Source organism: Xiphophorus hellerii, chromosome 6, assembly GCF_003331165.1.
Source record: "Xiphophorus hellerii strain 12219 chromosome 6, Xiphophorus_hellerii-4.1, whole genome shotgun sequence".
In the NCBI taxonomy this organism is placed as follows: Eukaryota; Metazoa; Chordata; class Actinopteri; order Cyprinodontiformes; family Poeciliidae; genus Xiphophorus; species Xiphophorus hellerii.
In genome coordinates, this window is record NC_045677.1 from 490454 (window position 1) to 747354 (window position 256901).

The window sequence follows — 256901 nt, forward strand, 5'->3', positions numbered from 1 at the left end:
AGCTCTATCACATAAAAAATCCCATAACCAATTAAACATATTACCTCCTATACCTATCTGATGTAATTTAATCATTAACCCTTCTCTTCATAGCATATCATATGCTTTTTCCACATCAAAAAACACAGCAACAACAGTTTCCTTATTAATCTGAGCTTTTCTAATATCATCTTCTAAACATATAGCAGAATCTATTTCTCGTCTTCCTCTACAAAAGCCACTCTGATAAGGAGCAATTATAATTTTTGACTCCAAATATTGTATTAATCTCTCATTCACCATCCTTTCCATCAATTTACACATATTAGAAGTTAAAGCTATTGGTCTGTAGTTTCCAGGATTACTAGGATCTTTCCCAGGCTTCTTTATCGGAATAACAATGGCTTCTTTCCATTTACAATGCAGTCTCCCCTCTTTCCAAATCTTATTATACAAAATTAATCATTTATTTAATAGGTCATCACTCACATGTCTTAACATAATATAACACACTTCATCTTTACCTGGAGCACTATTCCTAGTTCTATCCAAAGCTCTTTTCAGTTCTCCAATAGAGAAGGGATAATTCATCAGATCATCAGTATTACTCTCCTTCCTTCTTAAAATTTCATAATTTTTCCTTTTAGTTTTCTCTCTTCCCTGTATTTCATTAACTGATCAATTTTTCCCACTATGTATCTCCACAAATGTGCTTACTAAAATATCAGCCTTTTCTCTGTCAGTTACTGCTACTATATTGTTTTTATTAAGTATTGGACAACTCCATCCTCTTCTATCCCCCCCAACCCTGAGATGATCACAGAGCAGGTGCATTTATACAGGACTTTATTACACACAGGTGGATTCTATTTATCATCATCAGTCATTTAGAACAACATTGGATCATTCAGAGATCCTCACTGAACTTCTGGAGTGAGTTTGCTGACAGGAAAGGGGCCCAATGATATTGCAAGCCCCACTTTGCAGTTTTTCATTTGTTAAAGATTAAAATAGCCAATAAATTTCGTTCCACCTCAAGATTGCGTCCCACTTGATGTTGATTCGTCACAAAATAATAAAAATTTTAGATCTTTATGTTTGAAGCCTGAAAAGCACGAAAGGTAAAAATGTTCAAGGGGGCCGAATACTTTCACAAGGCACCGTATATATACACTGCTCAAAAAAATAAAGGAAAGACTCAAATAACACATCGTAGATCTGAATGAATGAATTATTCTCATTGAATACTTTGTTCTGTACAAAGTTGAATGTGCTGACAACAAAATCACTCAAAAATCATCAATGGAGATCTAATTTATTAACCAATGGAGGCCTGAATTTGGAGTTATACACAAAATTAAAGTGGAAAAACACACTACAAGCTGATCCAACGCTGATGTAATGTCCTTAAAACAAGTCAAAATGAGGCTCAGTATTGTGTGTGTGTGGCCTCCACGTGCCTGTTTGACCTCCCTCCAACACCTGGGCATGCTCCTGATGAGGTGGCAGATGGTCTCTTGAGGGCTCTTCTCAATCGGATTCAGGTCTGGTGAATGAGCGGGCCAGTCCATAGCTTCAATGCCTTCATCTTGCAGGAACTGCTGACACACTCCAGCCACATGAGGTCTAGCTAGTGATGGTGAGATGAAGCCTCATGAGGCATTGAACCACTTGAGCCAACTGGTTCAGAAAGGGTTCATTTCTTGAAGCTTCATGTGCACACGAAACCACCTACTGGCCAGGTGTATAAGCACAGCCAGCTGTATCTTAACACGTGTGATGCATTGAATTTTTGTCTATTATGGCTCTTGGGAATGACTTCACAAAAGGTGTAGGACGAAATCATTTGTCTACATAAATTATGTATACACATATGTGTATAATAAAATATTGTTTGAATGTATTCTCTGTGTGTAATTATTCCCAAAATAGTAGTGTCATGTGATATGGCATGTTGTGTAATAATGTTTTTCTGTGACTCTAGAAAAATGGCATGGGCTTAATCAGGCAGAGGACAGTGAAAGTGCTTGTGGAACTAGGGAGGGGGTAGTGAATAGGCTAATGCTTGTGTAACTTGGATGATTTCATGCATTTTTATTAAGAAACAACAATTTCTCCACAGTTTTTGGTTTCAAACGATTTCTCTTTTTTGACATTACATGGATGAGGTGTTATTATTGTACCCCAACTCCTTGGAGCACAATAAACACCTCACCTTTACAGAAAATAAGAAACAGTGAAAAATACAGTTCCTCATAAGCACACCTAATGCATCTGCAAATGTTCAGTTCACCTTACCTTGTTAGGGCTTATCAAATCAAAATGTTCCCACATAGGGGAAATCCTCCTCTTTCTCGCTGGCTCCATCCTACTCCTATCCTGTCCTCGCGCTCCTAAATCTCCTATCTATCCATCTATCTATCTATCTATCTATCTATCTATCTATCTATCTATCTATCTATCTATCTATCTATCTATCTATCTATCTATCTATCTATCTATCTATCTATCTATCTATCTATCTATCTTTCTCCTAAACTCTCCAAACACCAAACTAACTGTCTCAAACTAAATAACCACTATCCAAACTCTACTATCCAAACTATCAAAACTCTATCCACTCTCTCAACTGACCGCAACTCGCTACAACAACCCACATTTTGAATGGAGCCTGTGGGGTTTCTAAAGCTGTCAAACCCCGCGCCAAAATCTGAGCCACTTCCCGAAGCAGTCACGTGGTACAGCCAGGCAGCGAGGCTTTGGACGTCATCGTTTTCGGCTCCTCCCCTAAATGAAGCAAGCTTCGATACGCGCTTTACGGAAACGCCCCCTCCATTACTTGACACACGCCTCGAAGCCTCGGCACATCACGTAACATCACTAGGTCTAGCATTGTTCTGCATTAGGAGGAACCCAGGGCCAACCGCACCAGCATATGGTCTTACAAGCGGTCTGAGGATCTCATCTCGGTACCTAATGGCAGACATGCAACCTCTGGCGAGCACATGGAGGGCTGTGCGGCCCGCAAAAGAAATGCCACCACACACCATTACTGACCCACTGCCAAACCGGTCATCCTGAAAGATGTTGCAGGCAGCAGATTGCTCTCCACGGCGTCTCCAGACTCTGTCACGTCTGTCACATGCTCAGTGTGAACCTGCTTTCATCTGTGAGGAGTACAGGGCGCCAGTGGCGAATTTGCCAATCCTGGTGTTCTCTGGCAATTGCCAAGTGTCCTGCAACGTGTTGGGCTGTGAGAACAACCTCCCCATCTGTGGACGTCAGGCCCTCATGCCATCCTCATGGAGTCGGTTTCTAATCGTTTGTGCAGACACATGCACATTTGTGGCCTGATGGAGTTAATTTTGCAGGGCTCTGGCAGTGCTCCTCCTGTTCCCCCTTGCACAAAGGCGGAGGTAGTGGTCCTGCTGCTGGGTTGTTGCCCTGCTACGGCCTCATCCACATCTCCTGGTGTACTGGTGTGTCTCCCGGTAGCTACTCCAGCCTCTGGATACTACATTGACAGACACACAATCCTTCTTGCCACAGCTGGCATTGATGTGCCATCCTGGATGAGCTGCACTATCTAAGCCACTTGCATGGGTTGTAGAGTCAGTCTCATGTTACTATGAGTATGAAAGCACCAGCAACATTCAAAAGTGACCAAAACATCAGCCAGAAAGCATGGATGCTGAGAAGTGGTCTGTGGTCTCCACCTGCAGAACCACTTCTTTATTGAGTGTGTCTTGCTAATTGCCAATAATTTCCCCATGTTGTTTATCCCATTTGCACAACAGCATGTGAAATTGATTGCCAATCAGTGTTGCTTCCTAAGTGGACAGTTTGATTTCACAGAAATTTGATTTAATTGGAGTTATATTGTGTTGTTTACAAGTTCCCTTTATTTTTTGAGCAGTATATATATATATATATATATATATATATATATATATATATATATATATAATCAGAGTATCGGAAAGGGGCTTCCATAGTTTAAACAATTACTGAGCGTGGTTGTTTCGTTTCTAGGTTTTATTTGGTTATTTTGGCCGCAGAGAGGCGCAGGCACATACAATATGCAGTGGAAAGTTTCCACATGCATTTCCCACCTCACAAGAGAAACGATCTACATCTACGTCATTTTTTTTTCCAAAAGTCTCTGGGCGACGTCACTTTCATTGTGTTCGCGTAACCTCGGAATACTCAAATGAAATCTCACGATATTTTAAAAACACGTTTAGGACTAGCAGAACAACTCTACATTCAGGAGAGATAATCCGTAAACGTTGCCAGAATTTTAACTGATTAAATACGTAGAGCAAACAATAGGCTACTTCCAAAGACTATGTGTTTCTAACATAGGAACAAAAAAAAAAAGAACAACTATGCAAAGTTAAATTTACCTGAGCAAATTCAATTAAACCTGTCCAAGCATTTCTTCTGCCATACATTGAATTTGGCACCGAAAAGGAGATATCCACCGACAGGTTGTTGTTAGCTAATTTCCCCACTGCACCTGAAGGCAACAGGGCAGAGGAGGTGGAGAGAGGCAGAGGATGGACGAGCGTCAGAGAGAAAGAGAAGGTAGAGAAGGGGGGTAGCAGGACTTAGCTAACACTAACACTGTCAGCTTGTTTATCAGAGCCACAGTGCTGTGTTAACGACATTGATGCTGCACTTCCAGCAAAATTAACGGAGTGTTCACCTTAAAGTGTGACTCAACAGACACATCGTTTAGAGGTAAAAAAAAAAAAAAAAGACAAAAATGTGTTGTGAGCGGGGATAGAGAGAAGACAAAAAGGGCATCTCTGACCGCAGCAGCAGCCACCGCCACCGCTCGTGCTGTAGCCTGTGTGTGGGACGCCGTCAGTTCAGTAGCACAGAGCGAGCTCTGCTGTCGAGCACAACCAGCTGATTTCTGTCAGTAAAAGCAGCAGAGGGGGAGAAACAGCAGGCTGTCAAAATGAAATTCACAGAGCATCTCTCAGCTCACATCACGCCGGAGTGGAGGAAACAGTACATCCAGTATGAGGTGAGTGAGCTTAAAGGTTAGCCTAGTTAGATCAGTGGAGATCTGGATGCCTGTTTAGCTTTATGCCATTTATTGAATTTTAGAACGGGTAGTGGAACATGGCTACCATTAGGGCTGCTCCCCTACAATGAAACAACAGGAAGAGAGGAAGTGCTTGAGTAGATAATGAGACAACAGCTCGGTGTTAGCTAGCAAACTAGTCAGATGGGTTTGTTTTGTTGCTCCGCAGGTTCCTCCGTGCCTCCATAGAACCGGCTGAGGGTTGTTTGCGTTTGTGTGCCGTATCTGGCCGACTGGAATGCGTTTATGGGACAACAAGATGTCCGGCTGACTCGGCGTGTATTAGTTGAGTTAATCTTTGCGCCCGTTGACCCCGGCTCGGTACTGAAACAGCTGAGGCAGCTGTCGATCATGCTGCTGCTGTTTAAACATCAGGACACAGAGGTGCTGATAACTCCATCTGCAACCTTTGACCCATTAGTGCCATTTGGACGACAGCGAACCTCCTGCCTTTACTTTGCCCCAACTTGTCCACAAGCCTCACATGGCTCAGTGTGTAAATAAAATGAAAGATTTCTAGAAAGTATGTTCTTACAGTAAACCGAAACCCAGCCACGATACTGTACCTTAATCATTTGAACTGGTTTTTAACTAGGTAACTAGTCTTTACTAAACAGATCTGTTGCTTGTATCTAGTTTGCAGCTAAATAAATAAAGTTAATGTCAAAATTTCAGTGGTAAAAAACGTCATTGAATTGGAGCTGAAACGATTAATGTGATGAATCTTGAACTAATTGAGTAATCGATAGTTAACTGGAGTACAGACTCAAAAAAGGAAAAAAGCCAAATTAGTCACCAGATCAGCCCTATACTTTATAACTTTATAACTTTCTTGATGTTCAGTCCAGCAGAAAGGCCTGAGCTTTTGATGTTGGAATGATTTTTCAGCTCCAGATGCATCTTTTGCTACAAATGACCAAGCATTCAGTAAATGAATGCTGTTGTTGCATTTTATACAAGGAAATGTTCATATAAAAAAGGCTTAAGTGGTTAAATGAAAAATGACTATATGACATTTGACTTTATTAACACAAATCACATAAACATCTACAGCCAGACGGTTCTGTTTCCTTGTCATTCAAGAAACTTTTAAAACAATGAAATTAAACAATCTCCTCAATCTTTAGATCCTTCTTTAAATGTTTCCAGTAATGAGAGTAATGATAATTTAGCTTTGGTGATGATTTCCAAGCATTTGACAATGGAGACCTACTTGCCGTCACCCTAATCTTTTCCTCCTGCTCTACACCCTCTATCAGACTCCAGCTGGGATTCTGTCCGATCCGTCCCAAAATATCAGGGAGATGACAAATGTTGGCAAATTTCAAATACTGTATTACCATATTTTCCGGACTACCCATTATTCCGAGCCCCCATGAGGTTTTGTGTGATTTATGGGCGCGACTTCTGCTGCTAACCGGAACCGCCATTTGTTTACATATTAGCAACTCGCTAACCGGCTTTCCACAGAGGTTTTAGGCTATAAAATATGTAGGTTTACAGTTTACATGTGGCAATATTGTTTTACCGCTACCTACAGCTAATGCGGGGAGGGATGGCGACTTGAAGAAATGGCCGCAAATAACCCGCATTAGCATAGTTAGCTACTTTATTGACTCAGTTGCTTCGGATCCAGATGCGGGTTTTCTTCCCTTGGCTTTTTACCCACACAATGAAATGAGCACATAAAGCATTTTGGGTTCTATGTTCAGGTTTAGAATTTTTAGCCAAATTCTTTTTGTTTCCTTATCTGTCGGTAGGCGATGAAAACCACCGCTTTTGTTTTGGGAGCCGTTCAAGACACACCTGTTTCTGCCACTAATTAAACTTGGTCTGATTATTAAAGTGCAACCATGAACAGCACAACAGTTACCGAGCTCCGAAAGGACAGACACTTTCCAGTGGCAAGTTGCTCTCTATAACAGGTTAATGTGTGATTCGGTCCGGTTCTGGTCCAGTGGGGAGATTCTCCATATTACGGTCTGGAGCGCAGCAGCTGCGGTCATTTCTCCGCTGATTTGCAGCGACACTCAGCACCGGAGAACCTCGAGGTTCTGGTTGTGATGGATTAAATAAACCCAGGTATTTTATTTTGTCTTATAAAAATGTTCCTGGCATAATGATAAAGACTCAGATCATGAACTTTATTAAAATTGCACTTTGAAAGTTATTTACCAAATTAATGATCAGTGGAATGCTTGAATATGTTGTTATCCTTGCTGACCAACTCTTAGCGCGTCTCCATTGGTATTTTGATCAATCATCTTTTGCAATGAGCTCCAAGTGTTTGAGGTTATGAGGCCTCAGAACCATAACCACAGTCTGGAGCTGTCTCCACACATTCTGTTATTGATTCTAGTGGAGACTCTGGCTGGGCCACTTCAGACTTCATTTAACTTTCAGTCAGAAAAGCCAGATGGGTCCAGTTAAAAGGTTACTCTGACTCTACAGCTGCCAGGTGTTTACATCAGTTTCAGATAACTGTATGTTAAAATGCAGCAGTTAAGGCTGCATGTTTTTAGCTGTGGGACATTCCAAAGCTTTAGCTTTTCACTGAGAGGCTGCTGGGAAATATAGATGGTGCTGTTAGCTCCCTGTCCTGTGGCCTGTAGCTGCTGAGAATCATGGATTGCTGCTGGGTTTGACCAGGGTTGTGAGAGCTCAACTGGGATTTCCAAACCAAGGGTTATGAAGCACAGTTTATTTTCTTCACTTTAATTTCTCTCCTTATTGAATGAGTTCATAAGATGCCCTGAAGCAATAGCACACTGTGCTGCTAGATATGCTGCCCCCTATCATGCCTCTATCAGCACATCACATGCTCATTTAACTTATCAAATTTCAGTCCTTATATTGATATTATCATATTTTCCGCACTATAAGGCGCACCACATTATAAGGCGCACCTTCAATGAATGGCCTATTTTAAAACTTTTTTCATATATAAGGCGCACCGCATTATAAGGCGCATAGAATAGATGCTACAGTAGAGGCTGGGGTTACGTTATGTATCCATTAGATGGAACTGCGCTACAGGGAATGTCAACAAAATAGTCAGATAGGTCAGTCAAACTTTATTAATAGATGACAAACCAGCATTCTGAAAACTCCGTTCATTCCCAAAATGAATAAACAGCTGTTTTATTATTTTCCCCGAGGTAAAGTCAGTGACGTGGTATTTTCGTGACACAGTTTATCTTTTAGCAACAGCAAGGTGTAACATATAGTGGAGGGGAACTTTTCCTCGATTCAATAAACATATAAAAAACAGTCTGATACTGTTACGGTAAATCAAACGTTAGTGCAATCACAATATATATCCACTTCCACACCATTGATTCGTTCATGTTAAATTCTCTCGCTGCTGCTCTATTCCCGTGTTCTACTGCGTGACTGATCGCCTTGAGTTTAAACTCTGCGTCGTAAGCGTGTCTCTTAATAGGAGCCATTTTGGGGTCTTTACACAAAACCCAGCGTGCACCGCGCGCTTCTTCTTCTACGGGGGAAAATGAAGTCGGCGGCTTCTTACCGTAGTTGCGAGACCTGTTGTGGCTCAATATTGGTCCATATATAAGGCGCACCAGATTATAAGGCACACTGTCGGCTTTTGAGAAAATTGAAGGTTTTTAGGTGCGCCTTATAGTGCGGAAAATACGGTACAATCACACCAATATATCGGCCAGCCAATATATTGGTGCCGATTTCCCTAATTTTAGGAAATCTGTAATCGGCCGATTTTTATACGTGGAGCCGATCTTAACCACCAATTTTATCTACGTCGGCAAAGGTATTTAAATCAACTGTTATTTTCTTCTGCTCTGCTGTGAGAGAGGTTTGACTAGCAGACCAGCCCCTGATCAGGTCCAGGTAACAATAGTCATCTCACTTTTGCTTTTGGCAACTCATCAACTTTCTTGTTACATTTAGCAACATTTTAGACAAAAACAATTGGTATCAGCCAAAATTGGAATCGGCAGGTCAGGATTTGTAACAGATCAGTAATCAGTGATTGGCCAGAAAACTGCAATCGGTGCACGCCTACAAAGGACTGTTTGGTGAAACATTTGGTGGCCTGTTGTATATCAAGCGACTTACATTAAATTTCCAATAGCATTTTTTCATTTTTCTCTGCCTTTGATGAGCACACCTGATGTGGACTTTAATAGCTAAGATCCTACAGTTCATGGATAGTTGTGGGGATATTCTTTTATATATAATATAAAGTAATATTTCAATTAAAGATTTTCCCATATCTTTTCTTCTTTTGAGACAACATAGTAATTCACAGTTCAGTAGTTAATTGTGTAAATTATTATGTTCCTTTTAGATTAAAAATGTTTTTATTTATCATTATTATTCTCCTTTTTTGGAAGAAGCTTGTAATGGTTTCTGTATTGAACTGTAATATATTGTTTTATATTGATTGTACCTTGAAGAACTACAGATTTTTCCCACATTGTTCCATGTCATTTTCTAAATTGTCTGTGTACAAGCAAAATTTGGCAGGTGTGTTAGCAGAAAACGATGGTTTAGATTTTTTTTTTATGACTGCTCTTTGAGGTTACTATCAGTAGTACTTCTCTTACCTGTAGTCAATCTCTCCATTATTTCACACTTTTTTTTGTCTTTTTTTCTATCAAAGTCACTGATTTTGAAGTAACGCTTCAGAAATATTTGCAAGGAATTTTGCAATATTTGCTCTTACGATTGAGGGTAAATATGGCTGATCTGGAGGCTTGTTTTGGTTGAAAACATATCAGTCCCTCCATGATGTTGCAGTTACAACTATCAATGCAAATTCCCTCATTATACGCAGCTCTTGCTTGGACTTGCAATAACATTCTATTCTATTCTATCAGTCATCTCAGCCTTTCCTCAAATTTGACCAATCACCATAGCGTTTCTTATGCTTCCTTCTTTTCTGACCAATCATTGCAACTCATCTAAATTTTGACCAGTCCCCTTAGCCTTCGTCTAATTTAACTTTCTGCTTCAAAACGTCTCTTGAAAGCTGAACCACTACATTGCAACATCCTGAAAGGACTGACCTGTCAATCAGTTTTGTTCATTCTTTCCTTACCAAAACAGGACTCGTGTCTTTCTGAGTGTTATACAATATTAAGGCCGATCATTTTAAGAATCATAGTTCAATATGTATGTGTATAAACACCCTATTGAATTACATTAAGCAGCATTGCAGTGCAGGTGTCCACCTCAGGGTGGTCTGCCTGAACGCTGCAGTGATTGCAGTGTTCTGCAAAGTAGAAACAGTTTTTTTCTCAGTGCGACTGCAGCACATTCTTTCGGTGAGCCAATCCATTTCTAACAGTCTCACATCATTAGAGATATTTAGCAATGAGTCACTTCAAACACCACATTCTCCCTCTATGTAGTTTATTTCTTACATGGTTTATTCATGTTAGTATAATTCCTGTCTATTTCCACTCTTGACATGTTATTTGCTTCTGTGCTTTTTGCAGCACAGTCACATTAGGCATGCAGCCAAAGGTCTTTTTCCATAGTTATTATGAGGAACTTCAGCAGCCTAGCACATTTTTAGAATACATTTCATCTTAGCTTGGCTCTGGAGAGTCAAAAAGGCATAAACAGTTGTGTCTTCTAGTGGAAAGGTCCTCTGGGAGAAATAAAAAAGTCTACTGCCTTTGTCTTAAGTCCATGTTAGATCAGAATGTCTTAGATCTCTTAATATAAGTGATATTTTATATGTTTTTAGAACATCAAGAAACAGAAAACTATTGACTCAGACTAACTAAGTACAAATGCAGTAACACAATTTTTCAAATAAAAAAAAAGAAACTTGTATCAATTTCCTCTATCTTAGCTATGCACCCACTTTCTGTTACACTATGACATAAACTCCTAACAAGAAGCTTGTGGTGGTAACATGATGAAAATCTGAAGAGGTTATTCATATGAATACATGTTATTAATAGGCCTGTCGCGATAAACAATAACTCAATTAATTGCATGATAAATGGAAATTATCGACCTCATTTTAATTGATCGACTTTATCGTTTCTTCCTGCCTTTTTCTCTTTCTATTGATGACACTGGATGAAAAAAGGCTCAGCTCTAGTGCTCTCCACTGACCCCTCCATTCCTCATTTTCCTTAGCGTGAACTATTGCATCAGGTAGTTGGATATGGCCATCTTCTCTATCTAAATCTAATAATTATTGAAAGGAAATATAGTATACAGACTTCATAAACTCTACTCTTTTGGTTGAATGTAGTTTTTATTTGCACTTTGGTTTCATGTTGTGTTTATTTTTTATTGAAGTGCATTTTTTGTTAACAGAGACTGAGAGTCTATTTTATTTTTGGTTGTTTTGTATATTTAGTTTTCCAGTTCCAGTGTTAAGTGTTCTTTTGAAAATAAAGTGTGTTTATTTTGGCAGGATGTGCTTGCATTATTATGTCATTACCATCACATCAGTTTAAAATGGTCATCAGACAATATTATTGTTTATTGCAATAATGTTTGAAACAATTAATCGCTTTATTATCGTGAAGATGCAGGCGTCCTGCTGTGGGCCAGGCGCTGTGCAACGTTGAGGTCAACACCCGGGGGTAGGCCTGTTTGTAGCTGTGGAAATCAGAAGCATTCCCATCATTCGCTCCTCTCCTCTGAGGTTTCACCCAGTCTGTTTGTCCATTCCCTGCTGTGTTTGGAGACAAACCAGATGTAGGATGTTGTTGCACTCAGCTGTAATTCTAGCCTTCTGTGTGTTCACTCTGAGTCTCTTGAAGCTGTGGAGAACTGGGCCTGTGAGCTTTTCAAAGCTGTGCTCCTTGGGGCCGTTACATGTCTCCTGTGTGTTCTTGTTGCAGCTATGCTTGGTTAGACATACTGCAGGACTGTTTGATTCACAAGGTGAAGCCAGGGCTGTCATAAAGGAATGCATGCAGAAACATTGTTTCTTTGTCTCTATTTTTCCTGGGATGTTAACTGTTCATTGAATTCATTGTAACTGTGCTGAAATCTAACTATGGGTGTTCTACCCTTTGTTTTTCTGTGTTTGAACTACAGAAATCTACTCTGGTTTAGTCCAGAACATGGCACCATTGGAGAGTGTGCTTATAAAAATGTGATGTAAACAGTTTTATTAAAGCAGACGTGTATCTCACATGACTCTCAGACATTAACTTTAAAAATAGGTATGCTTGATGGTCATCTGAACTGACTCACCAGACTGACTGTCTGCTGAGACAGCTTTCCTTATTAGATGTTAGTGTTAGATTCCTTAATATTTTGTTGAAAATTTTACCAGGGCTGTAATAAAACAGTCTCTCTTGTTTTCTGTTCACCATTCTGAAGCATGTGAAAGGAAATGAAAAGCAGTATTGACAATGCAGAGTTTTAGTTTGATAAAAATCATATTTTTTTGCTGATATTTAGTGGTAGCTTTTCTGTAACTATGCCCATGCATAGTTCATCCAAACAGAGCCATTTTTATTAAAGTATCAGAAAATAAAATCCTATAGAAATTGCATCAATTCAGTTAGTGAGTAGTCAACTGATTTTTAGCTTGACCATCCCTAAATGGTGAAGGACTGTCAGAAACTCTAAAAACCCCATCTGTTTTAAATCCATGAATACACCATGCCGGCATCCTAAATACAACAATCTTCATCTTGGAAGCTGCTACAGGAAGAGGAAGGCTTGTATGTAGTATCACAGCCGCAAAGGACAGCTTGGGTACAAACAATATTTGACTCTGTATTATTGTCAGAAGTATTTGGTCTCCCATCCAGATCATTAAATTTAGTTGTTCCTGTCACTTTGATGGGCACAGATTTAGAAAATCCAGCACATAGGCATGCAGACAGCTTTTACAAACATTACAGCATTGGAATTGGGAGTTGCCAGGACAACCACACTGGCCTGACTATATCATGTCAAGTATAAAGTTCAGTGGAGAAAGGACTAAGATGTGGGGTGGATTTATATCCTCTTCACTCTACTAAATAGAACTCCTAAAGCAGCAGTATGTAACTTTTATATATATAAAAAAGTTTTTTATAAAAAACTATATTTTTGGTGGTGGTGATGGTAGACGTTTGCCCTGCAATCTGTGTGTTGCTGGTTGGTTTCCCGCTCCTCCTGCTTCTGTTGTTGTGTCCTTGGGCAAGACACTTCCGCTGCCAGTGGTGATGGTCAGACGGTCTGGTAGCTCTGCAGCATGTCAACCTGCCCCAGGGCAGTCGTGGCTATTATCCGGAAGCTCACCACCATCAGCATGTGGATGTATTTATGAATGGAAATGACTGTTTTCATGTCAAGCATCTTTGAGTGCCCAAATAAGGCGATATATAAGTTTGATGTCATTTCATTGCATTTTACATATTTCATGAAACTGTCAATATGTTATGACAGTATGAGACATAATTAGTATAAAAATTGAGCTCCTTTGCCTTCTCCCTTATGGACCTGCTGTTATCTGAACAAGTACACTGAAGTGCCGGAAACAACCAATCAACCCTGGAGGAGGGTCTTAGCGCTGTCAATTATGCTCACGTAAATGCTGCTCAGACCCTCACCCTTTCTCTCTGCTATGCTGCAACTGCTCACAGAATGCACACAGTATTGGGGAGTTTTAGGTTTGGAGTAGAAAAACTTTGACAGGAATAAAGATGGCAGTCTCATAGCAGTTCAGGAAAGAGAAACGGTCAAACATAGTCGGGTGTGGGATGCAAAATGGACTTTATGCGGTTCTGTTTTGAAATATAAAGACTCGACAAGCTCCTTAAGTTATCCTCTTAATACTCATTCACCTGAGCTGTTGCACAGTGGAGCAGCATCAGCTTCTCATCCAAAAATGACTGATGTCCTATGAAGGCTAGGATGTGATGACAGAAAAGCAGAGCGCATAACGCATTACATAAAGTACAACATGGAAAAAACATAATGTCAATAGGCAGGGTTAATTCTGAGGGCTGTCGTGAGTTAATGCTCTTCTTGGAGCAACCACAGAAAGTATTTCTCTATGAACACCTCTCTGTTCATGGGCAATCAATTCTTTCAGATATTTTGTTTTTTTCATCTTTTATTTTTCTATTCAGCAGCCTAAAAGGTTCTGGAAAAATGATGGTTCTTCAGTAGCAGATATTATCTACAAATAAAAAAAAAAGGAGGAAAAAACAAAAGGTTTAAACATTTAAGTTTACAAAGCTAAGTAGTCTTCTGGCTATTAGTACTTAATACTAAAAGAACAAAACTCTGACAAAACTAAAATAGCACTCAGTTCAGCCTAGGATGCAACACTATCATCATAACCTTGAATTTGCAGAAATTCGTTGGAATATAATGCATGTTTTTTGCTATTGATAAGATCTTCAAAGTTGTATGTATGTGTGTATGTATGCATGCATCATGCATGCATTAAAATAATTCCCTTCTTACCCTCCGCGGGTGGTCTCTCATCCTCTGAGCTTGGGTCCAGAGCCCTGGGAACTTGAGGGTCTGTGCAGTATCTTGGCTGTGCCTAGAACTGCACATTTCTGGACTGAGATGTCTGATGTTGCTCCTGGGATCTGTTTTAGCCATATACAGTATATATACAGTATACAGTATATATATATACGTGTATGTGTGTGTGTATATACTGTATATACAGTACAGACCAAAAGTTTGGACACACCTTTCTAATTCAATGGGTTTTCTTTATTTTCATGACTATTTATAAGGCAAGAAATCCCACTTATTAACCTGACAGGGCACAGCTATGAAGTGAAAACCATTTCAGGTGACTACCTCTTGAAGCTCATCAAGAAAATGCAGAGTGTGTGCAAAGCAGTAATCACAGCAAAAGGTTGCTACTTTGAAGAAACTAGAATATAAGGGGTATTTTCAGTTGTTTTACACTTTTTTGTTTAGTGCATATTTCCACATGTGTTATTCATAGTTTTGATGCCTTCAGTGTGAATCCACAATGTCAATAGTCATGAAAATAAAGGAAACTCATTGAATTAAAAGGTGTGTCCAAACTTTTGGTCTGTACTGTATATATATATATATATGCTTGTGTGTATACTGTATATGTGTGTGGCATAGCTCTTTTATTCACCAAATGATATTCAACATGTTTTTTGCTTAGTCAGTAAAGTTTTGCCGTTGAGGTCATTGGATTTTCAGTAATGCTAGAGCACAGCAGCCACATGTCATGGGAAGCTGGTTGCTGATGGAAGCTGGTTTCAGGTATAGTGAGGAAAAGAGAAGAAGACGGCAAAATAAGGGTGAACCAACAATACTGTTTTGACTTGCAGGCACAGTCCTTGTCAGCAAAACTCAAGGAGTCGGTTCTCCAAAAAGGGAACAAAGGGTAAAAACACAGGCCTTTAAAATGTTGACATCCCATTGGCTTAAGGTGGCTGAACTTGTGGCAGCATGAGCTTAGTAGCTTGATGTTTTAGCACAGATGATTAAAGGATGGAACCATACATTGAGACTTGAACTTTATTTCTCAGCAGCGAATTGCTAGGCACCATAGAAAGGGATAAAGTAATGGAGTAACCTTGAGAGGGCAAATTAGAGGTCATTAAAAGGGCTTTGTCCTGAAAACATTGACAAGTCACAAAAAAGGAAGGCTATTTCAGGGTTTCCCCCAGTATATTATAAACGTGGTGACCCGCCAGGCTAAGCATGGCTTGTTTTTAGAAAAATAATGATTATTCAAAAAATTAAGCAGCCCACTTTTTTTTTTTTTAATAAGCCAGACTGCCAGCGTCTGTGTTGCGCTGAGCGTTTCACCAGGTGAGTAGAATTATTCCTAAAAGATGGGTTTATAATAGGGATGCTCTGATCAGGTTTTTTGCTGCCGAATCCGATACCAATCATCTGTGAAGCCGATCTCTGCTGATAACCGATCACTGCCCATTGCCTGGAATGGCTGTTAATTTTTCGCTTTAGACAAATGATACTATGTTATGCCAACTTATCTGGCAAAATGAAAAAATTATCTGGCAATAAATTCACCTAAGTTAGACATATTTTAATACATATCTAAAATCTTTTTTTTTTAAGTTACATGATGCAGCTTTAAGCAGATGTTTGCTGTGAGAGCTCACTGGAGCTCTCACAGCAAACATTGGAGGTTGAGCGGCTCCATGCCTGTGAAATATTACTACCAGTAGCGCGTAGCGGCGGTCCGACAGCCAGAGCAGAACTAGCTCGCCAGCTCGAAGGCTTGAATTATGTTTTGGGTTATTTGTTTAGTTTTGTAACCATGATGCTAATCCGGGTTAGGGTTAGCCTGTTCCTGTTCTACCCTGTTCTCCCAAAATTCAGAAAATCTGCATCGATAAATTGGTGCACCCCTAATTCCTGTTGCTGAATTCCTTAATTCTTTTTTCAAGCTAGGTTCATAAATTAAGTTCTTGGGGTATAGATACTGTTTTGACTGTTTTTCTGGACATCCCTCCCTTCCCTCCAGAAAACAAGAAAAAATGCCAATTATCTACCTGTGAGGTTGTTTGAAAACATGCTAAAAGTGTAGATTAATATGTGGAATCCAACATGTGAAGATCTAAAGTAAGGGTCACTAAAAGCACAAAGCCAAAAAATAGATAATTTAAGGCATCTTGGTAATTATTAAAATTGGTAATTGGTAAAATGTATATAGACAATTTAAGGCATTTAATATCTTGGTGTTAAATGTCAAGATATTGTTTGTATTTTCCACATACATAAAAAACAGTGAACTAGATGTTACCACAAGATAAGGATTCTGGTTTACCTTTTAGTTTGTCATTTCAACATTGCAAAGTATGAAATTACCATCCTGCAGTCAAAATATATCCAAAACTATATATATTTTAGAATTTCTGGAGCCATATTTCTCTCTTACTGCATCCTCATAGCAGATATTTAAAATCTGAACCTTACTTCACGTTGCCTTTTTTGCTGCATTAGCTTTGTGCATTACATAGAATTGGGAGAACCACCAGCAGCAGAAATGGGAACAGCATAAAGATCTAAGGCTTCTGGAAGACACAAATCCAAATATAATCCAGTTATGACTCACATAATCCTTTTGACAGTTTCGTGTCGAGATGTGTGTTTGTTTGCCTGGATTTGAAGGGAGAGGGGGAAAAAGAGGAAAAGTGTGTTATAAAGGTTAGAGGTAAGAAAGCACGCAGAAAAGAGCGGGTAAGGTGCATAGATATCAGTAATTTTACAAATATGCTCTTAATAAGGAATCAAGAATACCAGAAAGATAAAATAAGTTGGGAAAAGTATTGTAGAGCTGTGGGTTTGTGTCTGGACAAAGGTGTAACAGGAGTGTTCAGGGAAGCCTGTAGAAACAGAGTGTGCACTGGAGAGGAAACAAGGAAAGAATGGAGGGGGAAAGGTAAGAAGTAGGGTAATCTGTGGGGATAACGAGCGCTGCCCTTCTTCCTGCTTAGCTATGTGTGCTTTGTTTTGGAAACTTGCATATTAGCATGTGCTGAGCCAGCCCAATGAAACACACAGGCATTCTGTGGGCATAATAAAAACTGTGGGAAAGCCTATGCCTCTATGGTTTGCTGCAAAGGTTGTGGTTTTAGTGTTTATGTCAGCACAATGCAAGACTGGTGGATGAAGGACTGTGCCACCACAGGTTACTGTCGAATGAAATGAAAGCATGTACTGTCCGGTGTGCTGCTTACTAAAACCAGCGATCAGGCCCGAAACCTGGGAGTAGTGATGGACTCTGACCTGAACCTTCAGAGCCACATAAAGACAGTTACAAAGTCGACCTTCTATCACCTGAAGAACATTTCCAGGATTAGAGGACTTATGTCTCAGCAAGATCTAGAGAAACACATCTATGTGTTTATCTTTAGTCACATTGATTACCTCAGCAGCATCTTCACAGGTCTGTCAATCAATCCTCCAGCTGCAGCTGATCCAGAATGCTGCTGCTGACGTTCTCACTAAAACCAGGAAGATGGAGCACATCACCCAGTTCTCCAGTCCCTCCACTGGCTCCCTGTAACTCAAAGAATAGACTTTAAAATCCTGTTAGTTTATAAATCACTGAACGGCTCAGTACCACAATACATTAAAGATCTGCTGCTGTTGTATCAACCTTCCAGACCTCTCAGGTTCTGGTTCTGGTTCTGCTTCTGCTCTGCATCCCCAGAACCAGAACCAAACATTGAGAAGCAGCATTCAGTTTCTATGCACCACAAATCTGGAACAAACTTCCAGAAAACTGTAAAACAGCTGAAACACTGACTTCCTTTAAATCTAGACTAAAAACCCACCTGTTTAGAGTTGGATTAGAAACATAATCAATTATGAATTTAATGATGGCTCTTGACTTAATGTAATGTTTTTATTTGTTGATTCTATGTTGCATGATTTTGTGTTTCTGTGTTTGTAATGATGTAAAGCACTTTGAAATGCCTTGTTGCTGAAATGTGCTATACAAATAAAATTTGATTGATTGATTAGACATCAGGCCCAATACAAAACACACCAACACACAGCCAGTTAGTGCTTGCAGGGAGAGAGTCACTCTGGGTGCAAATCTAACTACTGATCACTCGAGATAATCTAGAACTTAAACTGCATTCTGTTTTGTTGGAGTACTGTTAATACTTTATTTAAATTTCAGAATATTACTGCCTGCCTGAAAAGGAAAATTGTTTTGTTTTACTGCTACATACACTTTTATCAGTTTTTAAGAAGTTTAATATGGCCGAAATGGGTTTTCTTTGTAGGGTGTCTGGGCTTTCCCTTAGAGATAGGGTGAGAAGCTCGGTCCTCCAGGAAGGACTCAGAGTAGAGCCGCTGCTCCTTCACATAGAGAGAAGCCAGTTGAGGTGGCTCGGGCATCTTAGGGTTAGGATGCCTCCTGGACACCTCCCTTGTGAGGCGTTCCAGGCACGTCCCACTGGGTGGAGGCCCGGGGAAGACACAGGACACACTGGAGGGACGATGTTTCTCGGCTGGCCTGGGAACGCCTTGGGATTCCCCTGGAGAAGCTGGAACAAGTGGCTGGGGAGAGGGAAGTCTGGGCCTCCCTTCTTAGGCTGCTGACCCTGTGATCCGATCCTGGATAAGTGGAAGAAAATGGATGGATGGAAGAAGTTTAGGACATTTTAAATAATATAATGAGCAGACTTTTAGTTTATTGATTTCTTTTATAGGATTCACCTACTGATTCAGATCTTCTACAAGCCTTTTCACCTAGACTTAGTTTGTATGTGATCAATGTGGAACGAGCATTTGGCTGCACTGAAGGTAGTAGTCCAACATAAAATTAAACAATTACTGGATTATTTTCAGTTTTGTATAAAATCACGACAATCTTACAAAGTCCTGCAGTGTATTGGGTGTTATGTAGAACGTCGGACCGCTCCGATCTAAAATCGGGAATATTCCACATGTTGGATTGTCTTGGCCCGACTGTGGACCTTACCACAGGGGCCGCTTTTCATTGGCTGATGCCCATTCTACGTGGTCACGCACGCGTGGCCGTCTCACAAACACAAGCTTCCCGTTTTAGCTAAGTACAGCATAATGGCAGTACTGATACAACTTCTGCACCTTGAAGCCTGTCTGCTACACAGTCTTACATTAACTAAACAGATCAATATGCAATGTGTACTGTAACTGACGTGCACTAAAGATTTTATTTTAGCAGAAAAGGCTTTGGACTAAACTGTTACTCGTGTTAGCCACTCTAGCACCAAGTACAGCTAGTCAATCAACCATCGCTGTGTTCAGGGAAGCGCTGATTAATAATCGAGAAATAAATATCAAGCCTGGAAACTTGATATCGTAATGGACTGAATGTTATGTTTTAACATAATCTTTGCTCGTCTTGCGGGGGGGGGGGGGGGGGGGGGCAGGCGGTTGCCATGGTAACAGGTGTGCTTAAACTACAAAGAGAGAGAGAGTAAACAGGTACGAGTGGTTTTGAGTTGATCACCTGTTCGGGTTATTTTACCTTTGTTTCCCTTTGCTGTGGCGCATTACAGCCACTGTAGTTTCTAAACGTTGGACTAATGTATACGTCATTCACAACAAACATCAAATAGAACAAATATATTTCATAAAATTTTAACAAACAAATGGCTTCTACCGTGGTAATTATGTGAAATTAAATTAATTATATCCCAACTTCAGAAGATTTGCCTTTACCTTTACAGAGCTCTTTGGTTCCTCCTATCAGTCTGTAGCTTCTCATATTGAGGTCATCAAACCAAATTTCAGATCTACCATAACTGACTGACACCTGCTGGCCTCAGGTTTGCAACCAGCTTGTGACTGAGAAACCAGTAACCTGCTCCCAGATGATGACATGAACTTGTTAGTTCCTCTGTCCATTGTAGTAGCTGATATATTGTGAAAATCCAGTAGAAATGATGCACTAATCGAGTCATGTTTACATAGAAACAACGCGCCACGTGGCTTTGTTTGTGAGACTTGCGATCATGTGGGTCGGTTGTGGGCGGAGCTTGGTAAGGTCCATCGCAGCCTGTGGGGTTTTCCCTGACTGGGAGCGAGAACGCAGCCTGTAGAATGTGACAGGTAGCCAGTCAGAAAGCGCCATGACGTAAGAACGGAGGGGAATCCGTAACAGTTGACATGGCACAACTGAGAGTCCGGTGGACATCGGAGATGATATGTGGAAACATGTCATGTGCTGAATAAACATGTGAACATCTGAATGTTTATTCAATTAAAAATGTTAACTACGCAAAAAATAACTCACCTCCATATCACAGTACAGCAAATAGGGCGGTTGCTCTCTCCGTTTTTTATCAAATGCCTTTTCTTCTTGTTTCGTCTTTTATCGCTTAGAATGAGTCCACAAACTATCACTACTGCTTCTACATCGTCATCCGTGTTTGATTATTCTAAACTCATGTGTGGTATGTCTGGGTTTTCTGGGAGTTTCTTCTGGAATCGGGATGTTCGTGAGTGGAATCGGTTGGTGTGTGGTGTGTTGCTCCTGCCGTGTGGCTGGACACACGAACCGATCAAACCTGTTGGACTTTTATCGGCTCCTGTGTGGTAATAGAGGTCTGGAAAATTGGCCGATAATTCTAAAATCGTGCTTTGTGAACCAGACCTAAGACTCACAAGCTCTACTCCTCCATGCTCTCTGACTCTGGTCGCTATGGTAATGTTTACATATCCCTTCAAAACACAGATACGCAACAAAAACGAACATTTTACGTTCGTGAAAATTTTAACTCACTATAACGACTAATGGGAGCCCTGAGCTTGTTTCTCTGCAACGAGACGGTCCCATCTGGGAGTGATGAGAGACGACACTCGATGTGTTGCTTATGCACAGGATGCTTGGTCTTTAATTGGCAAAGCAGTTTGAAGGCTTCATTCCCTCAAATTTATTTTCAAATTTTATTTGTGTAGCACATTTCAGCAGCAAGGCATTTCAAAGTGCTTTACATCATATCAAACACAGAAACACAATGCAACATAGAATCAACAATCAAAACACAACATTTTGATTGTTGTGTTTTGGCTTGGAATGTGGGAATCACCTGCCGGGATAAATCCATCCTCCTGTCTCTTCTCTGGGCCTTTTCCCCTTCGCAAAGAAACGTTACAAAGACATCTGATCTGTTTCTTACTCATTTTGTGAGAAGGACCTCGCTGCAGCAAACAGAAAGGGGCCGGGACGGACCTCTGTCAGTCTCATACCTTATTTGGTAATGGGACCATTGCACTCCGGAAGTGTAGGGGGCGCCATTTCCTATATAGGTCCTTTAAACGTGGCCTCCTGTTTTTATTTTCTTTTGAAGTCTCTGATATATCTTCACCTTTAGGAAGGATTTTCACTCTCAGCATGTATTTGAACTTCTCTCTTTTATTTACTTCAGCGCAGCTCACAGTTTTTAACAAATTCTGTAGCTTTCGGTGTACTTCTAAATCTGTTCCTTAGTCGCATCTTTTCGGGCTTGATACTGCCTCTAGTGGTGTGGGGGTGGTAGCACAACTAATCTAATTATATTACTAAATCAGAATACCACAAAGTTTTTATTATTTACTATTAATTTTGGCATTTCTGGCACCGTAAAAGCTAAATTATCTTATAAAACACCATATTTTTTACATTTCCTTAAGAATGTAGAGCTAATTAAATGACATTTAATTAGGTAAATGTTATAATTTAGTTTGGTTAAGAATAATTATTGTGAATAAATGATTTCTAATAAATGTTCTTAATTGCCAGAGGAACACAGTAACGCCTTCATGAGCTCAGAGGTTCAAACTGACAAAAAACAAGGATGTTTCTTGCCGTCTTTCATGTTCTTTCAGCCAACAGTTGAGACAGAGTTGTTTTTGGTTTTACCACTATTTACCTGCTGTTTTACCTGCCATTGAAAGTTTTCTTAAAAGATTGTCAGTTGGTCTGCAGCTCATGTGAAAAAAACAACTGAGGAAATAAAAAGTTAAAACTTGACTTAAGATGTTGTTTTAACTTGAGTTGAGTTAAAACTCTAGTTAGAATGTTAGGTTTTAACATTTTAACTCAACAACCTCTACCTAACTAGAGGTTGTTAAGTAGAGGGTTACAAGATCACTAGAGCTTCTTAAAAGATAGAGTTTAAGGAATGACACAATAAATTTAAAATTTGCCACAGTTTCAACAGGTTGGCCCTGAAGTGAAACTGGAATCACTTTCAGGTTTTGTTTATCTCATTTAATTAGCTCTACTTCCTTAAGGAAATGAAAAGGTATGTTTTTTTGTGAGGGAATTTATCTTTTACGGGTCCAGTAATGCCAGAATTAATAACAAATAATAAAGACTTTGTGGTATTCTGATTTAGTAATGTAATTAAATTAATTGTGTTACCACCCCCACACCACTAGAGGCAGTAGCAGGGCCGAAAAGATGCGACTAAGAAGCAGATATAGAAGTACACAGAAAGCTACAGAATTTGTTAAAAACTGTGAGCTGTTCTGAAGTAAATAAAAGAGAGAAGTTCAAATACATGCTGAGAGTGAAACTCCTTCCTAAAGGTGAAGATATCAGAGATTTCAAAAGAAAATAAAAACAGGAGGCCGTGGATAATATAGGAAATGGCGCCCCCTTCACTTCCGGAGTGCAATGATCCCATTTCCAAATAGAGTATGAGACTGACAGTAGTCTGTCCCGCCCCTTTCTGTTTGCTGCAGCGAGGTGTACTTGCATTTTGCTGCTTGTGGGCTCAATGTTGGTGTGCAAGATGTAACTGAGAGAATCCGTTTCAAGGATTGTCAAAATAAAAGATCCCCCAGACTCAAAAAATACATAAAACGGAAATATTTAATTATTTTTTGTGCGACCCGGTACCAATTTGTACGTGGCCCGGGGTTTGGGGACGACTGATTTAAGGTGTCTTTCTGTGGGCTCAGGCTATTGTCAAGGGTCAATGATTTTTTCCTGTTGCCCAACCTTACTTTCCAGTCAATAAACAGAGGTAAAAAAAAAAAAAAAAGTCAGCTGTCCCAGCCAGTCAACCTCCTGAGAAATTGCCGTCTGTTGTTTCTACAATATTTATATATTTATATATAACCTGTACATAGCAAATCTTACATACTGTTCAGCTCTTATCTAGTCCATTTCAGCCTGCCTGTTTTTAAATTCCAAAATAATTCCTGACATCTGTCTTCAACTTTGCTAGTGGTGACTGACAAGATCAAATTAATGAATTGATTTTTTTTTGTTAATTTTCTTTTAAAATCCACCCCTAGAACAGACAAATATTTAGTTTTAGGAACTCAGATGTTGGATCTTATTTTTCAGACATTAAATTTGTCATAAGGAACTAAGTAGTTTGCAATGGCAACAACACTCTTCAGAGTAGAAGTTGTTACTATGGAAAAACAGCTCATGCCTTTTTAAGTTTCAGTTAAATGTTTGAACTTAAAATCATAGAAACCACGGAAGGCGTAAGACTTTGGCTAGCAAAGATGTACGAGTTTATCCTTTTGAGATTTGAATCTCATTTATAGAAGGTGCTAGATTTGAAAATGTTCTTTAATCATATCACCTGTTCCCCACACACATATTGTTATTTATCAAACAACCCCGTAGAATGTGCTCAACGGCCAGCAATCCACTTTGACTTTGTTCCAAATGTCGATGATAATTCTACATCTGTCCAGGGTTTGACTCTAGTGCACGCTCCTGTCTCAGCACACTTCAGCACCACACATCTTATGTTAATACGACGGTTTACTCATGTTAATTGATGCGATGCACCGCTACTCTCCTGATGTGTGATACAGGAGCCTGGAGTGTGAATGATTTAAGAGTTTAACACTTCGAATAGTACATCAGAACACCACCCTCAAATATTAAGTTAGATTTGTGATACTTATTATTAATGCATACTAATGTTTTCTGACATTTGTATTGATGTTTGCAAAAATAAATCAGACCATGGAGCTACAGAATACCTTGTCTTATAGTGGAGATATCAGTTATGCAGACATCTGCTCTATAATCTTGGGAGTTTCAAATAATTTTTGCATTTAAAGAATGGCAAAATCAATATATCACAGGGAGTTTTTCTAAAAATATGCTTATCAGGATATTGACCTAATCAGGTCTAGGCAGTGTGCAGGCTTGCAGGGCGCACATACACATTACACTCTCCTTCAGATTGCTTTATTCTGTTCTTATTGTTGGTGCTGCATGACACTAGAAAGTCTTATGGTGACGATATTAAATATTTTGATGATCATATCATTTGCCATATATTCCAGTCGTTTTGGGTTCATCTGCTGCCGTAAGACTCTTTATGGATGGCTGAATATTACATTAGTTTGAAAAATTTGGTTTCAAACTAGAGTTAACTGAGTCCCCCTTAGAGATCGGGACTCCAAGCAGTCCTTTATGATGTGAAAATTGAACACACTGGCTTTGCGATTGTGGTACATTGTGCAGCCCTGGTTTGAAATGTCCTCTTTGTCTGCCCCACCTCCATCTTTTCCTTCAGGAATACACCAGGAACAGCTTTATGTTGATCCTGATCCTTAGTGGGTAGAAATGAACCCTAAACTTACCACTTCCATCTGGAAGTGACTTTTGCAGCCCCATGTACCCATGTCCGCATTAATGAAGAAAAGTACTTCCTCCTCCCTCGATGTATTCCCCTGAAGCCTTCTGCTGTTTCCCTCTACTAAGAAAGAGAGTGAGCTTGACTTGAGACCTGCTATGTGGGCTATATGATGGCCTTCCTTGCTTTACTGCTGGGGACAGAGGCATGTTTGTCCTGCTTGGCTACTTATCTGGCTGACCTAGTGGTGAACAGTGACTTTGTTGTAGTCTTCAGCCTGTCTGACTTTTTGAAACACTGACTGACCACTCTACTATCTGCCCATCAACCAAGAGAGGACAAAAGACAGTGGCTGTCCTGTTGTTCTCTCCATGCTTACTGCGACTCAGTGACTGCTCTCTTCACACCCTATTCACAACAAATTACACATTGACTAACTATCAGTATCAACTGTGGCTCCATCTACTGTATGTGGAATCAGTGAAAGCAAGAATGACATAATCAGAAAAACTGAAATGCATGAGTAGGATTCTGACACACTGATTAAAAAAAAATGTTGCAATTTTTACATTTTTAAAAATATATATTATTACTATTCACAAGAAAATACAGAAATGTAGAAGGTAATTTCATCTACCATTCCATTGTCTGGGGTGTGTCGATCCACACTTACTACCAACTCGACACCTTTTCAATTGCATTTGAACACTAATGGTAACCCCAACCCTAACTACATGCTTACTAAATGCATAGTTGTATTGAAGACAGGTTGCTCAAGCTAAAAAGAGAACTTCAGAATTAGATAAAGGGGATGCATCCACAGACACACACACGCACGCGCACAAAAACAAACAGAGGTGTTTAAATTCAAGTCTTTTTAGATGCTCTCTGTTGGGCTGCAGTTGCCGCTAAATACATCTTGTAATAACTAGCACTGTTCTTTTCATAGAGATGTTGTGGTTATTATTACACGTTGTTTGTCCCTATGGTTTCTCGGTTCTCTGATTTTTTTGTTTTCTTTCTTTTCTTTCATTGCTCTGTAGAAACAGACTCCTGGAGCGTTGTCTTTAGGGCTGTTCTAAACGAATATTTTAGTAATCGAGTAATCTATCGATTATTCTTACGATTGATCGAGTAATCGGATTTAAAAAAACATCAGTAAATCTAACATAACAGCAGTATTACTATTGCATATCAATATCAGTCCAATTTTTCACATTTTAGTTTTCCTAACAATAACTTTTCTTTAGTTTAGAAAATTAACCTGTAACAATAATGGCTCACTTTCTACGTTAACCTGAAGAAAAAAAATACAAAAATCTGAAATTATATTCAATTTAATAATAAAAAGGCAGGCTCACAAATAGGCTTACAAAAAATGTCTATACTCCAGCTTTTGGTTTATGTATTCATCTCCAGTCAATATAATAGATGAACTCTCATCTTGCCCAGACATTTATAGCTTTTGTGTTCATGTTAGCGACGGGGATTTGACTCCTGCATTCGTCACACACAGAAACTCATCTACCAGCTATGTGCCATCACGATGATTTCCGCCACCCATTTGTTGAGACCGGGATGATATAAAATTACTTTTCCAGTTCGTCCGTAAAGCTACACTTACGTTAATCATCTAAGCACAGCCGCCCGCAGTGCTCATATCCGCTTACCTGTATAAATACACTTTCAGCGCTCTTCCCCGCTGTTCTCTCTGAACCGCCACCAGGCAGCAGCTCCAGGAGGAGAAAAGCTCCAGGCATCGTGCCAGTCATTTTAAGGATGCTTATTGGTCCCCCGAAAAACGACAAAAACCTGGACATTATCATGGATCAATAAAATCCTCCCAGGCTGAACTTGAAAATTGGACGTTATGCTGCTAACACTTAGCTTTTGTCAACAACTTAGGCGGAAGTGAGAGCGCTGGGCAACGCAAATAATAACCCGGCCAGAACACGGTGCGCTAAATAATAAAATATAACTTAACGAAGCTTCGAGGCAGATAAATTTTCCTCGAGGAATTTTAATAATTGAGGTACTCGAATCACTCGAGAAATCGTTTCAGCCCTAATTGTCTTAGGACACACATCCGTTCACGCACCCCCCCCCACCACCACACACACACACACACACACACACACACACACACACACACACGCACGCCCACCCCCGCCCACACACACACACATACACATACACATATACAGTATATACAAAAGAAAGACATTCCTATCTACAGCAAGACAATTTTATTAAGAATAACTTTATCATATAAAATACTTTTTGAATAAGTTAAAATGCCTTTTCATAGTCTAAAACTTAAGGAAGAGAATCATTTATGGTGCATTATTGGTTTCTTTTTTTCTTGTTTTGTCTGCAGGCGTTTAAGGAGATGTTGTATGCTGCACAGGACCAAGCTCCATCCGTTGAAGGTATTCCAGACACACACAGTCCAACTAATCATATCCCTTACCTAATATATAGTTATTGTATGAATAATTATAACCTCAAACGCCTTCATTCACATCTTAGTCTCCAACCTGCAGATGTGATTTTGGGTCTAATTAGAACCAGTTTCTAGCCCATACGGCTCTTATAGAAGTACTTAAACATTTGTGCAAAACATTAAACGTCTCATTTGGCACATTAATGGTATTGTTTCATTAAATATAATACAGGACACTGTTAAATACAAATATTTCCATTAACAATCACTGCTGTATTCTCCTCGGCTGTGCTTCACAATTAAGCCGCAGCATCACCGTTGGTCATTATGGAAACACAGCACTGCATTCTGTTGTGTCCTTTAATCGACTGCAGTAAGGCTGGCATAGAAAATACAGCCCTGTGCCTGGTATTATAATGTGTCATTCTCTCTCACTTGTTTTTTTAATTATTTTTTTTACATGTACTACCTCAACTTGTGTTATTCCGTAATGATGCATTTCTTGTAAAGTTACACCACCAGGAGCCATAGAATCATCTAAATGAAGCATTTCATGGACTAACCAGTTAGTGGGACTCTTTTTTTTTGGGATAATTACAGGCCTGTTTGTACTAAATAATACTTCTCATTATGGCATGTCTATGTCACCTTTAACTGGTATCTTCATTTGACAAAGCAGGCTTTTTGTTGTTAAATGAGCTCACCTTTGTTAGACATGACCACACACCATGAGTGTGTGTCTGAAACGATTACTTCCTTCTTATTTTCAGGCTTCCTATATATTACTTTCATTCAGATATCATGTTTAAGCTTTAATTTAGATTGTATATCTATGCTGTGCCCAAATACAAAGAGAAAAGAGAGTATAGCAGTGGTGTGAGGCTTAAATGTAAGAACAGAAGAAATCAGTGGATTCAGATTCCAGTGAAGGCAGTTTCTATATTTAACTAAATATATAAGTTGAAGGAAGCACCATGAAACTTTCATAGTGTTATAATCTAGCTGAAGTTTATCTAAAAACATGTTAAAAGACATCTTCAGTTTAACTTGGTTAGAACTCATTTAAAAGGAACCTGTGAAATGTCTGATGCTGTCCGTTTTTTTCAGCTTTTCACAAACTGGGGAATGCTTGTAGATATTTTGTTTCTGAGGAATGTCTTCTGGATTAAGGGAAATTAAAAGTTTGACATTTAAGACAAAAATGTCATTTTCTTGATTATGAGTCATTACATTATTAATTTAGGTTGTGACTATATATTTTAGAACTGAGTGATATACAATTATTAATGTAAGATGTGCATAGTTTTTTTTATTTCACATTTTCTGCATTAGCAACCATGATTTTGTTTTCAGCATGTCCACATCTTTCCCCATGCAAGCAGAGAATCATCTATAGAAGGCTGGGGCTGCACCCTGTGCCTGCAGACCCAGAAGTGGCTGTTTGGACCTTCCACAATGGTTCTTAGTAGGGGTGCACTGATTTATTGGCCAGCTGATTTATCGGTGCCAATTTCCTTAATTTTGGGACATCAGTGATCGACCGATCTTATCCACTGATGTTATCAACATCGGCAAAGGTCTAAGAATCACACACGGTGCTTTTTTTTTTCTCCCGTGAGAGAGGTTTGACTGACAAACCGGCCGACCAGCTTATGTCTGCACATTTGTCATCCCATTGTTGCCAATTCAGCAACCTTCTTTTCAGACAAAAAATGGCATCGGCCAAAATCAGAATTGGTAAGTTAGGCTTTTTAAAAGATTGGTAATCAGCGATCGGCCAGAAAACTGCAATCGGTGCAGCCCTAGTTTTTAGTCACTTTGGCTAAAAATGATAAAAAACCAAGTCACATTTTTAAATATAGATAGAATATTGAATGCAGCTTTTAGCAAATATCTACATCATATACATAGGCAGACAAACTTTGTTGTCATTAAACTGTACATTTAAAATTTACATATTAAATGAAATTTTGTTGCAATGCTCCAATCATAATAAAATAAATGAGTAATAATAAAAAGTGTCAATATTTTAGTAACTAAAACTAAGCTCTATTTTAATAAAAGATTAGTGAGAGTTTAGTAGTCATATGCAAGAAAATGTATCCATCATCCGTTTGCAAAAGTTGTATGCTTGTCTTTTTCTTGAACCCAAAAATAGAAATAATACTGTTGTTTCAAAATTACAACACATTTCATATTATGGATATTTATCAAAAATAAAAAAATCAAAGGTCATGGAACATTTAAAACTCTAGAGCTTCACATTTAGCTTGACCGAAGGCGAAGATGGTTTTTGGGTTGCAGAATATAATGAATGTAATGAGGTATGAACATCAAAGGTAGTGAGAGTGCCTCTACTGGCTAAATATGTTATTGCACTTCAGAGACTGAATTGATGGTAATGGACTTATAATGGCCCACTAAATTTTTGATACAAACATTTATTTGACATTTTCAAAATGTGCACTATGTAGTGCTGGTGTAGTGACCAGGTCACAGAGTTGTATGCTACTGTCTGTACTAGACTGTAGGTTGTACTAACAGTCCATTCAACCTTTTTGTAAAATACTTGTTCTAATGTGTCTGCACACATCTCAAACTAACTGCTCGTCAGTCTAATTAGTGACTTTCAGGTTTTTTTTCAGTTTTAAAGAAAGAAACTGAAAAAACAATGAATTCAGTAATGTGTCGAAGTTGAATTACTGCCACTGAGTACTTTACTTAGTGATATCTGTTCTATTTCTTATCCAACATGTAGTAATGGCAAGATGAGGTGGTCATTGTGCTTCCGTACCCTGGCAAGCTGTCAGAGACAGACTGTAATCACTACACCACACAGTGGAGCTGCAGCAGTAGCTTACCCTGCCTCGCTCAGTGCAGCCAGGCTTGGTTAAAGTGGCAGATAAGATTTGAGGGAGGACTCAGCTTCCGACTTGTGGACTTTAACAGGCAGGTGCTGAAGAAGCCAAGCCAGCCTCTCTTTAGAACACTGTGAGAAGGAGCGTGACATACACTGATGTGGGAGCTGTAGCGCCAGTGTATGAGAGGTGTGTGTGGATAGAAACGTACCAAAATAATGTGACTGTTCTGCATCAGATGAAGTATGTCGGCGTCTTAACTTTGCCAACAATATTCACTAAGTTCAAGTTTGAAATAATTCTTAAGAAAAATGTGAACATAGTAAAATGTTCAGTTTGAGATGTTCATGAGATGTTCAGCTCTTAAGATATTTGCACCTATGATTTAAATCATTTTTATATCATCATTTCAACTTTTTTATTTTATTTTAGGAGGTTTTTAATTTGAACTTTCAGCTCATTGATGCAAAGTAAAATGTTACTTTTATAAAATATATGTTTTTTACATATTTGTTCAAACTGTTACCATTTTGTTACTAGGGCTGTTGAAAACGATTATTTTAGTAATCGAGTTTTCTATCGGTTATTCTGACAATTTATTGAGTAATCAAATAAAACATTTGATGAAATAAAATATTGGTAAATACTGCCATAATATCAGTGTTAACATCCGCTGTCAACATTGGCCCAGATTTTCATGTCTGTGCGTACCTAACAAGTACTTTTCTGAAGAGAATGAACCTGTAACAGTAATAGCTCAATTTTTAAGGTGACCTGGACAAAAATGATAAAAAAGTGATATTCAGTTTAATAATAAAGCAACAGGCTCACAAAGATGCTTCTAAAAATGTCTATACACCAGTTTTTAGTTAATGTATTCATCCTCAGTCAATTTAATAGATAAACTCTCACTTTGTCCAGACATGTATAGCTTCTTTAGTTAGTCTAGATTTCTGCTTTGTCATCCTGAGATAAGACCTGGGGGGTTTTGTCCTACAATCCAAGTTATGTGGTGATTTCCAGATGCCATTCTGGAGCCATTTTGCTCACCTGTGCTCTGACATGTCCTGAATCATGTCAGAGCCGTTAGCGAATACTAGTTCCATGAATCTGTGTGTATGGTTGACAACAGAGTTCACCTAGAACAACATCCATCCACATTAAGGAAATCAGTTCTCAGGTGTAGGACAACTGTTTTTTTTTTCATTTTTATAAAACTAGTCCTTATCTGTGGACCAGCTGCAGCCTTGTGTTGTTGCTGCTGCTTATTGCAGAAAGCTGAGTAAGAGTGAAAAGGGGTGTTGCTAAATAATAAACCTAAAACCCCTCAATTTTAAAATGGAAAGTATAGGCTGTTACTGAGACAGATGTGTCATAATGATGATAATGATGATAATGATGATGACATGTGCTGAGACAGAGAGTGAAAACAGCAGAATAAGGCCAAAAAGGGATAAGAAGATTACTGTCTTCTGACTGTGCCAGCTGTTTGTGTGATGCAGGGAAGTTTTACAGGGAGTGGTCGGCGCACTCCAACTGACTTAATTTGGTGTTTTGTCTAAAAGAGTCCAAGTTAGAACACGGTGATTCACTTAGTCTGCACGGTGTGACTCAAAACCACCTGCTCACACGATGTTTGGATGCTGTTGATAAGTCACAGTTCCAAAAGATCCTCAGAAAACATTGTTACTGGTCATTTTTAATAGTTTAGGTATGTATATAAAAAAGAAAGAAACAAGAATTGATTTAATTGAAATTTTATGTGAAAGACAAACATAATGTGGTATACAATTGTGAAGTAGAAAAGAAATTATACATTTTTAACATTTTTTACAAATAAAAACTGAAAAGTGTGGTGTGCAAAAGTATTTACCCCCCTTTTCTCTGAATGCAACCAGTTTCCTTCAGAAGTTTCCTAATGTCTGCTAATGACTGAACAGAGTCCACCTGTGTGTAATCTAATCTCAGTAGAAATCCAGCTGCTCTGTGACGCCTCAGAGGTTCAGAGAATATTGGGGAGCAAACAGGATCACAAAGTCCAAGGAACACAGCAGACAGGTCAGGGAGAAAGCTGTGGAGAAGTTTAAAGCAGACTTAGGCTGTAAAAAGATTTCCTAGGTTGAACAGAGGAGAGCTCTGATCAGAGATGCAGCCAAGAGGCCCATGGTGACTCTGGACCAAAGGCAGAGATCCACAGCTCAGAGGAGGAATCTGTCCACAGGACAACTATTAGTCATCACTGCACAAATGTGATCTTTCTGGAAGAGCGGCAAGAAGAAAACCATAAGAAGTCCAGTTATCCATCTAATCTGACTGAACTTGAGCTGTTTTGCAAAGAAGAATTGGCAAAAATTTCTGTCACAGATGAGCAAAGCTGGTAGAGACAAACCCTGAAGACTAGCAGCTGGAATTGCAGCAAAAGGTGGTTCCATAAAGTATTGACTCAGGGGGCTGAATATTTTTACACACCACATTTTGTAAAGAAATGTTTTGAATCATATATAATTTTCTTTCTACTTCACAATTGTATACCACTTTGTGTTGGTCTTTCACATTAAGTTCTAAAGACATATTTATGTTTGTGGCTGTAATATGACAAATTATGGAAAAGTTCAAGGAGTATGTCCAATACTTTTGCAAGCCACTGTACATTTATAGAAATAGAAATATAGACCAAGACTGAACTTCCTGCAGCAACTCCAAAAGTCCAACAAAGGAGCTGCTCATCGTCTTCATGGCTGTTTTTCAGAACAGGACGGGTCCAAACTGCAACAAATGTTCAGGTCTGCAGTGAACATCATCACGGCTGATCTTCCATCCAGGACTGCTGTAGGTTTAGGGTCAGGAAAATTGAAGTCAGCATCTCTGCAGACACACATCCTGGACACAAACTGTTTAGACTTTTACCTTATGCTTATTTACAAAGACAACACAGTATCAGCTCTGTCTGCTAGTTGATCATTTAATCAGCATATGGGTCGATCCCTGTGCAGATGGTCAGATGCTCCTACTTAACATTGTGTGAATCACAGGTTGTTCATTTTTATCTTCTGACTAACCTGGTAATCCACCCTGGAATTGTATCACTCTAACATTTATATCATCGCCATCTCTATTTATTCCTAATTTTAACATGTCTTTCAGCTGTCTCCACCTCAGAAGTACCAACGATCAGTCGTGTCTGGAAAAATAATTCCTGTATAGTCCTTCTCATCACAAGAGATAAATTTATTAAAGTGTCTGGTTTCCTTATCGGCTTGATCAAAATGAAGCCAGCACAGCAAAACTGCCACAGTCATCCAATTTCCTAAACTACAGTTTCTCTGAATTACCAAAATTAAAAAAAAAAGTGAAATCCAACTGTCAGTGTTTAATACATGTTTGGATGTTTTAGTGCTGACAATAAAGACATTGTTGAGTCAGAAGTCTTGTTTACTGTCCACTAAGGTCTTTCCTCTGATTGACTCTGATTCTAAACTTTTTGCCAAATGACTTGTTAATGAAGCCCCAAACAGATCTTCCACCAGACAGGATGATGCTGTGTTCCTACAGATGTACAGGAAAAAGCAGTGATAGTTAAGATACATGGACCAACTAGACGGTGCTCATTTAATAAAAGATTTTTATTGATAATGCTAGACACACCGAGCAGAGATTTGTGACTATTTAAGAGATTGCTTAAAACATTAAATAAAAGAAAACAAACATTAACACCAAACTGCACCCAGTTATCTTGGGATAACTGTACAGGTACAGTTTTCTTGTACCTTGTTAATCTTATCCTATTAATAAAGAAATTCAATAATTAAGAAGATCAGTTATTTCCAAAAAGTAATCTAGCCTTGTTGGTGATATATCCATTAATATTATGTTATTTTCAGTTGGACCAAAACGCTTCTTGTTTTTTCCCCACAAGTAAATAAAGATTTTGGCTCATTTTCTTATGTTAGCTTATGTTGATATTTATGTCAAAACATGCAAACTTAGAATGTTTTCAAAGACCCAGAGTTCCTGCATGACTAATCCTACATAAGCACATTTCAGTTAGAAAGTACTTCCTGATTTTTCTATTTGCAGAAACCATTTTGTCTTTGTCCCTTTGTCCTTCTCCTGCTATACTGCATTCATACACTACGTTCCTCCTATGCTATGAAGGTTCTATATTAAAGGGTTTCCTGGCTTTCATAAACACATATTATTTCAAAAAAACTATATATATATATATATATATATATATATATATATAAAAATTGATGGGAAGATCAATAGAGCCGTATACAGAACTATTCTGGAAGAAAACCTGTTGCAGTCTGCAAAAGACCTGAGACTGGGATGGAGATTTATCTTCCAACAAGACAATGATCCCAAACATAAAGCAAAATCTACAATGGAATGGTTCACAAACAAACATATCCAGGTGTTAGAATGGCCAAGTCAAAGTCCAGATCTGAATCCATTGGAGAATCTGTGGAAAAAGCTGAAAACTGCTGTTCACGTGCGTTCTCCATCCAACCTCACTGAGCTCCAGCTGGTTTGCAAGGAAGAATGGGCAAGAATTTCAGTCTCTCCAGGTGCAAAACTGATAAGCGACTTGCAGCTGTATTCGCAGCAAAAGGTGGCGCTACAAAGTATTAACACAACTGGGCCAATAATATTGCACGCTTTACTTTGCAGTTTTGTATTTGTTAAAAAAGTTTAAAATATCCAATAAATTTCATTCCACCTCATGATTGTTGTTGATTCTTCACAAATTAATAATAATAAAATAACAATTTTAGATCTTTATGTTTGAAGCCTGAAAAGCGGCAAAAGGTTGAAAAGTTCAAGGGGGACGAATATTTTCGCAAGGCACTGTATATGTGTGTGTATATATACAGTATATAATGCCTGGATGAACCTCTAAATCATGTCTTGTAATAAAAGGTTATGTATGTTATTATTTTTCTTATTTTTATATGTATAAACTGGCCAGATTTGTATCAATTAGACTGTGCAGTTTCTCACCGGCATCAATTGTTGCAGGCTATAAAATCTACATCTTCACTAACATAACCAACATAAAATGTAATAATTCATAAATAGTATGTGTTGGGGACATCCAAGGATTGAAAGGCATGCATATATTGTGCACAAAATAAATTTGGATAAAACAGGTTAAACATACCCCGGAGTTCTACTGTTTTTGTTTGATTTGATTTCACCAATTGCTTAAGTGGTCATCAATCATGATTATTCAGGATTTTCTTCTGGCCACATTTCTTCCTCAAAGACGATGGATCCCCACTATCCCAACGGTTTTTAATAACATGTTGGACAGTTCTTAACCCAGTTTTAGTAGTTTCTGCAGTCTCCTCTGCTTGATGCATGCCACTGATTTGACCCCTCTCAAACAGACTGACATCTTTTCTACAACCACAAGATGTGTCTTTCAACATGGTTATTTAAGAAATGAGAAGCAACTCACTGCAGCAGTTGGGGTTAAATAATTTGTTGCCAGTTGAAACATAATTGCCCATGCAGTAATCATCCAATAGGAGGCTCATACCTATTTGCTTAGTTCATTTTTATTTTGGCCAGTCAGCATATAAATTGTTTTTGTGTGTGTGTGTGTTTTCCTTGCTGTACATATTGCGGTTATTGTTTCTGTTGACCTTACCACAGAACTACACTCTGTTAGCAGCATTAAGGGATGAAATACAACTGTGATAACTGTCCTAAAATAGTGGATGTTCTGTCAGTATGTCTTTGTCATATTGAACAGACCCGTAGAAAAAGCAGAAGCACAGAAGAAGAACGTTCCGTGCCTGTTATTGTGGTAGATCTGTCTGCTGTCTCACCACTCCCCCTGGTGGTTGAAAAACAAAATGAAGGGTTTTTGCATTGAGTAGTTTTTCCAAGTCCCAGAGAGACTTAGTACATTAGTTCAACCTTCTGTGTCCCTTTGACTGCTATAACTTAGTATCTACATGGAATGGATGAAGGCAAGTTTTCCTTATTGGTGTAACAAATTGCTTTATTTTGTTTTTTACAGTCACAGACGATGATACAGTCAAGAGGTATTATGCCAAGTTTGAGGAGAAGTTTTTCCAGACTTGTGAGAAAGAGCTGGCCAAAATCAATACCTTCTATTCTGGTAATTCCAGCAGTACAGTACTATGAGGCACAACTTCCTTCTACATCTTTAGGTCACTTTTGTTTCCTCCCCAACAGAAAAGCTGGCCGAGGCTCAGCGACGCTTCGCCACGCTGCAGAATGAGCTGCAGTCATCGCTGGATGCCCAGAGGGAGAGCTCTGCCACCGGGCTGGGCCTCAGAAGAAGGAAAACCGTGTTTGCCCTTTCACAGAAGGAGAGATGCAAACATAGAAACATTAAGGATCTGCAGCTGGCCTTCTCCGAGTTCTACCTCAGCCTTATACTGCTGCAGAATTATCAGGTAGATGATAAGACAGTTTATCTACTGACAAGTTCAAATATCAGCACATTACAATGGCTCTTTTCAGGTTTTATTAGAGAATTTTAATCTATAATAAAATGGATGTAGCACAGTGCCTAAGGATTGTTCACTCTCAGCATATCCCACTGACGGCCTTTCTGTGAGCAGTTTCCATGTTCTTCCTGTGCAGGCAGGGATAGTCATCTCTCTACCACAACGTTTACTTAGCCACTCTGAGGTTTCTCTTCCTGTAGGTATTTGAGCACACATGGTTCTCTTGCTGCATTCCAGTTATCTGGGAAGTGTGAACTCAGTGCTGGGTTTGACGTCAGACCCGAGGTAACAGAATCCTAGTTAAGAAGTCGGAACTTCATCATGGCGACAACAACTATAGACATTGTTCACTGAGGGTAGATGGAGTTGCTTCCAGGCTCTCAGTGGGAAATCTGACTTCAGAGAATGTTACAGATGATTTTTCAGATTGGGAAGTCAGAATTTCCCAGTTCCAACCACAACTGGAATGCAGCATCTGTCCTGGTTATGTCTACCCTGTTGACAGATGGAGGCCCTGGAGCTACCCTGTGGGTCATAGATCTGATGTGTTAAATTGCAGTCACAATTTAGACAGCTGTGCTAACATTATGTGTCACCTGTGTCTACAGACCTGTGGTTGGTGGGCTTCACTGACTCACTGTTCCTCTTTTCACTTCCTGTCAGAACTTGAACTTCACAGGATTCAGGAAGATTCTCAAGAAGCATGATAAGATTTTGGAAACTTCCAAGGGGGCAGATTGGAGGGTGGCCCACGTTGAAGTGGCTCCATTTTATACATGCAAGAAGATCACCCAGCTCATCTCTGAGACTGAGGTGAAAGTCACACACACCTCAGAGTTAACTAGATATTTAAATAGTCATGTGTAAAAGAAGTTTTAATAGAACAACGGTTTCCTATGTTTTGGTCTGTGCTCACTAGGCTCTGGTCACAACAGAGCTGGAAGGCGGCGACCGGCAGAAGGCCATGAAGAGGCTGAGAGTTCCTCCACTGGGAGCTGCACAAGTCAGTCACACAGCTTAAACGTCCTGTTTAGAAGAACATTGTTCTGTTGCTCCAAATTAATAAGAAAACAAAATGGTTTCATTGATATTGTTTGAGATTCTTTTTATATTATCATATAATGCAGTGATGCTCTGTAGCACAAACTAACACCATAGAGTTATCTTTTGTCTTACAATAAGGAAGAATTAAAAACCACAAGTATAAGAAACACTTCTTTTCATAGATATAGACAAAAGATGGTTCAATTTGTCACTCTCATTATACTCAGAGGTCAGAATTTTCAAGTTCTGAAGTCTAAAACTCACAGTGATGCTAGCTGCGGTGTGATGCACCAAGCCTAACATGCTGGCAGAGATCATACTGTTGGCTCTGTCTAGGCCCCAGCCAATAAGACTCTGCCTCTGTCTTCGATTTCACTGCTTCAAGTGGAATAGCTGTAGTTGATGATGAATTTTACAATAAGGCCAATCAAATAATCAAATCAGGTTCTGCCAGTCTGTTCAGTCTGACCAAATAAACCATCTAATGTTCAATCATACATATAATATTAGTTTGGATTTATATGCGTATAGACTTTTCCAAGCTCGTCTGCTCTATACTGAATGTAATTCTTTGAGCCAGTGGTTCCAGTTCCAGAAGTTGTAGTTGTTTGTGATGGTGTGGATTTAAGAAATGTGTGTGTGTGTGTGCGTGGGTGTGTGTGTGTGTTCACAGCCTGCTCCAGCTTGGACCACCTTCAGAGTGGGACTTTACTGTGGAGTATTCCTCGTCTTGATTGTCACTGTAGTCATTACAGGTATTACACGCGCACGCAGCCACACACACACACCCCCACACACCCCCTCACACACACACCCCCCCACACACCCCCTCACACACACACCCCCACTCACGCCAACACACACTCCCACACACACACACCCCTGCATACCCCTTCAAACAAACTTGTTTACAATGAAAAGTTGACTCAGTTTTTACTTCATGGAATTTGATATTGTCCACAAGTTATTTTTATTATAGGTCACATTGTTGCTTGAGAGAACATATGACTCTGACTCAGTGTAGACTTACACATTAGCTATCTTGAGTTGGGAGAAAATTGCTACAAATCCCTCTACAGCTGTCTGTGCACAGGTGGTGATCTTATACAAAGACCTAAATGTTCAAATCATTTATTACTCCACTGTAATCAATTATTGTGATCAGGTTCTTGTGTCCTATCTGCAGCTAAATATGTATTAAGCAGATCAAATGACAAATTGTTAAGGAAATAAATAAGTCTTACCTTAGGTGAAACGCTGAGTCAATCAAGAATGAACCAATATGCATTTTGATTATTATTTTATTAAGAAATTAAGCAAAGAATATAGCAATGACTCCTCTGGCTAGTCCAGGGAAGTGAAGAAAAGATGAAGGTACATCGCTTTTAATATCCACCAGCCCTCTTACAGAGATTGGAGCAAAAGGCATTATCCCACCAGTTTCAGTTTACTTCACAGCTCTGGTATTTGCACCTGCAGACTGTGACCCTGTATGGTTCAAACCCAGTTCAGAAATACCATTTATTATTTGTTTCCAGCGATCTGCTTCCAACATGAAGGGTGCTTTATAGCTAAAATTGATTGCTTGATGGATTGATTGAAATAAAACAAAGTTTGACATAACAATATGCAAAGGTTAGTGGTGCTTCTGCTTGGTTCTCCTTTGGGATGTTGTGTGTCATGCAGAAGTTCAACTTCCTGTCAGTCAGATCATTTATCTCACTTCAGAAAGTATTCGGGTAGCTTTCTGGGTTTGTTGCATATAAAATTCTGTAGTCTGTAGTATGGAGAATATTATTTATGACTGCTTTGATGCTTTTAAAACTACATGGATGATTTTGATATTTGTCAGCCATGCTGCCAGCTTGCCAGGTCCATCTTGAAAAGGAGATTTTGAATCTCAACAAAGATTTTTATCTGGTTAAATAAAGCTATTACTAATATATGTTCTAAGGATATCTGTAAAGCCACAACTTAAAGATACTAAAAAAATAGGAATTTTCTGATCATGTGTTATTTTTCTTAATATGATCCAATTCATTTAAGAATAGTTTAAATCCCAGATTTTAACTATAAAAATCAGATTTTCTGAATTTCATCCCTATTAATTTACACCAGATGAGGTGGACAGTATGATACCTGTCCTACTGATGAAATAAAATCACAGATGTGATGATAATTTAGTGCCCATTTATATCTATAATCTAACATAAGAATGATGAATGTCAGTCATCATTCTTCTATTATCTTGGTGAAAGCTTTACCAATTGCACAGCTTGTATTGTGCAATTAAGGAAATTCAGTTCAGTTTTTTTTATATAGCACCAATTCACAACAGATGTTATCTCCATGCACTTTACCAAAAAAAGTCATTTCAATTCAGTCACCCATCCGTCCATCATCCAACACGCGTATCACCCCTGAGGGGTCAGGAGAGGTGCTGGTACCCCTCTCTAGTGGTCATCGGGCGAGAGGCGGGGTCACCCTGAACAGATCACCAGATCATCGCAGGGCAACACAGAGACACACAGAATTTAAAGAGACCAGTTAACCTGACAGTCATGTTTTTGAACTGAGGAAGGATTGACAAACATTAAAGTGTCACTGACACAATAAAACCACTTACATTTAAAAAGATGAACTCTTGTGCTTTTATTCTGTGTTCACAAAAGCTTTTAATAAAAAAGATTTCTCACAGAATACTATAAATGAATAACTATTATGTTCATAGATGTGTTTATTATCATTCAGTGATTTGGAGGCGACAGACATCCAGCTCCAACCCTTCACTGTTGGATCCTTCCTTCCCAGAAATGTTGGAGTCATCGTTGCTTCCTGATCAATATGGCTCAGAAAAATAGCGTTGCAGTCCTTCAGTAGAAGCAGCTCCTTCTTATTCATCACTCCATCTGGCTTCCTCCTTCAAAACTGTAGATAAATTGCTCAAATCTTTGCTGAAATCCTCACAAGTTCCTCCACTTTTGTGTTTACGGTTTGATTTACCCTGATTACATCACAAGACGACTTTGGCGTTTAACCCAGTTACTACAGACGGAAACGGTGACACTCTGTATTCCAGTATTCTGTGGGAAATATTTAAAAGCTTTTGTGTACACAAAGTGAAAGCGCAGTAGTTCATCTTTTTAAATCATCTCAGTGGTTTTATAGTGTCAATGACACTATAAGCTCAGTTTATCATTTCAATTTAAAACAGCAGAATCACCTTAATGTATTTATACTATGGACACAGGTTCTCTCCATTAATACTTTTACACCACAACATATTCAGTAATGTGACCTCTTCTTTCTTCTTCTGCTGTTGCATCACATTTCTTCCAACAGGAGCCGTGAAGATTGGTGGTTCTAAAGTCTGGCCTGTGGTCAGGATCTACAGAGGAGGCTTCCTGTTAATAGAGTTTCTCTTCCTTTTAGGTGAGTGCACACTAACACACATGGAATTTTTAATCACTTTTTAGAATCATTTCTTTACAAATGGTTGTGCACTGAAGCCTTCCACCCCCACTCATACTGCTTTGATATGCTTTTATTGAAGTAGCTTTTATAATTGAATTTTTTGTGCTCTTTGGTTTTCTTTAATAAGACATAGAGATGCACAAATCAGAATTTATTGACCAATTTCAAACAGACAAATTCATGTCAGAGACTTCTCTTTCAGGAAAGCACTACAAAGCTTTAGTAATAGAAAAAGTGAAAAAGTGATTTTCAGAAAACACTGATGTCATGTATGAGCCCTAAATTATGAATTAAAGGATATGATTCCATTCTTTTCTCATCTTTTAGGGATCAACACCTATGGCTGGAGGCAGGCAGGAGTTAATCATGTCCTCATATTTGAACTTAATCCCAGAAACAACCTCTCCCACCAACATCTGTTTGAGGTGAGAACTCTTTCTCTGTCTCTGACACGTTCAGCCACACACACACACACACACACACACACCCACCCACCCACACCCACACACACACACACATCTCAGTCAGTGCCTGTATTAATGCGTTAGAAGGGCTGAGTCTGTCTGTATGGATTGTTCACTGACTGAACCAGTCTTTATGTTTGGCTGCAGATTGCAGGCCTGTTGGGGGTGCTGTGGTGCGTCAGCTTGCTGTCAAGTCTTTTCTGTGATGACATCAGGATTCCGATGCAGGCCAACCCTCTGGCTCTTTATGGGGTCTTCCTCCTGTTTCTCATCAACCCGTCAAAGACCTGTTACTACAAGTCCCGCTTCTGGCTGCTCAAGCTGCTGGTAGGGCCTCTCAATCATAATACGTCTTCTTATTTAACATTTTATTCAGCAACACTGCTATGCAGTTTTTATGATGCGTTACCATGACAACAAGGTTTTATTTTTCACCTTTGGGAGGCACATGTATAACCAATTAATCAATCAAGTTTATTTGTACTGCACATTTCAGCATCAAGGCACTTCAAAGTGCTTTACATCATAAAAACACAAAAATCAACAACTGAAACATTATGTTTTGTCAAGTGACATCATTACACATGTTGGTAAGTGTTTCATTCATTATTGCTCAAAAGCAACTCTAAACAGGTGGGTTTTTAGTCTCGATTTAAAGGAACTCAGTATTACGGCTGTCTTGCAATTTTCTTGAAGTTTGTTCTAGATTTGTGGTGTATAAAAACTCAATGCTGCTTCTACATGTTTGGTTGTGGGGATGCAGAGCAGAACCAGAACCAAAGACCTGAGAGGTCTGGAACAACAGCCGATATTTAATGTATTGTGGTGCTAAGCTGTTCAGTGATTTATAAACTACCAACAGTATTTTAAAATCTATTCTGTGAGTGGGCTTTAGAACTTAATGATGTCCTCTATCCTCCTGGTTTTAGTCAGAACGTCAGCAGCAGCGTTCTGAATCAGCTGCAGCTGGAAGATTTACTGTATTTGTTAGGCAGACCTGTGAAGACACTGCTACAGTAATCAATACAACTAAAAATAAATGGATGCATTTCTCTATTTTTTGCTGAGACATTAGTCCTTTAATTCTGGAGATGTTTTTCAGGTGGGAAAAGGTCGACTTTGTAACTGTTTAGTATCTCAAAAGCACAAATGATACCTGAAGTATTTTTGCAGCTAAACTGTCTAAATTGGGTTCTTTCTTTATTTTTGTGTACAAATTCTGACATTTTCATGTTTAATTCTACACTATTTTCCAAAAATATAGCAAGTAAGAGTTAGTTGTTCTTACTTGAGTATACTTTTGGCTATTCTTCCCACCTCTGCCGATGTTCCATCCCTCGCTGGTTATTTAGTGCCAGAAATAATCCCGCTCCTCTTTCAGCAGAAGTTAGGCTCACTATGGCCTTTTCACATATTTAAAAGAAGTTTTTATTTTCACAATAGAAAGAGAAAAGAGTCAGGCAGGAGACATTAGACCAGAGGCAGCAGCAGGGCGATGATGCAGGGTCTGCTCAGGTAAGGAGCCATTTTAACCAGGCAGCAATCTGTACCGGGTTTTTACAGATATTTCAGAATCACATTCCAAAATATCTTTTGTCTGAATAGCTAGCATAAACAGCATACTATTCCACTTTCAATCAGTTCGTCTCTCACACATTGTTGTCTAATTTTGCATTTACAGAAACATACTTCAAAGATGGGACACATGAATTTCTGAGATGTTTGAGCTAAGGTTTATGCTGAGCATGATTACTCATCATTTTCTGGTGACTCACCTAAACCTTTTGTCATTTTTGTTTATTTTGTATTAATAAACAACTTGGTTATTTCATTTTACATAAAGATTTATTTATATTAAATAAAACTCCTCTGAAGCCGGGTCTGATGGTGGCTACTGTAGCTGTTGGTTACAGCGGTACAGCTTGGTTAGTTAGCTTCAGTTGCTCCCAAGAAATCAGTGAAAAACAGTAGAAGACAAAAAAAACCTGGCAACAGTTTTTTCCCTTGTACTAAGTTAATATATACGTAAGTTCTACAAATATACAAAAAAATATTTAATTTTCAACGTTCCAGTGGCCCAACAGCAGGTAGTGTTCTCTACATCTTTGCTGTATGCACAAATGCATTTCTTATGTATGAAGTTATTTATTAGATGCATCAGTCTTGGAATTAATAAGTTTTGATTTTGAAAACGTATGTCATTTTTTATTTATACATTGCCTTTCAGAGGATCTCAACTGATTGTTTTTTCCACATTTCATCATGTTACAAAGCAGATGGATATTTTTTAAGAGACAGTGAACTGGACCTGTAGCAGTGACTGTGTCCTGTCTGCCTTCCTCCATAGTTCAGAGTGGTGACCGCTCCATTTCATCATGTTGGATTTGCAGACTTCTGGCTGGCTGACCAGTTAAACTCTCTGGTGGTGGTTCTGATGGATCTGGAGTACATGATCTGTTTCTACAGCTTAGAGCTGGAGTGGACAAAAGAGGATGGGCTTTATAGTAACACAGGTGAGATGAACAGAAAGGTCTCTTGATAGAGAAATATCTGGCTGATGCTGATAGATGTGTTGTGTTCAGAAAGCGTGTGTAACACCTACTCCTATGGTGTTCGGGCGGTCATCAAGTGTCTTCCTGCATGGTTCCGATTCGCCCAGTGTCTGCGGCGCTATCGGGACACCAAGCGGGCCTTTCCTCATCTGGTTAATGCTGGGAAGTACTCCACTTCCTTCTTTGTCGTCACTTTCTCCGCCCTGTACAACACACACAAAAGTAAGGTGTTTACTTTTACACACCTGGTTTTCGTAATGAAATAAAATCTTCCTACAGTCTGGAGAAACTAGAATGTCCTCTAGATCTGAAAAACTGGAAATTGTTTCTGGAAAAACAAAATAGTTTTTATTCCCTGTCCAACATCTAAATATTCATCTGTCTTCTGTGAGCACAATCATCCAACCATCACATTGTACATCCATCCATCCATCCATCCCCCCATCCATCCCTCCCTCACTAGTACAGTCCAGAGGTCACTAGTTCCGTTTTTGTTTTTCTCCTTAATGTCTGTGGGTGTTTGAGTCTTCACCTCCTAACTAACTGCCAACTCCTTCCTCCACAGACTCCGAACCCGAACACAAAATCTACCTGTACTTGTACATTGCCTGTTTAATTGTAAGCTCTTGTTATACACTGATCTGGGATCTGAAGATGGACTGGGGCCTGTTTGACCGAAATGCAGGAGAGAACACTTTCCTACGGGAGGAGATAGTCTACCCACAGAAGGTGAGCTTGAGCAGAGCGCTCTGGGATCTGTGCTCACTCATGTAACTATTTACTGAGGTCTGTTTCATGTCCTCTGTCTCTACAGGCCTATTACTACTGTGCTATAGTGGAGGATGTGCTCCTGCGTTTCGCCTGGGTTTTAACAATCACTCTCACCTTGCTCACCAACTTTGCAGACATAGCTGACATTCTAGCTACCCTGCTGGCTCCGCTGGAGGTCTTCAGGTGCTAAAAGGATTTGTCTTCCTAAATCATCTCTTCATTGTCTATTTTTTGTTTCTCTCTCATGCAAAACATGTTATTGATTTTTCAGAAAAAGATGCAGCCATTTTTAAAAAATCCTTTATTCAACATTACTAGCATCAATTATCGGGGACACTGAGCAACATTAATGCATCATTATGTATCGTTTTTTAAAATTTCCAGACGCTTCGTGTGGAATTTCTTCCGACTTGAGAACGAGCATCTGAATAACTGTGGTGAGTTCAGGGCGGTCCGAGACATCAGTGTGGCCCCTCTCAACGCCGATGACCAGACGCTGCTGGAGCAGATGATGGACCAGGAGGATGGAGTCAGGAATCGGCAGGGCAAGAAAAGCTGGAAAAGAAGCTACAGCATGAGTCTGCGCCGGCCACGGCTGGCCTCACAGTGAGCATTTGTCCCAGATAGGCATTCATCATATTCTGCTATATCATAACTATAGTCTGTGTTAGTCGTGTATTCCACCCAATACATGCATTGCTTATAGTCTTTCTCAGAATGTACCAATCAAAATTAGCCCGTTTAATCCCTAATTTTTTCTTGCAAAGTAAGTACATGCATTTCAATCCTTAGACCTCCTTAACACATGATATTTATGAATTATTACATTTTATGTTGGTTATGTCAGTGAAAATATATACTTGGCAACAATTGTTGCCGGTGGGAAACTGCATAGTCTAAATCAGTGGTCCCCAACCTTTTTAGTCGCGTGGACCGGTCAGCCCTTCGCAATTTTGCTGTGGGGGGGAGGGGGTGGGGGGGAGTGCGCGAAATCCGCGAAGTAGTAACCTTTATTTTTTTACAATTATTATACAATGAAATATTCCATAATACATTGAAACCAAAGAACAAAACCTCTTTACAGGCCCAAACATTTGTTTAACAAATAAAAAGTACTGTATAAAGTTTTTTTTTTTTTTTTTTACAAATAACTACTGTACTGTAAAATAATAATTTTAATATGAACTGAAAGCGGATTCCCGTGCCCGAATTGCGGAGATCAGCGCCGCCCCACCGCAACCTGAGTCATTGGATTAGAACGGGAGAAAATTAAAAAACAAAAACAAAGTACAGTAGGACAAATAGTGACTCACGTGTATTTCACTGCTCTTCTGACTGAGCCGCTACAGCCTCACTCCGCTCTGTAGCGTTTTTTTTTTTTTTTCTTCTAAAGCCCGCGGTGCAGGTGTGTTTTTTCGAGAGAAGAACATAGTTATCGGTAGCTGCTGTCGCTCTTTTTTCTTCTGGGAAAAAGATTCTTATAAACCGACATGCCACCATCGATTATGTTAAATTTGGCAAGCTGTTTTACGTATGTGTACATATTAAACCGCAACGTTGTTGACACACAAGTAGAGAAGAAGCGGAGAGACTGTTTAGCCAATCAGAATGCAGAACACAATGCACGATGCAAATCCGCGAAGAAGCGAGACCGCGAAATAGCGAGGGTTCACTGTAGTCCGATGTTGTTTTGTTACTCATTCTGCTGCAAGTTGGCTCAATTTTGACGCGCAAGACGTAACCGGTAAAATCCGGTTTAGGATTTTCAAAATAAAAGATCCGGAAGTAGTTCATTATTTCTTGCGCGGCCCGGTACCGGTGGTTGGGGACCACTGGTCTAAATGACACAAATTTGGCCTATTTACACATAAAAGAAATAAGAAAAATCATTACATGCATAACTTATTATAACAAAGAATGGTTACAAGAGTGCTCAGAAATATTTTAGAAACATTAAAATTCAATGCCACATCCTGCAGATGTCATTGTCTCAATGTGCCAAGTGACCTTTGACCTCATTTGATTATTTTATCAATTAAGCAAAATCAGGTGAAAATGTTAGTATGAACAAATCTGCATCTGAGAGGACACTCTCCCTGCTCCACCAGACCAAGACAAGACCTTCGCCTTGTCCTGAACTAGTTTCAGGCCTGGCGTCATCTTGTGGTCATTCAGTGGACAGGCCACACTGTGTGGAAAGAATCGGCTTTCAGGGGATGGGCAGTGGGGAGGGGTTCAGCTGTGGGAATGACAGTGATGTTGTAGAAGACATCATTTTGAGGTTCCTTCAGATCTAGAAGATGTAAAACATCTTATAGTTTAAAGCTGTGTGGGAACAGCAGGGCATATAGAATAAACAGGAAAGCTATGAACACATAGCACAGTGCTGCTGTCTATGTGTTATTCTAGTGGCAACAATTGTTGCCATGCTCACATTCACTCTTCTTATGATTAAAAGATGAATGAATGGATACAATTTTCTTCATATATCAGTAGAAGACACTTGAAAGAACATATGTACAAAATATTTTATTTATATTTTTTCATTAAAGTATTTTACTGACTTTGTCTTGTACACGTTTGTGACACACATTTACCTCCAGCGTTACAGGCAGGAAGTAAAGAGGTCTGGTCATGTGACCTTTCACACTAGATACATGAAATTGATATTGCTTAGAGTAGACACTTTATTATTTGATTTAAAAACTTCAATTAGCTGCTAAAAGTCGAAACAATTATTTTACAGCTTCCAGAAGTTAGAAAAAATGTCTGGCAACAAGTGTTACCGGTGGGATTAAACGGGTTAAGTGGCCAATCTTCAGTTTTTGTGAAATTTTGGTTTTCTGCTATCATTTCATAAATGACCTTGTTGGCAGCAGTGGGTACTAACCAAAAGGTTAGCTCTGCTAAAACTGAAGCACTAATCATAAACATTGGTTCAACTAAAGTCCTATAGACTTTGGAACTGACGTCACTGCGTGTGACGTTTACGTCTCGCACAGTCGCTCAGCACCATCTTTAAAGGCCACAGACCAAAACAAACTTTATTCCGGCGTTTTCATTGTGTTACCGACGGTAGTGAAGTTTTCAAGTTGGATATTGGATATCCGCGCTCCGCGGAGTAAGGGGCGTTTAGCTCAAGATTGATCCGATTTATGAACGCTGATTCCGGCCAGCTGTTCTCTACCGCTCCCTCCTCAAGCACTCGGAGGTTCACATAGGGACAGTCAATTTCCAACCAAACACTCCTGTAAATAAATGCCTTGTGACCAACTAATACAAAAAAGTGATAACTCATGCTATTACACGAGGCACACTATCCTCTATTAAAATTTTAAGTCATATTCAATATTTTAAATAATTTTAATATTAAATGTTTTCTTCAATAGCTTCCAAATCGTGTGCCTCATTAACTCAAAATCAGTGTGAAATTGTTCTTTTAGGCTGTATAGATGAAGCACACTTATCTTTATTACATTTTGACCCATTTTTAATTTTTTAACTAATTTTATATTTAAAATATATTTTTTTAAATGTTCATAAATGTATTACTTCAGAAGATCATCACATTTGTTACCTGTAATGTTCAATTACATAAAATTCTATGACAGGATCAATTTCATTACATGTTCACTTCTTACCTGAAATATCTTAAATACAACAAATATTTCCTTAAAGTGTCACCTTTAATGTTTACTCTGAAATGTTTAATTACACATTAAATGTTTAAAGATGGGCTCTTTCATCTGGTTTGCTTGTTTACATTAAATGTTTACTGCAAAATGTCTGATTATATAATTGTTTACTTTAATCACATAAAATGTTTATTTAAAAATATAATCTTTCATTACATATGTTTATTACCTGAAATCTTTTAAATATCAAATTTTTACTTAAAATGTGATTCATTTCATCACCTGTTTACATGCAACTTGAAGAGCTTGAATCAAACGTTTCATGAATGTTTACCACATTAAATTATGAAATGAGAGGAAACAGCCACTTCCAACTGAACACATATTTCAACCCAAATGGTTCATGTTGCTCTTCAGAGTTTGCAGCCTTGCTGAGCTTCTCTCCTGGGGTTTCCTCCTCAGCCTCTCCAACTTGCTCCTCTTCTACAGCCTCCGCTGCTGTGTTTTCATGATTTACCTCTTCTAGGGTAAATCATGAAAACAGTCTCTGTAACTTGTTGATCCATCATGGTTTTGCTGTATCGCCTCTTTAATTGTCGCGCATGTCGGTCCGATGTCGTGGCGTTTACCTCGCAGTGACCCAGATTCAGTCTGGATTTATCTAATCCATTTCATACTTGGTTTGCCTTTAAGAGGACATATCAGAACACACATCAGTATTAATACTGTAAATTTGATAACACTAGTAAAATAGTTTACTACACAATAATGGAATAACCTCGATGTCCACTGACAAAACTCGGACTATGCTACATAAAAAATAGAAGCCCGACCTAAACAAGGTGGACCCACTTAAATGAACTCAATGAAACTGAACCTGAGTCATCAGGACAAAATCATAGCAAAACATTATGACACAACACCAACAAAGCGACTTTAGACACTCACCAGAATGGACATGTCTGGAGCAAACTGGTAGATAACTTGGAATGTAGGAGGATGCAATATCAGGACGTCTCACCGCTGATAGCCAGGTCTATGGCAAGGTTTTAACATAAATTCGGTTTTGCCACCCTTACATTCCAGATATCTCAAATTGTTTTAGGACTAGACGTTTTAACGATTTAAGATATCTCTAATTACATTCTGACTAGTCGAAATGACGTCAGATTTACCATTGAGTTGTATGGAGACTTCAATTCAAGATATCAACAATGAATTACTGATTATCTGAAATACACATTTCAGATATCTACAATTAAATTATGACTAGTCATAAAGTAAATGCAAGATATCTCGAGTTTTGTTTTGACTAGTCATAATTCTAACTAAAGATATCTCAATAACACAATAATTCAAGATATGTTAAATTTATTTTTGGATAGGAGATATGTAGTTTTGACTAGTGAAAACTAAATTATAGATATCTTTAAAGCAAATAAAGACTAGACAAAACTAAATTAAAGATATCTTGAATTGTAATTTTGACTGATCAAAATTTCTTTTAAGAAATCTCTAAATGAATTAGAGATATATTTAAGCTTTTCTATTTAAGATATCTTAAATTAACATTCTGACTAGTCAGAATGACATTACTGATATCTTGAATATGTATTCTGTATAGTTAAAACGCCACTGACTTACGTGACAATTTGAATGTTTAATCAAACAATGAAAAATAGAAAAAACGAAAAAAGATGTTTGAAAATGCACAACTTTGATGTTGAAAATTCTTTGACAAAAGCAATTTTAGCTTTTCAAAGCTGTTTTTCAAAGTGCATCCGGTTTGTTGGAAATGAATAAACAGGAAGTTCTTTGCAGATTTGAGAAGCAGTCTTACAGTTGATGAGGTTTTGCGTGCTCCGCATTTCCAACATTGCCGAGCTCAATTTTGTGCAGGAAACATCCAATTCTGCAGGCAACTGTTGGGACAACACAAAGGGCATTCCACGCAATTCTTAATTCAGATAGCTAAAATTGTAATTTTGACTAGTCATAATTAAGTTCAAGATATCTTAAATTGTAATTACGGATGTGTCCCGTCAAATGACGGATCCAGGGTCGTAATTTGAGATATCTTGAAAGGAATTTTGACTCGTCAAAATGTAATTGAAGATATCTCAAATTATTATTCTTACTAGTCAGAATGTAAATGCAGATATCTTAAATTACCATTCCGGATAGTTAAAATGTGGTTTTGTCTAGTCAAAATGCATTTTTAGATATCTAGAATGTAATTACGGATAGTCGGACGGAACCGAATTTATGTTAAAACGGCTTGCCATACAGGATATTCGTCTCCTTTTCGTTAGCTTCGACAGCTTAGCCTCCTCGTGTTGTTTCCAGGCGTGAAACGAAAGAACGTTTTCCATCTTTTTACCATTTCGGTCATGTGATCGGACATTACATCCAATAACGCAGCAAGTTCGTACCATTGCTAAATTATTTTAAGTAACTTGGATTCAAAATATCTGTGAGTCATTATTCTCGGTTATGTTTATGGCCTCACAAGATGGCGCTCATATCCCTACGTCTAGAGCAGTGACGTCACGTTCCAACTCTATACCAACTTGATATCTAGCAGAAGCCAATGCCAGCACTAATTTGCGGAAACTAATGCTAAAGCATTAACTTCAACTACGTCGGTATGTTTCAATGACAAAATGTGTAATATCTCCCTACACTGGACCAAACTGTCAGAGTGGTTGAACTGAGGAATCAGGATTAGCTGAACTTGTTGGTCTAAATAAATGTCATTTTCCTGTTATCGCCTTCTTGAGCTCAGAGGTTCATACTGATGAAGAAAAGGATGGATTCTAAAATCTGATCAAATATTCCTTGCTGTCTTCCATGTTCTTTCAGCAAACAGATGAGACAGAGCTTTTTGTCATTATTTAACCATTAATTACCTGCCATTGAAACAATTCTTAAAAGTTTGTCTTTTATTCTGCAGCTCCTGTGACCAAACCAGCTGAGGAGATGAAAAGTTAAAACATTCTCAACAATTGTCTTGTACACAACCTCTGGTTTTCTAACCCCAAGACAAATAAGTCTTCCTAAAAGATTGAGTCTCTGTGAGCATTTCTTAAAAATCCAGTCAGTGCTTTTAGCAAAGTTGAGCTGAATGTCCAGGAATGACCCAAGGTGACTTCAAAATAAGAAAATGAACATAAACGTCTAACTACTTGAAAAATAACTAAACTAAAAAGCACAAAGTGAAGGTTTACTACACAATGGGCAGGTAAATTTGCAATTTAGAATTTATCTGGGAAAATTAATTTAGAGAAAGCTCAGTGTGCTAAATGTTTTCAAAGTTATCTCCGCTTTAGCAAATTAGCGGAAGTGTTCAAACCACTGATTATTGGAATTTATCTATTTTTCTCCGAGATAAAGATTCACATCCAACAGTCAGTCACCTTGTTAGTAAAAAAAACGATTTAGAGAGACAATATTACTGTTAATTAAGCTAAGTTCAGTCACAAATGGCCATATTAATTAACCATTATTATTCTAATTATTAGTGGTGGTATTTGTATTACTATTATTATGGTACCGTTGACAGTATTGGCATCAAATGTATTAATATTATTGTATAATTGTGTGTTTTCTATGTCTCCTTTCCACCAACAGATCAAAGACTCGTGACACCAAAGTTCTGATCGATGACACCGATGATGACTCCTGACATCAGGCCACGCCCCTCGCCTGGGTCCAGAATTTATTCAAAGGAGGAAACTCCGCCTCCTAAGCTAGAGATTACCCAGCGAGCGGGCGTTGAGCTCAAGAACAGGACGAGGTTTGACCTCTGAATCATTTTCCTATCCACAAGCCTCTGCTGGGGTTCACAGTTATTTCAAGGGAAGAATTGTCAGCGTTTTAAAGCAGCTCTTCGGCTCCTCCACCTTCAATAAAAACTCTTCCCGACCCAGTGGGGGCATGATCCTTCCTGATGATTACCCAGCAGTGGACTCCTCAATTATCACTCTGAGTGTCCTCAGAGCCTCAGCAAGAACAATGCAGCTACTGAAAAAGCAAGCGTTGAGAGGGGCCCTCAGTAGCACAGGGGGTTCCTCTGTTCATTTGGACCAAACAGTGAGAGAGAATCTCTTCTTCCTCAACAAGAAAACTGAAACGGTCTCTTCCTCTTCCCCTCCATCATGATGCAGTTCTGATCAACGTATTGCAAGCCAACCACTCCCCCCGACCCCACCTCGTCTCTAGCTCCTCCCACCTCGTCATCACAGAGCTGCCTTCTTGCACCTTACATGCTTTGGAAACACCAACATGCACTTTGTAGAAAAGGTCATCCACTAGAGCAGTGATTTATTTCAATGTATCTGCATGTATGAGGAACCCAGGGTGACGATCAACACACTGACTATCATCAAACATGGTTGTAATCATGAGACAAACTCATTTGGTCAAGTTTGTGAAAATGTTCAGAAACAATCAAGCAGAAAATTAAGTGAAGGTCTGACTGTTTGGAACAGCAGCTGGAATGAAGTTCCTTATGAAACAATGAAGATCCCACAGCTAACTTCCACTGGAATGTGTGAAGAAATACTTTCTGTTAGAAGACAGTTCTCCTGAATGTGTGTGGGGGTGTGTGTGCCTGTTTGTGTGTGGGCGTGTGTGTGGGTGTGTGACTGAGAGAAATGCCCAAACACCGCCTGCTAACTCAGTGTCTGTCCTCAGAAATCCAAACTGAAAATCTAAGGGCCCAGAACAGGAAGGCTAATTGTTCTACTGCTAGCACTTGTTTAGCTGAAGTGCATGAATGATGATGAAGAGGAGAGGTCACCTGTCTGTCCCACACTCATTTACACTGCCAACATGAACATCATAAGAGTGAAAAGATATGTTTGCTGAAGGATCATGTGGCAAATGAAATCATCCAGTTTGAAATCTACCTTAGAACTGGTTCTAGTGGTGAGCTGGTGCTGTTCCAACATCAGCTCATTGGGCCCAAATAAAGTATTCAAACCCATTTTACTGTTGATTCATACCAAAGTTTTACTTCGCTTACATTTAGGTACCAATAAAATTAGCAAAACGGATCTCCCTTTATTTCTAAAGTGAATTTAAAAGCATTCTATTTGAAACAAAATGCTGTCTATTAGGCGTGGAGTTAATACTATAGTTCTATCTGTTTTTAAAAGATTTAAAGCAGTAATGTGAAGTTTTAAGTCTGTTAAGTTGAGCAGTAAAGCAGTTCTGTTCCAGTCGTTGTATGCGTGTCTTTCAGGGGTTAATCTGACTTCTTTTTGTTCACCTTTTAGTGACTGTAGATGTGAGTGTAAGCAGCACTGTGATTAATCACAGGTTATGCCTGAGGAACACAGGTTGTTGTCTCTGTTAACAAATGTTCTCCACCTGAACATTTCTGCTTCAAAAGCAAGAAATCTGTGTCAGAATTCTGATGACTCGTCCACAGGTTCTGCCTCCACTCTTCACAGGTTTTAAGATGTAATCACTGACTGATCTGTTGGTGTTTTATTACTGAAAATCCTGGCTTTCTGTGAACAAGTGACCAGTCAACAGTTCTGTAGTAGAAGGAGTTAGCAGACACATCTTCCATGAACCAGGGTGTGCTGGACCACACTGGGAACGCCCAGAATAAGATGGAAGGTTCTTGGAAGCTAATCTATGTTAAATGTTAACTGATCTGCCTCCAATGTGCTGCTGGGAATCTATATATCTGGTATACATTTGGGCTAACATGCACACTTCCATCATAGTTTTCATTTGAAGCTAGTATGTTGTCCTAATGTCACCTGCCAGGCTGTGCAATTTGAGATATTCTTTTTCTTTAAGGCGTCCTGTAAGGATGAATGTTTTCTGTTTGTCAGTGAGCAGCAGTGGAAGCTGGTGCAGTGCATGTTTTTCATGTGTTTGTAGCTCATATCTGTGCAGCCGTGTCGTCATCACCAAGCCTTTGTTTGGACACAATAGAGCAGAACCTTTAGATTCTGGTAGTACAAATAGGTTGATGATGCTTTGTGTCTAATGTTGTGGTTTCTACCTGGTTGAACATTAGAGAGCCACTTGGACTGTTGTCACACTTAGGTTCTTTGCTGGTTGGTTTAACCAAGAGTGCAGAAAGGAAGATCCATCCCATCTTGATCAGAAGGAAGCTGACATGTGAGTCGGCTCCTCCTCCTTCTGTTGGCTGGCTGGCTCTGCTGTAGAGAGAGGATGAGGAGCTCACCTTCATATTTTCAGTAGGTACATTTAGAAAATCATCATGAAAAATCTCTCTTGAGGGGTTTTGGCTGTTAATGTCAGAATTTTGGACCATATAAGTGCTGTTTAGTTTTGTGTGTGGACATTTCCTTGTGTTTTGATGAGGGAGCAGCTGTAGAGCCATAAGGTGGAGCCTCAGTGTTTCCCATCAGGGCCTGAGATGAGTGGGAAGCGATTTGAACTCAGGATATTTTCAGCATGTTTGCACCTTCACCTGCTGATTGTAAAGCATCGCAGCAGCTTCTGGACTGCCCGTCAGACATTCCTGCCCCGTCTTGTCAATTGCACATTAACTTAAAATCTTCATTATTTTACAATGAGAAAATGGACCAATAAGTTGACTGACCTAAATTTATTTATTCTCACTTTCACTTAATTGTTTCAGCCTCATTTAGGCCATGTTAAAGCTTTTTAACATTCCATAGAAAGATGCAGTCTGTCAAACACAGCAGCCCATCATGAGTAAAGATGCATAACCCTGGCTCAGACAGATGACTCATCCTCCCCTTTTCATCCTTCCGCTAAATATTTCCCAAAGTAAAGCGTCGCCCATGTCATCAAAATCTTTGAAAATGCTTGTTGTGATTTTTATTTCTTTTGTTAGTCTTCAGATACAGAGTTCACTTAGATCTTACCATTTGGTAAAAGCAATGTTTTCTTAAGTCATGGGCCATAACATATATTTTTTAAATATTTTTAATTTAGAAAAGGTGTTAAAGAACCTTGATTTAAATAGTGGAATTTGCAGCACCAAACCCAGGTTCTTTCAGAATGTCTTAGGAATGTCAAAGTTGAAGATCTAAATCAGGAATAGCTCACTTTGTACCAACAGATCCCAACCAACTCCTGACAACGCTCCAGAGGTGACTGGACCAATCAGAAAGCCGTGCTTTGCTTCTGCTTTCAGGGAACTCTGTGGAGTTTTCTCTGGCCTGTTCTGATAAAGAGGTCACTGTGTCAATTACATGAGTCATAAACTGCAGAAAGCTGAAGAATTCAAGTTGCATGTCTGCAAAATCCTAAACTGACTTTGGACTGAGCAATAAGTCAACAGTGTTACAGTGTCATTTGTTGAGAAACAGTGCTCTGATTAATTCAATGTTCTCTGTATGCATCACTCGGCAATCAGGGTTGCTTCTGAGGTCTATGCGACTGAACCGACTGCTTCAGGCCAACACCTTCCTCTCTGCTCCATCTGTCCCTCTTGAAGGTTGTTTCCGCCTAAAGGGGTCGTGATTTTCCAAAGTGTGACTTTTCCTTGGTTGATGAACAGACAGTGGCCACATCAACTAACTGGTGTCTGCTTCCAGGAAAAGTTATGATGCTCTTCGTCAGTGGATGATGTTACAAACTGAATGAAAGTTACTGACAGTTTATATGTGACACTTATGACTTTCAAAGAACAGATGATTAAAAAAAGTTCAACTTTCGCATCGATCAACACTCTGTGACATTATCGTGTTTGTTTGTCTCTGCTAACCAGTTTTTGAAAAGAACACAGATGACTTTATCCACACCCTGATCCTGCTGCGCCACACTCTGGAACTCCTGATTACATCTTATGTATGTATATATATATAATTATGAAATGATTGAGAAGCGTATAATCAATGACTGTGCTATTGTTGTTGTCTGTATGTTAGCAGTGTGATGATACAGAGGTGCCTGGTTCACCAAACTGTTCCAATTTTGTAGTAAAAATGGCTAAAGCTGTAAATAGTGGCTCTGTGTTCTTTCATATGCAGGTGCTGGTCATAAAATTAGAATATCATGAAAAAGTTGAAATGTCAGCAATTCCAGTCAGAGTGAAACTTGTATTTTATATTAATTTGTTACGCACACACTGATATATCTCAAATGTTTATTTCTTTTAATCTTGATGATTAAAACGGACAACTAATGAAAACCACAAATTCTTCATCCATCCATTTTCTAACCCCCTTGTCCCTAGTGGGGTCAGGAGGTGCTGGTGCCTATGTCCAGCTAACGTTCAGGGCGAGAGGCGGGGTCACCCTGGACAGGTCACCAGTCTGTCACAGACAAATTCTTTATCTCATAAAATTAGAATATTACTTAAGACCAATACAAAAAAAGGATTTTTAGAAATCCACCTGTTGGCCACCTGAAAACTAAAATTAAAAGTATGAGCATGTGCAGCACTCAGTATTTAGTTGGGGCTCCTAGATTCAAGGTCGTAGGAACGTGGGGGGGGGGGGGGGGGGGGGGGGAGACGCACATCGGAAACCTGACAGATCAGTAAATAGCTTGAGCAGAAATATCATAAACAATTGTGCCATCAACACGTCAGTAAAGCGTTACTCTAACCTGGCCCCTTGTTTCTGTAACAAGTATTCTAACACGTTACTATTTACAATCCAATAATCAGATTAAAGTTATGCATCCATGTAGCATAATGACTGTCATTCCAGGACTGAACACTAAACTTTATCATTTGCCTCACAACTAGCAAGCTAAATACTCTGGTAGCACACAGGCTACCAGATTCTGATATATTTTATTGGTGAAGAGACATTTGATTATTGGTCAAAATGCATTGATGTAAGTTGACTGGTAATTGAACAGGTTCTGCCTCTTTCTAAAACAGCTCATAAAATAGGACTCAGCAGTTTTAAACTCAATCCAGCAGTTTGACCAACAAAAATAAAATCTAAAATCAAGTTTTGTTCTTCTTGAACAACTCTCTACATCAGTGCAACAGTTTGATCTACAAAATAAATAAAAATGATACTTTTCACATCTAACTGACACCTTAGCTCCTAACTGATAACTCAGTCTCACTTTCCAGCCCTGCATTCAATAATTTACCAAACATGAGCCATAAAAACACTGAGGTAAACAGACTAAATGGTTTTTTTCTCCTGTCATTTTCAGCCACAAACATTTAACTAAAATATCTACTGATTGTGTTTCTGTCTCTGCCTCCCTCTGACTGTCTGCAGCCTGATGTTCCTGCATGGATTCATGTATTTACAGACACTACAGTGATGTACAGTATCAGAATGTGAATTAACTAAAGATAAAAAAGTATGTTTTATCATACAGAATGAGAATTTAAACAACTTAACAATTTTCAGATGCATACATTATTATACATCTCAACTCTATTTACTGTGTAAACCGTTTCCTACAGCAAATGTTTTTATTAGAATTATAATATAATTAATATAATATAATACACATGTTAAGTGGTCAGTATGATCAGGTGTTGTATAGCCATTGCTCACTTTAAATAATAAAAAGGTTAATTTTTCAGTCTCATTCTGATAAAATAAAACATTGTGGTTAGAGTAGCTAACGTTTGGACAAAATTAGCAGTAAAATTTTGGACATGTGACAATTCCAGAATTAAAACGGCTTAACCAAAAATATTTTTGTGATATATGTGAAAGTAAACTGACAGGAAGATTTTATAAACAAGCGATATTCATGGCAACATTCCTGACAGACTGTTGACCTCATTCATACGGAGTTTCTGGCTCCCGCTGCTTCCTAAACACTCTGAGCCGTTCAGAGGGGGGAGGACGCACTGTGCTGTAGACGATGCGGTGCGCCTTCAAAATAAAAGCACGCAAGTGGAAGATTTCAAAATTCGTCGCAACTGCGGTGAAACTATTGGGTGGGATGAATGTGACTGTCTCCAATATTGGGGGGGACACGTCCCCCCCATCCTCCCCGGTTCCTACGCCTATGCCCAGATTACTGCAGCAATGCGGCGTGACGTGGAGTCCATCAGTCTGTGGCTCTGCTCAGGTGCTATGAGAGGCCAGGTTGCTCTGATTAGTGACCTTCTGCTCTTCTGAATTGTTGGGTCTGATGTATCACATCATCTTCCTCTTCACAATACGCCAGAGATTTTCTATATGGCGTTAAGGTCAGATGAGTTTGCTGGCCAGTTAAGAACAGGGATGCCACGGTCCTTAAACCAGGTCCTGGTAGCTTTGGCTCTGTGTGCTGGAGCTAACTCCTGTTGGAAAATGAAATCTGTATCTCAATAAGGTTGGTCAGCAGCAGGAAGCCTGAAGTGCTCTAAAACGTCCTGGTAGGCGGCTACGTTGACCTTTAACCTCAGAAAACACAGTGGACGGACACCGGCAGATGACATGGCAACCCAAACAGTCGCTGACTGCGGAAACTTTGACTGGACCTCAAGCAACGTGGATTCTGTGCCTCTCCTCTCTTCCTCCAGACTCTGGCGCCTTGATTTCCAAAGGAAATGAAGAATTCACTTTCATCAGAGAGCATAACTTTGGATCACTCAGCAGCAGTCCAGTCCTTTTTGTCTTTAGCCCAGCTGAGACGCTTCTGATGCTGTTTCTTGTTCAACAGTGGCTTGACAAAGGGAATGTGACAGCTGAACCCCAGGTCCTGGTATGTCTGTGTGTGGTGGTTCTTGAAGCTCTGACTCCAGCTGCAGTCCACTCTCTGTGAATCTTCCCCACATTTTTCAAGTTTTTGTTTTGTTTCACAGCTTCTAACAAATCAACTTTAATCTTCATTTGCTGCCTATATATCCACGTTTTACAACTTGCTTAGTTTACAAACTAAGTTATTGAGTAGGCATGTGGCACCAGAAAGGGGCGGCAATGATGCAAAGCTATGAAACCTGAAGTCTGCAGTCCTTTTGTTGTTCCTGTTCATTTATCATGCTGAATATTTGTGCTGCTGCAGCAACAATGTCTTCAGCTGAGCATCTGAGAGAGTTTGTCAGTGAGAGATGATTCCTGTAAGAAGAGCTGAGCCGTCAGCGCGGACCACTGGACACCACCAGGCAACCTGCTGCTTGCATCCAGAACTTTATTAGATTTTATTTTACAGACCAACATAGAGTAGAGCATGATTGTGAAATCTGACATTTATATTCAAATTTTCCTTTATATTCATCCTCTTGACCCAATACTTGGAGAACCACTTTTGGATGCAGTTGACTTTTTTTCTTTCTTTTACCAAATATCTAAGCAGCTGTGGCTCAGACAGATTGATGGAGAACATCTACAAACTTCAGTTTGAAAGTTTTTCCACAAACTCTCAGCTGGTCTTATGTTTGAACTTTGACTAGACCACCCACCGCAGAAGCTTTGTCTCTTTGAGATGTTATTGAGGGGGTGGTTACAGTTACCTGCTGTGTGCATGGTGGTGCCACCAGGTGATTTCCAGTAATCTGTCAGCAGATGGACAGGTCTCAGTCCTCTAAATGAAAAGTAGTCAGTTGAGGTGGTTCAGACACATGATCAGCTTCTCCACTGGATCTCAGTCCCAAGCTTATGGGTGTTTAAACCAGGGTTTTATACAAACTGTGTTTCACACTGACTTTAAGAAAGAGAGAGAGAGAGAGGAAAAGAGAGAGAATTATCCCTTGATGGACTGACATTGTTCTCTGGCCCAGAATCTATAAGTGACAACGAAGAGAGATTAGCACAATGAAGAGATCGGCCAAAGAAGATCACAGATCACTGACACCATCTGGATCATGAAGACATGATGAGGATCAGATCCCAGGTCAGTTACTATGGAGATAAAACTGTCTCATAATTCACAAATGCAGACCAAGATTCACAATTGCACAGGACGAGATCCACACTTGTATTTTTGATCCAAATAGCACAGCTTACTCACTTAGATCACTAGGTTGTGATGATAGTTGCACAATTAAATTGATTAACATTAATAATGATAACGTGGGGATAAACAGCTCAATACATTAGATAGATATTTCACTTACCGCTCCTCTGTCAGAAGCCAGGCTGAGGTCAAACTGTCGTGCGTCGTCATAGCTACAGCGCTGCGGGAATGGGTTAATGTGATTGGCTGAAACATAGGTTACCCCAACGTTCATATGATTGGGTGAAACAAGGAAGCTATCTGATTGGTTGCTGATCATCCAATCAGATAGACCATTTATTAAAAAAAGACATTTGTGGATTGAAACGTGAGGAGATTCTCAAAATTCACACACAAACTCACAGGCCAGTAACAGCTTGTAAAACAATATATATTTGTGTTTGCATCAAAATCTCGTCCTGTGCATTTGTGAATTATGAGACAGTTTTAGCTTCATAGTTATCAGTACTTGCCTCATTCACTGCACATTTTGTTTTCGTTTTACATTTTGGTACAAGCATTAGTTTATAAATTATGTACAGCATCAGCCAACAGGACAATCGAAGAGTGTTGGTCATAGCATAGCGTTTCTCAACGGGGGCGTTCAGAGGATCGCAGGGCGGGGAGGGGGGGTCCAAGGTAAGCTTTACACTTTAAATGTCAGGCTCAGGCACTGATGAACACAGGGACTGAACAGAAAATTACAAACCAGGTATTTATTGGGAGGTCGACAAACTCTTAGTCAGACAGGCCTGGGTCAGAACCAGGGAATCAAATCAGGATCAGGCGGCCCCTGATCTTCGGGCCGGGAAAACAGGGGATCCGAGCCCGCGGGTCCAGAGTCCAGGTCGAAACGGGTATCCGGTCAGACAAGCCGGGGGGTCGAAGCCAGGAAGTCCTTATCCAACAGAGAGGGTCAGGGATCATGGACAGGAGAGGGATCTAGGCAGAGACAGACAGGTTAGATTCTGGGCAGTCAGCTCAAGTCTCAGTAGCAGGTCTGAAGGTGTTACCGCTGAGGGTTTCACAACAATCTGACGCCATGCAGGGAGAGTTCCGTCCTTATGTGGCAGCAGCTGGAGATCAGGAGGATGATGATCAGGTGCGAGTGGTCACTGCACAACAGCAGCTGTGACATTAAATGCACAACAATACCAACTTAGACTTTAAGCAACTTGATAAAACTGTATTGTGTAACATTAAAACATGTCTGGCTGCAACTGTATCGATGGCAGCTTCTTCTCTTCAGTGTCTGATAGCTTCTCCTGCTACTAGTGGCTTCAACTCATCAGTTCAGCGTTAGACTGATGGCCTTGCTATGATTCACTTGTCTGGTGTCTGATTTTCAAATATTGTATGTTTTATTGAGGATTTCTGTACATATGTTTTGACAGTACTGTGATCATGTCAAAGCAGCAACTTATATTAAAAAGTGTTTTATTGTCCGTTTGGATGCTGCCCGCTTCCATGGAAGGACAACAGAATATCACTCTTATAAACATATGATGACTAAAATCACGTTACCCTCACTGTGTGTCCCTCTGAAAAATGAACCCATTTAAATAATAATAATAATAATAATAATAATAATAATAATAATAATAATAATAATAATAATAAATCCTCCATGGGTGATACCACGATAGGCAGCGTTCATTTTATACAGTTAACATCGGTGTTGTAAGTGATCCGGTATGAAACGGCATTACGACAGCAGTTTTGAATTTTAATCACCAGAATACCTGAGCTAAAAGGTTTACTACAGTCTGCTGTTCTCCGTCGATACGCGTTTCCCGACGGCTCCGCACCGCAGGGGGTAAAGAAAAAAGAAGAAGACGCGCACGTTGCACAAAACTCTGAAACATTAGAACCAGGATGTAGAGTGGAGCAACGAACTAGATGTGAATCAGGATCAGAGAATCCAGTGAAAATAGGAGTCAAATTAGGTGAAACATATGATGAGTGAAGATTACTGGTGGAGAGCGTCAATACAAACAATAAAATAAAACTAACAAGAAAAAAAACTAAAGAAGACATAATAATAAACCAAGAGAGGATAATACTAATCAAAGAAAACTAAATGGAAATGAATGAAGAACAAAATGCAAGAATAAAGTAAGAAACTAAATTAAATACAGAGGAATAAACTGGTATGGCAAGACCTTTTGAGCAATAATTAATACTGTATGGCAAGAACAAACAGTCATTGTTTTCAGTTAGAAGGTAAAATAATATTGTTGAAGTGCCATGGGTTTGTTGGGACCACATCTAATACTAAGAAGAAATATAATAACAGTAAGGAACTTATCACTTATTTATGTTTTTAATTAGATTTATTTCTTCAGTATTATTTTTCATGTCAGTGTTAATGTCATGATGCTGTTCAGTGACTCCATGACACTTTCAGTTTGACTCATTAGGATTTGACTAAGAACCAGCTTTGTTCTTTGTCATTTCTGTCCAGCAAAACTATTAATCTATAAATCAATAGACAGGTCTGTATAAAGATATAATCCATGTTCCTGTCTCATATTTGTGTGGCATTAAAAGGATCTGGAACTTTTGTTTTTCCACTGAAAGCTCTGGTTAACGCAGTAAATGCCATGTGGCTGAAATTTTATGAATAATACTCTGATGTCCCATTCTCCTGAAGGCAGCACAGAGCTGCAGCACCTGAACCAGAAACGCTGAAGAGAAGAAGAGTTATGATTGATATGGTTGGAGTTCTATCCATGTTTTAATGTTTCAGAGCACAGTCTTTTTGCAAATGGTTCAAAATTTAAACTGGCATTGTTGTACATCTTTTATCTGGTCATTTTGTTCAACATTTAACAACTAAAATGGCTCAGAACAAGAATATTTTTCTACTCTGAAGTGCTAGTAATTAATAATAAAATAATATTCAGTGAAAAGTAGCCTACAAATTCTTTGATGGGGACCTGGCCCAAAAAAGGTTGAGAAATACTGTCATAGCAGAATCACATGAGGCTCGATGTTGAAAAGAAGAAAATAATCTGAAAACCACAGGAAGAAGCTGATCTCATACATCTCAAGTTATTATTGTATTTCTGTAAATAGTGCAGCTGCAAACATATCTGCTAAAACAAAACAGCTGCAGCTCTATGTTAGCTTCCTCGGTTTGGTGCAGGTATTTATCAGGATTCTGTGATTGGGCCTTCAGATTCTGTGTAAACTTTAAACTAAATTGCCAATAAGAAATCTGATTCATGATGGACAATTAAAACCAGAAGTTTACATATACACCACATGAAAAGACATACAGATTTTTTTTCACTGTCTAAAGTTAAATCAGACCAAAATTCTCCTGTTTTGGGTCAGTTAAAATGTTCAAACTAACTTATATTTGCTAAATGCTAGAAAACATATCGAGAATATTTTTTAAAGATGTGTTTTGTAACTTCCTTTGAATTCAGAACTTGCATACTATATGTTTACTGTCTCTGTAAACAATGAGGAAATGCCCAGATGATGATGTCATGGCTTTGGAAACCTCTGATTGGCTCACTGACATATTTGAGTAAACTGAAGTTACACCTCAGGATGTATTTCAAGGCTGTGGAACACACCGCTTTCTGCTTTGACACAATGGGAAGGTCAGCAGAAATGAGCCAAGATATCAGGAAGAGAACCATGGAGCTGCTCCAGTCTGGTGAAACACGTCCTGTACCTACGTGGGCTGAAAGGACACTCAGCAAGGAGGAAGCCATTACTCCAAAAGAAGCATCAAAACACAGATTGCAGTTTGCAAATGTCCACAGGTACAAAGACCTTTATTAATGGAGACATGTCCTGTGGTCTGAGGAAACTAAAGCAGAACCTTCTGGGCATAATGACCATTGTTACATTTGGAGGAAAAACGGCAACGCTTGTGCCATCCTAACTGTGCAGAATGGAAGTGGCAGCATCATGCTGTGGGGTTGTTTTGCTGGAGGGAGGAACTGGTGCGATTCATAAAATAAATGGGATCATAAGGAAAGAACATTATATGGAAATATTGAAGCAACATCGAAAAACATCAACCAGGAAGTAACAGTTTGGGACCGACTGGCGAAGTCAGTGGTGATCCCAAAGCCCTGATCTGAAACAAACCTGCCTCAGTTCTGCAGGACGAATGGACCAGAACTCCAGCAAGCTGCTGGGAGAAGCTTTTGAAAGGAAGGTTTGACCTCAGTTGTACAGTTTAAAAGACAATTACTCCTGGCACTGACTCAAAAAATGTTTTACGGCATTTAGCAAACAGAAATGTTGTTGGTAATTCTGAACCAAAACAGGAGAAATTTGATCTGATTTAAATTCAGAGTAAGAGAAAATATGTATGTAAATATCTGGTTTCCTATGTATATGTTATTATCATTAGATAATGCTCAAGCCTTCAGGTTTGAATACATAAATGTGTTTTTTCTTTGTTAAATTCATTAATATATTGTGCTGAACCATTATAATGCAAAGCACAAATTAAATCATTTTATTGTAATAATAAATCATTTACAAGTGCAACAGCGTGTCTCAGCATGGATTTCTGACATGTCTGACATGTCACAGGTAAGTTAAAATTACAAAAAGTAAAAACTATTTTATCAGTATTAATAAGAAGGAGAGCTTGGCTGAGCACTAAATTATTGCTGATTTTCCAGGATTTTCCATTCTGACATGTTAGGCAAACAAACTGTGTGGCTCATGTCTTCCATCTGGACACTCTGTATCCAGAAGGGATCCACGCATGTTTACCACCTCTCCAAATGTATTCACTTTTTCAAACATTAGTTTTTTATGCACATGTTAGAAGTAAAGCAAGTAGTTTATTGTCACTACTTGATGGAATGAAATGAGTCTTTGTTTATCCTGAGAGGGCTGACATTTTGGACCCTGTTTTCTGCTGTAGAAGTTCAATGTATTGAAAACAGCACTCAGAGTAAAGACAATACTCTGAGTATTTTTTCTAGTGACCTTGCTGTCAGAGTGACATGGTTTATTAAGACATGATTTATACCAACATTAATGACTTTACTAAACAGAAACATTTTCTCATTCATGCCCTGCTGCTGACGCCAGATGGCAGCCTTGAGTCTGATTCTGAGCAGAAGCTTTCATTTCTCCTCTGAGCTTTCAGAAGCAGGATTTGATAAGATGAGTTTATATGGAAATAAGACATTTCTTCAGGTTCAAATTTCTTTAGCAGGTAATTTATTGAATTCTTGTAACTGAAGGCTGCATTGATTACTGGTTGAAAACGAATATCTTTGACATCAATGGGTTGTATTCATTGTTGCTTCTGCTTTGCAGTCCATTAGGTTTGTTCAATAAGAGCTATCACTGTTTGGAGCAAAAACATTTGATATGAAAAATGTTCACTGTTGTATTTATGTGACACACAGAGTTATATATTTCAAGCAATTAGTTTTGTTCTTTTATGTTTTACAGCTTAAGAAAACCCAATTTTCAGTTACTCAAAAACAAAATATTACATAAGTCCAATTTTTAAAAGGGCTTTTAAATGGAAATGTTCTGTTTAGACCCTGCTTTTAGCTCAACCAGCACAGTCCCTGACACCGCTAGCCAGGCTAGCCAAAACAAGTCATTGCTAAAGAAAGTCCATAACTAAAGAGTTGTTGGAAGAGTCAGAAATATGGTGATGAACTGGAGCTATGTTCAGAGTTTTGACAACTCTTTATAGATGCAGTATATAAAAAACTTTTTATTTTTTTTTACATATTTGTTGAAACTGTTAGTGTCATAAATGACAGATAATCTGTGAAAAGATCGAACTCCTCCACCTTCTCCTTGTGTTGCTATTGCTGTCTGCAGAAATGTTCTTCTGGTCAAAAACAACCAATCAGAGCCAAGAGGAGGATCTTAGCACTGACAATCATCTTTGTATACACGCTGCTAAATGTGCTAATGGCAGAGAAACATGCAAACTAGAAAATTTCGGAAGAAATTTAGCCGGGGCCTGCCGAGGCGCGCCCGTGGGGTTTGGGCACGGCGTCGTCGCTACAAATCGGCATCGACGCTAAAGAACGCCGCGACGTAATCAGTGGCACGCGGAGAACCGCAAGAACGTTAAGCGAGGTGGACGTGCACCATTCGGTACGATTTAAAATGTTGTCAAGGCTTTTATTTTGGAAGTTTTGTTAAACTTCATTTCAAAGGGACAAACTAATCCCATGCGTAATAGTCCTTGGGTTAAAATAGTTATATAATGCTCAAAACACAAGTAGCTGATGTAAAAATATTCAAGGCTTTTATTTTGAAATTTTCAGTATGCTTCATTTTAAAGTTCCGAACTAATACCACGTGTAAGAGTGCTTTGGATGAAAAAGTCATATACGGCCAAAAAGAGCAATTACGTCATGTAAAATATTCAAGGCTTTTATTTTGAAATTTTCAGCATGCTTAATTTTAAAGTTCCAAACTAATCCCATGTGTAACAGTGCTTTGGATGGAAAAGTAAAATAAAGCCAAAAAGAGCAATTACGTCATGTAAAAATATTCAGGGCTTTTATTTTGAAATTTTCAATATGCTTAATTTTAAAGTTCCAAACTAATCCCATGTGTAACAGTTACTGAGTTAAATCAGTTATATACAGCCCATAGCAGCAAGTAGTTCTAAAGGCCAGTTCTCAGTCCTGATCTGTTTCAACTGAGGATAGATAGAACTACAGCGATGCGTATTTGTAGTCCTGACCACCAGCCAATAGCCTCTTGAGTTCCGTTGCCATGGTAAATAATGGTCTCAGCAGGTGTGAGCTGTGAGTCATACATGCTCACACGTTTTACTGAAAAAAAGCATTGGAAACAAATCCTTCGTGTTCGGGAACCGTAATACATATTCGAAAAGCGTTTCGAGCGTATAAGAGGGCAATGTGTCTTCTGCTATAGTCCCGAGATTCATATCTGTACCTCAGTCAGAGCATTTACAGTGATGAGAGAAAGAAATGTTGTGCCCAGATCTGAAATTCTATTCAAATACATGGGAGAGAGCCTCAGACAGCCTCAGAAAATCCTGTCGCATGACTTTGCTCTGAAGCACCGTGACAGAAAACCGTACGGTCTAGATAAATTTCGAAAACATTTTACCGGAGCAGACAGGCGTATCAATGTCAGGACCGATTTTGATACTAATCGTGCGATATTTGTGGGCGTGATGGCGATTTCAAAAATGATTTGGGCTGAAAAAGTTGTCTTCATCTCTCACTCTAAGCAGCCAGAGACGCACTCTAACTTTAGGAAAAATGAGAAACTTTGGGTCGCTTAGAGGCAAATTGTGGACAAACCGTAACTGGTATCGACGAGCCGTCTTCACTTTCGAAGAGATCACAGACGTATCTACAAAATGAAATTTGAATGGCATTTCTAGGTGAAATTGTGACGACACAGAAAATCCTCAAAAATAGGGTATTTCTAGGATTTTTCCCATTGACTTATAATGTGGTTTTTTTCGTAGTTTTTTGCGAATTATGTCGCCACGTTAAGCCCAAATCCCACCAAAAGTAATAGCTGGAATGGCGTGAATTTTCTGCGCGTTTTGATACCTCATTTGTAGGTTTGCACCCAGCGGTACGAGCCGCATTAACGGTTACGGAAGAAAAATAAAGAAGAAGAAAGAAACACTTTCTCCGACAATAGTAATAGGTTCCTGCCATTGCTTTGCATGGCAGGCCCCAATAAATTGTGTTATAGTAAAACTGATTATCCGCCGTTATCAGTGGCTATGCTAAATAGCTTTGGCACTGATTTAGCAGGAAGAAGTTGCAGAATAGCAGAAAGCAAGGGGGAAGGGATGGGGATGAGACTGTCATTGACTCCTGGCTCTGATTGATTGTTCCTAGTTAGCACTGGGAGAACTGGGAGGAAGCAGAAGAACCAGACTATCTGTCTCAGACCATTCTTTAACAGGCTGTTAAAGCATGTCTGCATGCCAAGGTGTTGGATCTTATACACCTGTGGACATGGAAGGGATTGAAATTCTGATATGCTGATGAAAAGCAGCTCTTATTCTACAGCTTTGTGATTTGCAGAAACAGCAATCTTGACATTAATTTTTAAAGTAGCTGTCTGGATATAATGGATTTTATGCACTTAAAATGCATGTTTATTATTAACTTGGCCTCTGAATTTTCTTCACATTAGAAGATCACATTAGCTTTTTCATGTGCTGCTCTGCCTTTCCTGCAGTTGTCTTTCTTCCCAACGCTGTGTGGAATAGAGTGGTAGTGGTCTGTCTCAGCATAGATGGCATATTGCAGGCTCTTTCCTGAGGGCGGACATGGTCCATCCTCCCCTCAGAGGGAGCTTGTCCCACATATTATTACAAACATGATTCTGGTGTGCTACAAGTGGGGCATCTGTAGTCATGTATGCTAACCTTAGAAAAAGATGTTTTTATGACAAATTTATTGAACCTTGCATCATTAAATTACACCTGGGCATATTGGCACAATGAAATATCTTACAAGGTTGTTTACATTTCTGAATTGAGGTTCTGTCAAGTTATTGGTACGTTTGTGTCCCATGTCATGTTTACAGTTGGCAAAGACCCAACAGCAAAAGTATAATAAAAAATAAAGAACCTTCAGAAATGGTAGGATGAAAAATGGAATATAGAACATGTGAACATGTCCAAAAAATCCATACAGATGGTACTGAAAGACTTCTGTGGTGCCATAGTAACTTGTTGGAACTGAAGCTGTTTCTAAGTTGTCCCCACATCCTTTCAGGGCCAGTCTGGACCTCTGTTTTCAAAAAGACCATCTTCTTACCTACCTCCTGCCTGGAAAGGCCATCCAGCTCTTAGCTGAAGAGGGTGGTGCTGCAGCAGCTGCAGCACCACCCTCTTAGCCCCTGATTTCCATTGAACCTTTCAACCTCAAGGGTTGAGAACAGTTTCAATTTCTTTTTATCCATTTGTTTTTCCCCAAAGCCTGCTGTGTTTGCTTCAGATTAATAATAGTTTTACTGCCATATGAATGCACAAACAAAGATAAATGTTGCACAAGACCCCAATTATGAACGGCACCTTTGAATTTGGTGTTCCCTCGCCCGGACGCGGGTCACTGGGGCCCCACTCTGGAGCCAGGCCTGGAGGGGGACCACAATGCCGAGCACCTGGTGGCCGGGCTTTTTCCTATGGAGCCCAGCTGGGCTCAGCCCGAAGAGGAAACATGGGTCCCCCCTCCCATGGGCCCACCACCCGTGAGAGGGGCCAAAGAGGTCGGGTGCATTGTGTGATGGGTGGTAGCCGAGGGAGGGGACCCTGGCAGTCCGATCGTCGGTTGCAGAAGCTGGCTCTTGGGACATGGAATGTCACCTCTCTGGTGGGGAAGGAGCGGGAGCTAGTGTGTGAGGTCGAGAGGTTCCGGCTAGAAATAGTCGGTCTCACCTCGACGCATGGCTCTGGTTCTGGAACCAGTCTCCTTGAGAGGGCTGGACATACTTCCACTCTGGAGTTGCCCAAGGTGAGAGGCGTCGGGCAGGAGTGGGCATACTTGTTGCTCCCTATCTCGGCGCCTGTATGTTGGGGTTTACCCCGATGAATGAGAGGGTAGCCTCCCTCTGCCTACGGGTGGGGGGACGGGTCCTGACTGTAGTTTGTGCTTACAGGCCAAATGACAGTTCAGATTACCCACCCTTCTTAGAGTCCTTAGAGGGGGTACTGGAGAGTGCTCCTACTGGGGACTGCTTTGTTCTGCTGGGGGACTTCAACACTCATGTGGGCAATGACAGTGAGACCTGGAGGGGCGTGGTTGGGAGGAATGGCCCCCCATCTGAACTCGAGCGGTGTTCTGTTGTTGGACTTTTGTGCTCGTCACGGATTGTCCATAACGAACACCATGTTCAGGCATAAGGGTGTCCATATGTGCACTTGGCAACAAGACACCCTAGGCCGCAGTTCAATGATCGACTTTGTCATCGTTTCATCGGATCTGGGGCCGTATGTCTTGGACACTCGGATGAAGAGAGGTGCGGAGCTGTCCACTGACCACTACCTGGTGGTGAGTTGGCTCCGGTGGTGGGGGAGGAAGCCAGTCAGGCCTGGCAGGCCCAAACGTGTTGTGAGGATCTGCTGGGAACGTCTGGCGGAATCCCCTGTGAGACGGAGCAGTAACTCCCATTTCCGGCAGAACTTTGAACACGTTCCGGGGGAGGCGGAGGGCATTGAGTCTGAGTGGACCGTGTTCCGTGCCTCTACTGTCGAGGCAGCTTATCGGAGCTGTGGCTGCAAGGTTGTCGGTGCCTGTCGCGGCGGCAACCCTCAAACCCGTTGGTGGACACCTTCGGTGAGGGATGCCGTCAGGCTGAAGAAGGAGTCCTATCGGGCCTTTTTGGCCTGTGGGACTCCGGAAGCAGCTGATGGGTATCGGCGGGCGAAGCGGCATGCTGCTCGGGTGGTTGCCGAGGCAAAAACTCGGGCATGGGAGGAGTTTGGAGAGGCCATGGAGAAAGACTTCTGCACGGCTTCGAGGCGATTCTAGTCCACCATCCGGCGTCTCAGGAGGGGGAAGCAGTACAGCACCAACACTGTTTATAGTGAGGATGGTGTGCTGCTGACCTCAACTCAGGATGTTGTGGGCCGGTGGGCAGAATACTTCGAAGACCTCCTCAATCCCACCAACATGCCTTTGATTGAGGAAGCTGAGCCAGGGGACTCTGGGTTGGGCTCTCGAAATCTCTGGGGACGAGGTCGCCGAGGCGGTTAAAAAGCTCCTCGGTGCCAGGGCCCCAGGGGGTGGATGAGATTCGCCCGGAGTTCCTTAAGGCTCTGGATGTTGTAGGGTTGTGTTGGCTGACGCGACTCTGCAATATCGCATGGACATCGGGGGCAGTTCCCCTGGATTGGCAGACTGGGGTGGTGGTCCCCCTGTTCAAAAAGGGGGACCGGAGGGTGTGCTCTAATTATAGAGGGGTCACACTCTTAAGCCTCCCTGGCAAGGTCTATTCAGGGGTCCTGGAGAGGAGGGTCCGTCGGATAGTCGAACCTCGGATTCAGGAAGAGCAGTGTGGTTTTCGTCCTGGTCGTGGCACACTGGACCAGCTCTACACCCTCGGCAGGGTCCTGGAGGGTGCATGGGAGTTCGCCCAACCAGTCTACATGTGTTTTGTGGACTTGGAGAAGGTGTTTGACCTTGTCCCTCGGGGAGCGCTGTGGGGGTGTCTCTGGGAGTATGGGGTACCGGGCCCTTTGATACGGGCTGTCAGGTCCCTGCATGACCGGTGTCAGAGTCTGGTCCACATTGCCGGCAGTAAGTCAGGCTCGTTTCTGGTGAGAGTTGGACTCCGCCAGGGCTGCCCTTTGTCACCGATTCTGTTCATCACTTTCATGGACAGAATTTCTAGGCGCAGCCAAGGTGTTGAGGGGATCCGATTTGGTGGCCTTAGGATCTCATCTCTGCTGTTTGTGGATGATGTGGTCCTACTGGCTTTATCAGGTCGTGATCTGCAGCTCTCACTGGAGCAGTTCGCAGTCGAGTGTGAAGCGGCCAGGATGAGAATCAGGATAGGGGGGGGTGTCCTGCCCCAAGTGGAGGAGTTCAAGTATCTTGGGATCTTGTTCACCAATGAGGGAAGAAGGGAGCCGGAGATCGACAGGAAAATTGGCGCAGCATCTGCCGTCAAGCGGGCGCTGTACTGGTCTGCCATGGTGAAGAGAGAGCTGAGTCAAAAAGCGAAACTTTCGATTTACCGGTCGATCTACGTTCCCACCCTCATCTATGGTCATGAGCTTTGGGTCATGAGCTTTGGGTCATGACCGAAAGAATGAGATCGCGGATACAAGCGGCCGAAATGGGTTTTCTTCGTAGGGTGGCTGGGCTCTCCCTTAGAGATAGGGTGAGAAGCTCGGTCATCCGGGAGGGACTCAGAGTAGAGCCACTGCTCCTTCACATCGAGAGGAGCCAGTTGAGGTGGCTCGGGCATCTGGTCAAGATGCTTCCTGGACGCCTCTCTGGTGAGGTGTTCCGGGCACGTCCCACTGGGAGGAGGGGAAGACCCAGGACACGCTGGAGGGACTATGTCTCTCGGCTAGCCTTGGGATTCCCCCAGAGGAGCTGGAACAAGTGGCTGGGGAGAGGGAAGTCTGGGCCTCCCTTCTTAGGCTGCTGACCTCATGCCCCGACCCCAGATAAGTGGGGGAAAATGGATGGATGGATGGATGGATGGATTTTTGCACAATTATTACACAAGTTGTGTAATAAGTTGTAGTTTTGAGGATTAATTTTATTGTTGAACAACTCCAGCTCTCTCCGGCCCAAGTAACCCCTCGACTGGGTTGTGTATTTGTTTTTAATGAAGACAAGGAGTTTCTGGGTGATCAGGCAGTTTATTTCCTGAATGAGAACATATCGGGGTTCGAATCAGTGCAACGGCTCAGCTTCACTCAGCACACTACAACAGAACGTTATGTTAGCTTTTAACTTTAGCACATATAGTATTAAAGAAACTAAATGTACAAACACTGGTGCCAGGCACACATCTAGTCAATATTAATTACACTCTATTTATCTAAATTAATAAAAATAGTGTTTTATGTGTTGCAAACACTTTTCTACACTGTGTGATGAAGAATGCAACTCACCTCTCGTGCAGCTTTCACAGACTGGCTCTGAGTACAGGGGCCAGCAACATGTAAGCCACACAGAGCGGGGGCGCTATTTCCCCATTGCACTGATACATATAAAGCAAGTGGGATTCTACAACCTAAACACTATTACATAACTGGCCACATAGTGGAGTACTTTGATGCTTGTTGGAGCATAAAAATCATGATCTTCTTGAAAGATGCAGACTTTTTCCTGTATCACTGCTTGAAGAAAGTGTTTTGTAAAAACTGGCTGTAGGTTCAGGAGTTGATTTTGAATCCATCTTCAACCCAAAAAATCTTTATAGCACCAGTCCATACCATTACCTGCCTCCACCTTGATGGTGTCTAATGTGAGGTGGAGCTCTGTGCCCATTACTGATCCAGCCATGGGCCCGTCCATCTGGTCCATAAGAGTCACTCTCATCTCATCAGTGCATAAAACCTTTGAAAAATCTGTCTTCAGGTCTGTCTTGGCTCAGCCTTGGGGTCTCAACTTATGTGTCTTGTTCAGTGGTGGTCAGCTTCCAGCGTTCCTTACCTTGACCATGTCTCTGAGCTCTGAACAGCTTGTCCTTCTGGGAACTCCGGGGAGGGTGCTGGAAGATGATGGGTTCCTGTAGCTTCACGTTTGATTCTTCTCAAATCTTTGACAGTTAATCTACATCTTTTTTTCGCAACATATTTTTTGCAACCCTGTTGACTATTTGTAGCAAAAGATTTGATGGTTCTGTGATCACGCCCCATTATCTTAGCAATTTCAAGAATGCTGCCTCCCTCTGAAAGACTTTTTACAATTTTGTACTTTTCAGTCACCTAAATCTCTTTTTTGACCAATTTTGCCTGAGGAAAAGAAGGTGCCTAATAATTACGCACACCTTAATATAGAGTGTTGATCTCCTTAGGACCCACCCGCCCCCTGATATGTTTATAAACATATTATTATTATTATTATTATTATTATTATTATTATTGCTGCTGCTTATTGAATATAAGTATGAGCATTCAGGTTTATACATCTTGGAGTTGGAAAATATGCATAAAAATGTTGATATGGTCAAAACTAAAACTTGCCTAATAATTGTGCACACAGTGTAGACCTCGTGATGTGCATAAACTCTTGTGTCATGTAATTGTGTTCGCTGGACTTCTATTCAAAAGCGAGATTAGTTTATACCTTTTTTTTATCAGTGGTTTGTATTGGCAGGTCATAGAAAATGTTGATCTTCTGGTGTCGTCACACACAGAATGGACTGAAAAGAGAAAATAATACTGTAGCGTACCAAGACATTTTTGACAATCTCTGCTCACGGTGGAAACAGCTTCACAAAGTAAGGGCCTTAAAGCATAGAGGAATGACTCTGGCTTAGATCAGTGGTGTCCAAACTTTTTGCCATGAGGGCCAAAATAAAAGCACTTGGTAGAAGCGGGACGGGGAAGCACAGTTTTAAAAATGTATCTTTTCTTTTCAATAATGAACTAAATGCGCAAGATTGTATTGAAACAAACAAAATAGGCCTTTGTAGAAAATGGATCTGTGAATCATTAGAGGATCTTGAACAGATGCGTTTAGGATTTAGCCTGTTCAGCAATAAGAATGGGACATGGGTCACTTATCCAAAGTGCATGGGGTCAGTGATAATTAAGAAGAATGCAGAAGCCTGGATAAAAAGTTCAAAATATTTTTTGTTGAGCTTACAGGACAGATTTGCTTTATTCTAAATTCAGAAATGGCCGAACTTTGGATACGTCTCGTTCACATGAACCTGACTGGCCTATATTCTATTCTCTCTCTCTCTTAGCGGTATATAGATATATTGAATCGAAATCAATTGAACATGGGTGGTAATAGGTGGTGTGCGTCATACGTTGCGCAGCCCGCTGCGCTGCTCTCGGTGTGTTTTGTGCTTAAGAAAGACGGTGGAGGAGAAGCTTATTTTGAAATCCTCGACAGGATATGTGGCTTGTTTTGGCTGAGGTAGAGAGGTCCACCTGCTGCAGCAGAGCGGCTACAGACCTGCTGACTGAATGACCGGAGCTGCGGCGGGACTTCAACTCTGCTCTGCTTCAGAGACGCCGCACGTTTCTGAACGAGACTGTTTTTCCACTGACATGTGTGGAGGACACAGCGACTGGATTCCTGCGCTGACGTTTTCTTTTTCGAAGAGAAGAAACTGAGCCGAAGGTGCGACAGCGGACACATCTGCTCTGTAGGCAGCGAGCCTTCTGTCCACCCCGTCAGCTGATGCAGGCTGGCCTGTAGGGATCTAATTTTACTCGGTCCAGGTGTGGGCGGACAGGGACTTGGCAGGAATTTCGCCAAAATTACGACGGGAATCAAGTACAGTTCACTGTCTCCCGGTACCGGGGGAGACCATCGGCCGCTCGTCATGTCTCGCGCCAAGGAGCGACTGAAAGCCGGGAAGGAGACGAAGGACAGTGTCACTCTGCTGCCGTGCTTTTATTTTGTGGAGGTAATCAATCAATCAATCAATCAATCAATCAATCAATCAATCAATCAATCAATCAATCAATCAATCTGTCCATCCATCCATCCATCCATCCATCCATCCATCAGATGTCAGTCAGGTGGACTGCTGATGTTTTCCATCCCATCCCCCTCTGTAGTTATTCTGATTGTCGCCAGAAGTGACTCGTGCGGGTTGGAAGTTTGATTCTCATTCCTCTCTGCCGTGTTTGCTCCTCTTGTTTTGGCTGCCAGTGACTCTGCAGTCGTTTCCAGGATATTGTTATTCATCCAGCATCCAGCAGTTTGGCCCAAAAATTCTGAGGCAAATATTTTGATTGGCATTTAACAGTGAAGACTTCACACAAAGCATATGAGACAGTCCTAATGCACTTTAGGGCCTGGTTCCATTTAATCATGGTATTGGACATTCATGCTCACAGTTTAGGGTTTAGCCATTTTTCTAGCAAATCACTGACTTTCAGTGTAATTGTTTTTTCCTCTTGGCCTAAAGCCTGCAGTCATGTTGCATTTGGTTCACCGCCTCCAGACTGTTGAGCAGCCCTCCAGCATGCTCACTAGTTCTCTCTTCTGGCTGGAGATTATATGTTTTCCTTGCTGACATCCCAATTTGCAAAATCACACGATGGTTATTGTTGTTGTTAAATAAAGCTATGAAATGAAATGCATCATGCTGTAACTATTCTGCTGTATTACATAGCAGTCTTCAGAATGAAAGCAAGCAAAATTAACAAACAGCTGAAAATGTGTTTCCACTCAGAAAATATAGAAATAAACTTTCATTTATTTCTACTAAATTAGAAAATTCATTCACCTATTCAGACTGATCCAAGTCTGAATGGGTGACTTTGGCTCAGTGGAAAGGGTTAGGGTTAGGGTTAGGGTTAGTTGTCCTGCAATAGAAAAGTTGTTCAAGTTTCCTTCTTCCACATGCTGATGTGCCCCTGAGCCAGGCACTTAATACTGATCTGATCATTATTGTGTGAATAAAAATCTGTGTGAATGTGACTCTATTGTGAAATAATTTGATCTGTTGGTATGACTAGTGCTACAAAGAATTCAGTCCATTTACTATTTAACGTCTCATTAGCAGTGGCGCCGCCGGGTCTTAGGAAACTCTGTCTGCCCCTGCAAAAATGCTGGCCAACCTGCCAGCCCCTCGGAGAATCTGTTCATTTCATATAAAGGCATACAGAATTATCGTCTTCAGTCAATACTATTTCAGTCTATTTTTTGACATTTGACTGACCTGTACCGTAAAACTATGTAGAACCTAGTATCAATGGGAAAAGACATCAGACAACCTTAGTCACTACTGGCATTATCAAAATAATTAATATCTCAATAAATAGACACTAGAAAAATTTATAATTTGAATATACTCATTTACGTCAAATTCATTATAAATTGCATTTGCCAGAATTTTTGCATTCCCTCTGACTGCAGCGCTGCAGTAACAGACACTTAGCCTCGCTGCTGGAACTGAAAGCTTTAAACTCTAACATGTCAAATATATCCGAAAAAAACCCACATTCAACCAGGAGTCGCCCTAGACTTTTTTGTTCTCCATCATTTGACCGACAGCATTAAAAAAAACCAAAATCGGTCATCTCCTATTTTTACCCATCAAATTATAATCATATTAACATATGCTACTTTGGGGATTTTTAGTTAATATTCACCTAGTTGAACCGTGAATCCAGATCCCATCACACATAAAGGAGATGAATGCATCTACCTTTTTCTCTGGAGTGACAAAAACCACTGATTGTGGCCCCAATAACTTATAATAAGTGAAATTAAACGACTCCACTTAAATTACCAGCACTTCACCTACTGCGGTCTGAACACACAGCTTCACAAATTCCTCCTGGTCCACATCTGCAGAGAAATCTGCACTGGTTCATCAGTCAGTTGGATCTGTCTGATCCAAAGCGATCAATTGAACTCTGCGAGCTTTTTACCCTGTGCGCGGTCGGGGCGTGCGCTTTTACGAGGATCTTTGTGCGCGGTTTCGCTTCTAACAAAAACGGAGACAAACAGTAGGTGGGATACTCTTCTTCCCCGCACTGCCGATTCAATAGTTGCTAAAAGTCTAAAACTAATCAACCTCTATCCATGATGCTAAAATAATCAGCATCATGGAGTTGAAATGCACTTATAACCACTAATTCTGAATTATAGTGATATTTGCCACAGTTTAACCTCAAAAACAAAAAAAATCTGGAAAATCTGCCTTCCTGGAGTGTGTTATGTTTAATAATATGTTAAATAAAGTCAAAGGGTGGTTGTGACTTACTCAGGTCCGTTGAATAAAATAGAGATCCTATGGTAGGACTTGCCTGGATGTAGATCCATAAGAAAAGTGATTATACAACAAACTTTAGTTTTCTTGCTGCTGTGAGAAGTCCAGTGCAGTTGCACTCCACAAACCTGGACTCATAGAAAAATGATCATTTTTTCCTGACACATGTATGTGCAACTTTCTGTTGTTCTCCTTCCTATAAAACACATTGAGATTTGTGGTTTCAATCTGAAACCACATTCTAAAACCACAGGACACCAATACTGTGCAACTGTACTCAAGTCCTTTTTGAATTAGAAGCATATTACTTTGTCTTGGTACTGTGGCTTTATAGTATTTTTCTGTTTACTTTCTCCCTGAGGCCTTTATGTCTATTTTCAAGCAACTCTTTCTAGAAGTGTGCCTATAGCTCGCTTAAATGTGGCTGAGAATAGACTGACTAGACTGCAGATGACTGAGGAGTTGTTGACTGAATTGATATGTTCATAGAAATATTGCTGTTTTCTGTTCTTCTGTTCTTTCTGATCTGAATGGTAGGGGAGGTTCAGTATAGCTTTGGGTTAACTATCAGAAGTGCAAATTTCTCCGTTTGCTTCCTTCTGTCCACAGCAAAGCTGTGCTTGTATCTCACACACTGCCACACTATGATACCCACTTGCTGGCTGCTAGGCAACATGGCCTTCTGAATGGGGTGTATTTTTATATCTGTGTGCTCAGGGCTATGGATGTTATGAGGAAGAAAACATTCTTACTGCAGCCTGTTTTCTGCTGCATGCTCAATAGAAAACCTTTGGTTCAATTATCATTATGCATTATCTTCAGATCAGTTTTATGTTCTTAACAACAGAAAATTAGACTTTATACTTTCTTTCCAACTAAATTTAGATAACTGTTGTTTCTATGTGTGTCTGTGCTGGGGAATCTACCTGCATAGTGTCTCCTCCCTTGGTAACTTCAGCATGTGAGTTGATTTAGGGCAGTAAATTAGGGCAAGAGCCTCATTGCAATGCAGCACAGTATATTCTGGCAGCAGTGGGAGTATTTTACTGTAGAGAGTATGACATCATAATCTGATGAGCATTTGATTAGTTATAAATGAATGTGAGGATTATGCTGACTACAAAATAAAAATAAACACCCAGAGGAAATGGTTCAATTTGGAAATGGTTTAGTCCACTTCCATGGAATTGTTATATTTAGTGAAAGCAGGTTGTGGGACTCGATTATCTTTAAAATCTTTTTTTTACTCAATCTGTTCTTCAGGTTCTTCAGTTATCAGATTGGAGCAAAGTGGTATTCTATCCATTCATTCAGCATTTCAGTGTTTCAGAATTTCCTGATGATTCGTGGAACTTGTTTAGAAATGTGAACAGTGGACGCTGACATTAGCATTGGGGACATCTGTGCTGCTGCTACATGTTTTTAGCATTGAGATACTATTTTAGGCTTGAATAGCTTCACTTACAAGCTAACTCCTTATAGCACAACTTGATGGTGTTTTTTTAGCTTCCCATCAGATCGTTTCTCTAATCAGAAATGAACCCCACTAGGCTGTCACTGTTGTTAGCGACTGTCACTTGTACGTCCGATTTAAGGTTGTACCAGAAACAAAATACAAAGAGTCTGGCTCAGGATTTTTGTATGTAAAAAAAAAGTGATTAATTGTGTAAAAAATTTTATTGTCTTAAAATCTGTATATTCAATTAATAATCAAATTTGACGCGTTAAAGTCTCAGCGCTAGTTAAAATTTATTGCAATCGAAGCAGTTCATTGCACACTGATATTTGGTGTACAGTAATACTGCAATAACAATATACTTGCTGTACATTGTGCAGTCCTAGAAAGTTGTATCCTGGACCTTTTTTCTCTTTGTGCTGGTTTTTGGAGCCTCTTTATCTTAGAGTAGTTGCTAGTTTGGCCCTGCAGGAACTAATTTGGATGATTGGAATCAAGAGATGTACTGCTGAGACTTTAGGGCAGATGGAAAATTAAAAAAACTACGCAATCTAAAGAATATTGTCTATCTGAACTGGTTCCCCTGTGTCAGCCTTGGCCAGCAGGTTATCTCAGATCTCCTGGATGATATGTAACAAGACTCTCTTTCTCACCTCGTTCTCTTCCTGAAGACATCGATGCAACTGTGGAGCAGAGTTCTCCCAAGGACTTGCTCATAGATAAGACAATCAGAGACTGTTGCCTGGGAAAGCTGGCTGCATGGGGTTCACGGACTTACTGCACACATATCTCAAGGCTAAAGATACACACTCCCTGATTTCACCGCTTTTCGCTGGCCGCATGTCTGAATGTTGCTATGTGTGCTGGGATTCTCTACGTATCCTTCCTGATGTTGTCATTTCATCACCTGTCTGTCTTTTTATTTCATTATGAATTGTGGAGTACCTATTGCTTTAGACCTACATTTAGCTTTATAATTTTAATAATGGAGCGAGACCTAGAGAAATTCATGTTTATAAGTTTAGAAATTATTCTTATTATCTCAGAACAAGAATCAAACATGGAGAACCAACATTTAACTGTATTCTTTACTAATCTAAAACAAACTTAGATTTTTTTTTCTTTTATTGTGCTTGTGTTGTTCTTGTTTTTCTTCTAATTCATGTAAAGCCCTTTGAACTGCCTTGTTGCTGAAAAAGTGCTAGATTAATAAAACTTCTTCTTGAGTTCAGCAATCAGATCGCAGTCGCTGGGCTCCGTTCTCCTCCAGTTACATTATGCTTACCACATGGTTTTTCTAGGAGAACGTTTTGGTTGATTTAACACTTTAAAACATTAAGGAAATAATTAGAGACCAAATACAGCAACTGGATTTTCAATTTGACCTCAGAAAATATTTCTCTACCATTTAAAAGAACGTTAAATATGCACGATTGGTACCGTAATCTACCTTCTTCCTCCTCCTTACTTCTTCTCTTCCCTCCAATCTGCTCCATACTTTGGATTTGTTAGTTTCCAAATACTCCAAACTAAGTTATTTAATACATTTGGTCATTTGAATAAAACCAAAGTATTTTATTCAAATTGCTTCTTAGCTTCCATTGATAATGTACATCAAATAATTATAATGTGTACTTTATCTCACTTACTAAACCCGATTGTTTTACTGGGACCTGATCCCAAATGCAGACCAATCACTTTGTCTATTGCAGTGCTAGTGATAAATTTATCTCCGTTTGTTTATTGATTTTCAGTAAAGATAGATTATTACTGAAACAGCTGATATTCATAAGGTTCAGGATGTCTCTCTGATCACTGATGGATTTTAACTGGCCTCTTTGCTTCCCATGCCTTTTTCCACTTCCCTTTGTATGTGTTCAATATTTTTCCTTGTGTTATTTGACATTATTACACGACTTAATTTCTGAACTTGTTTTTTTTTTTTTCTATGTATGGATTATTTGGGTTGTTACCAACAATGTCAATATCACCTTTATCACCAATATTGATACCAATATTGATAAAGGTGATATCACCTTTATCAAAGTAAACATCATATGTTTACTATGACCAACTGCAATGTGTTCAACACTTATTTTACTCTCTGTATATAGCTGAATAAATATTAAGACCCAGAAATAACATCAGGGGTTTCCACACCTATGCTTTATAATAGTGGAGATGATATGCTGGCGTGTTCATGTTAGTGTGACTGCCTGGTTTTAAGGCTTTTCTCTGAGGTTTTGTTCTGATCTTCTCTCTGTGTCGCAGCTCCCCATCCTGGCCTCCTCTGTTGTCAGTCTTTATTTTCTGGAGCTGACTGATATTTTCCAGCCGGTGCATTCTGGGTACACTTGTAATGACCGCAGCTTGTCGTTGCCCTACATCCTGCCCAGACAGGAAGTCTGCCCACTCCCTTTGCTCTTCAGCTTGGCCTTTGCAGCTCCAACAGTCACAGTAAGTTTTATAGAAATCACATTTTGTTAATGAATGAAATTGAATCTGGTCTTATTAATGAACTATCAAAACAGATATATTAGAATTCTTATCTGAGGTTTTAAGCAACACATCAGTCAGGTGAATTTATCACAGTGGAAAAAATACAGGCCATTTATAAATTGTGAGATGAATATCATATTAGCTTGGGTATGTAAGTTAAATTGCTTTTAGTTCCTAATGTCAGTGTGATTATGTAATTAGCCATTCAGTTACTCATCACTTTCAGTTTTTATATTGTTTATTTCAATCAATCAATAATTTTTCTAATGATTCTCTAGCAGTAATCTTTCCCTTATTTTTATATCCTAAATACCAACAGCTTTTTAATCAGTATTTTTATTTTTCTTCAATGCTGAAATTGAAAACAAATCTGTTATGAAATTCAGAATTAATGAAAACATTAAACTTTAAAAATGAGTGAGAACCTGCCAATGTTGGGAAAATGGTTGATCTAAACGATGGTAGGTTCTGTTCACCAGCAAAGAAAGTGTGATTTTTTTAAAAAATTGGTGCATATAGCAAATATATAGCATACAAACACATTAAATTTCTGTTGCATATGAATGCATATATTGGTTTTCCAGCACTTTATCACAAATAACAATTAATTTGTCAGCAATTTATATTGTCTGCCATCTTTGAAGTTAGTTGTTAAATGATAAGAAAAAAACAGTTCCAAAAATCTGTCACGTTCTAAAAAAATACATTTCATCCTAGATTAGCCATTTCTGTTTCCACCTCACTGGAGCTTTTATGTTTAGAACATGATGGGGATTCATGTTCTTGTCTGGAGATGTATCTCTGTCAGATGTTGTACTGGCTGCGTTTCTATTACAAACATGCACAAATTTTTGTCTATTTCCTGCAAATATCGAAAAACCAAAATTTTGCAATTGTGTTGTTTTTATTAAATAAGAAATATAAATTAAAATCACATGTGAATAAGCTTGTTCATGAGATGAGTCATTAAAAATCATGGCAGCACTGAATGCAAACAGTTACATGATATATATTATATACCTTGATATATATTCATAATTCAGTTCTGGCTCTCGTCATCATCCATCAGAGGAGACGTTGCTGTCTCATTCAGGCGTTGGAGCGCTAAGTGTGCGGCATTTTGGGAAATTGTAGTCAGTGAATTTAGAGAATAGCTATGGATTGTTGAGACTAAATAATTCTGTGTTTTCCTTTTATCTCTTTTAGTTAGTTACTAAGCTAAAGCCAGAGGAAAGGACATGTTAGGAAAAGTCCTCAAAGCTAAGATTACAGAATACTAGGAGCTAGGTAACGCCCTCTTTGGGGCGGAGCTCACAGAGAGGGTAACAAAGGGAATGGGAAACTCTTGTGGGATACCATTTTGACTGTTAGCTCTTAAAGGTAGCAGGTCATAATGGACCAGCTGTATTTTGGTGTTAATAAATGGAATTCATGAATTCAACTCACTGACTCTTCTGTAACCTCATACATCAAGAACTCATCATGGAGAACGGATAATTCTCCACAGGATTCAACATGTTCAAATGACACAAAACCTTTTATGAACAGTGTGATGCTGTGAGAGCTCTGGTTTTTTTAGCTGCACATTGTCTGAAAAAAACAAAAACAAGCCATCTTCCTAATACGACTTCCTGCTGTCTTCTTCGTGGTTTTCGCCAGTAGTAACAGCCAGTTTTTGTTCATGTGACTCATGTGATGCAAAAAAGTGTTTCCATTGTAGTTCTGCAAAATATACCTATTTCAATATGACTGAAAACCACCTCATCCTAGTGCAAAAAACTTTTTATTGAAAAAGGTTGTTTTTTTTTTAAATTGCCGTGTTTCCATTAAGCAAATTTATTTTTGTAATTTCAATTTCTGCAATTTTATGGTTAATGGAAACGCAGCTACTGGTAACTACTATTTGTTTGTTAAACTATTTAAGTAGTCATTTATAAAAGTTTTTCAAATGAGTCTGAAGTATTGGTGGATTTCAGCGAATCGTGGGTGGTTGTGAAATACATGAAGATCCATGCATCCCTAAAAACAAAAAAATGTTTACATCTGCAATCAAACATCTTACACTACTCTGTGTTTCTTTTATTTTTTTTTATCTTAACAGTTTAGTTAGTCAGCAGCTATAAAAGTCTGGTTTGCCAACTCTTTTGTGCTGCAGATCCTGATAGGAGAAGCCATCCTGTACTGCTATCTGTCCAGGAGGTCGTCAACCACTCAGACTGAAGCTAACATCAACGCCGCAGGCTGTAATTTCAACTCCTACATTCGCAGAGCTGTCCGCTTTATAGGTGGGAGAATATATGCCTTATACCACAACAGATTAGAAACATCTCCATAGTGTCTGTAAGAAACATAAAACCAGCAGAGCTGTTTTCCAGTGTGAGAGGATATAGTGGCAAACAGAACAACTGAAGAAAGCAAAACGTCTATAAAATATGTGTATTAATCTGCAGGTGTAGAAGTTGTACATTATTGTATGATTATTAACACAAGCATGCTTTGAATGCGCTCTGTTGCACAGGCGTCCATATCTTTGGCCTGTGTGTGACGGCTCTGATTACGGACATCCTCCAGCTGTCCACTGGGCAGCATACGCCCTACTGGCTGGATGTGTGCAAACCCAACTTGACCCACATTAACATGTCGAGCTGTGATGAAGCCTTCATTCTGGAGGATATCTGTTCTGGACCGGACCTGGGACTCATCAACGCTGGGAGGTGAGGCTCAATGAGCCACTCAGGATGTCAGAGGATGCTTGTGGGAGTGTGGGGATTATTTGTCGGTTTTGGTAGTCGCACTGACTCACATAGGGTTCAATTTTCTCATCACAGTTTTTGGTGGCCTGTTTGTTCTCAGTTCACTAATGGCCATGGAAAGAAAATTCAAAATCAAATAAATTGTTGTGTTCCACACTATAAATTATATATGTGCGTATACATTGAATAGAGATACCCAAGACAATTTTCTCCCAGATCAGTTTTCCTCAGTCGTTGCCATAACTACTACCCACTAGCTTTTTTAAAAAGCTGAACTGAAGCTTTTTTAAAAAGCTAGTGGGGTTTATCTCATTATTTTTGGGAATAGGAACATTCAAATCATTTGTTGATCTGGATAGATGCGAGATACTTTTCGGTAGATATTTGTTCAATTAAATTAAATTCAGTTTTTTTTAATATAGCGCCAATCTACAACAGATGTCGTCTCAAGGTACTTAGTAGAAAAAAGGTCATTTCAATCCAATTATACAGACAGATTCAAATCAATTGCATATATTCAAAAGGGCTCAAAGTGTCCTACCTACCCAGCAAAGTGGTTCAAGTCATTGATGTGATGCAATCAGCATTCACTCCTCCTGAATGAGCATGTGGCCGCAGTGGACAGTTGGTGTCGTTGCAGCAATCCCTCATGCTGAGCATCAGTATTTATGGATAAAAATAGCTGAGTATCATCAGGATAACAGTGGAAATTTATCCAACTTAGCCTTGGGCTGTTTCCTTGATCACTACAACATGTTCAGGCCTTTATAATACAAGGATCAACAGGATCAAATGCAGCTACAAGAGGATTTATCATTAACATGAACAAACTAATCATCAGGACATGAAGTAGCAACAACTGTGTGTTAAACAATGTAATAATGTGTTTTTACCAATCCAAGCCAAAGTTACATTTTAAACCATACTAAAGAGGCATAATGTGTCATGATGTGTGACACATTATAACCCACCATAACCCTACATAAATTTGTACTTTTAATGATGACAATGAGGAGTACAGAAAAGTCCAGGCAGCACAAGTGAGCAATAAGGCTAGGAGCTCAGAGTCTGGTAGCAACTGGAATAACTCAAAACAGGCACTGGGGAGACACAGGCTAACATGACAAACGACAGAACAGACGAGGACCTGACAAGGAAACAAGAGACACAGGTGGATTTAAATACACAGAAGGTAATCAGGGAAACAGAACGCAGCTGGGATCAATCAAGGGTAGACGGGACAACAGGACAAACAAATCCTCACATAATGTGGCCTTCATTGTTATTCTTTTACATGCTGCATTTATACACCTGCTAGTGCAGTGTTGCCACATAACTCATCCAAGTTTCTTTAAAAGTCACATTCCTCGTTTAGATAAATATTCAGCGATGTCCTTGGCTGTGTGAACATGGTGCAGAACACTCAGCTTTCCTTGCTTTTTGTCTTTTAGGAAGTCTTTCCCATCCCAGCATGCCACACTGGCTGCCTTTGCTGCTGTCTACATCTCTGTAAGTAGTCTTTGCACTTTTGTATGTGCAGAGTGAAGCATGTAAATGCTAAACTCTGTCATTATTGTTAAAAAATGATCAGAAATAATAAGTGGTACACTTGTAACTGTGTCTCTTAGATGTACTTCAACACAGTGCTGACAGACTCAGCCAAGCTCCTGAAGCCTCTGCTGGTCTTCTCTTTCGTCATGCTGGCCATCCTGGCCGGATTGATCCGGATCATTCAGTTCAGAAACCACCCTGTGGATGTGTACTGTGGCTGGTTACTGGGAGCCTCCATCGCTGTTTATTTGGTAAAACCCATGTTTCAGTATTAAGAAAATATACTTTAATTTGATAGAAGGGAGTCAGTCAATAACACACACCACAAGGCCGCCAGTACCGGCCAGAGTACCAGGGAACTGGTACTCTGTTGTCTTTGTTGCTCTAGTTATGGCTGATTTTAATATTAAATCTGAATGTGAATAATATGCTGAGGTAACATATCTCAAAATGAATCTTCTGATTCAGTTCCTGACTGATGCTTTTTGGTTCAGTACACTTGTTTCATCACCACTAGCAAGATAATAAATATCAGCTTAAGGAGGTTAGGGAGAGCTTAATGCTGGCTACGATCTTTGTACAATAACAAGACTGCTGATCCATCCCTCTGCCCATTTAGAAGGGCGAACTGAAACTGGGAGCTGGGTCCACAGTGGAGCACAGGTTGGTGCATTCTGTGCATTACTTTGTCTTTCCATTGTAAAAAGTGACCTATGCCGCTCCATTCCTGGGCTCCCTTCAGCTGCAGCTCCATAACACAACGGTACTGGACAGTTAGAGTGGAGCTCTGGGTGTCACACAACACAGTCCATTGATTGGGAGACAGCATGAGACATTCTAGTGCGCCACCTTTTTCTGAGTATAACGCTTCACTAGACATTTAGGTTTAACCCTAACCTGCCCAACTGGCAGTAGAAATGCTCTCCTGAAGAAGGCGGAGCATACATTAGTGTTGGCCTTTTGTAAGTTACTATTTTAGTAATCTATCAATTATTTTGATGATTCATCGAGTAATTGAATAAAAAACATTTATGAAATAAAATGTTGGTAAATATTTTAACCATATTTTATTGATAAAATATTACAGTATCAATATCAGATATCAACAGCGGCCCAATTTTTAATATTTGAGCATCCCTAACAATTACTTTTTTGTGGTTTAGAGAATTAAAATGTAACAGCAGTAGCTCACTTTTTAAGTTAACCTGGACAATTTGAAATTATATTTAATTTAATAATAAAGCAACAGATTCATAAAGACACTTCTAAAAAAATGTCTACACCAGTTTTTAGTTTATATATTCATCTTCAGTCAATTTAATAACTGGACTCTCACTTTGCACAGCCATTTATAGCTTCTTTGTTTATATCTATCTGCATATCTATACAAGTGAGTCTCCGCTTCACCTGTATAGATACACCTGCCACACTCTTCGCCACTGTTTGCTCCAAACTGGTCACGAAGCAGCAGGTCTGGAGGAAAAAGTCTGTTGTATTCCAGGCTTCATGCCAGTCATTTTAAGGATTTCTATTGGTCCTCCCATAAACGATAAAAACCCGGACATTATCATCTGTCAATAAAATTCTCCTGGATAGATCTTGAAAATTGGACGCTACACTGATAGCACTTAGCATTCATCAACAACTCTTAGGCAGAAGTGAGAGTAGCACAATATAAATAATAATCACCGGCCAGAACACGGTGCGCTAAACAGTAAGACATAATTTAAGTAAGCGTCGAGGCAGATCATTTGCACTAGTAACACCAATTGTTACTAGTGGAAACACAAAGTGATGGTGCGTAGCAAGCTCTATCAGCACTGGAACCAGTTTCCCTCAAACAGTTGTTTCAAATTGTTGAATTTTGGTACATGAACCCTTTCACCCTGAACATACTTGTATTTAAATTTGATATGACATTGATAGGTTTTCTATCTATTATCACATCTACAGCCACGCTCACTCACCCATCACTTGAAAGTTGGTGATCTCTACATGTAGCAGCAGAAAGGTTGGCTTACTTTTAACATTTGAGCTTTATCAGGGCAAACAAAAATCTTCTGTATGAAGGATTGCTGCAAAGTCAACGACACCAAACAGGTGATTGCTACGTGACTTGATGCAATCGGCTGGATTTCCTTATATAGAAACTTTAAACCAATTTGAATGATGAACTGAAACTGATGCGCTTTTTGAAAACTAGGATCAGTTGGAATGTTTGTCTGATTGAATTGATTTTAAACCTTACACTTTTCATTTTTTTATGTTTGTGTTTTTTGAACAGTTTTGTTTGTATTCAGTTGAATTGTACTGGATGTTTGTTACATTATATGCAAAAAAAAAAAAAAATAATAACAGTATCCTGGTCATTTGATTTTTTTACATCACAAAATCCTGGCATTTTAACAGAGGTGCGGGACATTACTAACTAGAAACTGTCTGTCTGTGTGTGTATTGTCTTGAAAATGTAGTTTCTTACCACTAAACTTCCAAAAGACTACTAACATTTTAAAATCTAGTATGTTGAATTTCAGTGAATGTGAAAATACTGTATATGGCCTTTCAGTCATCCCCACATGGTAGCAGCATGCAGAGCACAGAGTGCTGTTGCCTATGTTGTGTTCAAGAAATGAACAAGGAAAAAAAAAACTGTGTATATAGCAGGTACATGCCTCACATCATGAGACCTGCACAAGAGCTACAAGAACAGAAAAATGGTCAAATCCAGTAAACACTTGGGACTCCCTCTAAGACACCTTTAACTTCCTATTTTAATAGTTCAATTACCAAATATACTTTAAAATGCATTAATAGTTTATTAACTATTAATAAATAGTTAACAAACTATTAACTATTTATTAATAGTTAATAAATAGTTAACTATTTAACTATTTATAGTTAAATTCACAGCGAGACTTTAACTATTTAACTATTTATAGTTAAATATTTAAAGTTTAATGCATTAATAGTTTAAATGCATTAAACTATTAATACATTAATAAACTATTAAATGCATTAATGGTTTATTAATGCATTTTAATAAACTTATCACAGTAGAAACCATCTTTTTATTACAGTTGAAGCAAATAATTATGGTCCATTTTATGTCCCTCTTGGGAGTATAATCAATCAGCACCAAGGAAAATGATTGCTGTTCCTGCATTGGCTGCTTTGCAAATACAAGCAATAGTGCAGCTTTCCAACCTGCATTTTCTTTTATATATTTCAGACATGTCTTATAGAAAAATCTAGTCTACTGTACTTTGTTCTTGTAGTGTCAGGAAACAAATTAGTTTGTTTTTGTGGAGCATTTTGACTTGGCTGTCATAATGTGGGAAAAAAAGCCTGGTGCTTTACCACATATCTGTACAACATGAGAAGCATGCCTGCTGCTCAGCCTGCATGTTGTATTCAGAGCATCAAATCAGGGAGTTTCCGCTCCAGGATTTTTTGGTATCAAATAATTTAAGTGACTTGATTATTCATCTCATCCTAAATCAGAGTATGATCCCCATCACTTCAGCCTGTTCTCTCACTTCCTTTATCACTCTGAACACAGCCATCTGGACCAACCTGCAGGGGTCTCTGCAGTTGTGGGTTGTGTGAATAGTAGACAGGTGGCTGGTGACCCTGCTGAGTCATTTATTTGATTATATCCTAATGATGGAAAAAGAAAAGAAGAAATTCATTATTAACTTCATGAGCAGAGTGAGCATTATAACATGAAAATATTACACCAACAGTCTTATCGGTTTTTATAGTATACTTTAATAGTGTTTAGCATCTAGTTAGTCAGTTAGCTATCAAAGTTGCTTAATAAATAGTCAAACTCATATAACATATGGTACATGTTATTTAGATGTAAGATTCTTAGAGCCAAGCTTCTGACTGGGAGGAAATCCTGATATGTAGGAACTGCTTGGTTGATAGTCATATAGTATAATACCTTCTACACACCACAACCCTCGGCCCACTCTCTGCTTTAGACACTACCAGTATACACTTTCAGACTTTCTGCTGAAGCATTGACACATCTACACATTCTAACACTTCCCTCTGCAGCTACCCACGTTTTTTGTTGTTCTGGTTTGTCCTGTAGGATGAAACTCTGCCAGCAGATATGCCTGGTCATGTTGAGAAACTTTTATTCAGAATCAAAATCTGAATTTACTCATAGTTATAGGAAACATACTCGTGGAAGTCTGATATGTCCTACTCTCTTCTCTATTACAGATTTGAGGTACACAATAATGCCATCATAGTGGGTCAGCTCCCCAGAACATTGAATTCACGTGGCCCAATAACTTACATGTACAGGTGTATAAAATTCGGCAGCTTGGCTTTCAGACTGCTTCTGTTTGATTCAGTTTATTTATCGCACCAATTCACAACACGTTGTCTTATGGCACTTATAAAATAAGGTAACTGTCCAATCATACAGTCAGATAAGATTTGCAGTCAGTTACATGCTTTAGAAATTGATGCTGGTTACTAACTGATGACGCCAAGTTCAGTTTATTATTCAAATTTGTATAAATTAATTTTCTGCCTAAGGAAACTCAGCAGATTCCATTGAGTCATTGACTTGCAGCAGTCACTCCTCCTGAACGAACATATAACATGTTGTTGTCTGATAAACCCTCATGGTTTTGACATCCCTTCTGGTTATACATTGTTTTATTTGACTCTACTGAGGCTGAACTTATGACAGTTCCATTTGACATCTAACGTCATGACACATCTTTATTTTCTGCTGCTAGCCTGGGTCTTTGTCTGCTTGGGTTTTGTTTGTACAGGGTGTATACGCAGTAAGCAACTTCAAGCCAAGTGAAGATCGCTGCAGAAGTCAACTGAATCCTCCCATTCTTAGAGAGCGATCCCTCTCTTCCCTCCCCAATGTCAGCCAATCAGCAACCAGCAATAGCCACCAAGGTAAAATCTTGTGCCTTTTGAAATGTGTTAAATGACACCTTTAACACACATTGTACTTTCACACTAAAGACTCCCACATACTAAGACATACTGCACATATGCTGTTAGCTGCACAAACTCTGCAGACGGTTGAAATTTTATAGTCAAGTATACTGATTGCCTGCATTTCTTGTGACAAGTTCCTTAATTTCTCACAATCTTTCCGAATTGATACTAGTTATCAAATGATGAAGCCAAGTTCACTTCATTATTCAAATTGGCAAAAATGAGTTTTTTGTCTAAACAAACCCAGCAGATTGCTAGCAAGTTTGCTGAGCCAGCTGGGCACCTAGTCCCGTTTCTGCTTCACCAGGGCAACCACTGCACACCTGTCAGTGCGGCACAAAGTAGCAGTCTGATGCGCTTTCTAGCAACTGATTGCGCTGACTCTCAGCCTTATCAGCTCAGTGTCGCTTATCAAACAGTTTGATGTGAACACAGTTTCCACTGAAACACTGAGCATATGCATATATGGCTGTAAAAATGTACCTTTGCACAGACGTGTCCAGCAGATATAATGTGGAGTGAAGTACACCAGAGTATGTGGGGGCCTTAAGGTACACACCAAACAGAGACAGAACACACTGAGACAATTTTAGGTTTTTTGTTTTTTTAGACTCTGTGTCTGCATGAATCCAGCGTTTTGGCAGGCCAGAAAAAACAGTCATTTTGAAACTGGATCCCAGAGTTGATACATTTTAAAGTGAAAACCTCCATCCACCTCACTCACACAAATAACAAACAATATTTTTGCTTACAGCACCACCGATTGGCCCGGCATACCTTCTACAGCATTTTGTACTGCGCCCTGTTGTGTGGATTCACATTTTCTATTAATTTCACAAATATGTAAAAAGCACTGCGACAGATTGGCGACCTGTCCAGGTGACCCCGCCTCTTGCCTGGAACGTTAGCTGGAGATCGGCAGTGCCTCCTGACCCCTGGTGCCTCACTAGGGGTCATAGAAAAACTACAAATGCTTCACATTTTGTTCAGTCTATAGCAAGTTATTATTAAAGTCAAACTGTATTAAAGCTCTGGGAATTCCATCAGTTTTGATGTGGTCCAGATATGGCTATCTGAATTAAATTTTCACTTTAATCAGATGTCCTAATTGCCTCAGATTTAACCCAGCAGTAAGAGTTTAACTCCTTTTTTGCTGTCTTTGAAAGTCCACCACACCCTGGCCCCCAGCCCACCAAAGCCCATCATTACAAGGACCTCCTCCCACACTTTGGCCCCTGACCATCCAGTACCCATCCTAACCCGAAGCTCCTCCTATCGGGAGCCATCTATGAGCAATCTGAAGAGAGCCAGTGCTGATGTGGAGGTGATCACTCAGTCCAGTCCACCTGGAAACCGTGACAACATGATGACCTTCAGCAGCAGCACACTGCCAAGGTAGCAGTTTGTTTCACACCGAACACATTTAGTCACCAATGTTGAAGGTTCTAGTGAAGTTTTAAAGCACCATGTACTTTAGTTACTCTTTTACAGTGGTTTTGATCTGAGCTTCTCTGGCCTTTCAGAGGGTCTTTCAGTTCTTTTTTAAATTGATCTTTTCATGGAACAACTTTATTTGAGAGATTTGTGCCTACATAGTGACCTTTGCCACAGTCTTCTTTTGTCTTGTATTTCATCTCATCATTCTCCAGGTCCCATGGAGGCTCCTCTGTGGAGGAAGGCCGTATCCCACGACGACATGCCTCCATCCACACCTCCATGGACTCCACCAGATCCAAGCAGCTGCTCAGCCAATGGAAGAACAAGAATGATAACAGGAAGCTGTCGATGCAGGTGATGGATGGAATAAGGCCGCTCCCTTCCTCTTCTCCCCAGAGGAACACAGAGTTCCGTTGCTCCTCCGAGCCGTGTGCAATGGGCCTGGAGGCGGAGCTCCGAGCTGGAGCCCACATACCTTCGTCCTCAAGCCAGGAAGTGGAGATGCGTGCTGGGGCCCATATCCCGGCGCAGTACATGAAATTAGCAGCAAGCTCTGTCCCTATTAGCAATCATAATCACCTGGCACATAATGGCAGCAGTGGAATGGCTGGTGGGGCCAGAGTCTCCATGCAGCCTCGTCCTGGATCCTCCCAGCTGGTTCACATTCCTGAGGAGGAAAATCCTAACAGCAAGGACCAGGAGAGTGAATCAGAGGACAGCATGATGGACGGTGGAGGGTCAGTGAGAGAAAAATGGCTGAGAGTGGCTGAGAAGACCACCCTTCCTTGCAGACCCCTGAGTGCTGGAGGACAGCCTCGTCTAATGCAGGTTAAACTTCTTTTACTTTCTGATCCACAGATATTTTAAAGGGAGGGTATTATGGAAAAAAAAAGTTTTCTCTTGGCTTCACATCATACTATATAATGTTATACTATAATCAAAAACATTTTTGGAGTGTTGCTTTGATTTTTTCATGCGTGTTTGAGAGGCGCCTATTCTATTCAGAGGAACCTAAACACCTGCACCTCCACCTATGTCCACAAAGCTCCCCCTTAGAGCTGCAGTCTTCAGCAGAGCTTCTGCTTCACAGAGCAGCCCTCCACCCTGCCTGGTCCTAGCCCTTCAGACTAGTGGCAGCAGCAATTGGCAATCAGCTGGTGGAACTGGAGTCTGCTGAGCTCATCATGAGAACTTCTTCTCATCCAATTCTCCTAGGAACACTTGTAAATGGAATAATGGAGAAACACTGTTGTGACGACTTTGTGAAGAAGGAATGTTGGAAAAAGCAGGAGGTTATGAAAGAGACATAGGCCCAATTTCATGGCATCAAATTGTGAAGTCAATTTCTCTTAAGTTATATTTGATATAAACAACATTATTATAAAAACTAAAGGTAACATACTTACTTGATCGTGCTACAAAATGGCATCATGTGCCTGAAAAACATATAATGCCACCATGACTGGTGAGGCACAGACTCCACCAAAATCAGATGTGCAAATTCAAAATCCAGTATAGAACCTATATTTTAATTTTGACCGTCACTAATTGAAACTTGTAACAATATAATAGCAAGAAAGACAAACTAATATTTAATAAGGTCACAGTTTTTTAATTATTTGAATGTTTTCTTTATCTGACCTCTCTTTCCAGATTAAAATTGAAAATCTGGAAAATGTATGATCTTACATTTATTTTACATGACATCCATGCACCTATCCCTCTCCATGAATATGTCATGGAGAGATCCTTGCATCTCATTTTCCTTTAATTTTCTAAAATGTGTCAGCCAAACAGAATGGTCTGTATCCCCACCCCCAACTGATTTAATTCTCTTCAATGTGTAGAAGAAGAGCACCTGTTGCTCATTGTGTCTATAGAGCTCACTCAGCACTGCCCCCTATCAGTGAAGCACAGTACTTTCTTCTTCAGCCACAAATTTTCACTGCACATCTATGGTCAAATAGAATAATGAAATATGTCACACACATTCATTAAATATATCAAACAGGCTGTGGAACGTCAAAAATGTAGAAATTGGGTAGTTAAACAAGTACATTAGCAATATAGTCTGGAGACAGACAGCAGCAAGCGCCAATTGTATGCTTCATTCTCTTGTCTGACACAGCGCCCCCAGAGGTGAGGCACAGCACTGCACTGCCTCACCCTGATCTTACTTCATGTATTTCAAAAGCTTAAATTCAACGAGTTTGACCATAAAAACGTTGAAATTAGCAATATAAACCATTTATAGAAAGTGGACAGACTGATTTTCTCTCATCATTAACATATATATTACTTTTCATGGGCGTATGTTTCATTTGATATGTTTACATATCTGCTTCCCATGACAGCATGTCACTGAATGCCACCCCTTTAACAACATATTTTAAAAAGATTTACTGTACTGCAAATTAATTTTGTTCATTTCTACCAAAGTGACATAATTGGAATACAAGAGGCTCATCCTCTGTAGATCCTCTCTATTCATGTTTACAATAATTCAACTTAAAGACTCTATGTGATGTTTTTAGAAGTTTTCCTTTCCTTTCCTTTACCGGATCCTTTCCTTTGGGCTAATATCAGTGTGCAAATTCAAAATTACATATTTTGAATTTGCACACTGCTTAAAAGACAAAGTCACCACAAGGCAACTGAACTGTGGCAGGAGGATGATGTTGTGTTTGGAACCTGAGCCTTGGGGATCAGTGGCCATTCATGGAGAATGAAGTGAAAGCAAAGCCCCCAGCTTCAATTGGAGTTCATAAAATGAAGATTAATGTGGCAAGATACCAGAGGGGAGGAGGATGTCTGACAGAAGTAGCTTGGAGACTCAAACAAACCAAACAGTTTGCTACCCACTGATTTAAACAAACAGATTTAAGCAAGTCTACTCTGCCTGTAATTCACCAGGCTGCTATACTATCAATACTTTCAAAAACACAAATTCAGCCAGTATTCAGGAAGGTGTTGCAATTGCTGCTCTGCTTCTGATCAGCAATGTTGTTCTGATACCCATATGGGTCAGCACTAGAATGCTTTATATCACTTAGCCATGCAGTCATTATAAAGCTTTTATATCCAGTGGGTCTTAACTCTGGTCCTCCGGGCCCCTGTCTTATGCTGTAGATGTCTATCTAGGAATCCTTTTCCTAGACTTCTATCTGTAGCACTGCTACTTCACATTCAGCTGGAAAGTTAGGCAATTTTTTGGTCTAGTTTCCTGGCAGCAGTGTTTGGAATTGGCCTTCATTTATTGCCTCTTTCTTTTTCCAGGTCATAGCCTTGTCCAAACAGCAAGGTCTCCTTCACTCTCCTCGTTCTGAAGATGGTGGATCTATTCGGTACAGAGCGCTGACAGATCAAGATCCATCTCCGCCGGCCTCTACCACTGGGGCAATAGGAGTTGGAGGTATCTGCGCACTTTTCTTTGGCAGTATGAATCTTGGCGTAATCATGTCAAGATATTTTCTGTTTCAGAAGTCTTTAGAAGCACATAGATGTGAAAAGACAAATCCCAAAAATGGACTTCAGACAGTTCTATGCCATGCCACCAACTGTTGTTGTATGATGTACAATAGATAGTTGTTTCCTTGGTCTGTTTTGTAGGAGGTGGTTTGGAAAGAAGTGGCAGCATAGTTCGTGTAGAAGCTCATCCTGAATCCAGACAAAAGCCTGTGGTGAAACCTCCAAGCACAGATGGCAGTGGATCATGGCGATGGAAACCGCCAGAACAAAGAGCATCCCTTCGACAGTCAACGTTCGCCCTAAATGACCTAAACAGACACACAGACAGCTGCGATTCTCTGAGAGATGGAGGTTCAGTGGATGGAAGGAGGAGCGTGACAGGGACTGAATCAGAGAGTGAAGGTGGGGGGGATGTAGGAGGTGGAGGGGTAGGGGGAGGAGGTGCATACGCCAATCATCCACGTGTGATGCATCCTTTGCACCCCTTACACCAAAATAATCCTAACAATTACCAGCATCACAATTTTAACCCCAACAATCCCAATAATCCAAACTTTAACAATGTTCATCCAAATTATAACCCCAGCTCCAACAACTCCAACATGTCTTTTCCTTCCACTGTCACCTTTGCTCCTCCCTTCCACCCTCATCCCCAAGCAGTCACCACTATCAGGGTGACCCCAGTGGAGACGACAGCTGCTAGCAGTGACGGAGGTTCAGACAGCCAGTCAGTGGCCTCGTCCAGCCGGGAGTCCACTCTTCGAAGAAAGGGCAGCACCAATGTTGTTCATGTCCAAGACCGAGGGCCCACCCCGGATCTCCATAACAACCACCGCCCCAGTGATGACAGCAACCGCCTTGACAATGAGAGCAGCAACCGTTTCCATGAAAACCTTCGAAATTTTCAAGAAAATCCAATCCAGCCTAATTTCCCCAACAGGCAGATGCAGGTCGTGTTCGGTCGTCCAAGCCCAACTCCTCCCCCTACTCTGCCCCGCCCCCTCCTGACTCACACTCCACCTCCTACTCTGGGGCTGGCCTATAAAGAATGAGTCATCCATCTGTACCTGTGTTTAAAACAATGTGACCAGTTTGAGACTGCTGGTGGGACCAAAACTTGTAAGAGTGTGGAATCATATCTATCCACTGTCCGGGATCAAGACTGGGAATGTTTCCCTCTCCCACAGCAGTGAGTATTCAACCAGTTCCAACCAACTCCATCAGTTGTGAATTTTATAGCCTGGGCTCTATGTGTAAGAGTTTGAGCCCATTTTTCATTGTGTTATTATTATTTAACTTTATATTTAAATCAACGCCTGTTGGAGAGACTGGATAACTTTTGCCAAACAGTGACTTCATAGGCACATACACAATGGGCTGAACAAACTGAGTGATGCTAGTGTACGAGGGAACCCAGATCTCCATCCGCTGTCCTCCTTTTACACCTGTGAGTTTGACGCTGATTGGATTCACAAACAATCATTTACAAATTTATCAGCTTTTATACTTTTACTAAACAAACCATCAACTTGTGAACATTACAGAGTGAGCAATTGATCTACATTCTATGGCCACCCTGTGATGTTTTTGTGTGTGAATCTGCAGCCTGAAATGAATCGACCCCCCAATCTTCAGTGTGAGTGGGCCGCAGTCCTGAGTGCAGTCAGAGCAGTAACAGTATCTTATAGGTGACTGTGGTATTGTGTTTGTGGTGGCAGAGATCAATAAGTTACATATTGTGTTAAATATACAGTAAAACATGCTGTCTTTATTCTTTTAGATGCAACATTTTAATTTTGTGCAGTATGATTTGCTGCTGATCTTAGTGTTGTTGGTGCTTTGACATGTGGAGTGTGAATGATCTAAATCCACCGAAACAACAACGAGGCCAAAGACTAAACCCAAGACGTAGAGATACAAATTACACATTACGATTCAGAAAGATTCATTTATTATAAAAATCTACATATAGTTTAGGACAGTGGTCCCCAACCTTTTTAGTACTGCGGACCGGTCAAGACTTCGAAAATTCGCTGCGGACCGAGGGGGCGGGGCACGCAACAACACTTAGCATATTTGCTACGGACGGGCGTGGGGGAGGGGGGTTGCGCGCAAGACTGCACTGCGGACCGGGGGCTGGGGGGGGTTGCGCGCAGAGACGGAATTATTTAATTATTTCTTCCGCGACCCGGTACCAATTGGTCCACGGATCGGTACCGGACCACTGGTTTAGGGGATATAGTATTATGGGAAATGTAATTTTATTTATTTATAATTATATAAATTTCAATATGATTTTAAAACTAACAATCCATAACACATCAGAATCCCTGTTCAAAATGATAATTAAACGGTAGCAATTTCTTTACCTGTCTATAATTTTGTATCCATAACAAGCTTTAGATGTTAATGTGTTTATAGCACCAAAATGAATAAGACAGTTTATCTTTAATGTATAAGTCAACTTTTTAGTTGTTTTTAGTGAATTTTACACACCTAAACCTTTTTTGCTATATCAATATCATTACAATTGATATTAATAATTGCTAGGTAGTTGTACATATATTTATGTCAAAAATGTTCAGTATGGCTCTGTTGATTCTCTACTCACTAGGGCTGCATAATATATCACAAATGTATTATCATCAAAATATCAGTGTGCTCAATATTCATATCACAAAAAAATGTTTGGACAGCAATAATTGTTGGGTAATATATTTTACAAGTTGTATTTTTCATGTTAATGCAATATTTTGCCAGTAGGACAAAGTCTGGACAGCAAAAGGTCAAACCAGGCAAAGAGATCACAGAGTAACCACAGATTCAAAAGAGAGGAAAGAAGAAAACAGGCACCTGATATTATCATCACAATATTTACCAAAATTAAAATGATTGCCATCAGTAGATTTTATAATATTGTGCAGCCCTTGTACTCACTTGTACCAAACCTACCTAGTCCTGTTTTAAACCTGAAGAACAAGTGGAACCAAAATGTGAAACTCTGTTAGTACACAACTTTTTAACGAAAACACGAGAGACGATGAACAGACCAGAACAACAGTCTGCTGCAGAACATTATGGTTTATGAAGAACGCTTCAAGCTTTATGTTGCCATCATTCAACAGTGAGACATTATGTAGCTGGTTCTACATCAATCAGATGTAGAACCAGCTTCTTCTTTCTTTGTTCCTTCCTCCCTTCTTTCCTGTAGTCACAGATCTCACGTGATATTATTGCAGTATTTACTGATATGATCCTATCACAACATTTTCTAATATTGTGCAGCCCTAATGTGAACTCCATGCAGAAAATACCCAGGTAGGAATTTGAACCCAAAAGCTTCTTGCTGCCAGGCAACAGTGCAGCTCCAGCAGTGATCACATCAGTACAGCCTTTTCATTTTAATGGTAGGATAAATTCAGCAGGTATAAATCCTTCAGTGATTTTTTTTTCTTTTTGCCGGTAAGCCAGCTTGTCGACAGACATGATCTGTTTTCACATTCCTGTTTTACTTCCTGCCAAAGTGTCATCAAAGAAGACATGTACAGTCAGCTGCTCTCAGTGTGTTCATCGTTTTATTGAAACTTCCTTGGAAACAGAAATGCTGTCATGTTTTGCTTGTTTGATATATAAGCACAGTTGAAAGAGCTATTTATGTATAAAAACAATCTCCTTTTCTCACAGTCTGACATTTATTCAGATAAAACGGTTCTTGGTCAGTTAGTGAGATACATTAGTTTTGATTTTTTTAAACATATTTTACATTGAAAGGCTTTGATACATTTCCTCAGTATTGAGTAGAATTCTCTGTTAAGTTTTTTGATGTGGGTCAAAAGTTTCTGGTAACTTTTCTCAGTCTCAGACTGGTTTGCCTTTACAGTCCATTCTCTCTGACAGACTGGAACTGAGTCACGTTTGTAGGCTGCCTTGCTCACACACAGCTTTATGGTTCCGCCCAGTAATATTTTGGAACTCATTTGTCTCTTTGGGTCACTGTCTGTTTGGAAGACCCATATCTACCCAAGTTTTAACTTCCTGGTTGATCTTTTGAGATGTTGCTTCAATATTTCCCCACAGCAGTCTTTGTTCATCATGTCAGCTATTTTGATCAGTGCACCTGCAGAATAACAATCACACAGCATGACACTGCCATTCCCATACCTCAAAGTTGGCTTACAAGCTTCCGCCTTTTTACTTCAGATGTTACAATGGTCATTATGGTCAAATACTTCAACTCTAGTTTATCAGACCTGAACATGTCGCCAGAACCTAAAGCGTTTATCCCAGAATGCATCTGCAAACCGAAATATCATCAGCCATCACCAGCATCTTCACCAGATCTCCTACTTTTGTTGTGGGGTTGATGCACACATTTCACACCAGGTCCTTCCTGACTGCTGTTCATCCTCATCAATGATAGTTTAAATAAATGAACCTGGCACCTTCCAGCCATGGATGAACCAGATTTTCAGTTGGCTGATTTCTTTGGATTTTCCCATAAAAACACACATTAAACAGTTTGTTTGAGACGCAACTCAGAAGTTGTGAGTTAACCTTTAAATCAATAGCCTTTAAAAGCACAGCCTCATCAAATGTTATGGTTAGACAAATTCTTTAAAGGCATGGTAATCATGTATAGAAACTTTGAACATGAGGCAAGATAAAATTTCTCTAAAGAAGCCTTTAGAAATGACTTTAATGTTTTATACAGTATGTAAGTATCAGGTGTTGGCTTTGTCAGAAAATAGACAGAATACAATAGATATGTATAACTGCTGCTTTGTATATTATGATTTTTATAGGCTTCTGCTCAGATGTTTGCTTATTATGAAATTTTAGCTGTCATGATGAAGCTTATATGATGATAATACGCTGTCAGTATGTGTTGATGTATTTTTAACTTCATCCAAAATAGTAAAAGGAAAAAATATTTCAACTTTTATTACAAAGTGGGCATTATTTTAGAAGTGTGACTGAATGTGTTTTAGCAGCTACACAGGTTGAGTCTAGTCAGTGAAGGATGGGCTCCAAATATCCTGATCACTCAACAAAAAAGCACATTGTTGTGCTAACCTTTGACCTGGTTTGATGTTTTGCAGTTGTTAGATTATACAAAGGATTTTATAGGAAATTGGTTCTATTGTCCTGAATCAGGGTCAGTGGAAGGATGAAAAGCTTGATCATCATGTGATAAATGGAGTTAGAGCCCCTAAACTCTGAAAACGGAATGTAGGAAAGGAGGAAAAAGAAGTGTGATGGCAGTCTATCATTATCTGACTGGGAGGATGGAGAAGCTGGGGGGCAGCGATTCATGGTCCGGGTGGAGCCAGAGGCAGCGCATGGTCCAGGTTCTAATGGAAGGAAACATGGCAGGAGAGTAATGAAGTGGGATGGAAACATGTTGTAGTCCTCTTAAGAGCTTGTGGAGGTGGGTGGTGGTTGAGAAGTCTTTTTTTATTGTTTTATTTTAATGTTTTAAATATTTTTAGGCTCTAGTGAATTTTATTGATTAATACTGGAACTAGGGAGGAGACAGAAGGGGAAGACAACCAGCAAAAGGTCTGAGATAAGGAATGGAAGCGGGGACAACTGCATCAAGGACCACAGCCTCTGGTCATGGTGCATGCTCCTCCCTGACACCAGAACCACCCAGAGCCATCAGAACCACCCTGAGCCATCAGAACCACCCTGAGCCATCAGAACCACCCTGAGCCATCAGAACCACCCTGAGCCACCAGAACCACCCTGAGCCACCAGAACCACCCTGAGCCACCAGAACCACCCTGAGCCAAAAGAGCCACCCTGAGCCAAAAGAGCCACCCTGAGCCAAAAGAGCCTGCTAGTTGACAGTTTGAAACACAGCTAAAATTTGACCCTCATGGTTTTGTTCATGTGGTGGTAGCAGGATCTTCTATTGTAAAGCACAGTCAGAGAGTCACGTCAGGTCATTGACCCGAGCATAGGAATGTTCCAAGAATACATAAATCATCTTTAAAGTGTGTAGAGCATCTGGGAAGTAGAAAACAGCAGAAAAAACTTCTTTGAAAAGTACTAGCAGCACATCATCGTCATGGGGAAAATTTAGCTAATTCACTGGAATCCATCAGTTCTGATAGTTCATGTGGAGCGTCTTCATCCAGTGTGATGCAGGTCTTAACAACGCTCCCTGAGGAGCTCTCACAGAACCAGTATTCATTTTCAAATGCTTGAACACTAATATAGAAAAAGGAAGTTATTATACAGAATGTCAAAAGGAAGTCATTGTGACTATATCCTAAAATATATAGAACTTAAAAGTGTTCAAGTTTGTTTACAAATCAAGATGTATTTTAATAAGTTTAAAAATATTAATATTTTTTTTATGCTTATTTAGTTAAAATAATTCTGCTAGAGATAATACATAGATTGTTGGAGTGCCCTAAAAGACCAGCACTCTGTCTAGAAGGTTCAGACTGAATAAAGTTGTATTTAGGATCTATAATGAATGTTAGCAACATACAATCCTGGCAAGGATGAACGACTCCAGTTTGCTAGTTTGAAATATTTCTCAAAAAGTGCAATTTTTCCAAACGTAATTCTAACATTTTGAAGTTTACTCTTTCACAGTTGCGTTTACTTATTTTTACATTAATATTATATGTGATAATGGGCAAAAACTACTTCTGGTGCTGTCTCCAAACTGTGCCGTTAAAACCACTGCAAAAAAGAGCAAACCAAGAGTACCTTTTTGTTGATTTTGCAAATCTTTATAAATAAGAGAATAACTGCTTTATCAGTCACAATTGGAGGGCAGAACTTTCTTACATTACCTACCACAAATACAATGTTTCTCAATCATCATAAGCTAGGAATCGACATCACATCCAGTGTCATTTTGTTTAACTTGCATAGTTCTGAGAATGAAAATAAAACTGAGTTTATGTGTGCACATCCCACACAGTTCAAAGCTTTTTTAGAGGGACTCTGAAGTTAATTTGAGCTATTTGCAGATAGATGTGGTCCATAACTTCCAACAATATTGGGGGACAGTGTACCCTATGCATATGTTTATCCCTCTGTATAGTTCTGCAGAAAGGAAAGAATATTTTGATAAATGTTAGTAAATGTGATTTCTAATCATCCCATGATGTGATCTAGTCTGGTGTTGACACTTATTACCCGACACATGAATCCCTCAGAATATTTGATCATATTTGATATTTGCTTCAGTTTCAGGTTGTACCTGTAGTTGTAATTATTTATATTTTCAGCAGGATGTTGTTGAAAATCTCCTTGCTTAACAACTACTGTTCAATGTAAATGTAAAGAAATTTGATTTCAAAGCCTAAAGTCATTTGTCAATGGAAACTTATGTCCATTTTTTCGATGTTGTGAAATGTTATTGACCTTATGTACCTTTTCTTTTTCTGGAATATAACATTTAAAGTCAGGCTGTACTGGCACAAGTCTGAGCGATCTGGAAGCACAACTTAGATCCACGCAAGAAATGAGTCGACCCCAAAACATTCCAACAAATCTCACTTATTCACCGGAAATTCACTGAGCTGTCCTTGACTTTAAAATGGATTGAGTTTGCCGTTTAAAATGTTGATCAATTTCCAACTTTATGACATGAGAAGCATTCTAAAGAGCTGATTACATGTCTGTGGTCCATCCTTGAGTCTGAACTGCTTTCTATGTCGTTGCTATGGAGCTGCGTTATTAATATCAAATGTGTAAGTAGCTTTATCAAGTGTTTACAGTTCATATGTTGATTTCATGTTTCACTCATTCAAACCATGGTGAGAGCTTTTCTGTAGGAACCTTTAGTGTCCTGGACGGTTCCGCACAAACATTCTGAAACATACTTAATACTACCTATTGGTCCAAAGTTAATGACACTGAAAGTGAATGGTTCAGAGAAAATGATTTAAATACTACGTATTTCTAATACTTTGTGTTTTTTCTTTTTATGGCTTGTAGTATTAAACATTATGTAGATATTTCTCTTAGTGTATAGCTTTTATTTACTCTGGCTAAATGTGAATATTTGCCATAGCAACTACAGTATATAGTGTACTGACAGGGTGGGGACTGGCTCTCCGGTCAGGCCTGTAGTGAGCTGTGAAGGAATTGCTGTAACCGTCTGAGAGCATCAGGTCCATCTAACACCACTTTGTTTCCAGACACGTTGAAATGCTGAAACACTTACAGTGGGTTTGTCTGAGAAACTGGTGCTTGGATGTGGAAATGACATCATGCCAAATCAGAAAACAAATTGCTTTGTTGCTAATTACCATTAGCAATTCAAGTCAACAGAATTAATTTTCTCTCTGTTTTATGTTAAAAGGCTAAAGAGACATGTTCATATGTAGGGGTTGTAAATGTGATACACAATATTAAAATGCTGCAACCTTGACTGGATTTTATATGCAGCCATATGGGACAGTGGCTGTCCTGGCTGAAGGAGGCATATTGGTACAGTATGAGCGTAAGAAAAGCAAACTTAACCCTTAAAATTTCCTACAATTTAACTTTGAAGTATATAATGTATTGCATTTCAACAATTCATGTTTAAAGTTCCAGCCAGCACCGATGTCTGGTTGGATCCCATTCAGATGAAGACTGGGACAGGCCAAAGTTTCTCCAGTTTTAGCTGTGATCTCAAACTCCAGCCCTGAAGGGTCGGTCTCCTGCAACTTTTAGATGTCTCACACCAACATTAGTTCATCAGCAGAGCTCTGTGGAAGCTGACTGCATGCAGTTTAGCCATTTACAGTAATTTCAGTGTGTAGGACAAGGGACACATCTAAAGGTGGCAGGACACGGACCTCAAAGACTGGAGTTTCTAGTTGCTGCATATTTCATCTGTGAGGTTTTTACATTGGATCGGATGCCAAATCGGATTCGGTGGGTCTTGGCCTTAACAGTATGTCTCAGTACATTTGATGCTACTGAATTGCGTCTACTAGTGAAAATGTTTTTATTGCGCTTGGATGCATAAAATAAAGAGAGTTCCATTGCTATCTGTTCTACTTTAGGCACATGTAGCAAAATTTCACTGGGTTTCAGATTTGAACCTTGAACATGATCCCAGGTCCAAGTTCCACATTCTGAAGCAAAGGAAAGAAATCATATGAAATGCTACAAACTAGAAGACTCTTATATTTTTTGTGTATTAAATAATAGGTTGCTGAGCTACCAAACTGTACGACCCATAAACAGCAGCGAGGGCTTTTCCTGAGGGCTTCACACTCTTGATGTTTTATGGACTAAATAAGAGGTTTTTCTCACAGAGCTGCTGCAGTGTTCCCTTTATCAAGACACTGCCTCTAGACTGTTAAAGACAAATGTCCAAGAATGTCTCACACATGGTCCAGATTTGCATTTCTAAAATGTTGCTGCTGTAAAATGTTTTTGAAGGTTTAGTGTGGTTTTAGCTTGTTTTTTTCTTTAAAATATGCTTATTAATGTGAGCTTTGCTGTTTCTATTGCTAAAAAAATAAATATTTATATCTTTTTACTTATCCCTGTAAAGTGTTCATGAGCTCAGACTGGTTCTCCTGGTTCTCCTGGTTCCATGTAGATTTGCTCATTGTTCCAAAGTGTTAGCCAACCTGCTGATTCTGACATCATCAGGTATGTTGGAAAGAACAGACATTTGGAATCTGTTCCTAACTCGTATAAGTTTCAGTATAAGTGTGCTGACTCTGTAGCTACAAGTACATTAAACATGAAGATCATGAAGAAGTTCAATTCAGTTCAGTTTATTTATATAGCACCAAAATTCACAACAAATGTCTCAAAGCAATCATTTCAGTTTAATTCCAATTGATTCTAGTTATCAAACAGTACAGTATGCTCAACTAATTATTCAATGTAGCTTAAAAAGTTTCTAAGTAAAACCAGCAGAGCATCAAGTTATTGACTTGCAGCAATCCCTCATACTGAGCATGCATGTAGTGACATGGAAAGGAAAAAGTCCCGTTTAACAGGAAGAATCCTGCAGCAGAACCAGAACCAGAACCTGGCTCAGTACAGGCACCCATCTTCCGCTAATAAAAGAGTTCAAAGTTTATTTTTGTCATTCATTTCAGAAAGTGAAACTCACATCAATAGATTAATCACATGGAGGGAAATATTGTTGTAATTTTGATGATTATGGCTCACAGATATTGAACACCTAAAATTCAATGTCTCGGAAAATGTGAATATTACAAAAAGGAAAATATTAGAACCTCATGGTGAAACTGACACCATAATAAGTGAATTAACCTGCAAACAGCTGAAGGTTTCCTGAGTGCTCTCTCACTCTGGGTCAGTTGGCTACACACAATCTGCTGACTGTGTGTAGTCACAGTCAGCGTCCACAAGGAGGGGAAGACACAGCAAGTCAATGCTGAAGAAGCCGGTTGTTGCATCCAAGCATATTCATAGAAAATTGAGTGGAAGGAAGAAGTGTGGTAACAGAAACAGGGAGGACTGGCCTGACCTTTAACCCCACAGACAATCTGTGGGATGTTGTTAAGAGAAAGATGAGGTCCCAGACCCAACTATCAAAGCTACCTGGACTTTATTACATCTGAGCAGAACCACAGGCTGATCTCCTCCATGCTGCGCTGTGTTGATGTAGTAATTCATGCTAAAGGAGCCACAACCAAGAACTGAGTGCAGAGAAATGAACCGGCCTTTCAGCAGCCTCATATTTGTGTATAAAAAATCCTGTTTCATTAATCTAATGTAATTTTCTGAGACGCTGCATTTTTGGTTTTCATTATCTGTAAACTGTAAGCAGCAAAACTGCAAGACATAAGGTCTTGAACTATTCCACTCTCTATGTGTAAAGTGTCTGATCTGACAAGAAATATTCAACTTTTTCACAATATTCAGATTTTGAGAAGTATGTCTATGTTTCTGAGGGCAGTGTATTATATACTGGTCATGTATTTTCCGCCTTATGCTTTTGACTCGAAACAATAAGCATTTCAGATTGTCTTTATATAGAGAAGCATAAAGCCTTCAGAGATGGAATTTTTTAAAAAAATTTTTTTTAATATGATATTTACAGTGATTAATCACTGTAGATCAAGATGTTTTTTTATTTCTTTTCCATTCTTGGAATTAGAACATAAGCATTTCTTTCCCCCAGCCTTTAGTGAGTGAGGTGTGCTTCATCACTGAGAAGTAAAGCCCTCTCAGATGAAGAGATTGTGTCAAACTGGGATTTTTCTCAGCCTGTTTCGTGTTTTCACATCATCTTTGCTGTTATTTGCCAACATGCAGAGTAAAACAGTGTTTTTACAGGACGACCAGCTCAGACATTGAAACTGGGATCAAAGTTAAACAAGGGAAACGGGTGAGGGTTGCTCTTGAGCTGACACTATAAGGTGGCTTCCACATTCAAAGTGTCACATGAAGACAAGCACTGCATTGCTTAGAGGAAACAGAAAGGTTTCTACATGCAGTACAATTCAGACTAACTGTTGATGTGATGAAGAGAATTAACTGTTACTCTACCGTCACTGATCAGTTCAGTGTACCGATACTGACAAATATCAAAATTTATGTTTTGCAGTGGTGTTTCTGTAACAAAATAAAGGTTTGATATCAAAATGACCCTGTCAGTAAAATGTTTGTTATATTTCTCTGATCTGCATTTATTGGAACAGAAACTGTATTTTGTTTCTACAGAAAGACACTAAGCAGAAATCCATTCTAGTTGCTGACAATCCATTGCTAGAAGGAGCGAGAAATTTCAAAAAAGGAGTAACACCCTCTAATATTTCTGACACTTTGTGTTGAGAAAATCGTGCAGCAGGGAAGATTCAGTAGGAACAGTGAAGCTGGTCAGAAGTAAGGGGAGGATTTAAACCTGTTAGAGCTACAAATCTTCACTGGGCAGAGATTTACCTCCCCTAACAGACTGCCAGAGCTGCAGTGGAACGGTCTGGGTCAGGGATCTGCATCCTCTACGAGTAACTGTTACCAAAATGGTAACAAATTCTGTTAACACTTTATTTGATGGGTTGTGAATAAGACTGTCATGACACCGTCATAAACATGACATAACACCTGTCATGAACATGAGGAAGTCTTCATGAATATTTATGACTGTTGTCATAAAGTGTCATTTGGTAAATCATAACACTTTAATGCAAAGTTGACATTATTCAAAATGTCTTTACTGATTAAACTTTAGCTTTAATAACATAAAGCTGCATAATTTTAAAGTTGAATCACTAATACTTTTATAACAAATTTATGTCAGATCATGATTTCTTGGTTAATGTCAAGTTGTCATAACAAAGGCATTTTGAATAATGTCAACCTTGCATTAAAAGTGTCATGATTTACCAAATGACACTTTATGACAACAGTCAGAATTTTTTTAAATTGAAAGTTAATAAATAAATAAATGTTTCCTTAGCAGTTTCTCAAATGTATATGCACTGAATATTTTTGTGGTAATGTTTTTGCTTTCAGTTTGCAAAGTAAAGGTTTTCTATTTCTTAAAGAAATGTAATAAAATGTGAATGTCCAGGGTGAACTAAGGGAACTGGCGAACTGGTGACCCTCTGATGGTCCCACTGGTGACCCCACTGGTGACCCTGCAAGGAGAAGCGTGTTAGGTAACACATGGATGGATGGATGGATGTTCCATTATAGAAAAGTTGAGGATTTTTGAAAGAAAAAAAAAATCTATCAAACATGTACAGGTGGGTAGTAACTAGTTACATTTCCTCAGTTATATTTACTTCAGAAACTTTGCAAAAAACAAAACAAAAACAACAACATAGTTTTAGGCTTTACTACAATGTTTTTATTACTTTTACTTGAGTAATTTAAATATGAAATATTGCTACTCTTAATTGAGTAAACTTCTGAAAAATGTCCCACGGTCAGTAACTTCACTGAAAAAAGACCAAGCTTGTTTTAACCAAAACCTTGAGATACAAAACACTCCTAGAGTTTATGTTAAAGTGAGACCTCCTGTTTACACACAAGCTTTGTTCTGACGTTAGTTTCAATTTATTCATCATTTCTTTCCAATCATGCTCTACTTTGTGTTGGTCTGTCACATAAAATCTCAGTTAAAATGTGTAAAAAAAAAGTTCAAGGGCTCAAGAACACTTGCAAAACATTAAGTGTGATAATTGCTATGAAAAGATTTGATTTCTGCGGTCATTGCTTCTTATCAAAGTGATGATTAGCCTTAGATTGCCAGCTCACATGATAAACACTGTGAGGGATGAGAGCAGAGGAAGGGGATGTGTTAATGGAAGTGTTCCCTGCTATTAATAGCTAACTGAGTGACAGTGATTAGGGCCAACGTGGAACATTATAAGGTCACTGAAATCTGGATTGGTTTGAGTCAGGAGAGGGAAAGAGAAGCACAGCAGTGTTTAGTGCCTGTTAAAGCTTTTCAAGGAAAGCTTCTTCACCCCCTCAGTCAGAGGGAGGGACAGACAGCAGGGACAGAGCTGCTGACCTGATTTCTGTGCAGATGCAGGACTGATGTGGGAATGATGACCTCCACATCACCTGATTAGGCATTTAAATCAAAAATATACAAAAGCATCTCTTCTGTCTTCCTCGTTCCCTGGTTTTCACCGGATCTCCTCTCTGCAACTGCAACCCTGCAATTTCAGCTGAGTTTCCATGGCAATAGGAGGAGGGAGCGCTGGGAAGCCAAACAAACCGGGGGCGGGTGCAGAGACACCAGAGACATTTTGGTATAGAAATGCAATCTCTTCATGTCTTTATGTAGTATGAGCTTTACATAACCATGTGTGTACACATTTGCACAAACACGCACACGTGACAATTACACTGCTGTGTAAGCTTTGATTGGCTGGTCAAAAATTCACCATGGCAACAATGCCAAGGAGCTCACTTCACCACAGTGTTGCACACGAACACACACTGCAAAAAAGGAAGAGATGGAGTGAGGCAGGCCAGACCTGACTGAGGCTGCAGAGGAGTGTGTTTTACAGGGCCAGCATCATTCATCTGGGGCCCCTGGGCAGAACCGGGGCACAAACAACACTGCTTTTTGATGACAGCTAAGGGTCAGTTTTATTTCACAAAATTTGCATTAATGCATTTTCTTCTTTTCTGATGTGGAGGCAGCCTCAACAAGCTCTGACAAGAACAGAGTGTCAACAGCTGAACCGATTCTCTAGGATGACACAAGATGAACTCTGCTTCTGTCTTATGGTTTCCCTCATAGTTTAGGTTTTTAGTGTGTTGGTGGATGGAGTCACTTTTCCAGTTAAGCTGACCACTCAGTTACACACATTTACCCATTTGCATTTACAAATCAACATGTGACTGGACTCAAACCTACAACCTTCTGATTGCAGGAAGGTTCTAGGTTTTTCTATTTCCATCATCTGGTTCTCACCAGGCTGCTTCAGTTTATGTTCTGCTTGGACTGTTTTGGTACTTTGGTTTTAAAATGAATACAGAAAAGCTTTTGACTGCCATCATGATGAGTTTAGCAGTTAATTAGCTCTGATCCCCCAGTCGTCCTCCAGAAAACTTTGATGCAGAAAAGGTGAATCAGTACCATGAAGGTGAGAACTGCAACCAGAAATCCAGAGTTTTCTTACCAACAAAATCAGACATTTTCATGAGTTTTCATTCTTCTTTTAAAGTTGGTTCTTCCCAGTTTAATTCCGAAATACTGACCCATCTTTATATTTGGATTTTAAAAAATACATGTATTGGAGCCCCATTAACTAATGATTGATTAAAACGCACAGAAGAAACAACACTGTAGTAAAGATCAGGTTTCTAAAGAAGAAACAAACAAGGATAAATTGTTGGATAAGGTTAGAAAACAAACTGAGACTGAATGTGATCAGTTGATAGAAGATGAACCACATATTCTGGTTTTTGCTACGAGATGGAGACTAAATCTAAGAGCCCTAAGGGAGAGAGCTAGGATGACACCTTCTGGCCAAAGTTGGTACGACCATAGAACGCAGAGTGAAATATTTGAGATTTTTCAGTTTTACAGCTCATAACATCCTACAATATGTTTCTCAGAAGATTAGAATATAACATGAGATCATTAAAAAAGAATCTTTAACCCAGATAATGTGTTTTTTAAAAGTGTGTCTCCATGTACATTATATGATGTGCTTAATGAAGGGGATTAAAAAGACTTGAAGGAACGCATGCACTCAAAATGCACTCAATGCATTGCACTCAATGCATTTTCAGTTTGCATTCTCACACTGAAAATGCAAGCTCTTTATATTTAGCATTTTTAGCATGAAAATTGCAGTGATTTGCTGGACATATAGAAGAAAAACTGTAAACAAAAGTCTCAACCTCATCACACTAGTTATTGATCCGACACTAATAGTATGAATATTCAGATCAATTTGTCCAGGCCTAGCAGGAAGTGCTTCAAAAGGTTCTGATAGAAGATGGCTGCATTGACTTGGGACCAACGCCAGAAGAGGACACGAGTCCCCAAATCCTCGCTGACTGTGAACTCCACATTGGACCTGAAGAAACCTGGGTTCTGTGCATCTGCACTGTTCCTCCACATTCTAGAACCTTGATTTCAAAATAAAATACAAACTTTACTTTCATCTGAAAGAGACTTCGGATCACTGAGAAACTGTCCAGATTTAAGTTCTCAGGTTCAGAGGTGGCTTGACCCGAGGAATCTGACAGTTGTAGCCCGTCTCCCAGAAGCGTCTGAATGTGGTGGTTTTTGAAGTGGTTACTTCCTCCTCATTCAACTCTGGTTCTCTGCTAGATTCTTAAATCTTCTCTGTTTGATTAAAGCATTAAAGCCCACGGTCATCTCTTTTACTGGTGCATCTTCACCTGCCACATTTTGCCCTTCCACTAGACTTTCCATTGAGACGTTTGGACACAGCTCTCTGTCAACAGCCCTCCTTAGCTATGAACTTTGGAGGCCATCAATGATGGTCTTCTGGCCAGTTGGGTCTGCATTCTTTCCCATATTGAATCAACCTGTGCAGGTGCTTTGAGTTTAGATGATTAATGTGTCACACTCAGTTGACAATGTCCATCCCCTGTAAAAATCAATATGTAATATTTAAGCCATGTTGTCATTTTTGGAAATATGTAAGATAATTTTGAACATAATTTTCACATTATTGGCATTGCCTGCCAATAAAATTGTGTTTGATAACAGTGAAAAAAAACTTTTAATGGTATGTTATGATGTAGACCTATCAGAGCAAAAAACGTACACAAATTAACATTGATTCCATACCTTTGATTCAATATGAAAACAGAAATGCACATATAGAGTCACATTCAGATGATGGTTGAAATGTAGACAGAGGAGTTTGTTTGCCTGCGGCTGTGTGGCCTGAACCTCTTCGGCTCAAACTACAAGAGTTTGAACCTTTATACTCTGATGACAGGCTTGACATTAATGATGGTGTTATGTTATCAAAAGACAGAAAAATGCTGGACACATTAACGTGTTGTCCCAAACATTTTATTTTAGCTTCCAGAACAGTTTTTACAGAAAACTATGCCACTTCAAAAATCAAAAACAAACCATGGTGGCATGACAATAATTTATTCACCACAGTCACTGTCCAGAGAAGAGCAGCAGGTCTGCAGACTGAAACAGAGAACATCAACAGAGGCAGCCAGTCAGCCTGATGCTTCCCTGCATCTGAGGCGGGTCAGGCTGGGAATGTATGCCACTCATTAGTGATGAAGATTTGGTTCACAGGGATTCTCTGGTGTGACCTGGCTGCTCTGTGCCTTTAACTTATTGCTCTACTGTTTATTTCAAAACACACTGAAAGTGGCCTGGTCCCTTCAACCTGCCGGTCACACAGCTTATGGCTTTAGATCAGAACGCTTCTTAAAACAGGCTTCATGTCATTCCTCTTGACTTTTAGAAAGATTCATTTAAAAAATCTAGAAGCTCTTTTAGTAAAGTTTGTAATGTTCAACACTAAAAATGTCTTTCAGTTCACAGCCACTTACAAAGGGTGAGGAAGTAAAAAAAACCCAAACGGTTAGTGTTACAGGACAAAACCACAGCTAGCACACATCCCCAACAACGTGAGGGGTTAGAGACACCAAAGCCCAGCTGCTGCTTTCTAATGCGGCGCTGCAGGGACTGGACCGTTTCATCGGTGTCTCTGATTGGTGGTGTGTCAGTGGATTTCAGCAGAAGCTTAGTGATGGATGCTCAGTTTACAAGCCGGCTTCTGCAGTATTCAGAATACAGTTCTGTATACGGACATTAAAATCAATCATGGCTGGATGTGTAGGAAAATATTTCATCAGGTTTGTAATGTCACGAAGGTAAAAGAAAATGGTGGAATAATAAAAGTTATCCCTTTAAGACGGAACCGGGAAGTTAAACAACACAATTCGACTCACAGCTAGTTGAAGCTAAGGGTGTCCCGATCCGGTATCAGAAACTGATTATATCGGCCTGCTGATAGAAGCACACTGATATTTAGCACTCTGAGCATTTAGCCTGCCCAGATCTCCATCCACAGGCAGACACATTTAACGATAAATGGGTCAGTTGTTCTCATACCTGTTGTTGGCTATTGGAGTAAAATCACTTGATCAAGCCTTTTCAAACACTGCACACTACAAAATAAGTAATAAAAGTATGTTTAATTTGTGCTGACATTGCATCTGGTTAACATCAGTATCAGCCAAAACCGATAAAGTTGTATCGGGACACCCCTGGCTGAAGTTTCCTCAAAAACATAATGGCTGATCTGTTTGACGCCCCATGAGTCAGAAGTAAGTCAACAAGAAGAACAATTGCATGTCATGGAGTGAAAATGCTTCAGTGCAGCCTGAATCCACAGCTGGCCTGAGCTCACACTTCAGGACCTGAAGCTTCACTTTAAAACTTCTGACAACTTGTTTTCTGGTCAGGTGATGATACCAGGGAAACAGAACTTACAGAGCAAATAGTCAGTCAGCCACACTGAGAGGAGGAACAAGAGGTAAAGTTTCAAACATAGACATCCTGATTACATGGGCTCAGAAAGAAATGATTGGATAAACGCTCAACAGACAACTCAATCTCACACACACACAGACACGCACACACAGTTTTCTGTCAGAGTGCAGGTCCTAGCACATGGCTCATCCAGGAGTGGTCATTCATCTGGCCTGGAGTGGGCAGAGGGAGGTGTGGGGGTGGTGGTGGTGAGGTGAATGCCGCCTCACCTTTGCATAGAATCAGAAGTGGCCAGAGCTGACCTCAACATTTACATGAAAGAAGGAGCAGAGCCGACTGGACCGACTGCATGAACAGAGAATGAGGTTCTAGTCAGGAGACAGGAAATGTGCTCTGGCTGCATTCAGACCAACGTTTCAGATTAAAGTTTGACTTCATCACTAACGTTAATGAAACTGCAGCAGGATCTGGCTCTAAAACAAAATTATTATACAGAAAGACTCAAAAATGAAAGAAATAGTTTGATATTGCAGGTAGACGCACACATATCCCAAACATTCCCCAAACTCTGAGCAACTTATGTTGCTAAATTTAAAAAAAAAAAAAAAACAACAAACAAAAAGGATGCCAAAAGGAATGATGAAAATACAGGATGGGGAAAACAAACAACAATACCGTTTTAGTAAACAATTTATCCAAAGTCTCACATTTTTACTAAAGGAACATTTTAAAAAGAGGAAGTGAAGATGGGGGTGGGGTTGTCACAGAGACTTCTCTGTATGTGGAGAAATGCATGACTCTGAGCGAGCTCAGATCGCGCTGATCCATCAGCGGCTCCATCAGCACAGTGAGCGCTGCTGCCTCTACGTTTCTGCTGGAAGGAAGAAACACAGTTAGCAAATTCCTTCTGGTAGCTCTTCTTTGGTATCTGAACACAGTAAATACTGGCCAAGATTTATTGCAAGCCTTCATATACATTCAAAGTTATTGTAATGATTTAGCAAGCATGTGTTTTCCCTAAACAGCGGCCTTTACAAGTAGTGAGAATGTCTCGTCTGCTGCATCTCCAGGTCCAGGTTTGTGATCTGAACCAGGTGTGTGTGCATGAAAGCAGCTGAAACACTGAGCATTACATGTTAGGAGGGTCCAACCACAGCACAGAACTTATGAAGAGGGAGAACAACGTTTCTCTGAATTTCATCTGCACATGACTAAAGTGAAGCAGTACTGATGTTCAGTTTGGAGCCAAATCCAGACAAAATAAACATCTACAAGTTAGCATAGCACTAGCGTGCCACCTCTTTCACAAGATTTAACTCTAGCTACCTTCCACATTCTTGGATTAACACATAAATTGATGATGCTGTTCATGTGTTGCTGTGGAATATCGTCTCTGCTGCTCAGAAATTCAGTCAGAGGCGTCTGTATTTGTTGTAAGACTGACTGCTACAGGAGATCCTTCCTGGCCACAGAATCACCAACCACAATATATACCACAATAATATTGAAGATACTTGGATGATATGAGTTATGACAGCATTTAATTTTTGGAAAAAGTCTTTTTGTAATGAATTTGAATTGAATTTAGGGTTGATGTGCAGTGCTAGTTTTAAAGTTCTATTTTGGTTTCCTCTCACCAAAGCAGCTTCTATATTGTTTGCTGTGGTTCTTTTACAGACCTGTGGCAAACCTCTTCCTTCTCTTCCAGAAGGCCAGTTTGTGCCATGCATGTCTAACAGCTGTGCTGTTAACAGACTCTTTCAACTCCATCAAAAATGATGCACTTCTTTGTTGTGGTTTATCACATAAAATTGAACCAAATCCTATGAAGGTTGCAGCTGTAATAGTTCCAGGGGTGTGATTACTTTTGCAGAGTCTCCTCTAGAAGTTTAATCTCCAGCAGTAAAGCCAAGCTAACAAGCCCTCTCTCACTTGGACGGTGGACAGGACTTTTACCTGTGGGCTCATCCTTATGCTGTTCCTCTGTATCAGCAAAGTCTGCTGCTGCTGCTGCTGCGCGCCACACACATACACGCACACCCCCCCCCACACACACACACGCACACACACACAGTGTGAGAAGTGAGCCCAGGAGGACCATTCACATGGGAAGAATGTTTTCAAAGAGTTACCCACCTTCCTCTGCTTTCTCCTCTACCTCTTCTTTATCTGTAGATTAACAGGGAAACAGAAAGTATGAAGAGAATGGTGCTTAAAGTGCAGGAAGGTTAATAAACACATATTTGAACACCAGAACCAGACTCTGACTACTTGAACTTCAGCTTGAGGTTTTTCTTCCAAGTTCTATTCTCACCTGGAACTGATTGATCCTCCTCTAATTCTTCAGGAGTTTCCTCCAGAGCAGCTGCATCTGTGGCATCTTCAACCTCCCTCCCGTCCTCTACAGGCCCCTCCTCCTCTATAGGCCCCTCCTCCTCTACATGCCCCTCCTCCTCTATAGGCTCCTCCTCATCTGCAGGCTCCTCCTCCTCTGCAGGCTCCTCCTCCTCTGCAGGCTCCTCCTCCTCTGCAGGCTCCTCCTCCTCTGCAGGCTCCTCCTGCTCATCAGCTTCTTCTTCTATGGTTGGTTCTTCTGAGAAAGCTTCTTTCTCCTCCACAGCTGCTTCTTGTTTTTCTACAGCAGCTTCCTCTGGGGGCTCTGTCTCCTCCTCAGCTACATCCTCTGAGTGTCCAGCTTCTTCTTCTGCAGGCCCCTCCCCAGCAGGCTCCTCTGAAGGAGCTCCTCCCATTTCCTCCAAAGGTTCTTCCTCTTCTTCTGTGGTAGCTAGGTCCTCCACAGCTTCTTCTGCGAAGGTCTCCTCTGCCGCTTCCTCAGAGGGAGCATCCTCCTCCTCCTGCTGTTGAACTGGCTCCTCCAGAACTCCAGCAGGAAGTTTCTCCTCCTCTATGGGCTGATCAGAGTTTTCGGTTTGTTCTGCATCCCTGGCCTCCTCAGTTTCCTCCTCAGCTGGCTCCTCCTGAGGCAGAAATACTTCACTTTATGAAAAACACACCTACACTTCCTGTTTACAGCTACAGCTGCAGCTCAAGGAAGTAGAACAGCATAAAAATGTTCATTCATTTTAGTAATTCAAAAGTAAACTGAAAGGTCCATTCATTAAACACAGAATAATGTATTTAAGCTTTTATTTCTGAGAATATCAAATAGATGATCAATTATAGCTGTAACCCCCAACCCTCAGAATATTTACATTTTCTGAGAAACTGAATTTCAGGTTTTCCTTTGCTGCAATAAATCCTCATCAAACATGACAGAAATAAATGCCTGAAATAGAGCCGTTTGTTAAATCTGTATATGGTTTTATTCCAGAAATCCACATGAGTTTCACTTTTAGAACTGAATACAAACATCAATCCTTTTTATGCTATTTTAATCTATAGATATGGACTTCTATAAGGTGCTTTACTTAAAAGGTAGATTTCAAAAGCAGGATTTTTCTCCCTAGTATTTGCTAAAATGCATAGCTGCACACCTGAACCTAGTTAAGATACTTTAATTTACTTTATTCCACATCCAAACTTCCAGTTGTAATAGTTGCATTAAAAAGCAGTTATTACCACCATGATGTAACAGAATGATCATATCACAGACCTCCACAGGAAGCTCCTCCTCAAGCACCTCTGGATCCTCCTCTATCACCTAAAACACCACACAGCCACGTAAATGTTCCACATTTGAAATCAAACATTTAACTGAACTGATAAGAAAAGTTCTGAACTGGAAGCAAGACTAATATGTATTGTATTACATATTTGTAACCTGCATTAAAACGTATTATTCTGCGACTATGGGATGAACTGTTTCTCCTCAATGAATACACAGAAAAGAAAAATATGCTGGCTCCAGTCTTAAGGTTTTTCTTCAGTAATGAAGAATCCCACCCATTCTAGCTGGTGAGCATAGGATGTGTGGACAGGAGGAGCTCATTTAGCTCAGTGTCCAGCATGTAAAGGGTTTTGAGGCTGCAGACTGACTGTTTTAATGTGTGTAGCGTTCTGGCCGTGGCCAGCTGTTCTAAGATCGTTTCTGATGACTTTCTTGGAACTAATTTGGGTCAGTTGTAGAATAAAACTCCAGCAAACCAGCTAATAAACTTCAACTAGCTGATCGACCAGACTGTCTACGACCCATAATTCCTTTGGTTTCTGGTCAATCAATCAACAAACGACAAAACATTTCAGTTTCAACATGTAAGTAGACAGAGAACATCCCAAAATAAAAAGTGAGCTGGACATTAACTTGCTGGACTGTTCTAACCTCAGGAATCTCCTCGGGTTCTGGTTCTGGTTCTGGTTCCACCATCTTAGGCTCAGCAGGTACTTCAGGTTCAGCTTCTAGGACAGAGAAGTAGAGAAGTGTTCTATGTCCATGAAACTTTCTGAGTCGGTCAGAACTCCCTCACAGTTCAGACCCATACCTGGATCATTAGAATCTGCTGTATATGGTCCACATTCAGCCAGTGGTGCTGATGTGGGACCACAGATTTCTATTGGCTGAACGTTCTACTATCAGCCCAGGGCAGGAGGTCAAACTCATTTTTATTTCAGGTCACATGAAGATCATGTTTTTAGATCATGACTGATCTAAAAACAGCTGGTTGTAGCAGAACCTATTGATCAAACGACCCATTAATGAACTGTTAAAAAAATTGACAAATGGCTGCTTTTCATTAGTACTTGAAAGTTCTAATTGGAGGCCACATAAATAGCTATTGTGGTCTGGATTTGGCCTGCAGGCCTCCAGTTTGACACCTGGCATAGACAATCACTGGACATCCCTGCTAACACCGAAGAGATCTACACTTATTATAATAATACCATTTGCAGATAGTCACCTAGTGATGGCGCTGCAGTCTCCTCTGCCACAGCAGCTTCAATCTCATCCTCAGTCAGATCTTCCACAGGCTCAGGGTCCAGTTCAACTATGGCTGAGCAAAGATCAGGACATAAAGAAAGTTATAGTTCAGCACCAAAGAGCTGCTGTCTGAAAACCTACCATGAGTCACATGGATCTGCTTATGGATGAGGCATCGCTCAGGTAAATACTGTTAATGTCAAGTTTAAATATTGCTAATCTGCAGCAGCATATAATGGTTTGGGAATGACTTATTTGGTGTAATGCACTAGTTTGAAATTTGAAAGTTGTTATCTTTGGATTTCTCTGTAGATCCAACCCAACACTGCCCATGTTAGGACTGGTAACAGAGTGCTTCAGGATCTAATTCTAAACATTTTTATGTTGTCCATAATGTAATAACCATGTTTTATCCCCTTCATGTAGAATTTTATCCTCAGTAAAATCAATAGATGCAAATCTAAAAACAAAATATTAAATTTGCAACAGCAAAAATAAGATCTGAAAATAGGTAGAACAGGACTGAAAATGAATAAAGAGGAAAAGTCAAGTCCAAATATAAAAAGTACTCATGTGGTTATAATTTAAATTAACTTAACATTTAATTTCAATTAAATATCACATCAATTCCTTGTTTCAGACAACAAAAATCTTAATCTGCTAAACTTGAAATGGTGTGAGGAACAGTCCTGCTGAGGCCTTCAGTTCAGCCTGAACCTGACTTGCTGCTGAGGGTCAAACCTGGAACATGTGGTACCTTCTGGTGTTGGTTCAGGTTCCTCAGCATCCACAGCAGGAGCAGAATCCTCACTACGGGTGAAAGCGTCAGCAGCCTTTTCTTTCAGTCCTATATTAAATAATGCACAGATTGTTGGTAGGTCGCATGTAAGAGTAAAGAACAGATGAAGAGTGCACATGTTTGTGTAATACTGTCATGTATGTAGAGCCTTTCAAAGGTATTCACATCCCGTCATTTTTACCCTCACGTTGTCACATCATGACCAGAAACTTCTAGATTTCTACCACACCACAACAAATTGTGAAGTAAAAGGTTTAATACTGTATGGTGACTTAAAAAGGTCTTTAAAAAAAAGAGACTTTGTTAATGAAAGAATAATTGATTTTAAAATACTGATCACCCAAAACTAAGGAAATCGGGGCTGATTCATTAGTGATCCACTAGTCTGTTTTAACAACCAGCAGCTTGTCTTCTAGAGTGTTCTGGATTTACCTCCATCCTTCTTCCCATTTGGTTTGACCGCCCCCCCCCTCGGCCCTGCTGAAGAAACATGCTGCCATTTCATGGTGCAGTGGATGTGTTCAAAGTGTCAGTCTTCCAGCAATCAATCAATCAATCAATCAATCAATCAATCAATCAAATTTTATTTGTATAGCACATTTCAGCAGCAAGGCATTTCAAAGTGCTTTACATCATATTAAACACAGAAACACAATGCAACATAGAATCAACAATCAAAACACGACATTAAGTCAAGTTCCATCAATAAATTTGTAATTGATTACGTTTCAAATACAATCCTAAACAGGTGGGATTTTAGTCAAGTTTGCATCCATAAAGGTTTACCTGTTACACTCCTACTGTGTTATATGGAACAAAATACCTGTTGCTATTTTTATTCCCACTCACTCTCACAATCACACAGTTTAAAATGATGTAGACAGCATTTTAATGGGCTTCTGGCACAAGACTCCGTTCACCTCTTTCATGGAATTTCGAGCAGGGACTCGGCCGTCCCTCACGGATTTTTGTGCAATTCTATGGACTCATCGTCTTGATTGTAACCAAAGGCCATGTAAGCCTTTGGTTTTCCATCTCCGAGAGGTTTAAACCTTGGAGTCTTGTTTTATAACTAAACCCAGTTTAGTCCCCCCCCCATTCAGTTCCCTGCTGTGTTCCTTGGACTTCATGTGTTTGTTCACTAAAACCCAATAAGCTACATTTCAGTGCATTCTTAGCAATAAACCCTCGAGTATTTACAGACTTCATTCCCACTATGACTTTCTGATCAACTTGTTTTAATGGTTTTGGTTTCCTTTGCAGTCAGCAGCCTCTCCCAGCATTTCAACATTCTAGTATTGTTAAAGTATGGCTAATCAAAAACTCTTCTTTGTAACTTTGTCAATTCAATTCAATTTTTTTTGCAGTAGATTTGAACTGCATTATGTTTGTCCATTTTCTTCACTGTTAACCAAGTTGGTTAAGTACAACCCAGGATTTCACACAAACGTTTTAATGTTAAAATGTGTAACTACAGATGCTACCCCGAAGTAATGTCAACAGAGCTGTGTATAGAAAATGAAATTGTAATGAAAAACTTGTAAAGTTAACAGTGAAGACCTAAAGCTGCTGTTCAACAGTTTCCTGTAACAACTGTAAAACATGTTTTACACAAGTCGAAACGTGAGGACATGGAACAGAATTGGAGAAACATCAAGTCCCATAATGTGTTTGAAGCATATGTGTTGTTTCTGATGCACTTCTGCTCTGAATAGAGCAGGGATGTCAAACTCCAGTCCTCAAGGGCTGCTGTCCTGCAACTTTTAGATGTGTCTCTGCTGCACCACCTGAACAGAATAATTAGGTCATTAAGGCTCTGGAGAACTGATCTACACAAGGAGGAGGTAATTAAACCATTTCATTCCAGTGTTTTTTTTTTACCTGTGGCACATCTAAAACCTGCAGGACAGCGGCCCTTGAGGACTGGAGTTTGACACCTGTGGACTAGAGCGTGTATACTGAGACCAATGCAGTGGAATTTAATGTTCTGCTGAATCCTGAATGGATATGAAACAGGATTAAATGTGCAGGAAGGCTGCGTGGGAGCGTTATTATCCTATGGCATCAAGTCTTCCAACGTCATTGAAATCAAATGCTGATACATAATTTACTTGTGAAGATACAAAGAACACAAAACAAACAAAAACACAAAATATATATAAAAAAGTTTTAAACCAGTTACAAGGATGAACAATCTTTATTGGCAAGAGAAAAATCAATTTATTCCATCTTACAAGCTAGGTCCACTAGATTCTTCAGTCCAGTCAAATATGAATATTGCTTTGATATGCTGTGTGTTAGGGATCATACATAATGAGAAATAGTACCTAATTTAAGGTATTATTTTTAATTTTCCATCTATTATTTTAAATAATTTTATCCTTAAAGGCTACAACATTAATGGTTCTGTAAATGTGGTAACTCTTTATTTGATGGGTTGTGAATAAGACTGTCATGACACCGTCATAAACATGACATAACACCTGTCATGAACATGAGGAAGTCTTCATGAATATTTATGACTGTTGTCATAAAGTGTCATTTGGTAAATCATGACACTTTTAATGCAAAGTTGACATTATTCAAAATGCCTTTGTTATGACAACTTGACATTAACCAAGAAATCATGCTCTGACATAAATTTGTTATAAAAGTATTAGTGATTCAACTTTAAAAATTATGTATCTTTAAGCTATTAAAGTTAAAGTTTAATCAGTAAAGACATTTGGAATAATGTCAACTTTGCATTAAAGTGTTATGATTTACCAAATGACACTTTATGACAACAGTCATAAATATTCATGAAGACTTCCTCATGTTCATGACAGGTGTTATGTCATGTTTATGACGGTGTCATGACAATCTTATTCACAACCCATCAAATAAAGTGTTATCGCAAATGTTAAACTTCAGAACATAAAAATTATGACATTTTTAATAGAGAACTTTTTAATTCTGTGAAAACATTATTTATGGCTTGATTTTTGCCAGTCTGATCCATTTTTCTGGGAAATTCAGTAGAAAGAGTCGACACAATAACGAGCGTAAACACTGCAGCCTTCTCACTGATCTCACCGAACGCTTTTGTGAATATTAATATTTTACACTCAGACACTTAAAAATCTATTGAGCAATTAGATTTTTTTTAATTCACAAAAAAGAGCAAAAATAGATAATATGAGATGTTATTGAGGTGTGATTTCATGACTCCTTGCTCTGATAGGCTGCATCAGGCTCATCACAACAGTGCAAATGGAAGGACTGGTTTCCATACAAAGATCAGCTGACTGCACTGGCTCCATTTAAAGGGTCATATTTAAACAAAACAGGAATCACAGGTAAAACAGATCAGGACCTATAGTCTCATCATTTAGAGGTTCCTGTATTTATTACACAGATAACGACTATTAAGTAAAACATATATTGACTACCAGTCCACCAATCAAAAATGGCTGTGACTGGGATTGCCTTTCTTATAAAATGTACAGAGCTCGGAGTTTATTTTTTGCCTTCTTTAACAGATTTCTCAGCTCTAATTTTCTTCCATTTTTCTTTGAGAGTCAATTTAACCTTTTCTTCATTTTTTACTTCCTTTCCCAGCACCTTTTCCTCTCTTTTCTTTGATTTCTTCTCCCCTCCCTTATCTTTGGTCTCTTCTTCCTTTTCCTCGCCGTTTTGTTTAACCTTTTCCTTTCGCACTTTTTCCAGAGCCTTTTCTATTTCTTCTTTCTCCATCTTTTCCTCCTCCTCCTTTAGTCTGCTGGCCACTCTCTCCTTCACCCTGGCAGTTATTTCCTTCCTGCCCAGGTCCAGCTCCTTTTCCTCCTCTTCTTTAGCCAGCAGCTGCCTGACTTCAGCCAGAGCCAGCTTAGCCATCTTCTTGGCCTCCACACGTTCATGGATGATTGTCAGCTGCTGCTTCAGAGCCTCCCGAAGCTTTAAGCCAACATCTCTGGGTGAAAGGGATTCTGGGACAGAACCATCAACAACACTGTTTGGTGCCGCACCAATCAGAGGAAGGATGAGCAGCAACACCATGCTCAGGTTCTCAGCAGGCAGCCATGGGAAAGTCAGTTTAAATTCAGGATGTCCATCCACAGCAAATACAGTTGACACCAGAAGTTTACATACACTGAATAAAAAGACACATTTTTTCCTCACTGTCTCAAGTTAAACCAGACCAAACTTCTCTTGTTTTAGGTCAATTTCAGTTACCAAAATTTTTTCTATTTTCCAAATGCCACAATAATGAGAGAAAGCCTATGAAACGTATTTATTAAAATCTGAAGTTTACATACTTTCTCTGTATTTGGCAGCTTTAGCTGGTCCATTCCATCAGACAGAACTGCTGGAACAGAGTCAGGTTTGTAGGCCGCCTCATTCTCTACAGGGCAAAGAGACCAGGGCTTTCTCATGACCACACCTAAACCTAAACATCTAAACACTGACTTTGTAGTCACTATGTAACCTGGCTATATCTTAGGGTCATTGTCCATCTATAAGACAAATTTACTACGAGAGTTTAACTTCCTTCCAACAGAGGAACGCAGCAGCTTCAAGCATCAGTAAATGGTTCCCAGGATGAACCAGACTGGAGCAGCTCCATGGTTCTCTTCCTGATATCTTGGCTCATTTCTGCTGACCTTCCCATCATATCAAAGCAGAAAGCGGTGTGTTCCACGGCCTTGAAATACATCCTTACGTGTAACTCCAGTTTACTCAAATATGTCAGTGAACCAATCAGAGGTTTCCAAAACCATGACATCATCATCTGGACATTTCCTCATCATTTATAGAGACAGTAAACATATAGTAAGCTTCTGATTTTGAAGACATCCATAAATAAATCTGACATATTCTCTCATGCATCGATTCATTTATCAAGTAGTCATTCTGACTTAAAGCAAGAGAAGTTTGGCCTGATTCCGTTCAAACCATGTGAAATGTTCTGTGTATGTAAACTTGTGGTTTCAATTTTAATCTGTAAATCTCAACAAACCAGTAAACTGAGAATTCATTCAAATGAAAACCAAGTACAGTCACACTTTGTTTAGTCCAAGACCAAAACCATGTAGAAGAGGATTACACTGCATCTATTAGTCCATGCTACACTTAAATACAACACATCTTCATGCTGTGGCTGTTGCAACTATACCTTTATTTGCTCCTCTGTATACCCCTTCTGCAGGTTTATCATCTGATGTTTAATAAAAACAAGATAAGGATTAAAAAAACTGCTCCTATTCACCAAATATTTACTCTTGTCAGCTTTGCTTCCTTTGTGTTTTCTTCTCTTCTTAGCTGAACACACACGCAAAGAGGAAGAGGGAGAAAAACGAACCAAACTAGCCATGGCAATAAGTCATTTGATACTACACGTAGAAAAACACACAACAGGTGTTCATTACTGACATTTTCTGAATTTAGTGAGTCAAAACAATTCCAGTCCTGAACAATCCTCTGATCACCTCATGTCTTTATATTACACCTTTAAAAGTTCAGAACTCAAAAGCAACAGCCAAACATTAAATATGAAGATATAAATTTTTGTTGAGGAAAAGTATCAGCCACTCCCCCTGAATCATTGCTAAACTGTAACATAAAATAACTGCCAAGTCAACTACAAAAACATCACGCACAAGATATCTGGTGTAACTAGGGGTGTAAAGAGATCCTGTCGTATGAGACATTAAAACTAGAGCTGCACAATGTACCGTCATTCGCCATGTCAGTGTGTGCAATATTCATCTAGCAAAGGACTTTTGGGAGTGCAGTAATTGTTGGCTAATATATTTCAAGGGTTAGGCACTTTCATTTTCCATTCAAATGTAATGTTTAGTCACCTGAACAGTCTCACAGCAGAAAATGCTCACACTGATGTGTAGCAGAGGCAGAAATATAAGCCTTGTGCTTCTACATGTACCTCTTCAATTAAAGCTGTTTAAATTGCTGTAATGTTTAAGTGTTCATAAATTATTTGATGACCAAAAAAAAAAAAAATCAATAAAGCTGATCATTCAGTTTTGTTTTTTCTGCTTTAAAGGTTTGTGAACGTGTTTGTGAACAAGTCACAGCCAGAGGTGGTTCATTTCACATCAAGAAAAGCCTGTTTTTAAAAATCAGGTGTAAGCCAAGTATTCCTGACTATTCTAGGAGTTCACTGCAAACTGTGACTCAGAAAAACACCCTTCACATTCACTGAATACACCTGAGGCAGGTTTCAGCTCAGTAAGCCTGTAACTGTCACTGACAGGAAGAACAATACTCGGTGCTGAGACAGAGGAACTGGCATTCAGAAAATCTGTAGAGGGGAACGAATACTTGTCTAATCTGCAGCTTAACAGGACAGAAGTGTCTGAAAATCAGTTATGATCCAGTGTTTTAGATAAATGCAGCCAGCTACTGTAGATGAGGCACAGGCCAGGTTAGCAGTTCCTGCTCAGGCAGGCACACAGAGAAGATGGAACTGTTGCTGCATATTGTTCAGAGAGAAGAGATCTAGTGAGCTTGAGGTGTGACTAAATCTCAATAAAAGAAATACTAATTAAAAACACAGCTAGTAACTTGATATGGGAAATATAGTGTCATCTATCATAGAAAAGAAAAATTGTGGTAATTTGTCATTGGTAATAAAATGGTCACTAATGATTCAATGAGTGGAATAATAAATGCTGTGTTCATGTTTCAAAATATGAACAAATGGAATCATTATTTTGCATGGCTAAAGGGTAGAGCTGTACCAACAAGTCAGTGTAATGAAATCTATTTGAACAGCTGCTTTCACTAAGCACTGAGAAGTTATACTATAAGTCTAAAAGATTTAATTGAATTTTAGATCCAAATTTGTCATGAAAGTAGTTACAACCACAAACTATTGCAGTAAATTTGAGGTTGATATTCACCATCACAAATGTTAATAATCTGTAATTCAAGTAAATCTCATTAGATTCCCTTCAGCACAATAATTCTGCTTTCTTTTGGGAATAAATGTGTGGCTTTGTGTCTGTCATAAAATAATTTCATCAATCTGATAATATTTCACAGTTTAGCATGAAGTTGAGATACATCACACATCGCCAGAGGAAGAACCTGCAGGTCTGGTTTCCACATTCCTACAGCATTCTGGGTACTAATCATCTATCTACTATAACATTTACATTTTGTTTTATTCCAAATACAAAAAGTTTATTCTTACCAGTGAAGAAAATTAGCTCAATATAAAACTAAAAGTTTTAAACTTGAAAGAGGCATAAAAAAGGCACAAATGCATGCAAACTGTACAAGTGTGTAGCAGCTGATTTCAGCTCAGGTTTCTGGCATGCAGCGGAGCCTCAACACATTTCATGATTTTTACAGTGTTACTGGCTGTTGTCAACAGGCTTGTGCAGAAAATATACACCGACTGGCCAAAAAAAAAAAAAAAAAAAGATGCCACCAAAATGGTCACTGACATTTGTTCGGATCGTCCTTAGCTCACCGCTGTGGAGTTGCTTTGATAAGCTTCTGCAATGCCACCAGATTTATTTCCATCCAATGGTGCATTAACTTTTTGTCAAGATCTTCTTGTATTGATGATGGGAGTCTGACCATTGCTCACAGCCTTGTCCAGACAGAACATATCAAAGAGTGACAGTGGGGTTCAGGTCTGAACTCTGGAGGACGATCCACAGCAGAACGCTTCAGTGATCAGACATCATTCATTTTTTCTGGCCACATTTCTTCCTAAAAGACAATGCTTCCCCACTTTGCCTTCAACTGATTATAAAACCTTGGCAGTTCACAACCCAGTCATTTCTGCATCTCTTTAGTCTGTTTCAAAAAGGCTCAAATTATTGCACCAAGCAGAGAAAACATCTAACATATTTTACACAATGACAGGATGCGTCTTTCCACGTGGTTTAAGACATGAGAAGCTAAATATTAAATAACTTGTTGTCAGCTGAAAGATAATGCCCAAGCAGTAATTATGCAGTAGGAGGTTTGGACCAATTTGCTTAGTTAAATCCAGCTGGTGACTTTGTTTTGGCCAGGCAGTGTATGCTTAAATTCTTAAGGGCTGACGGAGAGAAAGTGAGAGCAGAGTTCCTGAGGATCCTCTCCATGTCAAGGCTAAGGAGCTGACATCATAGGAAAAGATCTGCTGATGCAGGAATCCAGTCAGTAAAGTTTGAGATCCAGCTTTCCATCAGTGTTCATCCTCTCACCCCCAGACTACAGCAGCAGACGGCTGGCCAAGTCTGCCAGGGGCCCAGTCAGTCTGCTCTGATCGATTGGAACTGGATCACAGTTCCAATCTGGCCTGAACCTGAATGGGACTGGTGAGACTGAAGTGAAGGGTATGGGTTTGTACAGCATGGAGCTGTCCTTCACAAAGGAACTAAATTCCACTGAGAGAATAGGCTCGGATAGCAATACCCTGGCTTGGAGACGTTGGTATCTATAAAAAGTTTGAAAATGATAAAAGACAGAACCTGCTAAAGCAGGCAGGGAGAACGCCCTGAACTGTTCTGAGCAGCTGCTGCCATTACTACTGGTTATGGAGGCCCACTATGACGATCTTCTGACCCTTATTTCCATCGTCTTTAGCACCTCTTTGTCTGACTTCTTCCTCATCTTCTTCCTCATCCTCCTGCTGACCATTCATGAGTCCTGAGATGCCATGATCCTCCTCGTCCTCCAGGGGCTCTAGTGGGTTTATCACACCGAACAGGAAAGTGAAGAAACTGTTTAACCAATCAGAGCCACCTTCCTCCACTTCTTCTAACCAATCCAGAACCTGGGCTTCCCCCTGACCGCAGCCCAAACTGGTCAGGCCTACGCAGACAAGAGGGTGAGGGGTTGGGGGAGGTGAAGGGGAAGTTCAGGGACCAAATGTGTGGAGGTGATAACCAAAAGCAGTGAACAACAAACATAAGGTGGAAAAAAAGAAAGTTTGATCAAATGAAGGAAAAAGATGTGCTGAGGAGGGAAGAGAGGATGGGGGAGAGGAGAGAGAAGGAGGGGGAGAAACAAACGGAAAAGGTAAGAGAAGTTTAAAACGAAGGTTAGGTGGCGAGGGAACTGTTTACACCACTAGAACCAGTCAGACCATCTGCACAGGATCCACTGGGAGCGCTGCCTGGGGCTAATGCTAGGCTAACAGAAAGAGGGATGCCTATGGAGAAAAGAATTACACTGATCACTATGTGCAGACAGCCATGAACACACAGTACACTGAAGGAAAACTAAGGCTGGGTCTACTGTGACCTCACAAGGATGACAAATAATAAATCCAATTATTTGCTAAAAATGTAAATCTAATCTGTTACATGGGCAGTAGAATAACATCAGCAAACCAATACATGTTATTTGGATGCTGAAAAGAGCCTAACTCCTATATTTATAAAGTTCCAATTATATATTCATGTAGATCTGATTCATGAATACATGTCTTAAAAATTCATGTGTAAAAAAAACAAATATGTATATATTTTAACACATCTAAAGAGGATAAAGAGCCAATCTAACATTCCATTTCTGATGGACTGTGGGCCGTCAGAGGGGGTCACAAAGGAGAACATTTAGACATGGTTACTCTGCTCCTTTATAATTTGCAAAATTTCTGCTAAGCATAATTTATGGTGTCAAGCCAGGTGCAACAATTGCTACGTAAAGTTGCACTGATTGCTCAGCAATAACAGAAACTGACTGATTTTCTGTTTGAACAGCTAAACCCAGTGGCTGGCAGATTTGGAACTAAAATCTTCTCCAATCTTCTCCTGGTCTATTAGTGCAGCATAGTGACATAGCTGATCAAATGTAGCAGCTGAAAGAGCTGGGTCTGACGTATCTTCTCATCAACAGTTTTAGCTGTTGGATTTCTGAAAGGACAAATGTGACTAAGGTTTGTAATCAATATGCAGCCGTTCTGCTGCTGAGCCACAGTGAAAGGCTGCATAAGGTAAGCCAGCAGGGCTATGATCACAATTATAAAAAAAAAAAGATAAAAAAATCAATCAATTAATTGAATCAAAACATAATCATAATGTCATAATTTTAAGTTCTCAAAATGAACACTTTCTTAAAACTGCTACAGTCTGTTTATGTGAAGTCACTGGCCTCTGCACTACCGTTTCCAAACAAACATGGCTGATAGAGCATCATAACTCCCTGATGAGGTTAACTTTAAGGAGAGAAATGATGAATAGACATCTGGACACTCAGTTTTATTATGGACCACAGCAGCAAAGCACAGGAGACTGGAGCTAAAGCTTAGTTGAGGAGTTAATGTGAATATTTAAGTGAATCAAACTTTAAACACAAAATCTAAAATGAATACAGACACCAAATGAAATATCATTTTAAAGTTAGAATTTCTGGCTCTGTTTGGTGGTTTTTGACATGTATTTTTTCAGATGGCAATAGTAGCACGGGGAGGAGGTGGAGGCAGATCATCTGCCTCATATTATACTGTCACAACATGGTGACAGTTTTAAAAATGTAAACAAAAAAATATTTTTTAGAAAAGTTGCGTACTGCAGCTTTAATGATGTATAGCAGCAAGAAGTTTCTCTGTTAAAGTAAATGCCTCAGAGTGTTTCTATATATTCACATGCACACTGGTTTATCTTTATGACTTTGACTATTTTTTGCAAAATGTCAGCGATGTAAAAGAAATGCTTTAACTGCATCTCGTAGCTTCTTATTGGAATGAGATCTACATATTGACCAATTTTAGTTCAGTTTTGGGGGCTTTGGCAAATCAATCCAACAACCCGGTTTAATGGAAAACAAAATGACTTCTAATTGTAAATAGAATGATATTCACGGAAAAGTTTGAAAGCACACAGTGTGAGCCAGCTCGTCAGTCAGTCGAGTTTAGGACTCATTTTATCCTGAAACTTTGTTAGAAGTGCTGTAATCAATGCTACATTAATCAACAACATGATGGCACTTGACAAAATCTTTCATTTGTTGACTGTGTGTTCTATGACTTTGTACTTTTGTATTTTTATGATGTGAAGCACTTGTTGCTAAATGTACTTGATTAGATTTTGCTACAGAGAAAAGAAGGAACAGGAAGAATGAGCTTCTAGGTGAACATCTGAGCCAAGTTATGAGTCGAAATACCATCTAATCATCATTTAAGGCAGTTTCAAGGTTCTGATGAGAACAAATCGCATATTATCATCACCAGGCTCCATACGAACAACATGGAAATGACATGAGGGTATAGAGGCTTCCCTTTCCATTTGGTCATTCAGAGGCAACTGGTCAGAGAACACTTGATGGATTATTTAAAGTCACAGAGCTCAAAGAAGCTGCTGCAGAGAACAGTGAATATTATGAGTTACAAAACCATTTAATTTCCCTTTGGGATTAATAACGTATTTTTCAACTGAATAGAATATCTTGTAATGTTGAGACTTTCAGCCCCAGATCCTAACATTGCTTACAGTACGTTAAAAATCCCCCAAAGCTTTCTGATGTCAAGATTTTTAGAAATTTATTTCTAAATGTTATCACTGTTGGCAAATACATTTTAGTGCACTTAGCTAATTGAAAGCAGACACCAGATAGCATGCTCTAATTCTACTAAAAATCCTCTAGATTCTGGTTCCCTTGTCAGCAGCTCAGATGAACGCAGTGCTGGTTAAAAAGAAATAAATCCACTTGCCTAGAAGCACCTTAGCGTCCTCCACATCAAAGTCACCATCTCCATCAGTGTCGTACGCCGCCAGTTTACCTACAGAAGCCACAAACATACGGAGCCATCCAGAAACAGAATTACTGCATCTGTCTAGACATCAGACAACATTCTACATTCCTACTGAAGCTCAGAAAATGTTATCCAATTGGACTAAGCAATGAAATTAAGTTAGTCCTGTAAGTTCATCATCATGTTATCACTGTTCAGTATTTCTATCAGGAGTTTAGCCTGTACTTCAGAAGGAGAGTCTAACAGCCAGGTGTGTGTAAAGTCTTGGAAATTGTATTTTATAATAAACTTTTAGAATACTGCAGTCAGCTGGGTGACTGATTCAGCCCCACATTTAGATCCTAGGGGGAGGGGCCAGACACCTGGACTTAAAGAGGAAGACCCCATTTATAAAATGATGCTAGAAAATATTCTGGTCAAAGGAGAACAGGTACATCCAGAAAAATTACAGCATTGTGTAAAAGTGTAATATTTCTTACCAGTCATCTCCAAAAGTGAAACATTCATTTTATAGAAATTCATTACACAGAGTCAAAGATTTCAAGTTTTTATTTTTTGCATTTTGAATGATTACGACTTACAGATAATGAAAACCAAAAATGCAGCGTCTCAGAAAATTACGTTAGATTAATGAAACAGGATTTTTTATACACAAATATGAGGCTGCTGAAAGGCCGGTTCATTTCTCTGCACTCAGTTCTTGGTTGTGGCTCCTTTAGCATGAATTACTACATCAACACAGCGCAGCATGGAGGAGATCAGCCTGTGGTTCTGCTCAGATGTAATAAAGTCCAGGTAGCTTTGATAGTTGGGTCTGGGACCTCATCTTTCTCTTAACAACATCCCACAGATTGTCTGTGGGGTTAAAGGTCAGGCCAGTCCTCCCTGTTTCTGTTACCACACTTCTTCCTTCCACTCAATTTTCTATGAATATGCTTGGATGCAACAACCGGCTTCTTCAGCATTGACTTGCTGTGTCTTCCCCTCCTTGTGGACGCTGACTGTGACTACACACAGTCAGCAGATTGTGTGTAGCCAACTGACCCAGAGTGAGAGAGCACTCAGGAAAGGTTAATTCACTTATTATGGTGTCCATTACTGAGCTTTTTCACAGTAGCAGAATTTTCAGAGAAACTGAATTTTGAGTTTTTGTTTTCTGTAAGCTATGATCATCAAAATGACAAGAAACAAAAGACTTAGAATAAATCACTGTGATGATTCTGTGGAATATATGAGTTCCAGTTTCTGAGGTGACTGGTAAGAAACATTTCACTTATACAACATTCCAATTTGTTGATGTACTAGTATTTCAACAGCTGCTGTTACCTAAAAAACAAACACAAACAAAACAAAAAAACTCCATTCTGATCTGAAAGGAAATGTTTTGCAGTCATGTTTGACTTACAATTCACCTTGTAATGCACTAGATGCTCTAGCTAGGGGTGTGGTTGGGGTGCAGGTCAGGACTGCATGCTGTTCTAATCCAGGCAGAATGAACTTTGGCTTGGTAAACATGTTTGAGCAATACTGAGCATTCTAGAATAATAATCTGTGGAGTACAAAAACAGCTAATAGAAATATCCATAACAACAAGAGAAACATGTCTAGTGTTCTTTACCTTGCAAGGTTTCAGACAGGTTAATCTGTATGCCCTTAGCCTTGTCTGCATGCAAAACAAGAAATTTGGAAGAACAGCAAGATTAGCAAAGGGAGCAAAGGAGATTCACAAGGAATACACTAATCAAAGATACATACCACAGACAAGAATGTATCATTTTTTATTAGGATGCAGATTAATCAGAAGACACCGATCCAACAATCAGACATGCATTTAAAAATACAACAGGATTAGGTTTAAAAATCAAGTTTCTCACAAACATTTTCTTCCTTTATAAATCCAGCACTAAATTCCAGACTCCATCTTTAGAAGGTGATGCTTCAGTCTGATTTGCACAGAGTGATTCCAAGCTGGATCACAGCAGAGGAAAAATATCAACCTCACAAGAAGAGATGAGTTTAAAAACGAGAAAGACTTCTGGAAGGATTTTTAAACTTGCAACATCATGAAAAGCAGCAAAAGAAAGCTTTGCAGTAAAATATTGAGGAAATATTTCAAATATAGAATTAGATGAAACTGGTCTTTTGAGGGCCCTGAGATTTGCTGTCTCCTCTTTTCATGTAAATGTTACACTTTATTTTAAAATGCAGCACCTAAGTGCTAAATCAAGCGTTAAGATTGCAGATCAAGTTCAGCAATAAGTCTGAGCTTAATTTAGAAATAAAAAGGACTGAAAACACTGGGTAGTTATTACTGACTGTCCTGTCAGTGGCTGTTAGCTTGACTTGCCCATTCCTGTCTGCACTGACTCTAAACAGGGATGGTACAGAGCGCTGTCTAATGCAGATATGATGCTAACTCTTTCTATGCTCATTATAAAAACAAGCTATAAATTAAATTAAATAATTAGATTTATGTAAAATATTGTAAAATAAAAACATTGTTTCAGAGCTAAAACTGCTATTGCTTGCCAGTGCCAAGCGTAGTTCTGTTAAAAAGCTATGAGCAGTCAGTATCTTTCCTGCAGTGGCTCCTCAGAGTTACTTCATCAAATCCATTTAGAATTTCAACTCAGCCTTCTCAACCAAAGCTGATTTGAAGTCCCCACAGATTCCAGGGCAGCAGTAAGAGGGAGAACCCTAACAGGTTTCACTGTTACAACCTGCAGCGTGCCATGTTCTGTGGTGGAAATTAGCATACTGATGTAAACACAAGACTAATGCAGACACTGAGCGTATTTTTTTTTAGAAAAGCAGACATAAAATCACTAGGATAGGTTTTGAAAGTAAAGTGGTTTAAAGATGTAACCTGACTAGCCTCTGCGTGGAAAATATTTGTGAACTGATTGCATTTTTCTGGCTGATCACCTGTCTTTAAAAAGCCTGACATAGTTTTTTTTGTCTGCAAAGTCACTAAATATAGCAACAAGCAGTGGGGTGACATTTGCAGACATTATCTGGTGGGCAAGTCTGTCACTGTAGAGCAGAAGGAGACTGTTGCTGATTTTCAGACTTTTGGGGAGGGAGAGAAGGTCGGATTCTCATGGAGGCATCGGCTGATCGCCAGTCTCCCAAAATTAGGTAAATCAAAGTTGATTTATCAGCCAGCCGAATTCTTGGTGCACTTCTAATGGAAAACTAATCTTTCTTTTAAAATGAAGATGCTAACAACATAGCATTAAAGTGTCACAACCTGCTAACAAAACTTCAATTCAAAAATCTGAATTATCCCTTTAAAGTAGCTGGTGCAGCTTTGCCTTTTGTACTGAACTCACTGGACTGGCCAAACCACAGCCTATTTCACAGTGCTGCATCTGCACATCAGCATTTGGTTAAAATTACAGTTCATAGAAAAAGAGGCCAAACAACCAGGATAAAGTGCTGAAAGAGACATGTTTCATGAACTGCTATTTACCGTGGATACAGTTAGCTCCTATCAATTCACTATCATTCACTTTGGAGGCGGCAAGCGTTAAAGCCACAAATACATGAAGACAGAAACAATATGAGTCTTAAGTGTTAGATGTACAGTATGTTCCAACATGTGCCCACCTAGAACTCCTTGATAGTCGACCAAGTCAAAGTAGACCACAGCCACAGAAGTCCAGACACCGAGCAGGGCCAGCACGATGAACCAGGTGAAGAAACTGCTGCTGCTGCTGGAGCCAGAGTCCGGCTTCTTCCCGTTCTTACTGGATAAGGGGCCTTTACCTGCATCTGGAACAGAAACACACAAAGCGTCAGGTTTAGGACCGTCAATTAGTTTTCATTAGCGAAACCATTTAAATGATGACTTTAACTAAGGTCAGTAAATAATGCTTTTCCAAAAGCACCAGTTTACCTTGTCTCGCAAAACATATTCTTTATGTCGATGTTTGTAATCAACAGCTGAGCAGTAAAAATTAGAACATTTATTATCCACCAGTAAAAAGTAACTGTGTTAATTTAGCTTGATGAGTATCTGAGGTTCAAAGAACAAGTCCAATAAGCTAGGTTTAATTATTTCTCCCCTCCTTGGGCTGCCACCTTATTGGCATGGAGGTGTTTGAGTGACCCAATGATCCTAGGAGCTATGCTGTCTGGGGCTTCGTGCCCCTGGTAGGGTCACCCAAGGCAGGCAGGCCCTAGGTGAGGAACCAGACAAAGCGCAGTCCGAAGACCCCTAATGATGACTGAGAGCATTGGATTCAGTGTTCCCTGGCCGGACGCAGGTCACCAGGGCCCCATCCTAGAGCCAGGCCTGGAGTTGGGGCACATTAACTAGCACCTGGCAGCAGGGCTTTTACCCATGGGAGGGGCCAAAGAGGTTGGGTGCAGTGGGATGGGTGGAGGCCGAGGGAGGGGTCCTGGCCACCACCCGGCATCTCAGGAGGGGGAAGCAATACAGCAGCCTCGAAAAAAAACTGATGGAAACGCTCACAAAGCAAGTGGAGTAGAGCTGAGCTGGGTGGAAAAGGGGCATATGTTTCTCGGCTGGCCTGGGAACGCCTTGGGATTCCCCCAGAGGAGCTGGAACAAGTGGCTGGGGAGAAAGAAGTCTGAGCCTCCCTTCTTAGGCTGTTACCCCAGCGACCAAAACCCGGATAAGAGGAAGAAAATGGATGGATGGATGGATAATTATTTCTAGGGATGAACAATATGAACCTGTAAATTTTATCTGCCATTATTTATCTATAATCCATTCCCTAACATTCTTGTATATTCTGTATAATCTGTATAATCTGTGCATACAGCTCCCATATTTATATTTATACACAATATCTATATCTCTTGCTATAACCCCTTATAGTCCATACATACATAGTCTTGTACATCTGTAAATAAATATTTATATCTCGTAGAGCACTTCTGGATAGATGCAAACTACACCTCGTTGCTTGTACTTGTGACAGTGCAATGACAATAAAGTTGAATTCTATTCTATTCTATTCTATATCAGGACTGACATTGGTATCAGCCGATATTAACCATTTTTTAACATGTTGGTATTGGCCCGATAAATTAAAATGGGCTGATATTAATGACTGATATTTATTTATATCTTATTTCACACTACTGAAATATAAATAATATTGGTAAACATGAGTTATTGGTAGGCCTGTCGCGATAAACGGTAAATCAATTAATCGTACGATAAATTAAAACTATCGACGTCATTTTAATTATCGGCATTATCATCTCTTCCGGCCTTTTTTTCTTTCTGTTGATGACACTGAACGAAAAAAGGCTCAACTCCGGTGCTCTCCACTGACTCCTCCCTTCCTCATTTCCTCAGTGTAAAGCCCAGCGCACACTACACGATCTTAGAGCTGTCGGCCGATTGTCTGCCCAGTTTCAAAACCTGACAGACCACACATTAGCCGACAGAAATCCTAGATACAGTATAGCAGTTCGATAACAGTTCGATCGGGTTCGGTCCTGCCGTGTGGTGTCCAACAATGGGCACAAAATAATGGCCACAAGTCCAGTTAACTAATTTTAAAACTAAATTTTAAAATCAATGCTTTACTACAATCTACCTGCAATGCATGTGGCTAGTGTCAGCTAAAGTCCTGACTGAATGAAAATCATTATAACCTATTTACGTCACGTTAACGAAGAACAGCTGAAAAGTTACCGGGTTTATCAACTGCGGTAGCAATTTCGCTGCAACTCCTCCTCTTGTCATTTCTATATTCTTTGCATGTTGAATAAACATTAATGTTGTTTCCACATATCATCTCCAATGTTCGCTGGACTTCGGGTTGCGCTGTTTCAGCTGTTTGGGATTCCCTGACGTAATTTCCCCTCAGAAAGCACAGAGGGGAATCCGCGCTTTCTGATTGGCTACCTGTCACATTCAACAGGCTGCCTTAACGCTCCCAGTCGGGGAAAATCCCTGATTTAGATCGGAGCGGCCACGACGATCTACCATAACACACCACACAACCTTAGAAAGACCAACGTTCTAAGATTGTTGTAAGGGGAAAAATAGGAGCAAAAAATCATGTAGTGTGAACTATTGATTTTCTATTGATGTGCCCATCTTCTCTATTTAAATCTAATTATTACTGAAGGGCAACATAATATACAGACTTCATAATCTGCACTCTTTTGGTTGAATGCAGTATTTATTTCCACTTTGGCTTTATGTTGTTTAGTTTTTATCAAGTACATTTTTTGTTAATGGAGACTGAGAATCCATTTTGTTTTTGGTTGTTTTGTTTATTTTGTTTATCAGTTCCAGTGTTAAGTGTTCTTTTGAAAATAAAGTGTATCTATCTTTGGCAGGAAATCGCATGGATTATTACGTCATTTCCATTAAATCAGTGTAAAAAGGGCTTCAAACAATATTATCGTTTATCGCAATAATTTTTGAGACAATTAATCGTTGAGCAAAATTTGCTATCGTGACAGGCCTAGTTATTGGCCATCACAGCAACATTAATGGCCCGTACTTATATCGAATATTGGCCCAAATTTTCATATAGGTGCATCCCTAATTATTTCTAGATTAGAACCTCTAATGTAGCTAGATAAACAATAGTAGGATTTGTTGCCAGATGTAAGGATCACACAACTCAGCAAAGTTTCAACGTCTCACTTAGATCATTTGTTATAGTGAAAAATTCTTCTAACAAAGTAACATTTGTTGATGCATTTACAGACTTGATTAGTAGTGGGAATTTTGAGTTTTCATCCATTAAATAGAAAAAAATTAATTTCAGGGTTTAACTTGCTAATGTAAAAAAAAAAAACAGCAGTAACAAAATAAATAAATAAAACTGTCAAAGTATTCCTATGGTCTACAGTCAAGTTCATGAGAGCCAGTCATTTTTCCTGATTCTCAATCCCCTTCCCTCATCTGCTGCTCTGCTCTGCCGTCTGATAAAAGGCTATAAATCACTTTTTTGGACACATTTCCACAGGAAACAAATAACAGCCTATGGAAACTTTTGGCATACATATGCCACAAAAGGTGCAATATTCCACATTATAAGCATCCAAACTTTGAAATTTTAATTATTAAAAGGGATTTAGATAACATTTTTATAATTGCAACAATGAAATTGTTGGATTATTTTAGCACCAACAGTAATAAGTGCTGCTATAAATAAAAATTATTCTGCTCATATAAAATTTTTGTTTGACATGTTGATACTATAGTACTTTGATCCTGTAAAGCAACAGTATTTTAAATCACCATGGAAATCAGCAGTGCCTTGATCCAACAGGCTCTGCCTGCACTGCAATCACCTGAATCAGGTGTGTTAAAGTAGGGAAACTTTTAAAACATGCTGGGTAGTGTGGACTGAGGACCAGAATTGAAAACCCTAAAGCACTAGTGCAGGATTGCTCAAGTCCAGTCCTCCAGAGCTACCATCCTGCAACTTTCAGATGCTTCCCTGCTCCAACACACCTGAATCAAATGAATGGCTCGTTTTCAGGCCTGTTCAGAGCTGATCCTGGTCTTTGAACTAACGATGCATCTAAAAGTTGCAGGACGGTAGCTCTGGAGGACTGGACTTGAGCTCCCCTGGAGGAGCAAAAAGGCTACACCAGAAAGGATGTACCAGATCCAAAAAGTTATTCCGGGTGTGCCAAAGATATCCCACAATGCATGACGGGAGAAAGGGCAGAGAGAATGAACAGGTGCTAAAGGGAGATTTGTGTTGCCAGGTCAGATTTCAGAGACCCCCAGCAGTGCTCAACTCTGAACACTGTTCCAAATGTAAAGCTCACTAACCTGGGTGAAACAAAAGGAATGTTTAATGCCTTTAACCTGTAAGGGAATTCTCATTGCTTCAGAACTGTGTGAAAGCACAGTTGGACACAGAATGCCTAAATGTGGCCAAACGTCAAACATAGGTGTGTACCTGACTCCATTAAAGGTTTCTAACAAACATTTAGAATACATGATAAAATAACCAATGAAGTTAATAGGACAGGATGACCTGACACAACCAGACCGGCAGGTTTTCAGAAGACAGCTGTCCTTCACTCTGAGCCTAACAACCAGTCCCATTCAATGGCCCTGAACCTGCCCTCACCTTCCCTACTACCCAATCAGTCACTCATGAGCAGACCCGTTCCTCACCTTGCATTTCCCCTGCAGGAATCGCTGTGACAACAGGCGGTGTGATGGACTCCACCAGGTTTGCTGGATCACCCATCCCTGCCGTATGAGAGCTTGACAACTAGTGGTGAGCTGAAAAAGCAGCTCTGAGTCCCCGCCTCTGCTGCCTCCTTTGTGTTCCTATCCGGCCCTTCCCTCCTGACTTGTTTTGTTGTTAGTCAGGTCAGTCAGTAAGTCACTCTTGCTGTGGGTATGGATGTGGAGGTCACTCAGCTATTTATAGTGCTGTTAAACAGCTGGCCCTGACATACAGGCAAAGAAAGGAACACAGTCACTGTCCTCCACAGACTGGAACAAGTGGAGGGGGAGTCAACAAGAATTTGCTCCCAAGCAGAGAAAAGAGAATAAAATCTCATGTTTGACATCTACATCTTACATAGACCACAATATTATTTAAAGATTGTGCTAAATAATGCACTGCCTGATTCTGTGAACTAACCTCAGCAACAATCAGTCCCTCACTGAGTGAGTTAATGGACCAGGAGCTCCCCCTTTCACCTGACAGCCACAGCGTCTTCCCTGCTCTATCTCCACCTACTGTGTCCCTCCAAACAGACATTTATATTTCTTATGGCCATTCTACGTCAGCTAGGCATCGTCTCCACTAGGTCCAGGAAAATACATTAAGACTACACTTTGTTAGACCATTGTGGTTGGTTCAACTTTCATCAGAGTATACAGTGGACAGTTTGGTCAGCTCATTTGATCAACCCCAACAATATTAAACCACATTTAAACATTAGCAGCAGTTTTTATGTTGGTCTTCCTTTTCATCCCCCTTTACGTGCTTGCATGACAGGAGACATTGCTTTCCATGAAAGTTTCTTCAGTTCCTCGATGTAACATCATACTGCTGGTATTTAAAACAGCTTGCCATAACAATGTTGGCATTCTGGGCGTGCCGTGGTGGCGTAGTGGTTAGCGCGACCCGTATTTGGAGGCCTTCAGTCCTCGACGCGGCCGTCGCGGGTTCGACTCCTGGACCCGACGATATTTGCCGCATGTCTTCCCCCCTCTCCTTCCCTGTTTCCTGTCAGCCCACTGTCATATAAGGGACACTAGAGCCCACAAAAGACCCCCTGGAGGGGTAAAAAAAAACAAAAACAAACAATGTTGGCATTCTACTACCCTACTGTGGGACTTTTTGTAACAGGAAATATTGTTCTCATAGCCTCTGTTTGATGAAAAGCATAGCAGCCTTCTTTCAGCCAGTTGACTGGTAGTGTGCAGTAATAGTTTATAAGTATGTTCCATTCAGCCCCCTCTAGGTAACCAACTCATGCTTACCTGTAGAGACTGAAGAGCATTTTGTTTAGTAATCATATCTGTGTGAATATCTTTATGTAATTTGGTGGATCTCACTTCACTGCTCTGTGTACTGGATAAGTGCACAGAAACCAGTCTCTCTTTCTCAAAGCAAACAGTAAAGCCCAACCCAGCATGGGCTCACCTCATCTCAGAGTCTTGAAGTATTTGTTTTGCTCTGCTGTGTCAAAGCAGATAGCCTACATGACATTTCGTGTAAAGAGGTCACTGCCTTTAGAGTTGGAAGTACTGTTGCCTTGCAGCAAGAAGGTCCCAGGTCCCAGGCAGATACAGCCCCCTACCACCCTGAATGGACAAGCGGGTATGGACAATAGATGGCTAGATAGGCCATCACCCTCACTGTTTTATGAATACACCATTTTTTTCCCCCTCACAGCGATTTTGTAGTCCAAGTTCAGTTATGCCAAAGTTGCAATTAGGCAACTCAAAATGTTTGGTTCTAGTGTGTATTAACGCGCACAATTCCTTACATCGCCACCCCCAGCATCAGAGCCTCTCCGAAGTGTTTCATTCAATTAGATTTGTCTTGGGAATGTAGCCATATCAGTGGGAAAGGTCCGTTGCAGTGCCTCTGCTTCCCACACACAGCATTTCATTTTTGGTTTCATATGTTAAATAACAGTGGCGTGAAATCTGTGGTGTGGTTTTGTAAACTTGAGGTTGGATTCAAAAGTCTTAGAACTTTGTAAAAAAGATCAGATCATTTACATATCAAAGTCCTGCATAGCCAGCCTAAAATCTCTCATAACTTCACTATGCATGGCATTCAAACACAAACAGATGCAACGATTCACTCCATTGTTCTCTTTGACAATAAAATAAAAAAATAATAATCCCATGTACTTTGGCACTGAGATGGAAAAACCAGAACAGTCCCTTCATCAGTTTAGTAGTAAATTCACAGCCAGTGAGAGTTTGAATAAAATTTGTTTTGAATAAAATAGATTTACATGAATTAAACATTTACCATCTGTTATGAATGTGTCTAGATGTTGAAACATGAAGTTTAACAAGAAAATGAAAAAAAAGTGGCCCAATTTTAAATGGTCAACCACAAAGAAAGCATGGCTGTAAATGCTGCTGCTCCTTTTTCATTTGTAGTTGTGTTGCAACATATTTGAGAAAGCAGGAAAATCTGGTTTATGCGTTATGACAAGTGAGTCCCTGAGCACCACTCAGCTTAAAATATAACATTTGGGTCAAATCAAACTAAACCAATTAAAGCAGAAGAAACCTATGTAGATTAAACTGCACTGATCTCAATGCCCCAACAGGTTTTAAAACAAGACCACTTAAAGTAACCTTGTGCAGCTAATGTCTTCAAATTTAGAAAGTTTAATTGAACACCAGAGGCACAGACTAATCTACAGGTGTGTCGCTATCAATTGAAGGGCTATGTAAAACTGAACTTTCAGAAATTCAATTAGAAAAAGTAATTTTATCAAATTGTAACATTCTAGAAATAATGTTTATGCTCACTGGTAAAAAACCAAAACTAAACAAAATAAACCAACAACAACAAAAAAAACAACTAACAAAGTATTCTATCCATCTGCCATTTTAAACCACTTGTGCTTGAGGGTGACCAATGATCTCCAGCAGTCAATGGTCAAGAGGCAATTACGGTAACTTGACAGTCTTGTTGTTGGCTGTAAGAGGAAGTCAGAGAACACTCCATGCAAACTCCATGCAGAAAGACCTCAGGACCTCCTTACTGCAAACCACCAGCTCTACCAATCACACCACCATGCAGCACACACACTGCTATTTATCAGAAATGTAAAACAAGGGGAAGAAAAACAAACAACAACAAAAAAACTATGGATGTAGTGTTAAAACATTTTCACAGAACTGTACCCATTGAGACATCTAGCATAACAATACATAATTGATATTATTCAACTCACTAGATAAAGCAAGACAAAGTTAACAGTTTAGCAGTAGAAGTCAGTTTGTGTCATCCAGACTTTGTCTTTAGGAAATGTTTGCAGTCCCAATGATTCCTTTTGTTAGTCTCCATGGATAAATATCAGTATCATCAACATTATGCTGAACATTTTTCCAGTGCTGTCTAATATTTATTTCAAGTATGTATAACACAGTTTGTGCAAAGAGAAGGCTAGCCAGCCCATTCACACATACACACAATAAATAAAAACTGCCGTGCCCAAACACAGAAACTGTTGCATAACATACCGTTCCGTTCATCCATGCCTTCCAGATTGTTAATGTTATTAGTGCAGCAGTTATTTCACACACATGGTTGGATTCCAGTATTTTTCAGACAAATAAGAGACCTTGCTGCTGAGTCTCTTCTTTTTGCACACATTGTTCAGTTTAAGCTACTCCTCTTAAATCTTACGCAAGTTCTGCCGAGTTCCTGGCTCCTAACCCCAACTCTTCCCCTGAAGGCTTTTTACAAGCATGCATGCTGTTGCGTCCACACTCCACTCCCACATGCATCTCTGTATGCCTTTGAGGACATTCAGGCTTCTCTCACTGTAACTTTTGACACAGTCGACAAACTTTTCACTAAATCTGTCTTTTTAGTTCAAAGTGGGGACTATCAGGTTTTCCACTTTGTGGAATCTTGCAGAAACCCTGGCTGGTTCACTTTCAAGCACTGGAATCTGTGAACTTGGACAGTGCATTCCAGGGATGGAGGCTGGGAGCTCAGCACCTCAAAAGCAGTAAAAAGGAAATCACATCTGGATTTTTGGGGAGAAGAATCCTGAAAGTCTCCCGTATAAGTTGAAAATAAAATGGCTTAAAAGATACAGTGGAGGTAAAATAATTAATTCCTAAAGTAACCTAACAGTAGCACTAGAAGTTCTTTAGTCAGCTGCTAAAGCTTATAAAAAGGTGCTGCTAAAATTCCAGAATACTGAATACACCTTAAGAGAATCAGCCGTTTCCTGAAAACAAAGCTGAAGGCTACATTTAACCTTGCAAAGTTCAGATTAGTTTAACTGCAGACACAACACACCTCCAAACGAAAACCAAATGAACACAGCACCGCAAGTCCATGCAAGGTCAGCTAGAGGAATTTGCATTTAAGGGTTTTCGTGACGTTATGCAAATTTAAAAAAATAAATAAATAGAACACTACAACACACAGCACAACGATCCCAGAGGAACAGACTTGGCTGTTACCCTTCCATCTCTGCAGAGTTCAGCACCTCCCAGGATTCTGAACAGGGAAGAAGGAGCAAGAGCCTTTAAGGAAACCATTACAGAAATGTAAGAGCAAATATAATGAGAATGATGAGAGCAGTGATCTTTGATTACAAACACACAGATCCAGCTTTTCATCCATTCATCCAGCAGACATAATTTCATTAATGTCTCTGAATTGTCCTTTGTCCATGGAGGAATAATTAAAAAAGACAAATTCAATGAATCATTAAAACAAGAATTGGGTGCACAAGTTTGAATTTTCTGTGGATTGTTTTTGGCCCATACAGTGTCAAATATATACATACAGCCCCAGTAATAATTAGATAAAAGTTGATGTTTGACCACTCTTTGTGTAATGAATGGTCCAGTTTTATTTCTTTTAACTGGTTGATTTCTGGACACTGCGACAGACTGGTGACCTGTCCAGGGTGACCCCGCCTCTTGCTCGGAACGCGAGCTGGAGATAGGCACCAGCATATAATATTTGAGAATGTATGTATGATTTTGACCCCATTTAGATTAGAAAACAAATACCACAGTAAATTTAGTCTTGTGCTCCCAACTAATGTTTGTAAAAGTTAACATTGTGTAACGTTTTGAATAGAACCAGACATACCAATTACAAAAAAAAGGCCTCAAACATTCCAAGAGTCTAATGATCAGATTTTCAAACACCTGGCTAACAGCTCACTGGTTGTACACCTTTATCAAGCAACTCAGTAAGCCAAAGTAAGTATCTGAAGAGCCACTGTCAGTCCTAACAGAAGAAATGCTGACGAGGCACATGTTCTAGTCACATCAATTAGATCAAACACTCCTTTTGCTGTTCAAACATTCAGCAAGAAAGGCTGAGAACAGCACTGATCCTAATAACTGACAGAAATATGGGTTCCTGAGAGAAGTGTGCACTCAACCAGTCAGAACACACAAGAAAGTTGCACATAAACTCAGGAAATTCTTACACCGTTTTTAGCTTTGGAGTTATTGGGAACTTGAACCCCGTCTTTATGTTTTAAGCTGGTTGAACAGAGTAAAGAATCAGAAATCAAACCTCTGAAACATAGGAGGCTTTTATCTAGGAAATTTTAGTCTTTGCAATATTTAGGACAAAATGTATTTTTTATTTTGATATATTTTGTAAGAAGAGAATGAGTTGAATTCCTTTTGTGTGTGTTGGGGTGTGTATGTGTGTGTGTAAATGCTGCAATAAATGAAATAAAATGAAAATAAAATGAACAGACTACTTTTTCTGGCCAACTAGCTAGTGGAATGTGGCTGATCAGATGTCTGCACCTGCTCAGTGAACTCCTTTTGATGTGGAGAAGCAGAGGCTCTACTTCGAGCTCTGCTTCAGGACGTTAAAACTCCTCACCCTAACTCTAAGGCCGAGTCCAGCCTCCCTCAAAAGAAAGCTCATTTCATTGTTTGTATCCAGGATCTCATTCTTTCAGTCTTGATTCATATCTCGTGGGGTCAAAACGTACATAGACCAATAAATCGAGAGCTTTGCCCTGGCATCACCACAGTAGAGCAGAGTGGTGCCCTCAATACTGTAGGCAAAGATTCAGTGTGTCTGTTAATCTCCCATTCACTGGTGAATAAGACACTGAAATACTTAAAGAAAACAAAAAATTGTTAGAAAAAACCTGTAAGTCTATAAAATACATTTTGCCCCATCCAGATGACTCAACACTAGATGAAATGGAGCGCTAAGGACTGTAAAGATATGAACATTTTCTGTCAAGTTATGGTGTGAAATTTGGTTGTCAATTTTCACTGATATGTATTTTTATCAATATTATTAAAAATTTATTTTTGCCTGAAACCATCTCACTACTCACTAATGAGCCTCTTCTGTCAACTGGTACTTAGGCAGTTGAATTTTCCTATTGGTTGCAGCCGGTGCAGCTTGGTACAACTTGGTCACAGCCCCGCGTTCGGGTATAAAAGCACAAAGCTCCCCCCTCCACGGAAGTATCCACAATAAAGTCTTAGCTGTCTTATCTCTATTTATTTGCATACAGCACAGTTAGAGAGATCCAGGTCAATGTGTCCACTCAGGATGCATTTAAATACCTGTCTGAATGACGCAATTAGAGCAGGAGGCTGATGATGATGTCAGGACTTGCTATGTTGGGTTTTTGTATACCATATCATTGGTAACTTTTAGAATTGTGACACCATAAAGGTGGATACAATCGATAAACCCCTTTTTCTGGCCCAGGTAACAAATGCATGGCCAGCCACTACTTAGCAAACCCTCAACTATAGCACTGTTTACTTCTTGACTTTACTTCTGCATAGTGAAAGTGTCTGAGATGTTCAAGGGACAACCCAATCACAGAATATCCAATATTGAGTATAATATACTGTTTTAATGGTCTTCTGATTTTATAATAGAAAAAAAACAGCATTTGCAAATTTGATCAAAGAAATCAAAGACAAAGCTGAGGTTGGCTTCCCATTGTAATCTCTGTTTCAAGAGATGGCTAAAGGGCGGTTCCACCTAATTTTTCACTACCTTGAGAGTTTGTTTAAAAAAAACTACAATCCTTAGACTCTTCAAATCTGGACTATATTATTCCACACTAATTACAGAGTCATTCAAATGGCCTTTCAGGGTAATTTAAAAACTTTTTTGGATCTAAAATACAAACAGAGGTTTAGGTTACTCTGGGTTACTCTCAGGAAATCTGCTGCTATCTTCTCAAAAGGCTCAAAGATAAATGAAGTAAGCGCAACAGGCTTAATGTTATACATACAGTAAGTGCAATTAGACATTCTTTCCAGAAGGGAGGGACCCCCAAGCTCCATTCAGAAGTTACCATCCAGGTAAATATATCCTGGTAACTTCTGAATGTTACCTGCTGTGATCATTCATTTCAAATATACCAGTAGAGGGAGTAAGAGAGCGGATGGAGAAGAGTGGTCTATAAACAAGGCAGCTTTCCATACAGTATATACATTTTCTATATATTTCCCTTCCTGGACTGAACAACCTAAACTTCTCAGAAGTAGGGGATGTTCTGGGTTTGAGTGTCTGATTCTCGGCGCAGGTCCCCTACATGACAGACTCCAGCAGCAGTCTGTCTATCTGCTCCTGACGCTTGAAGAGACGCAAGTAGTGAGGACGTAGCTGTACAGGATCATTCCGTGCTGATTGGTTACTGGACCACGGGCCGCCTTCTGTAAGACACCCCTCCGCAGGGTATACTGACACGTGAACGTTTGGAAAGCGGGGCGCACAGTTACTATGACGGGGAAAGTCAGCGTGTGTCCCAGAGTTTCCGCGGAGAGTGGCAAGAGGCCTCCCTGCTGCAGAGCCCGCGGACTGGGCTGAGCGACTGGCGTCATCTGTGCGTGTGAAGCGGCGCTCCACAGTAATCCCTGTCGCTAGATCCGCCAGCCAGCCAACCAATAGCTCCAGGACAGACGGTTACTCAATCATACAGATGATAATTTGGGCTACTATGAAAATATTTGACATAATAATGCAAGCAGCGAAGTTAAAGCGTTTTGAGCGAACAGCTTAGAGTTGTCTTTCTGACGCAGCCGTGTTGACGTGTAAACGCAGTGAGCTCGCGCTAGTGCTGTTTACATGCGTGCAGAACTCAGTGAACCACTAAAACACTCGGCAAACGACACGGTGACGCAACTTTTTAATGCCTAAATAGCGAGGAGAATAAGCCAGGAGGAAAGTTCAAATACAGCTTATAAACTTCTCCAGGCCTGGCTTTGATAACAGCATTTCAACCACTGTAACCTCGTAGAACAGGATGAACAAGATTAGCAACAACGCACCTTTGCCTTTTGTGCTTGACTTTGAAGTCTTCTTTGAAGCCATGCTGGATGTGTGGCAGAACCGAACCTGGAACAGCGTACTGACACAGTTCCAGCAGTGAAAAGGAATCAAAAATTCTTTGAGATCTGAGTTCTATAAAGCAGGAGGACAAACCCCATCCGCTGTTTGCCCGACAGCTCTCACGGCCAATAAAATGTGGCACTTACAAAAATAGGCGAGTCTTACAGATATCCAGGCCAATGGTATTCCAGAAGCGTTGGGCTTATTCAAGCGTGTGGCTAGTCTTTATCTTTGTCCCGCCCCCTGTGTTCCCCTGGAACGTGGCAAGATGGTAGATCCAGTGGCGTCGCCTCTGCTCCCTGCATTTATGGCCAAAGCGCTTAATGTTTAAATCTCCTACTCCCTATCATTAAGCGATGATTTGGGTTCTAAACATGATCTTTTTCATTTGGCAAAAAACAGATGTAATATTATTTTATATTATTAATACATAGGCTACTTTTGAGGATAATGGAATCTGAATGAAAGTGTGGCAAATAATTTGAAGACTCTTTACAATCATGACCCACGAACGCAAACAGGAACAACCCCTGTAAACATTTACCAAGAGTTTGTGTTTATTCTGGAAGATTTTCACTATGTTGTTCACTTACAGATCTGGGGCTTCAAATACTCTGTAATGGATCCATCCATTTTCAGATGGATGGATCTGAAAATGGATGGATCCATCCACCCATCCATGTTCTTACAAACCTAGTGGGGCTGGGCCTCAGTTCAATTAAATTCAGTGTATAAAACACCAGTTCACAACAAATCAATTCACAGCCAACTGATCCAGATGACAATTGAACTCTAATCTTGAAGCAATCTTTTCTCCTGATAAAAGAATTTGGAAAACCAACTCCATTTTAACGGGAAGAAATTCCTCAGCAGATCCAGTTGTAGATGAGTATCCATCTCCTACAGCTGAATATGGATTGAGAGGACAGAGCAAAAACAGAAAAATAGATATACTGTACAGGAATACTTTTTATTTGAAAGAAAACTGAGTTCACAGATGTAATGGCAGCGGAAGGTCCAGAATGAACTATTGTTGCCATAGTTCATAAGAGTAAATCCATTATTTGTTATTTCAAGGCATTTTACAGAAAGAACACATCCAAGCAGTTATTGAGATAGATTTATTGAACACATATTCCTTATGATCAAAGTTCAGTCAAGTTCAGTTTATTGTTGGTCAAAAGGTTCTCGAAGGAAACCCCACAGATTGTGGAGAGTTAGTGAATTTCAGCATTCACTCCTCATGGATGAGCCAGTAGCAACAGTGGACAGTCACTTGCATTGTCTCTGAATAAAACACTCTCTTTTAGCAGGAAGAAATCTACAGTAGAACCTGGGTCAGTGTGAACAGAGATCTTCCACAACTAACTAGAGGTTTATGAATAGAGTACACACACACACCTGCACTCACACACACTCCTATCTCCAGCGAGACATTTCGGGTGAGAGGCAGGGTCAGCTGGACAGGTCGCCAGTCTGTTGCAGGGCAACACAGAGACAGACAGGACACACAACCACGCACACACACACTCACACTCACACCTAGGGACAATTTAGAGCAGGGGTCTCAAACTCCAGTCCTCAAGGGCCGCAGTCCTACAGGTTTTAGATGTGCCACAGGTACAAAACACTGGAATGAAATGGCTTAATTACCTCCTCCTTGTGTAGATCAGTTCTCCAGAGCCTTAATGACCTAATTATTCTATTCAGGTGTGGTGCAGCAGAGGCACATCTAAAAGTTGCAGGGCTGTGGCCCTCGAGGACTGGAGTTTGAGACCCCTGATTTAGAGAGACCAATTAACCTGACAGTCATGTTTTTGGACTGTGGGAGGAAGCAGGAGTACCAGGAGAGAACCAGGTGCACAGGGAAAACATGTCCATGCAGAAAGACCCCAGGCCACGAATCGAACCCAGGACCTTCTTGCTGCAAGGCAACAATGCTACCAACTACGCCACTGTGCAGTCCACTTCCATAACCACTTTGGCCAATTCTTGCGATGTCCAGCCAATGGCCAGTCGACAAACATAGTCCCTCCAGCGTGTTTTGGGTCCTCCTCGGGGAAGAGGACTCAGAGACTCAGACTAGAGTTGCTGCTTCACCACTTCAAAGGGTGGCTCAGGCATCTGGTTAGGACCACTAACCCTGGCGTCCTTCCCTGGTGAGGGAGGTTCTGTTGTGGTGAACCTTCTCTATGATCTTTGCCCATTATTATTTAGATGCTAAATTTGTATATGTAGCAACAAAAGTTGATCACTGTTATCAACTTTTGTTGATAACGTGTAAGAACGCCCTTACCCTCTTGTCTGGATTGAAAGAGCTAAACAAAAAGTCTGCTTGATTCAATTGTTTAGTGCTTTCTGTCATTAAAAATAAGTACCTTTTTCAAATTGATAGAGTAGTTTTATATGTGAAAATAAGGCATGATTTGCATTGAATTGACTTGACTCTACTCCCCTCTGCACAAAGCAGATCATTTGGTTATTCAGCAGGCATGTCCATTGTTTGGTCAGCTTACAGACAGTAGCCTCCGGGTGTGTGTTTTTGTTCTGTAACAAGAATGTGTGTGTGCGTGTGTGTGTGTGTGTGTGTGTGTGTGGGGGTGTGTTTGTGTGTGTGTGTGTGTGCGCGTTTGTGTGCGTGTGTTTCCTGACAGCTGTCCTTGCCTACTATTTGTACAATAAGCCATTTGATATAACCTAATCATGATGGAGAGAGGCGATCTAATCAGACTAACAGACTATCATTTGCATGAAATGAGAACAGAGGCACAAGTCTACTTACTTACTTAGTATCCCCGCCTGTCACGCGGGAGACCGGGGTTCGATTCCCCGACGGGGAGTGAAGTTTGTTTCAGGTCCCTCTTGAAAATGAGATCTAGATCTCAACGGGGTTTACCTGATTAAATAAAGGAATATTATTATTAGTTTGTAGTTTGCTAATTTATATTTGTGTTTTGTAATGCAGAGATTGATTTATGAAAAACTTCTAATTTACATTACATTGACTGCAGTATAATGATCATAAATAAACTTGACTGAAAAATCAAGTCATCAGGTCGCTACGCCAAAACCTAAAAAAACAACAATAGACAATTAACAAAGTAAAAGATGCATGGTTTACAGAGTTTGATTCTTTCTTAAAGATTTTTTCTCTCAATTTTCCAGCAAATCTAAGCCTTGAATTAGATACTGTATATCCAGATTTGTTTTGGCAACCCAAAAGTAATCATTACCTTTCTAAATCTTTGTCAATTTGTTTATTTCCTGTTTGACCATTTCCTGTAATACTTGTGTGTTGAACTCTGCGGGTAGAGGCTTATGTGGGGCTGTTTTCTTTGTTCCATTATCCCTGCTCCTGCTGGATTTCTGTCCATTCCCTCATGCTTCTATACATTCTGACTATTCAGCCTGTACACATACAAATGCAAAGTTCTAGTTCCAGTGGAGGTATGTCACTTACTTTCTCATTTTTAAATTCAAATTATTTGATTATTTTCTGATAATCAAATAATTATCAAAAGATAATTATTTGATTATCCCTCTAAAGCTTTATAGGATGTCCCTATAATGCATTATTTAGATACCATGTAAACAGAAACATCATCTGTCTAGAAAAGTAGGATCATGAGGATTAAATAAATGGCACCAGATGGGATTTTTAAAATAAATTCTTTTCTTAGGACTAGTTTTTGCTTTGCACTTTATGACAGGCAGATGGCGCTGAAATAATGGAATAAATACTTTTAAGTGAAGGTTGGCAAAATTACGTTTTACATGCAGATATATGTAAAATATTTCAAATATTGTGAAAAAATGCAATCCATTTTGTCACTCACTTCATGAAGTCATATATTACATAGTTTCATTGCACATAGATGAAATATTTCAAGCCTTTATTTCTTGTCACATTGATGCTTATAACTTACAGATAATGAAAACCCAAAACTGCATCTCAGAAAATGTGAATATTACACAATATTACACTGAGTGATGTGGAAAGAGAGGACATCAGTCAGTCTTGGCTGCACAGCAAACAAAGCTGGATTATTGATTCAACACAGCAGAATTCAAAATCACAGCCTTCCCATCAGTCTCTCTGTCACATCTAGCAGTTCACCTCTATACAGGTCAAGCCACGCCTTCTCAACTTAAATCAGCCAATCACCTCAGCCTTTCAGAGTGGGGAAAAAGGAAACAGTTGACTTTCACACACATAATATGTTAACAATTATTTTATAATAATAACATGACAAACTGTAGTTGCCACCATCACCCCTAGAAAAGCTATAAAAAGAAGATCCATCTAGGAAAATGTATGGTGTAAAATGAAACAGTCTTTCCAAATTAAAGTAGCACAAAACCAAAAGCTGACATTAGAAAACAAAACTAGTTGGGGTTTTTTTTTAATCCAACATGTCATGCTGGACTGTACATAACTGCCCAGAAGGTGGCAGTATAACAAATATTTGACACTCAAACTTTACAAAAGGCGAAATAAAGATTAAGGCAAAGAAACTGGATGAAAATGATGTGTTTTAGTTTAATTTTATTTCACTTTTGTCTTCACTGCCCTTATTGGGAAACTCAGTGAACGGTGCTGGACCGATTGGTGGCGTCTCATTTACTCCAGTTGCAAATACAAGAATGTTTAGAAGCTTGGGTGATCCTCCATCATAAAACAGTTTTTTTCATCAATTAATATACCAAATATTCATAACAATACAATAATTAAATGGGTGTGTATCATGTGGACATATGTGGGAAAACTGCAAAGATTTTCTTTCTCAGTTGAAATTAAAGCTAATGTAACTGAATAATCAATGTAACCAGCAGTAGGCCAGCCATGTTTGTATGACAATAAGCGACTGTGTAGTATTACTCAGACGAAGAGAGTTAACATTCTGACCAGCATTGTTAATATGAAATGTAAAAAGTGTTGGGATAAAGTGCAGATACTTGAGGAACATCCTCTGTAACTTCAAAATGGAGACAGAGTGTGATGTTCACATTGTACTGTTTTCTGTTTGAGCCAATCCTAGTCACGCCCCTCATTTCCGTTATTCCTCGCACCTGCGTTGCTTCCTGATTGTCTCCCTTCTTAAGCCTCTCTCAGTCGCAACCACACTGCCAGATTATCGAACGCTTTCAGCAAGTAGTTTTCCAGCAGTCTTACCTCGCCCTCATAGCTACGACCACGCTTTGTTCCTCGGACCTGCCCCTTTTGCCTTGCCCTTGTCGGACTGTTACTATCGCCCTTCTGGATCTCGACCCACGCCTGTTTCAGTTACACCGCTCTCGCCCACTCCCACGGATTCTACCCTTAGCCCCGATCGTGCATGACCTCGGCCCGTCTGACTAAGGATTCGGATCTGGATTTGGTTCTTCTGCTGCCTAACTAGTTTGTACGCTGCCCTGCATCAGCGCTTCCCTCCCCAGGCACTTCCTGCCGAGCTCTGCGTCAGCGCAGCATCCGCGCTCCTCCTGGTTCCTCAGCCGATCACTTCAGTTACTGATCGCCAAGCCAGGTTAGTGTTCCCTTAACACACACGCAGTAACAGATCCTTTTGTTGCTATTTGTCCAGTCACCGATCTCTCCTCTCCGCCCCCCTTCGCAGTGCTGCAGCGGACGATCCTGCGTGCCCGGTTTAAGCTGCCTTTTAATAAATATCAGAGTTTTCTGCTCACTCCTGTGTCGTGGCTGATTTTCTGGGTCCCTCTAGTGAACCATTACAGTATAATCTGGCCACTATGGACCCATCGCACGCACAGGAATGGCGCACTGCTGTAGAGAAATCCATTTCCAAATTGGAGGTCAATATGCAGGAAATGATGTCTATGCTTTCCAAGTTGACAGTCCCCACAGCGCCTCCCAGTGCCTCGGCTGCGCCAGGACAAGCTCCTCCTCAGCAGGTGCGGTTACCTCTTCCCCAGGAGCCCCGTCTGTCCCCTCCTGAGGTTTTCTGTGGTGAGCCTAGCCAATGTCGGCCCTTTATTACCCAGTGTGAAATTCATTTTGAGCTTCAGCCCAGCTCTTTTCCCTCCGAGCGAGCTAAGGTCGCTTACCTGATTTCTCTACTATCGGGCAAGGCTAAGATTTGGGGTACAGCTGAATGGCAGAAGGACTCGCTCATCTGTTACAGTTTTAATGATTTCTCCAAAGAGCTAATTCGTGTTTTTGATCCCTGCCTCCCTGAGAGAGAGGCAGCCCGAGGGCTCTGGAGAATTAAACAGGGCAAGAGACGCATTAATGAATATATCATTGACTTTCATACCCTTTCTGCTGACAGTGATTGGAATGATGAAGCCTTGTGTGACGCCTTTTACCAAGGTCTGAGTGAAAATATTAAAGATGAACTCTCAACTCGTGACCCCCCTAAGGATTTGGCTGACTTAGAAACCATGGCATCGCGGATTGACCAACGGATGCATGAAAGAAGGCTAGAGAAGGCTTCTGACCGACTATATCCGACTACATCCTTGGGGGTCCCCTCCAGGCTCACAATGAGGTCACCTTTGCCCAAACCACCTTCCTTCCCCCCCCAGGACCAACCAGAACCAATGCAGATTGGTCGCTCCAGGCTGACGCCCGAGGAGAGGGAGCGCAGGCTCAAGAAGGGCCTGTGTTTCTACTGTGGCAGTGAGGACCATCAACTTCGCCAATGTCCCTCAAAGAGGTTAGTTCCTTCAGTCTGTAGTGCTCTACTTAACCAACATACTACTACCAAATCTTCATTAATTACCATTAGTGCTCAGATTTCTATGCGTGGTCGCTCCCACTCTCTAGCGGCTTTTGTTGATTCTGGAGCCGACACTGAATTTATGGATGCTGAGCTAGCCCGCTCACTCCACTTGAAATTAAAAGAAAGTACTCGGAAGACTGAAGTCCAGGCTATTGACGGTCATGTTTTACACCAGGTCAAGCTGGAGACAGAGCCAGTCCGACTGATCGTGGGAGGGAATCATCAGGAATCCATCTCCTTTCTTATCATCAACTCGCCTAACATCCCGGTAATTCTGGGTGCCACCTGGTTGAGACTACACAACCCACATATTGACTGGGTCCATGGTTTGGTCCTCGGCTGGAGCACTCATTGTCTGTCCACCTGTCTTCAAGCTGCTAATCATCCGGGGCCAGTCCCTTTGGGTCCCCCAGTTCAGGACCCTGACCTTTCAGGGATCCCCAAGGACTACCATGACCTCAAGGAGGTTTTCAGTAAACATCGTGCCACTTCTCTCCCTCCACACCGCCCCTATGATTGTGCCATCAACCTGCTTCCTGGCACCTGCCCACCCAAGGGTCGTCTATTTTCACTCTCAGTCCCTGAAGACCAAGCCATGCGAGACTACATAAAGGAGGCCCTCCAAGCAGGAATCATTCGTCCTTCCTCATCCCCTGCTGGCGCAGGATTTTTCTTTGTAGGAAAGAAGGATGGTTCACTGCGCCCCTGCATCGACTACAGAGCACTCAATGACATCACCATCAAGAACCGTTATCCCCTCCCACTCACAAACACTGCATTTGAACGCATCCAAGGCTCTACCATCTTTACTAAATTAGATCTAAGGAATGCGTACCATCTGGTGCGTATTCGGGAGGGGGACGAATGGAAGACTGCCTTCAATACCCCTACTGGGCATTATGAATATTTAGTGATGCCATTTGGGTTGACCAATGCTCCAGCAGTGTTCCAGGCCCTCGTGAATGATGTCCTTAGGGACATGATTGGTCTTCATGTCTTTGTCTATCTAGATGACATCCTGGTTTTCTCTAAGGATCTATCCTCACACATCAACCATGTTCGTTCGGTACTTCTTCGTTTACTACAGAATAACCTGTTTGTTAAACCTGAGAAATGTGAATTTCATGTGTCCCAGACTTCCTTCTTAGGCTTTCTAGTCTCCCCCAACCAGCTATCCATGGAGGACCGCAAGGTTTCTGCTGTGCTGAGTTGGCCAACTCCTCAGGACCGTAAGCAGCTCCAGCGGTTCCTGGGGTTTGCTAATTTCTATCGGCGGTTCATTTGCAATTACAGTTCTATTGCCTCACCCCTTCATGCTCTAACCTCTCCCAAGTCTCGTTTTCAGTGGAACCCTAAAGCAGATGAGGCTTTTCAAAGACTTAAACACCTGTTCTCTACTGCACCAGTTCTCCATTCTCCCGACCTGAATAGACAGTTCATTGTGGAGGTCGACGCCTCGGAGTCTGGTGTTGGCGCGATTCTTAGCCAGAGGTATGAGGATGATAAGATTCATCCATGCGCCTTCTTTTCTAGAAGCCTCTCCTCTGCTGAGTGCAATTACGATGTGGGGGACCGAGAGTTGCTAGCGGTTAAACTAGCATTGGAGGAATGGAGACATTGGCTGGAGGGAGCTAAGGAACCCTTCCTAGTGTGGACTGACCACAAGAACCTCCAGTACCTCAAGTCAGCCAAAAGACTCAACACCAGGCAAGCCAGGTGGGCCCTTTTTTTCTCTCGCTTTGTGTTCACTTTGTCCTACAGGCCTGGCTCCAAAAATGTGAAGCCTGATGCATTGTCCAGGATTCATGAACCCCTGAACAAACCAGTGACTTCTTCAGAAGAATTTATTCTTCCAAGGTCTGTTCGGCTGGCAGTTACTCGGCTAGAGGTCGAGAACCGGGTCAGGGAGGCCAACCAACAGCAACGTCCCCCCCCGGGCTGTCCTCCCCACCGCCTCTTCGTACCTGACCGTCTTATCCCTGAGGTACTCGAACTTTGCCATGTGTCTAAATTGTTTTGTCACCCCGGTGTAGTCAAGACCCTAAAAGTGGTCCAGTCACGCTTCTGGTGGAGGAACATGGCCAAGGATGTCAAGGAGTTTGTCTCTGCCTGCCGGGTCTGCTCCCAGGCTAAGCCTTCTCGCCGACCCCCAGCAGGGCTTCTCCACCCTCTACCTGTTCCCCACCGGCCTTGGTCACATATTTCGATGGATTTCATCACGGGATTACCCGCCTCCAACGGGTACACTACCATACTCACGATAGTCGATCGCTTCTCCAAAATGACTCACTTGGTTCCCCTAATGAAATTGCCCTCCTCTAAGGAATTGGGTGTGATTCTCACCAGGGAGGTGTTCAGACTTCATGGACTTCCCATGGACATAGTCTCTGACCGTGGTCCTCAATTCGTCTCTTGTTTTTGGAAAGAGTTTTGTAGGCAGCTAGGGATCCAGGTGAGCCTCTCCTCAGGTTTCCATCCGCAGACGGATGGCCAATCTGAGCGTCTCAATCAGGAAGTGGAGATCAAGCTTCGCATGCTCTGTGAACAGGATCCAACCAAGTGGGTGCAGAATCTGCCTTGGGTGGAGCATGCCATCAACTCACTTCCCTCCAGTGCCACTGGGTTGTCTCCCTTCCATACTGTTTATGGTTTCCAGCCACCTGTTTTCTCCTTGCAGGAGCGGTCTGCCATGGTTCCCTCTGCCCATGCCTCAGCCAGGAGGTGCCTCAGGGTATGGAGAAAAGCCCGCAGGGCTCTTTTAACTACGTCTGCCATGTATTCCAGGTCAGCCAACCGACACAGGATCCCGGCTCCTGCTTACCTTGTAGGTCAGAGGGTGTGGCTGTCAACCAGGGACCTTCCCCTTCGGGTAGAGAACAAGAAATTGGCTCCACGCTTTGTCGGACCGTTCCCCATCTCCAAGGTGGTGAATCCTGTGGCCGTCCGCCTCCAGCTGCCTGCTTCTCTGAAGGTCCATCCCACTTTCCATGTCTCACGCGTCAAGCCTGTCGCCACTTCCAGACTCGTGCCCCCCTCCAAACCCCCTCCTCCCGCCCGATTCTTCGCTGGGGGTCCCGTCTACACTGTGAGACGTCTCCTCCGATCTAGAAGGTGGGGCCGTGCCACCCATTATCTGGTGGACTGGGAGGGTTATGGGCCAGAGGAGCGCTCATGGGTTCCATCCCGCCACATTGTGGACAAGGCCCTCATCAGGGATTTCCATCGTGATCACCCCGACCAGCCTGGTGGTCCTTCAGGGGCCGGACCTTGAGGAGGGGGTACTGTGATGTTCACATTGTACTGTTTTCTGTTTGAGCCAATCCTAGTCACGCCCCTCATTTCCGTTATTCCTCGCACCTGCGTTGCTTCCTGATTGTCTCCCTTCTTAAGCCTCTCTCAGTCGCAACCACACTGCCAGATTATCGAACGCTTTCAGCAAGTAGTTTTCCAGCAGTCTTACCTCGCCCTCATAGCTACGACCACGCTTTGTTCCTCGGACCTGCCCCTTTTGCCTTGCCCTTGTCGGACTGTTACTATCGCCCTTCTGGATCTCGACCCACGCCTGTTTCAGTTACACCGCTCTCGCCCACTCCCACGGATTCTACCCTTAGCCCCGATCGTGCATGACCTCGGCCCGTCTGACTAAGGATTCGGATCTGGATTTGGTTCTTCTGCTGCCTAACTAGTTTGTACGCTGCCCTGCATCAGCGCTTCCCTCCCCAGGCACTTCCTGCCGAGCTCTGCGTCAGCGCAGCATCCGCGCTCCTCCTGGTTCCTCAGCCGATCACTTCAGTTACTGATCGCCAAGCCAGGTTAGTGTTCCCTTAACACACACGCAGTAACAGATCCTTTTGTTGCTATTTGTCCAGTCACCGATCTCTCCTCTCCGCCCCCCTTCGCAGTGCTGCAGCGGACGATCCTGCGTGCCCGGTTTAAGCTGCCTTTTAATAAATATCAGAGTTTTCTGCTCACTCCTGTGTCGTGGCTGATTTTCTGGGTCCCTCTAGTGAACCATTACACAGAGATTTATGCTAACAACAAAAGAACATCCTTTTCTCCTCACCAGCGAGGAGAAAAATACCATTGAGAGGAAGAAACCGCTTACAACTGGGAACTGTTTTTAAACCAATTGATGTTTGGGACAGAAAGACCTGTACAGTCTTTACTGAGTACTGTGACAAAATAACCTTTCTCACTCATCTTTTTCCTGATTTGAATAGCTTTTGAGCCAAAACCATTTTACAATGAACATCCACTTAAAATTAGCAAAACCTGAAAAGAAAAGTCTGTTTTGTTCTGTGCTGTCCTGAAAATGTAAAGTAGCACAAACAGAAACAACTGTCCAAATGTTGACACACTGAAGACCACACTGTCTGCTTCGGTTCAGTTTAAGAATCAAATAATCTAGTTGTGCTGTTTTGTATGAAATAAGCTTCAACAGGTCAGGTCAGTAAAATATAAAAACAACAGACTTCTTTTTTCTTTCCTGCCAGGTTTCAATGTAATGATTAACTGCTTTTCTCTGGGTGCGCACTTGGTCATAGGTCAAGTTTCATAGTGTTTGAAACTGAGGACAACACTTTCACAGACTTGTTACTAAGTTGTGTAACATTGACTAAACAATATTTCAGAATCACATGGAGGGGAGATTAGTGGTTTGGTAAGAAAATCTAAATGTTGGGGGCCCAAGTAGTCTACAATACCTTTTAATTCATTGTTATCCTAATTAAGAGTAATTATTAATTTAATATTGGTGATAATTGAAAAACATTGAGTCATAAAGAAATACTGTATTCAAAATCAGTCAGGCCTTTGAATTTGGTGTTGTAACTATCAGTTAACCTGTTTTAAGCAGAGCCCATTGAACTGTTATCAATATAAGCTGATATGCAAACTGCCAGCAGAGATAAGTAGGTCATGATAACCTGCTGTACATGGTTTCCACAACACAGCATGTATCTGTACCATGTAGAACAACATATCTAAAAGGCTTTCTGTGCATCTGTCTGAACATTCACAGCTCATTCATCATCAGGCAGATCAGAGAATGTTTGTCTGACTTAGTTTGGGCTGATTGACATGAGGTTCCCTCACCGACCAAAGGTCTGTACAGTGTGTACAGAGCAGAGCGGCATAAAAACACCAACAAGGAGACAAGGAGTGACAAGGAAAAGAATCGTATGTGATGTCAACTGTCATGGAAGAGAAGCAGGAATAAGATAGAGGGACCTAACTTTGTCCGTTCTGAATATTTAATATAATAAATGAAAAAATCAAAAACGGGGACACAGGTCTATGCTAACAATAAGAACATAAACATGACCAGAAGGATGCCGGCTTCAGGACACACATTTTATTATCAACTGACAGACGCCATGTTGTCCTGTTTGATACAGCCTATCAACTCACAGGATGTGCCAGAACATATCAGAATGCATTCAAATCACTTTTTGAAAACATGCAATTCAGAGAAAATAACAAATACATTCATAGCACATTAAAAAGTACAGCTTTCAATTGTAGTGTTATGGATCTCAGAACTTTGTGAAAATGATTGTAGCAGCAGCATCATGAGACCTAAGTTCACACAAAAGACCAAAAAGTATTAAAAATATGAAAAACCAGATTAATAACAACAATCACAAAATTCTCTACAAGATTATGACAAAAATTACTGTCCAGTTATCAGAAATAAAAGTGCTGTACTCACAATCAAGGAGATCTGCAACTGAGGACAATGACTTTTTAAATCTACATAATGTGCATGTGTTGTAAGTTGTTTACAATACAGGCTATTAGTGCAGGAAAGAAAACACAGATATGCAATACAGTAAGACAATAAAAGCTGTACAAGCCATTATCCTACCTGCACACAGTTGCCACTATCAACAATGACTGTTAGACACAATTTGAATAGTTTGAGTTACAACATTTAAATTTTCTTTGGGTTATTTATGTAATTTGGTTTAATTTGATTTCAGCTGGAAGTTGTTTTTGGGTATGTAGCTACATTACCAGCTTTGAATTTCTCAGAGTCTCAGAATTTCTGGAGACTGACGTTTTTTTCTTAGTAAAGTAGGAGAAACTCAGCCAGACTGTCAGTATTCAAGCCTTGCCACAGATTCTCATGTAGATTTATATCTATACTTTGACTAGTCCATCCTTAAAAAATAATATGGAATGACCTAAATCATTTAATTGTTGCTCTTTCTGTATGTTTAGGACTGTTGTTCTACTTGAAGTTGAAACTTCAACCTACAGTTTGTGAATAGACCTATATTTACATGTGAAAAACCTTATGTTTTGGTATTAGCACTCATCTTATGTAGTGTCAGATGGAGGGAAAACTAAGTTCTGGCTTTGGTTTCCCCTTTCAAAATAAATGAAGGTAAATATCTACATATTTAAAATATATATAAACAGACTTTATTTTTCATGTTGGTAACATTTAAGCCGGGGTTTTATGAAGCACAAACCTTTTAATTATAACTTTATAAAAAAGCACCACATCAAGTCAGTGCTGATGGGCAGCCTGAGCGCTGGTAAGAACCTGAGACAGCTCTTATAGAGGGAGGAAGGAAATGTTAGTTTATTTGGTACTTGTGAGAACTTTGTCAGAAAAGTTATATTTGATTATTGCACTACATTATATTATTTACCTAAGCAAAGTTATAAATGTCTATTAGTGCAATGTTGCTTTGATATTGTCTGACAAGCAGAGAAACCACAAGTATCTATGGAATCCAATATAAAACCATATGTTTAGTGATGGGTTAAAACCTTCAATCTATGAAGTAAAACTGAACATAACTACATTCAAGAAAACACAAATAATCAGACATATGAATGTTTCAGGTCATTTTATTATCACCTGCAATCCAATTATTGCGCAGACTTGTTTTTGTGCGAGTTTCGCATGTGAAAAATGACATACTGACATTTTTAAATCATACTTCATAGGTTAAATTACTCTCAACAGAAATCATAATTTAGCATTTTAAAAATAATTATAAATAAATTTTATTTCTTCAAAGCAATACTAATAATCAAAATACAATGTATTCACAGAAACTGTTGCAGAAGTGACAGAAACACTGAATATTACACAACCCACTCACATTATTACATTAACATCTATGTTAGTCATTTCTACATTACTGATATTAGTCCAAAATATATTCATAAGTATGAAGAATAGAGACAGTCAGGTTTTTTGGAAAAGTTGTTAAAATTGTAGATACGAAATGTGATTGAATTAAAATGAACACATTATTAAGATGTTCTACAAGCAGTAGGAATGTGAGTTTAACAAGTTTGATTATATGAGTGGAGCAGTTAAAATGTTATGACTTCTGCCTTTAAAGCTTGGCTGTAGCAAAGGACTGAGCAGGTCTCTGTTTTTAGAGATTGGTCCAAAAAATGTGGAGGATCTCAGCCAGTAGAACCAACATCAGAATGAATGAACTTGGTTCTTTTGAGACGTTATCAGCAGGTAGCGTCTTACCTGCTTTGCCTAACTCTTTCAATGCCTTCATTTTGTATTAGTATTCAGTGTGTGATGATAAATCAAGCTCAATATGACAATACAATATGTGATATTGGGTTCACAAGAACAAACAAAATAAACACAACATACATCCTAGGGAAAAAGAAAGAACCTTTTCCCCCAACTATTGTAAGATTTTCACAAATCAGGAACCTCACTTGAAGAATGTGTAACAAGTGTGAAATAATAGTCCAGACTTTTCTAGAGTTTTATTCTATTTCTATGGTGTTCTAAGTCTAAGAAAACTTAGAAACACACAGTCTTATGTTTTCAGAAAAATAGGGAATTCCATAATCTCAAATTGTGTTTTAAAGAGTCACTTTTAGGGATGAATCATAAAAACATATAATCTTGACTTTGCAATATTATTGGTAAATATTGTAATTTTTTTCTGATTTTTTCCATTTGTGCTTTCAGTCCACAAATGAACAGTGGCCTTTTGCATCTGGGTCTCTGTTTTGAGCAGCTACTGCTAATTATTAGTGGCTGATGGCTACCCAGTTACAACAGGCTCACAACAGTTATAAATAAAGTGTCTTATTTTCTTATTTCCATTTTAAACTTATCATCATCACTTATACCACAAAAAGAATTTAAAAGTGCTGGAGGCTTCCTAGTAAACACAGTCTTTGTTAGCCAACTCTGCTGTACAACTGGACAACAACTTCCAATCTTATTTGAAAATAAGTTCTAAATTGAGATAACAGGGTGCCAAGCTTAAAGCTCACACCTTCATATCACAGACTCATATTAATAGCTCGGACTGAAACGGCAGTTAAAAACTTAAATTTGGTGGAAAGATTCTGTCTGTTAACATCTGAGGAAGGTTTTTTTTTTTTTTTTAGAAGTTCAAGCTATAACAGCAAATGAGAGCAGGGCCAATACATGCTATTCAAGAACAGGGAAATTTGTTCTCTTCCCTAGATTTTCAAGAACAAAATGACATTCTGTTCTTTTAACATTTTAACACAATATTTCTTTTAACATGTTACATTTGCATTAGAAAGTGACTTGGATAGAAATCAATTGTTATTAACACTGAAGATTGAGGCAGACACTATACCACTACCAAGCTCCCTCCAGGTATGACAGACTGAACAGTGTTCAGCATTTGAAGCTTCCATAACTGTCTGGTTCAAAGCCAACCAGGTGTAAAAACCTAAATACTTTATTAGTGCATCAAATGAGAATCAGAAATAATAACTTTACTTTCTGGACCTCAGATTAATCCCAGCCTGTTCAGACATAATCCTGACATCAACATCTTCTGGTTGATGTTTATCTGAGTAATTTTGTTGCAACTTCATCCTCTTGATCAGAATTTGAACTAAAAGTGTAACAAGAAAGACTGTTAATTCAAAAGTAAACTTCACTAACAACACACCATCACTCAGATGATTTGGTCCTGAAAGGTATAAAGCAGCTCTGACTTTAGTCATGATGTCACCCAGCCAACAACTCATCCATCAGCCTTCGGTGCGTGTCATTGTCTCATTTTCCTCTGAGATCAAAGTGTCTCCAGTATTTGTGGAAATGTCTCCTGTTGGGTGGGAAGCAATCTGTTTCAAGAGGTTCTCAGATTGAAACAGTTCCTGGGTCCAAGCCTGACAGACTTCTTCTATCCCCAAACCCTCTCCTCCATACTCTGGAGGGAGAACATCTGGTGAGAAGAGGTCACTTAAAGTACGGTGAAAGTCTGTACCATGCATATGAACCTATGGCAGAAAAAATACCATAAACCTTAGAGTACATCCACAGTGGATATTTGTGTGTAAACCAGGAAGTAAGAAAATGGTTATTGTCATCTCTGTGCTGTAGCAGATCATTGTGTGGAAGCGGGCAATGATGATGACTCTCACCCTCTGCTTGATCTTATCTGGTAGAAAGGGACGGATCATAGTGAAGACTGGACGGAAGAATATCGGCTCATTAACCAAATGAATTCCTCTCACTTTTAGTGGAAAAGAGTCCTGAACAAAGGATTATACAATCACATTATTTGGTGCTGGACACAATAACATATAAACAGTAGTTAGAGTTGAGTCTTGCGTGTCATTTTCATCCCATGCCATCTTCATACCGAAAGCACAGAGGATATCTTTCTGGCGAGGGAAGGGTTAATCTGCAGGGCATGGCCCAAACTCCACCCCTTCAGGTCAAATATCACCTTTAAACCTCGCCTCTGTGTCTCTGTCTCCCTGGAGATGATTTCTGATGTCATCAGGCTGACCCTGAACACCTGGAAGGCTGACCAATCTTTTGGGTTCCATTGCCCTGCAGAAATACATGTAGCATTAGGCTTTTGGATAAATGTAACTGCAAATAAGTGAGAGACAGAGTGCACCCTGGGTCAGTCCCCATTTCATCACGACAACACAAAGGCCAAGACCATGCACACATACAGTACAGACCAAAAGTTTGGACACACCTTTCTAATTCAATGGGTTTTCTTTATTTTCATGACTATTTATAAGGCAAGAAATCCCACTTATTAACCTGACAGGGCACAGCTATGAAGTGAAAACCATTTCAGGTGACTACCTCTTGAAGCTCATCAAGAAAATGCAGAGTGTGTGCAAAGCAGTAATCACAGCAAAAGGTTGCTACTTTGAAGAAACTAGAATATAAGGGGTATTTTCAGTTGTTTTACACTTTTTTGTTTAGTGCATATTTCCACATGTTATTCATAGTTTTGATGCCTTCAGTGTGAATCTACAATGTCAATAGTCATGAAAATAAAGGAAACTCATTGAATTAAAAGGTGTGTCCAAACTTTTGGTCTGTACTGTACATGCACACTCTACTAATAGCATTAGTAGCACACTCTACTCTACTAACAGCATTGTAGAGCAAACAAAAACCTATCATACCTTATTATGAAATGTGAAAGGGAGAAACTCAGAGAACACATCTGAACTCCACACTGAATGACCCAGATGAGATTTGAGTAACATCTGCTTCATTGTGCAGAATGAAACAAACATTGCTTAACTGGTCCAATGTCAACAAATAGTGTCTCCTCTAAAGCTTGACACAAACACTATTTGCTTTCTATTCTCTCCTGTATCAGGTTGGACCCCATATGTTGGATCAGAGTTTACATCCCAGAGCAGGAGACCTGAGGGGCCACAGAATAACCTCAACATGGCAAAAACAGCCTGTGGACAAAAGTTATCTTTGTCCACATCAAAGATGACATTTACATTACATGACAATAATGATGTCATGACATCATTATTGTCATGATGCCATGACAGTAATGCAGGAGTTAACACTGGCAAGATGTTTTGAGAATGTGATGCAGCACATACACAGGCGTTTAGATTCAGATGATTTTCAGATATGCTCTGCTGGGGGTGCAGTTGCCACTAAATATATTATTTAGTAACTTGAACTTTATGCATTTCAGCTAAATTATAATTTATTCAAAAAATACTTTAAAAATCCCAGAGGAGAATTAAATGTTGTTATAGTTCATTATTCAAGTGTCTTCAAAGACTTGCTGATGCTGATGCATCTCCAGTAGCAGTCTGCTTTACAATGAATCAGGAGATAACAGTCTGATGAAGAGGATGCTCAGGGTTCTGCATGTTATGAAGAAGCTTCCTTTGTCCAGTCATCTCCAGAGGTTCCCCAGAACAGAACCCGCCTGTTTATGTCTTTCACTCTGATGACGCTATCCCAACAGATGATACGGAATCTGTTGGGATGCCGTATCATCCCAACATCAGCTACAGATGATTTGCAGCATCTTGCTGCAAACACTGAAGGATCTAAACTTGATTGTAAAATGGATGGCAAGCAAGGGTTTTAATTTCATGGGGAGGAACTAGATTCTTCAAGTTAAAAAAGTTTCAATGTCAAATTTATTTCTAAAGCACATTTAAAAGCTACAAAGTGCTTCACAAAGGGTAAAAGCAACAACATTAAAAAAAAATAATGAAATCAAAAAATAGGATAAACTTAACAACAGGACAGTGCAACCAAACAGGTCTGATTGAACTCAAACTGAAACCAAAGAAATGAGTTTGCAGGAGAGATTTAAAAAAACTGTACAGACTCTGCAGCACAAATATGAAGGAGTTGGTTCCAGAGTCGTGTTTCTGCAATGGCAAAGCCTCGATCTCTACTGGGTTTTAATCTGGTCATCAGCTGCACTAAGAGCATGACGGAGACTTTTTGGATTGTAAAAGTTAAGGAGAACAGTTAGATAATTAGATGCCAAACTTTTATGAGTAAGTAACACTAACATCAATACAAAAATGAACAGGCAGCCAATGTAAATCCTTTAAACTGGAGTGAGAAGGTCATGCCTTCTGGCACCTGTTAAAAGACGAGCAGCAGCATTTTGGACTAACTCCAAGTGATGGATTGATGATTGATTGATTGATCGATTCCTTGCAATAATCTAATCTGCAGGTAATAAATGCAAGAACAATAGTTGTCAGGCTTTTAGGAAGAATGTAGGATTTGGCAATTTGGTATAACTGATAAAACTAAGTCTTGACTACAGTGGACATTTGTTTCTCAAGTTTAACAGAACTGTCTAAAAACACTCGGAGATTCCTGCATTTCTTGTGCCTGTAGAGGCTTCGTGTGTCACAAACACACAGTTATACACACCAATCCTGTAGATCAGCACCCTGCTGCCAGCGTGGTCCCGCTGTGGGAGAACAGCATGGTATGATGTCTTGAGGAGACCAAAGACAGATGAAGGAGACAAGCATGTGCTGATCTCAGGACTCTCCCTCCTCCAGTGCAGGTAGTTCAGCAAGAGCTGGAAACACATGTGGAAGAACTCTTACAGCTTGCTCTCCCATACATGAGCTTTGCATTTGACTAGACCAGGGGAGTCAAACTCCAGTCCTCAAGGGACCCTAACCCTGTCCTGCAACTTTTAGATGTGTCTCTGCTGCACCACCTGAACAGAATAATTAGGTCATTAAGGCTCTGGAGAACTGATCTACACAAGGAGGAGGTAATGAAGCCATTTCATTCCATCGTTTTGTAGCTGTGGCTCATCTAAAACCTGCAGGACAGTGACCCTGGAGGCCTGGAGTTTGACACCTGTGGACTAGACAATCAAATTGATACACCGTAGACCCCCGCCTATTCAATATTCACAGAAAGTTCTGTGGAATGTAAGATGCAAGTTATTTAACCGAAATCAGATTTTTATTTTTTGTAGAGCATATCCAAAATACTTGAAAGAAAGCAGTTGGAAAAGCTGAAATACTTTCATGCATTGATGGCTCACACATATTGGCTGGTGTTTGCTTGTTGAGAACAAAACAGTTAGTGAGCACCATTGATTTTAATTGGCACAGATTTACTGAATCCATATTAGTGGATGTAAGGCACATAGTAGATGTTAGCTTCTGTGTAGAAATAAGAATTTCCACTGAGCACTTTAATGAATATTAACCAAAAATACGAATATATTTCTTTGGAACTTAATGTGAAAGACCAACACAATATGGTAAACAATTGTGCAGTAAAAATAAAATTAAAGTATACATATATACATGTATAAAGTCAAAGTTTAGCAGCTGTTTCTGTGGAAAGCTTATTTGCTGGTGTCCCAACTGCAGAGCTTTGCCCCGGTTGGCTGGGCTCACACTGCTTTCAATTGGTCTTGTTTGTCAGACATAAGTATTTTCCACTCATTCACATTGCAGGACAGTTTGTTTCTAAATCACTCAGAAATTGGTGCTCAAATAAGAACTATTAAATTCTCTAGATTTTAGAGCAAGAGTTAAACTAAAATGAGATTTCTTAATGTCCCGTCTTTTAGGGAATGTTGCTCAATCAACAGAAGTCAACAATGCTGTTTGTTTTGCCTTATGTGTGTTTACATGATCATATATATTGTTTGTAACAACTCAACTTTTTTGCAAAGTATTAAACCAAATAATATTACTGAATACTTGAGATTATTTAGCACTGTTGTGTTGTTTAAGAACCAGCAACTTTGGCTGCAAGTCAATGGGTGAGTCAGAAAAAGTGAATTTTTTGCAGCAGACATGCTTCATTGGTTTACAGTTGTTCTCTGTTTTGAGAGAAAGTGAATATGTCTCAATATTGTCATCTGAAGTGCCTCAAAGTATGCTACCTCCTGTGAGCTTTATGTTGTCAAAAAGTGAGATTTGAAAATATGTGCTTCTTGTGCCTGAATTATTTATTGTTTTAATATTTATTTCTAGAAATGTTTTTTTATTTGAAAGTACCAAAGTTTGCATATTACTTTCTGTTTTGTTCACATAACTTTGACAAATTAAATCAGACGTTATGATTAGTTAATATGTATTTGAACATCTTTGTACCAAATATTTTTTTTATTCTTACTTGAGTCATTTTTAGAATAACAAATTCTAAAATATATTAAAGTAAAGCAGCTCTTATTGAGTACAAGTGCTGGTTACTCTGCTTACCTCTGCTCAAATCTGATACAGATGATCATCCAAGATACTAAATTTTCCAGAGAATGGTGGAAAAATCAAGATTTGCCACATGATTAAGAGCAATTTACCAATGCATGAATTTACTTTACACAGGTCAGGTACCATCCGGCTGTAGCAACTGTAGGAACTATGATGCCAAATCCAGACATCGAGAGACATTTTTGTGTAGATGTATTTCCTGCACTGTGAAGAATATGGCTCTTCACTCTTTACATTTGCATATTGCCTCTTTTCATTGGGTTATTTCTCTCAGTAGATAGAGTTTAACTGGACAATTATCCAGTTAGATTTTTGTAGTTTATTATTTTTTGGTGTTGTGAGGACTAAAACTAGAGTTTAAAATACTTAACACATTATTTGCTAATTTTCTATTATAATATTGACTGAATAACTACAAAAAACACACAATTAAAACAAATGAAAATCATGAAAATAAAAACCTTATTCATCCAACTTCTTATTTAATCCTGCTTTTAACCAGATTCTTTTAATATACTTATATCTTAGAAGTTTTTAATTATGTGAATAATTCCTTTAATATTGTTATAATCTTTATGCTCTTTCTTTCTGAAACAATTCCTAATGTTCATGCATAGATGAGGCTATGTGATTACATTTAGCTAATGTAGGCAATTTATCCCTGGATCATAGTTAACTATAAATGAATGCAGCCTCAGCTGCTCTAAATGAAAGAATGAAAGAATGAATGAATGAATGAAACAAGATATAGGATATTTACAATTTATAAAACATGAATATCATAAAGTAAATAATAGTGTTGCTGTGGTAACAGGACTTAATAGTGAGCCTCCAAATTAAATTCTACTCTGTGGTCCATGATATGATGGATGTTAAAGTTTGTACTTCTATATTGAATCTGTGAAGGCCTGTTGAGGACGTCAGGAAATCATTTTACAGGCTTTGTGACAACAGATGCCATCTGGAAGATATCCTCAGAGCAGACTGCTTCTGCAAGATATCCTAAATAAAATGTTTTTGTTTTAATACTATAGTAGATCCATTGTCTGAGCTCTATTGTGTCTGTTTTGGTTTCAAATCTTCAAACCTTTGGCACGTAATGTACAAAACAAAAAAACCCTTATTTTCTTTTCGACACAGAAAATTGAAAGTCTCTGTACTCGGTTGAAACTTTGGTGGTAAAAGCACAAGCCTTCCTGCTGGCTGGTCTCCCAGCCAGTAACTGCTGAGTGTTTTCCAGCTGGGAAAGCGCAGGTTCTGTACCTTCAGAGAGAGCGTCAGGTCGAAGTCTCTGGCGCGGAGAAATCTGATGAGGAAGCCGTCGGAGAACGTTCCCACAGCGGACAGGTCGTAGGCCTGCAGGGCTGCCCGCCTCAGGCTCACCACATGCGGCCTCAGCTGCTCTGAGTCGTCCGGGAGCTCCGTGATCTGAGAACCGTTCATATCGCACTCAGGTCGGCTTTCTGCTGCTGGTCTCCTCCGGACGCTGCTAGCAACCGGACAGGAGGGGCCGGTCCGGCTTCCAGAGGGGAGGGATTGAGTCGGAATGCACTTGCAGTTTACTGTACAGTGGGGTGAAAGTGGGGTGTTTCGTCACCTCTGTTAGCACTTTGAATGTGTACATATCAATCAACTCATTGGGTTTGTCGCAATTTGTCCCGAAGTAAACGGCAAAGTAATCCTCAAAGTTGCGGACTGGCTATTGATTTGCTGATTGCTTGCTGTTGAATGCGCTGCAGTCATAGAGATTGTTAAAAGTTGTGCGTGGGGGATATGCACAAGGCGCACTTTATTCAGAGCAACTAGAGAAGGGAATAGACTTTATTCCATTTTCAAACCTGGAGTCTGGAAAAATGTAAAAGATTGATAAATGCTTTCAGCCGCCCATAAACAACTAAATAGTGATCGACAGTATTAAAACACAATGTTCGTATGGAGGTTTGTCATCATTACATCATATGCTTATATGCTTAATGATTAAATCACAGATCAAGGCGCCAAGCTGGGTCCGAAACAGTAAATATGTGTTGTTTCTACACTGTGAAACCCAATGGTGCTTTTTACTAAAAATAAGATAGTTATTTGTACTCATTTAAGCTAAATAAGTAAGTAATAGTAAGAGTAACTTTTATAAATTGAGTAGATCCAAAACTATCAGTTTGAGTTTCTAACTCATTTACAATAAGTACACACATGCTTATCATTTATTTTCAGTATTGTTGCTTTGAAATGTTTAAGTTGTGATCATCGACATGAATACGGTTGTGATCACTGACTCAGACCAAAGAAATAAAAGCCCTAGTCTTTCTGACGTCATCACTGAGCTTTGCACACGATGCTGAGATGTTTTTCCGTGGACTGTCGGCCATTAGAGGAAAGTTTCAACAAAGAATTTTAGCAACTCCAATTTGAAAATACATGGAAAGTGTTTTTCTGTTAAATGTTTATATACAACTTGAAGAAGAATTTATTTAACTATTTCTCTGATATGCAGAAAAATAGGCCATGCTAGCACATGGGTCTTGCTAGCCCAGCTGCCTCCTATATTGCTTAGGTTTAGTGGTTGGGGGCTTATTTGGGAAAATAGATAAGTTACAATTTTAAAGCTATGTAGCACACAACGTTATGGTAAAATAGACCATGACTAGTTAAAATGATAGTTAAAATGATGAATTAGTTCATCATTTTAACTAGTTTTTCTAGTCCAATCCAAATGTATACATGTATAAACAGCATGTGTGAAATTAGATTTTTTAAATTAGGAACCTCTTGCATCTCCAGTCCACTGCAGCACCGACTCTGCAGTAAATATGCACCTTTTACAGTTAATGAGCATGTTTACTCTGCCTCCACACGGTGGCGCAGTGCATAGCACCTCTTTAATAGCTATGAACAAAATTAGAATGGAGCAAAACTTCTCTGCGCTCACACTTAGTCTATGCTTGGACTCTCTGCTCACTTTTGGAGATGCCTTTTCCATGCTGACTGGTCATTTCTCTGGATTACCAGAGATACCATACATACTGGATTACAAGCAAGCAAGCGAGCCTGCCTGTCTGTCTGTATGTCTGTATGTATGTATGATTGTATGATTCAATACATTTTTTATATTTTTTGAAAGATTTTAGAGGTGACAAAGTGATGTTTGTGACATTTTGTGACCAAAAATGTCACCAAATTCGTGAGCATAATATCGTGTATCCTATTGTATCGTGAGATTAGTGTATCTCAGCCCTAATCAGAATATTGCGAACAAGTAAAATAATAACAATACCAATGCATCACCTGTGATTTCTATGGCTCATAATGACAACTAAAATTATTTGCTTTAAAACTATTGTAATTATTCTGAATTATTCTTTTATACTAAATAATAGGAGTTAACAAACAAATGTATTTATATTTGCTTTGGGTTCCTTAGATTCCAATCACGTAATAAAATAAACTAAAATAGTTTTAGTTACAAAACTTAAATTAATTTGTGCAATCAGTTTCCCCAAATAATTTGAGTTAACTTGTCTGGTTTTACAGTGTAGTTCTATAAATACTGCATTTGGGCCAGATGTGGCACATATATAGAATTCTTATTTCAGTTTCGGCAGATTTGATCCAGACACGGACGGCATCGGAGCCAAAGCTGGCTAAAATCAGCTTTGGCATAACAGTCTTTTGTCACCCAAAGACTGTTATGTCTTTGGGTGACAAAACAGTCACCCAAAGCTAAACCTTTGGGTGACTGTTATGACTGTTATCTCCTCCCGCCTCCGATCCAGCGTCCATTCCTGCCGGCGCTCCTGCCGGCGTTCCCGCCGGCATTCCTCCGCCGCCGGTCCCGAGGCTTCGCTCCGGCTCACCTCCCAAGCCGCACCGTCTCTCCGCCAGCCCAGACCCAGCTCCAGCATCTTCCAGCCGGCGCTCTGCCGCCGGCGCTCCGCCGCCGCCGGCCCCGAGGCTTCTCTCCGGCACCCCTCCGCTGCCGGCTCCGAGGCGCCTCTGTGGACTTCCTCCGCTGCCGGCTCCGAGGCGCCTTTCTGGACTTCCTCCGCTGCCAGCTCCAAGGGCCCGCTCCGGACCACTTCCGCCCCTCTGCGTTCCTCCCGAGACCCCGACTCTCGGTGCTCCTCCCGAGACCCTGCCTCTGGGGACTCCTCGTCGCCACTCGTCGCCACCTCCAGAGCCGCGGGCGACCACCGGACCACCTCCGTGGTTCCTGCCTCCAGCGCCGCGGACGACCGCCGGACCACCTCCGTGGTTCCTGCCTCCAGCGCCGCGGACGACCGCCGGACCACCTCCGTGGTTCCCGCCTCCAGCGCCGCAGACGACCGCCAGACCACCTCCGTGGTTCCCTCCTCCGCCCACCCTGTGGGTAGTTTTTTGTTTGTTTTTGGACTCTTGGCCCTTCCTGTGCCTCCGCCCACTCCGTTGGGTTGTTTTTTGTTGTTTTGGAGTCTTAGTGTTCCCTGTGTTTCTGCCCACTCCGTGGGGTAGTTCTTTGTTGTCGTTTTGGACTCTGGCCCCCCCGTCCAGCGCCCCTCCGCCCACCCTTGTTGTGCTTTGTTTTTTGGGCGTCTGGTAGCCGCCCTTGGGGGGGGGGTATTGTCATGTTCCGTGTTTTTCTGTGTGTTTATTTTGAGTTTCCTGTGTTCTCTGAGTCTCCGTGTTGTCCTGTCTCCCTTTGATTACTCCCAGGTGTTTCTTATTCCCTGATTACCCCCAGTGTATTTAATGCCACCTCTGTGTCTGCGTCTTTGTCTGGTCCTCGTCGCTTGTTGTGTGATTTCTGTCTGCCTGTTCATTTGCCACGCTATCGTTCTGTTGCTACCGGTTTCCGCTCAGCCGTGCCGCCAGAATCTTTGTGGACTGTTTTTGAACATTATTCAGTATTAAAATTACCATCTTTACCTCATCCTGGGTCTGCTGCGTCTGCCTCACCACATCCACCGCACCGATTCATGACAAAATGTCTCTGTAAGTGCGGCAAGCTCTCACTAGTCTGGCCCATTAAAGCTCTTTCATACGCGACACGTTTCTTCCAAAAAAAAAGAGGTCATCTTTAAGTCTTTACTGAACTTAAAAGAAAATAAAAATAACAAACAGATTTAAAACAAATAGAAAGTGACGGTCAAAAGACTGTGTTACTCTCAAGGTGCCAGACTTCTACAAAGAGCAAGTACTTTCATCTTTAATAAACTAATTTGTCACTAACCAATCAAAAGGCACCATGTCATAAGCTCAAACACAATACAATTACAGACGCTTATCTTTTTCAAATAACAGAATAAACAATTTAACTCACATAAACACAAAATAACATTTTGTATTAAGCTCCAAAAATGTATATATGGCTCCTACAGTCTCTTTACAAAAATACTTTAAATTCAATCACACTTTTGAACTCAGTAGAATAAGCTCAGTTACTCATTAAAGTAGTTCAAATAGACGGTATTTCAACTGAAAAGTTGACATTTTGTCAACACTGGGGGGTTGGTGATGGTGGAGATGCATTAGACACTGCCATAACATTCACATCCCAAGCAGCGGATTATTAAAATGTAACTAACCCCCTGGGAAAGTATGGCAAATGTTGAAAATCCCAGCAAAGTAAGCAGAGTCAGTCCACTCCAAAGATTTCTTCAGCTGCAGTTTGACTCTTGGTGCTAAACTCTCTCAGATACTGAACTGAAATAAAATCTTTTTTCAAACGTGTAAAATGTCAGAGAAAAATATATAACAAAAATGAAAGAATAGAAACAATAGCCAAACATAAAAAACAAACATATCCAGGTCGAAAAGGAGTAGCAAGAACCCAGCACCTATTAAATCCTACCCTCATTAGTGTCATAGAGTATACAATGAGCATTTCAGTCCAGAATGTAGAATCCAATTACGCCCCACATGCTAAATATTTACACATCTAATTTTTCACATATCACCATTTTTACACTTTCAAAATTATATCTGTATAAGACAATGTTGCTTCAGCAGCTCAAGTCTTCAGTTCTCATACTCAAACTCAGTCTGATGAATGAACAGGAACAACAAAATGACTGCAGACTTCAGGTTCCATTACTTTGTATCATTACCGCCCTCTTCTGGTGCCTCATGCCTACTGCAGTCTGTACATCAATCTACATTTTGAAATAACTTCCTTTGTAAGTGCGGCAACTTCTCACTAATCTGGCCCCTTAAAGCTCTTTCGTACGCGACACATTTCTTCTAAAAAATGAGGTTTTGAATCCGACGGTCATCTTTAAGTCTTTACTGGACTTAACAAAAGGAAATAAAAATAACAAACAGATTTAAAACAAATAGAAAGTGACGGTCAAAAGACTGTTACTCTCAAGGTGCCAGACTTCTACAAAGAGCAAGTACTTTCATCTTTAATAAACTAATTAGTCACTAACCAATCAAAAGGCACCATGTCATAAGCTCAAACACAATACAATTACAAATGCTTATCTTTTTCAAATAACAGTAACAAATGAAACTCACGTAAACACAAAGTAACATTTTGTATTTTTGAAAAAAATGCATATATGGCTCCTACATCCTTAATTTGTACATTCTTTATCAACATCCTCCTCTAGAGGCAAAACATTATGACCACTCATATCTGAAGTGAATGACACTGGTTATCCCTCCATCATGTCAACTGTTAGTGGGGGACAGTGGGGTATGTAGGCAGAACTTATTGGCAGAACTTATTGTGAGCATCTAATTGCTTCTGAGATAAATAATTTAACAACAGAAAAACTCACATATGAACATACAAATTCCACTTTCATAATGTTCAGTTTTATTCTTCCTCCTCCTGATCCATAAACCTGAAAAGGTTGAGTTTGGATTCATCACTCCACAGACAAAAATCAAAAATCTCTGGCTTCTTTCTATGGCTGTGAGGAAATTTGAGTTCTTGTTATTTGGGTTAGTAGTGGTGAACATGTTAGAGTGAGAGTATGGAGCCCACAGCTTTCCTGTCAAACCTCAGATGTTCTTTCTTCCACCTCAGTCATGGATTCTTCTGCTTCCACAAGTTTGTCTTCAACCAAATCAGGAGATGCTGCAGCTCCCTTTGCCTCCACCTCCCACTTTTCTGTATCTAGAAGTGAAGAGGCAGCTGGGTTAGGTGGTAGGGATGGATGGATGGATGGATGGATCAATGGATGGATGGATGGATGGATGGATCAATGGATGGATGGATGGATGGATGGATCAATGGATGGATGGATGAATGAATGGAAGGATCAATGGATGGATGGATGGATGGATGGAGGGAGGGATGGATAGATGGATGGAGGGATGGATGGATGGATGGTTGGATGGATGGAGGGAGGGATGGATGGTTGGTAGGTTGGATGGATGGATGGATGGATGGATGGATGGATGGATGGATGATGGATGAATGGATGGATGGATGGATGGTTGGTAGGTTGGATAGATGGATGGAAGTATGGATAGATGGATGGATGGTTGGTAGGTTGGATGGATGGATGGATGGATGGTTGCATGGATGGATGGATGGATGGTTAGATGGTTGGATGGATGGATGGTTGGATGGTTGGACGGATGGATGGTTAGATGGATGGATGATGGATGGTTGGATGGATAGATGGATGGATCGTTGGTTGGATGGATGGATGGACCGATGGTTGGATGGATGGTTGGATGGATGGATGGTTGGATGGATGGATGGATGCATGGATGGATGGATGGATGGATGGATCAATGGATGGATGGATGGTTGGATGGATGGATCAATGGATGGATGGATGAATGAATGGAAGGATCAATGGATGGATGGTTGGATGGATGGATGGATGGATGGATAGTTGGATGGATGGATGGAGGGAGGGAGGGATGGATAGATGGATGGAGGAATGGATGGATGGTTGGATGGATGGAGGGAGGGATGGATGGTTGGTAGGTTGGATGGTTGGTAGGTTGGATGGATGGATGGATGGATGGTTGGATGGATGGATGGATGGATGGATGGATGGATGGATGGTTGGATGGTTGGATGGATGGATGGTTAGATGGATGGATGATGGATGGTTGGATAGATGGATGGATCGTTGGTTGGATGGATGGATGGACCGATGGTTGGATGGATGGTTGGATGGATGGATGGATGGATGGTTGGATGGATAGGCCGATGGTTGGATGGATGGATGGTTGGATGGATGGATGGATGGATGGTTGGATGGATGGATGGACCGATGGTTGGATGGATGGTTGGATGGATGGATGGATGGATGGTTGGATGGATAGGCCGATGGTTGGATGGATGGATGGATGGATGGTTGGATGGTTGGATGGATGGATGGTCTATTTTACCACTCAAAAAAAGAAAAAAAAAGAACAAAAAATAAAATGTCACAAATACACTAATAAAGCAAATGAGTTACAACTTCACTTATTTTGCCTTTGGGATTAATTAAGTATTTTTAATTTAAATTTGAAATATCCTCTTTAGAGAGTGAATTTTCCCAGACACATGTAGGCAACCATTATTTCTGTCTGATTATTTGAAATGCCAAAGACTGGACATGTAAAGAAAGGAAAGGAAAGAAAAAAGAGGGCTTCAGTTTCCTTTGAAATAAAATGTTCAGACTTCACACATTCATTGTTTGTATTTTAGGGATGGGTTAGGGTTAGGCTAACCCTAACCCAGGGACAAACATCAGTCCATAAAGAAGCACCGCTGACAGAAGCAAAAGGCGTAGACTTTTCTGAACCTTAGTTCAAGTTCTGATCCCTAGATGTTGCTCGTGTACTTTGGTACTTTGGGCCCCCATTCACGACCAGTTCAGCTTACTCTGACATCGCCCCCTTATTCACGCTCTAACTGCCTTTCTCTTCTCTTCTCATGCCCGGAGGTCATGGATTCTTTTTCCTTCATCTTACCGCTTCAGTGCTCTACATTCCTGGGCTTGTGTAGCTTGGTGTGTCTTGCTTTTGTAATAATATAGAATTAATTCCTCTACTCTAATATGATTAAGAATACCTACAGCAAGCCGTTTTCTTCATGGGCATATTTATTTAAACAGCATAAGCTGCACACATTTAAAAAAGATTTAATTGATTATTGATTTTCTAATGCCAGTCTCACTATGTGTTGTGACTTAATATAGATATATTGTAATATATTCTTCATAAACTTAACCTGGTTTTAATTAAGCTCAGTATCCCAAAGAGACTTTGATATTGTGAGGCTGTTGTTATAACTCGTTCATTGTTGTTTTTATCTTCAACATATTTTTGCTGTCTAAGCAAATTAAGATGAAAGAGGAAACCAGGGATCAGGAATTATAAAATCTAAAGACATCGTCTTCATGGTGGAAGGATTTTTGTTTTTTTTACACTGAGCAGCTGGTCACATTTCTATCAACAGTAAAAACTGGTGTGTTTCCAACATTAACTGCTTAATAAACATGATTTCATTTAAAAATAATTGGACAGAATTTATTCCCCTTGTTAATCTACCATTTGTCTCTCATACATTTTATTCATTGTTAGCTTTCAAGGCTCTGTGATGGACTAGTGACCTGTCCAGGGTGAACTCCGCCTCTCATCTGATGACTGCTGGAGATGGATTTTTAAGGTAGCTTTTAAGGTAGCTTTTCTCCCTTAAGTTCACACTTAAACCAACTTCATAGTTAATGCCAGCATCAACTGATTCTATGATATTACTGACTATTTTTTCTACTTCTAACATAAACAGGCAAATAAGTCACTCAGAAATGTTTTTTCACTCCAGGCATCCGGTCCCAATCATCATCAGTTCTGATGATGTCACATACATAGCGAGTCCACAACATCCTGAAATTGTAAGTTTGACTTTTTCCTTTGCCATTTTTCTGTACTCTGATTAATTGCTCTATTGTTTTATCCTTTTTTGTAGGTTTCTGTAAAGTGCAGTGAATGGAATGTTCTGTTATTGATCCTCACTGTTCATAGGAAGGAGAAATGTCAGTTTGTCTGCAGTAATACTGGAATACTGTGACATTGTATTAAAACAATATTCTGTCCTTGGTGAAACATTTTTCACATTTCATCTAAAGTGTATCTGTTGTTTTATTGTACTAATTTTCATAAGCATGTTGTCTGTAAACTTTGAGTATATTGTCAATTTATACAATTTTCTGATAGTATATTGACAATGTACTCTTGATAAATGTGAATATATTGAATGCACAATATAATAAAAGTGTGTTGTAATTGATCATTCTGTGTTCTGGTAGCCTGATGTGTTTGCAGTACTGTAGTGTGTATGAAGCATTAATGTACAAAGTGACAAAGCAGAACAACAAGTAACATTAAGTAATTAACAAGTGTACTTTTTACACTTCATTAACAGGTGTACTTCATTAGCAATTATAATAAACCAGAATTAGCATACTGTGATCACACTTCTAATATATAAAATATATATAATGCTTATTTATTTAAAATACATTCTAAATATATTTTAAATGTAATTTATTCATGAAAATGGTACACTTAATCAAGCATGTATTTATTACATAAAAAGCCATATACTTAAAGTGTACAAAGTATAAATACATTAAGCACAAAATTAGTTGTTTCAACATAGCATGCTTCAAGTTAAATAATCCTTAAAAAACCTGAAGTATATTGATGATTAGTCTGGCTTCAAGTGTGCTATGATTTAATATACTTAGTGTATTTATTTTTCATTAGAGCCCTACTGACTTTTTCCAAAACAACCAGCAATAAATCTAGCGACTCCTTTTCTATGTTGTTGGAGAATTTAATGGTGACACACAGTCACACAGTCAACACCAAACCTTCACCAGTAGTCAGAGCAGAGCAGACTTATTCCACTCCGTGTCCACAATGCAAATAAATCACACATTTCTAAATCTGAGTAACAATATCGATCACTTTTGCCTGAACAAATTACACTTTATAATCTGAATATTCTTTAGTATTTGTAATCCAAACTAACAAACAAACCACAGTACAGAATCTGAACATTAGCTATACAAAATTCATCAAAAAAAAAGAAAAAGAGAAGCATAGAAATTATAGATAGGCATTATTCATTCAAAGCCCAGGCAATCCTTTTAAGTTAGCCTTTTGGGATCATTCAGTCTAATAAAAATTGTTTTGATGAGTTGTTTGAAAAAATCCATCCAACATGTTTATACCTTCCCGCCTCTCATCCTTTGTCAGCTGAAGATAAGCACCAGCACCACCAATGGGATAAGGGTGTAAGAAAATGGATGGATGGATGTTTATACCTATTCCAAACAAAAACCAAAGGACTCCTGGACTGGAGCACATTTGTAAACATTAAAATTTAAAATAGTAGTAGAGTGAAAATGAAAATAGTATTTAACACTAAAAGGAAAAGTTATGAACACAGGTGGAAACGATTGCAGAGGTGAAGAGCAGCAGCCCAGTTCTCTTCTGTTCATCATGTAAGTGCAGAAAGGATACTCTCACAACCTTGGTTGTAATAATTGCTTTTGTGAGCTACTCTTAGCTTTCTCAAACCAGTCATTTCCAGTTAACAGACAGTGAACATTGGCATCTTTTGTATTAGAGCCCCGCCCACATGGAGAGAAACCTGGTAAATTTTTGTAAAGAACAAAAATATGTGTCCACACGGCAGAATGAAGCATCACTGAAAATGCTAAAGAAGGTATGCCAAGCCACAGAATGATGCAAAAAAACACTGCAAACAACACAGAACAGCATCATGTTTGTTATTTGTGAGAGTGAGGTGCATGCAGGTTATAGAGAGAGATGGAGCTACAATGTCATCATGGACACACTGAAACATGAAACTCAGATTTTAAAATATATCCACTCTGGGATCTGGTTTCTGGGATAGTTTGTGGTCTCCCAAAATATCAAAACCACAGAAAAATCTTTGCAAAGATCCCTAAAATCTTCTCAGCGTGAACGGGGCTGAAATATGAAAAATACCGGACCAAGAAACAACAATGGTAAAGGCATGCCTTACTATACACGTCATTTTTTTGTTACAAACGTGAACATGTATTAATATGACTGCAGTATGATCTGTTTGGTGCTTGCTAGCATATACAGATAGTCTCAGTCAATCCCTATAAGAGCTCCCTCTACAGGCTGTTCTTGGAATGAGAGGAATTAAACATCTGTTCATTGTATAAAAATTCAAAATTTAAATCTAGGAGACAAATCAAATGTAAAATGTGTGACAGTCACTGAATTCTAAGTGGAATCCCAAAATAACACCAAGCTCGACCAACATATATAAGGGTTGTGCTTACATATATATTATAAGACATAAAACATAATTAGGGCCAAAAAGTGTCAAATAATAATAATTTTAAAAAGAATTAATGAATTTTTACTGAAAAAAGGTAAAAAGGGAAAAGAAAAGTGGCTGAGATGATTCATGGAGTAAGGCAATTCCTAGGCTGTTGTGAGGATAGAAACTGACAAAAGCAGACCCAATAGCAAACAGAGCTGAGTCAAGAGAGAGAAGGAGGGAGAGACTGTAAGATGACAAGCAAGCTCTCCCAGAGTAGCTCAGCCTCACGGAAGGACTCAGCGGTGGCTGGAAAGCAGTGGTCCAGGACAGAATAATACAAACTGACCACATGCTGCAAGCGACGTCTGAAGAGGACATGAAAAGGAAGGATGCCAAAAATGCTAATTGCTTTTTGAACAGGAAATAACACAAGAATGGAGACCTACATCATTTTCAAAAGAATAATCTAATAATTAACTCTTCCAGCAAAGAAATCCAGCAATCATTACCAGCAAAGAAAAAAAATAAGAGAAAAAGGGGAGCAAAATCCTCAACATAATAACCAAACTGAGAAGGAAAACATTGAAGAACAAAACAGTAAGTAAGAAGAAAGCAAACTGGAGTATTTCACAAACGCTCTGCTCAGCTCAGGAAGAAAGATGTCCAAGTCTTCTTCCCGAGGTGATCGGCATGGATCAGCTGGTTGGAAGAGCCCTAGCTTGAGAAAGGAAGTGCATGGCAATCGTTCATGCATGTTAAGAATTGGAGAGAGACTGATGAGGGCTGGTAGTGAAGGGAACCTGCTCGACAAACCCATCAAAACACACAGCCAAATTTTCTCAGATGGATCACAGCAAGGATCAAAAGGGCATGCACAACTGCCAGGCCTGCAGGACAAACCCAAGAGCACAGGAACTAACTTCAGCAAAGGTACATTCACTTTCTTTACATCCTAACTTAAACACAGCTGGTCTAACAGGGAGCAGAGAAACAACACGGTTCAAGGTGAAAAATGATCAGTTGCCAATGTCTTGAGGAGACTGAATATCTCTTATTACAGGGAAGATAATGCGCATAAAACATGTTTTCTCATTAAACATGTCTACATTTAGAGGCTTATGATATAAAACAAACTGATTTTGATGCCTATGTAATGTTAAGATAATCACATTTACTATGGCAACTAGCAGACATGTTCGAGGCTAGAGGGGAGGGGCTTGAGCCCCTTCCCCTTTTATCCTTGTTTCTTTTTTTTGTGCTTTTTTAATTTGGGGTGTCAGGAGGCCTGCTTGTGCCCCTCAACAGTAGAATTTAGCTAAAAATGACAATTTAGCAAAAATAAATTAGTCTGACTGCCCTTGGTCTAAAAATGATTGTCAGTGCCTCTGACTCCATGTTGTAAAGACTTCAAATAACAACAACAATAATAATAAAAATAATAGTAATAAATCACTCAAAGTAAGCATAGTGGGTACAAGCGCTACTGATCAGGACTTTATTTAAACCAGCCACTGTGGATCGAGAAACAGCGGTGAGTGTCGTCAGCATCAGGTCTGCAATGGGGGGTTTATTGACAATATTGCCGGCATTTATTTATTTATTGTTTTTGGTGGGTCCACTAACTAAAACCTGTCATTTATTCCCAGTTTATTTAGCTAAGTCTCATATGTTCAAAATAAGTGAATTTAGAGTTTTAAAAGAGTTTAAAAAGAAAGGGAACATCGCTCTTTCTAAGCTGGGTATTTGCCTATTGTATTTTTATTTTTTGGGTTATTTGAAGGTTAAAGAGAGAGCAAAAGGATAATACCTGTTTATTATTTCTGATTATTCAGCTTGTTGCTAACAATATTTGGGATGGTATATTCTGTAATTTCATATGTGGTCTACTTCAATTTTAAAGTTTGGTAAATAAATACTTTATAAAGTCTCATTATTGGTGGGTCTGATATTGCTAAGTTAACAAATGGTGGTTCATGGGAAATAAAATGAAACCAGGTTCTTTGGGTGCATTGGTAAATAAATAGAACCCAGAACTCTAAATTTAGCCTTAGATACTAAAAGTGCTACAATATTTCATAACCAGCAACCTTCTCTCCTATTGTCTGTGTAGAAACTACAGTCTCAGATCAATACACTGCTCCAGAGCAATAAGCTTGCCAAGATGGTAACGTCCATAATTGTCGAACTGTTCTTAAGGGACAATGGTGACATGGGTGATGGGAGTCATCCCTCCATCAGTCCATTAAAGTCCATCACATTTCTCTGTTTATAGACAAAACAAGTTGTGAAAACAGGAGTGGGAGTGAGAGAGTTAAGAACATCCTCATCCTGCATTATAATCCAAGTCAAAATTACACAAACCTGTTGTCAGAAAGGTGTTCAACAATAGACTAGGCTGACATACTGTCAGCCACTAATGTAATAAATATCTTACTTTATTTTGTTTGTGAGTCTCACAAGATGCCTGATTATAGTGATTTTTTTTACTGGAATGTTTGACAGGAGACATGAGCCCAAAAGATCTGAAGAGTGCAAGAAAATCATTGTCCATGCATAGAAATTGTCCATGGGGGAGCTTTTCCAATTGGAATGGGTGTCAGGCAATATTGCCACCAGAGGGCAGTTCTGAGTTAGTCTCCAAATTGTGAGGAAACTGTCAAACAGCAGCAAAAATGGGCAGAATGGAAACAGTCTTGATAATGTACATTCTCTCAAAGAGACAAAAAAAGGTAGGTGATATGTGAAGATATTAAAACGGACAGAAATCTCCATCCATATGTGTCTGCATATTTAACATTCCATAAATGAGCCTTAAGGGAGAATAGGACTGAGAGGAAGAAATAAAAGGTTCCTCATGGTGAGCCGGTCTCAGGCAGGCTTGCCAGATCATTATACACATCATGGTTGACATGTTGCACTGGCTTCCTCAGTTTAATGAATTGGTCATTTGATAAAACAAAGTAAAGAAAAAAAAAAGACATTCTAAATTTCAAACTTGATGCTATGTTATAAATTCCTTTCTGAAAAAGAAAAATAGAACAAAAGCTACAATAATAGGACCATAAAATTCTGTACGGTCCATACCAAACTGTCAGGATCTGTGTTTTTCTGTGTTTATTTAGAGTTTTCTGTGTCCTTAAGTCTCTTCGTTGTCCTGTCCTCCCCTTGACTGTTCCCAGGTGTGTCTCGTTTCTGTGATTACCCTCCCATGTATTTAACTCCACCTGTGTTCCTTGTTCGTCGTCGGGTCCTCGTCAATGTCTAGTCGTCGTCGTCAGTGTTTCCATGTGCCTGCTGCCTGTGTTTTTGGACAGTTTTGACTTCATTCGCCATTAAATCTCATTATTCATCATACCTGGGTCCGCTGCGTCTGCCTCACCATCCTTCACCGCACCACTTCATGACACAAACATTCTTGCTTTTTCAACAAACACACAGTGTGTTAGACAACAATACCATCTCAGACATCCATAATTCTGGGGAATTTTTTTTATACCATGGAAGGCAAAGATTAAGACTAACATTTTTCTGTTTGACAAAGCTTGTAGTTGTAAGTAGGTTGTTCCTTTCCACTGTCACCACATGCTTTCTCAGAAAGGCCTGTTTGCTTGCAAAGTACCTTAAGATTACATTTACTGTATAGATGTAATCTTTACAGTAGATGTAAAGATTACTTCTACTGTAAAGTGATGTGTGCGTGTGTGTGTGTATAGATGGACTGAATTGAACAGACATGAATTAAAATAGTAACTAGGTGAATGAAATGTTTTTTGTTTTTTTTTACCAAATGTTGTTCTTTCCATGTTTCTTGTGATTTATAGATGATCCAAAGACATTTCTTAGAAATTCTGAAAGTTACCACATTGAATCTATTAGTTGTCATTACAAAGCCAAAAAATGAGTGTTTGTACAAAAAAAAGCCCACATTCCAACTCACATGTCATATTTTATTAATATGACAAATTAATAAAAATGTCATATTAATAAACATAATAAATATTTATATTTATTGTGTGCTGATTCCATTACCATTGGACTATATAACAAAATAGTGTTGCAACACAAGATGTGAGAAAGATATATTTATCATTAGAAGTAATTTATTTTATATATTACATCTTGTTTTGATTTCCCTCTTCTCTCTTTTTGGCTTCCAATGATGTGATTAAGGAGACAGGACTGATCTAGTTCACTGGAGGCCTGGAGGTAAATCTTTGTTATTCACTATGCTGAGCAACACTGTGAGAATATTTAGATACAATTTAGACACTTGGGCAGCTATTCAGTCAACTGATTAACAGTGTTGCTTAAACTTGTATATGCTAGTGAGATAAATGTGGTTTTTATCTTTGCTATTTCTTGAGACAGAAAATTGCTTTAGTGTTAAAATAAATGATTAAAAAAAGACTTGAAAATGGCAACATTTTATTTGATGTTTTGCACAGTTTACATATGAAGTGTTGAGAAACCCCAACCATGTATTGCTGCATTTAGCAACCAGTGAGCATTTTTGTTTTTTAGAATAAACTGAAGTACAGAAATCTGTGAATAGCTTAACAAGACAAAACAGCTGCAACAAATATCAGATGAAATATGATTCAAAACTGTACACATACAGCTATAGTTTTAAAAAACAAACATATTATGCATGTTACAAAACATTTCTAACAATAAGATGCAGTTCCCAGAAGACGATCAATGTGGTTTAGGAATATTCATAGTTAAGCTAAAGTTTTAGGTTAAATTCAGATGTAAGCTTTGTAGACACAAGGATTTGAAGATTGAATGAGTAGTTTTGAGAATTTCAATTCTGTTGCACCAAATGCACCAAGAAGACTGAGAGAAACTGAGTGGGTGTAACCTGATCAATAAAGTGTTATCAGTGATGTCAGTAAGTACCTGGACTGGAGCACAGTCGTTACTGACGTCAGACCACTTTTTTCAGCAACGCGTTGCTATTTCATATCCAGTAGTCAGACTACAGTTACTTATCAAAATCATTTTGTGTTACTGTGCGTTACTATTTTCTTTTGGAATTTAATTTTCACGTCTTGTCGAGTGATCACCGTTTCTATGCAACAGTATCAGCAGCGACAGAAATGTAAACAATGGAGGGAAGAGGGAGATGCGCATTTTGTTGCTGGAAAAATAGAAACTATTTTGAGTTTCTGTCGCCAAGTCTGATTATTTTAAGCGGCTGTGGACTTTTTTTTTTTTAAAGTCGCTAGCAAATTTAATGAGTGTCATGAATCGGTGCGGTGAGGCAGACGCAGCAGACCCAGGTAAGGTGAATGATTGATTTTAATCAGGAAAAAACACAGTCCAGCAACGGGCAGCACGCACATTAGACGAGGACCCGACAAAGAACAGACACACAGGTGGAGTTAAATACACAGGGGGTAATCAAGGAACGAGAAACACCTGGGAGTAATCGAGGGGAGAACAGGACAACACGGAGACACAGAGACACAGAAAACTCTAAATAAACACACAGAACATGACAGTACCCCCCCTCAAGGGCGGCTACCAGACGCCCAAAAAACAAAAACCACAACAAGGGTGGGTGGAGGGGCGCTGGACGGGGGGCCAGAGTCCAAAACAACAACAAAAAACGACCCAACGGAGTGGGCGGAGGCACAGGAAGGGCCAAGAGTCCAAAAACAACAAAAAACTACCCACGGGGTGGGCGGAGGCAAAGGAGGCGGGAACCACGGAGGAGGTCCGGCGGGCGTCCGGCGCAGGAGGCAGGAACCACAGAGGTGGTCCGACGGCCGTTCGCGGCACTGGAGGTGGGGACGAAGAGTCTTGGGGGCCGCACGGAGGCGGCGACGAAGAGTCCCGGGAGGAGGGACGGAACTAGGGGACTCTGAAGGAACACTGGGGGGCTCTGGAGGAACACTGACAGGAGCGGCGGCCGGAGCGCCGGCTGGAGGAAAGCCTGAGCGAACCCTTGGGACCGGCGGCGGAGGAGGTAGCTCCGGAAAGCGACGAGGGGCTGGGTCCACCGGCGGCTCACGTCGCTGTCTCGGGGCAGACAGCGGAGGTGGTGGCTCCGGAAAGCAACGAGGGGCCGGCTCCACCGGCGGCTCACGTCGCTGTCTTCCCGGGCGGAGGTAACGGCGGGGACCGAATCCGGGGGGCTCTGGAGTGGTGACTGGTGGGGTACGACATTGGTTCCTCCATAGATCATAGTCCGAATCCAGCCCCATTTCCTCCAGCAGCAGCGGAGATGGCAGGATCTCTACATCCCTGTAGAGATCCCTCTGAGCCAACTCCAACTGCTGCTGGATCCATACCTCCTGGTACGCCTGAGTCATGAAAGCTGCTTCCTCACGTCGTTCTGGTCGGGTCCTTCTGTCATGAAGCAGTGTGTTGAGGGGTGGTGAGGCAGACGCAGCAGACCCAGGTAAGGTGAATGATTGATTTTAATCAGGAAAAAACACAGTCCAGCAACGGGCAGCACGCATATTAGACGAGGACCCGACAAAGAACAGACACACAGGTGGAGTTAAATACACAGGGGGTAATCAAGGAACGAGAAACACCTGGGAGTAATCGAGGGGAGAACAGGACAACACGGAGACACAGAAAACTCTAAATAAACACACAGAACATGACAATGAGTCGCGGGTTGCGCTTTTTGGGCTCGTTTTTGAAACATGAAGTTGCTCATTTGGGCTTGGAAATAAACAGACATAAACCCCAGAATGTGTCTGACCTCCAATTAGTTTTAGTCAGGCTCTCCATGTCCATCATTTCCCGGATGATCCGTCCCGCGGTGTCTTTGTTAATGTCAAGTTAATATATTACTTGTCAATTACATCGAGCTATCCAGAACATTGGAAACATCGCGACTAATATGAACAACGCAATAAACGTGAAAACAGCGACAAATGAACGAGTCCGTAAAGTTGTGCAACTAAAATGCAGGGCCGTAACGCACAACCTGGAGGCTGGGGGAGTGGGGGTAAAATCCTTCTTAGAGTTTTCCAGACAATAGTGGACCACACAAAAACATGCACAAATTACTAACGTTTTTTTTTTGTACTGTTGTAACCATTAAACAATCTCCCCTTCAGTTCAACCTTATAAGTGGAGACACATTGTTGATGTTACCATTATAAAATAGCTTACAATAAAGTACTGACAAAGATCAATGTAATTTTCACAACGTTGTTGTTAGCAGCTGCTGAAAGTAACTAAAAAAGTTACTTTTAATGTAACTTAATTACTTTCCAAATCAAGTAGTCAGTAATCTAACTAAGCTACTTTTTCAAGGAGTAATCAGTAATCCGATTAAAGTTACTTTTTCAAAGTAACTATGCCATCACTGGTTGTCATGCACTTTATCATGAGTTTTAGCTGTCCCTATAAAGATCACCTAAAAACATAGTTTTTAATTTAGCCTTTTTAATGCACTAGGGCTATCTAGCTACTTCTGCAAATGTATGTCAGGAGGCCCACTATGCTGCTTAGCAGAGGTGTGACCAAGTCACTGTGTTGCAAGTCTCAAGTAAGTCTCAAGTCTCTGTCCTCAAGTCCGAGTCAAGTCTCAAGTAAAGACAGGCAAAAGTCGAGTCAAGTCTCAAGTCAGGAACCTTTAATTTCAAGTCATTTTGAGTCGTTTTTATTTTTTTTTATAATTTGCAATTATACATAAAATTCAAATAATAGACCATTTGTTCGTTTTAAAATATGTATTTATCTCAAATGATAGAACATGTGTAGCTGAACACAAAGTATAAAAAACATTTTTAAATTGGACCACTTTATTGCGCAGTTCTGTTAAACTTGATATTCAATAAAAAAAGACGAAAATGCTGACATTTCCACAGCACAATACAAAGAACCATAACAGCAGTTTTTTCCTCTTTTCTCTGACCTGTCAAAACAATATATTGTCAATATAATTTCCCAACGTAGATGTCTTCAAATACACCAACCATCCTTAGATGATACTAGACCCGGCTCATCATCATGATGGGACAGAGAGACTCTGTTCCCTGTGTTCAGGTCCAGAATCTGCTTTCTGTTCCGGAGCCCCGCTCACTATCCACCGGCTTCCTGAGCTAACACGGTGCACATTATTTGTGGAGGCATTTGAAGGACCGGATTTATGGTAAATCATCACCAATTTAACCCGGAGTACACATGCTAACACGAAGTTAGCTAAAGTCAACTATCTTACAGCAAAAGAAAAGTGCCACCTACCGATCTTTGTGAAGCTTCAAATGCCGGACAAAGTTGGACGTGGTGGCATCTCCATCCGATATTCTCTTCTTGCATGTTTTACAAGTTGCAGTTCGTTTTTTAGTCGAAAGTTCATAACCTACGTAGCCAAAAGAAATTACTCGCGGAAGCATATTCCAGCGGTTATTTCGTATTTCGTTCCCTGAGCTCTGTAGCTTTGCCGCGTTTTTTTAAACGTCCAAATCCTGTTAATTTGATTGGTTGTGCTGCAGCTACGTACACATACATACATAAGGAGAGAGGAAAACATAGTGACGGTCTGCGCATATTGATACGGAATGAGTGAAATTAATTAATGACGCCACTTTATAAATAATGTGTTTTAAATTTTAAGACTTTGAGTAAAAAATATCAAGTCTTTTCAAGTAAACAGCTTCAAGTCGAGTCAAGTCCCAAGTCAATGGCATGAAAGTCAAAGTCAAGTCCGAGTCTTTGAGCATTTTTTCAAGTCAAGTCTCAAGTCGTGATTTTAACGACTCGAGTCCCCACCTCTGCTGCTTAGACTCAAAATGATGCAAGATGAACAACACACAGAAAGGTCCCAAATGGAACAAGTTACAAAAAAGTTATGAAACAAAAGACTCTTAATTATTCTGCTCCAATTAATATCAAATAATATTAGTCAGCATGTAATATGTATAATAAAAGTGTGTACATTTTTGAGTGTGTGTTGTTTCAAATAGTGAAATGAAATGCCAACCTGCCCTATTACCAGCATCAGTAACAGCAGAAGTGCCTCTAAGCTGTTGTAAGAATAATCAGTGACATTTAAACAGTGCTTTAAGGAAGATTTGGTGGTACAGCAGAGAAGCAGCAAAAACTATCAGGATTTATTTGAAATGATATATAAATGTAGCATAAACATACATAATGTCATGTTTCAGAGAAGTCATTTAACTGACATGCAGAATTACACAATGATCAAAGATGAAAGTAATAAGTTTATTAACAACATGTACAAGGGTGATTCAGGAGATGTTGAATGGGAACTGGATTGGCAGCTTCTGGAATGGAGACAGGGTTAGATATCGGAAGTTCACAGGTAAGTTTTACTTGAATATTTTTGAATGATCGGTCTTAAATTTTGCTGAAGGAGAAGGAGCCTTGGGAGGAGACAACGGGTTCTGCTGACAGATTGGTTTGACTGTTTGATGAGGTGAGACCAGCACGGGTCAGAGACTGTGGTGGTAATACAGGAATCAGCCAAACAGCAGAATGCAGTGCACATATTTAATAAATCTGTACACATATTAAACTATTTATTTCATTAACCCATTAATTCAAACGAGTTTCTAAGAAGCTCAATAAGAAATTCAAGCCTTCAGATTTTGTACTGGCAAAGATGGGTATAGAAGGCTCACTGCTGTCAAAGCAACATGCTTCAGGGTTGTGTATGTAACCCTACTGTATATCTGTTACTGTGTTAGCAACCATCCTGATGACACCATCATCAGGTTTGCTGATGGCAACACCGCGGTTGGGTTCATCTCTGGTGGTAATGAGACAACACACAGGGAAGAGTTCACCAAGCTGAAGGAGTGGTGTACTGATAACATATCTTGGTCATTATTGCCTCTGAGACCAAAGAAGAAGTCGTTGACTTCAGGAGGAGGAATCTGATCTGCAGCCCTTCACCAGCCTGGTGAATGTGTTGGGAGGGTGACCACCTTTAAGTTCTTGGGTGTGCACATGGATGCAGACCTGCTGTTGGCTGTAACACCACAGCAACTGTGAAGAAGGGCATCAATGTCTTCACCTTCTGATGTTTCTCAGAAAACCCAACCTGAGCCAAGAACTGCTGACCATCTTCTACCACTGTCGTTCCGTGTTTTTCTGTGTGTTTATTTTGAGTTTCCTGTGTCTCTGAGTCTGCGTGTTGTCCTGTCTCCCTTTGATTACTCCCAGGTGTTTCTCGTTCCCTAATTATCTACCGCCGTCAAACAACTGTCTGGGATCAACTCCGCCGGATCTCAATCCTCAACTACCTTTTATTGAAACATAGTATGACCTAATCACATGAACATTGTAGCTCTAAACAGCTGCAATTTGGCCTAATTGATTACACAGCATTTAAATACAAGCTCTTTTCTTTAAGTCTGAGCGTGACTATTGACATGGCATTGTTTCCTGTGTTTCTCTGCGGATATCATCTCAGCGAGTCACAAGCATCTGATCACCACTGTCCCCATTTCCTGGAACAGTTAATAATGTACCACAGAAAGAAAAGGAACCTAGTAAAAAACACAAAAGAATAATATGAAAACATAACCTTTCAGATAAACTCATAGTTTAAATGAACTTAGATAATAATTTTTCCAACAGTAGCTGTTAAACAGACCATAGGAGAGAAATTTGCTGGTTATGAAGCATGTTATGAAATAAGCAAATGTTATGCTATTTTACTAAATAAGCCCTACTACTTCTGTTTAATCTCTAGCAACTTGGCCACAGACTGCTTTAAATTTCAAAAAGGCTCAGACGGGTTAACTACATATTTTTTGATGTTAGCACAGATCTAGAATTCTAAGACTGCGGTATCAAGAAACAGAAAACTCAGTAGCTGCTGGCAGGGCCCCTCCAGACATTCAGGGGCCCTCCAGGCATTCAGGGGCCCTCCAGGCATTCAGAGCCCCTCCAAACATTCAGGGGCCCTCCAGGCATTCACAGGCCCTCCAGGCATTCAGGGCCCCTATAAATGGTTGAATTGTAACACAGACCATAGATCTAAACCTGTAGCATTCATTTATTGAAAATTACAATGCTATTAAATTTTCTTTAATGCATTCAACAAAGAAAAAAATAGTACATTTGGGATTTGTTAGGAAGTTTACTTTGTAAAAGTTTAAAGAGTCATCTTGATAGATTGATTGTTGTGTTACCATGGCTACAATATGGTGTAATCTTTGTATTTGAGCTGGGTTTGTTCACAAATACGTCACAGCAAATAATAACCAATATTCAGTGATTGATTTTAAACTTGGCCAATTAATCTGGGCTCACTATCATAGACTTCACTAAATTAATATTTAAACACGGTTAGAGATGCTGAGGTTCTTAGAAGGAGGGGGCCGAGGAGCTAAATATGATTTTGTGTTAGGCACCATATTACCTTGGGCCGGTTTTCTGAATACCAGTGATACCTCATCAGATTTTCCTACCGTAGCAGATATAGATAGCTAAGTCTGTCAATGCTACGTATCCAAAACTGCTACCGTCATATTTACAAACAGAAAACCATAGCGGGTTGTGTTAATGTTAAATATATTGGATAACATTATTTGAGTGATGGTACTGAAGTACGCTTTGGAGTTATGCTTAGCTTAGCATTTGAACAATTTCTATACATGACGAAACTACAAGAAGATTCCTTCATCTGAATATCCTACCCGTTTAAAATGAAAAGCTATAGATGAATGCACTAATCCTTTTACTAGAATATCCTACCTGTTAAAAATATTTTAAATACACAGGTGTTTGTAAGAATAAAACAGTATCAGACAGGGAAAACAGGTTTTTATTAGAATTACGTAAATTAAACACAGACAACAGATCATAGCAACTCTTTTTTGCGCATTAATACGTTGTATGTTATCAGATGCAGCGCAGCCACAATGTGTCCACCGAACTGCGCAGGTCCCTGAATTGATAGAATATGATTAATATACACTAATATTGCATGATTACACAACTTAAATCCCACATAGTATTTATAGTATTTAGCAAAGTTTAATAATCAAAAAAGAGTAATTAATTAAGAGAAATTAAACTAAGATATTTTAAAATATAGGGACAAAATAGCCCAAAAAACAAAGTATTTTGTCCTGATTAACCTCCAAACAATGTAGTAACGACTTCACAGACAGCAAACTAAAGCCATTTACAAACTGCCTGTCATGTAAACTGAAAACATGAAGTAATACAGCAGCTTAATGAAAGCCATGTGTAGAGCCCTGGAAATATGTTAAGAACGTGATAATGTTTAATTAGACTACTTTATTATTTTTTATTTCATAGATTTATGTTATGATAATACCCCTTTAAGAAAGACACAATGCATGATGGGAGAAAAAAGTTCATGACCTGTGGATATACAAGAAGAGAGAAAACTACACACGCTGTATGCTGAACCGTGGATTTTGTTTAATAAAGTTGCACAAAAGCGAAGACCTTTGAGTTTTTTTTAGTTCTTTTTAAGGGTGCAACACATGTATAAAATAAATTAAATAAAGCTTACCGTAATCTTCGATGAAATAAAACACATGAAACAAAATTTCAAAACAAAACAGGTAGGACGTATTTATAAGAAATCTGCTGAGTAACCATTAAGTGACGTAGCATCGATGTACGCATGCACATTACCACAAGGTAGGACAGATTTACGGGTAGCACAGATAAACAGAACACCTTTTCTGCATGAAGAACGAGATGCTGCGCATCTCTCAGCTGGAATCTACCTGGAATCCCCCTGTAGCCCCTGTGCCAGTTCTTCCTGCTTTTGGGACATTTTGGTTTATTTAATTGTGGAACCGGGTTTGGCTTTTGCTGCGGTTCAGATTATTGGCACAGTATTTTTGTTGATGTTTATGTGGGACCCGAGTGGGTCCCACATAAACATAACCCACATAAATAAAAACTGCAGGGACTGTGGGCAGGGTTTTAAAAACGAGCCAATAAAAATTAACAATAATTTATTAGAAAAAGATGAGTCACTAAATAAAGAGATGTAGGACAATAATGAGCGGCAGAGTCAATGGATAAGTCTGTATAAGGAAGAATGGACTCTTAACTCGCCCAAGGGGGGCCGTGGTTCTCTCCGGCGCTCAGTCCCTCCCATCACTAGCCGACCGATCCTCCACGGCCACGGGTGAATCTCAGTGGTGATCCGGCCACTCGTGCTCCAACACCCGGTCGTCCGTTCCTCGATGGCGACCAGTTGGATGAATCTCCATGGCAACCAGTCCTCCAGTGCACCAGTCCTCCAGTGCACCAGTCCTCCAGTCCACCAGTGCACCAGTCGTCCAGTCCACCAGTCCAAAAGTGCACCAGTCCTCCAGTGCACCAGTCCTCCAGTCCACCAGTGCACCAGTCCTCCAGTCCAAAAGTGCACCAGTCCACCAGTGCACCAGTCCACCAGTCCTCCAGTCCACCAGTGCACCAGTCCTCCAGTCCACCAATGCACCAGTCCACCAGTCCCGCCGCTCTGCTGCTCCTACATTACAAAAACGAGGCCACATTACCACACCCCCCCACACTTTAACAAGGCCAGTACAGGCCGATATTTACTCTCTATAGCAAGAAGGACATTGTCCTCTCGTAGCACGTGTAGAGCGGCGCAGTACTCGTTCTGGTTCTTCATTAATTACAGGGTAATAGGCCATTAAAGGCAGTTCATGCGTTTCAACCGGAGGTTGTTCTCTCCCACAACTACAAATGGCTCTGGGTCCCACCAACTATGTAGCTTCCCCTGTCCTTGTTTGTTCCTATCAAGGACCCACACGCGTTCCCCAGGGAGAAGTGCACTGGCTTTGGCTTTCTTGTCCTTACACCGTTTTTTATTGTTTGCTGCACTAGTCATCTTATTCCGGGCTACCTCATAAGCATGAGACAACTTCTGATGGTGTTCTAAGACCCATCCCTGGGCGGGGTTGTGTGTCTAACACACCCAAACTCAAATTGACCAGGAGCCTAAGATGACAACCAAACATGAGGTAAGATGGGGCAAAACCAGTAGCACTGTGGATGACATTATTATAAGCATGCAACAACTCTGGTAAATGCTCTGGTCACCTACTCTGTCAGGATAATGTTTGGTTCATCCTTTCTACTCTCCCATTACCTGCTGGGTGATATGGGGTAGTACGACTTTTAGAAATGCCATACAAGCTACGTAGCTCTTTCATAAGTTCTGATTCAAAATTTGGTTCCTGGTCAGAATGAAAATGCGCTGGGCAGCCGAACGGTTAGATGACATGAGACCAAATTGCACAAACAGTAGTTTGAGCAGTTTGATCACGTGTAGGAACAGCCCAGGAATAACCGTTGAACATATGAGTCATTACTAAAATACTTTGATAAGTGTCACTTGGCCAATGCAAGGAGAGAAAGTCAAGAGCTACTACCTCTAAAGGGTCAGACACTGCTATTGGCTTAAGAGGTGCTCGTGTTTCTATACAGTCTTTTTGTAGACTACAGACAACACACCCATTCTGGAAACACTGTACCCCCTTTTCCATGCTTGGCCAGAAGAAATGGTGTGTTAGGTGAGCAAGGGTCTTCTCCACTCCTACGTGGGCTGTAGCTTCTTGACATTTCCTCCAGACCTCCTGACACTTAGAATCTGGGCACACAATCTGGAAATGGGGCTCACATACATATGAGTCAAACACACGTCTGCAGAGGACCCTTTTGTGTATGCAGAGTCTCTTCCAATGTTTAAGCAGCTTTTTGGCCGGTTCACTTAGAACTGCCTGCTCAGTCTTATTTGGGGCTCTCCCCCTTTCCACATGCACTCTTACCTGCTGTATGTCTGGATCCGCCCCCTGGAGGGTCTCCCAGTCCTCCCCCTGCTTAAGTGAAACCATGTCTTCTGCATCTGCATCCTTTACAGCTGCTACAGTGCAGTCAATGTTGGTTGTAGCCTTGGGGAATCTGGAAAATGCATCTGCATTCACATACTCTTTTCCTGCTCTATACTTCACCTCAAAATCAAATTAGGCCAACTGAGCAACCCACCTTTGTTCTACAGGCCCCAGCTTGGCAGTTTGTAGATGAGCCACTGGATTATTGTCAGTAGACACTGTAAACTTGGCACCAGTTAGATAGTCCTTAAATTTTTCAGTGACTGCCCATTTCAGTGCCAAGAGCTCCAATTTAAATGATGCTGTAGTTTGCATCATTTCGCTCTGCAGGATGTAAACTGTGACTGGCATAAGCGATTACCCGCTCTTCTCTTTCTTGGTTTTGTGCCAGTACTGCACCCAATCCATGATTGCTGGCATCAGTGTACAGGCTGAAAGGTTGGGTGTAATCTGCATAGGCCAGTATTGGTGCTTGAGTTAATGCCTCTTTTAGTTTGTCAAATGCAGTTTGACACTTTAATGTCCAGTCAATTAATTTGGTGCCATGCTTCTTATCAGTAGGAATGCCTGTTAACAGAGAATTAAGTGGGCTTGCAATTTTTGAAAACCCCTGGATAAAACGTCTGTAATAGCCAGCCAGGCCCAGAAACGCCCTCACTTCTTTAACGGACCTTGGGGCAGCCCACTCTGTAACTGCGGCCACCTTCTCTGGATCAGGCGTAAACTGCAAATTCTTGTGAGTAATAGAGTTCAGTTTTCTATAGTCGACACAGAACCTCCAGGTCCCATCTTTTTTCTTGACCATAACAATGGGCACAGCCCAGGTGCTTGACGGCATCCGTCCGACCAAAGTCCTCATCATGTTTAGAAAACACTTTCTCCCATTTTTGCAGTAGGATGGTCAGCTTACCGGCTTCGGCAGGTAACCTAGTTGTTCCACTAGCCTCTGTAGGCTGAAGTCTTGGCTCTCCTCTAGGGAATCCACAGCTTCCACCAGCCTTACTTGTACCACGCCACTGTCATCAACAGCCAGGTCAACATCTCGACCCCCGTAGACATCTACGTCGTCGACTTGGTAGAGGTGGCCAAACTTTTGGTAGCGCACTAGGGTAACTGGAAAATTATTAACATTTTTCTAACGAACAGGGAATCTACCATTTCTGACGACAGCAAGGGTGCAGCCAACTGAGACAGTGTTGAGCTCCTCCAGGGCTTCCACCAGGTCGCAGTAGTCTCTCCCTGCTGGTCCTGCTCGAGCTCGTCCCCAGATCACCACCTCGCTTCTTGCTGGAATTTTGACCCCTCGTCGCTGAGCTGGACAGATGTATCCCATGAACTCATCCTCCGTGGCAACAACGGTCCTCTGGCAAAGGGAAAAAGCCTCCCGCCATGCCCGCGGGGACCTTGGATTTTGGCAGCAAAAGGACAAGGGCTTCCCAGGGTTACGGAAAACCACATCCCAGCAAGGTCTGATTATATTCATGCCAATAATGAAGGGATTTGTGGAGCATTCATCAATCACTACAAAAACACCTTTTTGGTTAATATCAACACCCTCAATCTTAAAGTCCATTAGGGCATAGCCTATGCAGGGGATCTTAAGGCCATTTGCCGCCTTAAGCTGGATGTAAGTGGGAACATTATTAACATTGCAGTCAGGAAAGTGTTCGAGGAACAGGCTCTGTTGCATAATTGTCACTTGTGACCCAGTATCCAAAAGTCCCTCCAAATTAATTCCTCCCACAGACACTTATGGGCAATTCCCCACTAAGTTAGTAGAGGCCCTTTGGTCTTTTTGACCTGACCCCACCGCATGGGCCTCAATAGTAGGGTGTGCTAGTTTAAAGCTGGCTGATTTACAGAGGACTCTCTGCAAAATCTGGCTATATGACCCGGTTGTTTGCACTCTCTACAAATGGGCCTACCGTCCTCGTCCCATTGGTAGCTGGTGTGACGGTCCTGGTGTTGTTTCCCCTGGAGATGTGGAGGGATGGTCCTGGGGCGTACAGATGTTTATGTGGGACCCGTTGATTTCTGGCCTTTGATTAACTCACGGCCAAGGTCCTTCGTCTGGCCCTTCACTTAATCCATGAGTTCCTTATTCAGCTCCTGTTTCCACACGTCACTCTGTTGGTGAGATCGAACAGCTTTAGGGTCCCTTACCGCAGCACATGTCACTTCAGGCCATCTTGGACTTTGTTCTTCCAATAGAAGAGCCTCCTGTTGAACAGCACAGGTTGCATCAAGATCCAGGTGCACAACCCACTTTAACAACTGAAGTATGGCACCATCCTCCAGGCCAAGCAGGAATTGGCCCCTAAAGTGGGTATCAGTGGGTGCTTCTGTTGCATCATGTTTCTGTAGTTTTTGGCTCGCCTGGTTTCTGCACAGCACCAAAGAATTGTGACCATAAAGCAGAGTCAGGAACCTTCAAGTCATCCAGAACTGAAAATACTTTTGCCACACTATCACGTTCATCATCACAGGGCACATTAATTTGGCGTCTGGATAAGACAAGGCATCAATCAAGATCTTTACTTTATGTGATCAGGTAAGTCATTTGCTTCTAAAAGACCTTGTATTTGCTCCTTCCATTCATTATATTTGGTGTCATTTTGCCCTTCAAATTTAGGGATCCATGGAGCACTGGGATAAATAGGCATCATAAATTTTAAAAGGATAAACAATAGAAATTTCTGGGGGTTTTTTTGTTTTTTTTTGCTTCTACAGTAAAAATAAATCTATTAAGAAAAGTAAATAACTACAAATACAAAATATAACAAGCAAATCCAAAAGAGCAATGTAATGTTTCCTGCTACTGCGAGGACAAATACGAAAAATAAATATCAACAGTTTTTCTAATGTCAACATCAGGCCTTTGTTTTTATTGAAAAAAAATATTCTTGCCCATAATTTGAGGGTGCTGATCTGCCCCCCTCCTCCTCACCATGGACCAGGTGTCTGGATAACATGGAGGCAGAAACTGAGAGTCATTATTAGACTGAGGGCAGCCAGACTAGTTTATTTTGCTAAATTATTATACTAAATGTTACTCTTCAGACACACAAATTAAAGAAAAATTGAGAAGAAAAAAAGCTCAAAAAGGGCACTAGGGGCATCAAGGATAAAAGGGGCAGAGGCTCAAGCCCCTTCTGCTCCCCTCTCCTCCTCCCTCTGCACGTGGCTGTTGCTGGGGAAAGCAATGTCTGAGTTTCCCTCCTGGACCTGTTACCCATCAACCTGATCTCAGATAAAGCAAAATATAATGGATGGATTGGCTTTTATTTACTTGCTAATATCATGCTTGTAGCTGCTATCAAAGTCCAATGCACTTAAAGTGTAGATTATATAGATTTGGGTTTGGTAACTGTACATCCCCCTATCTTTCAGTGCATCCCTATTTTTTCCTCTCACCCTGTTTACTTATTTCTTTCCCTTTTCTCTATTTGACTTAGATTTTGGAACCTTGCCATCCAATCTCTCTCACTCCACAAATTTGACTGCCAGTAGCAGCGGCATAGAACATCTAACAAAGAAGAAGGAACGCACCGACATCAATCTTTCCACAGTTGATCCAGTTCGATCCTCTTCAAATACTTTACCTAGAAATTTTACACTTGTTGGTGCCACCTGCAAAGATGAGCAGCAGAACAGTCACAAAATACCAAAACTGGATTTGGAAAAGAAAAAGGATGTGTTCCTGGAACACCTCAAACAAAAATATCCTCACCATGCTGCTGTCATCGTTGGACATGGAGAGAGTATAAAGGTGAGTCATATACTGTCACATTCATAATCACTGAAGCATTGTCTGCGCTGATGTTAATTTAGTAACTTACGGTGGCTTGCAAAAGTATTCATACCACTTCAACCTCTCCATATTTTGCCTTATTACAACCATAAATATAAATACATTTCTTTGGAATTTAACGTGTCAGACCAACACAAAATGGTAAACAATTGTGAATTAGAAAAAACATTATACATGATTCAAAATTTTTTTGCATATAAAAAACTGAAAAGTGTGGTGTGTAAAAGTATTCAGCTCTCTGTATACCGTATTGACATAGTTTTGCCCATTCTTCTTTGCAAAACAGCTGAAGTTAAGTCAGATTAGAAGGAGAACATTTGTGAACAGCAGGTTTCAGATCTTGATTGGGTTGAGGTCTGGACTTTGACTGGGCCATTCTAACACATGAATATGTTTTGCTTGAAACCATTCCATTGTAGCCTGTCTTTATGTTTAGGGTGGTTGTCCTGCTGGAAGGTGAAGCTCTGCCCCAGTCTCATGTCTGTTGCAGACTCCATTGTCCTGTATTTGACTCCATCCATCTTCATATCAACTCTGACCGTCTTCACCGTCCCTGCTGAAGAGAAGCAACCTCAGAGCATAATGCTGCCGCCACCATGTTTGACAGTGGGCATGGTGTGTTCAGAGTGATGCGCAGTGTTAGTTCTCCTAAAAGTGGCCTAAAAGTTGAATTTTGTTCTGGTCTGACCAAAGTTTATTCTTCCACGTTTGTTGTGTCCAGCATGACTCCTAGAAAACTGCAAACAGGACTTCTTATGGTTTTCTTCTTGCCACTCTTCCAGAAAGATCACATTTGTGCAGTGATGACTAATAGTTGTCCTGTGGGCAGATTCCTCCTCTGAGCTGTGGATCTCTGCCTTTGGTCCAGAGTCACTATGGGCCTCTTGGCTGCGTCTCTGATCAGAGCTCTCCTTGTTCAGCTGGAAGTTTAGGTGGACGGCCTTGTCTTGTTGCCGTTGTTCCACACTCTTTCTATTTCCAGATGATGGACTGAACAGAGCTCTGTGAGACGTTCAAAGCTTGGGAAATCTTTTTACAGTTTAAGTCTGCTTTTCTCCACAGCTTTCTGCTGTGTTCTTTGATTCTGTTTAGTCATTAGCAGCCATTAGAAAACCTCTGGAGCTAATTACTTGCAATCAGAGAAAAGGGCGTTGAATACTTTTATACACTGCAATTTAAGTTTTTATTTGCAAAACAATCTTTGAATCATGTTTAATTTTCTTTCTACTTCACAATTGTATACCTTGTGTTTCTGTCTCACATAAAAATTAAATGAAATATATTTATGTTTGTGGCTGTAATGTTGCAAAATACGGAAAAATTCAAAGGGTCTGAGTAGTTTTGCAAGCTATTGTCTATTATTCAGCAAAGAGTTTTTAACTTATATATATATATATATATATAAGTATATATAAATGATATCAATCAATCAAATTTTATTTGTATAGCACATTTCAGCAGCAAGGCATTTCAAAGTGTTTTACATCATTACAAACACAGAAACACAATGCAACATAGAATCAACAATCAAAACATGACATTAAGTCAAGTTCCATCAATAAATTTGTAATTGATTACGTTTCAAATACAATTCTAAACAGGTGGGTTTTTAGTCGAGTTTGCATTGATAAAAGATTTACCTGTTACACATACATATCATTTATATATCATTCATATCATTTATATATCATATAAAGCATTTATATATTATATATCATATAAAAATATATATTATTAAGAATAATTAAGAGTCTTTTGTTTCATAACTTTTTTTTAACTTGTTCTATTTGGGACCTTTCTGTGTGTTGTTCATCTTGCATCATTTTGAGTCTAAGCAGCATAGTGGGCCTCCTGACATACATTTGCAGAAGTAGCTAGATAGCTCTAGTGCATTAAAAAGGCTAAATTAAAAACTATGTTTTTAGGTGATTTTTATAAGGACAGCTAAAACTCATGATAAAGTGTCTCTCTCTGTATATATATATATATATATATACACTGCTCAAAAAAATAAAGGGAACACTCAAATAACACATCCTAGATCTGAATGAAAGAAATATTCTCATTGAATACTTTGTTCTGTACAAAGTTGAATGTGCTGACAACAAAATCACACAAAAATCATCAATGGAAATCAAATTTATTAACCAATGGAGGCCTGGATTTGGAGCCACACACAAAATTAAAGTGAAATAACACTACACGCTGATCCAACTTTAATGTAATGTCCTTAAAACAAGTCAAAATGAGGCTCAGTATTGTGTGTGGCCTCCACGTGCCTGTATGACCTCCCTACAACGCCTGGGCATGCTCCTGATGAGGTGGCGGATGGTCTCCTGAGGGATCTCCTCCCAGACCTGGACTAAAGCATCCGCCAAGTCCTGGACAGTCTGTGGTGCAACGTGACGTTGGTGGATGGAGCGAGACATGATGTCCCAGATGTGCTCAATCGGATTCAGGTCTGGGGAACGGGCTGGCCAGTCCATAGCTTCAATGCCTTCATCTTGCAGGAACTGCTGACACACTCCAGCCACATGAGGTCTAGCATTGTCCTGCATTAGGAGGAACCCAGGGCCAACCGCACCAGCATATGGTCTCACAAGGGGTCTGAGGATCTCATCTCGGTACCTAATGGCAGTCAGGCTACCTCTGGTGAGCACATGGAGGGCTGTGTGGCCCTCCAAAGAAATGCCACCCCACACCATTACTGAGCCACTGCCAAACCGGTCATGCTGAAGGATGTTGCAGGCAGCAGACCGCTCTCCACTGCGTCTCCAGACTCTGTCACGTCTGTCACATGTGCTCAGTGTGAACCTGCTTTCATCTGTGAAGAGCACAAGGCGCCAGTGGCGAATTTGCCAATCCTGGTGTTCTCTGGCAAATGCCAAGCGTCCTGCACGGTGTTGGGCTGTGAGCACAACCCCCATCTGTGGACGTCGGGCCCTCATACCATCCTCATGGAGTCGGTTTCTAACCGTTTGTGCAGACACATGCACATTTGTGGCCTGCTGGAGGTCATTTTGCAGGGCTCTGGCAGTGCTCCTCCTGTTCCTTCTTGCACAAAGGCGGAGGTAGCGGTCCTGCTGCTGGGTTGTTGCCCTCCTACGGCCTCCTCCACGTCTCCTGGTGTACTGGCCTGTCTCCTGGTAGCGCCTCCAGCCTCTGGACACTACGCTGACAGACACAGCAAACCTTCTTGCCACAGCTCGCATTGATGTGCCATCCTGGATGAGCTGCACTACCTGAGCCACTTGTGTGGGTTGTGGAGTCCGTCTCATGCTACCACGAGTGTGAAAGCACCACCAACATTCAAAACTGACCAAAACATCAGCCAGACAGCATAGGTACTGAGAAGTGGTCTGTGGTCCCAACTGCAGAACCACTCCTTTATTGAGTGTGTCTTGCTAATTGCCAATAATTTTCACCTGTTGTCTATTCCATTTGCACAACAGCAGGTGAAATTGATTGTCAATCAGTGTTGCTTCCTAAGTGGACAGTTTGATTTCACAGAAGTTTGATTTACTTGGAGTTATATTGTGTTGTTTAAGTGTTCCCTTTATTTTTTTGAGGAGTGTATATATATATATATATATATATAGTGTATATATATACTGTCCAGGAGTTGGCGGATGCTTTAGTCCAGGTCTGGGAGGAGATCCCTCAGGAGACCATCCGCCACCTCATCAGGAGCATGCCCAGGCGTTGTAGGGAGGTCATACAGGCACGTGGAGGCCACACACAATACTGAGCCTCATTTTGACTTGTTTTAAGGACATTACATTAAAGTTGGATCAGCGTGTAGTGTTATTTCACTTTAATTTTGTGTGTGGCTCCAAATCCAGGCCTCCATTGGTTAATAAATTTGATTTCCATTGATGATTTTTGTGTGATTTTGTTGTCAGCACATTCAACTTTGTACAGAACAAAGTATTCAATGAGAATATTTCTTTCATTCAGATCTAGGATGTGTTATTTGAGTGTTCCCTTTATTTTTTTGAGCAGTGTATATATATATATATATATATATATATATATATATATATATATATATATATATATATATATATACATATATATATATATACTGTATATATACTATATATGGTCTTCTTCTATATAGTCTTCTGTGGGAACCTCTCAGGACTGTATGACTCCAGCTTGCAGTGCCAAGGGGAAGGGTGGACATGTCTTCAGTTTGACTCCATGAGCAGAGGCATTTAAATGCCACTTTTCAACTGTGATTTTTGTGCAGTCTGTGTTGTGATAGTAATGAAAGAGAACTTCAGTGTGCTGACAGAGAACCTCTGATAGGAGATGTCCCAACTTGCTTAATGAGTCATTCTATAAAGTTGACAAGTTGGTCTTTATGTGCCTGTCAGACAGGTACAGCCAGCATTATTAGCTGAGGTGGAGCTGTGTGGAACAGCACTGTGGTGACAGAGAGCGGCTGAGCAGGAGAAACAGAGCTGGTCTCTGTCAGAGCTACACACACAGAACACAAGTTTCCACGCTGATCAAGAAAACAGCAAAGATGGAATTTTACCCCTCAAAATGGATTATTAGCTCTTAGAACATGCTGCTGTCCTCCTTCCCAGCAGGTTAGTACCTACATTAGTACCTTAGCAGAGTCAATGAGGATTTAATGTCTGTCTTTTATTATCATCTAAAATCTAAAAAGTAGCAACTGCAGACAGCAGCTGTTGAATGCAAAGAATTAGAAAAGGCGTGCTCTCTGTGTGTGTGTGTGTGTGCGTTCGTGTGCGGGGGTGTGTGTGTGTGCATGTGTGTGTGTGTGTACAAAGGAGGTACAGGATTTCCTTCTATGCAGACCATCGCTGTGTTTACCTGCGTGACAACAGACTGTTATGCTTAGGCAAATGTCATGCTCTCATATAAGATTTTTTCCAACTGAAGTCACTTTGCACTTCGTTCCTCAATACTGGTGTTAAGTTCTACAGTAAACTTCATTTAGAATATATATATTTTGAAAACTTAGCCTTGTATAGTTCACTGGTGTGCTCAGAAAGCCTTCCATACAAACACAGCAACCAATGATTACATGAGACATACAGTACTGTATGTTAATAGACTGAGATGATTCAGAATGACCTGGCCAACCAGTTCTAATCTGCTGTAGTAGGATGACTGCAGGAGGCAACGACATGACAGCAGATCACCTGATCAACCTGCTCATTTCCTCCAGGGCAGTTTAGGTGGAGCAAACAGAACATTGCTCACATTGCATACAACACATGAAGTCACATGAGAAACAATGATACGCAGTTGTTTTTCCTAAAAAGCCACTTTGCACAACATGATGGTGCATCGACTCAGGTGTGCTTTGATGAGGAAACAACATTATAACATGATATAAAACAAAAAAAGTAGATTTTACATAATACTACCCCTTTAACATTCAGAAGAAATGTAACTTTATGTCTATGTACACCCAATACTTCTTCAGATGAGATAGAATCGTCTAAATATGCTTAACTTGTTTCATAATAGAACTGAATCCTCGGGGGGTGAGGTGTGTTGTGATAATACCTCACAGTGACAGCCTAGGAAAGAACTGCCTAAGCAGTTTGTGTCCAGAATATGTGGGGTCTGCAGAGATTTTAGTTGCCCCTTTCCTTACTGGAGGCCTATTCAAGTTCTGGATGAAAGGTCAGCCCTCATGATTCTCTCTGCAGACCTGATCCTTTGTTGCAGTTTGGACCCATCCCGTCCTGTCCTAGGAACAGGAAGTGATCCATAGTTGACAGTGTTGTTGAGAATGGTGAGGGGAGGACGTCTACCACACCGGCCAACCAGTCAATGTACCTCCTCTGTGCATGCATATTTGTCAGTGTCTTAGATCAGAACAATGACTGCGGGGTTATCTGCAAACGTCAGGAGTTTCACAGTCATTTAAGTTCAGAGAGAAGAGGAGTGGGGAGAGAACACACCTCCCCAGCCTTGCCTGCGGCTGCCAGTCAGTCAGGAGGGTGACACTGCCACTGACAGCTATGAGCTGGTGAGCTGCTGGTGGAGGATGACTGAGCTCAAAGGATTTCATGGTTTTCCAATGCTCCGTTGTTACACTGATCCAAAGGTCTTACAGGTATGAAAACTTGCAAGCTATGTTTTGTGTTTCCCTTTCATTTCCAGACTGTGGACACATAACATATCTCTGTGGTTATGTCGTGAGGGAAATGACTTTAGAGAAAATGCAAATATACACAAATTAATGACCTTGCCAAAAGCATCGAATTCTCAAAGACCAGCACTGTCAGTGATACACAGTTATAGGGAAATATTTATAGGCTCTCAAAAGCAGGTGATGTTTTCATTCCATGACAAGGAACAGGAAATGAACAACCAGTTTCACCAAAAGAAGGCTGGAATGTCACAGAGCATAACATTCCTTTTTTCTTTTAGGGAACAGTGCCGAGTATTGTTGCTAGTTATGCATGTAGTTAACTAATAAATCCTCAAACAATGTTTGAACTCCTGTTGTTGCTGATTTATATTTAAAAGGCAAACTTCATGATTAGGAAACTGAAATCTTTAAATACATCATAAAATGTTCAACCCCTAATATAACTATGAGGGGTCGTTTAGGACAAAAACTATGTTTTGTCTCTCACACACTACTAAAGACTCATACACACACACAAAATACTAAAATTGCGCATATACACAACTAAAATATCACACACACACACGCCCACACAAAGCATACAGACATACTATTCTGAATGATAGGTCTAAAATGTATGGGGGCGTGTGTGTGGGTGTGTGTGTGTGTGTTGGTGAAGTAACACGAGGCTGAATGAATGGGGATGAGTCTTGTATTTGTCTGCGTGAGAGACTCATTTTTTGTATGTGTGAAAGTTGTCACAGAAGAGGCGGGGCATAATTTGGAGCTCAGATCGCGCATGCGTTGATATCATAGTGAAGTTAGCTTCTACTTGAATATTGGTGCTCCACGGTGTAAGCGGCGTTTAATTCAAGGTTGATCCGATTTATGAACTCTAAATTCGGCCAGCCGTTCTCCACCTCTCCCTCCTCAAGCACTCGGAGGTTCACTTACTTAGAGTGAATCAAAAAATGACATCTATTTTTCTCAATCAGGTCAGGTATTTATTCTAATTTGATTGAGCTAAATCTAATCTTCTGCCTAAACTGATTACATTTTTGTGACATTATCAGTCACAAAAACGTTAATATTAATATTTTTCACCCCAAAAAAAGGTCTTAGGACAAAAAAATGTTTTCTAAGAGAGTGTATTAAATAAATGTTACAAACTTGGATTTCTGTAAATTGAATAAAAAACACTAATAAGGGTAAGTGCATGTGAATTGAACATTACTTCTTCATTGTGTAAAATTCTCTGTCTCTTTTCTGTCCTGATGGAATCTCTCCACCTGCTCATCATTCATTGATCCAGATTCTCAGGAAACCGATCCACGTGTGAGAACAACTCATGCATTTTGATGCTTATGTTGCTCCATAGTTCAGAAAGTTAACCTGATTGAGCAAAACCAATGTGATTTTTGGATTTGGTGTAATTATTGATATCAACTGATATGAAAGGCTTATATTGTGATACATTCTTCAGACTTATAGCCCAAACTGCTTTTTCTGTTACTTTTCTCTCATACTGTATGACCTCAGTGCTTTCTGCTTTTTTTTCAATCCAGGCGAGGAAACTCCTATCTTCTAAAAGCCTCGACTGTTCATTTGTGGAGAGTTTGGTGAAAGAACAGGAGCCTTGGGTTTTAGAGACCATGTCTGACGGAGAGCTTCCCTCTACATCAGTCACCTTCACACGAGGCTGTAAAGCCAGAGCAAGTCTACCAGCACGTTCCAGCTGTCAAACAAGAGACAAGCTACCAGGTAGATAGAAACAAACACGCACTCAACTGCACATTAAGGCAACACATATCATTAATAGAGGTGACAGCAGTTGATGTTCCTGAACATGGTGTTCATTTTCTCCCACTGAGCTTGTGCTTCTTCACACTGTCATACAGGATAGAAAACAGTGACATTTCAAACTCCTTAAAAGGTTTATGAAATGATTGTACGTTTTCCTTTTGTAGTACAGAACATCTTGAAGGAAGGAAGAATTGCTTTTATACATTAAAAAGCAGAAAAGAAAGCCTGACATTTTCTGCATTTTGACCTGTTTTCCACCACTGGGGAACCTGATACCTGCTGTGAGCTGCATGGGTCAAGGTTTCTATAACATGTTTTTGCTGAATGTCTCTTCAAGTTGAAAGGACTGCTAAGCTTTGCAGACCTACAACAAGGATTCAGTTGCATATCAATTATGATACAGTCAGATACCACTGATTACAGAATGCCAGTTGATAAAAAGTTGAAGAAAGCAGCAGATTGCATCAAGTCTTTATTTTGATGCATTCACTCATCCTGAGCCAGCATGCTGTGGAGGAATCACTCTCTTAATGGGAAAAAAAACAAGTTTAGGATGAGTCAACCTGGCCCAGAATAAGTGACCTAGATAAACCTTTGCCACCATACGGTAGAGTAACATATGTATTACTAAATTAGAAGGAGATGGAGGGAGGTTTTTATCCTGCATTTGATGAAATGTATTTTGAAGCTAAAATCACATTTTCAATTTTTTTCTGTTTATTTGTATATAGTTTATTCTTCTCTACACTAGGGTTTACAAGCCAATACTTCTGCTGTGACAGTTCTGTTAAGTTCTGCCTGTGTGTGTCAGGTGTGCTTTTCCTGCAGTATGAGGGGGAGACAAAGCAGGTCATGATTTCAACTGAAGTCAGCAGCCATGACACCCTGCAGGCTCTGTTTGTCACTGCCTTTCCCCATCAGCTCACCATGAAGATGCTGCAGCCTCCAAACATGGCCATCTGCATCAAGGACACCAAGCGTAACATGTACTATGACCTGGAGGACCTCAGGTGAGGGGCTGTTGAAGCAGACTTATAGTATATCTAAAAAAAATATTGGAAACACACGTCTTACCTGAACTAAGAGAAAAAGACTCGGACTGTTGCTCAGTAATCCAAAGTTCTCTTTTCAAATAAGTTTACATTTCCTGTGGAAATCAAGGTCATTGGGTCTGGAGGAAGAGTGGAGAGGTACGGAGCCCTCTGAGGGACATGAGGAATGTTTTTTCTTTTGCATTCCCTTGCAGTAATGTATTGATCTGTTCATGTGACATAACTAAATGCTATAAGCCTTTCTTACGGTGGCCATCATACTTTCTGCCTTAATATAAGGTTTTCGTAAGGTTTTTCCATGTATGTTAATATATTGTTGTGAAATATCTGAAGTTTTATATCTTTTTCTTGAAATACACCACACACCTATGATATAAATGGAAACTTTCCATAAGAAGGAAAGAAATAAAAACTACATCCAAACTATTTGGACTATTTCTGAGTTGTTGATTGTGTCTCTATTGTGTTGGTCTGAATGGTTTAAAGGTTTGTTTAAACCATTCATTAAACTATGCAGTTCAATCTCAACCTTACACAAACAGACGTAAACATGCAGTGAATAAATTGATTTTCAATCAGTTTGTTTGGACCAAAGAGTTAAGAATAAACACGTTTTCACTTTAAATGTGTATATATTTGAAATTTTAATTAACATTTGTGACTGTGTACAAAATAGACCAGCAAATATTGCAGTAAGCATATTGCAAGGGAACGCAAAACTTATTGCAAGGGAACGCAAAAGAAAAATGTTTCCCCATGTCTCCTACAGAGTTCCATAGAGAGGAACTCCAGAGTGAAGTTTCCAGTCAGTGATGGTTTGTCATCTGCTGGTTCTGGTCCACTGGGTTTTCTGAAGTCCGCAGTCGATGTAGAATCTACCAGGACATTCTAGAGCACTTTATGCTTCCCTCTGAATGCAGATGCCGATTTTATTTTCCAGCAAAACTTGGCACCAGCCCACACTGCTAGCACTAGCATTACCAGGGTTTTCGACCTCCCCCCTGAAGTCCCGAAAGAGGGTCAAAAGACCCTGAGTCCAGGGTCTTTTGACCCTGGACTCAGGGCCCTGGCCTTATTTACCTTACTGTAAATAAGGCCAGTGGTGGCCTTATTTACAGAACAAAAGCGCCTGTTCACACCTGCTTATAGGATGCTAGCTAAAATCCTTCAGGTCAGTCGACCCGTCTCTGGGCTCCAAAGGTAGAAATGTTAAATGACCCTTCTCTGGTAATGCTAGTCTAGAGGTACCAGAAGCTGCTTCAGTGATTCTGGTGTTCCTGCTCTTCATTGACCAGCAAACTGGCCTGACCACTTTAACCCCACAGACAATCTGTGGGGTGCAAAAAGAGCCATAACCAAGTACTGAGTGCAGAGAAATGAACAGATTTTTCAGCAGCCTGATATTTGTGTTCAAATTACACATTTTTGTTGATCATATGGAAGATTTTAATTTTCTGACAAACGTGAGGTTTCCAATATCTGTAAGCCATATTCATCAATGTTACAAGAAATTAAAACTTGAAATATTTAATAAGTGAGTTTCACTTTTTCAAATGAGTGAAAACACATTAAACTTTTTTTGAAATATTCTAATGTTTTGAGGTGCACCTGTACTATGCATTAACACAAATCTACATCTGTCTGTCTGAAAAGAGAAAACACCAAATTATTTTGTTCAAAAGTTTTTAAAGTTTTGCATCTATTTACTTCATTCACTTCTGACCCCCCTTGCTCTTGCTTCCAGAGACATAACACCAAATTCCTGTCTGAAAGCGTATCATAAAGACCCTGTCCATGTGTTCTGCCCCTCTGCCAGACCTGCCAACTCTGAAGGAATGGTAAGTCAAAGAATAAAATTCCTGAAGAAATCTAGAAGGAGTCTGCAGCCTGGTGTGTGCTTTTTGGATCAGAGCAAAGGTTCTGCCCAGTGGAATTCTCTGCCTCAATTAATTGTTGTGACCGGCTACAAATATTTATTTTTTATTTCTCCATAGTGTTAACTTTCAACTTCTGTAATCTTTTAGTAGATTTGGTTGATATGGCATAATATCAGATACTTTATTTAATTTCTTTTGTTTGCTGAGGGGGAACATTGTACATTAATAAATGTCATTTGTGTATCTTCAACAACACAAATGTAAATTCAGCCGTCTTCAGTAAAATGAATAAAATCATTTGATAGCAATGATTTTAGCTGATTAACATTTCAAGGACTTAATTACTTTATGAAGAAGCTCATGATGAAGTGACTTCTTACTACACTGAAAAAGAAATTAGTTCAGCCAACTTAATCGAATTGCTTCAACTGGTAGCAAGCAATTAAATTAAGTTTATCCAACCTAATTTATTAAGCTTAACCAACTCAAGTTATTTCTATCCAACTAAATTTACCAATTTTTCAACTTTTTGAGTTAATTAACTGATTAGGACATAAAGCAATATTTACCTTTACCTAATATTTACCTTTTTCATGGTATTCAAATTTTCTGAGCGATTTTGGATTTCTCCCATTATTATTTCACTTTTCTGAAATGAGTGGCAAAAAATATTGAACTTTTTTTCTGATATTTGATTTCTGTTAGATGTACTTGTTGTACCCTATTTTAATTTGCTCTCTCACTCAAAGACTGAGAAGCTGAGCAGCTCTTTCCTGAAAAATCTGGTGGGACTTTATTTCACCTCATGTTGCAGAGATATGTGAGGAAAGACAGATTCAACCAGAGCAAACAGCAAACTGTAGTCCAGTTCCCTGTGTGCCGAGTAGCACCAAATATGTCACCTTGCTATGAGTAATAATTCTTCTCAGGTTTAAAATGACAAGAAATGATTTCTTCCTCTCTGAGTGTCAGAACATTCCTCTGTAGATCTGAAATCCCTACAGAATAAGAGACACTTAAAAACAGACATGCCATGCTATTAGCTTCCCATTCAAATTATGTTTTACTTCTCAGTTGCTACACCAGCTTAATCATTACAATGCTATTCTCATGCACACATCTTTCACTGACTTGTGTGGAATGTACAGTAAATTATTTGCCTAGTCATTGCCTTCTTTTGCAATTCTGCTTGAAAAAAATTCTCGCGTACAGTACAGTCTGGGCTTTCTCCCATCTACTTGGATTCCTTCTACGGGGTCATTTTTCTGCTATAATCCAAGAGCGCACATTTTCAGTCTGAAAACAGGATTCCATGTCTTTTGTTCTCAAAACTCGTAATGCTTGTACTCAAAACATCTCCTCAGACTTAGTCTCTGCTCTCTGTTCTGCTTTCTTCGGTTGCCTGGAGTGAAAAAACATTCTGTGTGACTTATTTGCCTGTATAAGATAAAAGTAGATAAATAGTCAGTAATATCATAGAATCAGTTGATGCTGGCATTAACTACGAAGCTGTTTTAAGTGTTAACACAAACTACCTAAAAATCTTTCCATACATGATCTGAACACACTGATCCTGTGTAGTGAGGGGGGCTGGTGGTGCCCATCTCCAGCAGTCATCAGATGAGAGGCGGAGTTCACCCTGGACAGGTCACCAGTCCATCACAGGGCACTGAAAGCTAACAATGAATAAAATGTATGAGAGACAAATGGTAGATTAACAAGGGGAATAAATTCTGTCCAATTATTTTTAAATGAAATCATGTTTATTAAGCAGTTAATGTTGGAAACACACCAGTTTTTACTGTTGATAGAAATGTGACCAGCTGCTCAGTGTAAAAAAAATAAAAATCCTTCCACCATGAAGACGATGTCTTTAGATTTTATAATTCCTGATCCCTGGTTTCCTCTTTCATCTTAATTTGCTTAAACAGCAAAAATATGTTGAAGATAAAAACAACAATGAACGAGTTATAACAACAGCCTCACAATATCAAAGTCTCTTTGGGATACTGAGCTTAATTAAAACCAGTTTAGGAAGAAAACTATATTAAGTCGCAACAAACAGAACCTCCATGAAGTTATAACATGAAGCTGAATGATTGTTAAAGTAATAATAATGAAAGTCACAATAAAATTGGTAAAATAACTATTTCTAAAACCAACGTAAGTTTGTTTTTATCTGTACTGTACTGTTTATCATTTTAATCAAACTTACCACCAGCTAGAAACATGTTAGCAGCCTTCGTCTCTTCGGTTCCTTTCGTGACCCACATTTCATTTCCATCTGGTTCTTGTCCTGTTGTGTTTCTGTCTAACTTGGACTAGGACGTCACCAGCTTCAATTTACCAAAACCACTAACTATTATCAAGGCCCTCTCTACTTTTAAAGCTGTGCTGGTTCTGTTGGACCTCAGTGCAGCTTTTGACACTGTTGACCATGACATTTTACTGAATCGACTGGAGAGTTAGGTCGGACTCTCCGGTCCAGTGCTTAACTGGTTCGAGTCTTATATAAAGAACAGGGATTTCTTTGTTTCAACAGGAAACTTCTCATTGAAGAGGTCAGAGGTCACATGTGGGGTACCCCAAAGTTCAATCCTAGGACGCCTCTTATTCAATATTTATATGCTCCCTAAAACCAGCGATCAGGCCGAAACCTGGGAGTAGTGATGGACTCTGTTTTGAAGCATGAACACATTATTCCCTTTGTTAAATAACATTACAATAAGTTCCACTTTAAGGAGTGTTAATTTTTTTAATTCTTTGCAATTTTAGTAAAATACTAAAAAATTAAGGCACCTAAAAAGGCATACTTCCTTAGCCTAAAGTGTACACTGAGATGTAAGTTAAAAGATACTGAAATTTTCATATACTTAATAGTGTTGTGATCTGGGTTTTTCTGGGTTTATTTCTGAGTTTCCTGTGTCCTTGAGTCTCTTCGTTGTCCTGTCTCCCCTTGATTACTCCCAGGTGTTTCTCGTTCTCTGATTACCTCCTGTGTATTTAGTCTCACCTGTGTCGGGTCCTTGTCGTTACTCGTCTCATTGTGGCGTCTGTCTATGTGTGCTTCAGTCCGTCGTTCCAGTTGCTACCTGAGTTGAGCCCTGGCTTCCGCTCATCAGTGCTGCCTGGTGTTATTTGGACTGTTTATTTTCTGGATTACTTATCATTAAATCCATCATTTGCACGTCAATCTGGGTCTCAGCGTCTGCCTCACCTCCTCACCACACCACTTCATGACAAATAGTTTACTTTTAAAGTAAGCTTTAAGTGAATTTTACAAAAAAAATCTATTTTGAGCATATATTTTAAAATATACACAAAATATCTTTAAAAACATATTGTTTCATTGGTACACTTGAGCAAATACATATTTTGTTCACTTAAAGTATACTTTTATTTAATATATTCCTTTAAAGTGTATTATGGTACAATTATATTTAAGTGTTTAAAGTTATAAAGTCAAAATGGATACAAGCATGATGTTAGTTTACTTTGTATATATTTATATGCCATTAATGGTGGAAAAGTATATGTAGGATAATCCAGGAGGTTTGTTGTACTATATGTAGTACACTTAATATTTAATATACTTAAGATGTACTTATGCAAATGTAAGTATGCTTGAAATTTACTAAAGTATTTTTTTTCACTAGGGAACAGTCTGGTTTTTACCAGGCTAGCAAATTCTTAGTCATGTTGAAAGGTTTTTCTGGTCCAGGAATGATGTTAGGAAACATGTAGGATAATCCATGAGGTTTACAGTACTTTAATGTACCTCTTTAATGTTATTATTATGTTATTGTATGGTATGTGTGTTTGGTTTCCATCATACCTCCAGCAATTTTCTATACAGTAAACTAAGCAATTCTGTGATTAGGTGTGAATGTATGAATTATAAATTGTAAAGTGCTGTTTTGAACTTTGATAATATCTGAAAGATTATGTTTCTAATCTAGATTTACTATTTGCAGCCTTTTATCCTTGATCAGTGTGAGGGATTTACCCCCCTCAACAGGTGTTGTTGTTTTTTGTGCTTCCTGTATTGTTGCTTTATTTAACATTTTGTTTTGATCATCCTCTCTTTCCTTTGAGGTCATGTGTTGCCATGGAGGCGCACCCATGAGCAGTGATGCCTAGGACCTGGTGTTTCCAATTTACCTTACTGGGAAGGTCCATTGTTTGAGAAGGAGGAGAGATGTTTGTTTTATTTTTTGTTTGGTTCCAGTTTATTTTTGTTTTTGTTAAATTGTTAGTTGTAATTCTGTGAATATTTGTTTAGGAATATTGTTTAGCACAAATGTTTGTTCTTTCGTTTACCTGGAAATGTAATTGTTGTCTCCGCCCCTTAATTAGTCCTGGCCATGCTTTAAAAGCCAGGTGGTTTGAATCAGAGGGGTGGCTCCCTCTTGTTTGGAATGTTTGTCAGTTTGAAAATGGTAGTGTAATGTGCAAAGAACTGATAAAGAAAAGATTTAGAGCTCTATAATGGCTGGACTTTGTTTGATTTTGGATCGCAAACCAACAATCAGATTATAATCGTAAATTGATCCAACAGAACTGTTGCCTGTGTGAGAAGTGCACCAGGTATGCTAGTTAATATTATTTTAAAAATCAAAAAACAAAATATCTGCAACAGACTGGCGACCTGTCCAGGGTGTGCCCCGCCTCTAGCCCGGAATGTCAGCTGGCACCAGAACCCCTCCTGACCCCTCTGAGGGACAAGGGTGTACAGAAAATGGATGGATGGAAAAAACAAAATATATTTATTCAAACGATGTTTTCTAATAGTCCTCAGTAATATCAGATATATATCTATGCCATTCTCTTAAGGATCATTTTACTTTTTTTCTAATTGAAAATGTGGTGAAAACTGAAAAAAGAGGCACTGGATACCACACTGAAAATATTAAAACCAATTTTTTGATGAAAAAGGAAGCCTAGTAATGTAAACAAGAGTTACAAACAAAATAGGCAATAAAAAACATTTTGAGTACTTTTATTTGTGTTGATTTTAAGCCTGGGATCAAAACCGACCTCAAACACCATGAATAGTATTAGAAAGCTAACACTACAGGAAGGCTAAGCATGTGCTCATCATCCTCAGTTAGAGGCTGACTTGGATTTGTTAGTTAGAGGTGACTGAGGATTTGCATGTGGAGTAAAAGCTAATGAGATTTGTCAAGGGTAATTAAGTTTGGAAGGAAAATTTGTAGTCATAGAGATTATGCCATTAGTGGTGGAACAGTAGCTTGATGGACAGCCTCCTCTCCTGTAGCTGGTCAGGACGTTCCACTGCAGGCTGCCTTTTCACACACCTGAGAGCCTGTCCTGACACTTTGGCTCTGTGTATAGAAATCAATGCACTATGTCATAGTGCTGCACTTCAGTGTTTATAGAAACGCAAGGCATGAACTGCTGTACGTCACTAGAAAGTGAAAACTGAGTGCACTTAATATTAAACACAGATAAGTATGTACTATTTTAATGATTTATAATGATATTTTGTGTCTTATCTTTTAGTTGATTTTGCAGCAGTTTAAGCCTGTTGAGCAACAGATATATATTTGAAAAGTTTTATTTTATGGCTCATATGGGATCAGGCCTGATCTCTAGTTTCCAGCTGTAATAACTAAAGCTGTGTGTTGACTCTAGTTCGTTTTGCTTTAGCTCCACGGATAATAACTTCAGTTTTGTTATTATCCGTGCAGAAAGGTGTAACAGTTCTAAGTATCTGCTTGTGTTTAAATGGGCCAACTGTTAACATTGTTAAACAGAGATGGATATCATCCGTATGGTTATAATAACTACATTAAGTTATTATCTGAGCTAGCAGAAACTTGTAGATATTAAGTAAGAGGGCTGCTAATCATACGGACTGCTAGAAAGCACATCATTACTTTTTATTAGTATTTTTCACTGTTTTCATGAAAACATGTTGACTCTTGAAGTTTTTACCATATTACCTTCATAGCTTTCCTAAACACACATGGACAAACATAACAAGTATTTGTGTTTGTCCCTTCATATGGGTACTACCCTTTCATCTGTGCAATTCTAAAATGTCTTTTGTGACGTACCGAGATTTTAAGTCTTCTGAAGCTCTTTGTTTGGAAAAACAAAAATGAATCTCATTGTTTGCTAATTTGAAACTTTTCTCTCTGTAGAACAGATATCAGTCTCTGGGTGTATAAGGATGTAATAGTGGTTCAGGTCAGGGGTCAGCAACAACTTTTAATGTCAACATACAATTTATATCATTGATTAAAATTCTGCTTATCATTCATTATCTGATTTTTTTTCACCTTGTAATTGGACAGTAACACATAGGAGAATTTGGTTTGCCTTCATATGATTATTACTGGTCTCAGTTCTGAATATTATTATTATTTGCTGATTTATTTCATTGTTTTTCAGCAGATATCTAAGGAGGTGTTGTACGGAAGTCACAGTCCGATCCACAGCAAGCATTCATCCGGCCGCAACACCCTGCACAGTTTGCAGGGATCAATGTCCCCTCCGATGGTCCGCTCCATGCCCTCCTCTCCTTCCAGACTGGCTTATGGTGGAGGTGACTTCCTCGGAAAAAAAGGAATGGCAGACCCAGGCAGTACCACAGTACCACATGAATGTCAGCCTGGGCGAGTGCGGTCCCGCACCGTGTTCTCCAGCAGTAGTGCCATACTGGAGAGAAGAGATGTAAAGCCTGGTGAGAAGCTGGTGGGGTTTTTATTTCAGGATTATTGTAATGAGCCACCAGGGTGTGAAAGAGTTCTGAGGCTTGGCAAAAATAATGAACCAGACGCCTGCAACATTCAAGATAAACTAATAAAAGTATTTATTTAAAACTGTGGACAATATACAGTAAACAAACAAAATATATATGCATATAATGAATATAATCAAATATGTGCCTTTATGACATAAGATTGTTGAGGATCCAAAATGCAGGAAGTTACTAAAATGATTGAACTGAATCACTGAATGAAGTGATTGAAAAAATATTAATATTTAAGAAGAAGAAAGTATGCCATAGAAGTGCCATACTGTAGAACATTTAAAGGTAAGAAAGAAACAAGAACTTTTGTAAATATTATATGAATAAATAAACTGACCAGCAGCCCAAAACCAGCTAGAAGCCTACAGAGGTGTTACTCCTTCAATCTATTTTGAATAATCTTGGTATGATTTGCATTTGCAGCATCACTTAGCTTCTGTTGTCTTTGACAGTAACGCACTCTCCATCAGGTTTTACTAAAAAATCTGCAATTCAAGTTTGTTGAACTGGAGCTCTGGTGTGTGAAACTCAAATTGAACCTTTTCTCTTTTTCAGTTCTTTCAGTCACATGACAATGGTGTGAATTTAAAATCCAAAGTGGTTGTCACATTAAAAGCAAAGCCTTTAAAAACAACAAACTCGACAGTTTAAATCTAAATGAAAGGGTGGGACTACAAAGGCAACAAAATAGGCAAGTACAGGTTAATACTTAATAGAGTAATAAAGGTGGACTAATCAACAGTTGGTTACTCATCTAAACATGGAGACAATGTGTGATAGGGCAGCACTGAACAGAAATAATGGAGACGATTGAGAAAACCAAGACTCCGCAACAAAATGAAAGAAAATATTGAAAAGCCCAAAGATAACAATGAGCAGAAATTGAAATCAAATCAGGGAATCATTGACTGTCTTGGTTTGTGCCTATTTTCCAGTAACAGCCAAAATGATTTCTTAGACAGAAAAAAAGGTCTGGTGCAGTTTAACTCAGTTTGAAAGTAGAGTTGTAAACCTCTTCATCATATTTCTAATAGGAAAATATTACCACCTGAAAATTAATAAATGCTTATGAACATTTTTTCTGTTATTAGAACATTGTGGGGGTTTTTTCTCTATGAATTTAAATTGTAGCAATTCTAGTGAGAATATGTTGCAAGGATCTTTAGGTAGAAATTTATACCTGCATGATTTCTAAAAGCTGAACTTTGTGCTTGTAATTATTACATAAAGCTCAGATCTGCGTTTCTTTCTGCCTTAAAAACGTTTTCATGGGCCTCTGTGTGTTTATGTGTGTGTGTTAGAGGGAGACATGAGTAAAAGCACAGCCTTGGTGCTGCGTGGAGATGGAGGATCACATTACCCTGAGTACTACCGTTCAGCCTCAGTGGAAGTAGGAAGAGGTCACCACAGTGTTTCCTCCTATTGTAGCAGTCCTCCCATGCTCACTGGAGGAAAAGTGGAGGTAGGGGTGCTTGGGATCCCTGGTGGGCTGCAACAGTACCGAGCCTCCATCAAACCCCTGATGGTCCATGGGGAAAGCATTCAAAACCATGGCAACTCTCTTCGCAGGTAAACTGACTTCCTTAACCATCACTTTAAACAGCTACATTGAAGCAGATGCGAAGCACATGCTGACTCTTTTAAAAAGTACATGTGCATACACCGTCCTGATTAACCCTCCTCTCATCAACTGAATTATATTAGAGGAGTTTTCCCAGTTTTCAGTCTCTCAGTAGTATGTTCAAGGTTAACAATATTTTGCAGACTTCATTTTCAGAAAAACTTCATACATATACAGTGGCTTGCAAAAATATTCATACTTCTTGAACTTTTTCTTATTTTGTCACATTACAACCATAAATATTTCATTGGAATTTTATGTGAGAGACCAACAAAAAGTGGCCTACAATTGTGAAATAGAAAGAAAATTATATTTGACTCAAAACATGTTTTACAAATAAAAACTGAAAAGTGTGGTGTGCAAAAGTATTTACCCCCCTTTTCTCTGAATGCAACCAGTTTCCTTCAGAAGTTTCCTAATGTCTGCTAATGACTGAACAGAGTCCACCTGTGTGTAATCTAATCTCAGTAGAAATCCAGCTGCTCTGTGACGCCTCAGAGGTTCAGAGAATATTGGGGAGCAAACAGGATCACAAAGTCCAAGGAACACAGCAGACAGGTCAGGGAGAAAGCTGTGGAGAAGTTTAAAGCAGACTTAGGCTGTAAAAAGATTTCCTAGGTTGAACAGAGGAGAGCTCTGATCAGAGATGCAGCCAAGAGGCCCATGGTGACTCTGGACCAAAGGCAGAGATCCACAGCTCAGAGGAGGAATCTGTCCACAGGACAACTATTAGTCATCACTGCACAAATGTGATCTTTCTGGAAGAGCGGCAAGAAGAAAACCATAAGAAGTCCAGTTATCCATCTAATCTGACTGAACTTGAGCTGTTTTGCAAAGAAGAATTGGCAAAAATTTCTGTCACAGATGAGCAAAGCTGGTAGAGACAAACCCTGAAGACTAGCAGCTGGAATTGCAGCAAAAGGTGGTTCCATAAAGTATTGACTCAGGGGGCTGAATATTTTTACACACCACACTTTTAAGTTTTTATTTGTAAAAAATGTTTTGAGTGTATAAATGGAAGTAGACGTAGAAAAGATGTTGACAATTGATTACCACTTTGTTTTGGTCTGTTACATTCAATTCTAAAGAAATGTATTTATGTTTGTGATTGGAAAGTGATAAAATATGGAAAATTCCAAAGGATATGAATACTTTTGCAAGCCACTGTATAATACATACATTATACACACATGCACACATTCTTTACATTGATGATGCAATGTAGAGAACGAAATTAGCTAAGCAGACATTTTGAAAATGCCCTCTTAATCTTCACAGTACTTGTACTTCACTGGCAGAGAAGGTTTAACCTTAATTATACCCAGTAAACCTTTGGGAGTTTCTAGTTTTCATAGTTAACATTGCTATGAACCTGAAAATGACTTCTATGGGAACATTTCAGATGCAAGAGAAAAGAAACACATGAAATTAATTAGCTGGATCTGTTAGAATTCCAGCTGGGGACTGTCCACTCTCTGGACATGAGGACAATGTTTGCACTGTGTATGAATCAATGTAATATTTACTTCTTTGACTGTTTGTTGTCCTGTTCTATCAGGCAGAAGAACAGGAAGTATGGAGACGGTCAGATTCATCCACTCGGAATCAAAAGTCCTCCGCCGTCCCCTCACAAAGGGAATGAAGTCAGGATGTTTAATGGACAGGTGATTGGAGGTACAAGCCAAGTATCTCCACAGAGTTTGTCACCTATTCACCGCTCCCTAGAACGCAACAGTAGTGGGCTCACAGTGGATGTAATAAACAGAAGAGGCTCATCATCCTCTACCTCATCAGTATTTCTTGACAGTCCTCTGGGTCAACCTGAAACTCTTTATCCGGCTCATATTACTGCTTGTAATGTCCAAAGGTGAGCCTGTACCTAATGTTATCATATTCATATACAGAGTCTGAGCTGTCACCTCACTGCATTAGTTTGCATTAGTCTGTATAGATGAAGCCTTTAAGGCATTTTAACTGAGGTTTGAATTCAGGGTTTTCAACCAGCAGCTATCACAGGACATATGCACAAACACTAACAACCCCTCTTTTTTTAAACAGTACTATATTTCTTAAAGTTACAATAATGACTTAAATCACTCATGTTACACTCAGTAAAATACCATTGACTACCAACAATTAATTAAACACATCAGATGATTTCCTAAATGGTTGGCAAAACTGAAAGAGGGAAGGCAGGAGTCGACCTGGTGGCTGGAGGCAGTTAAAGCAAGTATTGGTCCCAGGCAGTGAAGAGAAGAAAGAGATCACTGGATCTGCAAAACCAGACAGCTGAAGCCTAAGAGTAAGGGAGGAGTCAAAGGGCATCACTTCATTGCTCAGTGGGAGCAAAATCCAAAGAGAGGTGTGAACATAGACCATTTTCTTGTGTCCATGTTGAAGACAGTCCTTCAATAAATGTCCAAGTTTCATATTAAAGCAAGCAGTCAGCTACAGGGCAGAGAGACACGTAGCTATACATTCTTGCTCTCTCAGACACAGTATGTGCAATTTAAATGGATTAATTCATTTTGAGGTAATTTACCACATATAGATATCTTTGAACTGTGAGAGGAGGCCACATTGTCCAGGGAAGGAATGTATGAGTGAATGAATGAATGAATGAATGAATGAATGAATGAAAATACTTTATTTATCCCAGAGCAAAATTCACATTTCATTACAACCCATCCAAAGAACAAACACACAAACACCTCGGACATGATATGAGTAGACAGGCGCCTGAGGCTGCAGCCCTGGAGGACCCCGCCCTTTAATAGATGAAAATGACATCATTAGATAAGATGAGAGAAAAAAATCATTTCTCACACTGTGTCCAATCAGACGAAGTGTGGGGTTGCAAAAAACCTCTGCACATAAAGCAACTTAGATAACATGAGTATGGGGAGCCAGGGAAGGCAGTGAGTTTAGGGTGTGTGTGTTTAGTTGCAGTGTGTATGTATGCATGTGTAAAATAAGTCTTTAAGTCAGTCCTTAATCTCCCACTGATGATTGATAAAGCATCATCAGCGGCCTCAGTAGGGAAGGACAAGAGAGAGTTTGTTGTTTACATCACATCCAGGAGGATTTGATTTAGTCAGCCTTCCAAGCCCAACTCTGATTCAGATAATAGCAATTGTTTTGGGTCAGACTGACTCCATGAATTTTCACTTGCCTTAGAGTCTCACTGGTGCAACTCAATGGTGAAATTCGAAACACCTGAAATGGTCAGTCCAGCCGAGCCAAGCGAGTAACTTCTCTAATGACGATTCCATCTCACCAGGGAGTTGGATGTGGCCCGTCACTCTCAGCAAGAATCACATCCAGTTTGTGGTTCTGGTCAGCCTCGTAAGGCAGCCTCTCAAAGGCCCAAACAGCTGCTGACATTTTACAAATTTCACAATGTGCCAGGTAAACGCCATCTCCCAAAAACAGAAATCCAATTATGTACACATCTTCAACATCCTTGACCGATGGGGTGGACAGACGCACCGTCTTCCCCCAGGAATCCAGTGTATCCACCAGCATGTGTCCCATCAGGGCAAGAGGACTCTCCTTTGCCCAGTCTTCTTGTCAAGGAAATTTGATTCATTGCATTGAGAGACCAGCTGACCAGATCCATAATTTGCAAATTCAGAAAATATGCAAAGAGAGGCTCAGAAAAGAATAGCCAGACTGGACACAAGAGCAAAGAGTAGGGGCAGATGAGGGAGGATCGGAGAGAAGAAAAAAGCATCCACTTTCACTGAGAGCAAGAAGAAAAAAAATGAAGAAAGAAAGAAAAACAATGTATATATGAAAATGTTTTTCAAGGAAAGGGACATGTCAAGATTGGAAACAGCAGTCTGTGTGGTTATGGCGCTAAATATTATCTCATGTTGGTATTATATGCTTTCAACATGGTTTGTTTTGTTGAAACAAGAAAATTTCTTGAAAAAAATAACACATGGCCATGTACTTAATAAAAACCTTTAAATATGGTTCATCATTGCTGTATGACAGAGACTCAGCCCTGTCATGTATTAATGCATCTCAATACTGTACCTGGTGCTGCCATTTGTTTTATTCGGTTTTCCTGATGATGTCCCTTTGATCTCAGACTAACAACTTTCTCACCTGAATTTAGCAGCACCATGATTGTAGGATTTTTAATAAACAAAAATGCTCCAATGGATTGGATATGAATTTGTTTTGTTGTTGTTTTTACAGTGAGAGAATGAGAGCCATGGAGGAGCAGATAGCCAGTCTAGCAGGACTGGTGCACCACGCCCTGTCCATGAAGTCAGATGTTCTAGGACAAAAGGAGGCTATCAGGTTTGTCTGTCTACAGAAGGTGCAATTTGGCATAATATGACAATTAATGGTGCAGCAATATTTTACATCAACCTGTTTTTAGCTTTACTTCATGTTATCACATTATTCCCTCAATACCTTGAGTGTTGCTTTGATTCTTTCATCCATGTTTGAGAAATTCTTTAAGGCCATGGCCATTCATCTGTGCAAAACACTTGAGTGGATCTAGCGCTGTCTTTGAGACACAGCTCCTCCTCTCAGCTGCAGTTTCCAAGCATAATTTAAGATGTTAAATATGAAAGTCAAATTTCTTGTATGTCATATTTGATATATAGCCTATATATACAGTATGTAGCAATTTTATAACAACTGAAGGTAATAGTTACTTGATTGTATTATGAAATGGCACTATGTGCCTGGAAAACACATAATACTGCCCCTTTGAAGTAAAAATACAGTTTTATTTATAAATGGGTATATCACATAGTACTCACTTTGAATAAGCTTCATTGAACCTTTCTGAAAATAGTGTGAATTTGTGTTTTCTAGTCAGAGTCCTGAAGACAAACTCCTCAGCAATCGACTTGGTGAGAAGTTATTTTCAGGTACACCAGCTAACTAAGGAACACTTGTTTTCTTCAGAACATCCTGAAGATGAATAAATCTTCTTTCTTGGCTTCCAGAGGCATTATCTGACTCAAAGGCCCCTGCTGCTCTGACTGAAAGCTTCAGCCCCACTCCTCTTGCCCTCGAGGTCTCCCCCTTTGATAGTGGACTGCGACACAACTTGATGTCTGTGAAGAGAAATATTTGTGAGCTGCGGCTGCAACTCAGCCAACTCAAGTGTTTACAGGTACTAAACTAAACATTTCAATACTTTATTGAGAGTTATCACAAGTATTTCTTTAAAATACCAAGTGCTGTAATTTGTTATCCATTTTTCTTCTCCGAAGAGTTTCTTGCGGCGCTAGTGGCTCGTATTTTTTGCGACAGTAGGCAGACAGGAAAGAGGGCGAGGAGAGGGGGGAAGACATGCAACGAAGGTCGGCGGGAGTCGAACCCGCGACGTCCACGTCGAGGACTAAGGCCTCCAAATGTGGGGCGTGCTAACCACCTGCGCCACCACAGCACGCCCTTTTCATCAATTTTTTACTTATTCTGTGCATCACCACTAACATGTAGTGAGCCACCCAAGAGAGTAATGGGTTGCTATAACAGCTATAATTTCGGTTATTTAGCCTAATATAAGAGAAAAAAAATAGATAACATTTTCAAAGAAAAAAAAAGTAGCTATGAGAAACCTAAAATATGTCTAAATTTACTTGCTATTAGGCTCTTGAATCGTTTATTTTTGGTTTTGTTATTTGTGTTCTTTAGTTTCTTATCTCTGTTAGATCTACCTTGTTTCTCGCTAAGTCGCTAAGCTGGCAACATTTCCTTAACCTGATCACAACCACACTTAAACCCTCTGCTCATCTGCACATTTGGGCACACCCTTCAGTATTTCTTGGCCCCGCCAACTTTAGTGGAAGAATGAACATCTGAGGTTTGACAGGAAAGCTGTGGGTCAGAGGAAGGTGGGATGTCTGTATGGCTGGAGACAGGAGAGGATGATGATGATGATGATGATGCGCTTGTTCCTGAACTGCACCTGCTGAAGAATGTGTTCAGTTCTATCCAGACTTCCATCTGTCTGATCCTCCTTTTGCTTGAAGCCTGACCACACATCTCTGATATTGTTCCTCTTCAGTTTATTCTCCAGCTTCTTCCTGTACTTCTCCTTGCTGACTCTAATCTTGACTTTGAGCTTCTTCTGTATACTCCTCAGTAACTCTGTCTCATTCCTAAAGACTCCTTGTTTCTGGTTTAACAGTTCCTTTAGGTCACTGGTGATCCAGTGACTCTATTCTGGTGGGGATGGTTCTGATCACACAGAAGTTTATATAGTCAGTCACACACTCAGTCATGGCACTGATGTCATCTCCATGTGGCTGGCAGAGAGTAGTTCAATCAGTTGCTTTAACTGAGGACCTCTTCTGCGTTCTGTGACCATTTCGTAATAGCCATCCTAACAGGTAGCCTCTTCACTAGGAGTTTGTATTCAGAGTAGAGAAAAACAAGATTATGTTCCGATTTCCCCAGAGAAGATCTTGGTTAGACCTTGGGTAGTCCTTGACATTAGCGGAAAACAGATCCAAAATCTTGTTTTTGTGGATGGAGCAGCTGACAAACTGGCGAAACGTTGGCAGTGTAGGAGAGAGTGAGGCAGATATTACCACAAATATGCTCTTTAAATCTCTGTCAGCTCGTAAAGCCTGGCAGCGAGATGTTGGAGTCGGGGATACAATCCTGCAGCCATGTCTCTGTAAAACACATTATGCTGCATTCCTTATACTCTTACTTAGTCCTTGTCAGGGTTTGAAGTTTGAAGTTCATCCATCTTATTAGCTAACAACCTCACGTTGCCTGTTACGATGGACGGTAGAGATGGTTTGAACTTCCTCCTTCTCTCTCTCCTCTTTGGCATCCACGATGCCTCCTTTTCAACTCCACTGGGATTTCTGGCTTCAGCTGTGGTACTATTTCAGCTTTTCAGATGTAGAACAGCTGCTCCCTGTTATAAACCACCCTCTAGCTATGGTTACACATCATTGCTATGTATTGCAAATTTTTTGCCCAGGTCCCTCTTGAAAATGAGATCTAGATCTCAACGGGGTTTACCTGATTAAATAAAGGAATAACAAAATGGCAAAAATAAAAATACAGCCAAAAATCAGTCCAACCACACAAAATTCAAAACAAGAAGGAATAGCTGTCCAAATAAGTTATTTTCCTCCCAAAAAAGCAGGAATGAATGTGTGAAAAAAAAAAAATCTCAATGAAAACAGAGAGCTACTCCAACGTGCTGCCACCGTCAGCAGCTCAATTCTAGGATCAGCAATTCTAGACGTAAGCAGCTGATGTCAGGCAACCAAATTTTGTGTTCCTTACTTCTACACTGAAGTGCTGAACTGCCAGACAGAGACATTTCCTGTGTCTTCCAGCTATCCAATATGGAGAGTGTGAGTTCAATGCTGCGTATGGCAGGTCCGGAGCTGGTGATGTTGATGTGTGAGAAGCTGGCCCAATTTGAGGATGCAGCATACAGACAGAGAGCTGAGATGGAGAAGGACAGGATCCACTACCTCACCTCCGAGGAGAAAATCCTCACACAGCTTAGGTAAGTGTGAATTTTCAAGATTTCTTTAAGTTTAGTTATGTATTTAAACACTTAAAGCTTCTGCCAGGTCCACAGGTGAACATTTTAATAACTACAGAATATTTACACCAGTAATAAAGCCATCCTGCTGGACCAGACCAAAGAAGTCATCAAATTATTGAGTTTCATTTTACTTCAGTTAATATGTTTAGGCTAGAAACCAATTATTTAGACATAAAATGATCAGTCACACACTCAGTCATGGCACTGATGTCATCTCCATGTGGCTAATTGGTTTCAAATGCTGAAAATGCAAATGCTGAACAAGCACTTCAGCATTTGCAGCTTGATGCGAAAAGGTGGTTATTTCACCTGGTCACTGCCTTCCTATGCAATTCCACTTGATTCAAATCTCTTCACAGACAGTCCATATGTTTCTAACACTTATTTTATTTCCACCGTTAAATTTTCTACTGGGCCAATTAGTGAACAGAAGAAGTTGTGAATGATGAGGTTGATTTTCTGCAGTGGTTTAGAATTGCTGTCTGTCTGCAGTTTTAGCAATTGCAGCGTATTTGGAAGCATGTTGGTCACACTTCCAAATATGTAATTGTCATGAAACGGTGTGGTGAGGGTTGGTGAGGCAGACGCAGCGGACCCAGGTAAGATGAATAATGAAATTTAATGATGAAAACACAGTCCAAACAACAGGCAGCTCGCACATAGACGCATCGACAAGACACTGACATTGACAAGGACCCGACAGAGACGCAGACACACAGGTGGCATTAAATGCACGGGAGGGTAATCACAGAAACGAGACACACCTGGGAACAATCAAGGGGAGGACAGAACAACGAAGAGACTCAAGGACACAGAAAACTCTAAATAAACACAGAAAAACATGGAACATGACAGTAATTAATGTTAACAGTCACCTGGCCCAGCACGGTGCACCTTGATTCACAGCAGAAGATGGTTGTTTACAGCAAAAGCAATTTGTGGTAAGCTTCATAGGGCCAAACTGGGGCCAAACGTTAGTGATGGGGTAAAATTTAAAACTTCAGCAGAGGTCACGTTTCTCAGGAAGCCACCGTTTCTCAGTATCTCAGGGCCCAGACCCTGCGCATGAAGCAAAGAGTAGAACAAGACACTGGTTTTTACCAGGCCAGTGGTTACCCTGTCTCTCACTATGGTCACAGCTCTTTTCCTATACTGGCACTGCAGAAGATTTTAACATACCTTCCCTTCTCAAAGTCCTGTATTGTCTATTGTGTTGGAGCTTGAATGTGAGATGGAGAATACACTCTTCATCACAGCTCCATAGAATAATGTTGTTAGAAGGGATTTTGTTTTCATTTTCTCAAAACATTCAGTCTCTGCCAAGCCATTTCAGCTTGATGCTTCTCCCTTTCTACAGCATGGTTCTTAATGCAGTGATGGGTGTGCTAATGTCATGACTGTCATGAGCCAGTTATCCATCCATCCATCCATCCATCCATTCATTTTGTAACACCTTTATCCCTAGTGGGGTCAGGAGAAGTGCTGGTGCCTATCTCCAGCTAACGTTCCGGGCGAGAGGCGGGGTCACCTGGACAGGTTGCCAGTTTGTCACAGTGCAATGAGCCAGTTAGTGCCAGGAAAAATAAATGGCTGCTTAGCAAAAACCAATCAATAGTGTGTTAAGCATTATTGTGACTAGGCATTTCAGCCTCCTAAGCTGCAATTTGTTTTGAATATTTTAGATCTGTTCTGCAAATAACATATACCAATGCACATTTGCTATCTTCATTTCATAATGGATAGGAAATGTGTAATGAAGAAAATGTCCATATTGCCTTTAGATTACAATGGATTCTTTAACAGACGTTCATTCTTTTAGCAGAGTTTAAGTCTAATTGATTTCAAACAATGCTTCAGTTTCTTTTTAAAACTGTAGTTTTCACTGTTTGTGATACTCAGATACTGTCACAACAGATATTTACTGTGTGGTTACAAGAGCTTCTTCTACTCAAGCATCTATGACAGGTATTGAAAAAGCTAGTCTAACCATAAATAGACATTATCTTGTAACAATTACAAAAGATCTTAATTTAGTCATCAAAATATTGATGATTAATTGAAAATAACAGTGAACACTTATTTTCCAAAGCTTGCTTGGGATTTTAGTCCTAATCCTGTTTTTTTCTGTTTTATTACATATTAAATATGTTCTCTCACTTGAGGTTCAGTGAACAGGAAGCAGCAAAACAGACCTATTTTGGGCATGATTTCAGAAGATCCTTTCGACATTTGCATGCTTGTTTTGATGTCATGCTCAGTGGCGGAACTGCAGCTGAATTAAAATCATTGGTGACATGCAAGAAAGAAAAAAAAAACATGAACAGCACAGTCACAACTGTAGGCATACAGAAACTGGGAGGACCCATATTGTTAAAAATAGAGGCGTAGGGTGGGAGGTGATTTGATCCAGTGTGACATGGTCTTCCAGAGATGTCAGAGCTCATTCTGATGTTAGCATGCTACACATTAAGTCCAGACCTCGGATGACTTCACTAGCAGAGGGCTGAGATTTATTGAGGACCACAAGTGGGAGTCTTTGGATTAGTGTGATGCAATCACCTCTCTAGACACTAAATCAGATCCAACATTATTAGGAGAAATACCAATGTGCCAAGCTAACTCTGGCTTCAGTCGTAAACTTTTCTACAGGAAATGATGGCTGAAGAAAATCTCAGTAAATATCAGTGTCAACTTGTCTGCATTAGTTAATAAACTAGTTTATTTACGGCTGAAAGTTGAGGCACTGCAAACCTTTCAGTAGACTTCACATCTCTGTGTGTGTTTTCATGATGCATCATTCTGCACTGTGTCCAGCCTACTACACTTTAACATTTCAAGGATGATCAGACTGAATTGGGTTTTATTCAGGTTGTGATGGCAGTATGCCGAGTCTGTAGCCATTTATTTTTCAAATGAATGTTATACTAAAGGGAAGAGCACTTTCTGCTAGTGGTTTAGGTTGCCTCAGACTACTTTATTTGTTCACACTGTAGCATGATATCTCAGTAGCATGATTTTAGTTGGATGTTTCAAGCTCATATAATTGTATAGGCAGAAATAAATATTGATTGCTGAAGTATATTCATACATATGTGGCTGAATGTAGAATTAATAAGCCAAGTAGTATTGGTTTTTGTAACCACATACTCAAGCTTTATTTCTTTAAAGCTGCACTATGCAACTTTTATAAAGAATATATATTTTTACATATTTGTTAAAACTGTCACCATGTTGTGGCAATTTGTTATGAGACAGATAATCTGTGAAAGGATCGATGTCATCCACCTCCTCCATAAGTTATTATTGTCCACTGCAGACAATAATAACTTGTTTTTGTTTTTTCCCGACCAAAAACAACCAATGAGAGCCAGGGGGAGGGGCTTAATACTGTCCCTCAACCTCATTTACTTTCTGCTAAAAGTGCTAATGGCTAATGACAACTTACACTGCAGCAAAACCATTTATCTATGAGGGGCCGTTTAGGACAAAATTTACGTTTTGTCTCTCACACACTACCAAAAAGTCTCGCATACTCCAAAAAAGTAGCCACGCACACTCCAAAAAATTACGTTTTGTCTCTCACACACTACCAAAAACTCTCGCATACTCCAAAAAAATAGCCTCGCACACTCCAAAAAATTACGTTTTGTCCCTCACACACTACCAAAAACTCACGCATACTCCAAAAAAATAGCCTCGCATACTCAAAAAAATTACGTTTTGTCTCTCACACACTACCAAAAACTCTCGCATACTCAAAAAAATTACATTTTGTCTCTCACACACTACCAAAAACTCACGCATACTCAAAAAAATAGCCACGCACACTCAAAAATTACTCACGCACATTCAAAAAATACTCAAATTGCGTATACACACACTACTAAAATGTCACACACACACACAAACGTTAACTTTCTCGCTCACATACACTACTATCAGCTCGCTCACATACACTGTACTAACAGCTCGCACATTCACAAACGTTAACTTTCTCGCTCACATACACTGCTAACAGCTCGCACACACACAGACGTTTATCTCTCACATACACAAGACTAAAGTTGAACACACACACAGTACTAAGACTCGTTTTATGTATGTGTGAGAGCGAGACTTTTTATGAATGTGTGAGAGCGACACTCTTTATGAATGTGTGAGAGCGAGACTCTTTTTGAATGTGTGAGAGCGACACTCTTTTTGAATGTGTGAGAGTTGTCACGGAAGAGGCGGGGCATAATTTTTGGATCAAACTGCGCATGCGTAGATCCTAAACTATAAGTTTCGATTGTTGACTCACTGTATGTTCTATTACTTAGTATATTTGTGCTTTTAAATATATATAGAACGTTTAACTTTCTTGTAGATTAAATGTGCTATAGAAATAAATGAATCTGATTGATTGATTAAAAATAGCAAAATTGCTGTAGTACAATCTGTCCACTGGGTGCCAGTATTACAGGAATTATTAACCGGCGCCAACTAGTGCCGAAGAAGAAAGAGTTTGCTATACCGAACATGGCTAACTCTAATTCGAAACGAGAGAGAATTGGTCAGGCAGCTGCCATTTTAAACACCATTCTATCTTCTCCGGAGGCAACCAGCACTTTGACAGGCGCATTAAACGATTCAACGACTGCCCGCAGTGCTACAATCTGGCACCCAGTGGACAGATTGTACTACAGCAATTTTGCTATTTTTAATCAATCAATCAGATTCATTTATTTCTATAGCACATTTAATCTACAAGAAAGTTAAACGTTCTATATATATTTAAAAGCACAAATATACTAAGTAATAGAACATACAGTGAGTCAACAATCGAAACTTATAGTTTAGGATCTACGCATGCGCAGTTTGATCCAAAAATTATGCCCCGCCTCTTCCGTGACAACTCTCACACATTCAAAAAGAGTCTCGCTCTCACACATTCATAAAGAGTGTCGCTCTCACACATTCATAAAAAGTCTCGCTCTCACACATTCATAAAACGAGTCTTAGTACTGTGTGTGTGTTCAACTTTAGTCTTGTGTATGTGAGAGATAAACGTCTGTGTGTGTGCGAGCTGTTAGCAGTGTATGTGTGCGAGAAAGTTAACGTTTGTGTGTGTGTGTGTGACATTTTAGTAGTGTGTGTATACGCAATTTGAGTATTTTTTGAATGTGCGTGAGTAATTTTTGAGTGTGCGTGGCTATTTTTTTGAGTATGCGTGAGTTTTTGGTAGTGTGTGAGAGACAAAATGTAATTTTTTTGAGTATGCGAGAGTTTTTGGTAGTGTGTGAGAGACAAAACGTAATTTTTTTGAGTGTGCGAGGCTATTTTTTTGGAGTATGCGTGAGTTTTTGGTAGTGTGTGAGAGACAAAACGTAATTTTTTTGAGTGTGCGAGGCTATTTTTTTGGAGTATGCGTGAGTTTTTGGTAGTGTGTGAGGGACAAAACGTAATTGTTTTGAGTGTGCGAGGCTATTTTTTTGAGTATGCGTGAGTTTTTGGTAGTGTGTGAGAGACAAAACGTAATTTTTTGAGTGTGCGAGGCTATTTTTTTGGAGTATGCGTGAGTTTTTGGTAGTGTGTGAGGGACAAAACGTAATTTTTTGGAGTGTGCGAGGCTATTTTTTTGGAGTATGCGAGAGTTTTTGGTAGTGTGTGAGAGACAAAACGTAATTTTTTGGAGTGTGCGTGGCTACTTTTTTGGAGTATGCGAGAGTTTTTGGTAGTGTGTGAGAGACAAAACGTAAATTTTGTCCTAAACGGCCCCTCATATTTATCTGCTGTTAACGGTGGCTATGCTAACTAGCCTGAGCATTCACAACAAGATGTACTGACAGGAAAAAGCTGTAGTGGCAGCAGAGAGCAAGGCGAGAGGGAGGAGCGCTAAGACCCGCCTCCAGGCTCTGAGTGGATGTTTCTAGTTAGAACTCAAAGCACCAGGAGAAAACAGCAGAGCTTGATTTTTAGATAGATATTTTTTAATAAACAAATATAAAGTGTGACCTACATGTTCTTTGGATATGTTCTGATGGCAACCAGAGAACCTTCCTGCCCACAGTACCACCATCCACAATGATTCCTTGAAGATACTTGGATGATATGAATTATGATGACATTTAATTTTCCTTTGAAATGAGCAAAGTATTTTTTAATTGAATTGAATAAAACATTGAGCACATTAAATAACTTATGGTTTTCAAAGACTGCTGGATACCCAGGGCCACTTTAATACAATTTCACCACCCAACCTACACAGGTTAAATCCTGCAACTTGTCCTACTTTTGGTCAGATGGTCAGAGGGTCTGAGCTCTCTGCGATTTAGCAATGACTACTAGCTCAAGGTTTAGACTCTATTGAAGTTTAAAATTTGACCAAATTGATAGTAATTGCCCATATTTAATACTCATGTTCAAAGCTGTGAAGCTTAACGGTAAATTGCCTGCACTGTTAACAACCATCCTCCACATTAAGAGAGAAGTGCTGATCCAAATGAGGCTGTTAATGTGAAAGGTGTAGTATTATGTTTTCCCAGCAAAAAGTGCCATTTTGTAGCTTAATCAAGTAACTATGTTACCTTCAGTTGTTATACAAGGCTACATATATCAAATATGACTTAAAAGAAATTTGCCTTACTGATTAAAATTGTGCCTCTGTCTCTTTAAGAACTCCTGCTCTTTCTGAAACTCCACCTTCAGGAAGTCATCACAACATGGCTCCTCTATTAACCTTTTAACAACATTTTTACTGAGAAGAAGCTCCTATAATGAGCTCAACTGATGGGCAGTTCCTACAGGTGTCTGCTAATTGCTGCTGGCTAGTCTGAAGGAGCTGAGTGGGGGAGCTGCACCCAGGCATTTTGGACAGCTAAATGGTTGCCATTGGAGGTTAAAGGATTTCTCAAAAATGCTTAAAATACTCAAGGCAACACTCCAAGTATGTTTCTGATGAGGGAATAACATTACAACACAATGTAAAGGAGCGATGGTAAAAAAAAACAAGAGTGACAGAGAAAACAAGAGTTGAATAATCCTCCAGCTTAGCTTGAAGTTCATACCAGCTTTCTTGTTGCACCATATAGAATTAAAATGTTTGTCAGAATTTAAGACAAAGTGTTATAGTGATTCCACCTCTATGTTAAACCTTCATTAGAAGAACACCAAGAAAAACTGTGGAGGTCCCTAAGGCTTGTCTCTGCTACCATCTGCTGTGCAGAAAAAGCCATCACATGCTGATTTCCCCACCTTAGCTGTCTTGTTCCTCCCACAGTGAACTGGAGGACTTTGTGGAGTGCTTGGAAAGCTCCTCTTCTGTCCATGGCCAGCTGTCCTTCACCCTCAGAGATGTGGAGGAGGGAGCAGTCAGCCTGCGAAGGCTTGGAGAGGCTCTGGCTGTCCTCAAAGGTTGATCAGTTCCACCGGACCCACACATCACTTCATTTGGCCAACAAATCAGAGTTTGAGTTTTCCATGTAAATTCTGCCACTGCATTGGCATATGTCATGTTACTTTTGGTGGTAAAATGGTACACACAGAGACACTTCAAAATATTATTGATATAATTCCAAGCTAAAAAATACAGGTACAATATGTTTTGTTTTTCTTCTCTAGTCACATTTGATGTCTCATGAGTGTATGTTTCTGTATGTATGTTTGGTCTCTCTGCCAGGAGAATTCCCAGTGCTGCAGGCAAAAATGCGCTCAGTGCTCAGACTGGAAGTGGAGGCAGTGCGCTTCCTGAAAGAAGAACCTCACATGATGGACTCCATGTTGAAAAGGGTCAAAGTGCTGACTGAATCTTTTAGCTCTCTCCGCAGGTATTCACCAACATTTTCTGTGGTAAAGCTATTCTGTTCTGAAAAAAGTTGACTTTCCCTCTTTTGTCATTTGCTTTAAATAGACTTGTGTCCGATTCAGCAAGATCCATTCAAGTGGAGCCTCTGAAAGTACACAACCAGGAAAAAGCAACGACTCAGAGCACACGCAGTTCACCCAAACCACAACCTCGGCACTCAGTCAAAGGCCCCCCACCCAGGAGCCAGGCTGAGGCCAGTTCAGGAGCCTCAGCGTCCCCCAGCAGAATGAAGAGCACAGTCACCTCCAATCAACACAACAGCTCTCCTCCGACAACCAGTCATGGACTAGATTTGATCAGTGTAGTCAAGGTATCATAGAAAATATGGGCTTCACTACAGATACTATAGCTGGTCAAACATCCCTACAATTTATGATCCTTTTAGTTTCCTGTTTAGATTTTGTTATTCTGCTAGTTTTATACCAAGAAGGGGTAGGCAATGTTGCCAGAAAATGATACCACAATATACTTTTTAAAAAAGTCAATAACAATATCACACATGATATTCCTCATTTTCTGCTTCTTCTCTTTTGGGGGGATGGGCCGATCTTTTTGGGGTTTTTTTTAACTTACCTTTAAAAAGTCACTACTTTAAAAAGTATTCATATATAAATATATACAAAATCATACAATATGTTTAATACATCAAGGAAATACAAAACAGATAAATAGAAATGTAAACTAATCTGTCTGAAATCAGCTACCAAATGGAAATTAAAATATTTAAATACACAAATGAAACAAACTGTTGCTATTTAACCTAACATTAGTTTTACAAGATGTTAAAAAGTGTTACCCACTCACAAACATTATGTGCGAAACTAAGAATCTTGTTTTAATACAAAAGGAAATCTTCCGTTTATGTGATGGTGGTGATGGTGCTAGGAGTTTGCCCTGGAACCGGTGGTTTGCTGGTTTGATCCCAGCTCTACCTCCCTCTGTTGTTGGGTTCTTGGACAAGACACTTTGTCCACCAGGTGGTGGTCAGAGAGCCGGTGGAGTCGGTGCATGGCAGCCTTGCCTCTGGCTGCTGTGGCTACTATCCAGTAGCTTACTGCCATCAGCTTGTGAATGGATGATGCATGTCCACAGTGTATCATTTTGCTTTGGAACCTGATAACACACTCACTTCATTTTTCTGTTCATCACCCAGTGTTACCCTGTTCTCTCTCATCTACAGAATATACACAGACCAACTCCAGAGGGCAGTGTGTGTGTAGACATCAGGAGCGTAAACCAGTCCAGTGCCAGCCACGACCCCCAGCAGGAGAGTAATGATCCCAGTCACAGCCAGTCAGTCCACCTTCAGGAGACACCAAACACTGATACAAAATCTATAGTGGATGTGCCAGAGTACACTGCCTCAGGATCGAAGTCTCCCTCCGCATCAACGTCACAGCAGAATACTCCTGTGGAGTTGATACATGGAGGTAGGCCTGTAGAATCAGTGTTAGTACAGTAGAACTGTACTTCAGACTGCTCCCCTTCTTATAATGATTTTCTTCTGCTTTTTGGTTGCCTAAATGCTTGTTTTAATTTCAAAGGGATGACCAGTTCAGGAGGCGCTGAAATGTATACTGAGGACAGACGGGGTTTTTCCCTCAGTCCATCTAAATAAGAAGGCTTAGAGCCACAAATATTACCTTGAAAAGCACATCTTAGAATTTTTACAGTCAATGCTGCAGGAAATCTGTTGTAATTTTTAAAGAGCAACTTTTTTTTCTCCATATTTTCAGATTTTTATATAAAGAAAAACATAAAACTTTTTTTAAAGGATTATGGCTACATTTTCTTATGTGGGACTTTGACATTTGCACATATCTTCCCACTTAACGACACCCAACAAGAGAAATGGATGTAAATAAAAATGACTGGTAATTTTAGTATCATTTTGTTGTGAGAATTAAACATAACAATTTCATGAGGAAATTGAAAAATTATCTCAAACCTGCTGTAGAGGCTAAGCCAAAGCTTTAAGCCCCTGAGGTGGTACACCGGGGTAAAGTTGACACGCCGATCACTTATCCGCTGATTGAAATGAGAGCCGTCCTTGATGTTAGTCCAGATAATCCATTTATTTCCATGACTCAGCAATCATCATCTTATTTCCTTTGTACAACAAGTCATTCCTCTAACATGTTGTCAATAACACCTCTAACATAGTTCCAGCCATCCACACAGCATTAATTCAATAGCATTGCGTCACGTTAATATTGCGTTGCGTTGTGTTGCGGTCAAAAATTGTTTCCCCCTTTCGGGTGGAACACACCTGTCTTCATCAACACCGCATGCTACCTAAATAGACAGCTGACAGATCATGTGACCCAAACCATTTAGAATACAGAAAGGCATAATCTGCTCCTACACACCGGCCCCTAATTGTTATGGCAGGCATACATAACAATTATACAATAACAATAGGAGCAAGTGAATACATATCTGTTGATTTACACCCCTTGTATCAAACAAAGTTTGGTAACAGGTCTTTCAATAATATTGTTCTTTGTCTGCAGTTTTACAGATCGCACCATGCCTTTTTTATTTAATGATGTTCCTTGATAAGTGGCTCCACAATCAAACACCACTCTTAACGAACCCTTTTTTGGGTGAAAAACACCATGGTGAGGAATGTACCATACTTTCCCAACTGTACCTTTCAACTGTTGATCTGGTACTTGCTCGGCATAACCTTTTTCAATAACATCCTGGAGGCAACTTGAATATTCCTTATGAAGTCGAGGGTCATTTACGAACCTCCTTCTTAATCCAAGTATCCTCTGCTTGGCTACAGAGTAGCTATTTGGTAGCGTAGCATCTGTGTTCTTAAAGGGTAGTTTCAGACAATATCTCTTATCCTGTAAAATTGAAGAGGATTCCATGATTTCCATAAAACGAATGTCTGCCCTTGACATTTCAGTTTTCTCTGAGGTTTTCTCATTGAAGTCATGGTCATACTGTTTGTTGAGCAGGAACTCCAAGTTAGATACAGAGATTTTGTTTACTAGAGCAGAACGTGGCTTCACTTCAGTACTGCTGTTATTTCCATCTTCATTCAATAGACCATTGATCACCCAGCCCAACACTGTCCTTGTAGCATATGGGCCATCTCCACAGCTGTTGACCACTTCCCAAGGCTCTAGTATCTTGGGAGCGTTGGTTCCTATCAACAAGTCAACATTAGCTTTTATGGTGGGGATTTGAACCTTTGACAAATAAGGCCATCTTTCTATTTCTGCAGCAGTAACAATATTATCTGAAGTAACTGGCATTTGCTTCTGCGTAAGGACTTCTGGCAGAGGATGAAAGTTGTTTCCATTCAACCCTGATACCTCAATGCCAGATAATGAATAAGCAGTAATAACCCTTTCCTGCCCCATTGTTTTTAAGAGAAAGTTAGTCCTTTTCCCTGAAATGTCTAATCTTTGCATAAGATGTTCTGAACAAAATGTAGCTGTACTACCAGGATCTAAAAAAGCGTATGTCTGTATGACATCCACTCCCTTGGTAGATTTTACTTGTACTGGAATAATGGACAGAATACAGCGACTCTTTCCGGCCCCTGTATGTCCACATGTCTGGGGAAGAGATGATGGTTTAACTCCTGTTGGCTCTTTTACTGGTTCAGGTTCAGAATTTGCCTTTGGAATATGCAACACAGTTGGGTGTCGTTGATCACAAATTTCACAGATTAAACGTTTATTACAATCTCTGCTGATGTGACCAGTACACAAGCATCCAAAACAAATCCCTTTGTCCTTCAAAAGACGGATTTTTTCTCTGTGTTTCTTGTTTTTAAACTGTTGGCATTTATCCATAAAGTGAGCACATGAACAATAATGACAGTATGGCCTTTGTGTCTTTGATCCATCTTCAGAGTAATCCACTGATGTTGCTGTGGTAGCAAAACTACTCCCTTTACTTCTGATTCTTGACTGTAGCTTGAAGCTGCTGGAAGACCTCAGGCCAGCTGTATGTTGTGGTGCATACACTTCAATGTCACCAAAAATTGGATCAGACAAGATCCTCACATGTTTCTCCAGAAATACAACCAAATCAATAAAATGAGCTCTGTGGTCGTATGACTCCAAAATATCATGAGCAACAGCCCTCCATCTCTCTCTGAGTTTGTATGGTAGCTTAGAAATGACCATTTTCATGTTACTTGGCATATCCAACTCCTGCATATAATGAAGTTCTTCCATCACATTGCAACATCCTCGTAGAAACAAAGCATAAGCTTGTAGAGCTTTAACGTCCTCTGATTTTATTGATGGCCAGTTCAGAGCTTTGTTTATATAAGCAGTTACTATTTTGTATTCATTTCCAAAATGTTCCTGCAGAAGACCCTTTGCTACAATGTAGCCACGTTCAGGATCCATATGCTGGCAGCTGCGGACCAGTTCCTTAGGCTGTCCTGCAGTGAACTGCTCCAAATAATACAGACAGTCAGCTTTACTGGCTTTGTTTTCCACTCCTTGTTCAAACGCTTTAATGAAAGCTTTATATTGAAATGGATCTCCTTCAAACACAGGAATGTCTCGTGGTGGTAAAGACAGTAGATGCTGTTGATGCACAAGTGCAGCAGTTATTTCATTTTGCTTATGCATAATAGTGACAACATCTCCATTTTGAACTTGATCAGTTTGATTATTTATCCTTTGTCTGGTTTGATTTCCACAAACAGTTGTTACATCATGTTGCAAAACATGTGATTTTTGTAAGTCCATTTGATCATGTGCATCAAAATACTGCTTGCTCATAGAACTTTTCATTTCAGTCTGTTTTGGTCGCACATCCATTGTTTGCAGTTTGGTTTGTGTTGGTACTGCATTTCTTTGCTGCGTTACTTTACATGCTGCAGGATAGTAATCCTTTGCCATGACATTAAGAGTTTTATCTGATGTCAGTTTCCTTTTTTCCCCTTCAAAATAAGAGTTCATTCCGTCAGTTTGTGCACGGGAAAGACACTGTTCATCAGAAGCCTGCAGAACTGCCAACTTTGCAGTAGACGCAGCTAGCTCAGTTTCTAGCTCAAGCTGTTCCTTTTTCCTTTTTATCAGTTGCTCCTGTTCCTCCAGTGCATGACGTTCCTTCAAAACAGCCATTCTTGCAACCAGTGCAGCTCGCTCTGCTGCAGCTTTTATTTGTGCAGAGGAAGTTGTACTTGACCGATTGCTGGTAACACTTTTGTTGTAATGTTTACTCACATTGGAAACACTATCATTAGGCCTAATATCATCGTTATCCAACCCATGATTAATATCAGCACCACTAATTAAATGACCAGCACTTTCATTTTTAGGTTCATCGTTTTCTTTTGATTTAACCCATCTTTTCACATTTTCAGCAAATTCATCAGTGAACAACATTTTTGCTTTAAACCATATTTCATGTTTTTCTTTCTCCTCAACCGGCAATAAATTCATTAATGAATCATGCATACATCTTATTTCAACACACAAGTCATTGTACCCATCAAGAGACGTTTGACCTTCTGAAACCAAACCATTTTGCATCAACTCTTGTATCTTTTTCTTTAAACTGCTAGCTTTATTTAGCTTAGCCTTTCTACCAGCTTGCAATCGATCTAACCGATCAGCAATTGCTTTAGCAGAAAGTTTAACCACTCGTTTGCCCGTTTGTGTGTCACAACTGCTGGTCAGAAAGTCCTGGTTGTCAGCAGTAGATGGCGCACTAGCACCCGCTGGTAAATCCACGTCCGCTATGCAATCCTCCATAATAAAAGTCCGTCAGTCAATAGATTGCAACCAGTTAATTGATACAAAGTTAATTGTTCCTCCACTTCAGCAACCAATGCATTGGATTTATGCCATTATGTGTGCACACGTTTCGATTTAGATTCAGATGGCCATCTTACTAAGTGTAGCGCTACACATACCTATTCGATGCATGCATTTCAAATCCAGCAACAAGGAAATCCAGGTGTCCTCCTGAACGCCGATCCTGTCCGACGTCACCCCAGGCTGCAGATGAGCTGATGCCAATCAGCTGACGCTCCGTTCCCAACAAACAGGCTCCGTCTGCGTCCCTCGTCGTAGACAAACGCCATCCAAAGTTCTTTTCCCACGATCAATTCTTGTCATAAACAATTTTTGACTTTTATGTAGAGGCTAAGCCAAAGCTTTAAGCCCCTGAGGTGGTACACCGGGGTAAAGTTGACACGCCGATCGCTTATCCGCTGATTGAAATGAGAGCCGTCCTTGATGTTAGTCCAGATAATCCATTTATTTCCATGACTCGGCAATCATCATCTTATTTCCTTTGTACAACAAGTCATTCCTCTAACATGTTGTCAATAACACCTCTAACATAGTTCCAGCGATCCACACAGCATTAATTCAATAGCATTGCGTCACGTTAATATTGCGTTGCGTTGTGTTGCGGTCAAAAATTGTTTCCCCCTTTCGGGTGGAACACACCTGTCTTCATCAACACCGCATGCTACCTAAATAGACAGCTGACAGATCATGTGACCCAAACCATTTAGAATACAGAAAGGCATAATCTGCTCCTACACCTGCATTTGTTATTATACGTTCTTTTAAAACTTCAGTTTTGTTTTTTTTATCAGTTTGAGTCAAAGTTATTAAGAGCCACTATGGAAAGTCCAAAGAGCCAGTTGTGGCTCCAGAGCCACAAGTTGCAGATCTTTATGTGTATAATGACAAGTTTAAATATTAAAAAGTACCATACAATTTAATATTTATAGCCCAGGCCTATTTGCAGTGTCTGCTGATAGGGTTAGGGGTTTAGCTATGTTTATAGCAGAGAGACTAAATTTAGTGATTTCCCCAAGCATATTTACTATCACAAATTATAATGAATATTTGTTTCATTTTCCAGAATATCTTTTTAGCTGGAAATATTTTTATAAGTATTAGTCAGCCTTTTAATAAACACTTACTATATGTGTTTGTTAATAACTCAGATATTTCTGAAACCCAGAAAGACACATTTTTAAAGCAAAGTGTTGATGTGGAGTCCAGGGAGAGAAGAAGTTCAAACACAGGTAAAATTGTAAATAGTAAGATATATTTACCTTTTAAATATGTTATCATCTATTACTTAGCTATGTTTAATTTGTTCCATAAAGATGTTTTCATTGTCAATCGCTGTATTGTGCATTATTTGGTAACAAGGAAATAAACCTCATCATACTTACATCAGAGAAAGATGGAAACTGAGAGAGGTTCATGTGTCCCACCATTGTGCCAAAACTTTATGTTCCAGTAAACACAGGAGGATATGTGGATTTAAAATAGTAACTGTCAAAGCATTCTTAAAAATGAAATGCTTTAACATTTCTATTGCTTTGTAGACGTTGCTGATCCACCTCCAGCTGTTTGTCCACAAGCAGAGAGCAGCAGGCGGCCGCAGGCGGAGAAACCCCGCCGCTCCACCGACAAGAGGCAGGCCAGCAAGTTCCCTCCTCCCCCACAGAGGTCAGTGGATTGACATGCATCAGAAGACGACCCTGACAAACAAAGAACTACCAGTCCTTTTTACACATTTTATTCTGTCTGTTGTGGTTTTTATTTCCAGTGTCTTTTCTTCGTTTAGGTCAGGAGAACCAGTCACCATCACCTCCAGAGAGACTGATGGGATTCAGGTAGGCACAAAAACCAGGAAATGGAAGGTGAACGTTACAGTGAGTTTTATTTATGAAACACAAAACTAACACAGCAAAACAGTAAATTAGAAATGACGAAGAAGAAAAGAACAAACAAGATTGGACAGTTTTTCAACAGAACAGTAAATCCACGTTTCTCTGCTCTGCTTGAATGAGTTCAGTGAGTCAAACTCTGGGTTTCTGTAAAACTCTTTGTGTTTAGTTTTTCCTCAAAGATGCAAGATTTTAATATTATCTAAAGATAGCATAATGTGGTCATTAACTAATACTACTTACTAGGATACTGTGCAAATACATCAAGACTCAAATGACTCATAACCTTTTTCAAATCACACTTAGTATCAAGTATTTTAGCATTGATAACCTACATTAAACCATGTTATATAGACAAAAATTGTTCACCTTGGACCTTTTTCTGTGTTTTATTCAGAAAATAAAACAAGAATAGCATTTGTGACAAGTTATCAGTCTTATAACCTGTCACAAATGTAAGCAAGAATGTTTGGTGAATTTTTCATGGGTTAGGATTATGGTTGGTAATAAATTTGATAAAATCCCAAATCATGAATTTCTCTCTTTTAAATTCTGCCACAATCTCAAGAAAACTTGAGGCTTTTACCTGTGAAAATTTGGCCAAATCTACTGAAAGTTGCTACATTCTCATTCAGAAGATTAAAAATGACATCTTTATTGTGGCAGGCAACAAGTTAAATGAATGCTAAAGGTCAGAGCTGAGGCTTCATGTGCATCACAAAGTACTTTTATTTAGATTCTGTGATCTTAAATCACAATGTGTACATTTATTTTTAGATCTACTTGGCCAGAGTTGTTTTCAGTGTCTCAGATATTATTTGCTCTGTTTTTACTTATGCATTTGTTGATGCTCAATTCCAAATTTTTCTTGAAATCCTTTTTTTTTGCGTGGTTGTTTGTGCTACTAATTAAATGCGACCGCAATCAGACTTCAGTGTGAATGGTTTATCCCCTCAAAGTGACCCGTATGCACAGAAGAAGAAGGTCACAATGCAGCACTCTGTTTATGGAAGTATTATTCAGCAATGGGGACGAACATGAGTGTCACAAAATCATAACAAGGGGAAGGAAGATAATAAAAAGGAAGCACAACCAGTAGCAGTGGCCTTTAGTGGAGCATTAACTGCAGCTTCTTTAGAGAAGTCTGTTTGGATGTGGAGGTGGACCAGGATGTGGGATTGTGATGTGATGCGCTTTACTAAATAATCATTTATTATAATCAATAATAAATGATTATTGATATTATGTTGAATCTATTTACAGACCAAATGCTTTTTGTTTCAGTTCTTTATTTCAGTTACATTGTGACATTTAGTTAAACATTTCCTCATCCTTCCTTTACAGGGAGAATGTGGGGAAAATGTCATTTTGCTTCTGTTTTAGATTGCTTTAATTTGTGTTTGCTAATTGTTTAAGTACTGACCTTTCTGAGCGTCTCCTCAGCAGAGTGGAGCAGCAAAGGCGCTGCTGAAAAACTCCATTACAATTAAGAGGCGTAATGCTCTGGGGAGTTATATTAAGTTACATTTATTCTTTGATTGACCTTAGATTAGTTTAGTTCTAATGATTTGCATGCATATTGGTGCCATTTATTGTTTTAAGTTTGTGTAAATAATGTTAATTTCTTGTTTTGTTTTTTGACAACCCCTTTACCTGGTATGAGTGTTGGAATTGCCCAAAGTATAATAGCCAGCTTCTTTGTCTCCCTTACGGAGTGGATGTCGTTTTCAATGTGACCTGCAGCTCCAAATAAATCTACCTCGGCTGCATTTTGTTGACTTGCCTCCTTTCTAAACGGAGAGCATCCGCCGGTCAAAGTGACACTGACTCAGACTGCTTTTATAAGTTCAAAACCTCCGTAGTTATAAAATTCAGCTATTATTTTCATCCAGATTTACCATGTTTGGCTTCTAATAGAGCAGAATTATGTCTCACATCAATAAGATAAAAGTCGGATAAAATGTGCCAATGGTTATTCAGACAGCTTTGAAAACTGTCAGATTTGGTTCCACATGGAAGTGGCTCTAATCAGATTTTGGGGGGGTGAAAAGATTGGAGTTGGTCCGTTCAGATTGCTGTATGAGCATAGCCAGAAAGGCTTGATAGTCTTTGTGGATCAGACAAAAGGGGGCCAGCCAGAGGGGCTGCAACAGGACCAACATTTCTGATAAAGCTTGTATGTAAGTTAATAAAACCCAAGAAGCATTGCAGCTGCTTCCTGTACTGTTCAAAACAACTCAGGCTCAGGATCTTCATTGGACCCACACCAGAAAGCATATCCAAGAAAGGTGGAAGTGGTAAGAAAGTCCCACTTTTCTGCCTTAACCAAAAGGCAGTTCTTCAAGAGCCTCTGGAATTTCTGCAGCAAAACGTTTTCTAGTCATTTGCACAGTTTGAGTCCTGCAGGATCTTTGACTTTGCAGTTATGTGTCTAATGTAAGCCTAATGAGGTTTATGCTTTTAACATCAAACAACGACTAGCTAAACTGTTAAGGCAATGCTGTTGTTTCCCACATGAGACATGTAAAGATTTTTTTATTTAGTTTATGTGTCAGCATAAATATACGTTTTGATTACATTAGACATTAATGTTTAACTGTCTCATTTGCTTGATATTCAGGAATTCAATGACACGATTCTTCACTTTGTCAAGTCAAATGGGATCTAATTCTAAGGAAAACAGACCCATGTCTTTAAAACTTGAGGATGAAAACCAGATTAATGTCACTTTTTCTGATTTTAGGTTTCTAAAGAAATATCAAATAAAATTCATCTGCCAAGTGGAAATGGAAAGACACCTCCACCCGTTACCAAAATGTGCCCCTCTGACATGGCAAAATGTGGACAGAGGTTCACTCCTCAGTTTGAACATCCAAACGTCTCTTCTGTTAAAGCCCAGATTCCAGGTGTGGCGACAGCGCTTCACAGGGCTAAGGCGACAACAGGTTTAGCCAAGATGGAGGTTCAGCAAGCACCCTCATTAAACTGCACCTCGGTGGCAAAAGTGTGGTCAGGGGAGAGGGAGCTGCTTACACTTCCAGCGAAACAGACAGAAGATATTCTTGTTATGAACGTGCCTGATCAGTGTGAGGACGAAGCAGTTGGACATATACTCTCCTCAGCTGTGGCTGAAAAGGTTGTAATTCCTCTAAAAGAACAAAATCAAAGTCCTAAACAGACAAATGGATTTATCAAGAAACCTCTTGATGCAAAGGCGAATGAAATGTTGGTTTCATGTTTACAAAATGAAAATGTTCATGAGGAGCGCTGGATCCAGCTGTCGCCAAGGTTAGGGCCAAAGCAGCTCTGGAGTTCTGCTCACGAACATGAAACTTCTCCTTCAGTCCCCAAACCTTTCTCCCGTTTGCCTGACGTCGCCTACAGGCCAAGCAGCACGCAGCAGGAACAAGACGCAGCTTTGCAAGGATCCAGGGATCAACCAGCATGGAGAGAAGGAGGAAGCCTGAGTTTCACAGCGACAGATGACAGAGCAGCTCCTCTTTCTCCACAGACTCCTGAATGTATTCATAGAATCCCAGATACACACATTAGTTCACAGTTTGGTAAGGAGGAGCCAGGTAATATGACGGCTTTTGAAGGCTCTTATATGGAATATAGTCACTGTGGTTTTCAAGATAATGATGTATCTGATGAAGACCCTGTGATAGTTTTCATAGAGGACTCTGAGCCCTTTTATGTTCCTCTGTCTACCATCTTTGAGTGTGAGGAAGAGGATGAGGAGCTTCTGGCTCCAAACAGGACTCTGGAGGAAGAACCAGATCTGAAATTAAAATCTCCCACTGGACCTGATTCTGACATCTTAGGAAATGTGAAGACTTCTCAATCTGCATCATTTTGTGACTCTGTTTCTAAACTCCAAGGCCAGGATCAGACAAATATGAACATGAAAACGTGTTCCAAAAAAAAGTTTAGCATAAAGTTCCCCAAACACAAACTGGCCGCCCTCAGCCAGGTAATGCGAACAGGAACAAACAAAAAAGGGAAAAAGGTTTCTAGAATAGTTGCACGTGACGAAGAGCAGAAAGCAGGAAACAGACCAATCACAGAAAGCAAACAGACCAATGAGGTGAGCATGAGCCAACAATTCCTCCCAGACAACTCCTCTGACAGAGACATCACTGCAGGTATCAGCCTGTCAAAGTCGTACCCTCGGGTGGAGGAGCTCCGCAAGAACACCTTAGATTCAATGAACAGTTTGGAGGAGTCCATCAAGCAGCTGGAACTGGAACTCTGTGTGGAAAGCATAAATCCCTCATCTGATGGAGCTCAACTTAAAGGAAGAGTGAAAGAAAACAACGGCAGATCTCCCTCCAAAAGAGCAGCCAGTCAGATCGTGAAGAGTCAGAGAGTCAGACCACAGCCTCTGCTCAGCTCAACCAGCCAACAGGTCTGACGTTGTTCTGCAGTCACAGTTTCCTTCCTTCAGTGGGTCAGCTGGTGTGGGCTCTTCACTCTTTATTTTCTGGCTTCAACTTTAGTATTGTAAATGTCTGCTAGAGGTTGTTGTTTAGTTTAAATATTTGTTCTCACTCTGAACTTCTTGCCATAGGATCTACAGTTATGTTTTAGTTTGCTCTTTAAAAAGCTAACTTGTTCAGTTCAGATCAAACATCTGGCATGCTGGGTTATGAAGCTACTCTCTTACACATCCTGATTCATTTCAGCAATATAAAAGAATTAATCTGCAAAAAATTTCTTCTGTGTATTGTTTGCACAATATGCATCTTCAAAACTACTCTGGCTATTTACTATTCATCTGATTATGGCTAAAATATGACAAATGTTTCTAAGCCTTACACGATGACATAATTAACCAATTCCTCCAGACACATATTAAACATCGTAGGGAAGTTTGGATTTTACTTTTAGAGCTTACACAAACCAAGTCTCTACGTCCAATTTCCAATCATTTCTATTTCATCCTTGTAAATCCGACCACATTGATGTGACTTAATGTGTAGAAAACAGATGTGAGCTTGCTAGAGGTGATTACAGAAGCATTTTTTTCTCTCATTGAATTGTAAAAATTTGCAGTTAACATGACGGTGACTCCTCAGCTGAGAGGAAGACGTTCTCACATTCAAGCAAAGAAACTTGCAGTTTTGTTTTTGTAGTTTTGTGCTTGTATATTTTTAAACAAAAAATGTAACTTCTGTAATTACTTTTTACAAGCACAGATTTTTTATACACATGAATAAATTCACAATAAAGTCTCAGTTTACAGGGTGATACAAAGTATTGATAACAAACCAGTGTGATTTACAAACACATTTATATGCCATGGATTTTTTACACACACGCCTACACACCCCCCCCCACACACACACACACCCACCCCCACACACACACGTCTGCATGCATACAAACACAGTGCCATCTACACATGCATAAAAAAGAAATTCTCAGTCATTTTATTTGACAAAATTACCAAACTCAATTCATAAATGATTTTTAGGGACAAAACACATATTACTGGAAGTTGTGTCCATAAAGTCCCCTCTAACCTTTATGTTTCAGTAATTGGCAGATGGCAGAAGCCTCTAACATTGTATTCTAGTACATGGCTTTGCAACCTGTGGCTAAGAGTAAATGCAGGAAATTATTACATGAAACCTTCACGACAGAAAGACACTAAATGTGTCGGTTATTTAGGTTATTTAGAATTATTTGTCCTGTTACTTGGCTGGAAACTGTGCAAATATCAACATTCCGTGTATGAAAGTGTAGGCATCACTTTATTGAAAAAGTTTTATATTCTTCATATTAATATCTGAAAGTAAGACTGAAATGTTTGTTCTTTAGCTCAAAATCTGTTTTATTTAACTGGACTCAGACCAAAAATTGATTTTTGGTTTGTAAATGTTGCAGAACGCTGTTCTAGTAGAAAGTACAGTATATGCCAATACTTCATAGACATTTTCTTACAAGAAGTAAATAACAGATATTTACAGAGTTAACAGACAGGCTGCTTGGATTTATTGAGAAGATGACCCAAGTTTGGAAGAGTGGCAGCTGACTAAGATTTGTTTTCCTCTCTGTTTGCTAGAGCTCCAACACATCTACTGAGCGGCCCCACAACAAGCTACAGCACGCCCCCTGTGGGTCACCTGAGGGAAGGGCAGAAGTTCTGCAACAGCCCAACAAAAGCAGGTAAACAAGACAAGAATCCTCTCAAAGCGCTAAAGTAAAAGGAAGCAAACTATCCAAACTTGAAAGTAGCATCTTACAGTTTACTCCTTCAGCTTGGCTGGCAATAAGGAATCCAGTATTTATAGTTTCCTGCTGCTTCCCCTGATCTGGTAAACAATAAGAGGCCCACCCCAGTGCATTGTGGTCCCTTTACTTCTAGAAATGGCAGCCATAGTGCTTTCTGACTCATGTACAAAAGAAAAACAACAAAAACGAAGCAGAACATTATTATGCATTAATATGCAAATAAATCTAAAATATATAAATAAATGCATAAAATATCTAAATACATAAAATTCAAAAGTAGCAAGATAAGAAAGAACAAATAGCTCAAACACACTCTCAATCCTTTCCTCCCTGAATTTTTTCAGGCAGGAAAAAAGCTGCATAAAAGAAGTGCGTTTGAGTGTTTTGCTGTTAACAAAGTTTATAATAGAGTCAAAGTAATATAATAAACTATTAAACATTCAATTGGACATCATTTTCCTGTGTGCAGCATTGGGCCCAGCCGAACAGAACAAACCGTACAGAGAGTCAATGTGATCAGTCATGTTCAAGGATTCAGCTTGAACATGAATCCTTAAACTCCTTGAAAAAAAGAAACTTAAATGGCTCTCATACACATAGACATTAATATGATTCTGTACAGAAGTTTACGTACAATTATGGACATTAATGTTACATTCATTTTGAGTTTTTTATAGAAGCATTTGAACTGCTCTTTTTACAGAATGGAGAAACTATGAAGTATACAATTGCAATGGTTACTAAAGACTAGAACTGGAACTGCATACTGGAATGTATTGTGGATTTTCTCCACACATTGACAAACATTTGCATACACACTCAAATTATATATATACAGTACAGACCAAAAGTTTGGACACACAGTTGTGTCCAAACTTTTGGTCTGTACTGTATATATACTGTATATAAGGAGTTTGCACAGGGGCATCTTGTGAGTTCTTTCATTTTCTGCAGAGAAAGCATTTAGCCACAAGGAAAGTAAATGCTTTGGTTAAAATTCAAAAGCTTTTCAGTTTAAATGATAGTATTCTAACATAAACCTGTTATGATAGAAAATCTAACAGTCTTATCAATGGAAACCCCAGAGCTTTGTGCTGTTTACTATTTTATTTTAGGTAAAAAGATGTTGAATGTGTTGCTGTTTGTAGTTAATGTTTCTGTAAGTACAGTAAGCAGACATTAATAGCTCCAGATCTTTGTAGTATTGTTGAAACCACACATAGATATCAAATATACGTGAAACATATATATGAAACAACACACAAGCAGTTTGTGTTAGCAGGTCCTGCCTCTGCTGGAAGCCTAGCAGGTCTGAGCCCTGAGAGTTGGAGCTGCTGTGTGTGCTGCACAGGGCCGTGGTGGATTTCTAAACATTGTGCTGTTGCTTTATGCAAAGTTCTGGGAAACACCTGTTTACCTTTCACATCCTCACCGCTCAGAAATCCCTCCTATTCTGGTGCTTCTTCACATTTGTTTTTTCCACTTTTTGTAATGGGAATCCCCCCCTTCAGCCTCCTCCTTCTCCTCCACATGTCTCACATTCCTTCCTCTTCCCAGACATTCAGGAAGCTTTCTCTTTTCCTCATCATCTTCCTCATCAGTTTCTCCAGCAAACTTCCCACCTTGCTTCCTTAGATCTTTGTCTCCACAGAGTAATGATAAGCTGTCTGACTCTGCATCATGTCCTTCTAGCAACATGCTGTCTCATCCTCATGCTAACACTAGAAGAGGCCTCTAAGCAGCAAGAGCTATCACTGCCATCTCTACAGCTACCACTGCATTCTACTCATCAGCTCCTCCCTGCCCACCCGCCGCCTTCTTCTCCACCACATGATGAGGATGTTGTTAACGGACTCCTGAACTGACAGTGGGAGTACAGTTCAACCATCTGGACTCCAAGAATAAAACAAAACAACCAATGATCACACCATATTCCTGCAGCAATATTGTGTGTGTGGGGGGGGGGGGGTCTCTGCGTGTGGGGGTGGGGGTGGGGGTGTGGGGGTGTGAGAGAGAGTGACTGGACTGCACCTCGCCACTCCAAGCCAAAAGTATGTATGCACGTATCTCTTAAAAATAAATGTTAATATTCGCATCCTGTCTTACCTGTGTAAGCTATATTTATTATCAAATATATTTTAACAAAGTAATTATAGACGGTTGTAAGACAGTACTTATTAATAGATACTGTTGATTATGTACAATTGAATAATTTGCAGGTCATATGTGAAATAAACAGAATCATTGTAGAGTTCTTGCTTACATAGTTTTCTGCCTCTGTTGAGGTTTAGAACAGTTTGAAGTTTTAACTGTTTGACTCAGTAGAACGTGACTTAGAGGCTCCATGTGCAGACAGACGGCCGAAATGTTGAGGACAGATGGGATGAACAGATCATGCAGCTGCAGCAGAGACTGCTGGACGTCTTTGACATAAATATTGATCTAGTAAGTCTTCAGAGTCATGGAGGATGGTGATGCTGTGGGCAGAAAGCATCTCCTGTTGTGGTCAGTATTACAGTGGCTGTGAAGAAGCTTCTGACTGAAGATGCTGTTGGACACTTAGAGTTGTATAGATTGTTTTTTTATTTGATGAAGAATCCTTCTTTGCATCACCATCATCATCATCAACATCATCATCATTTTGTCAAGTCCAAAGGGACTCTTGTATGTCCGGAGCTGGAAGTTGCTCATCCCTGATCTAACTCAAAATGTTGTAATTTTGCATTCCAAAATATGGGATGCAATTTTCTTTACTGTACCACAATAAGTCTACAGCCAGAATTCATCAGTCATTGAACCCTGGAACTTAAATGTCTTTTCCTTTTTTGTTTTTCTGGAACACCCAAACACATATGCGATACGAATACAATATTAGTATCTCACATTAAGACTAAGCTGCAGAATATTCTACATTTTAAAACCAGAAATATAATTCAGTTTAAGCTGTGAACTGCCAGATGTCCAGATTCAGGATAACATGAGCAATATCAGCTGGCTTAGGCTGACTCTAAAAACTATTTTCTCTACTTTTGGCATACTGAAATATTTTTCATGTGTAATATTAAGTCACAAACTTAATATTTCAATTGAGATATGAAATTCATAGCTCAATTTCATGAGCTATGAAATTGAAGATAATTTCAAAGCTCATGGTTTCAGTTGGTTTGAAGAACAGGCACAGGGACAAAGAACATGGAAATACTCTAAATAAGAATCTAAAATGTCAACTAAAGGCATGTTTTTGCATGGAGAACTTGTACATCATCTTCTTATTAGATCTGACTTGAGGTCAGTCTGTCTTTGTTTTGTAGAAGAGCAATGTCAACTCTTCCTCTGTTCTGTTTCTTATATAAAATATGAACATTTGAAAAACACATTGAGCAGAAATCCTTGTATTTCCTGTATTTATTTGTGTGTATTGTTCATATAAAAATGTTTCTCCGGACTTAGCTGTTTTTTAAGCCTTAAGAATCTGTCTCTTGCAACTATTAAATGATTTCTTGCGTGGTAATCAAAACCTTCTCCTGTTGTGCTGAGATGTACCAGCAGAGGGCAGTAGAGACACAAGCAGACCCTCTATCAGTTTGTTTCTGTTTAAAGTTTTAAAATTCAATCCGGCTAACCTCAAATACTCACCATAAATCCAACAAACAGGACTGTCAGTGTTTGAAAGTTGATCTGGAAAGACTTGTTGAAATTTAAACAGCCAGAGCTTTGTCTTAACACAGTATTAATACAGTATATAATAATATATATACTGTATATAGACAGTCCTTCAGGCTAAAGCTTAGATCTGAGTTGAAGCTGCTTTGATATAGAAAATAATAATTATGTTTATTCATCATAAAAAGACAAATTACAGTGGAAACAATTTTGAAGACATTTGAAAAATCACAGCATCATATTAATAGTGCCCTGCTTATAACCAGGGCTGGACTACGGTTGTATGGGGCCTGGAGCAGAATTAAACCTGGGGCCCCTCTGCCTCTAAGACCATAACCACAAAAGCAGCTTTCATTCCAGACTGGTGGAACCTGATAGAGGAAACCAAGTTCAATTGGCTAAGCTCAAAAGCAATCACTGATAATTGGTTATTATTTGCTGACATACGGATCCATTCAATAAATTAGATTATTATTGAAACTGCCATTCATTTTAGGAACTTTATCACAAAGTGAAATACATCATATAGATTAATAACACATGAATATTTGAAAACCTTTATTTCTGTTTATTATGATGTTTTTCCACTTACAGCTGATGAAAACTTCATATTTGAATAACTAAATCAGTCCAATAAAGTATGTTTAATGCCTGTTTGAAGGATATTTTTTCAAAAGGTACTTTTAATCCGACAAACGAAGCTCATTGGGACCTATATCCTAATTCAGTGAATATGACTATTTGTGAATAAATTATTAGAAGATATAATAATGACATAATGAGCTCAAATACAAAGAAAAGACTCAACTCATTGGTTCAGATTGTAATATGGTAACATAACAACCAAACTAAAGATTATTCTTTGCACTTTTACAAAGTAAATTTGCCAGTTGTATCAAATTTCAAACAATTTAATACCTAATGTATCTCTGCTGAAGCCATCAAATCAAATGTAATATGATTTTCATTCTCAAAAAACAAATACATAAAGGTAGACCTGTGGTCTGTGTTAAAATGTAAGCATTTATGGGCACCTGACTGTATGGTGGTTAGAGTAGCAGTGGCTTAGTTTGCTTATTTCTTGGCCTGGCTCTGACTAAAACACACACTGAAAGGCAGAAAAGTTGAGCACTAACAATGGTCGGTAACGTGGGTGACCCAGTCCAGTCCTGGAGAGCCAGCGTCCTGCTCCAACACACCTGGATGATAACCTCAGTGGCCTGGGCTCTCTGAGCAACACAGCAGGACTTCCTGAAAGAAAAGTTCAGAAGCTTCACTTTCCTTATGATATAATCACTTTATTTTTCTCTTCTTCGTTATCTGGATAGAAACAATATGGTGTACTCCAATCATCCATGTTCCATGAGCGTAATGAGATGGCCCAGCCCTGTAATTGGTAAAATTATTAGTCATTATATCCATCGTATGCTAATTAGCTCATAAGTTAATTTGTTGGGCCAGATGAATCCCCGCACCCACTCTGTGTAATTAGTCTGTAATTCTTCTGCATCTTGTGGAACAGGGGACAGCAGCAGTCCTGAAGAGCAGCGGGAGGGACTGGGGACTAATTAGAAATATCTCACATTAAGCATTTCTATATTAATTACAACATTTTCCCTTCTCTGATATTTTTTCTTTCTTCTCCTCATAATCAGGCTGCATCAGAGGAGGACAATATAAAACCAACAAGGAGCCTGTCTGCTGTTTAATCACAGACGTGGCTCTTTATTTGCATTTCTAATTGGAATTAATTAGGATTGCCTAAATACTGTACCACTGTGTGTGTATTCATGTGTGTGTGTTCACAGGACTGCTAGATATGATTGCTTACAGGGATTTCTTCATTTATCAGAAGATATCATCATCATCATCAGAAATGCTGAGCTGCTTTCTTTGGAGAGAGAAAAAACACAATACTGTAATGAACCAATGATTCCTTGTTTATTGTAACATTGCTGTTTCTATGCAGTTCCACAGATCTGGACATAGAGGCTCGAGCCTCTTACAAGTCTTTATGTTTTCATTTCTTGTTTCATTAGTTTTTCTGGATTCTTGTTTAACTGCAGTCTGTGAAACCCCTGAAGATCACAGAGGAAACCGTTGTTGTTTTTCTGATTCAGGACGAAGATTGGTTTGTATAAGAACAGGATTCGGTTGGTTGATCCACTGGTGTGGTCAGAACCACCTGGAGCTAAACACTGTGGAGATGAGTGGACCTCCAGGGAACACCCTCCACACCCCTCACCCCTCACCATCCTCAGCTGTGGGTTACTTCTGGTTCCCAGGAAAGGCTTTGTCTCAGGACCTGCCTGGTCCTCACTCCTCAGAGGCAACAGAGACTGAACTTCCTGCAGCAACTCCAAAAGTCCAACAAAGGAGCTGCTCATCGTCTTTATGGCTGTTTTTCAGAACAGGACGGGTCCAAACTGCAACAAATGTTCAGGTCTGCAGTGAACATCATCACGGCTGATCTTCCATCCAGGACTGCTGTAGGTTTAGGGTCAGGAAAATTGAAGTCAGCATCTCTGGAGACACACATCCTGGACACAAACTGTTTAGACTTTTACATTCAGATAAGCACAAATGTGCCGCCACAGAGACACTTTCTTCCCCCAGGCTAACAGGTTATAGTTTGCTTTTATAAAAAAAAAAAAAGCATGCATGTAGATATTGTTTCTTGGCCTTTAAAAGTTCAGTTATATTTAATGTCTGTTAAGTTCTTTGCATATGCACACTATCTCAAATAAATCTGATTCTGATACATAGGCATGTTTCTCCATCTAATGATGTGCACCATAAACTGTCCATCCATTTTTCCCTCCAGGTTGCAGAGTGAGAAGCAGGTCACACCTACACAGGTCAGTCACACGGCAACAAATAAACCCGACAAGGAGTAGATGAGCAAACTGAGACACATATTTTTGTAGACTCAACAGTTCATCTACCTCTCAAAGCCTGAGTGGCTGAGAAGAGGGAAGTCTGCTACCACCTAACAGAGCATAACTCCCCCATTCAACTCCTTCAGACTAGCCAGCAGCAATTAGCAAAAGCCTGATGAAACCGTGCATTTTGTGAACTCGTTATAAGCTACTTCTCAGTGCAGCGGTGGTAAAAAAACTGTTGTTAAAAGGTTAAGTCAGGAGATGTGTTGTGATGATTCACCTCCCATTCGTTAGCCAAGTTATTGAAAAAGCAGTGTTCAAAAAGCTAACTAGCTTCCTAACAATAACCAACCTCTTTGACTCCTTCCAGTCTGGTTTCCAGTCTCACCACAGCACAGAGACCGCCCTCGTAAAAGTGTTCAATGACATCCATATAAATACGGGCTGTGGGAGAACCACAGTGCTGGTTCTGTTGGACCTCAGTGCAGCTTTTGACACTGTTGACCATGACATATTACTGAATCGACTGGAGAGTTGGGTCGGACTCTCCGGTCCAGTGCTTAACTGGTTTGAATCTTACATAAAGAACAGGGATTTCTTTGTTTCAACAGGAAACTTCTCATCGAAGAGATCAGAGGTCACATGTGGGGTACCCCAAGGTTCAATCCTAGGACGCCTCTTATTCAATATTTATATGCTCCCACTAGCTCAGGTTATAACAGGAAATAATATTAGCTACCATAACTATGCAGATGACACACAGCTCTACATTACGATGTCACCAGGTGACCTTTGACCCCATCCAATCACTGAACAGATGCTTAGAACAGATAAATGTGTGGATGTGCCAAAACTTTCTCCAGCTGAACAGAAACAAATCTGAAGTTATCTTTGGACCTAAAGAGGAACGATCTAGAGTTATAGATCTAGAGCAGGGGTGTCAAACTCCGGTCCTCGAGGGCCGGTGTCCTGCAACTTTTAGATGAGCCTCTGCTGCACCACACCTGAATAGAATAATTAGGTCATTAAGGCTCTGGAGAACTGATCTACACAAGGAGGAGGTAATTAAGCCATTTCATTCCACTGTTTTGTACCTGTGGCACATCTAAAAACTGCAGGGCAGCGGCCCTCGAGGACTGGAGTTTGACACCTGTGATCTAGAGTTATAGATCTAGAGTCAATACAGAGCTTCAGTTATTACAACTAAAACCTAGCAATCAGGCCCAAAACTTGAGAGTAGTAAAGGACTCTGACCTGAACCTTCAAAGCCAAAGGACTAATGTCTCAGCAAGATCTGCCTAACAAATCAATCCTCCAGCTGCAGCTGATCCAGAATGCTGCTGCTGACGTTCTGACTAAAACCAGGAAGATGGAGCACATCACCCAGTTCTCCAATCCCTCCACTGGCTCCCTGTAGCTCAAAGAATAGACTTTAAAATCCTGTTAGTTTATAAATCACTGAACGGCTCAGTACCACAATACATTAAAGATCTGCTGCTGTTGTATCAACCTTCCAGACCTCTCAGGTTCTGGTTCTGCTTCTGCTCTGCATACCCAGAACCAGAACCAAACATTGAGAAGCAGCATTCAGCTTCTATGCACCACAACAAACTTCCAGAAAACTGTAGAACAGCTGAAACACTGACTTCCTTTAAATCTAGACTAAAAACCCACCTGTTTAGAGTTGGATTAGAAACATAATCATGAAACATTAATCAATAACCTGATGTGCAAAATATGTCGTTGACTGTGTTCTATGACTTTGTAATTTTGTTTTTATGATGTAAAGCACTTTGAAATGCCTTATTGCTGAAAGGTGCTATATAAATCAAATTTGATTGATTGATTCCTGAAGGCAGAGTTCCAGAAAGGAGTTTATAAAAAAAACAGAGGCCCAAATTCAAATTGCTAAATTACAGTCAATTTTCTAGGTCACATTTGATAGTTTTTATAACTGAAGGAAACATATGACTTGGTTGTGCTATAAAATGGCACCATGTGCCTAGAAAAGTCCCTTTAAAACCAAAGATAGAAGTGAAGGTTGGCATCAAGTGCGTTTGCATGATTTGAAACAAAGTGAGACTCAAAATGAACTAAAAACCG

The 256901-nt window shown here is 39.9% G+C and overlaps 6 protein-coding genes and 2 long non-coding RNA genes across 25 annotated transcripts; 5 read left to right on the plus strand and 3 right to left on the minus strand.

The window, feature by feature from the left end:
• Positions 1 to 4535: 4535 nt before the first annotated feature.
• Positions 4536 to 56789, plus strand: LOC116721488 (xenotropic and polytropic retrovirus receptor 1 homolog). Of its 2 annotated transcripts, XM_032565249.1 has the most exons (17): positions 4536 to 5014; positions 27482 to 27533; positions 36437 to 36538; positions 36616 to 36839; positions 37557 to 37706; positions 37813 to 37896; positions 38611 to 38692; positions 41280 to 41369; positions 41739 to 41836; positions 42023 to 42202; positions 44223 to 44388; positions 44458 to 44649; positions 44993 to 45156; positions 45242 to 45381; positions 45583 to 45804; positions 51787 to 51800; positions 52459 to 56789. In XM_032565249.1, the coding sequence occupies exons 1-17, from the start codon at positions 4946 to 4948 to the stop codon at positions 52476 to 52478; spliced, it is 2049 nt and encodes a 682-aa protein (XP_032421140.1). In that variant the 5' UTR covers positions 4536 to 4945; the 3' UTR covers positions 52479 to 56789. The 2 variants fall into 2 exon arrangements, with proteins under 2 accessions (XP_032421140.1, XP_032421139.1); XM_032565248.1 differs by lacking the exon at positions 51787 to 51800 and having other exon boundaries at positions 4537 to 5014; positions 52464 to 56789.
• Positions 56790 to 75119: 18330 nt separating this feature from the next.
• LOC116721754 (phospholipid phosphatase-related protein type 4-like) lies at positions 75120 to 107819 on the plus strand. Its single transcript, XM_032565679.1, has 11 exons — positions 75120 to 75764; positions 81811 to 81996; positions 84194 to 84323; positions 84557 to 84752; positions 86243 to 86300; positions 86420 to 86593; positions 91139 to 91274; positions 92486 to 92714; positions 92969 to 93584; positions 96033 to 96168; positions 96366 to 107819. Exons 1-11 carry the CDS (start codon positions 75681 to 75683, stop codon positions 97274 to 97276), a joined length of 2856 nt encoding a protein of 951 aa, XP_032421570.1. The 5' UTR covers positions 75120 to 75680; the 3' UTR covers positions 97277 to 107819.
• A 4860-nt stretch (positions 107820 to 112679) lies between these two features.
• Positions 112680 to 148172, minus strand: LOC116721209 (fibrous sheath CABYR-binding protein-like). 11 transcript variants are annotated; one of them, XM_032564793.1, is made up of 13 exons: positions 147995 to 148172; positions 135127 to 135291; positions 133136 to 133180; positions 132930 to 132995; positions 131476 to 131544; positions 119778 to 119867; positions 119001 to 119093; positions 118424 to 118500; positions 117758 to 117805; positions 116459 to 117122; positions 116281 to 116313; positions 116101 to 116157; positions 112680 to 115018 (listed from the first exon to the last, which is right to left on the minus strand). In XM_032564793.1, exons 1-13 carry the CDS (start codon positions 148035 to 148037, stop codon positions 115008 to 115010), a joined length of 1461 nt encoding a protein of 486 aa, XP_032420684.1. In that variant the 5' UTR covers positions 148038 to 148172; the 3' UTR covers positions 112680 to 115007. The 11 variants fall into 11 exon arrangements, with proteins under 11 accessions (XP_032420684.1, XP_032420686.1, XP_032420682.1 ...); XM_032564795.1 differs by lacking the exon at positions 147995 to 148172 and adding an exon at positions 143213 to 143387; XM_032564791.1 differs by lacking the exon at positions 147995 to 148172 and adding an exon at positions 139652 to 139776 and having other exon boundaries at positions 118424 to 118497.
• Positions 122614 to 124941, minus strand: asph (aspartate beta-hydroxylase). Its single transcript, XM_032564800.1, has one exon. It carries the CDS (start codon positions 123855 to 123857, stop codon positions 123318 to 123320), a length of 540 nt encoding a protein of 179 aa, XP_032420691.1. The 5' UTR covers positions 123858 to 124941; the 3' UTR covers positions 122614 to 123317.
• Positions 148173 to 153045: 4873 nt separating the features above from the next.
• On the plus strand, positions 153046 to 153739 carry LOC116721271 (uncharacterized). Its single transcript, XR_004339565.1, has 2 exons — positions 153046 to 153580; positions 153671 to 153739. It is a non-coding gene; the product is annotated as an uncharacterized LOC116721271 (long non-coding RNA).
• A 4285-nt stretch (positions 153740 to 158024) lies between these two features.
• Positions 158025 to 158766, plus strand: LOC116721306 (uncharacterized). The gene is made up of 2 exons (XR_004339575.1): positions 158025 to 158607; positions 158698 to 158766. It is a non-coding gene; the product is annotated as an uncharacterized LOC116721306 (long non-coding RNA).
• Positions 158767 to 160128: 1362 nt separating this feature from the next.
• ttpa (tocopherol (alpha) transfer protein) lies at positions 160129 to 170339 on the minus strand. The gene is made up of 5 exons (XM_032564343.1): positions 170045 to 170339; positions 166965 to 167118; positions 164422 to 164615; positions 164201 to 164311; positions 160129 to 164056 (listed from the first exon to the last, which is right to left on the minus strand). The coding sequence occupies exons 1-5, from the start codon at positions 170222 to 170224 to the stop codon at positions 163808 to 163810; spliced, it is 888 nt and encodes a 295-aa protein (XP_032420234.1). The 5' UTR covers positions 170225 to 170339; the 3' UTR covers positions 160129 to 163807.
• Positions 170340 to 204081: 33742 nt separating this feature from the next.
• Positions 204082 to 251702, plus strand: LOC116721426 (sickle tail protein homolog). Of its 7 annotated transcripts, none has more exons than XM_032565133.1 (21): positions 204082 to 204283; positions 207372 to 207567; positions 208421 to 208619; positions 210406 to 210499; positions 216956 to 217247; positions 218618 to 218885; positions 220496 to 220804; positions 223144 to 223248; positions 223777 to 223832; positions 223911 to 224080; positions 226272 to 226447; positions 233748 to 233881; positions 234147 to 234294; positions 234378 to 234642; positions 235513 to 235762; positions 241282 to 241362; positions 241672 to 241795; positions 241914 to 241989; positions 244760 to 246424; positions 248084 to 248187; positions 249946 to 251702. In XM_032565133.1, the coding sequence occupies exons 2-21, from the start codon at positions 207459 to 207461 to the stop codon at positions 249989 to 249991; spliced, it is 4671 nt and encodes a 1556-aa protein (XP_032421024.1). In that variant the 5' UTR covers positions 204082 to 204283; positions 207372 to 207458; the 3' UTR covers positions 249992 to 251702. The 7 variants fall into 7 exon arrangements, with proteins under 7 accessions (XP_032421024.1, XP_032421020.1, XP_032421019.1 ...); XM_032565129.1 differs by lacking the exon at positions 204082 to 204283 and adding an exon at positions 205705 to 205788 and having other exon boundaries at positions 241914 to 241962; XM_032565128.1 differs by lacking the exon at positions 204082 to 204283 and adding an exon at positions 205705 to 205788 and having other exon boundaries at positions 223777 to 223814.
• The last annotated feature ends 5199 nt before the right edge of the window (positions 251703 to 256901 follow it).

Excerpts from the sequence above, each read along its gene's own strand:
- LOC116721488 (XM_032565248.1), top strand. The coding sequence starts at position 4,946 with ATGAAATTCACAGAGCATCTCTCAGCTCACATCACGCCGGAGTGGAGG. Across the intron at positions 38,693-41,279 it reads TGTCACTGTAGTCATTACAG|GAGCCGTGAAGATTGGTGGT; the intron begins GTATTACACGCG and ends TTCTTCCAACAG. Across the intron at positions 41,837-42,022 it reads CCCACCAACATCTGTTTGAG|ATTGCAGGCCTGTTGGGGGT; the intron begins GTGAGAACTCTT and ends GTTTGGCTGCAG.
- LOC116721754 (XM_032565679.1), top strand. The coding sequence starts at position 75,681 with ATGTCTCGCGCCAAGGAGCGACTGAAAGCCGGGAAGGAGACGAAGGAC. Across the intron at positions 81,997-84,193 it reads TTGCAGCTCCAACAGTCACA|ATCCTGATAGGAGAAGCCAT; the intron begins GTAAGTTTTATA and ends TTTGTGCTGCAG. Across the intron at positions 84,753-86,242 it reads GGACTCATCAACGCTGGGAG|GAAGTCTTTCCCATCCCAGC; the intron begins GTGAGGCTCAAT and ends TTTGTCTTTTAG.
- asph (XM_032564800.1), bottom strand. The coding sequence starts at position 123,857 with ATGGTGTTGCTGCTCATCCTTCCTCTGATTGGTGCGGCACCAAACAGT.
- LOC116721209 (XM_032564788.1), bottom strand. The coding sequence starts at position 139,727 with ATGGGTGATCCAGCAAACCTGGTGGAGTCCATCACACCGCCTGTTGTC. Across the intron at positions 135,292-139,651 it reads TCCTGCAGGGGAAATGCAAG|ATGCAGGTAAAGGCCCCTTA; the intron begins GTGAGGAACGGG and ends TTTCTGTTCCAG. Across the intron at positions 132,996-133,135 it reads CCTGTCTGAAACCTTGCAAG|AACAGCATGCAGTCCTGACC; the intron begins GTAAAGAACACT and ends TGCCTGGATTAG.
- ttpa (XM_032564343.1), bottom strand. The coding sequence starts at position 170,224 with ATGAACGGTTCTCAGATCACGGAGCTCCCGGACGACTCAGAGCAGCTG. Across the intron at positions 167,119-170,044 it reads ACCTGACGCTCTCTCTGAAG|CTCTTGCTGAACTACCTGCA; the intron begins GTACAGAACCTG and ends ATGTGTTTCCAG. Across the intron at positions 164,312-164,421 it reads AGATATCCTCTGTGCTTTCG|GACTCTTTTCCACTAAAAGT; the intron begins GTATGAAGATGG and ends TCCTTTGTTCAG.
- LOC116721426 (XM_032565127.1), top strand. The coding sequence starts at position 205,720 with ATGACTGAGCTCAAAGGATTTCATGGTTTTCCAATGCTCCGTTGTTAC. Across the intron at positions 224,081-226,271 it reads GCCAACTCAAGTGTTTACAG|CTATCCAATATGGAGAGTGT; the intron begins GTACTAAACTAA and ends TGTGTCTTCCAG. Across the intron at positions 246,425-248,083 it reads TCAGCTCAACCAGCCAACAG|AGCTCCAACACATCTACTGA; the intron begins GTCTGACGTTGT and ends TCTGTTTGCTAG.